Source organism: Pipistrellus hanaki (assembly GCF_964339955.1).
Source record: "Pipistrellus hanaki genome assembly, chromosome: 10".
Lineage (NCBI taxonomy): Eukaryota > Metazoa > Chordata > Mammalia > Chiroptera > Vespertilionidae > Pipistrellus > Pipistrellus hanaki.
The window spans coordinates 179,153-420,538 of NC_140512.1; the positions used below are offsets into that span (position 1 = coordinate 179,153).

The 241,386-nt window shown below is 59.8% G+C and overlaps 15 protein-coding genes and 4 long non-coding RNA genes across 45 annotated transcripts in view; 7 read left to right on the forward strand and 12 right to left on the reverse strand.

The window, feature by feature from the left end:
* Positions 1-3,913, reverse strand: part of CAMK2B (calcium/calmodulin dependent protein kinase II beta) — a 38,955-nt gene extending 35,042 nt beyond the window's left edge. For 3 of the 4 annotated variants that reach the window (XM_084896623.1, XM_084896622.1, XM_084896621.1), the window contains exon 1: positions 3,673-3,853. In XM_084896623.1, the coding sequence (XP_084752749.1) occupies positions 3,673-3,737 (65 nt within the window). In that variant the 5' untranslated portion in view covers positions 3,738-3,853. Of the gene's footprint in view, positions 1-3,672 lie in introns of all 4 variants that reach the window. The other variant, XM_084896624.1, reaches the window with a different exon arrangement.
* Positions 3,914-8,308: 4,395 nt separating this feature from the next.
* On the forward strand, positions 8,309-13,636 carry LOC311629476. Its single transcript, XR_014796209.1, has 3 exons — positions 8,309-8,634; positions 10,801-10,928; positions 13,108-13,636. It is a non-coding gene; the product is annotated as an uncharacterized lncRNA (long non-coding RNA).
* A 1,929-nt stretch (positions 13,637-15,565) lies between these two features.
* On the reverse strand, positions 15,566-38,816 carry NUDCD3 (NudC domain containing 3). Its single transcript, XM_084896627.1, has 6 exons — positions 38,377-38,816; positions 33,648-33,988; positions 22,985-23,117; positions 19,819-19,962; positions 17,630-17,818; positions 15,566-16,747 (listed from the first exon to the last, which is right to left on the reverse strand). The coding sequence occupies exons 1-6, from the start codon at positions 38,566-38,568 to the stop codon at positions 16,637-16,639; spliced, it is 1,110 nt and encodes a 369-aa protein (XP_084752753.1). The 5' UTR covers positions 38,569-38,816; the 3' UTR covers positions 15,566-16,636.
* Positions 38,817-40,194: 1,378 nt separating this feature from the next.
* On the reverse strand, positions 40,195-56,162 carry NPC1L1 (NPC1 like intracellular cholesterol transporter 1). 2 transcript variants are annotated; one of them, XM_084896319.1, is made up of 19 exons: positions 56,043-56,162; positions 53,606-55,116; positions 49,283-49,383; positions 48,823-48,995; positions 48,569-48,697; positions 48,233-48,415; positions 47,581-47,695; positions 47,357-47,484; positions 46,860-46,997; positions 46,532-46,621; positions 44,115-44,305; positions 43,744-43,868; positions 43,126-43,252; positions 42,953-43,008; positions 42,423-42,573; positions 42,061-42,292; positions 41,853-41,966; positions 41,607-41,769; positions 40,195-41,499 (listed from the first exon to the last, which is right to left on the reverse strand). In XM_084896319.1, exons 1-19 carry the CDS (start codon positions 56,094-56,096, stop codon positions 41,291-41,293), a joined length of 3,990 nt encoding a protein of 1,329 aa, XP_084752445.1. In that variant the 5' UTR covers positions 56,097-56,162; the 3' UTR covers positions 40,195-41,290. The 2 variants fall into 2 exon arrangements, with proteins under 2 accessions (XP_084752445.1, XP_084752446.1); XM_084896320.1 differs by lacking the exons at positions 40,195-41,499; positions 41,607-41,769; positions 41,853-41,966 and having other exon boundaries at positions 42,152-42,267.
* A 7,326-nt stretch (positions 56,163-63,488) lies between these two features.
* On the reverse strand, positions 63,489-70,660 carry DDX56 (DEAD-box helicase 56). 3 transcript variants are annotated; one of them, XR_014796070.1, is made up of 16 exons: positions 70,517-70,660; positions 70,177-70,338; positions 69,507-69,667; positions 69,215-69,385; positions 69,031-69,121; positions 68,311-68,555; positions 67,918-68,037; positions 67,409-67,522; positions 67,226-67,320; positions 66,529-66,602; positions 66,362-66,451; positions 65,969-66,074; positions 65,218-65,288; positions 64,347-64,900; positions 64,099-64,280; positions 63,489-64,051 (listed from the first exon to the last, which is right to left on the reverse strand). XR_014796070.1 is itself a non-coding variant. In XM_084896322.1 (14 exons), the coding sequence occupies exons 1-14, from the start codon at positions 70,574-70,576 to the stop codon at positions 64,823-64,825; spliced, it is 1,638 nt and encodes a 545-aa protein (XP_084752448.1). In that variant the 5' UTR covers positions 70,577-70,660; the 3' UTR covers positions 63,489-64,822. The 3 variants fall into 3 exon arrangements, 1 of the variants encoding a protein (XP_084752448.1); XR_014796071.1 differs by having other exon boundaries at positions 63,489-64,280; XM_084896322.1 differs by having other exon boundaries at positions 63,489-64,900.
* A 2,863-nt stretch (positions 70,661-73,523) lies between these two features.
* TMED4 (transmembrane p24 trafficking protein 4) lies at positions 73,524-77,317 on the reverse strand. The gene is made up of 5 exons (XM_084897702.1): positions 77,052-77,317; positions 76,822-76,922; positions 76,543-76,668; positions 75,922-76,068; positions 73,524-75,010 (listed from the first exon to the last, which is right to left on the reverse strand). The coding sequence occupies exons 1-5, from the start codon at positions 77,176-77,178 to the stop codon at positions 74,861-74,863; spliced, it is 651 nt and encodes a 216-aa protein (XP_084753828.1). The 5' UTR covers positions 77,179-77,317; the 3' UTR covers positions 73,524-74,860.
* Positions 77,318-77,539: 222 nt separating this feature from the next.
* On the forward strand, positions 77,540-79,417 carry LOC311629538. Its single transcript, XR_014796219.1, has 3 exons — positions 77,540-77,650; positions 77,849-78,036; positions 79,205-79,417. It is a non-coding gene; the product is annotated as an uncharacterized lncRNA (long non-coding RNA).
* A 4,263-nt stretch (positions 79,418-83,680) lies between these two features.
* OGDH (oxoglutarate dehydrogenase) lies at positions 83,681-120,636 on the forward strand. Of its 9 annotated transcripts, none has more exons than XM_084896168.1 (24): positions 84,197-84,326; positions 92,140-92,388; positions 101,504-101,695; positions 102,829-102,919; positions 107,354-107,398; positions 111,186-111,301; positions 112,381-112,535; positions 112,626-112,772; positions 113,521-113,611; positions 113,772-113,951; positions 114,965-115,093; positions 115,197-115,376; positions 115,490-115,642; positions 116,078-116,180; positions 116,280-116,408; positions 116,642-116,792; positions 117,234-117,361; positions 117,449-117,627; positions 117,734-117,805; positions 118,291-118,419; positions 118,832-118,904; positions 119,288-119,451; positions 119,529-119,683; positions 119,767-120,636. In XM_084896168.1, exons 2-24 carry the CDS (start codon positions 92,167-92,169, stop codon positions 119,885-119,887), a joined length of 3,105 nt encoding a protein of 1,034 aa, XP_084752294.1. In that variant the 5' UTR covers positions 84,197-84,326; positions 92,140-92,166; the 3' UTR covers positions 119,888-120,636. The 9 variants fall into 9 exon arrangements, with proteins under 9 accessions (XP_084752289.1, XP_084752294.1, XP_084752296.1 ...); XM_084896170.1 differs by lacking the exon at positions 102,829-102,919 and adding an exon at positions 103,041-103,143 and having other exon boundaries at positions 84,221-84,326; positions 119,767-120,591; XM_084896162.1 differs by lacking the exon at positions 84,197-84,326 and adding an exon at positions 84,689-84,847.
* Positions 120,637-124,070: 3,434 nt separating this feature from the next.
* Positions 124,071-135,485, forward strand: ZMIZ2 (zinc finger MIZ-type containing 2). The gene is made up of 19 exons (XM_084896321.1): positions 124,071-124,367; positions 129,029-129,163; positions 129,256-129,370; positions 129,549-129,751; positions 129,857-130,040; positions 130,239-130,502; positions 130,626-130,772; positions 130,988-131,065; positions 131,208-131,376; positions 131,777-131,921; positions 131,987-132,197; positions 132,362-132,467; positions 132,577-132,734; positions 133,090-133,157; positions 133,326-133,394; positions 133,618-133,859; positions 134,103-134,272; positions 134,346-134,588; positions 134,903-135,485. Exons 2-19 carry the CDS (start codon positions 129,114-129,116, stop codon positions 135,008-135,010), a joined length of 2,730 nt encoding a protein of 909 aa, XP_084752447.1. The 5' UTR covers positions 124,071-124,367; positions 129,029-129,113; the 3' UTR covers positions 135,011-135,485.
* Positions 124,430-129,053, reverse strand: LOC311628798. The gene is made up of 3 exons (XR_014796072.1): positions 128,973-129,053; positions 128,853-128,871; positions 124,430-128,615 (listed from the first exon to the last, which is right to left on the reverse strand). It is a non-coding gene; the product is annotated as an uncharacterized lncRNA (long non-coding RNA).
* A 4,051-nt stretch (positions 135,486-139,536) lies between the features above and the next one.
* On the forward strand, positions 139,537-142,892 carry PPIA (peptidylprolyl isomerase A). 2 transcript variants are annotated; one of them, XM_084896323.1, is made up of 5 exons: positions 139,537-139,699; positions 140,876-140,906; positions 140,998-141,086; positions 141,291-141,463; positions 142,558-142,892. In XM_084896323.1, the coding sequence occupies exons 1-5, from the start codon at positions 139,631-139,633 to the stop codon at positions 142,688-142,690; spliced, it is 495 nt and encodes a 164-aa protein (XP_084752449.1). In that variant the 5' UTR covers positions 139,537-139,630; the 3' UTR covers positions 142,691-142,892. The 2 variants fall into 2 exon arrangements, with proteins under 2 accessions (XP_084752449.1, XP_084752450.1); XM_084896324.1 differs by lacking the exon at positions 139,537-139,699 and adding an exon at positions 140,161-140,387.
* Positions 142,893-149,474: 6,582 nt separating this feature from the next.
* Positions 149,475-157,996, reverse strand: H2AZ2 (H2A.Z variant histone 2). Of its 3 annotated transcripts, none has more exons than XR_014796101.1 (5): positions 157,822-157,949; positions 155,531-155,608; positions 153,067-153,246; positions 150,206-150,335; positions 149,475-149,804 (listed from the first exon to the last, which is right to left on the reverse strand). XR_014796101.1 is itself a non-coding variant. In XM_084896470.1 (5 exons), exons 1-5 carry the CDS (start codon positions 157,822-157,824, stop codon positions 149,743-149,745), a joined length of 387 nt encoding a protein of 128 aa, XP_084752596.1. In that variant the 5' UTR covers positions 157,825-157,996; the 3' UTR covers positions 149,475-149,742. The 3 variants fall into 3 exon arrangements, 2 of the variants coding, with proteins under 2 accessions (XP_084752596.1, XP_084752597.1); XM_084896470.1 differs by having other exon boundaries at positions 153,133-153,246; positions 157,822-157,996; XM_084896471.1 differs by lacking the exon at positions 153,067-153,246.
* Positions 157,997-165,138: 7,142 nt separating this feature from the next.
* On the reverse strand, positions 165,139-175,972 carry PURB (purine rich element binding protein B). The gene has a single exon (XM_084897149.1). The coding sequence runs from the start codon at positions 173,474-173,476 to the stop codon at positions 172,529-172,531; it is 948 nt and encodes a 315-aa protein (XP_084753275.1). The 5' UTR covers positions 173,477-175,972; the 3' UTR covers positions 165,139-172,528.
* A 7,607-nt stretch (positions 175,973-183,579) lies between these two features.
* MYO1G (myosin IG) lies at positions 183,580-197,061 on the reverse strand. Its single transcript, XM_084896325.1, is given in 23 exon segments — positions 183,580-183,846; positions 183,986-184,140; positions 184,567-184,680; positions 184,871-184,917; positions 184,920-184,974; positions 185,988-186,132; positions 186,667-186,890; positions 187,551-187,758; positions 188,326-188,492; positions 188,734-188,866; positions 189,291-189,365; positions 190,242-190,312; positions 191,290-191,460; positions 191,571-191,685; positions 192,055-192,200; positions 192,274-192,483; positions 192,963-193,082; positions 193,196-193,291; positions 193,583-193,636; positions 194,347-194,512; positions 194,953-195,046; positions 195,129-195,337; positions 196,881-197,061. Coding segments are annotated over 23 exon segments (3,027 nt in total). The 5' UTR covers positions 196,976-197,061; the 3' UTR covers positions 183,580-183,689.
* Positions 197,062-198,982: 1,921 nt separating this feature from the next.
* On the reverse strand, positions 198,983-205,312 carry LOC311628901. 5 transcript variants are annotated; one of them, XR_014796103.1, is made up of 5 exons: positions 205,112-205,297; positions 203,907-204,842; positions 203,581-203,698; positions 199,458-199,934; positions 198,983-199,195 (listed from the first exon to the last, which is right to left on the reverse strand). It is a non-coding gene; the product is annotated as an uncharacterized lncRNA (long non-coding RNA). The 5 variants fall into 5 exon arrangements; XR_014796105.1 differs by having other exon boundaries at positions 198,983-199,626; positions 199,830-199,934; positions 203,581-203,659; positions 205,112-205,293; XR_014796106.1 differs by having other exon boundaries at positions 203,581-203,659; positions 205,112-205,291.
* LOC311628899 (testis-specific serine/threonine-protein kinase 1-like) lies at positions 199,941-203,574 on the forward strand. Of its 2 annotated transcripts, XM_084896475.1 has the most exons (2): positions 199,941-202,159; positions 202,214-203,574. In XM_084896475.1, the coding sequence occupies exons 1-2, from the start codon at positions 201,116-201,118 to the stop codon at positions 202,499-202,501; spliced, it is 1,332 nt and encodes a 443-aa protein (XP_084752601.1). In that variant the 5' UTR covers positions 199,941-201,115; the 3' UTR covers positions 202,502-203,574. The 2 variants fall into 2 exon arrangements, with proteins under 2 accessions (XP_084752601.1, XP_084752600.1); XM_084896474.1 differs by having other exon boundaries at positions 199,941-203,574.
* Positions 205,313-205,411: 99 nt separating the features above from the next.
* On the forward strand, positions 205,412-219,331 carry CCM2 (CCM2 scaffold protein). Of its 2 annotated transcripts, none has more exons than XM_084896476.1 (10): positions 205,412-205,566; positions 213,641-213,814; positions 214,633-214,716; positions 215,067-215,250; positions 216,068-216,204; positions 216,853-216,988; positions 217,961-218,018; positions 218,128-218,230; positions 218,382-218,520; positions 218,916-219,331. In XM_084896476.1, the coding sequence occupies exons 1-10, from the start codon at positions 205,537-205,539 to the stop codon at positions 219,194-219,196; spliced, it is 1,326 nt and encodes a 441-aa protein (XP_084752602.1). In that variant the 5' UTR covers positions 205,412-205,536; the 3' UTR covers positions 219,197-219,331. The 2 variants fall into 2 exon arrangements, with proteins under 2 accessions (XP_084752602.1, XP_084752603.1); XM_084896477.1 differs by lacking the exon at positions 205,412-205,566 and adding an exon at positions 207,158-207,346.
* A 650-nt stretch (positions 219,332-219,981) lies between these two features.
* NACAD (NAC alpha domain containing) lies at positions 219,982-227,193 on the reverse strand. Of its 2 annotated transcripts, none has more exons than XM_084896473.1 (8): positions 227,045-227,193; positions 221,968-225,366; positions 221,753-221,859; positions 221,607-221,678; positions 221,221-221,367; positions 220,985-221,131; positions 220,357-220,479; positions 219,982-220,289 (listed from the first exon to the last, which is right to left on the reverse strand). In XM_084896473.1, exons 1-8 carry the CDS (start codon positions 227,079-227,081, stop codon positions 220,275-220,277), a joined length of 4,047 nt encoding a protein of 1,348 aa, XP_084752599.1. In that variant the 5' UTR covers positions 227,082-227,193; the 3' UTR covers positions 219,982-220,274. The 2 variants fall into 2 exon arrangements, with proteins under 2 accessions (XP_084752599.1, XP_084752598.1); XM_084896472.1 differs by lacking the exon at positions 227,045-227,193 and adding an exon at positions 226,616-227,017 and having other exon boundaries at positions 219,983-220,289.
* A 1,584-nt stretch (positions 227,194-228,777) lies between these two features.
* Positions 228,778-235,596, reverse strand: TBRG4 (transforming growth factor beta regulator 4). 3 transcript variants are annotated; one of them, XM_084897706.1, is made up of 11 exons: positions 235,480-235,595; positions 233,412-233,875; positions 232,037-232,360; positions 231,539-231,710; positions 231,192-231,349; positions 230,791-230,901; positions 230,133-230,277; positions 229,700-229,945; positions 229,501-229,618; positions 229,277-229,391; positions 228,778-228,975 (listed from the first exon to the last, which is right to left on the reverse strand). In XM_084897706.1, exons 2-11 carry the CDS (start codon positions 233,823-233,825, stop codon positions 228,874-228,876), a joined length of 1,905 nt encoding a protein of 634 aa, XP_084753832.1. In that variant the 5' UTR covers positions 233,826-233,875; positions 235,480-235,595; the 3' UTR covers positions 228,778-228,873. The 3 variants fall into 3 exon arrangements, with proteins under 3 accessions (XP_084753832.1, XP_084753830.1, XP_084753831.1); XM_084897704.1 differs by having other exon boundaries at positions 229,501-229,945; positions 235,480-235,596; XM_084897705.1 differs by lacking the exon at positions 235,480-235,595 and adding an exon at positions 235,163-235,425 and having other exon boundaries at positions 229,501-229,945.
* Positions 235,597-241,386: the final 5,790 nt, after the last annotated feature.

The window sequence follows — 241,386 nt, forward strand, 5'->3', positions numbered from 1 at the left end:
CTCTCTCCCTCTCCCTTCCTCTCTGACATCAATAAAAAAATATTTTTTTAAAGTATGTAAACCCAAAAGGATAAAAGAGTAAGTTTCCAATTCTGGTCGAAGAGACACGTGTGTTTAGTTATTGCTCCTGGGAGTTCTCCCCTCTGGCCTGTGCTGGCCCGGGACCCTCTCGAGGCGGCTCTGAACCCGGGACCAGGGCCACGCCAGGCTGCCGGCGAGAGGGCAGAGCCAGAACACGGCTCCTTCTGGCCCTCAGACCCCTGCCCAGGCCCTGGAGACGATGCCAGCAGAGGCGCCAGGGAGAGGGGCGGAGAAGATGCTGAGGCCACACCGGGGCAGCTGTGGGCAGGGGCCCGGCCCTTCCCGGGCACTCGGCGTTGCCGGCCTGGTGCCAGGGCTGCCGCTTTAAATAAACTTGGACGCGTCCACCTGGGCCAGGAAGCAACACCAACTGTGCCTCCGGCAGGCCTGGCGCTGACGACAGCCGGCCAGCCCGGCCCCTGTGGGCCCGCCCGGCTCCCCGCCGGCCTGGCCTCCTCCTGCCCGGGACACCGCCCAGCAGAGCCCTCACCGGACTGGCACCCCGGGAGGCCGACGGGGTGCCGGCAGAGCCGAAGCTCCCGGCCCCGGGCCCCTCCACCGAGGCTTCCCACCCACTCAGCTGTTCCTGGCTCAGCTGCCCGTCCGCTGTCAGCTGCTCTGGTCCCTGCGGGCAGGGTGGGCACCCAGCATGCACTGCAGGGCATGCCACCCCCTCTCATTCCCAAGGAGCCCCGAGGGCTGCACTCCCCAGGGTGGGTGGGCGGCAGCCAGCACCGTAAGCAGCGCGGCTGGAGCCAGAGCAGGGGTGGGGCCTGCGCAGCTGTGGACCCAGAGGCTCACAGAGAGCGGGGAGCTCTGAACTTCAGGCCCAGGATTCGGGGTGCCTGGTGCGAGCAGAGGAACATGCGCCTCCGAATGGGCGCCCTCCCTCCCCAGCCAGCCTCTGAGGATCCCAGCCCATGCCTTCCTCTAGGGAGGGGACTCAGGGGGCTCGAGGGGCTCACCTCGGCCCTGCTCTCCAGAGCCGGGCACCCCACCAGCCCCCCTGAGGGAAGGAAATCTGTGGGTCCCCAGGGCCTGGCCTTGACCTGATCAGGGGTTCCCTCAGCCACCCTCCTGCCCACATCTGGTGCACCCCAGCACCTGCAGGGTGAGCCAGAGAATTCACACACCCCACACTCCTCTGGCTGGACATCCAAAGTCACCAACAATTAACCTCTGGGCACCAGTCACCAACGATCACCATCTGGGCACCATAATCACCAATGATCACCATCTGGGCACCAGTCACCAATGATCAGCATCTGGGCACCAGTCACCAATGATTACCATCTGGGCACCACGGTCACCACTGATCACCATCTGGGCACCACGGTCACCAAAGATCAGTATCTGGGCACCAGTCACCAAAGATCACCATCTGGGCACCAGTCACCAATGATCACCATCTGGGCACCAGTCACCAAAGATCAGCATCTGGGCACCAGTCACCAAAGATCACCATCTGGGCACCACAGTCACCAACGATCAGCATCTGGGCACCAGTCACCAATGATCAGCATCTGGGCACCAGTCACCAAAGATCAGCATCTGGGCACCAGTCACCAAAGATCAGCATCTGGGCACCACGGTCACCAACAATCAGCATCTGGGCACCATAATCACCAATGATCACCATCTGGGCACCAGTCACCAAAGATCACCATCTGGGCACCAGTCACCAATGATCAGCATCTGGGCACCAGTCACCAATGATCACCATCTGGGTACCACGGTCACCAACGATCAGCATCTGGGCACCAGTCACCAATGATCAGCATCTGGGCACCAGTCACCAATGATCACCATCTGGGCACCAGTCACCAAAGATCACCATCTGGGTTCCACGGTCACCAACGATCAGCATCTGGGCACCAGTCACCAAAGATCACCATCTGGGTTCCACGGTCACCAACGATCAGCATCTGGGCACCATAATCACCAATGATCACCATCTGGGCACCAGTCACCAAAGATCACCATCTGGGCACCAGTCACCAATGATCAGCATCTGGGCACCAGTCACCAATGATCACCATCTGGGTTCCACGGTCACCAACGATCAGCATCTGGGCACCATAATCACCAATGATCACCATCTGGGCACCAGTCACCAAAGATCACCATCTGGGCACCAGTCACCAATGATCAGCATCTGGGCACCAGTCACCAATGATCACCATCTGGGCACCAGTCACCAACGATCAGCATCTGGGCACCAGTCACCAACGATCAGCATCTGGGCACCAGTCACCAAAGATCACCATCTGGGCACCAGTCACCAATGATCACCATCTGGGCACCACAGTCACCAATGATCAGCATCTGGGTACCAGTCACCAAAGATCACCATCTGGGCACCAGTCACCAATGATCAGCGCCCCTCACCATCACAGGGATCACTTCAGAGGTGTTTTCAGAAAGAGAGTAAGGCCCAGCCGGTGTGGCTCAGTGGTTGAGCGCTGACCTATGAACCCAGAGGTGAGTTCCATTCCAGGTCAGGGGCACATACAGGGTGCGGGCTCCATCCCCAGTGAGGGGGTGCAGGGGGCAGCCGGTCCATGATTATCTCTCATGTTTCTCTCTCCCTCTCCCTTCCTCTCTGAAGTCAATAAAAATATATATATTTTTAAGAAATAAAGAAAACAAGGATCCGACCCTGGGTGTGTAAGAGGGATCCTCCAGCAGCCGCAAGGGGCGGAAGAGGCAGGGGCTTGGCCTCAGCAACCTCCAGACTCACTGCCCAGGCCTCAGGGGCCCCTCGGGGCCTCCCGGGTCACAGAACCCCCCCCCACCACCACCACCACCCAGGCCCCGGGGCAGCTGTCCCCGCAGCCTTCCCACCTGGACCCTCAGCAGCCTTCCCACCAGCAAACCCCTCCGAACTCCCCATCCACCGTGACCCTGAAGGACCCGCAGGCGCCCCGCCAGGCTCAGCCCCAGACTGACCCGCCCCGGCCCCGGCCCGCCCCCCGCTTCCCCCCAGCGGGGCGATGGGGGGACACGCGGAGCCCAGGCCGCCGGGACCCCGGGCCGAGGCCGCTCCCACGCCGCCCGCCGCCGGCGCGCAGGGAGCCCCTCCCGCCCGGGAGCCACGCGGAGGAGCCGGCGCCGCGGTCCCGCCGCCCCCGCACCCGCTGCCTGCCGTGGGGGCGGGGACCGAGCCCCGCGCAGGACGGCCCCTGCCCCCCGGCCCCCTGCCCCCCGGCCCCCTGCCCCCCGGCTCCCTGCCCCCCGGCCCCCCGGCCCCGGCCCCCCGCCCCTGCCCGCCGCCTCCCGCCGCCGAGTGCGTCACGTCTGCCCGCTCCGGGGACACCTGCTGCCGCCCCCGCCGCGCGGAGAGCTCCCCCGGGCGCCGCGGGCCGGGCCGGGGGCCCGCGCTGAGGTCCCGCGGGCTGGGCCGGGGATCGGGGCCGGGGCCGGGGCCGGGGCCGGGCGGGGGTCGGGGCCGGGCGGGGGTCGGGGCCGGGGCCCGGCGGGGGGTCGGGGACGCGGGGCCGTGCGCCTGGCCGGCGGGAGCGGAGCGGGGGTCGGGGGCGCGCGGGGCCGGGGTCCGGTCTCCCCCTCCCGCCGCCCGCCCGCGGCTCTTACTTGCCGATGTCCTCGTAGAGCTGGTACTCGTCCGTGAAGCGGGTGCAGGGCGCCGTGGTGGCCATGGCGGCGGCTCCGTGCGCTCCGCTCGGCGGCGGCGGCTCCGGCTCCCGCTCCCGCTCGCGGGCACGGCGGCTGCGGGGCGCGGGCGCGGCGACACCGGCTGGGCGCGGGCGGGGGCCGGCGGGCTGCGGGCGCCCGAGAGCCGCGCGCTCCGCTCAGAGCGCGCACACCCACGCGCCGCCGGGAGGGAGCGGGGCCGCCGCCGCCCGCCGCCCCCCGCGCCGCGCCCGCGCCCGCAGCCTGCGCTGCCTGCACGCGCCCGCGCCCTCCCGCACCCCGCCCGGCACACAGCCTGTGCCGCCTGCACGCGCCCGCGCCCTCCTGCGCCCGCTCCCCGCTCCTGCCCCGCACTCAGGCCCGGGACCGGCACACGCGCGCACCTACCTCACTCCTCGCGCCTGGGGTCAGGGCCTCGCACACGGGCTTCCTGCTGGTGACCCCCTGTACGCACACACGCGCGCATGCACACACTCATACACGCGCACACATACACACACATACAGTCACACGCAGTCACACACACAGTCACACACTTCGGGACTGCACGCGAACCAGCCCTCCGGGGAAGGCCCACTGGGCTGCAAGAGCGACTGGGAGAGCACAGGCGGCTAGGAGGTTCAGTCCTCACCCCGGAGCCACCTCCACACACTGCACACAGTCCCCGTCCATCCTGCGGCCTCGGGACCGGTCCCACTGGGGACACGGGGGTGGGGTGGGGGCGGGGGTGGGAGAGATGGAAGGGCGGAGGCTGTCCTCCTCTAGGGTCCCAGCCCCCCGCCCTCCTCCCAGCACTGGTGTCTGCAGGAGGGGTCCCAGAGAGGAATGGGGGAAGGTGGGAGGCTGAGTCAGGGGAACGGGGCTGCTCCCTGAGGAACTGGGCTCCTGAGAGCTCACAGCCCCCTGCCTGGCCCTGCTCTGGCCTCGTCCAGCAGGGTCCATCGTGAACGCAGCCCGGAGCGGAGGGGGGCAGGAGGAGGCCAGGCAGAGCAGGCTGACCCGCTTTCCGCAGAACAGCCTCCCCAGGGCCGCCCAGGCTGCATCTGGAACAGGGACTTCGGATCCGACGCAAGGCCCACTGGGCTCTGGTGCCCCCACGTGCGAGGGGCCGGGGCCAGGGCAGGCCGGTCCCGGGCAGGCCCCAGGAAGGAGGTTTCCAGCAGCCAGCTCCGGATTGGGGTCGCCCAGCTGCCCATGCGAGCCCCTGGCGGCACCCCCGGCTTCCAGCTGTGGATTCCGGGCCTGTGCGCTCAGCGCTCACCTTGGTGGCCAGCACGGGGCCTGCCGTGGCCACAATAAATGCTTCCTGGGTCAAAGTTCACATAGAAGGGGTTCTGGGGTGGGGGCAGTCAGGCCTCCGCCCAAGAAGCCTTTGGAGCGTGGCTGTCCCACAGATCAGCAGACCGGGGCCCCGTCTGGGTCTGGGTGGTTCCAGAGATCTGATTTACACCGGACACGGCGAGGGGAGAGGATGCTGGGTAAGGGTAAGTTCTGGGGGGGCCTGTGGGGGCCTGGCCTTGCTCTCAGAGGGAGGTGGGTGGGGAGACCACCTCCACCCCTGGCGGAGCCACGGGCCTGTCCTGGGGGCTGACACCCACCGCTCCGTGAGGCCACACCAGCGGGGAGGCTGCTCTGGGACGTGCTCGGACCCCGGAGTCTCTCCCCCAGGCTGGGCCTGGGCACAGCCCCGAGCTCCGAGCTCAGCGCTCAGCGGAGAGGCAGTGGCAGTCCCACACACACAGCACAAGGAGCCAACAAAACACGGCTCCCCTGGACAGACCAGGCTCAGGCCACAAGCCACTGGGACTGCCAAGACCACACACACTCCTACCTCACCAGCCATGCCAGGCCTACACGCATTCCACACGCATTCCACACGCATTCCACACGCATTCCACACGCATTACCTCATCTCACTCTGGCAGTCCGAGGCAGGTACTTCGTTACCCCCTTCCAGGTGGACAGCAGACACAGGTGAGGTAACCTGCCCAGGGTCACCCAGCCAGCACTGCTGAGCCTGACCCCCCACTGCTCCAGAGAACCTCTGTCTTTTATTCTCACACACACACACACACACATGCATGCTCACATACAGTCATGCACTTATACTCGCAGTCACTCACTCTCACAATCACATAAACTCACACACAGCCTTGCATTCACACACTCACACAGTCATATAATCACATAAACTCACATTCTCACACTCACACACACACTCTCTCACACACACACTCTCTCTCACACACACACATACACTCACACACACACACACACACTCGCATGTGCATGGCTCCGTGGCCCCAGGTGAGGATGCAGCAGCATCCTGGGGTTTGCTTTGAGGCTCCTTCCCGGGTGGGGAGAGGCTCCCCAGGGCCAAGGTTACACAGGAAGTCAGGGTCATGAAGGGGTGCAGCTTGAGGCCCTCCTTCTACTGTTAGCACCTGGGGCTCCCCAGGCTGAAATATTAAAGGAGTTATGCAGGCAGGAAGGTGGGGTGATCAGGGTACCCCAGGGATGGTGGTTACCAAGACCAGACTGCCCCTGCCCCCACAGCCCCTCTCCTTAACCCCCCCCCCGAACAGCAGGGGGTCGAAGAGCTGGTGGTCGGGGGGACCGTCAGCTGTGACTCTCCCTGGCCCGGGAGGCTCTCACCTGGTGCTGGCCTCCCACTCTCCTCCCCACCCCCCACACCGTGTCATCTCCACCCCCTCCTGTCCTTTCTAGCCGGCTTCCATCCACAAGGAGGGCTCTTCCTCCAGAGCAGCAGCTGGGCGGGTGTGGGAACCAGCTCCAGGAGGTTATTGTTAGGACAGTCCCCATGGCAACGCGCATCACATCTGCAGAGCCCCGAGTGCTGCTCCCGGCTCCTCCTCCCGGAAAGCCATGGCCTCCTTACCCCTCGCCTCCAGGTCGCCTCTCCCAGGGCAGCCTCTGCCTGGAGGGGCAGGCTGGCCCCAGGACAGGAGGACCCCACTCCATCCTCTCCACCACCTGGCCCTTGAGGTGGCAGCCTGTGCAGGGGCAGGCATGGGGGTTGGTGATGGTGGTGATGATGGTGATGATGGTGATGGTGATGATGGTGGTGATGATAGTGATGATGGTGATGGTGATGGTGATGATGGTGATGGTGATGATGGTGATGGTGATGATGGTGATCGTGGTGATGGTGATGGTGGTGATGATGATGATGGTGATGGTGATGATGGTGATCGTGGTGATGGTGATGGTGGTGATGATGGTGGTGATGATGGTGGTGATGATGGTGGTGATGATGATGGTGGTGATGGTGATGGTGATGGTGATGATGGTGATGATAGTGATGGTGATGGTGATGGTGATGGTGATGGTGATGCTGGTGATGGTGATGATACAAACTGTGATAATGCTGCTGCTGATGGTGGTGATGGTGATGGTGATGTTAATGGTGATGAAGGCCAACCTACGATTTACAATGTACTGGGAACTCTTCTGAAGGGCTGCCACCACCTTATTCAACTTGACAGCAACCTTGCAAGGCCAGGCAGCCAAGGTCGGGCGGTGAAGGTCAGGGGCGAAGGTCAGGCGGTGAAGGTCAGGGGCGAAGGTCAGGCGGTGAAGGTCAGGGGTGAAGGTCAGGAGGTGAAGGTCAGGCAGTGAAGGTCTGGCGGCACAGTGGGCACTCACTGCTTTGGCCACACAAGGAAACAGCAAGGCTGACATGACCACAGCTCACAGCTGAAGGAGCTGGAAAAGAACAAAATAACCAAGAAGGGGGAGGCGAGTCTGAGAAGGCCCGACAGGATGGATGAGATGAGAACCAGCAGCAGCTCGGGGTCAGCGACATGAGAGCTAGACGCGTTCTCAAACACTGTTAACGGTAAAACAAAGTCTTGTCGGCAACAGAAGTCCAGAAAAGTGGGGACAAATGGGGACAAAAATGAAGAAGAGGTTATTGCAGAGCACGACGCACAGCGTTTTACCAGGAAACAGGCCGAGGCCGTGTGCAGCCCACCCGCCAAAGGCCACCGCTCCGTCCTGGTCCGCGGATCCGCCTTGCGGACGCGGGCGGGACACAGGGTGGGTGTTTCCCTCTCACACGGGTGCTTCTCTCTCCCCCCTCCCTTTCTGTCTGAAAATCAATCTTAATCTAAAAAAAAGAAATGGAAGATTTGTTATTTGAAATGCAAATTTTTCATTTGGCTCAAAAAAAAGTAACATGACAGAAGAAATGTAAAAACTGTGCTGAACTTCACACAATATGAATGTTTTCACTCATTATAGTTGTACTAATAAAGAAATGACAACGAGCCCTGGCCGGTTTGGCTCAGTGGATAGAGCATCGGCCTGCGGACTGAAGGGTCCAGGGTTCCATTCGGGCCAAGGGCACATGCCTCCTGTAGCTGGTCCCCAGCGGGGGGCGTGCAAGAGGCAGCCAAGCAATGGTTCTCTCGTCATTGAAGCTTCTCTCTCTCTCTCTCTCTCTCTCTGGAATCAATAATATATATATATAAAAAAGACATGACAGTGAGAATTGGGGGTAAACAAACGCCTGTCCGGAGGAGGGAGTGAGGCTCCTCCCTCCTGGCCTGTTCCTAAACTGAAGACCATAAAACACCGGGGCGGCGGGCGCGTTCCTGTGGCGCTGGGTCAGCCTGCGGCCTCCGTCCTGCAGCCGAGGGCTTTGCAGGGCGGGCGCTGGGGCTGGCGCTCGGCTGGCTGTGGGTTCGGAGGAAGGATTTGTGATGAAGACGTGCTGGGCGGTGCTATTTATAACCGAGAAAACTGGAAGCCACCCAAGGGGCCGCCCGCTGGGACCCGCCGGAGGGGACGGAGATGCCAGGCTGTGCCGAGCTCGGGCTCCGTGGAGACAGCGTGTGCGTGGGGGAGCCGGATATAACGCGGTCGGCACACAGCGAGCGGGTAATTACGGGACAGCTCGGTGTCTGCGCCACCCGCCCTCCTGCACCCGCACCCGCACTGTCACCTCGCCCTGTCCCCTCGTCCCCCAAAGAAGGCGGCTGGGGGAGGTGGGGCCCCAGCAGGGAGGGGGTAGAGACAGCCCCCCAGGCCTCCCAGCCAGCAAGCGGGAGGTGCAGCCCCCTGCAAAGGGTCCACGTGGTGGGGACAGAACTTGGAGGTCCGGGCCTGTGTGGCCTCGGAGCTCCCTCCTGCCTGGGGACACGGCAGGCGCCATGCTCCCCGACCTGCCTCCGCCCCGCAGAGGGCCCTGGGTGCCCGGTATCCTGGTGTCTGGGCTCCCCTCCAGCCAGGAGGCGAGGGCAGTGGGTGGAGGAGGGTGTGGGTGGACGTGAGCCCACGGGGGGGGGGGGAGGGCCCTGCCTCCTGTGCTGCCCAGGCCAGGCCAAGCCGCCCCGGCTGCCGCGGCTGCTGCCTTCCCGGTGGGTGATGAGGCAGCTCCACACCATGGACAGGCCCGTTCCCACCGCACAAGCCCCCCGGCGCCCCAGGCCCTGGGGCTCGGACACGGACGGCCCAGGCACAGGCAGGACTCCGTGGGGACTGGCAGGCTGGGCCCTGAGCAACCATCGCCATGGACACGGGAAGTCGGCTGCTCTCGGGCCGCGGTGGGCGGTGGGCGGATCCAAACAGGACCACTCAGTGGGGCTCAGCTCTCACCTGACCGAGGCCCAAGGTCACAGGCCGGACAGGCTGGGCAGAGGACAGGGGGCACGGAGCAGGGTCCCCAGACAGCACGGACCCCCAGGCTGTGGGTGCACGGGTGGGCCTGGGTGGTGGGTAAGCAGAGGCCTGGGGCGCTGCAGAGGTTCCAGGAAGAGCCACAAAGTCAGGTCCCCGGGCAGTGACCAAAACATAAAGGACTATTGGGGTTCACAGCACCTGTGTGACTGTGTGACTTCAGTAACACCAGGTCTACACAGAAACAGACAAGTGTGGTCCCAGCAAAAATTCAGCGGACACACTGAGCCCAAAATGACCCAGATGTTGGCCCAGCAGACTGTGAGGGCGATCCCGCAGACATGTGCCAAGAATTAAGGAAGTTCGGTGTCCATCAGTGAGGGGCCCGTACCTCAGCCCCATGCAGGTAGAGCGGCAGGAGCGATCTGAGCAAGAGGCGAGGCAGCACGGCGCCGAGACCTGGGAACAGCACAAACGGTCTCCCACACACGCCGTGTCTCCGAAGAAGGGGCGTGAGGCTGAGCAGAATAAATATTTGAAGATATAATGGCCAAGAACGTCCCAAATTGGATGGAAAACATCAATTTACATCTCCAATAATTTCAACAAACAGCAATCAGCACCGTATAAAAAGAGCCGCACTCAGACACCCACATCCTGAAACCCAGCGCACGCCCTGCCGGCAGCCGGAGAGACTCTGCACCGGGAACAATGGTGAGCGCGTAGCTGGCGGCTCCCTGACACAGCGCACGCCGGCGCTCACACAGCGGCATCAGCCACGTTCTGAGGGAAAAGACAGTGTCCACCCCCAAGTTCGCACCCAGGAAAACGTCCTGGAAAACAGGGTGGATGTGCCCGGCCAGCGTGGCTCAGTGGCTGAGCATCGACCTAGGAACTGGGAGGTCACAGTTTGATTCCTGCTCAGGGCACACACCCGGATTGCAGACTCAATCCCCTGGGTGTGCAAGAGGCAGCCAATCAGTGCTTTTCTCTCATCATGGATGTTTCTTTCTTCTCTCTCTCTCTCTCTCTCTCTCTCTCTCTCCTCCCCTCTCCTCTCCTCTCCTCTCCTCTCCTCTCCTCTCCTCTCCTCTCCTCTCCTCTCCTCTCCTCTCCTATTCTCTCCTCTCCTCTCTCTCCCTCTGCCTTCTCTGAAATCAATAAAAATACATATATTTTAAAAAGTAATCCTTTTAAAAAACAGAAACAAGGCTGAGGTGAAGACATGCACAGACGAAGCCGAGAATCCGCGGAGTGGGCTCACAGCCCGGACACAGCCGCCCGCCCGGTCCAGGGGGCGGTGCAGCCGATGCCGGTGTGCAGGCCCACCACACGGCGTGTGTGGACCTGGCCGGCGGGAGCCAGGTCAGGAGGGATGTGCCGGGAGCGGGCTGCGGGCCTCACAGCACCGCCTCTGTGTCCCGTCAGCAAACGCAGGACGGGAGACAGAGCAGCTGGCCTGATGCTTCAGCAACGTCACGTCCCGGAAGGCGGTGAGACTGAGCGCTGGTCTGGGCAGCGAGAGCCTGATCACACGCGGCCAACTCCATCGGCAGGTGAGGCTGTGCCGGGACGCGGGGAAAAGCAGCCGACCTGGCCCCGGTCTGGGGTTCGAGGAGGGCACTGAGCAGGCTACGTCCTCATGTGACAGTCACGCTGTTTGTGTGGGGGGGTGATCTTGCCCACATCGCATTGCCAGGGAGTCAGATGAGCGCAGAGGACCTGGGAGGCACTGTCCCCTGTGAACGGGTTTGTGAAGGACAGGCCTTGGGTGCTTGTGTGACTTCCAGCAGCTGGTCCTCCTCCCGCACTTGGCTCCTGTTTGCAGACCTCCAGTGAGTGTGAGAGGCAGCTGTGACCACACACGCACTCTCTCACACACTCTCACACACACACTCACACTCACACACGCACATTCACTCTCACACACTCTCACACACACACACACTCTCACACACTCTCACACACACACACACTCTCACACACACACTCTCTCACACACACACACACTCACACTCTCACACACACACTCACACTCACACACACACACTCACTCACACTCACACACACACACATTCACTCTCACACACACATTCACTCACACTCACACACTCTCACACTCACACAAACACACATTCACTCTCTCACACTCCCTCTTACACACACACATATTCACTCTCTCACACTCCCTCTCACACACACACACATTCACTCTCTCACACTCCCTCTCACACTCACACACTCTCTCTCTCACACACACACACACTCACACTCACACTCACACACACACATTCACTCACACTCTCACACACACACACACTCTCACACACACACACATTCACTCACACTCACACACACTCTCTCACACACACACACTCACACACACACATTCACTCACACTCACACACACACACACACACACACTCACACACACTTCTGCCGTATTACTTCGGGGAGCGGCGTGCATTAAGGATCCAGCTCAGCGTGCAGAGAACTGAAATAACTCCCATTCTGAGTCCAACAATCCACAGCACAGCACCCACCTGTGAACCTAAGGAACCGCCACTGACACTGGAGTCGGAACGGCCTGTCGGGGGAGCCCTCGCGCTCCCACCACTGCCAACAGGAAGCCCTCTGGCACAGCTGTCAATCACAGCCCCTTAGGTCCCCAACAGGAGGTGGCCCCCACTCCACAGTGCACATGTCACCAGCCCAGCCGGAGGAAGATTCTCTTCTTGCCCAGCAACACGCCCTGAAGCCGAAGCTCAGCCAATGGGAAGCCGTCCTGGCATGTGAACTCACTTTCCTCCAATGAGCTTCATTTCCTGCGGGTGGTGCCTGCCTGGCCGCTCCTATAAAAGCCGCTCACCCTGTGCACCTCCTCCAGGGCCTCCGCTCTGCGGGGCAGCTGCTGTCCAGCCCTGAACCACTAACGAAACCAGCAGCCCTCCACGTCTCTCCGTTAGATTTATTACACAGTCTTCATCTCCGGGTCCTTTATCTCAGCAAAGTTCATGATCGCCTGCATACAGGGTTTCTGTCTTTTGTTAGATTTATGGCTAGTTTTTTTTATGTTTGAACATCCTATTGTAAATCTTAAGATATTCTGAATTGTTGCTGACATGTAAACACAAGGTATAAAATACTGACATTACAGCCAGCAACCTTAAAACCTTTTTATAAGGTGCCCGAAATGCTTCTGGATCTCTTCCCCTGTAAGTTACTATTTTCTCTCTCCCTTCCCGACCTTTTCCTGCTTGCCTTTTGCACTCGCTAAGCTCTCTGATACCGTGGCAAGTTTTCAATATTTCATCATCAGGAAGGTATCTGTAGAGACTCTAACAGAATAAGGAAGTTACCTTCTACTCCTAGGATATAATTTAAATAACTTTAAACCTTTTAAAATGTGTTAAAACAGCTCAATTTTGTGACGTTCCATATACATAGAAAACGTGTGCCCTGTCACGAGTGGGTGTGGTGTTCTATTCTGTCGGCTGTCGTTTGTTAGTCATGCTCGTCTGGTCTTTACTGAGTTTTTTAGTGTTTTTATGTTTTTTTCTGTTGTTTTTTTTAGTCTACTTGCACTCTTAACATATTAAAGGTGAGTTAAAGATTTCCACTATTATTGCCCATTTTCTTCTCTTTGTACATTTTGAAATTGTTAGGCTTATACAAAACCTTGAATGGTGCACTTTGGTGAGTAACCGCGGTCCTGACATCCCTCTCTGTGCCCAGGTACCGTTTCCCTCACATGGACGAGCTGCTTTCGGCACGGCGTGCTGTCCGAGCCCCGAGACCCCAAGAAACGATGGCCCTGCCTGGCTCCCCGGAAGACAGCCTGCGGGCTCAGCACTGCCTGCCTGCGTGCTGTGTGCCCGAGGCCTCGGCTGTAGAGGGCCGCCTGGGAAGGCACATGGGCAGTTTTCCTTAATTATCGTCAGCTGAACTCAAGGCACAGGCAGCGCCACACTTTGGGAACATGTTTCCCCAAGATGGCGGACGTGTTGTCAGCTTGGTCTTCCCATCAGCCCAGGTGTCGGCAGGGGCGGGACTAGATATGTAAATCCAGGCATGCTAGGGCCGACTTAAGAATGCAAATAAGCTGGTGCTACTTCCTGGAATTGGGCTATAAAATAAATGTGCTGGGAGGGGTCATCGTCGTCCTCCTCCTGCCTCTCCAGCAGACAGGATGCTGCCCACCAGCTCCCAGCTTAAAGTCTATCTCTGTGTCTTCTCTATTTCTATTCTCAATCTCTGGCCACTTCCACTCAGAACCAGTTCGTTCATCCCTTTCCGTGCGGGAAGCAGAAAAGGGAGATCCCCGCCACATCAGGCCCCCTGCACTCGGCCGCGCGGCATCCACTGGACCAGGTTTATTAATGTGTCCTCCCACCCAGTCCCCGTGGTGAATGAAGGCCCATCCCAGCACCTCGGAGGTGGGCGGGATGCTGTGGGTTATTAGGACACACCTAGGGGCACTGGGACCCTCAGGCTCAGGGAAAGGCCGTGTGAGGACAGGCGGAGGCAGTGTCTTCGAGGAGGAGCCGCGGGGAGGCCTCGGGGAAAACCAGCCTGCTGACACAGGATCCCAGCCTCGGGGCAAGAGCAAGGATTTCAGTCGTGTCAGCAACGCTCCGGGCGCTTTGTTAGGCGGCCTCACTGACTAATACAACCTGACATGTGCCGGGGGCCGTGCACCAGGCCGGTCGGTCTGTCCCAGGCCGGCTCTGCCGCACCCGTGAACTCGGGGGCTGCAGACCGAGTGGCCAAGGCCGGTGCAGGCACACGATGACCCGGGAGAGCACCTGCCCAGACGCCCGGCCGGGAGCCCGGCAGGTGCCTCACAGGCATTGCAGCTCTGCTGCGGCTGTGGCGAAGACGGCCGGCGTGGCTCAGTGGTTGTCTGGTGCTTCGCCACATAAACAATTTTAGAGTGTGAGCTTCCGAGTGCCTGAGGGCTGGGGGAGGGCAGGCCCGGAGGCCCTCCCAGGGCGGGCTCCTGAGGGCGGGCGGGAGCTGCTGCAGGGATGCAGGTGGGGGTCAGGGGCCAAGGCTGATCCCCTGAGCTTGGTCTGGCTCCTGCAGGGAGGGGTCTGCAGGCTGCCACTGGGTGTGGGACCCCTGGACATGGAGAGCGGGGTGTCACTGGGTGTGGGGGGCCCCCCTCCCCCGCACATGGAGGACGGGGTGTCACTGGGTGTGGGGACCCCCCTCCCCCGCACATGGAGGACGGGGTGTCACTGGGTGTGGGGGACCCCGCACATGGAGGACGGGGTGTCACTGGGTGTTGGGGACCCCGCACATGGAGGGCGGGGTGTCACTGGGTGTGGGGGACCCCCCTCCCCGCATGGAGGACGGGGTGTCACTGGGTATGGGGGACCCCGCACATGGAGGATGGGGTGTCACTGGGTGTGGGGATCCCACACGTGGATGATGGGGTGGCCCATTACATCCTCAGGGACAGAAGGGGGCCACTTCGCTGCGTTCACAGGATGGACAGGGGTCCAGCAGGGCAGCAGCAGCAGTGGTTCCTCTCGCCTCCCTCCTCGGCCCTGAGGAGGCCCAGGGCTGCGGGCACCTCCCAGCCTGCCAACCCAGAACCTCTGGGACCCCCGAGGGTGGGCTCCTGCAGGTGCTCTGCAGCTGTGTCCTCCGGAGCCCAGGACAACCCGGGACACTGCCAGGCCCCAGTGACCTCCCCAAACCCGGGAAGGTCCTGACCCAGCAGCTTCCCGAGGACGCTGTCCCACAAGGCACAGGGCCCGCCCCCGGCCTTGGCACCAGGAAGACAGTCGGGGGGGCCGTCTCCCCAGGGCCCTGTCCCCCCACGCCCCCGGCAGGGCGAGACTGCAGGACGGGCTGGCTGGCTCCCTCCCAAGGGGCCCATGTCCACGTGGTGCTGGAGTGCAGCAGCGGGCGCTCAGGGACACTGCCAGCTCAGACCGGGCCCAGCCCACCGGCCCACAAGCCCGTCACGTGGGCGTGGGTCAGGGCTCCCAGGGCTGCAGCCGCCAGGACACCCCCCACAGGACTGACTGCGCCCACCCCGAACACTGGAGTCCACCCTCCTCCTTCCTGCCCCTGAGCACCTCCATTCATTACAGCTGCTGACCTCGCCCACGGCCGTGCAGGAGGCGGGGCCGGACCCCCAGCTGGCACGCGGGATGGCACACAGAACAAAGCCACGCAGAGGCCGAGTGCTCAAACATGTTTATTGCAAACCCACGTGGTGCATGGCGGTCCTGTCCTCGGGCCTCGCCGGGCTCCGCGGCCCGTCTGCTGCCGCCGCCGCGTCTGCAGAGAGAAAACAGGCAGGAGCAGCGGCTGCAGGGCAGCCAGGGCAGAGGTGCCCGCGGGGAGGGCACCGCCTCCGGCCGCAGTGACGGCTCCCTCCGGGCGTGGACAGCGGCGCAGACAGCCTCGGCGCGGAGAACAGACGCGGGCCAGGACAGCCACCAGCCGTGGTCCGTCCCATCACCAAGACGCAGGCCACCCACCTCGCTCTGGGCAGACCCAGGGGCACGCGTCACACGGACAACAGAGACCGGGCCGAGGAGGGGCCCAGCAGGCGCAGGACCGGCCGGTGACGTGAGGGTCAGGGCTCAGCCAACGGCACCACAGGGGCGCAGGGAGGCCGCCGGGAGCAGAACGACGGCGAGAACCGGCTCCCGCCATGCACACAGCGGGAAGCCTCTGGAGGGCTGTCTGCCCAGGCTCCTTGTCCCAGGCTCCAGGGGGAGGCCCGGTCCTGGCGATGGGCACGTGGCCTGCGGGACGGGCGCAGGCTCGGTCCGAGGCGGTGGGAGCAGAGCTGTGGTCGGGTTGCTGAGAGGGACGGGCAGCCGCTCAGCTCCGACAGGAACCAGGCCCCACAAAGGAAGGTGCAGGGAGGTGGGGCAGGGCAGCGGTCAGAGGTCAGAGGACCCGCTGTGCGGGCGGCCACAGGACTTTCTCCAACGCCCAGACATCACCCAGGGCGGGTGCCGGGTGCCGGAGTCCCCAACGTCCGGGAGTCGCCCACCCACCTCCGCCCCCGCCCCCGCCCCCGCCCCCGCCTCCCGCAGCACCACCACAAGCAGAGCTACAGACAGCAGCGAGGGGTCCTGGGGGCCTGCTCCACCAGCACCCTCGGGCGGCCCGCCCGGCTCTGACGGCTGGAGAAGCAGGCCGGGCAGAGGCCACAGGCCCTGGAAGAAGGGGCAGGGAGGGCGTCAGACGGCAGTTCCCCCGCCAGGCCCCTCCCGCCGCGAGGGGAGGTCTGTCCCTAAAACTGCACGGCCCCGGGGGAGATGTTGAACATGGCCGGGTCGAAGCGCTGGCCGCGGAAGGGAGAGCCTTCAGCGTCCCACCCCTTCTTCAGCATCTCATGGACTTTCTACAACAGAAAACAGACAGGAGTTAACCCTCCACCAGCCCGGCCCGCACACACGCTCCTCCTCCGGACCCACCTGGACCCGCCATGAGCATCTCAGGCCGAGCTCCACGCAGACTTAAACCGCTGGCCGCCGCCCGGCCAGTCACCGGGACCCGCCCCTCCCCACGTGACCAGCGTCTCCACATCACCGGGGCCCCCCGATGCCGGAATGCGCCCTGAGGATGGCGAGCCCGTGGGGGACGGCCCGGGGGCTCCTGCGTCCGCGGTTACAGCCCCCCCAGGGCACGAGGGACCTGCACCACCTCCTCCCGGCCAGCTCCACGGGCAGTGACCTCCACGGCCACGTCTCCGGCCTCACTCCGGTCGCTGGCCCTGACAGGGAACGGGAGGACCCCAGCCGGGCGGGGCCTGCCCCCCACAGGGCCCTGCAGGCTGGGGACGCAGGCCCCAAGGCTGGCCTGTGCTCGGCGCATCACGGCTCTGCCCCCGGAGCTCCGGCCAGGTGTGAGCTGTGTGCCGTCTGGACGGTGACCAGCTGAACAGCCGGAGCCGCCGGAGCCAGGACCCAGGGGACAACCCTGCCCGCCCCACACCCTCACCTCCCAGTCCACACCCCGCCCCGTCCACCCTGCCTGCCCCCGGCCAGCCGCAGGAGCCCTGTCCACACACCGCCCTGTCCACACACCGCCCCGCCCACACACCGCCCCGTCCACCCTGCTCCGCCCGCCCCGCCCGCCCCGGCCAGCCGCAGGAGCCCTGTACACACCCCGCCCCGTCCACCCCGCCCCATCCACACCCTGTCCCTGTACACACCCCAACCCGCCCACACCACCCGCTCACCCCGCCCGCCCCGGCCAGCCGCCGAGCCCGGGCGGCACGCACCAGCTCGTGGCTCTGGGGCTTGCCCTGCAGCTTCTGGTGGTAGTCGAAGGTGAGCCGGTCCAGCACGGCGTGCTCTTCCTCGCCCACCGTGGCCATGGAGCGCTCCTTGTTGATCTGGTCGATGTCGATGGGCTCCTCGCCCTCCAGGACGGCGTTCCACCAGTACTCGCCCGCCTTGTTCAGGCTCACCTGGGCGGGCGGGCGGGCGGTCAGTGTGGGGCTGCGGTCTGGGGGGGACCCCGGCCGCTGGCCCGTTTCCCAGGACCTCCTCGTAGACACTGGTCCGATGTCGCACACCACCCGTCTGCTGGGGGCTCGCTGAGCCCACCGCCCCCTCCTGGCTCACACACCGGCTCCGGGTCAGGAGGCAGCCGCCCCGGGCCAGGTCTGGGCCAAGGAGACAGGGAGTCGGGCTGTGTGTGTGTGTGTGTGGGGGGGGCCGAGGCCGAGGATGGCGGGCAGGAGCCTCCTGTCGGGGGTGCCCGGGGCTGAGCCACAGGAGCCGAGCCGGGCAGGGCTGGAAGCGGACGGGGAGACCTCCATCCACGAGGCCGCCCGCCCGCCTGCCAGCCAGCCCAGTCCCCAGGAGGCTTCTCTGACACCACCCGCCCGGGCACCCAACCGGCTCTCCCCCGGGCCTGGGCGGGGACACTGCCTCACACGAGAGGCGGGCGGGCCAGCAGCCCCACCCCACCAGGCACTTCCACCACAGCCTTGGGCTCACCAATGCGATGACATATCCAACCTGTATTTGCTGTTTTTTAATCCTCACCCCAGGACGTTTTCCCATGGAATTTTATTACTTTTTAAAATATATTTTTACTGATCTCACAGAGGGACAGGGAGAGAAACAGAAACGTCAGTGATGACAGAGAATCATTGACGGGCTGCCTCCTGTACCCTCCCTATTGGGGATCGAACCCAGGACCCTTCAGTTCACAGGCCAACACTCTATCCACTGAGCCACACGGGCTGGGGCTTTCCCTTGAGTTTCAGAGCGAGTGGAAGGAGGTGGCAAGAGGAACATGGACGTGAGAGACACTGACTGGCTGTCTCCTGCACGTCCTGAGCAGAAGTGACTTTGCGAGCCTTCAGGCGTGGCTGTCGCTCAAACCATTGGGCCCCTGCTCGGCTGGGAGCCTCATCCTCACAGAAAGCCAACAGGGACGGGGACTGTGGGGGAGTCAGCGAAGGCCCAGTGTTGGGGGCACAGGGTGGCACCTGGGGCGGGGGGACCTGCAACCAGAAGCCAAGGACTAGCCAGCCTGTCACCCCTTCGAGCGCTGTGACACGGGGGAGGGTGCGCCTGTGCAAACCCGTCCTGGGCCCCAGCCCCCAGGGACGCACGGACGGGTCAGCGAGCACGGCGGCTGCCCAGCCGGGTGACAGGCCTCCCTCGGCCTCCCTCAGCCTCCCTCGGCCTCCCTCGGCCTCCCTCAGCCTCCCTCGGCAGCTCCGTGGGCAGTGCGGTCGGCACCCTGCGGGGAGGGGGGAGGGGGGGAGCCGGGGAGCTCGGTAACCGAGGAGGAGCGGGAGCCAGAATCACGAAGCCGCGCTCACACTGTGCGTGGGCGGGAGGCAGGCGAGAACTGGCACCAGGATTAGCTGCCGCCCCCGCCTGCAGGGCTGCCAGGGCCCGGGCTCTGGAGGGCGGCTGGGAGGCGGGCGGCTGGAGGCTGGGGGCTGGGGGCTGGGGGCAGGCTCCCGGGAGGCCCCACCCTGTCCCAGGGTTCCCACCATGTCCCTCCCCTCAGCCTGAGGTCTGGGTCCCCCTGCTGTCTCCAGTCCCCTCCTCTCCCAGGACACACGTCAAGGACAGCCAGGGACCTCCCCTGGCGCTCCTCCCCTGCACACACGCTCCCCATGTCCCACGGCCGGGGCTGGCGGGCCGGCGGGCCCCCCCCTAGTCCCCGGGCCAAGCGACCGGATGAGGAGCGGTGGCCCTGGAGCCCCGAGAGGCCCCGTGAGGCCCCATGACGCCCCAAACCGGCCACAGGCCAGACTGGGACCGCGGGCCTGCCCCCCTCCGGAGCCGGGCTGGTCGCCCCACGGGTCCCCGCAGTCCGTCGTCACAGGGCCCGGGGCCTGCCCCCACCCCCCACCCCCCGGAGCCGGGCTGGTCGCCCCAGGGTCCCCGCAGGCCGTCCTCACAGGGCCCGGGCCTCCCGCCGGCACGAGGCAGCACTCACCAGCACGCACTCCCCGGGCTCCAGGCTCCACAGGGAGCTCTCCGTGTTGACCTTGTGCGTGAACTTCCCCTCCATGAGCACGCGCTCCCCGCGCTCCTCCAGCACTGTGACGCGGATGGAGCTGCTGCTGAGCGCCACCGAGACCTGAGGGGCAGAGCGCGCTGTGGGAGGGGAGTGGGACAGCGGGCCGGAGGGGAGGGGAGAGGAGGGGAGGGGGGGAGGGGAGGGGAGGGAAGGGAGGGGAGAGGGGGGGAGGGGAGGAGAGAGGAGGGGAGGGGGCAAAACAAGGCGCTGGCACCCTGGGTCAGCAGGTGTCCTGAGAGGCAGGTGGTGAGGAGTCACCTCCAGAAGAGCCAGCGAGGGGGGGGAGGGGGAGGGGAGGGGGAGGGGGAGGGGGAGGGGGAGGGGGTGGGGAAGGGCTGCTTTCCCTCCACAAGCCTGTGCGGCAGGGCCGACCTGACCGGACCCAGGACAGACTGACCGTGGCTGTCCCTCCGCAGCCGCTGCCACCTGTGCCCGGTGCTGGGCTCTGGCCTGTCCCTGGAAACCGCTCTACAAGCCGAGCTCCGGCCCATGAGGACCCCACACGCCAGGCCCGGCCCAGGCCCAGGCACCGGGCCAGGACCGGAAGAGGAAAGACAGGGCCTTCTGCCGTTTCACTTCCTCTTTACTCCCTCTTTAAACCCTAAGACCTGTGCTTCACAACGAGGGCGTTTGCAGGACACGGAGGTGACCTGGCGCCCCGACAGCCTCCCTGGTCACTGCCGAGCGGCTGTGAGAGGCCTGAAACACGACGCTCAGGCCCCGACTGTCCCCCACGGGGCGTGAACACCGGGAGGCGGGAGACCGGGGGCAAAGGCATCCACACGCAGGCGGGGGCCGGGGGCGGGGGTTGTGGGGGCCCAGCCTCCGGGAGGAGAACTCACTCGGCGGGCTCTGCACAGCCAGCTCCTCAGGCCTCCCCACAGCATCCCCCTCCCCCGCGTGGGCCCCGACTGGCCAGCACTGCGGCCAGCACGGGGGCCGGCTGGGCTGTCCTGGCTGCGCGGGAGCTCAGCCCAAAGCCTGGCAGCCGGCGGAGGGCCTGGTGTGAGCCCCCTCGCCCGCCTCAGCGCCAGCTGTCACCGGCCTGCACCTCGGTGGGGAACAAACACACTTTCAACCAGGGCACCCAGGGAGGGAGGAAACGGGCAGCATGGAGGCGGGCGGGCACAGAGCCGAAGCAGACACGCTTCCTAGCGACGCCGCAGCGAGATCTGGGGAGACGTGTATCTAAGGAACCAGAATGAATGTACACAGAGCTGGGCAGAGACTCAGCGGAATCAGCAGCTGAACAGCCATGGCAGACACTGGAGATCAGGTCAGACGGCAAGGCCGAGGCCAGGCGGAGCCCACATGCGGACGCTGTGGCCGCCACTGGACATTTCCAGAGCTGAAGGAAGTGTGCCTCGAGGCCGGGCGCCCACGGCGGCTGCAGGCGGGAGGCCCAGGGGCCGAGGGGAAACTTCCCAACACTGACTTGTAAAAGGCCCTGAAAGCCCACGCCCAGCTGACCGCACGTCTGGACGTGGGGGCCGGGTGAGAGGACAGGAGCGAGCCCCCTCCAGGGCAGAGCCAGATCTGCCCCATCCCACACCCGCCTCAGACACTGCCCATCACCGGAGGAGGGAGAGGATGAAAGCTGAGACCGAGGAGGAGGCCCCTGAGCCGCGGCGCCCGCACACTGGCAGCTCTGCTGTGGGGCTGAGAGAGATCTCAAATGTCTCCTCACAGGAAGACTACGGTCACTGACTGCCATCCTCTCTCTACAGAAAAGGGAAACGTGTAAAGTGTCCCCTCGGGAGTTCGACCGGGAGTTCAATTGCTATGAACTACGAGCTTTTGGCACAAACTCCAGCAGCATTTCGAGCGGGGGCTGAGCCGCCCCAGGCAGGGCATGCCCAGAGGCCGGGCGCTATTCCGGAAGGTTCCCAGGCATGGAGGGCGGCAGCACGGCGTGAGCCCTGGGCCGCAGGGCCTCCCCGGTCAGCAGGACCCCCCTCGGGAGGAGGAGAGCGCTAGGAGAGGGACCCGCTGCCGTCAGTGTGGCCAGGCTGATGGGGCGCGTGGCCTGGCCTGCGCCTCCGGGAGCTTTCTCACCTGCAATGAGACTTTACGCTAAATGCTCTGGAGGCCAGCTTTCCAGCATCACACCCTACCACTCACAAAACGCCAAGTTGGTAACCAGCCGGCTGACGTCACGGTCGCCATGGCTACCCTGAGGAAGGCAGGCAGAGTGGACGAAGCAAAGACCTGCCTGAGCCCCGAGCCTCGTCTAGAAGTTTCCTTCAGACTCACCCGGATGACAGCGGAAGGGCTGCCTGGGAACCAGGACACTGCCCGGCGGCCTCTGCCCTCGGGCAGGCCCTGCCAGACGCCGCGGGCAGGGGAGGAGCTTCCCGCCTGTGCTCCGCAGCTGCTGGAGAAGGGCCAGGACCCCCTGCACCCGTGCTGCACCCCACCCCCGTGCTGCTGCAGCCACGCCGCCATCAGGACGGCCCTGGGCGGTGCGGGCAGACACAGAAATACACATGCTGACGGTCGCTGTGGAGCCCAGGGAGCGCGGCCCGAAGGAAGCGGCGGCCGAGAAGCCGAGGTCAGCAAACAGCGGCACCAGGCTCGCCGGCTCAGCGCCCACGCCCGGTGGGTCGCGGAGAAACGGAGAGGAACTGCTGAAAGGAGGTCACAGCGTAATGAGGATGCCGCGAAGAGCACCGCGGGGGGAAGTCCGAGTGGCGGAGACCAGGGGGGGTACACTGAGTCCGGGTGTCACCGACGCCTCACTGCCTCAGTGCCAGTGCCCCCACCAGGCCGGCCGCACCGAGCCAAGCAGCGCCGCCCCCTCCTGCGCCCACACGGCCAGGGCGGCTGGGATGGGCCTGAGCAGCACCGGCCGGGCAAACAGCCACCGCCCGTCCCTCCAGAGCGGCCACTTGTCCCGGCCGCGCTCTCCCAGCCTGTCTCCTGTGGACACTGAGCCACGGACACGAGATAGCAGCTTAAAGCGAAGCTCGGTGCGTCCACGAGCACAGAGGCCGGGCGAGGGCGAGGCACGCCGGGCTGGCGCGGCTGAGGGCGGGTGCTGGGCACCTGGGCGGGGGAAGGGGCCAGGGGAGCGGCTGGTTACCTGCCGGCCCTTCACCACGTGCTTGGGCACCGGCACCTTGAGCTCCAGGTCGGTGTAGTCCTGGGACCAGGTGTAGTTGTCCCGCACGGCTCCGTTGTAGCTGTCGGGGTTTCTCTGGAACTGCTCCTGTCTCCTGGAAAGAACCACAAGTCAGGCACCAGCCCGGCCACGGCCCCTCACACCCCAGCACGCGTGCTCGAGCCTCCTGGGAATGCTCACTTTACCACGCGTTTCTTTTTAAATCCACATCAGTCATCTTCCCTATACCCAGCATCAGGACTCAGCCCGCCGCAGCCCTCCCCGCAAGGTCCTCACCACAGGACCCGGCCGGCAGCGGAGCCGTCCTGACCCCAGAGCAAGAGCCGCATTCGGACGAGGAGGGCCCCTCACAGGCTGCTGCTGGCCCACGCGGACAGTGCGAGAAGTGTCCCGGAGCGGTGTCCACAGGACCCACAGGCGTGTCACTCCCCGAGGTCAAAACTCATCCACGTTCACTGCCGGCGTGGCTCAGGGGTGAGCATCGACCTATGACCAGGAGGTCGGGGTTTATTCCCGTCAGAGCACAGGCCCAGGCTTTGCACTCGATCCCTAGCTGGGGGTATGCAGGCGGCTGCCCATTAATGATTCTCTCTCATCAATGACGTTTCTCTTTCTCCCTCTCTGAAATCTACAAAAAAAATTTTTTTTAAATAGGGGAAAAAAGATGTTAGACATCACTGCAATCAAATATCCCCAGTCCTGCCCTGGTCCGTTGCTCATTGGTTAGAGCGTCTGCCTGCGGACTGAAGGGTCACTGGTTCAATTCCGGTCAAGGACATGTGTGGGAGGCAAGCAATTGATGTGTCTCTCACGTGGATGGTTCTTTCTCTCTCCCCCTCCCTTCCACTCTCTCTAAAAATCAATGGAAAAATATCCTCTGGTGAGGATTAACAAAAACAAAAAACAAGAAAAAACTGAATGACTGCTTCTGTACATGAAATCAAGGAGGCAGGTGGCTGGGATAAGGTGCCCACCGGTCAGACGCCCGCCACCGTGAACACCGGTGTCCGCCATGAGCTCCTGAGCTGACGGAGAACAACGGGCTCCGGAGTGGGAGCTCCTCCTGACATCACGTCAGTTATCCTAACGGAAAGAGGCGCTCCGCCTCTCACAGAATGTGAACGCGAGACGTACGCACTAAACCAAAAGTGGGTCATCTGTTCCGTAAATACAGCCACTGAGGGATGCGGAACTCTTAGTCTTTTAACCATTTTCTAGTTGTCCAAGAGGAGGCGGCTACTCCAATCACCAGGAGCTTCCGGTGAGCAGTGCCGACGGAGAGCCACCCTCCCCACTCCGGGGGCGGCCGGCGGGAGCAGAGCCTGGACACAGCTATGGGCCGTCATATCGAGATGCAGCACCAACACTCACTCAGCAGCGCAGACCGATGTCCAGCCACGGCCCGGCTCTCATCCCTCCCCACCCCCCAGCCAGCGATTGCCCCGAGGGGCACCTGGTGTGCCCACAGAGTGACTCACCCAGTTTACACCTGGCCTCCCAGCGAACCTCAAAGTCACAGCCCTGAGTTTCTACCCATCCTGACAGCCCACCCAGTCCTGTCAGGACCCCACTGCCACTCGAAACCCCCACCTTACTTCCAACTTCCAACTCACAAGCCCAGCCTCACGCCCCCGGGAGGCTGTGAGCTGTGGGTCACGCTGTCCCTCTGAGGAGAGCGACACTCTGCTGTCCTACCAGCAGGTCCCACGGGGTTTGGGGAAGCCGACACTGGGGGACACAGGCCACAGCGGGGTGGCTCGAACTCCTGCCTGTGCTGCTGACACTGGCATCAGATACCAAAATGCCAGATTCGTGAAGTCCAGTCCTGCTTCGGGTTCTTGGTGAGTAAAAGTTCGGCGTCCGGGAGAACGCAGAGATGGGAAGAGCAGGCGAGGAGGGGCCTGGGAGGCGGGGCCCAGGGAGAGAAGGGGTGGGAGGCCAGGGCTGACTGCGAGCCTGGGCCACCTCTGTCCTGGCCACAAACAACGGGCACTGCCCCAGCTGCTGACCGTCCCCGGCCGACCAGGGACGGGTGTGCCCAGCCTGAAAGGAGGCGCCGGCAGAACGGAGGCACCTGTCAGGAGTGCGGCCAGGAGCAAGGCCAGCTCTGCAGGAGATGGCGTGGCGAGGGGCCTGAGGAGGCGGGGAGCCGGGGACCCCGAAGAGAGCCTGTTGGGCGTGGAGGAGGCGTGAGCAAGCCCTCCTCACCGCAATCCAGCCCAGAGGGCGGGAACAGCCTCACCGCAATCCCAGCCCAGAGGGCGGGAACAGCGTTCCGGCAATCCCAGCCCAGAGGGCGGGAACAGCCTCACCGCAATCCCAGCCCAGAGGGCGGGAACAGCCTCACCGCAATCCCAGCCCAGAGGGCGGGAACAGCGTCACCGCAATCCCAGCCCAGAGGGCGGGAACAGCGTCACCGCAATCCCAGCCCAGAGGGCGGGAACAGCCTCACCGCAGTCCCAGCCCAGAGGGCGGGAACAGCCTCACCACAATCCCAGCCCAGAGGGCGGGAACAGCCTCACCGCAATCCCAGCCCAGAGGGCGGGAACAGCGTCCTGGCAATCCCAGCCCAGAGGGCGGGAACAGCGTTCCGGCAATCCCAGCCCAGAGGGCGGGAACAGCGTTCCGGCAATCCCAGCCCAGAGGGCGGGAACATTGTCCCGGCAGTCCCAGCCCAGAGGGCGGGAACAGCCTCACCGCAATCCCAGCCCAGAGGGCAGGAACAGCGTCCCGGCAGTCCCTGGCCCGCCAGCAGTGGGCCAACCGAGGAGAAACGGAATGGTTCCCAAGTCCCTCCCCACTGGACACTTAGTTGCTGCAAAGGAGAAACAGTAACTTGTCAGACACAGGAAACACCAAGAAAACCACCCTGGCCAGGGACGGCCTGCAAAGAGAAGTCCCACTGAGGACGAGGTGGCCCGTGCAGGGAGGAGGTGGCCCCGTGCAGAGAGAGATGAGGCCACGCTGGATCGAGGCCCTCGAGCGGCTGCAGCAGGGCCTGAGGCGGGGACACGTGGGAAGTCTTTGTATGAGTTCTGCAGCGTTTTTGTGCACTGACTGAGAGCAGAACGTGTTTTAAAGACCATAAGAAACAGACGGGGACTCTGGGCCCCACTGCGTGGGGCTCAGCACTCGGCCCCACCCGACGCCTGCAGCCCACACCGAGCTGCGGCCGCTGGACCGAGAGCCGTGGCTGTGGTTCAGGTTCTGGATGTGAACACGCACAGTTCACTTCTGAACTCATCACCAAAACGCCACAACAGACACCAACAGCCTGCATCTCAGAGAATCCAGGGCTGGAAACCCAGATGGATCACTGGTAGACAGGACCCCGAGCAAGCCCACAGCACGTGGACGGAATGAAGGCACAATCCCACAGGGCCACACAGAGGGAATGAAGGCACACCTGCCTTAGAAAGAAAGGCTCCAGCAGGCATGTCGATCCCTGATTCGAAGCGTGAATTCCACGTTTTCCCAAAGAGAATTTCTGGATGTGAACATGGCCCCCGGTGGCCATTAGGGAGAACTCCCTTTCATCACACACTCTGTGAGATTTCCTCTTTTATGGTTGTTCATCCTCACCCAAGGCTATTTTCCTATTGATTTTTAAAGAGTGGGAGAGAGGGGGAGAAGAGGAGAGGGGAGAGGAGAGGGAGAGGGAGAAAGGGAGGAGGAGAGGGGGAGAAGGAGAGGAAGAGAAACGTGCAAGTGGCAGAGACATCAATTGGTTGCCTCCCACAAGCATCATGGCTGGGGCCGGGGATCAGACCTGCAACCCAGGCATGTGCCCGACCGGGAATCGAACCCACAAGTCCTCGGTGCGTGGGCTGACACTCTAACCACTGAGCACACTGGCCAGGGCACACTTGCAACTTTCAAAAACATTTACCCTACATCCCCAGCCAGCTCACCCCACCACAGGCAGCAAAGCACAGACTGCAGGACTCTGGGCCAGCACTTGCTTTTCTAAACAAACTGATTTTGAGGGAATGAAAGAGAAGAGAGGGTTCCCAGCCGTGTCTCAGGCGGTTCCTTAGATTCTCTAGGAATGTAGGCTGTTTGGCGCCTATTGTAGCAGTGTAGTGACAACAGAAAAGCGATGGGCAGCAGGGGCCTTATTTGCAGATTTACACAAATGTCATCACTGCTATTTAGATTGGGACGTTACAGAAAACCGGACACTGACACCGGGCGGGGACGGAGGGGCAGGGCGGGATGGGCTGGCAGTGGGTGTGCGGGCGGGTGCGTCCTTCCGTCTCTCCCGTCCGTGATCGGGTGCCATGAAAACATCCTCGGTGGGTGCACGTCGTTTTCCCACGGAGAAAGCAAGCTGGCCAGGAGGCCTTGGTGGTACAGGAAAGCCCGCAGGGCGCTGGCTGTCCAGTCTGAGCAGGCTCTCTGCGCTGAGAGCTGCTCTCTCCGCACACAGGGCGCACCCGCGTCCCGCCCGGGCCCAGGACCTGCCGCTCGCCCACCGCGCTGGTCCAACCCCCACATGGTGACGCCACAAGCTTCTCCATCTGCAAGAAGCAGGCGGTTCGGGCTCTCACACCTGGACACACACTTCCCAGGGGGAGCACTGCCGCTGAGCCTCACTGTCCTCCTCCCATGGGCTCCCGAGCCGCCCCGGGCTCGGGCAGCCGCTCACCTTGCAGCACAGCTTCAGCCTCCAGCAGCTCCGTGGACATCGGTAGTGTCAGACACCCACCAGGCTAACCACTGCTAGGATGAAGCTAACAGCTATATGCTATAGGGAAGTGCAAAATAAAAACAAAAATGCAGCCTGGCAGGTGTGGCTCAGTGGTTGATTCCGGATCAGGGCACATGCCCAGGCTACAGGCTGGATCCCCAGGAGGGGACGAGCAGGAGGCAGCCCAGCCGACCAGTGATTCTGTCTCACCAGTGACATTTCTCTCTCCCTCTCCCTTCCTCTCTGAAAGCGATAATGACGTTAAAACGTTAAGCTCCTAAACCAATCATAAAAGGCAGTGCGCACACGGCTCAGCACTACCTCCCCGGCGGAGAACAGATGGCGAGGAGACACGTGCCCGGGGGCACGGCTTCCTGCAGGCACAGTGGACTAGAGCCGGGGGCTCGCTGAGAGCCGGGCCGGGCGCCTGCGGCCGAGGGCAGTGCCCGCACCGGGGAGGAGTGTGAGCACACCTGAGCTCCTCCTGCACACTGCGCACCCCCAGGGCACCTGGAGCCGCCACGAAGCCCAGCTCCCAGGCAGGAATCTACTTTCCTTCTTCTTTTCTGGAGAATTCTGTTTCTGATCCATCAAGGCAAAGCCAGAGGTGGCCCAGCCTGTCTGGATTCCCATCTCATCCCAGCACCAGCGGCAGCGACACCTGCCGGCCGAGCGGGGGACGGCAGGACAGTGGCAGCCCGGACCAGCCCGGCAGCCTGCGCTGGCAGCTCTGAGAGGCGCTTGCTGTCCCTCCCCAGCCCTGGGCACAGCACCCAGTCCTCTGAGTGCAGGCCCGGCTTAGGGCAGTCCCACAGGACCCTGAGCACCCCGGCACAGTGTCCTCAGCTGGACAACGTGGAGCTGGGAGCCGGCGGAGCCCAGCACTTCCTCAGGTGCCCCCACCCCCGCCGTGTGTCCAGACACGTGTGCCCAGACTCCCCTCCAAGGAAGCCCTGGGCAGGGGTGAGTGTAGCTCCAATTAAAACCCCTCCAACATCTCCTGGGCCACCCACACGCCCCACGGGGGTTTCCATGTAGAGACCTGCGGTCGGTCAGCGGCCCGGAGGGGCCGGGCGGAGAGGCCAGAGCTGGGTGGGCCGAGTGCCCGGTCGATGGCCCTTATGGGACCACACGTGTCGCACAAACATTCCAACAGTGAACTCTAGTGTAAAGTGTACACGTGAACATGGTTATAATAAGAACGTGTGTGCTGAAACCAGTTTGGCTCAGTGGTAGAGCGTCGGTCTGCGGACTGAAAGGTCCCAGGTTCGATTCCGGTCAAGGGCATGTACATTGGTTGCGGGCACATCCCCGGTAGAGGGTGTGCAAGAGGCAGCTGGTCGATGTTTCTCTCACATCGACATTTCTAGCTCTCTATCCCCTCTCTGTAAAAAATCAATAAAACATTAAAAAAAAAAAAAAAACGTACGTAAAATACAGATGCACACGCTTTATCATCTTACTGCATTTCCCCCAGGGCCTCTGCTGAATTGTTTAAATTCAACAAGCACGTCCAGACCCGGAGCAGCAGCTGCCGGGCTGGGAGCGGCCAGGCCCGGAGCAGCCGGGTCTGGTGCGGCCAGGCCCGGAGCAGCGACTGCCAGGCTGGGAGCGGCCAGGCCCGAAGCAGCCGGGTCTGGTGCGGCCAGGCCCGGAGCAGTAGCTGCCAGGCTGGGAGCGGCCAGGCCCGGAGCAGCCGGGTCTGGTGCGGCCAGGCCCGGAGCAGCGGCTGCCAGGCTGGGAGCGGCCAGGCCCAGAGCAGCAGCTGCCAGGCTGGGAGCGGCCAGGCCCGGAGCAGCAGGGTCTGGTGCGGCCAGGCCAGGAGCAATGGCTGCCAGGCTGGGAGCGGCCAGGCCCGGAGCAGCGGCTGTCAGGCTGGGAGCGGCCAGGCCCGGAGCGGCTGGGACCGGAGCAACCGGTCCCAGAGCAGCCGGGTCGGGTGCGGCCAGGCCTGTAGCAGCAACAGCCAAGTCCAGAGCAACTAGGTCGGGAGCGGCAGTGACCAGACCCGGAGCAGCTGGTTGTGGAACGAACCAGAGCAACAGAGGCCAGGCCCGGAGCAGCCAGGCCCGAAACAGCTCGCTCCTCGCCTGTCCCTGCCCACGGCTGCCTCTCAGACATGGCTGGAAACTTTTGCGGGAACTTGAGGGTCTGCTGAATCAAGTGATGAAGGCTTAGATCTGGATGTGTTGAGTTACTATAGCACTGGGGTGTTGATCTGTGAGTGCCTTGGGTGGGGCCTGGATGAGGCTGGTTGACCTATTTGGAAATGTCTTTTGTGTGAAGTATCATTGGGCATGTGGAGGTATTATTGATATGAGAAAATGCTAAGTAACAGATTTACTATCTGAAAAGGGATTTACTATCGGGGAGAGGGAGGGAGGAAGAGACTGAACATAAACTGTGCACCTATGGATGAGGACAATGGGGGATGGGGAGGGGGCAGAGGGTGGGGTGGGAACCTGGTGGAGGGGGGAAGAAATGAGGAACCTTTGTAATAATATGAACAATAAAGATTGATTTAAAAAAAAAAATAAATAAATAAATAAATAAATAAATAAATTCAACAAGCACGTGACAGACAGGAGGACAAGAGGAGTGGCCGCTGCCCACGGCTAGCACTGGAGAGCCTCCAGCAGTGGGCAGCCAACAGGAACCCGTGGAAGCCAGCGTCTCAGCCCTGGTCCCGGGGTACTGGCTTCTGGACAGGGTGCTGATGGACAGAGCTTGTGTGTGGTCATCGGAAGAGTAACTGCCTTAGTCTCCCAGTGACAGAGCCCGACCCACAGCTCACAGGGTGCAGACCCAGGGCACTGACGGGCGCCTGGGGCCCCCTGGGAGAGCAGGGCAGGCTGCCTCCACGCCCACTCTCAGACCCGCCGCAGCTGCAGCTCAGGCGGCAGTCAGGTGGGACTCCGAGACATGGCCGCCACTTCCTGCTTTGTCCGTGGACACCAGAGAGCTCCCGAGGGCTGAGGCCCTGCCAGGGCGCTGGCCGTGCCCGGCCGAGGTTTCCCTCCTGGCCAGCTGGGCTTCACAAACAGCGCAGGCTGCCAGGACAGCCGCTGGCCGGGAACAGACAGCGGCCTACAAAACCACCACAGCCAGGAGCGCTCTCACGTACTCAGAATCAAAGCCAAACCCCTTTTAATGGTTTTTAGAAGTTACAAAAATAGTACCAAAAACAGTAAAATAAAGTGTATGCTCATTGCAAAAAAATTAGAAAACATAAGGGACAAAGATGACAATGAAAACACTCAGTTCCACCGCTATTCATGTTTTCTTCCAGGCCTTCTCTCCGTTCAATAATAAACGTTTCCCAAACTTGTTATTAGTTTGAAGCCTGCTGTTCTCCTGACATTCTACCATGAGAATATGGGTAAGTCAGGGTTCGACAAAGGACCAGAACCAGAAGAGATACATTAAGAGATTTACCATAAGAAACGGGCTTTGTGCCTGTGCGGCGGCAAGGCCAGTCCAAACCCCAAGAGGCCACCATGGAGGCCAGAGACAGGCTGAGCTGCTGTCCCAGGCGACCCTCCCCAGCTGTCCAGGGCTGACCACCCAACAGTCTCCCTCACTGAGGCCACTCCACCGCCCTGGGCCCCCAAAGGCGCTCGCTGAGGACGTAACGGCCGTCCCCGCCCCAGCCAGCACTCCGAGGCCCGCCATGCGGTGTGCTCAGCGTCCGGCACTCTCCGGTCTGGCTGATGCAGTGATGCTGGAAGAGACGAGACGGGACAGAAGGAACTGCATGTCCCATCTTCCCTGTCCTGTCCAACCAATTCAGGGACAGGCTCCTGGAACAGGGGAGCCCTGGGGAGCCAGCAAAGTCCCCGGGGCCACCGAGGCAGGACACGGCCACGGCCCACCAGCCGGAGGGCAGGCGGCTGCCACCTGGAGGCTGGGAGAGCCCTCGCGGCCACGGCTCAGCCGAGGGAGGACCAGCCCGGACAGCAAGCACTCCCGATGCCAGTGAGCTCCCCGGGGCCGTGCCCTGCCTGCACAAGCCACCCTCCACAGGCCGTGAAGGGACCCAGAATAACCCGGCGTCCACACGCCCAGCATCCAACACAAAGCTACCAGGTGTGTGAACAACAGGTGACGGCCCAAATCAGGAGCCCATTCCGTCCACAGAAACAGCCAATGACAGGGACGATGAGACTTTCCACAGCGGCTGCAGGCACGTTTAACAATTTAGAGCAAAGCCAGAGAGAAGTCAAACTCTAAAAGAGGATCCGAGGGGATGGCAGAAGCATGCCTCCTGCTGTGGACGCGTGTGGGTGAGCTGAGGCCAGACCCACAGCAGGGGAAGGAAGTCTGAGGACAGGACCTTGGAGAAGAGACAACGAGAAAGCCTGGGCTCAGGGCTCAGAAATCCCCGCAGCATAAACACAGGGGATCCCCCCTCCACCTGCACCCGGAGCTCAGACTGCGGCGATGAGGAAGGGAACCGCCTTCAGGGGGCACTCCCCCCTTCAGAGACCCAGCGAGCGGAGACAGACCCCCCTCAGAGACCCAGCGAGCCCCCCGGAGACAGACCCCCTCAGAGACCCAGCGAGCACGGAGACAGACCCCCTCAGAGACCCAGCGAGCACGGAGACAGACCCCCCCCTCGGAGACCCAGCGAGCACGGAGACAGACCCCCCCTCGGAGACCCAGCGAGCACGGAGACAGACCCCCCCTCGGAGACCCAGCGAGCACGGAGACAGACCCCCTCAGAGACCCAGCGAGCACGGAGACAGACCCCCCTCAGAGACCCAGCCAGCATGGAGACAGACCCCCCCCCCTCAGAGACCCAGCGAGCACAGAGACAGACCCCCCCTCAGAGACCCAGCGAGCACGGAGACAGACCCCCCTCAGAGACCCAGCCAGCACGGAGACAGACCCCCCCCCCTCAGAGACCCAGCGAGCACGGAGAAGACAGACACTGAGTCCTGACGGGAACCACCGGCAACCTCTCTGTGCCAGGACGCCGCCCGGCCCGCTGAGACCAGCGCCAGGGCTGGGCACATTTGTCTTTTAAAAAGGCTCCGTTTAACATGCGACGAGAACATCCCCAGCCGTGAGGACCCCACCAGGGGCTGTGGGACCCCTCAGGGGGAGGCCCCTCCCAGCCCCTGCACGGGAGTCACACTGGAGACGAGCGTCCGCAGCCGAGGGCCCCTCCAGGCCCAGCCCTTTCTCTACGGAGTCCCAGGTGCACCAGGTGCACCAGCCCCCTCCTGCGCCCCCTCCTGGGCCCCGCCTCGCCGGCCACCATGCTGGCTGAGCCTCCCGGGGTGCTCCCCGTCCACCGTCAGCGTCACCGTCCCGAGCCTCCGCGTGCTGCCCCGCCAGGAGCTGTGCTCAGACAGCCGAGGGGGTGCGGGCGGGAGCAGGAGAGCGGAGGGACGCGTGGCTGAGGCAGAGAGGACGGGGCTCCCCGGTTGGCGCAGGGCAGGGGCGGGTTTCCAGACACGCACAGGAGCACAGGAGGCAGCCCAGCAGGGCAGACCTGTGTGGCCAGGCACAAACCGGACTCAACCCCGAGGAGCAGCGAGGGCACCGCCTCCACCCACTGACACGCCAGGGCACTCTGGTGTGCGGCCCCCTGAACCGACAGCCCCTGCAGGTGCGTGAGGCCGAGCACCCTGGTGCACACACCGCCATGTCCCGCAGGAAGGACTGCTGGAGCCCACAGACCCTGGCCTTCACGCTGAGTGACACGCACACGGCCTGACCCTACCAGGGACCAAGGAGGAAGGCAGCAGCCACTGCCCCCTGTGGAAGCAAATACTGTTCCTCGGCCTGCAAACACGAGGAGCTGAGTAAGTGCTGGCCGGGCACTTTTGCCCATAAGAACCACCCCCCCACACACACACACACACACACACCCCACCCCAACCCAACCCAACCCCGCCCCGCCGTGTCCAGCGAGAAAAGAGGTCTTACCTGGGAAGAGGTGGGGGCTCCCTTGGGGTCTGAGCAGCACCCGCTTCCGAGGCCGGCGGCTCCGCAGCCTCCTGGGAGCCGGGGGCCACCGCCTGCACGTCACGCAGCTGGCCTTGCGGCTCCGCAGGCCCGCCCGAGGCCCGGGCCGTGTCCGCGTCCGTGTCCGCGTCCGAGGTGTTGACCTCCACCTCCAGCTCCAGGGCAGGCACGGGCGCCTGCTCCCCCGAGGCCGCAGCTTCCGCCTCCGCAGCCTCCGCCTCCTTCCTCCTCAGCTTCTCCTCCAGCTCCTTCCTCCTCTTTTCATCGTCCTGGCGAGCCATGCGGTCGAAGGTCTGGAACATCTGGGAGCAGACGCGACCCAGCAATGAGCGGCGGCACCGTGGCAACGTCCAGGGCGAGAGAGGCGGCTCCCAGGGGGACACACCGCCCTGGGCTGCACCGAGCAGCTGTGAGCACCTCCGCGTCCGCAGACGTGCAAGACAAGCAAGACCCACAGGAGCCCACCCAGCCCTGGGCCGCCCGCCGTCACTCACACCCGCTGCCCGCAGCGCAGAAGCATGCTGCCCAGGGGCCGCGCCGGGTGTGGGCACCAACCCCACTGCAGGCGAAGGGGGTCCAGCTGGCCTTGGCTCCCCAGAACAGCGGGGCTCCCTGCACAGGCTGGGGAAAGCGTGGAAATTCACTCAGCAAACCCCGTGCCCTGCCTGCCACGGCAAGCACCCCCACCGACAGCTCCCGGAGGAGACGCGAGCCGCCGTCTCCTCCGCAGTCACACCCGTCTCCTCTGCAGCCAGCACAGACCACACCGACCGTGGGCAGGACAGGCTGGCTGCACACGCGGGCGTCAGGCTGAGGCGAACCCCCTTCTGCTGAGAGAACCCGGAAGACTTTTCCAGGGACGAGGGGCCTGAATCAGACCTTCAACCAAAGGCACCCCTTCCACTGGCACCACCTGTCCGAGGGCGGGGCCCCCACTCAGCTCCTCCCCCCTGGGGCAGGAAGGAGGGACACCCACCCTGGAAAGTGGGGCAGCCTCCCCACCCCAGCAGCCACGCTCCCAGTATTTACCCAGAGGAGCTGAACCCTCATGCCCACACAGAAATGTGCACACGGCAACTTCATTCACGCGTGTCGAAACTGCACCACCCTTCAGTAGGTGGCGGACACACGTGGGAAACCATCGCGCCAGGAAGACAGCGAGAGGACAGTCTGAAAGGCTGCATACGTCCGGTACGATTTCACCCGTCACCTCTGGACACGGCAAAGCCTGTCAGGACATCCCATGGCGGCCAGCGGCTCGGGAGGAGGAGGAGCAGGGGCGCAGGGATTTTCAGGGCAGTTTACGACTCTGAGTGATGGCCGTGGGAGGGGGGGTACGTGTCTGGCACCTGTCCCGCCCCGAGTGAGCCTGATGTGCACTGCGGGCTATGGTGATGGTGATGGTGATGTTGTCGGCGATGACAGATGCTGCGACTCCAGGGCGATGGCAGTGGGAGGCTGGGCACGTGGGCGCAGGGGGTTATGTAGGACGTCTGCTCAACTATGCCGTGAACCTAAAAATTCTCTTAAGTTCATGTGTTCTTGAATTTTTTCAGCTGAAAATTCTCACGAAAAGTGATGTTAAAGTTGGTCAGGGCTGCCGAGACCGGTTTGGCTCAGTGGATAGAGCGTCGGCCTGCGGACTGAAAGGTCCCGGGTTTGATTCCGGTCAGGGGCATGTACCTTGGTTGCGGGCACATCCCCAGTAGGGGGTGTGCAAGAGGCAGCTGATCGATGATTCTCTCTCATCGATGTTTCTAACTCTCTATCCCTCTCTCTTCCTCTCTGTAAAAAATCAATAAAATATATATTTTTTTAAAAAGAATAAAATAAATAAAATAAAATAAAAGTTGGTCAGGGCTGCCACTTAGGGAAAACCTTTTTTTTACAGAAGCGCGTGGCGTGGGGAAGGTCCGCTGCCTGCGTAGACGCTCGCGGTGGACAACAGCTGAAGACCAGGAGCTAGGCGGAGAGGAGCCTGCCTCTCCCAGGGTGGGTCCCTCGGGCCGTGCACCAGGCTTGCAGGGAAGTCTGAGAAGCTTGAAGACACCCAGCACCCCACCAGCAGGGCAGCACCCACAGGAGGGCCTTCTGCATCACCGCAGACGGGAGGTCAAGAGCCACCTGACCCACGGGAGGTGACACTGCAGCACCTTTTACGGGTTATAAAGCGCATGACAGACAAGACAGCGTCAGTGACTCGGCCCGTACAGCGCAGGGACCACCACGGCTCTGAGTGAACCTGTCCCCACATCCCAGTGGAGGCATCACTATGCCGGTGACTGTGTTCCTATGCCAGCAGCACCCCCGCCCCCATCCTATCCCGGAATCTGCGCTGACCCAGCCTCTCCACGCCGTGCCCCATGCTGACCTCGACCAACGCCTCTGTGGGTAAAGGAATCTTCGATCTGCCCAGACAACAGTGGGGGGGAGAGGGAACGGAGTGCTGGCGGTGAAGGCTCCTGGCAGTGCTGACAGGAGGAAGCACTTCCAGAAAACACCAGCCACCGGCTGGGAACTGCCCTTGGTGCTGGTGAGACTCCCCCGTCCACCCCCACTCCTCCCGCTCTACAGCCTCTGCTTCTCCCCTCCCTCCCCTGCCCATGCCCCAAGGGCTGCCCTCCACCTTCAGCTCTTCTCTCCTTCAAACTGCCCAGCTCCTGTCTCCTGCAAGATCCAATCCCTCAGCCCCATCAGCCTGCATACAGGCAGGGGCTCCTGTCTGCATCGCACATCCGACTGGTCTCACACTGGCCCTTTCGCCTAAGCTCAAATGGCGGTACAGCTAATGCGCTGTCATTACACCAGGCGCCCACGTCTGAAACCTCAGGTCATCTGCTTCACCTGCCCCCTCCCTCTGCCCTGGAAGGGTGCGTGGAGCAGAGTAGGTTCTTTATACACTGACACCAGACACGTGAGCTACCTGTCTGTCCACCAGCAGAAGGAAGGCAAAGGCCGGCCTTTCAGGCTGCGTTAGAATTAAGTCAGGTGGCGCCTGCAGTGTGAGGCTCCTCCCATAATAATCAGCACATACCAGCGCCCAGCGGCTGCTCCTTTCTCCTCCCTGCACGCTACCTCCACCCTGGATAACAGGGTGCCCACCCTGCTGTGGGATGGGTGAAAAAGAAAGAGCTGGAATCACAAAAAGGATGAGTGTGTGGAATCCTATAATCTTGCTGAACTGGCACCCTCACCTGCCACATAAAACTCAACCATGTCTGCCGAAACCGGTGTGGCTCAGTGGACTGAAGGGTCCCGGGTTCAATTCCGGTCAAGGGCATGTACCTTGGTTGCGGGGACATCCCCAGTAGGGAGTATGCAAGAAGCAGCTGATCTATGATTCTCTCTCAGCAATGTTGCTGGCTCTCTATCCCTCTCTCTTCCTCTCTGTAAAAAATCAATAAATATATATATTTTTTTAAAAAAATATATTTTTTTATTGATTTTATACAGAGAGGAAGGGAGAGAGATATAGAGGTAGAAACATCGATGAGAGAGAGTCATCAATCAGCTGCCTCTTGCACACCCCCTACTGGGGATATGCCCGCAACCAAGGTACATGCCCTTGACCGGAATCGAACCCGGGACCCTTCAGTCCCCAAGCCGACGCTCTACCATTGAGCCAAACCGGTCCCGGCAATAAAATATATTTTTTAAAAAAACAAAAAACCAACCATGTCCATTTCCCAGAAACATCCATGGAGTTCAAACTGCCAGATGCCCTCACCCAGCGCCCTCACCCAGCGGCACTCAGACGCTGAGAGGGCGAGGCACAGCCTCCAGCTCTGGATGAGCCCGTGCCAGACACCGTCATCTCCGTCATCTCCGGCAGTAGCTCACTCCTCCGCAGGCACAGCTGTCGAGGGGACAGGTGCGCGTGCCAGAGGACCTGGGAGGCCCCACCAGCGTTTCCGGCTTCTTGGGTTCCTACAAGCAGGCTCCGGGCTTGGCTGAGCGAAGTCCCACCTCCCTGTGAAACCTCTGATGTCCAAGCCTACCCCCTCCTCCCAGCTGGCTGTCACATACTGGCCTCGCACAGGTCTCTGCTCTGATGTGTTTCACCTTCTCAAATGTCACAAGCGTCACAAGGAAGCCGACACGAACACCCTCATTAAATACCCACCCCGCAGTGCCTCGCCAACACCGCTGGCAGCTGAGTGCGACTACTTGTTACATTCCAAGGAGCACAGCCAACTTCGGCCGGTGAGTGTTAACAGACCTCAAACACACAATGCATGTAGCCTGGGACACACAGGAAGATGCTCAAGCGCACTGCCTCAGACCTGGGAAGCTGCATTTCAAACAAGGGACCACACCCACAGAAGCCACAGCTCACCAGTCCCCCCGCTGCCTCCAGCCCGCGGCCCTGGGCGCGCAGGTCCGCGCTCCCACCCCGGACCGGCAGCCCCGGCGCCCCCGCGGGCCCAGCGCGGCGGGCGCTGAGCTCCTCTGACACCCAAGCGCGCCCGGTGTCATCCGGGCCGCAGAGCGCCGGGCCCGCTCCCGCGAAGAGCAACTCGATACGGACCAGCGGCTCTGCTTACTCGCAGCCCCGGGCCGGGAGGTGAACCCAGGCCAGCGCCGGAGGGAGAAACTGAGGCCGGGCGCGCAGGGAGGGTCTGGGGCTCCGGGGAGGATGCTCCCGCGCCCGCCCCCCCCCGCCCCTGGGTCGCCCGGCCGCCCCGGTCACCTGCAGCACCAGCGCCTGCGCGGCCCCGGGCGGGAAGCCCATCCGGTCGGTCGGGTGCCGCAGCAGGCGGTAGAAGTCCGTCTTGCGGTAAAGGAAGCCGAAGAGCACGCGCAGGAAATCCTGGACGTTGCCCACATGCTGCAGGATGCCCAGCAGGGCCTGGTCGTACAGCTCGGCCGCTCCGGGCTCCATGGCGTCGCCGACTGGAGGGAACTCGCTCACGGCGGGCCGGACGCCGGCCTCGGCTACTTCCGGTGCGTCGCGGTAACGGCTCCGCCGCCCGCGGGCCCGCGAAACTTCGGTCCGCGCTCGCTCGGCCTCGCCGCAGGCCCCGCCCCGCCGCGCCGCGCCGCCGGCCCACCCGGGCGGCCTCCTGAGGAGGGGACGTGGGCCCCCAAGTGGCTCCTAGACGCCCGAGGGCGGGGGCTCCGCGGCTGAGGGCGCCTAGTGGCCACCTTGGAAACGGGCGGAAGAGAGTGCGCGGCGGCGTCACGCGCCCGGTGTTTTCACGTGATCCGGCGTCATCACGTGGTCTCCCCTCCCCAGAGCTGCGGGGTAAACAAACTGCGGTCTGTCCTCTATTGAAATGCAGTCAGTCAGCGGGGTGAAGCTCGCTTTGCCCTTCGATGCCTATTGCTAAGCGGAGCCGGTGGGAAAGCTGAGGCGCAGCACCGCCTTCCGGAAGAGGCAGGCTGTGGGACCAGTCATCCGGCGCCGCGGTTGCCAGGGCAGGTGTGGGAAGAGTTTGGCTGGGTGAAGCTCAGGGCCCTGGACCTTTTCCGTGTGGTGTCCGTGAGGGACACCTGTGGGCTTCCAATGGCCACAGCAGGAACCATATGACCAGCCAATTAACAAAACAAGTAAGGCAGCATTATTCTGTAACCGAGGTGCAACCTGAACGTGTGTGGTCCATACTGATACGTGTACACACAGTGCCTTCAGGATGCAGGAGCTGGGATGTGCCTCCCATCCCTAAGTGTGGGTAGTGCACAGGGACTGCCCCCCAAGGAACACCGCCCGGAAAGGGGAGAAAGAGCCCCTGTAGGGAGGAAACGCCTGACAGACCACCTCAGCCAGGTGACCACCATCACCACAGTGATCAGCCATGGCAGTAGCACCTGCCCTGATATGGTGTGCTGAGACTGTCAGTTTCCCTCCCCCAAACCCATCACCTCAGTCTCATCGGGAGAGAAACACCAGGCAAACCCCATTTAAAGGGAATCTACAACACACCTGACCAGTCCTCCAAATTGTCAGGTCATCAAAATCAAAGTCTGGCCTTGCCAATGTGGCTCAGCGGTTGAGTATCAACCAATGAACCAGGAGGTCAGGGTTTGATTCCTGGTCAAGGAACATACCCAGGTTTCAGGTTTGATCCCTGACCAAGGCTCATCTGAGAGGCAACTGACTGACGCTTCTCTCTCTCTCTCTCTCTCTCTCTCTCTCTCTCTCTCTCAAATCAATGGATACATACCCTCGGATGAGGAGTAGTAATAATAATAATAGACATTCTGGTTGCCACCAGCAGGGGGTGCCTCCCTCCCCCAATGCACTGGCTTCCCCAGCAGGCTGAGTACTGCCTCCCTCACAGGCTGTCGCAGGAAGCGAGCCGCTGTGGGTCCCCGCACTGGCCAACACCACAAGGCCGGGGCCTCCATGGCTCCTGGTTTGGGAGAAGCTGCTCGCCGCTCCTGAAGGGCACACAGTGACATGGCCACCTTCTGGAAAGGGGAAGGGAAAACACAAACTGAAACCTCCCTAATTCACCCTCCCACACATGTGCCGGGTCCATTACAAAAGTTATCTTCCTTTTAACATATTTTTAAATACATTTTATTGGTTTTTTACAGAGAGAGAGGGAGAGGGATAGAGTGTTAGAAACATCGATGGGAGAAAAACATCGATCAGCTGCCTCTTGCACACCCCCCACTGGGGATGTGCCCGCAACCAAGGTACATGCCCTTGACCAGAATCGAACCTGGGACCTTCCAGTCCACAGGCTGATGCTCTATCCACAGAGCCAAACTGGTCTTGGCCCTTTTAACATATTTTTATTGATTTTAGAGAGGATAGGAGAGGGAGTGAGGAACAGAGACAACAGTGATGAGGAAGAGTCATCGATCAGCTGCCTCCCGCACACCCCCTCCTGGGGATGGAGCCGGAAACCACCACCTCCTGGTTCGTGTGTTGACCCGGCTGGGCTACAAAAAGTATCCTCACGCCAGAGGCAACCAGAATAGGACATGAGACATAAAACTCCATTTATGCTCAGTGACACATTCTTCCTCCAGTGCATGGCACTGAGCAGGTGCATTCCTGGGCTTGTGCTTCTCCAGGGAGGCTGAGATTTGGCCATCTTAGTGCGCCAGCACTCCAGGCCTGTCCCGGGAGCTCACAGCCTTGAAGACACATAGCAGCTTTGACTGGCAGCGGCCACCTTAGTAATCAGTGCAGCTGGAGGCCAAACTGACGGCATTTCCAGTGGGGCCCACCCATGACCAGCGTCTTCTCCAGGACTCTCTCCCCGATGAGGGGCAGCGACCTCCCCGCCCCTCCCTGTCTGCCTACAGGGTGGGGCTTGGTTCTCGGGGATACTGAGCAGAGCTGAAGACTCTCCGACTCCAAGCGGGGCTTTGTTTCACTGAAGGACTGGTGGGTGTAAAGGGGCAGCTGTGGGCGAGTCTGGTCTGGAACCAAGCCAGCCTTTCTGTGTCTGAACCCCAAGATCCAGGTCCCGGGAAGAAGGAGGCTGACCAAGGCTTGAATGGCTTGGAACCAGGGAGCTGCTGCCCGGGTGGAGTGTGCCTGGGCACCTGGCGGTCAGAGGGAGTCCCAGTGTGAGCACCCCACAGGCACAGCACTCCGCCAGGGCCTGGGAGACAGATCATGGTCCCCATGGGAACCCTCTCGGCCCCTAGAGCCTGCTCATATCTCTGCTCACTGAGGTGGGAGAGCTGCCGGGGTCGTCCCCGCTCTCAGCAGGATGCTGGAAGCTGTGGTTGACGTAGGTGCCGTTGGCCTGGCTCACCGGGATGGAGTGCTTAGAACAGGAGGCCTTCCTGGCCACGGCCGCCTCCTCCGCCCGCTTCTGTTCCAACACCAGAGCCATGTTGATGTCAGGCCCTGCAGAGGGACAGACAGAGGCATGGTCACGCGCCTTCCCGCAGGTGCTCCCCACTGCCAGGGGCTCCTCCCTGGGCGGGGCGGGCCTGCGGAAGGGGACCACGCACCCAGGTAGCTCAGGATGACCGGCAGGAAGACCAGGCCGTGCAGCAGGCCCAGCAGGGTGATGAGCAGGTTGAGACGGAAGAAGAAGATCTGGATGAGCTGGGCCTTCGCCAGGCCCAGGATGAGGATGCCCGGCAGGTTGGTCATGGCCACGCCAGCAAACACCTAGGGTTGCACACGCGTGTCAGGCTGGGCACGCAGCAGCAGCGGCAGCCGGCGACGGTCCCCACGGCTGGCCGCCCACTCACCGCGCTGCCCATGGAGATGGTGGCCTCCTTGGCCCGCTCCAGCCGGGTAGGCTTGGTGCTGACCGCGAAGGAGCGGGTGATGTGGGACACGAACTCCACAGAGATGCCCACCGCCTGTGGGCAGAGAGGGGCGTCAGCTCCAGAGGGCCGGGGCGGGTCTCCGCCAGGCCGGCGGCACGCCCCGGGGGGCCCCCGAGCCTGCGGTTACCGTGACCAGGTTGATGAGGGACACGGCGTTGTAGCTGATGCCCCACAGGGCCATGAAGCCCACAGTGTCCACCAGGATCATGATGATGGAGAAGAGGTTGATGAGGCCGGAGCGGAGGTCCATGCCCAGCAGCAGGCAGCAGACGGCAAAGGTGGGCAGCAGGCAGAGGCTGAGCATGAAGAGGCCCTCGGGCACCACCGTCAGGTACTGCTCGTAGAACACGTTGGTGATCCTGGGGGAGCAGGCGGGTCACGCGGCGCCCCGCCCCGCCCCGCCCCCGCCCCCGCCCCCCACCAGGAGGAAGCACAGCTTCCCCAGGTCCGGCCCGCTGCCCCCACCCCCTCGGCTGGCCCAGGCCTTACGTGTAGGGGAAGACCTCGAAGGCCGGGTCGGTGCCTGGCACCTTCCGCAGGCCGGCGGTGATGTTGGCGGCCAGCGCCCGAGTCGCCCGCAGAGCCTCCGTGAAGTCCTGCGAGTTCTTCAGGGGCTTGTGGTAGGCCATGAAGCGCGAGGCTGGTGTCGGCCCGGGGGCAAGAGGCAGAGCTCAGAGCCGGCTCCCGGCACCCTCAGGGCCCAGGGGGATGGGCGGCAGGGGCAGGGGGGTCTGGCTCAGGGCTCTGCTGCCTCCATATTGGGCAAAGGGCCTGCGGTTGGGAGTGGACCTGCCTCTGACGCATGCAGCCACAAGGCCTACCGTGGACCCAGTGCTGTCTGAGGGTTGGGGTGGGGAGGCAGGAGGGGAAGTGTGAGGTGGAGGATCTGAGTGAGGACCTCCAGGGGAGGCTAGAAGCCCCATTGGAGGAGGAGGAGAGGGATGCGGATGGAGGGGGTCCCTGAGGCTCACGGCCCCGGAGCCACTGACTCCCTCCCCACCACCCGAGGCTGCACTTACCCACAACCTGGCCATCTTGGTCCAACTTCACGGAGGTGCTGTACGCTGCCAAGCCCCTGGGGTGGGCAGAGTAAAGGTTTGGTTGGGGTCAAGGCTCCCGAAGACACCCTCCACCAGCTCCCCACCTCCCTGCACCCCCACCCCACACCCTGCGGGCACCCCGCGCGGCCTACCCTTTGGGACACTTGATGTTGGGGGGATCGCTGAGGAACCAGGGAAGGTACTTGTGGAACTGCTCCGCCGACGGCCGCACAGGCCCAAGAGTGAACCCCACGCAGTTCTTCAAGCAGGCCACCGAGCCTGCAGAGAGAGTGCGTGGGTGGGGGCACCCTCCCGCCCCGCTGTGCCCTCACGCCCTGGCGCCCGTGTGCGCAGGAGCACTCTGTCTCTCTGTAACCGTGGGGGCGGGTGCCCTCTCCACCATGGAAGCTATGAACGGATGAGGAAGGGAGGTTTGGGGCAGAGAAACAGCCCACGGCTGCGGGGCCCTCCACCCCACCTACAAACGCAGCTGCTCCGGGCCCGGGCCACGGGCCGCCCGGCGCGCCCCCCACTCCCGCCGCGTGAGAGCCAGCGTGCCCCAGAGCATGGGCACGGCTCAGGAGCATGTGCGAGGGCCCGTGTCCACCCCCTCGGGCTCGGGCACCCACACGTGTTCTGTGCCTGTGTCCCATCCCAACTGAGCCTTTAGGAGGGTGTGAGGGGCTAAGGGAGCCCCCCCTTCCCTCCTTCCTCTTGCCTCAGTTTCCCCGAGTTGTGGGGCCATGAGCCCCCGGAGGCCTCTCACTCACTGACAGTCGAGGGGCAGAACTGGTCCTTGTTGGGGCCAAAGGCGTACAGGCGGCAGCAGGAGGACGGTGTCAGCCAGTCAATGAAGTCATCCACCCAGGAGGAGGCGGGGATGGCCAGGTAAGACCTGGGGGTCGGGGAGGAGCTCAGGGTCAGGACCCTAAGGTGAGTGGTGGGTCCTTCCCACGGCCCCACCCCCACACTGGCCTCCGCAGGCACAGCAGCAGGTGGGCAGCTGGGTGGGACCAAGAAGGCGGGAAGAGGGGGCAGAGGGAGTGGGGGACACAGGGGCACGGGGAGGGGAGGGAAAGAGGGGGACACAGGGGCACGGGGGTGGGGGGAGACACGGACAAGGGCAGGGGCGGACACTCACTGCTCGGGGAACTCAGTGGCGTACTGGATCTTCTGGGTCAGGGAGAAGCTCTCGCAGCCGGCGCTGGAGCAGATGCTGTCCATGCCCGCCTTACTGGAGAAGTTGTAGCCCCCGGTGGTGACAAAGTAGACCGGGGCTCCCACCTCAAAGTAGCGGTTCAGAAACAGGAAGTAGTCGAGCAGGTACGAGTCCTGGAAGGGAGACAGCCCATGAGGCTGACCAGATGCATCACAAGGGGCTCGATCCCACTCCCACTCTCAGGGCTCGCCGGGGCCCTCACAGAGGGACCTGCGGGACTCCACCCATGGACCCACACACATCATAGGAGTCCCAGAAGGAGGATGGAGAGAAAAGAGAGGCAGAAGGATTATGTGCAGAAATAATGGCCAGAATTTCCCAAATTTGATGGAAGATATAAATATAAACACCCAAGAGCCCCTGTCCAGTGTGGTTCAGTCGGTTGGAGCATCATTGCAGACACCAAAGCTGTTGAGTTATATTCCTGGTCCTAGCATATACCCAGGTTTTGGTTTTCGATCCTCAGTTAGGGTGCATATGGGATCTCTCTTTCTCCTCTCTCTCTCTCTCTCTTTCTCTCTCTCCCTTCCTCCCTCCCTCAATCCCTCCCTCTTTCTCTCAAAAAATAAAAAATAAAAATTAATAAAATAAAATAACTCCAGAGACCCACACCAAGGCCCATTATAATCCAGCTGTTGAAAGACAAAGACAAAGGGGGGTTTTGCAGGCAACAAGATAGGAGAGACCTGTGACTACAAAGATCCCCCATGTTGTTATAAACGTCTTGCTCATTGGGAATGCTGGGGGCCGGAGGGCAGCAGGTGTGTGTACTCCAAGTGCTGAAGGAAGGAGGACTGTCTGCCAAGCATCCTCTTCCTCCCTTTTGCCTCGTTGCCACAGAGAGAGCAAGATGGGTCCCAGAACTCTCCTGGAGCACTGAGGACACTCGGCCGGGGTTCCGGTTCTTGCCGCATCTGCTCAACGCGCCGGGTCTGACCCGGAAGTACGGCCTCAGCGTGTGCCACCATGTTCCCGTCAGGACGGGGGGCGGGCTTCATCAGTGGGACTCAGCGACCTTCCATGGATGGGTCGCTCAGGACGTCCACCTTATGACAGAATGCTACTTCTTTGTTCATAAAATAATTTTTTTAAAGATCCTTCATATAAAAAAAATATTTAAAAAAAAAACAAACAAAAAAAAACAGTTCTTCAAGAACGAGGGACCAACGGAGACACTCCCAGTAAGCTAAAGCTGGAGGAGACGTTACCACAGGACCTGCCCCGCGAGAACGCCAACAGGAGCCCTCCGGGTAGAAGTGAGAGGCCGTTAGATTATATAACTCAAAGCCACAGAGGAAAACAGGAACCCTGCTATGGCAAATGCAGCTGACCCTCGAACATGCAGAGGTTAGAGGTGCCAACCTCCCACCTAGTTGGAAAACCCCAAAAAACTGAACTACTAATTGACCAGAAGCCTTATCAATAACAGAACAGTGAATTAACACATATCCCGTAGGGTGCATGTAGTACATACTGTGTTCTTACACTAAAGTAAGCTAGAGAAAAGGAAGTGCTGATAAGAAAATCACAAGGGCCCGGCCAGTGTGGCTCAGTGGTTGAGCGTCGACCTATGAATCAGGAGGTCGCAGTTTAATTCCCTGCCAGGGCACATGCCAGGGATGTGGGCTTGATCCCCAGGTGTGGGGCATGCAGGAGGCAGCTGATCAGTGATTCTCTCATCACTGATGTTTCCATCTCACTCCATCTCCCTTCCTCTCTGAAGTCAATAAAAAAATATATTTTAAAAAAAGAAAGAAAGAATTGTGCATGTGCTTAATGCTGTTGAAATGTACACTCAAAAAATAAAATAAAATAAAAAGAACTTCAAGACAGTCCCTCACCAGCCAGGCACTTCCTGACCTCCGGGACTGGGCGCCGGTGGTGCCAGCCCGGAAAGGGCTCTTGCCGTCCAGACCGTCCTGGGCTGCCCAGGGCTGCCCGCTGGTGTTTCTCTTCCCCTCGAGACAGCCCAAGTACGCATCCATAGATGCGTGGCTAAACAAAACGCGAGATATGTATATGAATATGTGTGTGTATTCGCCTTAGAAGGCAGGAAGTGCTGACACCTGCTACAACACGGGTGCATCTGAGGCCATTACGCTGAGTGAGATAAGCCAGTGACCAAAGGGTAAATATTGGATGATTCCCTAACTCAGAGACAGAACATAGCATGGCGGTGCCATGGCTGGGAAGGGGAGTGAGGAGTGTCTGTTTTGGCAGACGGGGTCTCTCCCCATCCACTCTAGAAGGATCCTGCACCCCGACTATATGGCTGCCCCCCTGCTGTGTCCGAACCCCCCTCCCCCCGCCCCGAGGCCCTCGGCCACGTGCCAGCTCACCTTGGGCAGGGCCAGCTCCTGGTCCAGGCCCACGCTGATGTGGCCCATGAAGTAGAGGCCCAGCCCGAACAGGGCCAGGAACAGCAGCACCTGCGGAGGGAGCCGGTGAGTCACAGCCATGGCTCCCACGCTCCCGGCCTGGCTGGCTGCCTGGCTATTCTCAGAGGCATTCCAGCTGAACCTGAGTCCCTGCCGCCACCCCCACCCCGGCTTCTGCCCCGGACCTGGGTGAGCCTCCCACGGCCCAGGACCATGAGGTGAGGGTCGGGCTGAGCAGCCCCCGCCGCCCGCCCGGGGGTGAGGACCAGCCGCCCGCCCGCCCACTCACCACGACCACGCGGGTGGCCCGGTGCAGCAGGAAGGGGGCGTAGACCTTGCGGAAGAAGCGGAGCAGGTGCCCCTCGCGGGGGCTGGGCGGGGGCAGCTCCTGGGCGCGCAGGCAGCAGCAGACGTCCAGCCGCGAGGCCTGTGGAGGCGGCCGCTCAGGGTGGCCCACAGTAGCCCAGGCCGCCACCCTCCTCCCCACGGGCACTCCCCACCCGCCTCGCCTCCCTGTGCGCACTGTGTGCAGAGGCAGCAGCTCCTCGACGCGGGCTGTAGGCTCATTCTGAGACCCTGACCCTCACACACTTTGGGGAGTTGGATCAAAGTTCCCAAAATGACCAAAACAAAATGCTTTTCTGAGGGACGTGGGGACGACAAGGCCCAGACGTTCCCGCACAGCATCCTGCCCCAAGCCCTCTCCGAGCCTCTCTGCAAAGTGAGGGTCCCCCTCCCTCTGCCCCCCCAACCCCCACCGTCCACAACGGGCTAGACGGTCCCCACCTCCTGCCTCCTGCTGTCGAGGGACACCAGGGCCACAAAGGCCGACATCTGCAGCAGGAAGTCCAGGATCAGGGCGAGGCCGGAGGTCAGCGCGAAGGTCCGCACAGCGGGCATGGGGGTCAGGGCCCCTGGGGACAGAGGGGGCTGTCAGGACCGGTGTGTGCTCACGGGGCAGGGGACTACCCGCACCCGCTCTCCGGCCAGGCGGGGGCAGGGCGGCTCACCCAGGAAGAAGCAGACGGCCTCGGAGACGCTGCAGAGCAGCATGCTGGGCCCCACGCTGCCCAGCGCCCGGCCGATGTGCGCCTCCCGCCGCTCCCCGGGCCTCCGGGGCAGCCTCTGTGAGGGGGACAGCAAGGACGGGTCAGGGCCGGCCAACGGGTGGGCGGGGCCCTCTTGCCCGCACAGCGTCGCCCAGAGTCCCGGCTGAGCCTGAGGGCCGGCCGGCTGGCCTTCCCAGCCCCAGCAGACCCTGCCGTCCCAGCCCCCCTTCTCAGCCTGGCCCAGAGGGATGCGGGTGTGTTTGGGGTGTCCGTGGCATCCTTGCCCCAGTGGCCACTGGGACCTCAACATCCACCCACAGCGGAGGCTACATCAGCTGGCTCCCTTCCCTGGTCGCTGCCTGGCGCCCAGCGTGCGGCCGGACCCCTGGGCGAGGGCGGGTGTGGGGGTGACGAGCCCACAGCAGGGCCTCTAGGAATGAGAAGGCTCAGGGAGGGACGCCCAGGAACCACACGGGCGTCTGTGTGTGTGTGTGGGGAGCACCTGGGAGCCACATGGGCGTCTGGGGGAGGGAGCACCGGAATCCACTGAGGGCATCTGGGGAGGGGGAGCGTCCAGGAGCCCACGGGCGTCTGGGGCCGCAGGCGCCCGCACCTGGTACTCCAGGACGAAAATGAAGATGTTGTCCGCGCCCACGGCCAGCACCAGGAACGGCACCACTTGCAGGACCACCAGGGAGGAGGGGATGCCCAGGTAGGCGAAGAAGCCCATGGCGGCCATGACAGCGCCCAGCACCACGGCCACCCCGCCCAGGCCCAGCGTGACCTTGGCGTCCACCTGCAAGGGGATGGGGATGGGGATGGGGTCAGCCTCCCGTGCGGCTGGCGATGGGCCCACGGGTGCTGGGGGAGTCTCGGGGGGTGTCCCCTGAGACAGACGTCTGGCTGGAAGGTACCGATGCCCCCCACGCGCCCCCCACACCCCCCTCACCAGCATGCGGCGCCAGCTGGTGTAGCTGCCCAGGGCCAGGGAGATGTACAGGAAGATGACCAGGTAGCTGATGGCAAAGATGGGCAGGTCCTGGGCTGTGGTCCGGCTGATCTCGTCCTCCAGGGAGCGCTGTGGGCACACCACCAGCCCGCTGACCCTGAGCCGTGTGGGCCACCCGGGGAGCAGCGGGCGGGGCCCGGGAAGCCACCCCAGCCACCCGGGTGTCCCCGAGCCACACCCGCGGACTGGCCTACCTCCGCCATGAAGGTGACCTGCAGCTTGCCGGCCATCTTCCGCTGGAAGGCTTGCACCTCCTCCAGGAAGGCCCCCTCCCAGAGCCTGGCCTGGGCCAGCCGGGGGTCCCCGGGCGGGTAGTTGTTGAGGGAGAAGGTGAGGATCAGGGCCTCCGACTCCGAGTAGTCCTTCCCTGGGAGGACACGAGCTCAGCCCCCTCAGCTCACCCCGCCCGTCCCCCTTCCCACGAGGCCCTGTCCAGCCTGCACCCACTTCCCGGGGGCCAGCGGCATGGAGCCGAGCCTCCGAGGGCGCCGGGAGAGGAGGAGGCGGCGGGGGCGGAGGGTCTGCCTCCCACCCGGCTCCCCGCAGTCACCGGGAGAGGAGGAGGCGGCGGGGGCGGAGGGTCTGCCTCCCACCCGGCTCCCCGCAGTCACCCCTCCCCCAGCCAGCCCCTCGCCTCCCAGGTGCCCCGCTTACCTTTGTAGCCCCCCACGGCCAGAAAGGGGAACACGGGGGCCCCGTAGTCAGCCATGCAGCTCAGGGCCAGGGCCGTGCCGTCCTTGAAGGTGAGCGGGGCGCTGCGGAAAGAGGAAGGACCTCCCAGGACCCACTCATGCCCCTGCCTCACACCTGCTCCCCGGGCCTCACACCTGGTCCCCCCGGCCTCACACCTGGTCCCCCGGGCCTCACACCTGGTCCCCCGGGCCTCACACCTGCTCCCTGGGCCTCACACCTGCTCCCCGGGCCTTACACCTGCTCCCTGGGCCTCACACCTGGTCCCCCCGGCCTCACACCTGGTCCCCCGGGCCTCACACCTGGTCCTCCGGGCCTCACACCTGGTCCCCCGGGCCTCACACCTGGTCCCCCGGGCCTCACACCTGCTCCCCGGGCCTCACACCTGGTCCCCCCGGCCTCACACCTGGTCCCCCGGGCCTCACACCTGCTCTTCCGGGCCTCACACCTGGTCCCCCGGGCCTCACACCTGCTCCCTGGGCCTCACACCTGCTCCCCGGGCCTTACACCTGCTCCCTGGGCCTCACACCTGGTCCCCCCGGCCTCACACCTGGTCCCCCGGGCCTCACACCTGGTCCTCCGGGCCTCACACCTGGTCCCCCGGGCCTCACACCTGGTCCTCCAAGCCTCACACCTGGTCCTCCGGGCCTCACACCTGGTCCCCCCGGCCTCACACCTGGTCCCCCGGGCCTCACACCTGCTCTTCCGGGCCTCACACCTGGTCCTCCGGGCCTCACACCTGCTCTTCCGGGCCTCACACCTGGTCCCCCCGGCCTCACACCTGGTCCCCCCGGCCTCACACCTGGTCCCCCCGGCCTCACACCTGCTCTTCCGGGCCTCACACCTGGTCCCCCCGGCCTCACACCTGGTCCCCCGGGCCTCACACCTGGTCCTCCGGGCCTCACACCTGGTCCCCCGGGCCTCACACCTGGTCCCCCCGGCCTCACACCTGCTCCCCGGGCCTCACACCTGGTCCCCCCGGGCCTCACACCTGGTCCCCCCGGCCTCACACCTGGTCCCCCGGGCCTCACACCTGGTCCCCTGGGCCTCACACCTGGTCCCCCCGGCCTCACACCTGGTCCCCCGGGCCTCACACCTGCTCCTCCAAGCCTCACACCTGGTCCTCCGGGCCTCACACCTGGTCCCCCCGGCCTCACACCTGCTCCCCGGGCCTCACACCTGCTCCCCCGGGCCTCACACCTGGTCCTCCGGGCCTCACACCTGGTCCCCCGGGCCTCACACCTGGTCCCCCCGGCCTCACACCTGGTCCCCCGGGCCTCACACCTAGTCCTCCAAGCCTCACACCTGGTCCTCCGGGCCTCACACCTGGTCCCCCCGGCCTCACACCTGCTCCCCGGGCCTCACACCTGCTCCCCGGGCCTCACACCTGGTCCCCCCGGCCTCACACCTGCTCTTCCGGGCCTCACACCTGGTCCCCCCGGCCTCACACCTGGTCCCCCGGGCCTCACACCTGGTCCTCCGGGCCTCACACCTGCTCCCCGGGCCTCACACCTGCTCTTCCGGGCCTCACACCTGGTCCCCCCGGCCTCACACCTGGTCCCCTGGGCCTCACACCTGGTCCTCCGGGCCTCACACCTGGTCCCCGGGCCTCACACCTGGTCCTCCAAGCCTCACACCTGGTCCTCCGGGCCTCACACCTGGTCCCCCCGGCCTCAGACCTGCTCCCCGGGCCTCACACCTGGTCCCCCGGGCCTCACACCTGGTCCCCCGGGCCTCACACCTGGTCCCCCGGGCCTCACACCTGGTCCTCCAGGCCTCACACCTGCTCCCCGGGCCTCACATCTGGTCCCCCGGGCCTCACACCTGGTCCCCCGGGCCTCACACGTGGTCCCCGGGCCTCACACCTGCTCCCCGGGCCTCACACCTGCTCCCCCGGGCCTCACACCTGGTCCTCCGGGCCTCACACCTGGTCCTCCGGGCCTCACACCTGGTCCCCCCGGCCTCACACCTGGTCCCCCGGGCCTCACACCTAGTCCTCCAAGCCTCACACCTGGTCCTCCGGGCCTCACACCTGGTCCCCCCGGCCTCACACCTGGTCCCCGGGCCTCACACCTGCTCCCTGGGCCTCACACCTGGTCCTCCAAGCCTCACACCTGGTCCCCGGGCCTCACACCTGGTCCCCCGGGCCTCACACCTGGTCCTCCGGGCCTCACACCTGCTCCCCGGGCCTCACACCTGGTCCCCCGGGCCTCACACCTGGTCCCCCGGGCCTCACACCTGCTCCCTGGGCCTCACACCTGCTCCCCGGGCCTTACACCTGCTCCCTGGGCCTCACACCTGCTCTTCCGGGCCTCACACCTGGTCCCCCGGGCCTCACACCTGGTCCCCCGGGCCTCACACCTGGTCCTCGGGGCCTCACACCTGGTCCTCCGGGCCTCACACCTGGTCCCCCCGGCCTCACACCTGGTCCTCCAAGCCTCACACCTGCTCCCCCAGGCCTCACACCTGGTCCTCCGGGCCTCACACCTGCTCCCCCGGGCCTCACACCTGCTCCCCGGGCCTCACACCTGGTCCTCAAGGCCTCACACCTGCTCCCCCGGGCCTCACACCTGCTCCCCGGGCCTCACACCTGGTCCTCAAGGCCTCACACCTGGACCCCCAGGCCTCACACCTGGTCCCCCGGGCCTCACACCTGGTCCCCCGGGCCTCACACCTGGTCCCCGGGCCTCACACCTGGTCCCCCAGGCCTCACACCTGGTCCCCCAGGCCTCACACCCGGTCCTCTGGGCCTCACACCTGCTCCCCTGGGCCTCACACCTGGTCCTCAAGGCCTCACACCTGGTCCTCCAGGCCTCACACCTGGACCCCCAGGCCTCACACCTGGTCCTCCGGGCCTCACATCTGCTCCCCCGGGCCTCACACCTGGTCCCCGGGCCTCACACCTGGTCCCCCGGGCCTCACACCTGGTCCCCAGGCCTCACACCTGGTTCCCCAGGCCTCTCACCTGGTCCCCTGGGCCTCACACCTGGTCCTCCAAGCCTCACACCTGGTCCTCCAAGCCTCACACCTGGTCCCCAGGGCCTCACACCTGGTCCTCCAAGCCTCACACCTGGTCCTCCAGCCTCACACCTGGTCCTCCAGCCTCACACCTGGTCCCCTGGGCCTCACACCTTCTTCCCTGGGCCTCACACCTGGTCCCTTGGGTGGGGCCCAGACAGTGTCCAATCCTGACCACCCACAGAGCCACATGGGCTCACAGTCCTCAGTCTCTCCCCGCTCCAGGCCCCTGCGCTTCTTTCTTTTCTGTGAGAGTTTGCAGACCCGGCGACCTCAGGCCTCTCTACGCCTTCAGCAGCCCTTTCGGCTGGTGCTTCGAGGTGCCGGGGAGCAGGGGCTGGATGTGACCTTGAGCCGCTCTCCACCCCTCGGAGCCTCAGTCTCCCCGTCTCTCAGATGAGGACCATCCGCCCACCCACCATTGGTCGTGAGCATCCAGAATCAAAACAACAGTGCGAGGGTGGGGACGGGCCTGGGTTGCCCCGGACTGCAGCCATGAGGGCCCCGAGGTCCAGGCGCAGACCCTGGGCAGCAGCCCGAACGTGGCGCGCCCTGGACGCGCGAGGCCAGGGTCTGCAAGGTCAGAACTGCCTTCCCGGGACCACCACGCCCTTGGCTTTTCGCCCTTTCACTCCCGAGAGTGTGACGTTCAACAGGCACGGACCTGGCTTCCGCACCGCATGGCAGCCAACTGTTAAGAAAAGACCACATGCCTGGCCGGTGTGGCTCAGTGGATAGAGCGTCGGCCTGCGGACTGAAGGGTCCTGGGTTCGATTCTGGTCAGGGCACATGTCCAGGTTGCGGCTCGATCTCCAGTGGGGGGCGTGCAGGAGGCGCCGAACAATGATTCTCTCTCATCACGAATGAGTCTATCTCCCTCTCCCTCTCCCTTCCTCTCTGAAATCAATAAAAATATTTGTTTAATTTGTTTAATCTATGAAAACATCCTCCGGTGAGGGCCAACAAAAAAAAAAATGAAGAAAAGGCCACAGGCCGGATGTGAGTTACCCCGAAAGGCCGCACTTCACCCTCTCTCTCCCTCACCTCCCGGGCCCGACGCCTGGAGGCGGCCTGACACCAAACAGGGCAAGGACGCCCCTGCTCCCAGGAGCCCACGAGGCCACCTGCCCGTCTGCCCCACCGAGCGGGCGGGCCCCCGGGGACACTCGGCCTGAGACCCAGACCCACGCGGACCCGCGCAGGCCTCTGGGTGCGGCCGCCGCGCCTGGCCCGGCCCCCGGGCCCTATCCCCGGCGGCCACGGACTCACTTGGCGCAGTAGAGGAAGTGGTCCCGCCAGTTCACCTGGGCCGTCTGGCCAGTGAGCGTCTGGTTGGCGGTGAGCAGCAGGCGGGTGCGGTTGCTCTGGAAGTACTGCGGCAGGCTGTTGATGCAGCAGTCGGCGAGGCTGGCGTTGTCGGGGTTCAGGGGCGCATAGCACACGTCCCGCAGGGACACGTTGCGCTGCTCCGCGGCCGACCACACCTGCAGGTGCCGCAGCTGCTCCTGCAGATCCAGCAGATCCAGCAGCGGGTCGATGTCCAGCACGCCCCCGAAGGTCTTGGAGCCCAGCAGCAGCGAGTTGTAGGGGTAGCTGGGCCGGCCGGGCGCCGTCAGGATCACCTGGTTGGTGCGGAAGAAGGGCCCGAAGTGCTGGTCGTGGAAGGCCTTCTCCCGCCGCGCCTGGCTGTTGGGGGCCGACCACAGCTCCACGGGGTCCGTGGTCAGTTTCGTGAAGGCCAGCCCCGCGGCCAAGGCCACCACCACGGCTGTGGACACCAGCAGGACGGTCAGCGGCCAGGAGGCCACCCAGGTGCCCCAGCCCTCGAAGCAGGCGCCCAGGAAGGTGTGGGTGGAGAGGCTGAGCTTGCTGGAGATGCTGGGCCTGGCCTTGGGGTCCCGGGTCCGGGCGAGCAGACGGGTGCCCACGAGGAAGGCCCCGAGCACGGCCAGGACGGAGCACAGAATGAGGACGAGGGCCGGCCAGGCCGCCAGGAGGCCCAGGCGGAAGGTGGCGTCCAGGGCCTCGGGCCGGGCGATGGCCGGGCAGGACGCGGCACAGTCCTGGCAGGAGCAGGCGGCCGCCCCGTCCTGGGACTGGTTGCAGAGGGTGAGCTCCCCGTCCAGGGGCTGCATGGGGCTCCCGGCGGCCTGCTCGGGGTCCCACAGGTGGAAGGTGATGGCCAGCGGGGCCAGGCCATTGCTGGTGTCGCCCTGGTAGTTGAGCCAGCGCTGGGCGTTGCAGAGGGCGGAGCCGTAGACGCCGCACATGGCGCCCACGGCCAGCGTGGCGGCCGCGGGGATGCGCACGCGGCTGCAGGAGTCGTAGGTGCCCTCGGCGAAGCGGCGCCGGTAGAAGGCCTCGTAGGCCACCACGGCGGGCGGCTGGCCGGGCCCCCGCGCGGCCACGCGCGTCACGTTGATGAAGGCGCTCTGGTCGGGGCTGCAGGTGTTGTGGCAGTGCAGGCTCACGAAGTTGTCCGCGCAGGCGGGGCAGCGGGTCAGCAGCGCCTTGGTGACCGCCAGGCTGCTCTGCAGCGACATCAGCTGCTTCTGGGAGCAGCAGGCGAAGGTGGCGTCGGAGCCGTTGTAGAGGCGCGGGCACACGCGCCGCAGCAGGGCCAGGTGGTCGCCCGTGACGCGGGGGGCGCGCGTGTTGTTCAGGCAGGACACGTTGGCCAGGGTGGCCAGGCCCCCCGACAGCTCGGGGTTCTTGCCGCACTCGTCGTAGAAGGCGCAGTAGCCGGGCTGGTGGATGGGCGTGTACGGCTGGGCCTGGGCCTGGGGAGCAGGGCAGACTCACCAGGGGTCCCGCACCCTCAGCAGGGGGCTGGGACTGGGCGTAGGAGGGACGCAGGGCTCGGTGGAAGGGGGGAGGAGGGTGGCTGTGGCAGCTACACACGGCTGGGAACTGGGGAGCCTCAAGGGGTGTCTGGGGGTGATGGGCTTTCATCAGGCCCCTGAAGAGAGGGAGGTGAGCCCTGGCTGGTGTGGCTCAGTGGCTGAGCATCGACCTATGAACTAGGAGGTCACAGTACAATTCCCAGTCAGGGCCCAGGCCCGGGTTGCCGGCTCCATCCCCAGTGTGGGGTGTGCAGGAGGCAGCCGATCCATGATTCTCTCTCATTATTAATGTTTCTCTCTCTCCCTCACCCTTCCTCTCTGAAATAAATTAAAATGTTTAAAAAAAAAAAAAAGGAGGGGGGGGAGGGTGGAGGCAGCCCAACAAACCTGCATGTGGCAAGGTCACAGGTCAGGGACGACTCGAAGGGGTCAAGGGCACTGGGCGCTGAGCACATGGGCACCATCACCAGCACCATTGGCACCACAGTGTCCCACCTGGGGCCCGAGCCTGCCCCCTCCCTCCCAGACCCGCAGGGAGCGAGAAGCAGCAGAGGCAGGTGCTAAATCCACGGTGGGAGACGCTCAGAAGCCCCGCCCCCTCCGGCCAGGGCATCGCAGCAGCCAGGGAGGGAGGCCTGGCCCACCCGGGCCGGCAGCCCCCTCACAGGCCTGTGCCCAAACAACCCCGCGGCCTGGAGACGTGGCAGCCGGGATCTCCGCCCGCACCCCAGCTCTGGGCCCCGGGATACCCGGTCTGTCCAGAGACTCATCCCCTGTCTCGGCCTCCCTCCCTGTCACCAAGGACCCCCGTGCCCTGGGATCGAGAGCGGAGGCCCCAGGCGGGGTGCAGGCACTACACTCACCGCCTGCAGGAGCAGCACGCAGAGCAGCCAGCCCCTCGGGCGGGCCTCTGCCATCCCGGTGCCAGGAAGGGGTGAGAGAGAAGTGAGGCCACGGAGAGCCGGGCTCGGTGAAGGGCTGGGTCCAGGGGGGCAGTCTCCTGCCAGGGACAGCCTGGCCTGATGGCGGGCACCAATAGGGCCGCCCACACTTGCCGGGTTAATGATCCACCGTCTGCCCTGCCCAGCTTCCCCCACTCTCTCCGGGGAGCGAGGGGACGGGGGTACAGGGTCTCCCGTCACCCACTTCCCAAGGCCCCAGGCCGAGAGCTGAGGCAGCTGGGGACCCGCACAGCCCCCCACTCGCTCCCCCCGCCCCCACGTGGCCTTGGACCCCCCTGGCCCCAGCCCCCTCTTGGGGCCAGGCGGGCCCTGGCTGGACACACCTTGCCCTGTCATCCTTAGCAACTGTTGTCATTAATATTAACAGCCCAATGACAGGGGACGCTCGGGTGGCGTGATGCAGTGACATCGGTCTCCTCCTCTGGGCGGAGGGAGGTCCATTCTCGAAGGGCCTATGTGCCCAGAAGTGGCAGCCACGGCCCCCCGCCCCCACCGCCTGCTCACAGGCTCCTCGCCCTCCGATAGGGATCTGCCTATCGCCAGGATGGCCGACCTTGGCCCCCCGCGCCCGGCTGAGCTTATCAGGCTGCCGGGAAGATCCCTGTGGCCGCCTGCTGGAGGACTGCAGGGACCTCCTGCCTCCCTGTCTGTCTCCTGGACCCTGGCCTGACCCGGACGAGGGTCACCTAGTGCAAGCACCTGTTTGTTGGGGAAGACAGGCGGGGGGGGGGGGGGGCAGGACCGGGGGAGGGCCGGGGCAGCCTGAGTCTGGAGAGGAGCTTCAGCAGCTGGGCCGTGCAGGGACCTCCATCCCCTCCTTGGGCCGCCAGTCCCTGCTGTCTCTCCTTCTCCTGACTCCCCTAGCAGCACCTGAGCAGGGATTCCTGGGGAGCGGGGGGAGGGGGAGCAGCAGGAAGCCAACCAGGTGCATTAAAGGGCAGGCTCACCGGGGACCTTGGGGAGGCCCGGAGAGGAGGATGGGGCGCTGGTGGAGGACATGGGCAGCTTCAGCTCCTGTGGCCCCTGTGGAGCCCAGGGTCCCTGCCGCCCCGAGCCCCAGGGGCCCTGCTGCCCCATCGATCCAAGGGTGGCCCCGGGGAGCCTCTAGGAATGGAGCCCGGCATGGACTTTGGGGGTCCCCTCTGGAACACCCACAGTCTGCCACCTGGCTCCCTTAGCACGAGGCCTGCGGGGCTGTCGAGCAGGGTCACGCTGACAGCGGCGTCTGCACCCCTCGTGCCCCGCTTTCCCCCGTTCTTACTCAGCCTCCCTCGGAGTCTTATCAGCCTGCTGATTGCTGGGCTGTGCCCCACAGGCCCGATCACTCGCCCCGCTATTTCCGTGACTCCTCAGGTGAGTAAGTGTCTGGCTGACGTCTGGCTGACGTCTAACTGTAGTTCGTTTTGCATGTTTCCTTAAATGAGGAATAGATCATGGAGATGAGATTACGTTTTGCATGTTTCCGTAAATGAGGAATAGATTATGGAGATGAGATTACGTTTTGCAAGTTTCCGTAAATGAGGAATAGATAGTGGAGATGAGATTAGTGCTCAGAGTGGCGTGTTTATGTGTGGCCCAGTGGGTGTTCAGCTCCGTCTGTGGTCGCCGAGGACGCCCGCGATTGCATATGGGATCCCCGCACTGCGGCCCAGGGGTTCGGTTTGCTCCCCTGCCACCGTCAGTGCCCGAGCTGCCCGGCACCAGCTTCCCCTGCGTTGTGCTAGATCTGCTGCCGGACTCGACAGTTTAATAACTGGAAACGGTGCCTCCTCCAGAGGCCCAGGAGCCACCCGGTCCCCACATGCAGGAGGCGGAGGGGAGGGGCCACCCGCCAGCACAGGAGCCTCTGGGGTGAGGGGAGGCCGTGTGGACCGGCAGCCAGTGAGGGAGCCGAGGGCTGGCTGTGCATCTCCGTCTCCGGGGCATCAGCCTGCAGCCTGGGCTGAGGTCGGGATGGGGTGCTGCCTCGCCAGTCACTGGCCCGGGGCCTCAAAACTGGCTGGCTCCCGGCTCACCGGGCCGCAGCCTGCAGCTGAGATGTGGGCTCTGGCCACCTCCGTGGCACCTTCCCCTGCTGTCGGAACCCAGACTGGCCAGGATGCGGCCACAGTCCAGGCAGCAGGGGCCAGGCCACGCAGCGGGGAGGGGAGACGGGCAGGTGATTCGCTGAGGGCTGAAACTGACCGACTCACTCCAGTGAGCACCAGGAAAGGGCCCCGCAGCCCGGCGGGGCGCAGGGAGGCTCGGGAGGAAGACAGGACCCACATGCTTGGGGGCCAGCTTTAGCGAGTAAGCAGGCGCCAGCTGGTATGTTGTTTTTATTTTTTAAAATAAATCTTTATTGTTCAGATTATTACAGGTGTTCCTTTTCCCCCCCATAGCTCCCTTCCACCTGATTCCCCACCCCATGCCCTTACCCCCTGCCACTGTCCTCATCCACAGGTGTAAGATTTTTGTCTAATCTCTTCCCGCACCCCTCAAACCCCTTCCCCCTGAGAATTGTCAGTCCACTCCCTTTCTGTGTCCCTGATTCTATTATAGCCACCTGTCCATTCTGTTCATCGGACTTTTTATTCACTCGAGTTTTAGATTCACTTGTTGGTAGGTATGTATGTCATTTGTTGTTCATAATTTTTATCTTTACCCTTTTTCTTCTTCTTCCTCTTCTTAAAGAGTACCTTGCAGCCTTTCATATAATCCTGGTTTGGTGTTGATGAGCTCCTTTAGCTTTTTCTTATCTGTGAAGCTCTTTATCTGACCTTCAATTCTGAATAACTTTTCTGGGTAATCTTGGTTGTAGGTTCTTGCTATTCATCACTTTGAATATTTCTTGCCACTCCCGTCTGATCTGCATAGTTTCTATTGAAAAATCACCTCATAATCGTATAGGTGTTCCCTTATAGGTAACTAACTGTTTTCTCTTGCTGCTTGTAAGATTCTCTGTCTTTTGCCCTTGGCATTTTAATTATGATGTGTCTTGGTGTGGCCCTCTTTGGATTCCTTTTGTTTGGGGTTCTGTGTACTTCTTGGACTTGTACGTCTATTTCTTTCACAAGGTGGGGGAAGTTTTCTGACATTATGTCTTCAAATAGGTTTTCAGTATCTTGCTCTCTCTCTTTCAGGCACCCCAATAATTCTGATGTTGGTATGCCTGAAGTTATCCCAGAGGCTTCTTACACTATCTTCAACTTTCTGGATTCTCTTCTCTTCTTGCTTCTGAAATATATTCTCTATTTCAGACAGTGTTCTTTGCCTCTTTGTATTCCAAATCTTTGACTTGATTCTTGCATCCCTATAGTCTGCTGTTGGGTTTCTATATAATATTTATTTCAGTCAGTGTATGTTTAATTTCTAGTTGGTCCTTTTTCATATACTCGAGGGTCTCATTAAATTTATTGGCCTTTTCTAAGAAATTCTTAAAAAACCTTATAACCATGGTTTTGAACTCTATATCCCGTCTTTTGTTCTCCATTTCTTTAGTTTGAGATCTGTTTCCTTGTCTTGGCATTTTTGCTGCTTTCCTGAGTTGGTAGGGTGGCAACCTCCATGGTCAGCCCTCTCTGTGCACACTCACTCCTGCGAATCTCTAGACCCTGCCCACTGTGGCTCCCAACTCCCCCGTCTCCCAGTCTCTGAGTCTCCAGGTGCCTTTCTCTACAGTCCAGACTCCATCCGTATGAGCCTGGGTCCACGGGGTTTAGGCTGGGCTGGGGTTCAGTGCAGTCAGGGGTTTCCTTTCCCCTCACGCCAGCCAGGCACTTGGCCACCCTTCCTCTCTGTGCACACACGTCTTCCTACCTCAGGGCTTTGAGGCTCCCCTGATCTGTGAACCTCTCTCCTTTCTATATGTAGATTTTCCACTCAGCCAACTTTCCTGTGGCTTTGGATGTTGTCCATTATGTCTTTTAAAAATAGATTGTATTGATTTTTTACTGAGAGGAAGAGAGAGGGATAGAACCATCCATCAGCTGCCTCTGCACACCCCCTACTGAGTATGTGCCCGCAACCAAGGTACATGCCATTGACTGGAATCGAACTTGGGACCTTTCAGTTTGCAGGCTAATGTTCTATCCACTGAGCCAAACTGGTTTCGACCATTCTTTTAGTTGTTGTTTTGAGATTGTTGTGCAAGGCAGCAGTTTAGGTGCTTACCTAGCCTGCCATCTTGGTTTTTCCAGATTCTTTATTCTTTTCTTTTTCTGGTTGGGTGTTTTTGTTTCCTCACATTTCAGATTTCTTTTTTAAATATATTTTATTGATTTTGTACAGAGAGGGAGGGAGATAGAGTTAGAAACATCGATGAGAGAGAGTCATCGATCAGCTGCCTCTTGCACACCCCCTACTGGGGATATGCCCACAACCAAGGTACATAACCTTGACCGGAATCGAACCCGGGACCTTTCAGTCCCCAAGCTGACACTCTATCCATTGAGCCAAACCAGTTTTGGCACATTTCAGATCTTTGGTTTGATTCTTGGGTCCTTTGATCTACAGTTGAATTTCTGTATATTCTCTATTTCAGACAGTGTATGCTTAATTTCTGATTGGTCCTTTTCCATTTTTCTGGCATTCTCATTAAAGTCCTTGAAGGTCTCACTAAGCTCCTCAGAGGTCTCATCAAGTTTCTCAGTGGTTTTTAGGAGATTTTTGAGTAACCTTATAACAGTGGTTTTGAACTCTATGTCCAGTAGTTTGCTTTCCTCCATTTCTTTCATTCATGGTATGTTCCTTTGCCTCTACATTTTGCTGCTTCCCCATGTTGATGGAGTGGTTTTCTGCGGTAGGTGACCTATAGGGCCCAATGGTTCAACCTCCCCTATCACCTGAGGTGGACACTCTTGGTGCCCCCCTTTGTGGGCTGAGTGCAAAGTCTTGGTGTAGTTAAGCCTTGATTGCTGTTGGCATCACTGGGAGGAATTGACCTCCAGGCCAATTGGCTGTGAGGACCTATGGTGTCTATATAGAAGAATTGCTGCGCTGGAGACACACTTCTGGGGCAGGACTTGCTTCAGTGGGACCTTGGTGCTCACTGAGTCTGCCTCTTGAGTGATTCACTTATGGATGTGAGGAGTTGAAATCTGGTATCATCTCACACTAACCTAGCTTCTGGATCTCCAATGGTGTGCAGGTCAGCTTCTGTTTGAGGCCACTCAGCAGGAGCTACAGCAAGAACTTCTCCTCTTTGCTCGGGGTGTGGAGGTTTTGGAGCTGCCTGACCAGAGCTGCAGTTTGTTAAGTTAAGCTGCAATAGGGCAGGCCATTTATATGCAAAGACCGCTATGCAAAGCTTGGGTGGGTTTGTACAATAGATTGTGTGGGGTGGGGTCTCAGGGAGTCACTAGGCTAGGGCGTGGCCAATGGCTGCCAGGCAGCTGTCTCTGCATCTCCATGTTTCCAAGTCCCTGTGTCCCGCGCCCCAGCGCAGTAAACGATTGCTGGGCGCACCTCTGCAAGAAAGCCACCCTCACTTTCCGACCGGACGGCAGATAGTCCAGCTTCTCCCCTTAGGAGTTTGGGTTCCCAGTGTCTCCCTAGAAACTGGAGTTCAGAGTAATCAGGGGCTTGTCTCCCTTTGGGTTGAAAGAAGCAGCACGCCCAGTTGCCCACCACCAGCCCAATTCGCACGCCTCCGTACCTCAGTTTTTCAGCGCTTGTATACATCTCAATGCTCTTTTCTCTTTCCTTCTAGTTGTAGAACTTCCACTCAGCCAGCTTTCCTGTGGTTCTGGGTGATAGATGTTTTGTCTCTTGTGGTTTTGAAATTGTGTGAGGCAGCAGTTTAGATGTTTACCTGTGCCGCCATGTTGGTTTCCCCTGTAGTTTTTATAAGGGAGAAGCGAGGAGGATAAAGAGATAGAAACATGGATGGGAGAGGAGCTTCATCAACTGGCTGCCTCTGGTACAGCCCTGCTGGGGATCAAGCCCGCCACCCAGGGCACATGCTCAGGAATGGAACTGAGCCAGCAACCTTTGGTTCCTGGGTCAACACTCAACAGCTGAGCCACACCGGCCAGGAATACCAGACAGTTTTGAGTTTCAGATGAACCACATAGTTGTTCCATGTATCCAAACATAACTTGGGATATGCGTATGCTAAAAGTGACGCCCGTCATCACAGCACCTCAGGACGAACCTGAGGCTGAAGGGTCAGGGCAGGACTGCACTCAGCTAATGTCCGGTCCCGGGTCAGGCCACCCCTGCGCACCCCCCTCTGCCACTGAGTCGGCGTGAGGCTGCAGCATACTCCCTTGGTAAAATGGGAAGGTATGTGCTCCTCAAGGGGGCCTGGGTCAGTCCTGCAAGGAGGCCCTAGGAGTGCAGACTCTCAGGCCCGGCCCAGCCCTGCGGGCAACACCTGAGAGGACACTGATTGGAAGGTGCACTGGTTTGAGGGGCCTGTGTGCGGAGTCAGTGTGGGGGTGTGTCCCCCACTTACAGGAGTCCAGGGAGGCAGCATGTCATGGGCCCCACAAAGGCTGCTCCTGAGGACTGACCACCCTGAAACGCAGCTCGGCAGCTCAGCCAGCCACACTCCCACTGCTTCCTGCGGGGAGAGCTGTGATGGCCCCTGCCACGAGGGAAGGCTGGGCTGGCACCTGCCCTCACACCCTCTTGGATTCCGCTTTCTTCCCCACATAAAACGGCCATGACCAGCACAGAGCAGGCCTCGCCCCTTGAGGCAGGACCCCGAAAGCTCCTTTAGACACTGGGGGTGACATCGGCAGAGGCTCTTCCCGCCTGGTTTTTGGCTTGTCATTTCCTCCCGGGACAATGCCCTGGAGGCCAAAGTCCCAAGGCCAACTAAGGCTGAGTCAGTGGTTCTGAGTCACGGATGCTCAGACGAATGCTCAGATGGCACCGGCATGAAGGAGGTGGGCTGACATGCTCTGCTCATGGGTCGGTTTCCGGGAATATCTGCCCGTTATCGCCCCTCTGGGCACCTCAGCAGGCGCTCCCCTTAGAGACAGTTCCCCTTAGAGACCGCCTGTGCCCTTGAATTGTGAACAGGAACTGGGTTTTCAAATGTAAATGAAATGGCCTTCTCAGCCTCTGCCTATTTTTGTGACCCCTTCGATTTTTGCTTCATCCTGACGTGCTGGCCCCCACCTAGTACTTCCACAGGATGCTGCTCCCACCCACCTTCCAGGCCCACCTGCCCAGGCAGCCGGCACCAACTCATCCAGCTGGGTGAGCTCTGGGTAACCTCCTTATGTCCCAGACACCCCAAAGGCTGGCTATTGAGCACCACCCCCGCTGCCTCTGGCCCCCGTCCAGCTACCCAATAGGTGTTGTAGGGCAGATGGATGCTTTTCGAACTGTGGGAGGTGGGGCACATTGAAGGCCTGATTCATTTACTTGTTTTTATTGATTTCAGAGGAAGGGATAGAACAGAAACATCAATGAGAGAATCATTGATCAGCTGCCTCCTGCACGCCCCCTGCTGGGGATTGAGCCTGGAACCTGGGCATGCATCCTGACCAGGAATCTAGCTGTAGACCTCCCGGTGCTTGCTCACTGCTTCACGGCTGAGCCAGGCCAGCTGGGTGAAGGACTGATTCTCGACAACCCCCACCCGCTGCAAAGCTGCGCACTGCACGGGGTGTGCCTGCCCAACTCCCTGGTCTCTGGCACAGAGTGCCCATCAGGAGCGGGTGTGACTGTACCAGCAGAGCGCAGACCTCCGACCGTCCCAGGGTGCCAGGGGTGCCTGGAAACGCTAAGCTGCTCAGAGCTGCTCAGTGGCTGGCCCCACCCCTGCCTTCCCGGCCCAGGGACCCTTCACGTGCTCTTTAAGGGCAGACGCTTCAGCACCAGACAGACAAGTCCAACCCATGAGGCCCTCAGTGCCCTGTGTGGGGGGCCTGAAGGAGATGCCCAGGGGCACTCTCCACAGCGCAGGCCGTTCACACCTGACCAGTGGTGGCAAGGCCCGCTCCAGCATCTCGCCCGTTCACACCTGCCAAGCAGATGGCGGTCCTGGGATGAGGGCCACAACCAAGGGCAGCTTCAGAGCCCTCATCTGGCAGCAGGAGCTGGGAAGCCTGGCCTGGGGGACCCTCCCGGCCAAGTGGAGAGCAAAGAGCGAGGTGTGTGAGCCATCACAGTACGAGCCATGCCCTTGGCACACGCACAGCGGTGCTGACGGGAGCAGCAGTGCCAGGAGCTCAGGACTGCGTCCCCGGCTGCCCAAGGAGGGGAGGCAACAGAGTCCGAGGTGAGCAGGGCCCCACTTCCCAGTGGGTGAGCTGTCGCTTTGGCGCTTCAGGGGATGGAGGCTGGTCAGTGTGACCCAAGCAGGAAGGCACAGGAGCAGGTGTGGGCACCTAGACAGGACTGGCATCTCCCAGGCCCGAAGGCCCCGCTGCAGGGCGGCACGGTTAGCCCTGCTGGCCTTGGGGCTGCATGCAGCAGGCAGAGCGCCGGCACTGCCTCCCGGAGCCGTTTCAGGGGGCTGAAACCTGCAGGAGGCCCAGAGGAGGCAGCCAGAATCTTTATTCTGTCTTGAAGGCACAAAATGCGGCCTGGCAGGGTCACGCACGGATCGGGAGGCCAGTCTGCCTGCTCCAGAGCCTATGCATCGTCCAGGGCGGGAACCAGTCCCTCCGTCGAGGGGGAACCCCACTTTCCCGCTGTGCTCGGCCCACGAGGCCGGGAAGAGAGCCGAGGCCGCCTGGAGGACCTCAGGAGGGCACCGCCCTGGCTCTGTGCTTCTCTCTTCTGTGCTTGAAGCTGCGCAGTGGGTTCTGGGCCTTCACCTTCTGGGGGGGAAGGTCGGAGGTCAGCTGGAGAACGCCCGAGTGAGACAGCCCAGGGCCAGCACAGACGCTGCTGTGGCCCCTGCAGCCTGGATGGCAGTGGACAGCCAGCCCATCCTGGTCGTGAAGGCACACACGGGCGGCTGCAGGATCCCAGCCCCTGTTCTGACCTGGTGGCCAGGAGTTTGGCCAGATGTTGGGACCACTCTCCTCCAAGGTGTGTGCAGACCAGGTGACAACGAACCAGGCGGGGGAGACCACAGCTGCCAAGGAGGGGGGAGGGGGGAGACAGACAGACAGACAGACAGACACACACACACCTTGACCTTCTTGGAGGACGGCTTCTTCCGCTTCCTGTGCGGCTGAACCAAGCCGCGAAGAGCAGGAGGAACTGGAAGAGACACGTGGCCTCAGCAGCTGCCGACCCTGCCTGATCCCTCACCCACATGCCCTCTGAGCCCCGCTGCCACCTCTCTCCCATCCTAACTCAGGGCTGCACTCCAGCCCCATGTTCAAGTGCCTACAGTCACACAGCTACGGTATTTGACATCGTAGAGTTTGTTGCAATAATCGTGTAAGGAAATGAAGGCATGTTCTTAAAGAAGAAATGCTACTAAAATAGGGAAAAGATCTGTAGGTGGTTGCCCCACACATGACCCATCACTACAGATTCACCCCAAACTGGAAGCCGCTCCCCACAGTGTCCCGTCACCTGTCAGACACATGCTTCCCAAGGGGCTGCAGGGCCCTGGCTTCTGCCCTCACCTCCAGCCAGGCCGTGGTCAGAGGCCTCTGAGCAGCAGTCTGACGCCCCGGCCGGCAGGCCACTCACTGTTGGCAAATGCCTTTGCTCCTGCGTAACGAGGACAGCTCCCTCCCTGTCCCTCTGGGCGCCGTCTCCACCACAGAGAGCAGCGCCCCCTGGGGCCGTGTGGTGAACGCACCTGCTTGTGTCTGAGTCCACACACTGCTGCCTGGCTCCAGGACCCCGTAACCCAGCACACAGTAGCTGAGCCTGACCACGCCCCTGCCCCCACCCCACCCCAGCGTGGGGCCCGCAGGCCCACTCACCCAGGTAGTCAGGGACGTGGCCCAGGTGAGGCTTAACCACGGCCGGGTGCAGGGGCAGGTCATGGCGCAGCAGCTGGAGGTCCCTGGGGTTGTCTTCAAAGTATGTCTGACGAGAGAGAGAGACAGAGATGCAGGGGTCTCCCTGTGACTTTTCGGGGATCTGAGTGGGTCACACGTGATTAGAATTTGAAGGCTGAGGGTCCTGGCCACCCGCCCTCTCCCAGAAACAGCTGATAGGCTCTCGCTTCCCCGTCCCACACGCTCCCTGTTCGGAGGCACATGGTAGTGCAGCGCACCCGTCACTATGAAATGGCAACTGTCCTTCACCGAGTCACCTCCCAGCTGAACGGTCCGTCTGCCAAGGACTCGGCACCGAGCGTGGCACCTCCTCACCTTCAGCTTCTCCGAGTGCAGGAGCTCCTCCTTGATCTCCTTCAGCCTTGCTTCTCGGATGGCTTGTTTCGTCACCGAGCGCATGGCGTCCTGGGTGACACCGAGGTCAGGACACTGGGCTCCCGCACCCCCCGCCCCGCAGGAGCCCCAGCTTGCCCGGCACTCACCCTGCAGCGGTAGCGGAAGCCCTCAATCTCCTCCATGCGGAACTGGTAGGGAAGCAGGGCGGGGGCCCCGTTCTCTGTGGAGAAGCAGCAGTGAGGGGTCCCGGCTGCAGAGCCCTGACCCCGTATCCACCCTCCCCAGGGTGAGGCAGCAGCCTCTCCGGCTCTTCCTGCGAGGTGACCTGTCCACAGAGCAAGACACCTGGGTCTTGCCGACAGGACACCAGTCCCCTAGGATCCTACGGCCAGGCGGCCCATGTCCCAAGTCCTGGGTGTCACTGCGTCCTTCATCCTCAGGACCTGCCCAGCCACCTGCTCTCCCAAGGTGCCTTTGGACCCTGTGCCCTTAGCATCATGGGCGTGGGCAGCCTGCCTGTCCACCCTCCACTGTCTTCTTCTGACAGCCTGGCTGCCCAGAGCTCCCTCTCCCAGGGCCGCCTCTTCCCTGTCTCCCAGAACGCCCTTGGCGCCCTCAGCCTTTGCCCCGGGCAGGCAGGCAGGAAATGTGGCCCGGGATCTGGGCCTGCTTGTCTGTGAAGGGCAGTGCCTGCTACCAGGGGCAGGATGAGGATGCAGCGAAAAACGTGGGGCAAGCATGGTGAGCAGGAAGGTAGCAGCTGGTCACGCTCTGGTCCCTGCTCTGTTGCCACCACTGCAGCCCGTGTCCCAGGTCCTGGGAGCAGCCGGGCCTTACTCTTACCTCCACCGAGAAGCTCCTCAATCCTGCCCAGCTGGGACTGCTCCGTGGGCAACACAAAGGTCAAGACTACGCCTGGGTTGTTGGCACGTGCCGTCCTGCAAAAAGAGGGCCCAGCCCGTCTCTGGCCTGAGTCCTGAGGGTGCCCTCAGTCCAGGTGCCCAGCCTGCCACCCAGCTCTCCTACCTGCCGGCTCGATGGATGTAGGCCTCAGGGGTAGGGGGGAGGTCGAAGTTGAGCACGGCACACACGTGGTGGAAGTCTATGCCACGGGCCACCCCCGCCTCCGGATCAGAGGCCCTGCAGGAAACACCCACAGCAGACTCACCACCGCTCTCCCGCTGCCCTTCACTCAGCAGGGTCTGGGAACTAAGCCGTGTGAGCCCCAGGGCCCTAACAGCGTAAGACCCTTTACATCCAGAACTGTTCCAGGAGCTGGGCAGAGGGGGGCCACACCCTGGCCCTGCCCCCAGCTCAGAGGCAACAGGGGAACTCGGCCTCACAGGTGACTCAAGAACCCACTGCGCAGACAGACTGCAGGCTCCCTCCCCCAGCTGCACCCCATGCAGCCAGGGTGTGCCTCCAGGGACCGGGTGAGCCCTTTGCACCCTCCTCCAGGCCCAGCACCCCACCTGGCTCCCACTCTGGTTTTGGTCTCCCCGAGGAGGGCTGGAAGGACAAAAATGTGGACGCACCTGTTCCGCTTGGGCCCTTTGCCCTGCCGCCTGCCTTTGGCCGGGGCGCCCAGAACTTCGGCATCAGTCGCTATGACGCAGTCGTAGAAGCCTTGGTTAAACTGTGAGATGATGTGGCACCTGTGGCCCAAGGGGAGGGTCAGCCAGGAGCAAGCTGGAGGCAGCGCTGCACCCCCAGCACCACCGTGCCATCATCCTGGCATCTCCCTCCCTCTCCCCCTACTTGGTCTCTGGTCCACCCCCTTGCTGAAGACGGAGGAACAGGGGGTACCTCGGAGTCTGCGGCAGAGTCGCCAACTATCTGCCAGCCCAGAGCCTGGGCTCTAAGCTCTTAAGAAACAGGAACACCCATCGAGTGTCTCCTTCCCAACCCCCATCTCCAGCACTGCCCACCTGGAGCGCAGGGGCAGCTCCCCGTTGAGCACGCAGGCGGGGATGCTGAACTGCTCCAGGAACAGGCGCAGCCGGTAGCTGCGCTCCAGGGTGTTGACGAAGAGCAGGGACTTGCCCCGAACCAGCGACAGCTTGAGCAGGGCATACAGCAGCAGGAACTTGTCCTCCTCCGTGCTGCAGACCACCTGGAACTGCTGCAGCTGCTCTGGCCCTGGCAGCTGGGACTCTTGCAACTTGAGGGTAACCTGGGGGGACAGGCCCGTGGTCAGGAAAGAAGGCAGAAACGCTCCCACAAGCTGCTGCCGGGCACCACGGTCCCCTCCAGAGGACCCTGGCCCTTGTGGGGTACAACAGCCACGGCACTACATGCAAAGTCCCTGGGGCGCAGAACAAAGAGAAACACGAGCACATGACTGCAGTGAGCGGGACGCCGTATAGCAGCCACCTTTCTCGGGAAGAGAGGTCACAAAGTAGAGAACTTTGGCCCTGCTGCTAAAGGCAGCCTTTCTGTCCTTGGGGGTCCCTGCTCAGACCTTTAGGTGACCCCTAGGGGACATACGGAGGGTACATGATTTTAGATGTGGAGAGGGTGCTGACGGACTATTGGCTGCTAGTGATTCAGAACCAGGGAGGCTAAAACAGTGACTACTGTCCTCCTCCAAACACCACGCCCTCTGAGCACACACGTCAGCGGCGGCAGGTGCCCACGTGGGAACTCACTGGGTTATGCAGGACCAGCTCCTTGAGCGTCTGCACGTCCTCGTTAAAGGTAGCCGACATCAGAAAAGCCTGATAAATCCGGGGCAGGTGACTGAAATCAAACAGACCTCCATCAGCCTCCAGCTCCCAGGGCCTCTCCCTGCCCCAGGCCCAGCGTCACTCACCCCCACGCCCTCTTCCATACCAGAGAAGGCTCTTGAGCTCCTCCTCGAAGCCAAAGGAGAAGAGCAGATCGGCTTCGTCCATCACCAGCAGCTCCAGGGAGTCCCGCAGCTTCAAGCTGTCTTGCTGCAAGTGGTTCAGTATGCGCGACGGGGTTCCCACCACAACGTCAGGCTTCTCCATCAGCACGGCTCTGCAGGCGGCAACACCTCAGGTCAGGGAGAAGGCACCGCTGGGACCTCGCCCCTTCCTTCCCGCAACCTCCCTCCGTCTCCGCGCAGCTCCGTCCCTCGTAGCCCGGTGCCTTTGCCCACCTCTGAGAGGCCGAGTCCTCGGCGGCGGAGACGTTGGCCACGCGGATGTCTCGGGCACAGTAGGCGGCCAGCTGCTGGATCATGGACTGGGCCTGACGCGCCAGTTCCTTGGTGGGCACGAGGACGAGCCCGCGCACAGCCTGCTCCACCGCGGGGCCGGTCTGCAGGGGCAGGAATCAGACTTGAGGCAGCCAGTCCCTGTCATCGGACCCCTGGTGCTCCTCCAGGCGATGGCCAGCTGCTATGACCCGACACCACTCGGTGCTTGCTGCTCCCACCCCAGAAAGTGGGGCAGAGGGTCCTTCTCCCAGGTGCTGACCCTCAAAAGGAGCGGCTGACTTTATGGTCCTCAAGTTACTTTAGTCCCTGGGCTGGAGGTTCACAACAGGCTACGAGGGCGGGGGACACACACACACACACACACACACACACACACACACGACACACCACGACGACGACGACATGTCCAGTTTTTACAGCAGAAAGAGATTTACTCAAGAAGGCCTCGGCTAGGACCCAGGTGACCCGAACTCCAGCCCAGACGTTTGCCACCACAGAACGAGGCTCTGCGGACCTCCCCTCACAGGAAAGAAGCCAAAAGACAGCCCGGTTCCTGAGAAAGGCTCATGACAAGACAGCCTGCCGCTCCCGCCCCGCCTCCCGCACCCACCGCCTTCCTGTGGAGCAGCAGCTGCAGCATGGGGATGGCATAGGCGGCCGTCTTCCCCGAGCCAGTGCGGGCCCGAGCCAGGAGGTCCTTCCCCTCCAGGGCCAGCGGGATGGCCTTCTCCTGAATCAGCGTGGGCCGCGACCAGCCCAGGTCCGTAACGGCCTAGGAGACGCGGGGAGGCTCAGGGGCGAGCACCCTCCACCCCTACCACTCCGCCCAGGCCCCTCAGCCCGCCACCCGCCCAGGCCGCTCAGCCCTCCACCCCCCGCCACCCCGCCCAGGCCCCTCAGCCCTCCATCTCCCGGCCACACCCGCCCGGCCCATCAGCCCCGCCGGGTACCTGCAAGAGCCGGGGATCCAGGCCCATGTGTTCGAACCCCAAAGCCTCCTCCTCCGCCATTCTGTTTCCGGAATGACGGCGCGCACGCGCGGTAGGAGGAGCGTGCGACGTGTGGGCGGGTCAAAGCAGCAACCAGTCAGCGTCGTCGGAGGAGCCGGGTTTCCGGTGTCGGGGCGGAGCTCCGGGGCTGCGGCGGCGCGCGGGGCCCGGGGTTCCCGGCCGAGGCGGCGGGCGGCTGGGGGGGGGGTCGCGTCGGAGCCGCCGGGCACCCTCCGTCCCGGACGCTGCCTCCTAACGCGGCGCGGCGGGCCTCTCCGCTGCGGGGACGGGCGGGTGGGTGCAGGTGGTCCCCGCGCCCGCCGGGCCCGCGGCCCGCTAGTGCACCGGTGCGGGCTCCGGCTGGACCCTCCTTAGTGCGTCTTTGGTCGGCCTCGCCCTACGCCCTGGCCCCGCTGCCCGTGGCTCCGTGGCGGCCTCATGGCGCGCCCTCGCCTGCCAGCTGCCGGGTCGCTGTCCGGTCTGTGAGGGCGCTGCCTGCCCTCCTGCGCCAGGAGGTGCCCGCAGACGTGGTCCGGCCAGACCGCCGGGCAGTGGGGGCAGCGGGGGCAGCGGGGCAGCAGCCGTCCGGAACGCCGTGGCCGCGGGGGTAGTGGCGTGGGGAGGCCAGAGGCTGGCAAAGGAGCAGGGCTCGGACAGCCCCAGGACAGGCCCCAGTGGTAGGTCTGCCAGGACGAGGGTTGGAAGGATGAGTAGCAGGAGACACAGGTAGGTAGGTCTGTCCGGGCTCCCAGACCAGACTGCCCAACAGCTAGCTGCACAGCCTGGTTAAGAATGCGGGTTCCTGCCCCTGGGCGCGTTTCCCTGTCTCTGGCTTTCTCCTAAGCTCCAGCCCCCCCCCCCCCTCTTTTTTTTTCCTTTTGCCTCCTGTTTCCTGGGGCCATTTCCCCTATGACCTACTTCCTCTGCGACTGTTTAAATACGCTTTTTCCTTATAGTTGGGGGGAGGGAGGGATGGGGAATGGGGCCCTAGTCAGTTTGGTTCAATGGATGGAACGTTTGCCAGCGAGTGAAGGGGTCCCGGGTCCGATTCCGGCCAAGGGCACATATCCAGGTTGCCGGCTCCATCCCCAGTGTGGGGCATGTTGGAGGCTGCAGATCAATGATTTTCTCTCATCATTGATGTTTCTCTCTCCCTCTCACTTCCTCTCCGAAATCAATAAAAATATATTTAAAGACAGAAAAAAAGGGGGGACTATTGGTTCCCACCTGTATTAGTTTGGTATTGCTGCTACAATTACCATAGCTTAGTGGCTTAAAACGCAGGAATTCACTTATGGTTCTGTAGGTCAGAAGTCTGACAGATCCCACGGAATTGAAATCAGGCTGTTGGCAGGGCCACATTCCCTTGGAGACTCTAGGAACAGTTTGTCCTGCCTTTCCCAACTTGCTGATGGCCCCTTGCTCCATCTGTCTTTACAGCCAGCAACAGCGAGTGGGCTGAGTCCTCACATCCCATCAGACCTTCCTTTGCCTCCCTCCGCCACTTTTTAAAAAAATATATTTTATTAATTTTCCACAGAGAGGAAGGGAGAGGGATAGAGAGTTAGAAACGTCAATGAGAGAGAAACATCGACCAGCTGCCTCTTGCACACCCCCTACTGGGGATGTGCCTGCAACCAATGTACATGCCCTTGACCGGAATCGAACCTGGGACCTTTCAGTCCCCACACGGATGCTCTATCCACTGAGCCAAACCGGTTTCGGCTCCCTCCGCCACTTTTAAGGAAACTTGTGACGATAGAGGGCACAGCCAGGTAATCCAGGACAATCTTTTAAAATCAGCTGTTAGTACCTTAATCCCCTTTGCCATGTTAGGCAACATATTCGAAAATTCCAGGGATTAGGACATGGACATCATTGGAGGGCCATCCTTCTGCCTATCATGCGACCCCAAACATAAACCTGCCTCATCAGTTTTGTGAGCCAAACTGAATTTTAAAAACATTTAGGCCTGTCCAGCCAGTTTGGCTCTGATTGAGAGTCCACCCCTGAGCCAGGATATCAGTTTGATTTCTAGCCAGGGCAAATGCCAGGTTTTGGGATTCCCTAGTAGAGGGTGTGTGGGAGGTGCCCAAACAATGATTCTCATCACTGATGTTTCTATCCCTCTCCAGTCTCTGAAGTGAATAAAAATATGTTAAAAACACACACACTTTCAGGGTGTAATGACTGTGAACACCACACAGCAGTATGGAAATCCTCTCACCTGCCCTAAGCTAGTAGTGTAATATAGCCATATATGTTTCATTCCACTCCCCTTCCAATCAAAACTTGACAGGAGAAATCCAAGACTGACTGACCTATAGACATAGACCTATTGACATAATTTAGATGCAATTGTGTTGCCCTCGATGGTTTGGCTCAGTGGATAGAGCACCAGCTTGCAGACCAAAGGGTACTGGGTTCGATTCCAGTCAAGGGCACATACCTTGGTTGCCGGCTCCTTCCCGGCCCAGGCCCTGCTCAGGGCTCGTGCAGGAGGCAACCTATAAATGTTTCTCTCACATTGATGTTTCTGTCTTTCCTTCCCTCTTCCACTTCCTTAAAAAAAAAAAAAAAAATAATGGAAAAATACCTTTGGGTGAGGATTAACAAAACAAGATGCAATCATATCTACAGCTGGCAGACTTTGAAGCCAGCCTCAGCTCTCACCTGGAGCTTCCATCCTCCCACAGACTCCAGGCTCTTACAGGCTGGATTCCTAGTAACAGCCAAGGGTAGACACAGGTTCCCTTTCCGACATATCTCAGACTCCCCCAGCCTCAGCCAGTGGCCTGCACAGCCAGCCAGCTCCAGGTTTCCCTGTTTACTATAACATGAAGAAAACTGGAAACTATTCAAAATACCCAAAGAATTTTAGATATATCAATTGTGGTATTTCCCCTTACTGGGATAACATGGCCATCCAGAATTAGAATGTAGAATTTCAAAAATAATTACAAAAATATTCAATGGCAATACTTATAAATCTAAATTGCATATATTTTTATAAGTAAAAACAGGTACATATGTAGAATAATATAGGAAATAAAGAAAAACAAAGAGTTTAGTTCTGTAGGTCAGATAAATAATAAATCCATGAAATAAACACATCAAAAACGGGCAAACTGATGGTATTGTTTCCTACAGAAGATGGCATAGGGATGTGTAATGAGACCTGCTTAAACTTACGATCTGGGACTTAAGCCCTTCCTACAGTCCCTTGCTGGTGTTTCTACTTGGTTGACCCATGTGAATGGATGAGGAACCACTTGTCCATTCACATCCCAAGACTGAGATCAGAACAAGCCCTAGCACTATGAGCCCACACGCTGCAGTCCACTCCAGGCAGCTGCAGGGGCAGTCCAGGCCAGTAGCCCTTCCTCTGTACCCACGTGCCTCCACTCTGCCCGTAACCTCTCACTTCATTTCAAACACAGCTAGTACAACACGTTTTATTTCACTGGAAAAATCTGTATAAAGAACCAAACCTGGTTCCATGAAGACATTTACCTTAGCTTAAATAAAGGTCAAGGGGAGAGGGTGGGTAGGAGTGTCCTGCCTTGTGCGAGGTTGCCCTACACTCTTAGCGAGGTCCTGTCTTGTGAAATCTCAAGTGTCCCAGAGGAGTCTGCTTGGCCCTCTCTTTAAGGCCTTGACAGCAGTGGGGAGGTCTGCTTTCTGGCCCACAGACGGCTGGAATCCTGAGAGCTGCCATAGTACTTATCAAAAAAGTGTGGACAGACAGAATGCAAGGGGCTGTTGGTGTTTTCTGCTAGTCATACAGGCAGTTAACACTTAAACTAGGAAAGAAAATATATACTTTATCAAAAAATAGTTCTAATATATAGAAAATCATTTCAATCCTCTAGGGCCTCTGCCCCTTATTTACATTCACAAAGCCACTGGGAGAGCCCAGGACTGACGGGAGCAGGGAGGCAGGGCCTCTTGGGGCATTGCCGTAGCTTACTGCATGAGTAGATGAGGACAGAAGTTACCAGAGAGACTCGTCATTTGCTCAGGTGGTGACAGGATGCAGGGAAATCACTGAAGGTGAGAGAAGTGAGACCTAGTCCTGGGTCAGATCTGACCGTGCACAAACCTCAAGAATCTTTGAAAGCTTGGACCAACGTCCTGTGTTCTTGAGAACCATCATTAGCAAGTGGCTGATCGGGATACTTTGCTGCCAGGGAACCAATGTGGTTTATATATTTTCTTTTCCCCCCCCTCACAAGCCAGGTGGATAAGGTATAGGGTGGGGAAAGTACCAAATAACTGAGGTGAGAGGGTCATTCGGAGAGGACATTACACCAGCTTCTTGGCCTCAAAGAAGCTCTTGAGATGCCGCATCTGCCAGATGCCAGTGAGGATGAGGATGACGGTCTGAGTGATGGACCACCACAGGACCCTCTGGTTGGTGCTCTCACTGGTCAGACGGAAGCGCTCTTCACGATACTGTGGGACAGCGGACCCGGGATCAAATGTGCAGGGAAAACCAGTGCTGGCTGGGTAAGCCACCCCCTCCCACAGGGCTGCTCAACCATGGCACCCAATGCCTGTTGGCCCGACTCCTCTGGGAGTGCCCCACAGAAGTACGTGCGGCCTCGGCATGCACCCCACCGTGATGAAGTCATGCTCCTACCAATTCACGCCAGATCCCAAGGTGAACAGGTGGTGCTTAGATTTTTACTCTATTGAACAGCACTTGAAAAGAGCCCTCTAGACCAGACATTTTCAACCGTTGTGCAGCAACCATTTTTAAAAGATGTGATACCTGACTATTTAGGCAGGGGCACTGAATTCTTTTCCCTTAGATGGTCAAATAAATAAATGACAACAGCCAACCCAACAACAGTCATCCAGTATGAATGAATTAGAATTATACCTAACCCTGGATGACAATGGCCCAATGGTTAGACAATCAGCCTGGGAACCGAAGGGTCTGAGGTTTGATTCCCAGTCAAGGGCACAGCCCTGGTTGGGAGACAACCAATCAATGTGTCTCTCTCACATCAATGTTTCTCTCTCTTTCCCCCAACTCCTCCCCACTCCCTTCCCCTACCTCTAAAAATCAATGGAAAAAATATTCTCAGGTAAGGATTAACAAAAAAACAAACAAAAAAGTTATACCTACTTTTTGTCAGATCAGGAAAAAAAAAGTATATTTTTTGGTGTGCCACAGAAATTTTGGTAATTAATTTATGTGTGCCACATGAGATGAAAAAGTTTAAAATTGCTGCTCTAAATCAATGCCCTCCATTCCATTCTCCGAACAGTTCGTTGGGAAGGCCCCAAGCAGAAACTCCAGTAGGTGTGGTGGGTATAAAGGTCAATGGCCAGGTCCCAGTACAGCGACATGCCCTTACCCTTTGGTAGTCCTGCTCCTTCTGGATCTGCTCCACCTGATCGAGCAGCTGGCGGGCTCGGAGCTGCAGCTCTGTCAGTTTGTCCTTGGCAGCAATCTCAGGGTAGTTGTTGGCATGCTCTCCAACCTGGATGTCTAGGTGCACGCGCTACAAGGACACAGGGTCAGAGCCCCAAAGCCACAGAGTAAGAAACATGAGCGGGGGAGCCTCAGACGATGTTCCAGACGATGCAACCCACTCATCCCTGACTAGGGGACAGAGGGGCAACATCTGTCTCCCCAATTGTGACTATGCCACAAAGGTCACAAATAATGATGGAGATAAATAAAAACTTTGGAACCCAGTGAAATTCTGAGCTGCAGCAGCGAAAGAACTTTTTTCCTTTTTTAAAATGTTATTTTATTGATTTCAGAGAGGAAGGGAGATGGAGATAGATACACAAACATCACTGATGGGAGAGAATCATTTGATTGGCTGTCTCCTACCCGCCCCCCACTAGGGATCCAGCCTGCAACCCAGGCACGTGCCCTAGACGGGAAATCCAACCGTGACTTCCTCGTTCACAAGTCGCAGCTCAAGCACTGAGCCACACTGGCCGGGCATGCAATAACATCCTCTTACCAGTCTGCCGCCAGCGAAAAGCACCATCCTGGTGGAGTTGGAGTGCAGGCAGATCTGATGGTCCCCGGGGGTGTGGGAGGTGAAGGTGAAGCGTCCCTCCGAGCCATACTGCCGCGAGAGCACCACCTGCAACCAGCACAGCGGTCAATGGAAGCTCCTGCAAGGACCTCTCCAGGGCAGTGGGCGTTCTCCCAGTTCCGCACACCCCACAGGGCTCTGGAGAAGGGCGGCCTGACGCCGTCTGCAGGGCGCACAGGCCACGGCCTGTGGGTGCCCTACCTTGCCTTCGGGGTCCTTCACCTCCACGTGCATGCCCAGACCCGGTGTCGAGGGCAGGAAGACCTCCTTCTGCTTATCCCACATCTGGGTGCGGTAGTTCCCTGCGGAGCGACAAAGATGTCACAATGCGCCTCGACTGCCGGCTCCCACACTCCGAAGGGGACCGCGGCCGCGCCTGAGGGACACGCAGGGCCCTGCCCACCCCCACGCCCACCCCCACCCCGCCTGACCGATGACCATGGTCTCGTCGGGGATTTCCTCGATGAAGCAGCGCTTCTCGGTCTCGCCGATGTGGAAGTAGAGCCCCCGCACGCCCACCGCGCACAGCAAGAGCAGCAGCAAAGCGGGCCACCCCATCGCGAGTCGCCGAGGGAACTCGACACCTGTCACCGAGCGCCCTCCGTGCAATGCGCACGCGCACGCCTGCGCCCCGCTTCCAGGCGGCGCGGCTCGGCCGGACGCAGAGCGCGCACGCTGACGCAGTCCTGCGTCTTCCAGGCCAAAGAGCGCGGGCAGGCGGAGAGTGCGCATGCGCGGGACGCTCGGGGCGGGGTGGTCCGACTGCCCTCAGTGACGTAGCCCAGTACCAACACCTGCCAACTCGCACCTCTGGCCTGCGCACGGGCGCGCGCCTGCGCACCACACCAGTATACGCAGCAGCACGGCGCGTGAAGTACGCATGCGCAGAAACGCCTCTGCCGCCCCCTCCTCCCCTCCCCGTCAGCCCGCGCGGCGGCCGTGGGCACGTTGTGAGGCCCGGGCTGGGGCTGACCGGGACAGAGGGCGGGAAGGAGGCATGCGTCTTAGATGGGCGTGGAGGGTCAGGCCGGTGAGACCTAAGGGCTTTGGCAAATGAGAACCCGCTAGGCCCCTAGAGCCTAGGGGATTATGTTTGAGGAATGATTTGATCTTAGTTTTAAAATTATCCTGTCCTGGCAAAAGTTGATTGTAAAACATAAGGATCACCAGTGGTACAATATACTTTTCTAAGTAATGTTTAATCTGAATCAGGTATTTTGTCTTGCAGTTTACAGGAAATGAAGACGTTTAGAGGAAATGACAAAGCCAATCCAGAATATAGGACTGTGGGTTCAACCTTTAAAAGACATAAGTGAAGAAGAGGGGGCGGTGGACACCTTGTGGTGAGGCAGAGTCTGCAGACACTGGTGCCGACAATGCCTCCCTTCTCGGATCCACGTGCTCTTCCATCGAGGGGTGAGATCTTTTTCCCTCCATCGGAGCCTTGGCTGGCCAGACATGGCTGAAGCCTGGGCCTCCGGCTTCCATTTTCATTCCTGAAACCCAGCTGTCACCCCACCCTACTGAGCGGCCAGTCATTGGAGGAGCTGCCTCAGCCAACACATGGCACAGGCTCAGCTAACCCCCAAACAAACAAACAAACAAACAACTACTCTATGCAATTATGCAACTGGGGAAAAACGAGGTCATGCTCTAAGATTTCCAGGATATATTGCTAAGTTTTAAAGGCAAGGTGCAGCCCTAATAGGTTTGGCTCAGTGGATAGAGCATGTGCCCTTGGACTGAAGGGTCCCAGGTTCGATTCTAATCAAGGGTGTGTACCTCAGTTATAGATTGGATCCCCCGCCCTAGTTAGGGCACGTGTTAGAGGCAACCAATTGATGTATCTCTCACCCATATCTGTCTGTCTCTCTCTCTGTCTCCCCCTCCACTCCTCTTTTTTTTTTTTAAATGGAGCCGAAACCGGTTTGGCTCAGTGGACAAAGCGTGGGCCTGCGGACTGAAAGGTCCCGGGTTTGATTCCGGTCAAGGGCATGTACCTTGGTTGCGGGCCCATCCCCACCCAGTAGGGGGTGTGCAAGAGGCAGCTGATCGATGACTTTCTCTCTTCGATGTTTCTCTCTATCCCTCTCTTCCTCTCTGTAAAAAAATCAATAAAATATATTTTAAAAAATAAAAATAAAAAATGGAAAGATATCCTTGGGTGAGGATTTAAAAAAGAAAAGCAAGGAGCAGAGAGAGTACATTATCTTTGGTGTTTGTATTTGATGGAAAAACACTGGAAGACTAAAACTAATATAAGAGATTATTTATAAGTATCACGAATATTCAGTGTACACCAGTATGACTGTATTGATTAAAATAGAAATACTTCTGTTCTAGTTGGTAAATAGCCACTCTGCAAGCCCTGAATTCCCTCCACCTTTGTTCTCACAACTGATACCAGTTGCCTCATGATCCTACAAATAGTTACTTCTGGCAGGAAAGGAGTCTGGCAGGCCAGCAGATAATGAGGTAAAAGGTACAAGAGAGATTTTGCAAACTAGAACTTGTCATAATATTTTTTTCCCCATTCAACAGGTTGCCTTTTTTTTTTCTTTTTTTTTAATGTTATTTATTTCAGAGAGAGGAAGGAGAGGAATTAGAAACTTGGTGAGAATCATTGATCCAAATGCCTCATGAAAGCACCCTACTGGAGATGGAGCCCACAATCCAGGCATGTGCCCTGACTGGGAATTGAACCTGCCACCTTACCAGCGAGGGCCTTTTAATATCCTTTTATTTTCAAACCATGTGTATATGTTACCTATTTAAAATAAAATTTAAATATTAGTGTTACCACCATTCTCTATCACACTACCATTTTATGGGTTTGAAACCAGCAATTGCTGTCATGTTGGTTTACCCTAAAGGGCAGTTCCATCACATATAAATACTGCCTGTCTCTGGTAGTCACCTCTCTATCCCCAGCACCTACAACCCATCTGGTATAACTATCTGTCAATAATGAAGAATGTATACTTTGATGAAAAAGCATGTTAAGCAAAAGCCATGGAATGCAATGAAGGCAGTGTTCAGAGGAGAATTCAGTCATAAATGTCTACATTAAAAAAGAAGCTATAAAATCAGTAACCTAACTACATTTTGAAGAACTAAAAGAGAAAGGGGGGGGGGGGAGCAAACTAAACCCAAACGAAGAAAGGAAAAAATGAAAAATAGAGATAAATAGCTATTTATCTATTTAGTGTGGCTCAGTTGATTGGCATGTCATCCTGTAAACCAAAAGGCAGTGGGTTCAAATCCTAACAGGGCACATACCCAGGTTGCAGGTTCGGGGCGAGGGCCGAAGGCAACTGATGGATATTTCTCACTTCGATGTTTTCTCTTTCAAAAACAAGCAAACAAATATGTCCTCAGGTGAGGATTTTTAAAAATTATAAAAATTAGAGATAAAAAGTCGATGAAAGCAAAAGTTGCTTCTCTGAAAAGATGAACAAAATTGATAGACCTTTAGCAAGACTGACAAAGAAAAAAAGACTTAAGTCACTAAAATCAGAAATGAAAGTAGAGACATTACTACTGACCTTAAGGAAATAAAAGGGATAAGATAAAACGGTGAACACACACCAACAAATAAGATAATTTAGATGAAATAGACAAATTCCTACACACAAATTATTACCTAAAGCAGTGGTTGGCAAACTCATCAGTCAACAAAGCCAAATATCAACAGTACAATGATTGAAATTTCTTTTGAGAGCCAAATTATTTAAACTTAAACTTCTTCTAACGCCATTTCTTCAAAATAGACTCGTCCAGGCCGTGTATTTTGTGGAAGAGCCACACTCAAGGGGCCAAAGAGCCGCATGTGGCTCGAGAGCAGCAGATTTCTTTTGAGAGCCAAATTATTTAAACTTAAACTTCTTCTAACGCCATTTCTTCAAAATAGACTCGTCCAGGCCGTGTATTTTGTGGAAGAGCCACACTCAAGGGGCCAAAGAGCCGCATGTGGCTCGAGAGCAGCAGTTTGCCGACCACAGACCTAAAGTAACATAATTAAGAAACAACTGGTATGGAATAGGTGGCTTCCCAGGTGAATTGTTTTTTGTTGTTCTTTTTTCCCCCCCCTGGTGAATTCTATTAACCATTTAAAGGAGAATTAACACCAAACCTATTTAAGCTCTACCAACAAACTGAAGAGGGAACACTTCCTAACCCATTCTTTAAAGCTGGCAATACAGTGATTTACTAAAGCCAAAAACATAAGAAAAGAAAATCAGACCAATATCTCTTATGAATATAGATGTAAAACTCAATAGCAATAACAAATAATAAACCTCAACAAAATACAAGAAATCCAAATCCAACTGCATCTTTAGATGATTGTACATCATGACCAAGTGGGATTTGCCCTATGAATGCAAGGATAATTCAACATGAGAAATATCAATCGATGTAATACACCACAATGATAGAACAAAAGGGAGAAAAACATCCTTACTCAATGGATGGAGAAAGGCATTTAACCCTTTCATCTCAAACCTATTCAGAAAAGTAGGAATAGAAAGGAACTTCCTCAACACAATGGATAGCTACGAAAATCTCACAGCAAACCTAATGATGAGAGACTGAACGTTTTTCTGTAAGATCAGGAACAACCAAGTTAAAAGACTTGTATGCCAAAAATTACAACACATTGCTGAAAGGAATTAAGGAAGACACAAATAAGTGGAAAAAACAGCCATGTTCATGGTCTAGAAGACTTAATATTGTTAAAATGTAAAAACTACCCAAACAATCTACAGATTTAACACAATCTCTATCAGAATTTCCACAGCCTTTTTTGCAGAAGTGGGAAAGCCAAACATTATATTTATATGAATTTGTGAGGGGACCGACATAGCCAAAATAATTTTGATAAAGTTGGAGAATTCACTTCTGGATTTCAAAAATTACTACAGAGCTACAGTAATCAAATAGTATGGCACTGGCATAAAGATAGCATACAGACCAATGGAACAGAATTGAGAGTCCAGAAATAAACCGAATATATATGGTCCATTGATTTTTCAAAAAGAATACCAGTCCATTCAATGGGAAAAGAATGATCTCTTCAACAGCTGTTGCTGGGACAGCTGGAATTCCACATGCAAAAAAGATGAAGTTGAATCCCTGCCATACATCATATTAAAAAATAGAATCAAAATGGATAAACAACCTAAATATAAATGCTAAAACCATAAAACTCTTAGAAGAAATATAAGGGTAAATCTTCATGATTTCAGATTTGACAATGGATTTTTAGATATGAGTAACAATAACAAACATGGGTAGAATGGACTTCATCAAAATCTAAAACTTTTGTTCGTCAAAGAACAGTACAAAGAAAGTGAAAAGAATGGGAGAAAATATTTATAAATCATATATCGGGTAAAGATTTAACAGGCATAATATATAAAGAACTCAGACAAAACAAGACAAACAACCCAATTCAAAAAAGATTTGAATAGACTTTCCTCCAACGAAGATATAAAAATGGCTGACACAAAAATAAGATAAAATAAAATAAAAATAAAGATGGCTAAAACAAATGAAAAGATTCTTGACATCATATAGTGATAAGGAAATGCAAATCAAGACCAAAATGAGATCACCTCACATCTAGTAGAAGGCTATAATACATTTTAAAAAAGAAATTAAGAAGTATTGATGATGATATGGAGAAATTGGAACCTTCATGCATTGCTGGTGGGAATGCAACATGGTGTCACCACTGCGGGGAAACAGTTTAACATTTCCTCAAAAAGCTAGACACAGAGTTACCATATCGCCCTCCACAGCTATTCCTAGGTGTTATAAAGGGAATTATAAACAAGTACTCAAGATACTGGTAAGCCAGTGGTCATTGTAGCATTATTCACAATAGCCAAATGGTGGAATAAGCCTAAATGTCCATCAAATGATGTATAGACAAGGTGCAGCATGTTCATACAAAGGTATATATTCAGCCATAAAAATTTCTGACACATCTTACAACATGGATGAACCTTGAAACATGCTAAGGAAAACAAGTGACACATAAAAGGGCAAATACTGTATGAATTCACTTATATAAGATACCCAGAGTTGTCCATTTATAGGGGTAGAAAATACAGGAAGAAGGGAAAGGGGAGATGAACCGGAAGTTACTGCTTAATGGTTGCAGAGTTTCTGTTTGGAGTGGAGAAGAAATTTTGGAAAGAGTGGTGATGGTTGTACAACACTATGAATGTAATTAATGCTACTGAATTGTACACTTTATTTTAAAATTTTATTAATTTCAGAGAGGAAGAGAGATAAAAACATCAATGATGAGAGAATCATGGATCGGCTGCCTCCTGCATGCCCCCCCAACGCTCTATCCGTGAGCCAAATCAGCTAGAGCTGAATTGTACACTTTAAGTGACAAATATTTTCCTATACACACTTCACCACCATCTTTTAAGAGGGGGGGAGGGACATACTGAGGTAGTTCCTTGGTTCCTGCCCTTTCTCCAAGTCTCTAGACCCTGATCCCGCACATCAGCTCGACTTTGTTCTTATAAGCACATGCACAGTCCTCCCCACTTAAAACACCTCTTTCCCTTTAGAAATCGCTCTACATTCCTATCAGAGCGGAGTGAGTGGCAGAGTCCCGGTCTGAATTCTGGCCCAGATCCCGTTATTTGTGTCGTCTCGTCTGTGCTCCTACCACGGTCAGAGCTCCAGTCAGATCGCGGCCCTGTCATCTCCAGGACCCTCGGCGGTACTGCCGGGCACCGTCCTGGCCGTGAAGAGGCTGCGAATGCACACAGAACCGTTCGGGGCAGCGTGGCACCGAGTGTCCCTGATGTCAGTCATTGGCATGCGACCTTTGGATACCGATCTATAACAAATAAAATCTTTACACGGAACCATTTATTACAAGGCAAACTACCATCACAGTAAAGAGGAAAACCGGTGCCACTGGCCAAAAAACATCCAAGATAAGCCCCCAGGTCAGGAAGACAGAGCAGCTAAGTTCCAGCTCCACACCGCCGCCCACCCGGGCTCCCGGGCCCGAGGTCCGCCTCCCCTGGCCAAACGGGGGAAGGACGGACCGGGGAGCCGCGGGCCGGCGCTGGGAACGGGCTTCTCCGCGCCGCCAGGGGCTGGTTTCCGGTGGGACTGACCGCCACCCACCGACCTCAGTCCCAGGCAGCTCACTTCCCCATGTTCACATTGGGAAACGCTGCGTCTGACGGCCGGCCAGCCATGTCCTGCCAACACCGCTTGTCCTTCCTTAGCAAAACGGAAGGTAACGGCTCAGCCGACGCCCACTTGGGGAGCCCCTGTGTCCCCGACGGCTCCACGTAACCGGTGCGCGCCGGGCCCCCCGCTTCCCTCTCCCCCACTGTCCGCCTCCCCGCTCCCCTCACGGGCCTCCGGCTGCCCGCGCAGGAGCCGGTCCCGCCAACACCCGTCTCCAGACCTGGCCCGCAGATCGGCAGGGTGAGCCCAAGGTCACCGCCCGGCACCCCTGAGCCCCCCCAATCCCCCGCCCTCCCAGCCTGGGACCCCGCGGAAGGAGGCGGCGCGGCTTTGTGACGTCATCGCCCCGCCCCGCGACGGAGACCGCCCGCGGGCGGGGCTGCGTGCTGACGCCTCACGCCTGGGCGGGGTCGAGAGTTTGGTTCCCCGGAGCGGGGTGTCGGCGCCTCATTCGGGTGGAGCTGAGCTGGAGGCTGGTGAGTGCGCGCTGCCGCCGGGCCGGGCCGGGGTGGAGGAGGCTCTGCGCCCACCGGGCAGAGCACGGGAGTCGCGGTGGAAGCCGAGGCCACCACGCCCTGTGGTCGCCGGCGCCGCGGTGACAGGGAACGAAGCTGGATGGAACCAAGCTGACTGGGGAGGGTGGGCGGGACGGGGGTCTGACGGACGGCCGAGGCGGCCAATGGCGCGGCGGACACCGCCTGGCGGGCGGAGATTGGCGGGTGCGGAAGCGCGTGGAGGTCGCGCGGGCTTCGGAGCGGCGCCCCGTTGGCTGGGGCGGGCTGAGGGGCGGGCCGCGCGGCGGACGTAAAGGAATGGCCCGGCCACCGGGAGTGACTCCCAAGGTCGAGGAGGCGTCACGTGGGCCCGCCCAGCCGCGTCCTCTGCGCGCCCGGAGGGACTGACGGACGGACGGACGGACGGCGCGCCCTTGAAGCCGCTGTGGTTGCGGGCCCAGGGCTGCGCATGCCGCGCGAGGAGTGACTCTGCAGCACCCCAGGTGCGCTGTGCCCCCTCCCTCGCTCCGTGCCACCCTCAGCGCCCCTCGTCCCCGTCCTTCCTCTGTGCTGCTTGAGGTGACACCCTCGGCTAGCCGCAGCATCCCGCGCCCTCAGCACCTACCCTGCTCAGTACCCCCCGTGCCCACCTTCCCTCTGTGGCCCTGGGGCGAGCACCCACGTCCTCCTCCTCTGCAGGAGGCTGGGAGGCCCATGCCGGAGGGAGACCCTATGGTGGACCTTCCCTTTCGCACGGCCCCGCTGACAGTGTAAGCGGTGCCCGGACACTCAGAGTGAGACCAGGCCCAGCGGACAGCCTGCCCTCTGCGCCTCGCCCGGAACCGGCCCTGCTCGCAGCTGGTGCTGGGGGCCCAGTGCAGGGCATTGCTCTGGGCAGCGTTAGGTGGGCGCCGGGACACACCGCAGGATTTCGTGCAGACCTTCCCCAGGTGAAAACAGACAGTACTATTCCTGGTTTTGCAAACTAGCTGAGGACTTACTCTTAAAGTTGGAGAAAGATCAATATGTTGTGACTATCTTTTTGAGACCACTGCCCACATTCATTTGCTTTTTAAAAAATCCTCACCTAAGGCTATGTTTCTGTTGAGAGAGAGAGAGAGAGGGAGAGAGGAACCTGGGGCCTTTCCGTGCGCAGACCAGGCTCCTACCTGCTGAGCCCCTCCAGTGCCAGTGCTGTTTTCTGGTTCTCCACCTTCTTTGATCTGACTGCTTGTAAGTTACTTGAACTTGGTTTTGAAATGTCACCTTTGTTGATATGTAGTGTTTTTGCACACATCTCTTTGTGTAGCTTTTCCGTGGTTGTTTGGTTATTTCGTTATATATATATATATATATATATATATATATATATATATATATACACAACTTACCGGTCCCCCAGGGTCATGATTTTTGTCCGGGTGGGTGAAGTGGAGAAACGCTGCCTCATTGAAAACTGTCTAACGATTTTCTCTGCGTACACTTAGAACCACATCAGACACGTAACTTTTGCTCTAGCCGTTACACATAGTTTAGAAGCATCGAGAAGGAAATTATATTGACTCAATCTTTGTTTTTTCTCTTCCTTCCTTCCTTCATGGATTTGGCAAGGTTCCTGCTTTTATCATGTCCTTTCTGCTTAGAGAAATTCCTTTAGCCAGTCACGGAGGATAGGTCAGCTGGCAGCAATTTCTCTTCGGTTTTCTTCAGCTGAGAAGGATTTGATTCCCCTTTCTTTTCTGAAGGTAATTTTTGCTGGATATGGGATTCTGAGTTGACAGTTATTTCCCGTCCGTACTTGAAAAGTGTTGTCCCCCTTTCTCTAGGCCTCCATGATTTCTGACAAATATGCTGTTCGAGTTGCTTGTAGTTTCCAGAAGTTTACCTTGTCTTGGAGTGGACTTCTTGAGGTTTATTCTGTCTGGGGTTTACTCGGCTTGGAAAGTTACCTCTGTTACTTCGCTGAATACTTCTGCAGCACCTGTGGCTTTTTCCTCCTCCTGGGATTCAGCTGATCTATTCGTGTCATCATTGGGTCTTTTGTGGTAGTCCCACCTGTCCCGGAGGCCCCGTTCATTTCCTTCAGTCTGTTTTCTCTGTTCTTCAGGTTGTGTGGTTTCCTTTATTCTGACTCCATAGTCACTGATTTTCTTCTTTCTCCTCCATTCTGCAATTGAACCCATCAAGGTTTCTGTGTTGGTGGTTGTATTTTCAGTTCTGAGTTTCCATTCAGTTCTTTATATCTCCTATTTCTTTGCTGAGGCTTTCTAGTTTTCTTTTGTTTCAAGCATAAGTTTGTAGTTGCTCATGGTAGCATTTTAAGGCTGACTCCTTTAAAACCTGCCAGATACCCTGACATCTATGTCATCTTGGTGTTGGTATCTATGGATTCGTTTGTTTGTTTGCTTGCTTGTTTGTTTCAATGGAGATCTTTGTCCTTGGTTTGGTAGTGATTGTTGATGCAGCCTGGACATTTGGGCTTTATGTTATGAGACTGGAGTAGAACAGGCTTCCTCTGACATTGATGGAGTGGGAGGTGGGGGGATGGTGATGCCTGATTACCCCTCCCAGCCTGGTATTGGTATCTGCTGTGTGGGTGTACGTTCCCTGTTCGGCCTTATGGTTTCGTTCTGTCTGGGGCGGGCGGGTGTGGCCCTGTTTTTGTTTGGCAGAGTGAAATCCAGGCTTCTCTCCTGGCCTCACTGACATTGCTGGGCATGGAAGCCCCTGATCTCTGCTGACTTACAGGTGGGATGGGGCTGGACCACAGAGTTTTCTGTGGGTAAGTAAGGCCATCACTGTCTGAAAATGTTCGTCCTGTTAATCTGCCCTCTTGTCTTCTGCCCAGAGGAGGCAGCTCTGGTGTGGTTTCTGTCCACATTGGCTGGCGTTCCTGGGGACAGCTTCTCCGGCATGTGGTCTGGGATGTATGGAGCAAAGAGCACAGCAAGAACTCAGTGCTGTTCTTTCTTTGGCCCCAAAGCCCCTTCCCAGCCTGCTCTTCTCTCTGTTTTCACTGTAGCATTTCATGTCGTTAGCTGCAGTTAATGGGAACGGAAGTCCTGTTTATGCTTTTACAGGTTTTAATAAACATTGGTAAATGGCCTTGCTTTCCATAAAGATTTAATAATTTGTACTCCAATCAATACCTTTGGACATGCCTGTCGGTCTGCACCCAGGAGCACTGCGTCAGGACCCCTCCCAGCGAGGTCAGTCTGGGCCGGGCAGTCAACCCGGAGGCCCCCAGACGGAAAGCTGTTTGGGGTTCTAGCTGTGGGCGCAGAAGTCCCTCCCAGAGGTCTGGCCAGCTGCCTGCTCCAAATTAACTTGCATTTAGGTTTTCCTTGAGAACTTCAGCTTTTTAAGAGAGACCTTTGGTTGGTCTTTTTCCTTGATAAGATGTAATTTTTTAATCACAGAGACCACTTTAGAGTGAGCTTTCACGTTTGCATCATCATCACAGGCGTTTAAGGTTAGTCAACAAGTTAGAGTCACCTGTTTGCCCTTCCCCTGCTGGATCCTCGTGTCCGTCTCATGAAGGCAAAATGCCTCCGTGGTTTAAACTCCTTTCCTGTCTCTCGTTTGTGTTTAATGAAGCCACAGGGGAAAGACATTGAGTTTGAGCTTTTCAGCTCAATGAGCGCCAGGGAGAATCAATCCTGTGCTCTGTGCACAGTTTCTCCGCATCGCTAAACATCGTGGCAGGTGTGGAGCGACAGCGTCGTCCTCTGCCCCAGTACAAGAACCTTAGGGGGCCGAAACCAGTTTGGCTCAGTGGATAGAGCCTCGGTCTGGGGACTGAAAGGTCCCAGGTTCGATTCCGGTCAAGGGCATGTACCTTGGTTGCGAGCACATCCCCAGTAGGGAGTGTACAGGGGGGGGCAGCTGATCAATGATTCTCTCATTAATGTTTCTAATTTTCTCTCCTCTCTTCCTCTCTGTAAAAAATCAATAAAATATATTTAAAAAATAACAAAGAACCTTAAGGGCCTGAAGCTGAAAAGTAAAGAAAAAGTATTTTCAAAATGAGTCATTCTTTTAGAATGGTTGTCAGGTAACACTGGGTGACAGTCACCTAATGACGCGTGCCCTTTGCCCTCCAAGACTCACTTCCCGAGACGCTGTCCACAGCTGTTCTGCTGACGCTGCCTCTTTTATTGCCCTCTGCCTGGCCCGCGTGACGCCGATAGGCATCAGGAGTCAGCCTATGTCCCTATGTTGGGGGGGGGGGGGGTGACCTAGGGTTGTGCTGCCTGACTGGGGAAGTACAGGCACAGATAAGGGTGCTTTATTCCAGCAGATCCTTTCCTGTGGGCAGGGCTTCAAGCCCTTAGCAAATTTTGCTTTGGTTTTTACTTTTTAAACCTTATTGTTGTCAAACTATAGACTTATATCATAAATAGTGAGTTATAAGTAGTGTCATCTTGTGTACTTTATTGGCATTGATAGATTCGCTTATAGTTTTCCTGGACATAAGCAGCCTTGTTGAGGTATAACTTCCGTGCCGTACAGTTCACCCGTTTAAGTTGTGCAGTTCCAGGTCTTCGAACAGCAGTTGCCAGAAACCTTCAGTTGTCAGGCCGAAGCTCGGTCCATTGACCCAGGCAGCTAGGGCTGGACATGTGTTTTAGCTTCTCTAGTCCTGTTCCTCAGAATGGAGTTGCTGAGTCTGCGGTAATTCTGTGTTTAACTTTGAGGAACTGCCAGACTGTTTTCCTCAGTGGCTGCACCAGTTTGCATTCCTACCAGCGGTGCCTGAGCTCCCAATTTGTCCATGTCCTCCCTACCCTGCTGTTTTGTTTTTAATTGTATCTAGTTCGAGTGACATGCATGTATCTTGTTTTGATTTGTCTTTTCCTAATGACGCTGAGAACCTTTTATTGTGCTCATTGGCTGTTCATGTATCTTTTTTGGGGGAAATGTTCGTATCTTTTGTCTATTTTGATCGGTTTATTTTTTTATTGAGTTATAGGAGTTCTCCATATGTTCTGTATCCAGTTCCTTAATTATATAATTTGCAGATATTTTCACTTATTCTGTGTCTTCTCTTGATGGTATCCTTTTTTTGTTTGTTTGTTTTGCTGTATTTTTTGTTTCCTAAGATACCATTGAAAGCCACAAAGAATCACTCCATTTTAACTTGGAACTTGTAGAACTTGTAAGAGTCTGACAGTTCCAGCTCTGACATCTGGTCTTAGCTCCATTTTTAGTTAATTTTTTTGGGGGGGTGCCGCTCCCTTCTTGCCTGTGAATGTTCCGTTGTCCCACATCACCTGCTGAAAAGAGTGCTTTCCCCACGGAACCTCTCGGCACCTTGTCGAGTAGAAGTGTCCTCCCGGCCGAGTTGGCGTGCCAGAGCTTTCACCAGCCTGTCTGAGTGAGTGTCTCCCCACATGATGAGCTGTTCTTAACTCTGAGGTTGGAGGGACAGGCTGATGGATCACACCCGGAGTGTAAGCTCCGTGTCTGCTCATGGTTCTGCAGGTTGTGGGGAGAAGGGCCGTCCCGGCCCTCAGGCATCTGAAAGGCAGTCTGCTCTCCTGGGTGCTGTGCTGGTCGCATGGCGCTCCGGTCAGACCCGGGACGCAGAGAGCTGGAAGGCGGCTTACCTTCAGGTCACGAAGACACATTTGCCCATGGGGTCGTCATTGCAGCAGCTGGGTGATGGCGGAGGAGATGCCGCCGTGTTCGGGAGAAACGCCCACTCTGGGGTCCCGCTGCCTAGATAAGGATGGCGGTGGGGGGAACACACGTTTCCTCTGGACCCGAGTTAAAAAACAAAACACCAAAAAGCCCAACATTGAGAGCAGCCATGGTCTGTCTGCTGTTGCCCTCTGGATCCTCAGTGGCCCTTTGTCCACCTTAAACTTGTTTGTGGGAGGTAGTGCAGTGCAGGGGAGTGCAGGGAGAACCACTGAAGTAACTTGAAACTTTTGACTTTTAAGATTAGAAAAAAAAGATTGCATTCTGTAGCAATATCCAAAATAGGTTGCTTATTCGTCTTCAGTTTTTAAGGAGCAGGCTTTTGTCTCGTTTTAGTTTGTTTTTAAAGCAGCTTTCTCCTTTGCTGACTGGTCCCCTCTGAGCAGGAGCACCCAGCTGCCCATTTGTGTCCCTGTGTGTATCTGATCGTATTTAGGCCAAGAGGGAGGGTCCTTATGAACGGTATAAAGCCGCTGTCGCCAACTGGTGGTCCGTGAGGTCTGAAAGGGGGTGAGGGCGCCCGCTGGAATAAAGGACCGTTTATGAACATTTGTTTCTGGTCATTCTTTTTTTTTAATATATTTTATTGATTTTTTACAGAGAGGAAGGGAGATAGATACAGAGCTAGAAACGCCGATGAGAGAGAAACATCGACCAGCTGCCTCCTGCACACCCCCTACCGGATGTGCCCGCAACCAATGTACATGCCCTGGACCGGAATCGAACCTGGGACCTTTTAGTCCGCAGACCGACCCTCTATCCACTGAGCCAAACTGGTTTTGGCTGTTTCTGGTCATTCTTAACATGTCTCAGAGCTTGGGTTTCTTTCAGGTGGGTGTGGAGGTGGGGTGATTCCGACCACAGCCAGGTGCTTGCTTTGAGGCAAAGTCCCGAGTGCCTTGCTTGAGCCATATGCCCAGGCAGAGCGCTGTGGTCACTTCAGGGGCCCCTGCCCTTCTGGGGCCCCTTTTGCTGACCGGAAGTCACCTGGTCCCTTCCTGACAGGGTCTCCCAAGAGGCATGCTGGGTTTTTGGAAGTGGTTCGGGGCCCTCTGGGAGTAGTTTACACTTGCTCGTGTTGGGCAGTCAGCTTTTATAAAGTGGCTGCTTTTGAGGAGTTATAAATCAGATGTAGTGGTATTGTGACCTTCAAGGGCAAGGTCCGTTCAGATCAGAAGCAAATAACTTACCCACCTCTCCCTCCTGCAATCCCAGGTTCCTCCTGTTCTTCTGGAAGGGTCGGGCGGGACGGGGACTTGGCAGTCAGAAAGCATGAGCTTGGAGCCTGGCTCTGCTCTTCATGACCCAGGGACCTTGGGGGGAACTTGAGCTGAACTCAGAAAGGGGAGCTGTAAGACAGACGGGGAGTGTGTGGGGTGTGCCAACAGCCCTGACATGTCAGGTGCTGACCAGGGTGCATGGGCGGTAGGCATTTGTGTAAGTGCTTTCCTCCCTAACCTCTGGGCCGCGGTTTCTGTCCCGCATCAGAGGTTCCTGCCCAGCCGCTGCGTCCTTCACACTTTTCCACTCTCTGCGTCCCCTCCTCCCGACCCCTCGTGTGGGATGCGCCTGGGTCAGAGTGAGTCCTGTGGGTTGGCGTTGTCTGGGCCTCTCAAGCACCCAGTGCTTTCTCTGTGATGTTAATACTTTTTCTTCTGCTCAAATATAAATTATTTGAGCATTATTTCCCCTAATTTTCTATAGTCTCCAGAATATAGTGAGTCTAGTAAGTACTCCGTAGTTTTCTGGGTAAAGGAGAAAATATGTTTCTCATTTTGAGTTCATCCAAATCTAACCAGCAATCAGTCCATCCTTCTCTTTTCTAGAATGTTTTCTGCAGTGTGCACACTTACAGATTAGAGACGTTACATGTTTGTTATGTGATAGTTTGAATCCCGGAAGTGAAACGGCAGCTTGTGAGTGAAGGCCTGGCCCTGAGGCTGGGGTGGGTCGCTCTCACACTCTGTTGTGCTCTCTAGCTGGAGCAGGTGCCCGCCACCTGTGTGTCTGAACTCTCCTCCGCCAGAGCCTGCGCGTAAACCCCAGGAGCTTCACCTGCTAACATGCTCTTTCCGATTTTCCTTTTGTGCAGGCAGTGGTGAGAAACTTCACACCAAGGATGTTTCACTTAAGGACTTGTGCCACTAAGTTGCGGCCCTTGACGGCCTCACAGACTGTTAAGACATTTTCCCAGAACAGACCAGCAGCCGCTCGGACGTTTGGGCAGATCCGGTGCTACACTGCCCCCGTGGCTGCAGAGCCCTTCCTGAGCGGGACTAGCTCCAACTACGTGGAGGAGATGTACTATGCCTGGCTGGAGAACCCCAAGAGCGTTCACAAGGTAAGGCTCGCAGGAGCGGGTCTTGTGTGTTTGGAGCCGACGGTGGCTGGCCACCCAGGTAAGTGTCCCGAGGAGCCCTCGGGCAGGAAGGCAGGCAGCAGCCAGGAGCCCCAACGGCCCGACAGGAACCACCTTCTCGGGAGGGGCGGCTCCCTCACCGTGTGCCTCGCTCTGGAATAGACCGCACTCACCCGCAAGGACCTCCACAGGATGCACTTGCACCACTTCCGGAGCCTCGCAGGGACGCTGCGGAAGAGAAGTCGCGGCAGAAGAGGAGCTGCGGAAGGATGCCCGCAGGATGCGCCTCGTCCGGGTCCCGAGAACACCTTGAATCGTCTCCTGTGGTTTCTGTGCCGTTCAGATCCTTATGCTCATGGTTTCCTCCTGTCCCGGGAAGTAAATCCGGGAAGGCTTCCTTCGGACCCCTGTGACACCTGTAGGGCACGTTCTCCTTAGTGCTTCTCCTCACCATTTGCTGGTACGGGGCACACTTAGTGGCAGAATTGCTTTTTTTCTTCCCTTTGTTTTATATACGTGTGTGATTGATTTCAGAGAGGAAGGGAGAGGGAGGGAGAGTTAGAAACATCAATGATGAGAATCATCCATCGCCACCTCTTGCACACCCCACACTGGGGATTGAGCCCACAGCTCAGGCCTGTGCCCTGACCACAATTCAACTGACTGCCTTGTTCATAGGTCTACGCTCAACCACTGAGCCACACCGGGCAGAGCAGAATTTCCTAACAGCATTGGACCAGTGGGAGTTTGTGTGTTTTAATGACCATTTCATGGTTTTCAGGTCAGGCAGTGGCCAGTGCAGGAGCTGGAGGGCGGGTTCCCAGGCGCCCAGGCCTGGGGGCAGGTGTGGGATGTGTTCTGTGCAGGCTGGCGTCATCACTCTTCGTTGTTGTTGCTGTCAATCCTCACCCAAGGATATTTTCCATTGATTTTTTAAAAATATATTTTTATTGATTTCAGAGAAGGGGGAGAGAGAGAGACAGAGACAGAGACAAAGACAGAGAGAAACATCAAGGATGAGAGAGAATCATTGATTGGCTGCCTCCTGCACGCCCCCTACTGGGGATCAAGCCTGCAACTCAGGCATGTGCCCTGACCAGAATTTAACCCAGCAGCCTCCAATTTGCAGGCCGATGCTCTATCCACTAAGTCATACCGGCTAGGCAGGGGTCGGCAACCTTTAAGACATAAAGAGCCACTTGGACCTGTTTTCGAAGGAAAAAAAAAACCTGGGAGCCGCAAAACCATTGCGACATTTAAAACAAATATAACACTGCATATATTGTTTCTTACCTTAATGCTATATACCGAATCGTGCAGAAAAAGGATTTTTTCACTTAACAAAAAGAGCTGCAGGTTGCCGACACCTGGGGGCTTTCCATTGATTTTAGAGAAAGTGGAAGGGAGGGTGAGAAACGGAGAAACACTGATGTAAGAGAGACACCTCATTGGTTGCCTCCTTTATGTGCCCCAACAGATGCTGGGGGTCAAGTCTGCAACCGAGAGACATGCCTTGACCAGAATTAAACCCGAAAACTTTCAGTCGATGGGCCAACGCTCTAACCACTGAGCAGCTGGCCAGGGTGTGACGTCATCACTCCTAATTGCTCTTTTCCTTCCTTGTGAATCTTGGGCCCCTAGAGTAAGCTCTGTGTTAGTGACATTCACGACTGGATTATTCCTGTGACTGCGGGAGCCACCAGCTCTGTCTCACTAGAAGTGCTGCCTCTTAGAACCTCACAGCATTTAGCAGGCCTTCCTGTTTCCAGGGCCACCGGAGCCAGTGGGGCCTGGTTCCCGGGAGGCGCTCTGGGCCTTGCCCAGGCGGGACAGGTGGGCTAGAAGGAAGTGCTGAGGAGATGTCCTGCTGGGGGTTGAAGCCAGGTCTCTAAGGACAGTTGTGAGCTTGTCTCTGGAGTAAATCAGCCAGGCTGTCACCTTGTGCTCAGGCCTCTCCCTGCCTTCCCTTTCCCGAGTATGACCCCTTGTGGAGCCACCCAGGCCTCTTAGATTAGCGTCGAATGCACATGAGTCTCGCCCCTGACGAAGGGGTGCGGTGGTGCTGAGCAGCCACCATAGTCCTTCCTCTGAGAGTGATGGGCTCCACCTTTGTCTCGGGCTTCAGGGTGTGTCTTGCACTCTCAGCAGGTCCGATAGGGCAGAGCTGAGGCAGCTTTTCTTGCTGACCTTGGAGTTGGCGGATGCTTTGCTTGCACACCTGGAGAGGAGAGAGTGAAACTGTTTGGAGATGTTCTTTCGTGAGCTACCTGGCTTAAAAACAGTGGCATTGCTCTGATCGAGCACAAAGCCACTTGGCTTCCGTACCTGAGGAGTACTCCAGCAGCACCCTCCATTGTAAATGTTTTCATGGTAGCAAGTCAGGCAGACCCCGACCCCAGTGCCACCCAGCAGAGTGGGGGTGCTTGGATAGGCTTGGGTGCAGCCCTGCCGTCCTCCACTGGGGGTCGCTGAGCCAGGCCATGCGGTGGGTGGTCTGAAGGCCAGCACTGTCCTGCGCTCTGTTCTTCCGCCCGCTTAGCTCCAAAGCAGGTTCTGTGGGGGTGGGCCGTGGACCATCACTCCCACATGTGGGCGTCCTGTACAGACAGCCAGTCACCCATGTTTTCAGGAAGGGTGCAGGCCCGGCATTGGCACAGAGAGGACAGGACGCAGGAGGAGGGTTAAGAGGCCGCCCGGAGCAGCCTCTTCCTGCATGGCAGAGCTGTGAACGGGCCGTGTGCACGGCACCTGGTGCTGGGACAAGTGCCGGGTTTGCTGCATGTGACCGGGAGAGCCCCTGCAGGGGGGCGGGGAGACAGGCTCCTGCTGGCCAGCGAGTCCAGGTGGCGGTCCTTGCTGAGGAGTCCCTGCCTGTCCGTTGGGCTAATGGGCCAAACCCTTGTTTCAAGATGGCCCTGCACCTGTGCTCCGCAGTGGCTTGTTGCCCTGCGATGCTTGTCAGTATCCGTTGGAAAGCTCTGTTAGTGCCCTGGCCATTTTGGCTCAGTGTTTGGAGTGCTGGCCCACGGACTGAAGGGTCCCGGGTCCAATTCCAGTCAAGTTGTGGCATGACCCCTGGCCCTGGTTGGGGCACATGCAGGAGACAGCCAATCTGATGTGTGTCTCTCACATCTGTTTTTCTTTTTTTTTTTTTCTTTTTTTTTTTTAAATATATTTTATTGATTTTTATACAGAGAGAAAGGGAGAGAGATAGAGAGTTAGAAACATCGATGAGAGAGAGTCATCGATCAGCTGCCTCTTGCACACCCCCTACTGGGGATATGCCCGCAACCAAGGTACATGCCCTTGACCGGAATCGAACCCGGGACCCTTCAGTCCCCAAGCCGACGCTCTATCCATTGAGCCAAACCGGTCCCGGCTCACATCTGTTTTTCTCTCCCCCTTCCTTCCACTCGCTCTAAAAATCAATGAGAAAAGATCCTTGGGTGAGGGTTAACTAAGAAATTAAAAAGCTCTCTCAGTACCAGAACTTACCATGGTTGCCTGTGTCATGCTCGAGCCTGAAACGGATCAGCCATTAGTTTATCACTGTGCCATGGCCTTTGAACCTGGGGTTCGATCCATTCCAGGTTGTCCATAAGTGATTGGGGTGTGTTTGTGGGTGGTGAGTGGGTTCCCATCTAAGGTAAAGGCAGCAGGCGTGGCATTGGACAGGAAGAAATGGCTCAGGCAGTCCAGAACCCAGAGTCCTGGGCTTTGGCAGCTGAAATGAGCATTCGTCACCCAGGGTCATGTTCTCATCACCTTCTTGTCCCTCAGGGGGCTGTGCAGGTAGAGGCTGTCCGTGTGTCCGTGCTCTCACTGTCCTAGGTGAAGAGAGCCCAGTGACTTCCCTGGCTTTGCCCGGTCTGCAGGGAGGGAGCAGGGACTAGGCCCTGTGCCTGGGCAGGCTGGCCTGTGGTGGCTCCGTCGTGCACGCGGCGTCCTGTGAGCCGCGCACTCGTGCTGGCCGCCTTGGGCCTTTGAGACACATGAGGGACACCAGGTGGCGCGGTTGCCACTCTCCAGCCCTGAGGCCCCAGGGACCCAGCTCTGGTGTTGCTCACCGCCGGGAGCTTGGTGCTGAGACAAAGTCTGTTTGCCTCACTGAACCGCTCCGCCTACGTCCCTGCTGAGTGTCAGCACCTCTCTGAGGTGGGGTAGAGCCTTGAACGCTGGGTGTCCCAGGTTCATAGCTGACACCATTCATAGCACTGCACCAGACACCCCCTGGCATCCCCTGACACCCCCCCGACCGACTGCCACCGCCCCCCCTGTCAGTTTGCGCCCGGTGAGGGAGTCAGCCTGTGGATCAGCTCGGTGGGTGTGTTGGGCACGTCCTGTGCATTGGACCAGCTTCCGCAGGACAGAGCCGAGGAAGAGGGACGCTGTGGCTGCAGGGGGAGCAGAGGCGGGGCATGGCCTTGCGGGACGTCACTTAAAAGCCGTAGTTCCATCAAAGGAAATAATTCTGGTTTCGTTTCAGCTGGAATGTTACCCTTGGTTTGCTTTTTGTTTGTTTGTTTTTTAATATATTTTTTATTGATTTTGTACAGAGAGGAAGGGACAGAGATAGTCAGAAACATCGATGAGAGTCATCGATCAGCTGCCTCTTGCACACCCCCTACTGGGGATATGCCCGCAACCAAGGTACATGCCCTTGACCGGAATCGAACCCGGGACCCTTCAGTCCCCAAGCCGACGCTCTATCCATTGAGCCAAACCAGTTTTGGTTAGAATGTTACCCTTGTTTACACTTGAAAACTTATGTTTTGGTTTAAGTCATTTTGGCAACAAGCTGAGGCCTTAAACCCACTCATGGGAGGTGGTCCAGGCCCACGCCTCCGAGGACGGGCTGTCTCCAGGCCCACCCCTCTGCGGACGGGCTGTCTCCCTCCTGCCCACGCACTGCCCTGCCTGGCCCTGGTCCCAGCCTCGCCTCCTTCGTCTGCCAGCGCTGCCACCTGGCCTCCCTGGGGCCTGCGACCACCCCTCCTCGGCTCCTCACAGCCCATCAGCACATCGCAGACGCCTGCCCGGGCCTCTGCTCGCCGCGGAGGCAGCCTCGGGCTGTGGAGAGCCACCTCTCACCGCGCTCACCTCTGCCCATACCTGGGAGGTGTGTCTGGTGCGAGCACGTCGCTTCAGCCTATGGCCCTGTGGGTGGAACCGCTGGCTTTCGGGGGCAGTGCCTTCCCTCCCCTCCCCGGTGGGCAGAGAACTGAGTGTCTGCATCTGGCTGTTGGTCCGTCCAGGCCTGGAGGGGACGGCTTCCTGAGGGAGTTGTGAGACAGGCAGACACAGGTGGGGGCTTTGACTGCAGAGCCTGGGGACTAGACTCAGCGCGGCCGAGGAGCGGCTGAGTCTGCCTCCTGCACTGACGGAGGAGCAGTGCCCTGCCATGTGGGACACGGGCCCAGCCCTGGCCTTGGTTTTTGCCCGTTTTAAGTTGCAGTGCACAGGTTTTGCAAGTGCATGCAGACAAAACCCAAATGTCAGGTCGTGGTGGGAGAAGGCTTTGCTGTTGAGAGTGTCTCCTGGTCTGAGGGCTGAGGCACTGGTGTGTGCGCTGGGGTGAGTGAGGGGAAGTGAAAGTGCGTCCTGGTGCGCTCCCCTGAGGGCCAGCGCTGCAGCCCCTGTGCCACTGTCTGCCAGTCAGAAGGTTCCAGAGGGGAGACCCATGGTGGCGCCTGCCCCTCCCAGGGCTGGACTGCCCAAGCTTCCGGGAGTTGGAAATGTTTGGGTGTCCAGTGCGTCAGTTTTGTGTGTCCTTGTAGTGCACCTAGCAGGGCCAGGCCTGGGCTCTCCCTGCCTGGGCAGTGGGCACTAGGCGGCCTCTCCTTTCGCACAGGAGCAAGTCGGTTCTACCTCTGGTGGACGCAGGGCCTCTCGCCTGCGGTGGAGCCGGCTCAGGGAGGAGGAGAGACAGCTTGATGGCAGGTTGGGAGAATGGTACTGGATTCCGACTCCTGCCCAAGAGGGCCAAGGCAGGGCGTGTGCGGTGCTTACAGCTGGCGTGTGGCTGGTGCCAGGTGAGGACCCTGCAGGTCTCGCCCATCAGCTGACACACTGCCTGTCAGCCAGACCAGGGAACACAGGGAGAGCTCAAACTGAGGTTTGTTAAAGCATTTAACAATTGCTATTAATGTATTAATTCACAATTTTTAAGGTAAAAGCTCGGTGTTCTGTATACTCCCCATGTTGTGCAGTATCACCCAGGAGTTTGATTTTACAAGTTACTGAATGCAAGAGGAATAAACTTGGATGTTCTGAAAACTCCCCTGGAGGTCCAGCACCAGGCCCTGCTTGCCACAGTGGGTTTCTGGTGGGATTGGTGGTGCAGGCAGTGTCTTGGGACCGGACATGCACCTAGGCCTGCACAGCCCTGCGAGGCTGCCTGCGGACCCTTCCCTGGCGGCAAGCGCAGGCCTGCTGGCCTTTCTCTCCAGGTTCTCCCAGGCGTCTAATCTGTTTACTGTCGAAGAACCTAAGAAACTGGACATGTCTGACAGGGAAGAAAGACAGTGTTTACCAGGTGTACCAGTTAGATTTTTTTTCAATTCATGGAGTTACACATTACATTGATAGATATGCAATTTGATATGTATGCTATTGTATTTTGTTGTATTGGCAGCAAGCTTCAAAATTTCCTATGTCAAATTTTCTGAAGGTGTTACCATTAGATATTTTTACACTTAAAAAGGTCGAATTTTGTGCCAAAACAAGAGCATTTGCAGGAAGTTTGAGTTCATTATTTTGTGGAAAAGTGCTGCTGAGCACTAAACGCAGAGCATTGTCTTCATGTGTCACCATGCCCCGGGGGAGGCTGAGCTGGGACTGGTGGGAAGCTGACCCCATGGCTACTCCTGGAGCTGGGGGAGAGTCTACTGCCCCTAAACCGTGCGGGCCGGGCCGAGAGGGGTCAGTGGTAGTTCCTCAAGGATCCGAAGTACCAACAGCGAAAGTCAGAGAGTGGAAAGAGCAGAGGCGCCTCGAGCAGTGGGCTGGCCGTGGGGTTAGCTTCTGCCTGAAGGGCAAGGAGAGACCACCTGCAGCCACCGGCAGCCCCTTCCGGGCTCAGCACCCAACACCCCCTGTCAGGGTCTCTGAGAGCCAAGAACCCACCCAGTGGCTTGGGGCGGGGGCATCCTCTGAGCCACCTCCACCCAGCAAACACCCCCTACCCCTGGTGCCCGCGGCGTCCAGGGTTTGGGGGCAGGGGAGACAAATGGGCACAGACCTCAAGGTCAGCTGGGCACCACTGGGCCATGAAGGAGAGTCGGCTTTCCTGCTTTCCTGACCAATGCAGCATCCAAAACCGACATAAATTATTCACCGTGAGGAAAAAGCACAATTAGGCATTGCTTATGGTGAATATGCTCTATCTCAAGGTACTTGTGAAGATTGGTTTAAATGCTTTCAAAATGATGATTTCGATGTGAAAGACAACCGAAAAAGTTTGAAGACCAACAATTACAAGCATTATTGGATGAAATGGGTGTCAAACTCAAAAACAACTTGCAGAAAGATTAAACATTGCTCAGCAAACAATTTCTGATCATTTACAAGCAATGGGATAGATTTTAAAGGAAGGAAAATGGGTGTCACATCAACTGAACAAAAGACAAATGGAAAACCGAAAAGTAACCAGTAAAATGTTGCTTCAGTGGCATGAAAGAAAGTTTTTTCGCACCGAATTGTGACTGGTGATGAAAAGTGGGTTTATTTTGAGAATCCCAAATGCACAAAATCATGAGTTGATCCAGGTCAACCATCAACATCGACTGCAAGGCTGGATCAGTGCTCTGCGTTTAGTGGGATCAGGAACGTGTGTATTATGAGCTTCTAAAACCAGGTGAAACCGTTAATACTGATTGCTACTGACAACAAATAATCAATTTGAACCACACTTTGATCGTAAAATGACCAAAATGGGCCAAAAGACACGGTAAAGTAATTTTGCTTCATGATAGTGCACCATCACACACTTCAGAACCAATTCATACTTGCCTGGGAAGTATGAACCCACCCGCCATATTCACCAGACCTTCAGATGACCACTTGTTGCGATCGATGGCACTTTCTGAGTATCACTTCAAAACGTACCAAGTGGAAAATTGGGTCTCTGAATGGTTTGCCTCAAAACAAGAAAAGTTCTATTGGGACGGTGTCCACAAATTACCTGAAAGATGGGGAAATGTGCAGCTATCAATGGACATTACTTTGAATAAAGCAATTTTGTTCTTTCTCTTGAAATTGTGTGTTTTTTATTACAAAATCTGCCATTAACGGGTACACCTGGTACATGTCTAAACCTTCCTGGTGGTTAGTATACGAGCGTGTTTTTTTGCAGTGGAATTAAGTGTTGGTTTCTCTGATCTCTGAAATATTTTAAGGCTCAACATCTTTGTATGAGATGAATAAACTATTAAAGAGTCCACAGTATTTATGTGAATTACAAATTGAATCATTTAAACGTAAAATAGCCAAAAATAGTAAGGAGAGAGAGAATGAGTGAGTTTGATTAACACAGATGATGTGGAAACTGAGAGGAACCCCAGATAGTTTCTGCCGCACACAGGAGTGTGCTGGCTGCTGGCTCCGCACAGTGTGGTCTTTACCGCAGACCTGCGCATGCAGATGTCTGTCCCTCCACACTGAGCCCTGCGCCCCGGTGCCAGGTGCCTGGCAGGATCTCCGGGCTCAGACTAAGGCCTCCGAGCCCTGAGCCCCTGAAGGGCCCTCCTGAAGCACAGACAACATGGTTTCTCTAGGGCCAGCCCCAGGCCACCCTTTGCACAAGGGCCACTGTATTTTGTGTGTGTGTGGGGGGGGGGGTGGTGAGGTGACAAGGGAGGCCTGAGCCCTGGAGGCTGTGTTGAAGCACAGGAGGTCAGGGACAGACAGGCAGGAAGGGCAGCCAGAGGGCATCTGCCCCATTGATGTGGGGCATCCTGAGGGTCAGGGGAGCTGCTGCTCAGAGCAGGAGGTCATTGCCCGGCAGGATGTGGCTGCCTGCCAAGAACAGTTCTTTCTTTGGCTGGAAATGAGGGCGAGGCTCCCAGTGGAGTGACACGTGTGTTCCTTCTCTCTTTAGTCATGGGACATTTTTTTCCGAAACACCAATGCCGGGGCGGCCCCAGGCACTGCCTACCAGAGCCCGCTGGGCCTGAGCATGGGCGCCCTGTCTGCCGTGGCCCGAGCACAGCCCCTGGTGGGCACCCAGACCAACGTGGACAAGCTGGTGGAGGACCACTTGGCGGTACAGTCTCTCATCAGGGCCTACCAGGTAAGGTGCGCCTGCCAGCACAGCCTGTCCCGGCCCTGGGGTCCAGGGACGCAGAAATGCAAAAGGTGAGGAGAGGAGCCGGGACAGTTTCACCCACGGAGCAGAGCCTCTGCCATCTTCAGTGCAGCCCTGGAAGCAGCTCCTTGCCTGTTCCCGTAGGTTGGCAGAAAGATCTGTGGGCAGGGAAACAGGGCCGGGCGCAGGAAGTGCCGGTGACCAGGAGCACTGTGCCGTCCCGTGTCAGCTGCTAGCACCGACACACAAGAGGAGGAGGTGCACCTGTAGGGTGGGGGACTGGGTGAGCCCAGGAAGCAGGGACAGGCAGGTGGGCGCTCAGGTGCACAGTCAGCCCCTGGAAGGGACCTGGTGTCAGGCCTTTCCCAGGTTAGCTGCCCGGCACCTGCAGTCCTGGATACCTGCTCTGGGAGCCGTCCTGGGGAGCAGAAGTCTCGGGCAACCCCTGGGACCCAGACTCTGCTGCAGGCAGGGCATTGGCGTACTCTGCCCCTGGTGTCAGGACAGGTGCTGGGGAAGGTGGCAAGCGGGGCTCTCTCTGAGGAGGGGAAGCTGCAGGGACCTGCGGGAGGCGGCATGCACTCGGCCTCAGCACCTGGGCTGCCCGTGGGGGCTGTCCTCCACCCCGTCAGTGCCAGTGGAGGATGTGGGTGACGGGCCCATTGCTTCAGGGAACAGACTTAGAGTTTCTGCCCTGCTTTAGGCAGTTGGGTCTGAGGGGACCATCCCGTGTAGCCGTCTCTGTCTGACTCGGTGCCTGACCTCCAGCAGGCACTGACGGCCTGGGCCCAGCTCGCACCGCCTGCCCAGTGCTGCATCCCTGCTTCCTCGGAGGCCTTTTGCTGGTCAGCGCTGAGGTGGAGTCACATTGGGGTGATGTCACCAGAGCCCGTCTCCATTTGTCCAGGGAAGCAGGGCCCCAGGAAGCGGTCCTTGACGACTCCCACATTTCTCCTGCCCAGGAGTGTACCCTTCATAGATGCGCCTCGGGGCACAGCCTGCTGTCCCAAGGCTGTTAGAACTAGTTGGGTTCATAGCTCTCAGGAGGTTTGACCACGTGTGACTTTTACCCCACAGCCCGGGTCCTGCTTAACCACTGCTTGTGTTATTACTTCCAGGTCAGGGGTCACCACATTGCAAAACTTGATCCTCTCGGAATTAGTTGTGTAAATTTTGATGATGCTCCAGTAACTGTTTCTTCAAACGTGGGTGAGGATTGATCTGTAAATGCTAATTTTAATGTAATTTTACTTTTTTTACCCCTTCCCTCTTTTTTTTCTCCTGTCCTTTTGTGTGTGTCCCTCCCTCCCCGTCACTGGCCCTTTCATAGATACGAGGGCACCATGTAGCACAGCTGGACCCCCTGGGAATTTTGGATGCCGATCTGGACTCCTCCGTGCCCGCTGACATTATCTCATCCACAGACAAACTTGGTGAGGGCCTGAGAGCGGCCGGCGCTGCTGCTTAGCTCCCGGTGCTGGCCCGGGAGGCCAGACGCCCAGACGGGAGGGAAGACTCTTAAGTTTCCTTTGTTCTGATCACTTGACATTACGGTCACACAGCCTTAGAGCTGGGCCTGTCGAGTTCACCCCAGCTTCTCAGACAGACGGTATGAGCTCCGTTGTCTGAGTCTCAAGTTAGAAAGTGAAATTGGGGGCAGAAAGGGTTTGCGATGCAGGGGAAAGGTGGCCGCCAGTGCAGGCCCCTCAGGAGGTGCTCAGACGCACTCTGGCGTCTGGCAGGCCCGATGCGGGCCGCAGTGCGGGACAGGGCCTACGCAGCCGCCTGTCACCGCACGCTGTCCCGGGGCACGCGGGCCTGCCTCTGCCGGGCGAGTCTCTAAACAGGCTCTGCCCCGGGGTCTCGATTCTTAAGGCCGGTGATCACACTGAGGAAACTTCGGAAGGCGCCCGGGTGCCGCGCAGGGCGTGGCTGGCCTCCCACCGCAGTTGCTTCCTCGAGTTAATCTGCGCTCCGGCTCCGTGCTGCTAACCTGCTACAGAAATTACGGTGTGACTAATTCTGAGATGGTGGTGTCACGGAACACTGTGCATGCTAATGAGACTGACAATTACACTGCCTGCTGCTCCCGCTAGGAGACCCAACACTCCTGAGGAGGGTGGCGGTGTTGCCAGGTCAGGCAGGGGCAGGCCGCAGGGCCCTCCTGCTCTGGGCCTGGCTCTGGAGGAGGGAACCGTCCTGAGCGTGCGACAGGCAGGGCAGGTAGAGGCCCGTGTGGAGTGCTGCTGCTTTTTTGGGGTGACAACTCTGTGCTTCCAGAGTGGGCTTCTCTGGGTGTCCGCAGGACAGGGAGCCCCGCTCCTCCCCTCAGCACGAAGCGCTGCAGCTCGCAGGCCTGACGCCTCCGTGGTGAGCTCTCCCAGGAGAGGGCCTGCGTGTCCCGGCAGAGCCTTCAGCAGAGCAGGGCTTCCCTGGGTGCCCATTTCTTGCATCCAAACAGACCTCCTCAGTGGTTCCCAGCTCATTGGAGCTGCCTGGGGCCTGGAGCACTCCTCTGTCCCCCTGGACACTGGGCAGGTGGGAGGGTGCCACAGCCGCCAGGCACGGGAGGAGCCTGGGACGGAGAGGCTGGGCCTGGGCCCTGCAGCTCCTGGGCACAGCCGCGTCGGCACAGGCAGCGGCTCTTCCAGGCCATAGGCCTTGCTTTCCGTCCGCTCGGGAGCAGGGTCCCTGGCGGCATCTCACACGGAGGGTGACTGGAAACCAGGGGCACAGGCCCCACAGAGTCTCAGCTATTGGAGGAGAGACGCTGCCTCTGCTGGCCGGGCGCCCTCAGGACCACCCAGTCGGGGAGTCCCCTTTGTAAGAGGAATTTGATGTGTCTTTTTTAGCTACAAAAACAGGAAGTAGCATAAACCCAGTACCTAAATGTGAGCCTGGGGGAAGTCCGTCTCCAGTTGGCACCGTTGGTGTGTGTAGGTCAGGAAGACAGTGTCGCCCGCCCGCAGGCCTGGCTGCTGGGTGCCGTGAGCTGTCAGTTTGTTTCAGGATTAGCTGAGCTCAGACCGCCAGGCCTGGCTCCCGAGGCCCTCACCGGCGTGGTTCGCACAGTCTGAGCTGCGGGCGACTGGTGGAGGCAGGTTCAGAAGCTGAGTGATGGGGCCAGGCCTGGGCTCCCAGGTGACCGGGCAGTGTCGCTGCAGGAGTGTGGGTCGGGGGGGAGGGGGCAGTGGCTGGTGTCCTCGGTCGCTGCCATGCCTCTCGGGGCTCCTCATCCTCTGAAAGTTGAGGCTCAGGCGACACGTACCCACGTTGCAGAGCGCAGTCGCTGGAGAAGCACGTGGTGGTGAAGGCAGCGAGCGGAGCCCTGTCCGCACAGAATTTCTTAAACCGATGGTGACTTCGCCTGGTGCCTGACCTTCCCTGACCGGCGTGGAGGAGGCTGGGAAATGCTGGCCCAGCTCTCTGGCCCTGAGGGCGGGTGGAGAGGTGCTGGGCGGTCGCACCTCCTGGGCTCCCGGGAGGGACATCGGGCCTCGGCTGGCAGCATGGACCGTGGACACTTCTGTGGACAGAGCACGTGCCGTGGCGGTGGGGCTGGCGTCATCCTCAGGCCGACGTGAAGGTTAGATGTTTCTCTGTAAGGCAGGAGCCAGGTTCTGTCGTTGAGCAGACGCTCCGGGCACGGGGCCTTCTCTGCGGTGCATGTTTGGGGCAGGTTCTAGGTGCAGGTCGTTGCGTCCACCCCTCCCGAGGTGGGCCCTGGGGTCCTCACACAGCAGAGCTGGAAGCAGTTCTCTCCACGAGAAGGGACACACCAGCCTCTGCACAGGGTTGGTCTTGGGAAGTGACCTTGAGTTAAACAGTTAAAAATGCAGTTTAAATAAAAATCCAAAATTGTGACATCTTAGCTGCTTAACTGAGTTACCCCACCCCCAAGACATTTCCTTGCAGGCTGGGAGAAGGGGCTTAAAACAGCTGATTTCTCACCCTAGCTGGTGTGGCTCAGTGGATAGAGCGTTGGTCTGTGGACCAAAGGGTCCCGGGTTCAATTTCGGTCAAGGGCATCTGCCTTGGTTGGAGGCTCCTCCCCAGCCTAGGCCCTGGTTGGGGCACAGGCAGGAGGCAACCAATTGATGTGTTTCTCTCACATCGATATTTCTTTCTCTCTGTTTTCCATTCTCTCTCTCAAAATCAGTGGAAAGGATCCTCAGGTGAGGATTTTTACAAAGTTGATTTTTCATCAGCTTTACAGTCTGAGAGCAGTAGAGAGGAGTTCCTCTCACCTGCTGGCTGCTGTGAGTGAGCAGGCGGGCGGCTGACCGCGTCCCCGCAGGCTGTCCTCCCTCCTGGATGCCCTCGCCTGCCCACCATCCTCAGCCCCAGCCCTCCTCCCAAGCAGGGCCTTCCGCACTCGGCAAGAAGTCATTCTCCCCCGTGTGTGCTGGTGCGGGGACCCTGAGCCCTTGTACATGACAACCAGTTTCTCCTCTCACTCTCTGGTTCGTATCGTTTGTTGGTGTTTATTTTTAAAAGATGAGAAGGGCAGAAGTCCTCTCTCGTTTGCAGGCTGCTTGCTAAGCCGCAGTGGTGAGCCCTGTGTCCTGGTTTCTCCTACACACACACCTGTGACAGCACGATTTGTGGACTGGGCACGGTGAGGAGCAGGTGCGAGCTGAGCCATGTGACCGCGTGCTGGCATAGAGGCGGGAGGATGGCTTCTCGGGGACCGTGTGGGCTGCTGAGTGACGGGCGTGCACTGTGGACAGAAGAGGGGTTTCCCTTCCCAGGCGACAGAGCAGGGCGGCTTGAGATGCCATCATGCTACTGATAACACGTGCATTACAAACATGAACTGTTTGTTTCTAGAATTTTCCGTTTAATAATTTTGGGGGTGGTTGACCGCCGAGGGCTAACCCACAGATGGGGACTGCTGCACAAGTGAACATAGAAGCACCCCTCCCCCAGCGTGAGAAGATGGCGCGTGTGCAGGTGGCGTGGCAGGGCTGTGTCCTGAGGACGGAGGGAGCGGAGCGCTGGCCTCCGCAGGCCCTATTTCGCCCAGCCACTGGCTCCGAGCTCTGGTGGGTGCCGTCACATCCCCTCCGTGAGCTCTGGGAGCGTCCGGCTTTCCCAGGGCAGCGAGTGGCTGAGGGTCGTGGCCGCTCTGACCACTGAGCCTCCTGAATCCTGTCACTGGGCCTCCTGACCCCGCCCCAGGCCCCCGCGTCCAGGTGCTGGTGGAGGTTGAGACCGGAGAGCTGTCCCCGGTGGATGGGTGCCACAGAGCACATGGCTGATTGCCAGGGGGACAGGGTGGCTCCTTCCACTCTGGAAGCTGCCGGAATCTTTAGGGCTCAGGTCTCGTCCCCTGCCTGAGCTCCAGGTCTGAGGAGTGAGAATCTCATCTTCTCCTTCACTTCTCCCCAAGTGTCCAGATCGGGTGGTTCCTTCCCGAGCCACACGGGGCCACTTCGGTGGGAGGGGGCGGGTCTCAGGTGCCGCCCAGCGGTCTCCCGCTCACTCAGGCCAGCTGCTGACCACAGGAGCCCCGCCCTTGTCCCCCCCGTCCTCCTCTGTCTGTGTCTGTCCCTGTCTGTGCTTCCCGTGCTGCCTGGGGGTGGGGGGCCTTCTGCACTAACTCTCGCCTCTTTTTCCTCCGCGCTCCCCGCCCTGCCTCAGGCCTGGCCGGTTTCCAGGAGCGGCTTCGAGTGCTCACAGTGGGAGGTATGGAAACACGCCTTCTTCCTGGAGCTGGGCGCCTGGGCAGGATCTTCTCCCAGCATGCCCTTGGGGAAGCCCACACTGTCCTGTTCAGAGTGGCCACTGGTTTGGAAATGTGACCAACAGGCAGAGCTGCTCTCCGTCATTCCCGTCCCGTCATCGTGTCCTGGGACGTCCCCTCCCGTCCGTCACCCCCCTGCGCTATGCCCTCAGGCTCAGGGTCGCCAGGCCCAGGCCACGCTGCCTTCTGCATGTGCCACGCTCCCTCCTCGCGCCAGGCTCTCAGCCTGCCTCCCGGCCCCGTGGGGTGCATTGGCAGCGTGGAGGGGAGGAGCCCTGACGACCGTGGGCTCTCGAAGACCACCCGCCAGGACCCCAGAGAGGTGCTAGAGCCCCCTCCTGTGGCCACTCCCGTGGCCAGTCTTCCTTCATACCAGATGTCTCGGTTCTTTTCCTCCGTTGGCTCCTTATGTCTGTGAGACTCTGGTTGGGGTAAAGGCACGATTTAGAGGTTCCTAGGGAATGGTTAGAAACAACATGTGCCTCCCAGAAGCTCCCTGTGGTCACCCTGACAGCCACAGGACGTCCAGCCGTGCTGCCACTGCGTCTGCCCCACAAGGTCCTTTCTGCTGCCCACCCCTGTGTGTAACCCTGGCAACCGCTGTCCGTTCTGTTTCTGTAACTTTGTCATTTCCAGAGGGTCTGCTAATGGAATTACCACCTGAGACATTTGGAATTGGCATTTCTCGGTCAGCCTGATGGAGTGTCACCCGGGCTGTCCTCTGACCCTCGGCTCCTCTGACCCTCGGGGAGCATTGCTGGCCACGAGGGGCCCACAGCGCTTTCGGCCGCTCACTGGTGACAGGCCGTGGGCTGTTCCTCTGACTCTGGGTCCTTGCAGAGCCGAAGGCTCGTGTTCTGGAGAGCCCGGTGTGTCAGGTTCCCCTCTGCTGGACCACACCCTGTCCCGCCTAAGCACGCCTTCCCTAGGGCTCATCCCAGAGGTGTTCTCCTTGTGTTCGTCCAAAGGTTCGATAGTTTTGCATTTCACGTTTGAATCCATGGTCCGTGTTGTTAATCTCTGCAGGAGACGTGAAGTTGGGGAAGGGTTTGGTTTGTTTGCTGCGGGGAGGTCTGCCTTGGATGTGTGAGGGCTCCAGCACCTCCAGCGGAAAGATCGTCCCTTCGTGCAGCTGCTTCTGCGCTTTCTCAAGCCTCGGGGTGAGAGGGCGGGGAGGGGGGCTGCTCTGTTCTCCAGCCTGTGCCCTGCCCCTTCGTCCTCCCAGGTAACGTTAGAGCCAGCTTGCTCTTGTTCTCGGTAAACCTGCGACAGCTTGGTCAGAGCGGGCTCGGCCCACGGGCCGGTTTAGGGAGAACGGACTCCTCACCGTGTTGGTGATGTGTTTGCCGTGGGCTTCTCTGGTTTATCCTGTGAGTTCACTCGGCGTCTTGAACCTGCAGGCTTAAGTCTTTGGGAAATTCCCGGTGTGGTTACCAAGCCGCCCTCTTGTCCTCACTCTGGGAATCACCAGTCCTGGGAGCTTCCGGGGCGTGTCACACGCCCCAGGTTTCTCCATTCCCTTCTGTCAGTCTCCTCTTCGGACCCCTTCCTTTCTCTCCTCTGTCTTCACGTCCCTGATCCTGTCCCTGGTTCTGCCTGAGCCCGTTCTCTGAGGGCTGAGTGTTGTTTTAACATTCACCTTAGGATGTGTTTTGCTTTTTATTGCTTTTCTAGAGAGAGAGGGAAGGAGAGGGAGAGAGGAACATCGATCAGTTGCTTCCTGCAGGCGCCCTGACCTGGGAAGAACTTGCAGCCTCGGTGTGTGCCCTGACTGAGAATTGAACGCGAAACCTTTTGGTGACTGGACGACGCTCCAACCAACTGGCCACCCGGCCAGGGCCCATCCTCTGAGTTTTAATTTGAGTTACTGTTTCACCATCTCAGCATTTCCCATGTGGTCCTTTGCACCTTCCATTTTTAGTCTTTTGGTTTTTTGCCAAGTCCCGATCTCTTCCCGTTGCCTCGGTCGTGTTCAGGTGGCTGCGAGAGCCATGTGCGGGGCTCCTTGCGAGTCCAGTGGGTAAGCCCACATCTGCGCCCCTTCGGCCTCTGGATGACCTTGTTCAGCCTGAGAGGTTCCTGTTCTCGTTGGAGAGACTTGTTACAACCAGAACCTTAGGGGTCAGGGGACAGACTCGTCCTTGATGTCTGTGGCCGCCGTCTCCTGCGCACCACACGGGGGCATCCTGGGTGGGGACATGGAGGCCCTGCACTCCCCACCCACCCACCCCAGGGGCGAGGACGGCCCTTCTCTGATAACCTTGGATGTGCAGGTGGAGGCATTGTGCCAGGCCAGGGAGGGCGGGCGGAAGGCTGTCTCCTATCGGAGAGGCTGCTTCCTGTCCCACCAGCGCAGCTCCTGTGGGGCTGGTTTGCTGCACCCGAGGGAGCTCCGGGCTGCAGGTTCTTGGCTCCCGTCGACAGGAGCCCAGGAGAAAGCCAGGACCCCGGCTGGTCAGCCATCTTCCCCCTTTCAGAGCCGCTGAGGCCTGGTGTCTGGCGCTTGGTCGCATCAGGAGCAGGAGGGAGGGGGAGATTCTCCACCTCCCCTCAAGCAGACCCAGAAAGGCAGGAGCGGGGCCAGCGGTTTTGAGGTTCAGAGAACGACCAGATCAGGGGTGGACATGCAGAGCCGCAGACACGGGGAGGCCGGGCTCGTGCTGAGAGGCCGAGAGCCAGCGCCCACGGCGTGCACAGGGTGCGGAGGGCGGGCCGGTCTTCCTGCCGGCACCAAGAGCTGGCCTCTGTGGGTCACAGGCGTGCGGTTGCTGCCTCATCCCTGACAGCAGCGGCTGGGAGCAGCTCGAGCTTCCCCACACCCTGCAGAAAGGACCCAACAGTCGGGCTTGAGAGACATAGGCCTTGCATTTAAGCGTTAGGTCCACAGGCTGCAGCCTGAGGGACACGGGAGAGTCCCAGCCACCGCGACTGTGAGCCATGCTGGGCTGGAGCCCAGATCCCACCTCGGGGACACGTGACCGCTGCCACCAGCTGGGCGCCACCTCTCCAGGGGGTGGGGGCCCTCTGCAGTGTCCCCAGGCAGTTCTCCAAGTCCCAGCCCGGGAGACCCGCACACGGCGCCCTCAGCCTGAGGTCCGGGCTGGAGCTGGGCACGGGCAGTCAGTGCCGGTCAGAGGGTGTCGCTAGTGAGCCAGCGTAGGCTGCAGAAGGTCAGTGCTGGCGGAGCGGGTCCAGAGCGTGCAGGCTGGCCCCAGGAGCAGAGATGGCTGTGAGGCCCCGCTGTGCTGCCCGCTGCTCTCCCAGACCCCTGCTTCTCGGTGACTGCCCCTCACTCCCCTCTCCAGCTTCCTGTCCCCCCCACACACGAGTGTCCCCGTGCACGTGTGGCCTCTTCTGTACCAGTTCCTGTCCTGCTCCGACTCCCTCTTCAGCTCTCTTCATTCGCTCACTCTCCTAGACTCGCCCAGTGCCTTTCCAACCACAATGGCTGGTGTCTTTGGGACCTTGGAATACATTTTTCTCTAAATTACGAATAATTGGTGCACCAGACTAATATGCATCTATTAATTTCATTCTCATTTGCCTGTGACACCCAGTAATATTCTCAGCTTCTATTTATTGCTAAACTGTGTTTCTAGCTATAAAATGTTACTTATTTTCTTCATGTCAGATGTTTTCATGGTTTTTCTCTTCTCTTTTCTCCCCTGGGGCCTCCCTTCCCCTTTCCATGAACTGCCCCGTGGGCCCTGCGTCTCTCCTCACCCGCAGGGTTCTATGGCCTGGACGAGTCTGACCTGGACAAGGTCTTTCAGCTGCCGACCACCACCTTCATCGGGGGGCAGGAGTCGGCGCTGCCGCTGCGGGAGATCATCCGCCGGCTGGAGGTAGGCGTGCTCCCCAAAGCCCGGCTCGCAGGAGGCCCCCCACTAGTGGGGCTTTTCTTAGTCTTGTCTATTATTTATTTATTTTTAAGTATATTTTATTGATTCTTTTATTTTATTTTATTTTTATTTTATTTTATTGATTTTTCACAGAGAGGAAGAGAGAGGGATAGAGAGTCAGAAACATTGATGAGAGAGAATCATCAATCATTTTCCTCTTGCACATCCCCTACTGGGGATGTGCCCGCAACCAAGGTACATGCCCTTGACCGGAATCGAACCCAGGACCCTTCAGTCCCCAGGCCGACGCTCTATCCACTGAGCCAAACCAGTTTCGGCTCTTTTATTGATTCTTTACGGAGAGGAAGGAAGAAGGATAGAGAGGTAGAAACATCGATGAGAGAGAAACATCAATTAGCTGCCTCTTGCACACCTCCTACTGGGGATGTGCCCACAGCCAAGGTACATGCCCTTGACCGGAATTGAACCTGGGACCTTTCAGTCCGCAGGCTGACACTCTATCTACTGAGCCAAACCGGTTAGGGCAGTCTTGTTTTTTTAAAACATACTTTTTATTGATTTGAGAGAGAGAGAGAGAAACAATGATGAGAGAGAACCATTGACTGGCTATCTCCTGTACACCCCACACTGGGGATCAAGCCCACAACCTGGGCATGTGCCCCAAACAGGAATTGAACCCTGACCTCCTGATTCCTGGGCGGATGCTCAACCACTGAGCCACACCAGCCAGGGGCATGTATTTCTTTAAATGTAAAGGAAGGAAATTCCTTTTGCTATTTTGTAGATAAAACCCTATGGTTTTTAATTTTATAATCAACCTAAAAAAGGAAGTTTTGTGGGTTCCAGTCCAGTGGGAGATTGTTTCAGATGTCTGCCCAGCCATGCCCGTCATTGGCACAGTCTGCTTGCTTTCCTCCAGTTTCTTTCCTCCCTCCCTGTGGAGCTGTGGGCATCTTCCGTGCGGGCACACACACAGACACGCACGCACACAGCTGGGTGCATCAGGGAGGGAGGCGTCTGGCTGGGTGCTGACCCACTGTGCGCCTGGCTGTGTGGAACAGAACGCCTACTGCCAGCACATTGGGGTGGAGTTCATGTTCATCAACGACCTGGAGCAGTGCCAGTGGATCCGGAGGAAGTTCGAGACGCCGGGAGTCATGCAGTTCACCAACGAGGAGAAGCGCACTCTGCTGGCCCGGCTCGTGCGGTCCACGAGGTGGGGAGGCGCTGGGCGGGGCTGGGGGGTGGGAGGCCAGCCCGCGGAGCGGCCAGCCCTGGGCTGTGCTCAGGCCCCGGCTCCGTCCAGGTTCGAGGAGTTCCTGCAGCGGAAGTGGTCGTCCGAGAAGCGCTTCGGCTTGGAAGGCTGCGAGGTGCTCATCCCGGCCCTCAAGACCATCATCGACAAGTCCAGTGAGAAAGGCGTGGACCAAGTGATCATGGGGATGCCGCACAGGTCCGCTACCGTCCGGGGCCCCTCTCCCAGCCCAGAACACCCCCCCCCGCCCCCGCCCCCCCCCCCCCCCCCCCGTCACCCAGCACCCTTCATCTATCTCAGCGCCCCTCTCCCACCGGGCACCCCTCACCTACCCCGCCCACCCGGCGCCCCCCCACGCCCCCAGCATCTCTCATCTATCTCAGCATCCTTTTCCCACCTGGCACCCCTCGCCCTGCTGTTACCATCATGCCCAAGGCCACAGGTGGCTCAGGCAGGCTTGTTGGCCTGGTGCTGCGTCTTATAAAAGTTAAAGCCAGAGCCAAAAGCAGTTTGGCTCGATGGATAGAGCGTCGGTCTGTAGACTGAAAGGTCCCGGGTTCGATTCCGGTCAAGGGCATGTACCTTGGTTACGGGCACATCCCCAGTAGAGGGTGTGCAAGAGGCAGCTGATCGATGACTCTCTCTCATCGATGTTTCTAACTCTCTATCCCTCTCTCTTCCTCTCTGAAAAAAATCATTAAAATATATTTTTTTAAGAAGTTAAAGCCAGAGCCCTTGGGGTCACCGCAGAGGCCGCTGACCTGAGGGAGGGCTGCGGTGCCAGCAGCCACAACGGCCCCTTCCTCCCCTCGTTATGGCCTCAGGCGGGTGAATGGAGGCTGGCCTCCCCACCGGCTCTGGCCTCAGCACCTCGGGCAGCAAACCCAGGTGCTGCCTGTCCCTCGGAGGAGGAAGGGCCTGCTGACCCCTGACCCCGTGTGTCTAGGGGGCGGCTGAACGTGCTGGCGAATGTCATCAGGAAGGAGCTGGAGCAGATTTTCTGTCAGTTCGACTCGAAGCTGGAGGCCGCCGACGAGGTGAGGCCCCGGTCCCGGGGACGGGCGTGGCACTGCCTGGGGACTGGCCAGGCCCAGCTTCAGGGAGAGGGTGGCTTCCTGGTCCGCGCCCGGCAGCCCCACATGTGCCGTCCTGGGCAGAGGAGTCGGGGATGGTGAACCAGCCTCCGTGTGCCCGCAGGGCTCTGGGGACGTGAAGTACCACCTGGGCATGTACCACCGGCGGATCAACCGCGTGACCGACCGCAACATCACCCTGTCGCTGGTGGCCAACCCTTCCCACCTCGAGGCCGCCGACCCCGTGGTGATGGGCAAGACCAAAGCCGAGCAGTTCTACTGTGGGGACACCGAGGGGAAGAAGGTACGGCCACGGGCTGGGCGGACCACAGAGGCCTGGGGTGGCTGGGGCAGGGCAGCGACCTCATGCCTGCGGGCGGGTCTGCCCTCACGGTGCCCAGGTCTGGGCCGGAACCCGTCTTCCTGAGGAGCCAGTGCTCTCACCGAGCAGGCGGGAGTCTTTCCAGGTGCGGGTGGCCTGAGGGACAGGGGGCGCTGTGGGATGACGGGGTTCCCTCCTGGATGGTGGCGGCTGCGTGTGTCACACCAGGCAGGAACTGTTGGCTTTGGCGTGCGTTCCAGGGGTACGAAGCCGGCAGCTCCCCCCTGCGTCTTGCTTCCGCCTTCCCCAGAAAGAAGGTCGTGGGGGGAAAGAAGCCAGGAGCACCTGGGTCCGGGGGGTGGGGGGAAGCGGGGGTTGCTGGTGCATTGCCCAGCGGGGCGGGCGAGCTGTGTGCGGGCGGAAGTGGAGTGAGGGTAAGCGCCCTCCACTGAGGAGTCCTTCGTCTGCAGAACGGCAGGCGCTGGCAGGTGGGCGGAGGGAGGTCTCTGCAGGTGGAAGGTGGGCATGAGAGTCAGACCTAGAAGTGGGACCAGGTCAGTGCGCAGGGTGTGCCTCGCAGACGGAGTCCGTGCGTCCTGGGCTTGGGCATCAGGAGAGAAGCTGCTGACGGGCAGCAGGACCGGTCCCCGCTCGGACGGACGCCTGCCCAGAGGAAGGGAGGCCCAGGGCAGGATGTCACCAAGTGGGCTGAGGAACAGGACGCAGGCTCCCCACGCTCTGCGCTGTTCTCCAAGGGCGCTGGCGATCAGAGCGAACCAGGGCGTGGGGCGGCAGCGCAGGCGTGTCCTGGTGTGGAGTGCGCCGTTGGGAGTCCAGTCAGGAGGGACCCTCAGGACCCAGGACCCCTCAGGACGTGGGGAGGCGAGGTGTTGGAGAGCGGCCCCGCCCTCTCACCTTGGAGGGGCCTCAGAAAACCTTGTGAAAAGCTGCTGTGGCTTGCCCTCCGGTTTGCCCACTGGCTCTGTGGTCTGCAGGTCATGGCCATCCTGCTGCACGGGGATGCCGCGTTCGCAGGCCAGGGCATCGTGTATGAGACCTTCCACCTGAGCGACCTGCCGTCCTACACCACCCACGGCACCGTGCACGTGGTGGTCAACAACCAGGTAACGGAGCGGCCGCCAAGGCCTCTGGCTTCCAGCAGCGCGGCCCGCCCCCCTTCCCCCCCCCGCCATCCCGCACCAGCCCAGCAGCCTGTGTCCCTCGCAGATTGGCTTCACCACGGACCCCCGCATGGCCCGGTCCTCACCCTACCCCACCGACGTGGCCCGGGTGGTGAACGCCCCCATCTTCCACGTGAACGCGGACGACCCGGAGGCCGTCATGTACGTGTGCCAGGTGGCTGCCGAGTGGAGGAACACCTTCCACAAGGACGTGGTGGTGGACCTGGTGAGCGCCCCCGGGCTCGGGCTCCGGGGCCTGAGCGTCCCGCCCGCGGCGTCAGTTGTGGCCGGGACTCGGTCCTGTGCCGGGACCTAACGCTGGCGCCCGGCTGTCCCCAGGTGTGTTACCGGCGCAACGGCCACAACGAGATGGACGAGCCCATGTTCACGCAGCCGCTCATGTACAAGCAGATCCGCAAGCAGAAGACGGTGCTGCAGAAGTACGCGGAGCTGCTGGTGTCGCAGGGCGTGGTCAACCAGCCCGAGTACGAGGTGCGGTGCCTGCGGTGGCTCGCCTGCGGGTTTGCGGGCAGGGGGCTTTGGGGACGGGCAGGGCGGCCTGCCTGAGGACTCCGCCACGGCCCCACCCACTTTCTAACTGGCAGTTTTGTGCAGGGTGAGAGGCGGGTGCAGGTCCAGCTGTGGGTGGGGAGGGGCTGTGTGCATGGTGGGTTCCGGGTGCTCAGGAGGAAGTGCGAAGTCTGGCCCAGAGCAGCACATGGCAGATGTGGGAGTGGGGTTGCGGGGAGGGCGCTGTGGGCTCCATCCTGGCATGAGAGCAGGACCTTGGAGCAGGATCTGCCCACATGTGGAGAAGGGACCGTGGGCAGCATGGACCTGAGAGCTTGTGTGTGTGGGGAATGCCAAGGCCGGCTCTGCCTGCCGCCCCCAACACGGCGCCCGCCCGCCCGCCCTCCCGCCCTCCAGGAGGAGATCTCCAAGTACGACAAGATCTGCGAGGAGGCCTTCGCGCGCTCCAAGGACGAGAAGATCCTGCACATCAAGCACTGGCTGGACTCGCCCTGGCCTGGTGAGTGAGGCGTCGCCATGGGCCCAGCACCGCGGCCCTGAGTCAGCCCCACCCCTCTCGGAGCGCCCGGGCGGCGGCGTCAGCGTGCCTCTGTCCTAGGCTTCTTCACGCTGGACGGGCAGCCCCGGAGCATGACCTGCCCCTCCACGGGGCTGGAGGAGGACATCCTGACGCACATCGGCAGCGTGGCCAGCTCCGTGCCGGTGGAGAACTTCACCATCCATGGAGGTGAGGGCGCACGGCCCCGGAGTTGGGCCAGGCCCCGGGGCCGGGCGGCGGGTGGTCCCCGGCTGGAAGCCCTCTGCGCCCCTCGCCCGGCCAGGGGGGTCCTCGCTGGAGCGTGGAGGGAGGCGGGGCCGTGACGGCCTCTCCCGGGCCCGGCGTCCCACGCCCCTCCCCCTCCTCCCGGAGGCTGCTCCTGTCGTGGGTGGCCGGGCGGGTGATGAGCGCCGTGTCTGCAGGGCTGAGCCGGATCCTGAAGACGCGTGGGGAGCTGGTGAAGAACAGGACCGTGGACTGGGCCCTGGCGGAGTACATGGCGTTCGGCTCCCTGCTGAAGGAGGGCATCCACATCCGGCTGAGCGGCCAGGACGTGGAGCGGGGCACCTTCAGGTGAGCTCCGGCCCTCACGGGGGGGGTGGTCACTGCTTCTCCCAGGAAAACATGGCACGGCCACAGGGCCCATCTCAGCCCAGCGCACGCTCCCCTGCCTGTGCTGCCCCCTCCTACCCCCCCGCCTCACCCCATGCCTGTGCTGCCCCCCTACCCCCCCGCCTCACCCCCTGCCTGTGCTGCCCCCCTACCCCCCCGCCTCACCCCCTGCCTGTGCTGCCCCCTCCTACCCCCCTGCCTCACCCCCTGCCTGTGCTGCCCCCCTCCTACCCCCCCGCCTCACCCCCTGCCTGTGCTGCCCCCCTACCCCCACCTCGTCCCCTGCCTCACCCCCCCCCCGTGCTGCCCCCTTCCCATGCGGCCCCCCTGTTAGGCCGGGTGTGGGGTCTGCTGCTGAGCAGAGGCAGTGGCCCTGCCTGCTCATCTGTGTTGTCGGCACAGCCACCGCCACCACGTGCTGCACGACCAGAACGTGGACAAGAAGACCTGCATCCCCATGAACCACCTGTGGCCCAACCAGGCCCCCTACACGGTGTGCAACAGCTCGCTGTCCGAGTACGGGGTCCTAGGTGAGCAAGGCCCCTGCCCCTCCTCCCGCTGCCCCCTCCTCCCCGCTGCCCGCCCCCCTTCCCTCCTGACGCCCTTCCCGCCCGCAGGCTTCGAGCTGGGCTTCGCCATGGCCAGCCCCAACGCGCTGGTGCTCTGGGAGGCCCAGTTTGGCGACTTCCACAACACGGCCCAGTGCATCATCGACCAGTTCATCTGCCCCGGGCAGGCCAAGTGGGTGCGGCAGAACGGCATCGTGCTGCTCCTGCCCCACGGCATGGAGGGCATGGTGAGCTCCGCCCCCACCCTGTGCCCGGGCGGGGGGGGGGGGGCTGCCACAGGAGGGCCCCGGGGGGGTGGGGGCGGAAATGGGGCTGAACCGCACCTGCTTCCAGGGCCCAGAGCACTCCTCCGCCAGGCCCGAGCGGTTCCTGCAGATGTGCAACGATGACCCCGACGTCCTGCCGGTGAGGGGCGCCCTGGGGCGGGCGCCAGGCCTGGGCGGGTCTCCGTGAGGCTCCCGAGGGGGAGCCGTGGGGGCCGCTCTGTGTCCGAGGCAGGCAGGGGCCCTAAGGAAAGAGGCTCTGACCGGACTTGAATGACAGGAGTCAGCCTTGTCGGGAGGAGGGTGGGTGGAGGTGGGCCTGGCTTCCTGGCCAGGCAGCCTTGTCAGCAGCCGGGGGCGGCGTGGGGACGGGCAGGAGCGGGGAGGGCGGCGTGGGGACGGGCAGGAGCGGGGAGGGCGGCGTGGGGACGGGCAGGAGCGGGGAGGGCGGCGTGGGGACGGGCAGGAGCGGGGAGGGCGGCGTGGGGACGGGCAGGAGCGGGGAGGGCGGCGTGGGGACGGGCAGGAGCGGGGACGGGCAGGAGCGGGGACGGGCAGGAGCGGGGACGGGGCGGCGTGGGGACGGGCAGGAGCTCCCTTGCGTCCTGAGCGCCTGTCCTCCCACAGAACCTCCAGGAGGAAAACTTCGACATAACTCAGCTCTACGACTGCAACTGGGTGGTGGTCAACTGCTCCTCGCCCGGCAACTTCTTCCACGTGCTGCGCCGCCAGATCCTCCTGCCCTTCCGGAAGCCGGTCCGTGGGCTCCCGGCAGGGCCTGGCCAGGGGGTGGCTGGGATGGTGGCGTGGGAGGTGCACGGAGCTGGGAAGACGGGGAGCCCGAGGGAGGAGAGCACCTCTGCTGCTGCAGGTTGAATGCACGGCCGCGCGGCCCACAGCACGGACACCGGCCACAGGCAGCACGCCGGGCGGGAGGGCCTTTTCCTGGGAGGGGGGGTGACTGGGACTCGGGCAGGCGCCTGGCTCAGCAGGGCCCAGCCCCTCAGCCGAGGAGAGGTGGGCAGGGAGCTGCCTCATGCATTCCCCTTCATCGCGCTCCTGACCTGTGGCTGGTCCTGACCACAGAGCTGGGAGGGCAGCCCCTCTGGTTGACCCTCCTGGGACCTGCGGTCCTGGTCCATCCTGAGCCTGTGGTCCTGTGTTTCAGCTGATCGTCTTCACCCCCAAGTCCCTGCTGCGGCACCCCGAGGCCAGGACCAGCTTCGACGAGATGCTCCCAGGTGGGTGCAGGCGGGCAGGCATTCTGTGCTCTGGGGTTGGGGCCCACGCTGCCTCCATGCAGCCCGTGCACTTCAGGGTCGTTGGGTAAAGACCCCAAGCAGGACAGCCCAGACGTCTGAGCTTGCGTGCAAACGGGTCCAGGAGGTGCTGCTCGGCTGCCCGGGTCTGCGCCGTGGCCTGGACCCTCCCAGGGCCTCAGCGGCAGGGAAACGTGCTGAGCTCCTGCCTGGAAACAGCTGCTCCCGCGTGGGCCTCGCGGGCTGGAAAGCTCACGGGCACCAGAGGCCAAGGGGCTCTGGCGTCAGCCCTGCCACCATGCGTGTGATTCCGCGCTCACACGGGTGCACACACGTGTCCTTAGCCACGCCCGGTTCTCTCCTAGGGACCCACTTCCAGCGGGTGATCCCGGAAAACGGCCCTGCAGCCCAGAACCCAGAGAACGTGAAGAGGCTCCTGTTCTGCACCGGCAAGGTGTACTACGACCTCACACGCGAGCGCAAGGCACGGGACATGGTGGAGCAGGTGGCCATCACGAGGATCGAGCAGGTGAGGGCCGGAGCGGCCGCCTGTGGGCACAGCCCTCTGGCGGCTGCCCCAGCGTCCTGACAAGCCCCTCTCCCCAGCTGTCGCCGTTCCCCTTCGACCTGCTGCTGCAGGAGGTGCAGAAGTACCCCAACGCCGAGCTGGCCTGGTGCCAGGAGGAGCACAAGAACCAGGGCTACTACGACTACGTGAAGCCGCGGCTGCGCACCACCATCAGCCGCGCCAAGCCCGTGTGGTAGGCGCCGCCCGTGTCGGGCAGGGGGCAGGGGGCAGGGGGTCCGGGCCCCGGCGGCCTTGCCTCACTGTCTGTCCCCCCAGGTACGCCGGCCGGGACCCCGCGGCAGCACCAGCCACCGGCAACAAGAAGACCCACCTCACGGAGCTGCAGCGCCTGCTGGACACAGCCTTCGACCTGGACGCCTTCAAGAACTTCTCGTAGACGCTGCCTGGCCGCCGGGCCCCAGCTCCGTCCACCACTGCCCCCGCTTCTCGATTAAAAGAATACATAGTGCCTCCCTCCGCGCGCCCACGCCTCCGCGTGCCCACACTCCTCGCCCCTTCGTCGCCGCTGCTGTCCTCGCAGGGCCGGTCCCGGCTCCGAGCTTTTCCACTGAGCAGCCTTCAGAGGCTGTGGGAGCTGGGGGAGGGCGCCCCCACGTGTCCTGGGAGGGTCGGCCAGCCGCACCCCAGCTCCACCCAGGAACAGGCCTGGGGCTCTCCACCCATCAGGGGGTCCTCTTCCTGGGTGGAGCCTGACACCTGGCAGGAGCCATCGCCCTCAGAGGCCCTGTGGAGTGGGCGGGCGGCTGATGGGGCCTGACCCTGACCTGACAGAGGGCCGCCCGCTCCCGTGTCCACTGCACTTCTCAGAGGGTCTGGTGGGCGTGGCCAGAGGAGGGGTCAGAAGCTCCAATGGCCCACAGCCAGGGCGGCCATGGTCTGACGTCCGGCTCCTGCCACCTTCCCTCGGCCCTCCCCGCCCCGCCCTCTCACCTGGCCCCTTCCGCACCGCGGAGACCAGCTGGGAATTCTCTCTCTGCTGTGCCAAAGCTGTTCGGGGGCGAGGCGGGGCCTCCCCCGCGCCTGTCACAGGGACAGATCTGATTTATTTATTTTGGTTTAAAAAAAAAAGGGTGAAAACACTTTGCGTTGCATTTGGCTTGACTTGTAAACTAAGTTATCCATGAATCTGTCTGCGAGTCTTTCTTTCCGCCGCCTTCTCCCAAGGCCTCGGCCTCCACCCTGCCCCTTGCCGCCACGCCTATGTCCATGTGCCCACAGACTACCCCTCCCCCTGCCCGGCCTGCCTGCCATCCGTGCACATCATGCCGGGTCCACGTTCGAGCCTCCCGTCCGGTCCCCCTGCGAGGTCTGGTGGGTTCCCTGGATCTGTTAGTCGGCATCCCCGCCCAGAAGCCAGCCCAAGCGGCCCTCAGGGGAGCGGGTACACCAGCAGGGTCCCCGTCCCCACTCTTGACAAGAGTACCAGTCTTGAACCCACAACTGGTCAGCCTTAGCCTCCAGGGGGCAGCCCTGAGGGAGAGCTCAGGGAAAGGCCTGGCGTGGACATGGGGCCCCTCCAGTAGCAGGAACTCCTGATGGTCACCCGGCCCTCTAGGCCACACCTGAGTCCCTTGTCCTGGAAGCCTCTTCAGAATCTATTTTACCTTGAGTGTTCCCTGCAGCTTGCCCGACAGCCCTCCAGTCCTGGCATGAGGGCAGCCATGTGCAGGTATGCCCAGGGCCTGCATTTGGCCCCAGTTAGGGATCCTGGAAGCCGAAGTCTCCCTCCTCAATATTTTAAAAAACATTTTTATTTCAGAGAGGAGGAGGAGTGACAGAATCATTGATCAACTGCCTCCTACACACCCCACACAGCAGGGGTCCTCAAACTTTTTAAAGTGGGGGCCAGATCACGGTCCCTCAGAGAGCTGGAGGGCCGGACTATATGAACTACTAATCCCTACTGTAACACCTTGGCTGCGCTCACTGCCCAAAAAATCTGGCGGGCAGGATCAGACTCCCCTGGGGGCTGCATGTGGCCCGCGGGCCGTAGTTTGAAGACCCCTGCCACACAGGATCAAACTCGCAACCTGGGCATGTGCTCTTACCGAGAATCAAACAGTGGCCTCATAGGTAGACACTCAACCACTGGGCCATGCCAGCCAGGCATCCCCTCAATAACTTAAGAATACAAAGTTGGCCGTGGCTGGTTTGGCTCAGTGGATAGAGCATCAGTCTGCAGACTGAAGGGTCCTGGGTTTAGTTGCAGGCAAAGGCATGTGCCTGGGTTGTAGGCTCGATCCCCAGTGGGGGGCATGCAGGTGGCAGCCAATCAATGATTCTCATCATTGGTGTTTCTGTTTCTCCCTCTCCCTCACTTAAAAATGTATTTTAAAAAATAATAAAAATAGCCGAAACAGGTTTGGTTCTGTGGACAGAGCGTTTGCCTGCGGACTGAAGGGTCTTTGGTTCGATTCTGGTTAAGGGCATGTGCCTTGGTTCCAGGCACATCCCTAGTAGGGGGTGTGCAGGAGGCACCTGATCGATGTTTCTCTCTCATCGAGCTTTCTAACTCTCCCTCTCCCTTCCTCTCTGTAAAAAATCAAATATTAAAAAATAAATAAAACACTTTAAAAATAAAGACATGGCCTAGCCCTGGCCAGTTAGAGCATCTTTGCTACACAAAGGGGTCAATCCTCAGTTGGGGCACACACAAGAATTAACCAACAAATGCTGGTTGGATGAACACACGGGAGGTGGAATTGTGAACTCTGGCTCTGTCCTTCCAGCTGTGTGACTCTGGCAAGTTATCCTTCTGAGTTTGCTGTGACATGTAGGTAATGGTGCCACCGCCTTGGAGGGTAGGTGTATGGACTAGCTGAGACAATGTGTGAAAATAGTGGCTCAGCCGCAACCGGTTTGGCTCAGTGGGTGGAGCGTTGGCCTGCGAACTGAAGGGTCCCGGGTTCGATTCCGGTCAAGGGCATGTACCTTGGTTGCGGGCACATCCCCAGTAGGGGGTGTGCAAGAGGCAGCTGATTGATGATTCTCTCTCACTAATGTTTCTAACTATCCCTCTCTCTTCCTCTCTGTAAAAAATCAATAAAATATATTAAAAAAAAGAAAAGAAAATGGTGGCTCAGTACAAGGGGCTGCTGCTAATATTGCTGCTGCTGCTGTTATTACTGTTATTTCTAAGGCTGGGTTAAGAATATTTGCCTGGCGCCAAAACCAGTTTGGCTCAGTGGCTAGAGCATCAGCCTGTGGACTGAACGGTCCCAGGTTCGATTCCGGTCAAGGGCATGTACCTTGGTTGTGGGCACATCTCCAGTAGGGGGTGTGCAAGAGGCAGCTGATCGATGTTTCTCTCTCATCGATGTTTCTAACTCTCTACCCCTCTCCCTCTCTGTGAAAATCAATAAAATATATTTAAAAAAAAAAAAAAAGAATTAACCAACAAATGCATAAATAAGTGGAACAACAAACCTCTCTTCCTTTCTTCCCTCCTTCCTTTCTCTAAGATCAATCAAAAAAAAAGTTTAAGCGCTTTCCCATCTCTCCTATTTTAAAATATGTGGTCTAGCCCTGACCTGTTTGGCTCAGTGGATAAAGCATCGGCCTGCGGACTCAAGAGTCCCAGGTTCAATTCCAGTGAAGGGCATGTACCTTGGTTGCGGGCACATTCCCAGTAGGGGGTGTGTGTGCAGGAGGCAGCTGATTGATGTTTCTCTCTCATCGATGTTTCTATTTCTCTTCTTCTCTGTAAATACCATATATATGTATATATATGTATATACATAATATTTTAAAAATAAAATATGCGGTCTACCCATATAATGGACTATTACACAGCCATAAAAAGGAATGAAATGCTGACACATGCTACAACATAGAGCGTTGGTCTACAAACAGAAAGGTCCTGGGTTCAATTCCAGCCAAGGGCACATGCCTGGATTACGGGCTCAATCCCCTGTAGGGGGCGTGCAGGAGGCAGCCGATTCATGATTCTCCCTCGTCATTGATGTTTCTCCCTTTCCCTTCAATAAAAACATTTTTTTAAAAGCCAAGGGTGATCACGACAAAGTGATCTTCCTAAAGGAGGGGAGGAAAAGTGGAGGAAGCTGAAAGGGTGGTAACAGCACGTGAAAGGTGCAAACTGAGCAAATGCGTCATTGGCTGGAACCCAGAGCCGTCCAGGGGGGCAGCTCGGGAAGAGGGAAGAGCCAGGGGCCCAGCGGGGAGTTCCATGGCCCGGTTCGCCAGTGACCCGCCCGCCTCTGGGAGAGGCCCGAGGACACCCGTCACCTCCCGACCCCGCCTCCCTGCCCCACAGGCCACGCTCTCCTGTTCCGCTGTGCAGGCCCCGCCTCCCTCCTGACGTCCGGGCCTCCCGTCCCCGCCCAACAGGCCCCGCCCCCTACGTCATCCGTCCGGCCACACCCCCGCCTCGCCAGCCTGACAGACACCGCCTCCCCGCATTGGCCTCGCCCACCAATCACTCCTCCCGCCCCCCGACCCGGAAGCCCCGCCCTCCCCCTCCTCGGCCCTGTCCCGCCCCGGCCCCAGCCATCCCGGCCCCGCCCCGCCCGGCAGAGTGCGCAGGGAGCGCGGTGGCCTGGAAAGGTGTGGACCGGGCGGGATCGCAGGTCGCCCCGGTCCGCCCGCCCGCCGTCCCCGCGGCCCTGTGCCTGCGCGCGGCCCCGCCCAGGCGCGGCTCGGGGCTCGGCTGCTCTGGCCTGGGGGCGGGGCCGCGGCGTCATGCATATGCATGAGGCGGCTCCATTGTGCCCTGGGAGCGGCGCGATGGCGCGGGCGGCGGGGCCGGGGCGGCGGGCGGCGCGCAGGGCGGGCTGAGCGCATGGAGCGGCGCGGGCCGGGGGCCGCGGCGGCGAGGGGCCGGGCCCGGCCGCGCGGAGGTGAGCGGGCCGCGCGCGGGGCGGGGCGGGGCGGGGCGGGGGCAGGTGCGGCAGGTGCGGGCGGCGGCGCCTCGGCGGGGCCCGGGCGAAGCGGCCTGCGCTTGCGTCGCGGTCCCGGCGGCCGGTGCGCGGACCCTCGCCTGGGCCTCGGCGGCGGCGGGAGGCTGCCCCGGCCCGCGGGGTGCGGAGGCTGCCCGCCCCGCCGTCCTGGCCCGGGGCCGGCGCTCCGACCGGCCTGGCGGGCTCCCCGGGCCGAGCGCGCCCACCGCCGGGGAGGCCGCCGGCGGCGCTGACCTTCCTCCAGCCGGCGGCCCTGGGCTCACCCCCTTTCTCCCGGGACCGGGAGGCTCTGCGGAGGTGTCCCTCCCCCGGGGTCTGGTTCCCTCTGACCTGCCCCTCTGCATTGTTGTGTCCGCCTGCTCCCCATCCTCCCTGACCTCCCCCTCTGCTCCGTCCCCCACGGCTTCCCTCCCACCCTGACCTGCTGCCCCCCCGACCTCTGCCCACCTTCCTGCCCCCGCACCGGTGCCCGCGCCCTCCTCCCTGACTGATGGCTGCAGAACGTCCAGGTGATGTCCGTCATTTGTTCTCTCAGGAGACCTCGCAGGGAGGACATGGAACCCCTGGCTGGGTACACAGACGGGTGGTCAGTGGGGTAGACACCCTCCCTCCCAGTCCTGCCGGGCCAGCACCAGGGGGCCTTCCTGAGGAAGCCGGAAGGTGACAGCACCCCAGAGGGAGCCAGCCCAGCCTCCGGTCCGGCCGGGCACTTGTCCCACCCCGGGCGGCCACAGGTGGGAATAGGAATCAGGGAAGATGCCGGAGGAGGAGGTCTCATCGCCGGCTCCATGGCCAGAGCGCCAGGGCTCCCGCGGAAAGTCCACCAGCTCCTGTGTCGAGGCAGGAGCCGGCTGATGACATGGTGCCACAGGTCCTTCCCTCTCCTCTGTCCTAGGCTGCCCACCGCGTGCCCGTCTTACATGTAAACAGACTCAGAGGGTGACCCCTTCACCCGTCCCTGCCACCCACAGCCCTTGTTCTGGGCGTTCTGGACAGACTGGCAGTTCTGTGGCCCCTGAGCAGCTAGTCCTGCTCCACGGGGGCCCGGCCTGTTTGACCCCATGAGCCTCTGGGGTGGCCTGTGGCCAGGAGAGGGGCTCGCCGCCGGGGTCAGGGTGGCCAGGCAGAAGAAGTGGAGTGGAGGGTGCAGCTGCTGTGAGGCTCTGGGGCAGAGGGGTCTGGGGAGTGGGTTGTCTGGAGCTCCTTTTCTGGAGGGAGATGTGATGTGACCCCAGAAAGCCGGGTGGTCTTCTAGACCCACCTCCAGCCCGGGCGGTTCTGCCCAGGGGTCCTGGCTTCCCGCCGGAATTGGCACAGGCAGGCACGGGCCTGGCACCGCGGCTCCTTCCCAGCTCCCTGCCGGGCCGGGCGGGAGGCCCGGGTACCTGTGGAGGCTTCTGGGGAGAGCAGACTCGCTCAGGAGCCGGCCGGCAGGAAGTCCCCGCCCCCGCCCTCGAAGTGAGCTCTGGGGAACTGGAAATGTCTGTGGTCGGTCCACGGCAGAGGAGCCTGGGGGTGGAATTCCCCAGACCTCGTGGTGTGGGGCGGCCCTGCACCTGCCTGGGGCCTGGTCCTCCTGGCCGCCCCCATCTGTTTGCTCCCAGGAGGGCAGAGGGGGCCCACAGCCCCAGCAGCTCAGGTGTGGGAGGAGTGCCGGGGCCTCTGGAGAGAGGGCTGCTGGTGCGTCTTAGTAAGTCTTTATTTTGTGAGAACTCGAGACTCCGATCCCGCTGTAGGAAAAACAGCCGGTGCACCATCACCTGCGTCCCCGCAGGACACAGCTGAGGCAGATACCCCTCCCTGCGGCCCTCCCCGCCTTGCCCCTCTCGGACGGTCTGTATTCGTTGTTTCGGGGAGGATCTGTGAAGGAGCCGTGCAGTGTGTAGCCTGTGGGGACTGGCTTTTTCCACGCAGCAGCATCCGCGATCCCGCAGGCTGGGGCCTGGATCGGCGGCCTCTTCAGGCCTCCGGCTGTGGGTGCTCACTCCTGATCGTCGTCAGCCTGGAGGGCGTCTGGGTTTCCCTTCTCTGGTGGTTGGGAGGAAAGCACCTTAAACGTCACCCACAGATTTTACTGGAACACCCAGATGTTTCTCTGAGATAAGCCATCGGAGGGAGCTGCTGGGTCAGAGGGAGAGATCCCGGGTCCCCGGGCACCGGGCAGGTGTGCCGTGACGGCGCGGTGCTGCTGCGTGTCCTGTGTCGGGGGCCGCGGCACGCCTCTGGTGGAACGCCTCGGGTCTGCCCTCTTTCTGGCGGGACTTGTCTGGTGGCTGCTCCGGGCCGTCCTGTCTCCCGGCTGGAGCTGGTTCCCGTCCTCCGGCCTCTCAGTTCGCCCTCCTGTGGGTCGTATATAAGAGTGCTTTCCTCGGCCTATCCCGGAGGTCCCTCCTGGTGGTCCCTAAAGGGCTTCCCGTTTGTGTGTGCATCTGGGTCGGTGACCTGTCCCGGGTGTTTCTGGAGAGGTTGGGTTGAAGCTTCTCCCCGTGGACCTGGGGAAGTGTTTGCACCTGGTCGGAAGTCTGGGGGGGTATTTGTGTGGGGCATTTGGGTTCTCTGGTCTCTGCCGTTGCCTGTGCGCCGGCCGACCCTGCCAGCACCACAGCCTGACTTAGCTGCTGGGGAAACACACACACACACACACACACACACACACCTGCTCTAGGCCCCACCCAGGTCTGAGGAGCGTTTCTGGCAGGTTCCCACCCCAGGTTCCCGTTTGGCCGGTGGCCCTGGATCCCTGTCCAGCCTCTGCTTCCCAGGTGGAACCCAGATGGGGGTGGGGGCGAGGGTGAGGCAGGAGAGACCTGAGCCCGAGTAGGGACAGGCCCAGTCTCCGGGGACCCGCCCCCCCCACCGGGCCCCACGCACTCTGTTTGCGGAGGACATGGTGGTAGCCTGTCTCCTCGGGCAGCCTGCTGGTCGGCACTCAGGAATGAGCCTGGGGTTGGGTGGATGCTGGGCCCCTTCCCCTGGGCCAGAGGGAGGCACCAGGAGTGTGGCCTGTCCCCGGCGGCCTGAGTGTGTGGCCTTGCACCCGAAAAGGCACTGGGGCTTCACACCTGACCCTCGACCCCAAGAAGGTGCCGCCCAAGAGACTGAAAACACAGCCCAAGTGCGAGGCTCTGAGGTTAGGCAGGCAGGAGGGCATGGAGGGCCTGGGGCCAGCACGGCCTAGGCCTGGCGGTGAGGCTGGCTGGGGTATTGGAACGCTGGCAGCCGGGAGGACAGGCCAGCCTGGGGCACTGGATGGGAGAGGGAGCCCTGCATGGCACAGGCACCAGCAGCCTCTGCCAGCCCCGCGGCCGTGTCTGCATTGTCCCTTCCATGTCCACGGGCACCACAGCCTCCCACCGAGTGCTGTGTGTCTGTCCTGGGGGAGCTCGGGTCCTTGTGCCCGGCCCACCGGCCAGTCCCCTTGGCCCCGGAGTGAGGAGTGCCTGCTGCTGCCCTGAGGGAAGCAGGGGCGGGGGCAGACCTTACAGGTGATGGCCCCGCACGGTGCCCCAGGCCAGGCTGACCCCAGCCTCCACCTCAGGCCTCTGGGGCCTCTGGATAGTCTCTGCCTCTGTGACAGTCAAGGCCCCGAGTGGGAAGTATTGGGGGTCAGAAGGCCTGCTTCCAGAGCTGGTCCAGGTCTCTGGGGGGCAGGGCCTGGCCAGAAAGGGCTCATGGTGCTCTGGGCTGGGCTTGGGCTCGCTGCCCTGACCCCCCCGAGTGGCCCTGGTATTCCAGTCTCACCTCCCCTGCCCTCCATCACCCAGACCCCAAACCCTGCACCCTGAACCTTGTCCCCTGACCCCAAACCCTGCACCTGAACCTTGTCCCCTGGCCCCAAACCCTGCACCTGAACCTTGTCCCCTGACCCCAAACCCTGCACCTGAACCTTGTCCCCTGACCCCAAACCCTGCACCTGAACCTTGTCCCCTGGCCCCAAACCCTGCACCCTGAACCTTGTCCCCTGACCCCAAACCCTGCACCCTGAACCTTGTCCCCTGACCCCAAACCCTGCACCCTGAACCTTGTCCCCTGACCCCAAACCCTGCCTTCTGAACCTTATCTTCTGGCCCCAAACCCTGCACCCTGAACCTTGTCCCCTGGCCCCAAACCCTGCACCTGAACCTTGTCCCCTGGCCCCAAACCCTGCACCTGAACCTTGTCCCCTGACCCCAAACCCTGCACCTGAACCTTGTCCCCTGGCCCCAAACCCTGCACCCTGAACCTTGTTCCCTGGCCCCAAACCCTGCACCCTGAACCTTGTTCCCTGACCCCAAACCCTGCCTTCTGAACCTTATCCCCTGGCCCCAAACCCTGCACCCTGAACCTTGTCCCCTGGCCCCAAACCCTGCACCTGAACCTTGTCCCCTGGCCCCAAACCCTGCACCCTGAACCTTGTTCCCTGGCCCCAAACCCTGCACCCTGAACCTTGTCCCCTGACCCCAAACTCTGCACCTGAACCTTGTCCCCTGACCCCAAACCCTGCACCCTGAACCTTGTCCCCTGATCCCAAACCCTGCCTTCTGAACCTTGTCCCCTGGCCCCAACTGCTCCCGGGTCTCCCAGCTGCCTCTCCACTGATGTCCTTCCCTCCGTCCCACCAGCCAGAGCAGCTGAGTCCCACATCAGCACCGGTGAGGGCTGCTTCCTGCCACCCACAGACCTGGCCTCCCGGCTGCTCCCAAGCCAATGAACCCCATGAACCCCATGAAACCTGCCCTGCCCTCCGCGCCACACAGGTGAGTAGGGCTCCTGCCGCCCTGCTCCCAGCCTCCCGTTCTCCCCGTGGCGCTGGCGCCTGAGGCCCCAGCCCACCCGCCCTGCCCCACAGTGATGGTCCCTTCGCGTATGAGGCGGTGCCGTGGCAGCAGAGCGCCCCCCAGCCCGCAGGATCGCTGTCCGTGGTCACGACCGTGTGGGGAGTGGGCAACGCGGCCCAGAGCCAGGTGAGCCCCGGGACCTCGGGCTGGAGCTGGTCTCCCTGCACCTGCTGACTTCCTCCCGTCCTCACCCGGCCTCCACCTCCCCTCGGGGCCCCTGTCACCTCACCCCCGCAGGCCTCTCCTAGAGCCGCTCTGTGAACGGTGTCTGCATGGTTCCCTCGTGATGCGGGCTTCCTTGCAGGTTCTGGGGAGCCCCATGGGTCCGGCTGGGAGCCCCCCTGGCAGCTCCATGATGCCGGGCATGGCCGGCGGCAGCTCGGCCCTGAGCTCCCCGCAGTGCCTGGGACAGCAGGCGTTCGGGGAGGGCGGCACCAGCAAGGGCTACGTGCAGCAGGCGGTGTACGGCCGCAGCGGATACCCTGGGGGCCCTGGCTTCTCCACCGGGTGAGCAGACCCCACCAGTGTCCTGGCTCCGGGAAGGGGCCGTGGTCTGTGCCCACCCTGGGCCACAGGCGAGGCCCTCTGAGCCATCCTGTCCGTCTCCCGCAGGTACGCAGGGGGGCCTGGGGGCCTGGGCCTCCCCTCCCATGCCACACGGCCCTCCACAGACTTCACTCAAGCAGCAGCAGCTGCCGCCATGGCCGCTGCCGCCGCCACCGCCACAGCCACAGCCACGGCCACGGTGGCCGCCCTTCAGGAGAAGCAGAGCCAGGAGCTGAGCCAGTACGGAGCGGTGAGGCCGCCCGCCCCAGGCCCTCTGCTCGGGGCAGTGGGATGGTTAGAGCCCGGCTCGGGCTGCCTGCAGGATGTGCACACCGTGGGGAGCAGGGAGGCCCGAGCCCCGGAGAGAGGCGGCGGCAGGAGGAGCGCTGAGGGATGGACCGGGCGCCCGCCATGGTGGCCGGGCCTGGATGTGCCTCTTCCCTTCCAGATGGGGGCCGGGCAGGCTTTCGGCAGCCAGTTCCTGCAGCACGGAGGGCCCCGGGGGCCCGGCGCTCCCGGCAGCCTGAACCCTGCCGGTGTGGGGGGGCTGATGGGCCCCTCCGGCCTGAGCCCCATGGGCATGACCCCCACCCGGGCGGTGGGCATGGCCCCCCTGTATGCCGGGCAGCGCCCGCCCCAGCACGGGTACCCCGGGGCTCTGCAGGCCCAGCCGCTGCCCCGACAAGGAGTCAAGAGAGTCTACTCCAGTGAGGTGAGTGCCCTGGAGCCCGGAGCCGGACGTCCGTGTGAGAGGCCTGGCTGTGGGCACTGCTGTCCTCCTGGGAGCTGGCCTCCCTGACCGCTCCTCCCCGGGCATCTGCCTCTTCCTCCTCAGGTGTACTCAGCGCAGCAGTACCTGGCGGGAGGCCAGTACTCACCCAGCACCACCCAGTACACCCCCGGTCAGCCCCCTGCCCCCTCTTCCTACCCTGGTCACAGGCTGCCCCTGCCCACCGCTGGCCCCCCGGGCCTGCACTACAAGGTAGGCCAGCCTCCTGGGCCTGCAGCAGCCCCCGTTCCTGGGGGGACACAGACGTCTGGGTGGGCTGGGGAGTGACCCCGCAGCCACAGCCTCCTGGCCCTGCGTGCAGGGCCCCCCCCCCCCCCCCCCCCCCCCGCACGGCCTCTGGCACCGTGCCCCTGCGCTCTGGGGCCGGCAGGGGGCAGGCTGCAGCCCCACCACGTGGTCTCTCTCAGCCCACAGATCAGTTCAACGGGCAGAGCACCGGCTTCAGCGCAGGGAGCATCGGCTACGGCCAGCCGGGCCTGAGCGGGGTACGGTGGCCACGGGCGGCGGGGGGCTCTCGGGGGGCGCGGGAGAGGGCACCGAAGCTCCCCTGGCTGCCCGCCGTTCCCCGCAGGGGCTCAGGAGCACGGCAGCCCCCCATTCTGCCTGACTGTCTGCTCTGTCCCACAGCCCGCCCGTTCCGTCCCTGGCTACCCCAGCTCCCCACTGCCAGGGAGCCCCACGCCACCCATGACCCCCGGCAGCTGTGTCCCCTACATGGCCACCAGCCAGGACGTGAAGTCCCCCTTCCTGCCTGACCTCAAGCCCAGCGTGAGCTCCCTGCACCCATCACCCCCCGGTGAGTGACGCCTGGTCCTGGGACAGTGGAGGGCAGGGCCCCTGCAGGTCGCTGAGGAAGTTCCTGACGCCGCTCCGGGGTCAGAGCCCTGTGGCCGGGTCCCGAAACCTCATTGGAGCTCACAGTGGTGGCTGGCAGGTGCCCACCGCTGAGAGCACCCGCTGGGTCTGGGCAGGGCTGCTCTAAGCCATCATGGAGGCATGACGGCCAGTGGCTGGGGAGGGTGGGACCACAGGCCCATCCTGGCACAGCGGCGGACCAGGCAGCCCGGGTTCCGGGAGACAGGCCCAGGCCCAGCCAGCGGAGGGGTGGGTTGCGCTCCCCGCCGCCCCTGCTTCCTGGGGGAAGGCGGGCGGGGAGGGGGCGGGCGTGGGGGAGCTGCTGACACCACCGCTCCCAGGCCCCGGCCCCGGCGACGAGCTGCGGCTGACCTTCCCCGTGCGGGACGGCGTGGTGCTGGAGCCCTTCCGCCTGCAGCACAACCTGGCCGTGAGCAACCACGCCTTCCAGCTCCGAGACTCCGTCTACAAGACCCTGATGCTGAGGTGAGCGCCCCCGGCCCCCGGGCCCCCGCGCCCGCGCCCAGCTCTCAGTGCCGCCCTCCCCGCAGGCCTGACCTGGAGCTGCAGTTCAAGTGCTACCACCACGAGGACCGGCAGATGAACACCAACTGGCCGGCCTCGGTGCAGGTCAGCGTCAACGCCACGCCGCTGTCCATCGAGCGCGGCGACAACAAGACCTCCCACAAGCCCCTGTACCTGAAGCACGTGTGCCAGCCCGGCCGCAACACCATCCAGATCACCGTCACGGCCTGCTGCTGCGTGAGTGCCCTCTGCCCCGGAGAAAGGCCCTCGGACCCCCCGTGGCTCCGCAGTCCCTCGCCCAGTGGGCACTCACTCGCTGTGCAGGAGGCTGGGCTGGGGGGTCAGAGTCAGGAGCCGGGCCCACACCCTCTGACACCACCCTGACCCACCCTGCCTTGCAGTCCCACCTGTTCGTGCTGCAGCTGGTGCACCGGCCGGCCGTCCGCTCGGTGCTGCAGGGCCTCCTCAAGAAGCGGCTGCTGCCGGCCGAGCACTGCATCACCAAGAGTGAGTGCCGCCCCCCCTGCCCGCTGGGCCGGGCACCGCTGTCTCCGGGCGGGGCCCTGGGCGGGGCCTCCTGGCCGTGGGCCTGTCATCAGCTTCCCTGTCGCCCCAGTAAAGCGGAACTTCAGCAGCGGCACCATCCCCGGCACCCCCGGGCCCCACGGAGAGGACGGGGTGGAGCAGACGGCCATCAAGGTGTCCCTCAAGTGCCCCATCACCTTCCGCAGGATCCAGCTCCCCGCCCGCGGCCACGACTGTCGCCACATCCAGGTGGGTCACGCCGGCTCTCAGCAGCCAGCAGGGGGGCTGAGGACTGTGCTGGGGGAAGGCGGGTGCAGGGCAGCCCCTCCTCAGGCCCAGGAGCCCCGCAGGTTCTCCACAGAGACGAGCGTGTGCCCTGGGCCTGGCTGTGGGCAGCACCTCGGGCACAGTGCAGCTCCGGCTTTGCCCCGTGGTGTCGGGCCCAGCGGGGCCAGTGGCTGCCCCAGGCTTGGCCCGTTAGGACACTGGGTAGTGAAAAAAGCCTGGTGCTCTGGGCTTCCACACACACAGGAAATGTGTCCCTGGAGGGGCGTGGCTGGGCGCAGCCGGTGTGAGACACCTCCTCTCCCCTCCCTCTCCCCAGTGCTTCGACCTGGAGTCCTACCTGCAGCTCAACTGTGAGCGGGGGACCTGGCGGTGCCCCGTGTGCAAGTAAGTGTCCCAGAGACAGGCCCCGGCGTGCCGGGCAAGGACGCTCCTCGGGGACACGTGGGCCTAGCTCGGGACACTCCCACAGGGAAGGGTGGAGCTGAGAAGAGACAGGCCTGGGCCCAGGGTGAGGCTGGCCAGCCTCTGAGCTGCGTCCTGTTTGCTTTGCAGCAAGACGGCCCTGCTGGAGGGCCTGGAGGTGGACCAGTACATGCTGGGCGTCCTCATCTACATCCAGAAGTGAGTTCCCGGCCCCGGCCCCCAGCCCGGCCGGCAGGGGCAGCCCCTGGGTGGCGGGCGGGCCCTTGCTGATCCACACCCCACACCCACACCCGTCGGGGCCGGAATGGGCCTGCGGCCCGGCAGGCAGCCCTGGGCCCGTGGAATGTGCACTTGAGGGAGAGCTGCCGAGGCCTGCCGGCCGCAGGGCCGCAGGCCGGGTGGTGACGCCGTGTCCCGCCAGCTCCGACTACGAGGAGATCACCATCGAGCCCACGTGCAGCTGGAAGCCGGTGCCCGTGAAGCCGGACGTGCACGTCAAGGAGGAGCCGGACGGGCCGGCGCTGAAGCGCTGCCGCACCGTGAGCCCCGCCCACGCGCTGCTGCCCAGCGTGATGGAGATGATCGCCGCCCTGGGCCCGGGGGCCGCCCCCGCCCCCCTGCCGCCCCCCTCGGCCCCGGCGCCCGGCGACTACCCCAGCCAGGGTGAGTGCCGCCGTGGCGGCCTGCACACGGGACCTGTGCCGATGGCCGTGCTCTCCGAGCCAGTCCACTCCCGAGGGCAGCCGTGGCCACGCCTGGGAGGGCTGGTCGTGCAGGTGTGGCTCTCCCAGGGGGTGGGCAGCAGGGTGTCCAGCGGAAGCTGCACCCACCCTCCCAGCAGTTTCATCACGGGGCCGTCTGCCCACATCCACCGCCTGGCCCCCCGACACCCCACTCTCCTCTCAGGCTCCAGCTTCCTGGGACCCGGGACCTTCCCCGACTCCTTCCCGTCCACCACACCCAGCACGCCGACCCTTCCCGAGTTCACGCCAGGGCCGCCCCCCGGCTCCTACCAGTCTGACATTCCCAGCAGCCTCCTGACTCCGGAGAAGTCCACGCCCAGCCTCCCGGGCCAGGTCAGTGCCGGCTGAGGCCGCGGGCTGCCTCCTGAGCCCTGGCATCTTCCCAGCTCCTCCTCTCCTTCCCCAGATGGCACCTGCAGCTCACCTGGATCCCGCTCACAACCCTGGGCCGGCCGCTCTGCACACCCCCAACCTTGGAGGCCCCCCAGGCCCCCAGCTGCACCACCCCAACCCTCCCCCCGCGGCCCGGCAGCCCCTGGGCCCAGTGAGCGGGGCCCCCGCCGGCGAGCTGGCCTTCCACACTGCCACCGGCGTCATGGGGCCCCCCATGTCTGGGGCGGGGGAGGCCCCGGAACCATCAGCCCTGGACGTGAGTACAGTGCGCTCGGGAGGGGGCTGGCTGGGAGCTGTCCCTCAGCCGCAGTAAAACACGAAGAGCCAGAGCGGCTCAAAGCATAAAGCCACACGGGGTCCCCGGCAGGCCGTGGGCCGAGCCGGGAGCATTCCCGCCGCCGCCTGAGGGGGGCGGTATTGGCCGCAGGGCAGCATGTCCTGATTCTTGTCACAGAGCTGCCTCTGCACAGAGCTTGGACGGGAGGGGTCCCCACATCCCGCCCCCCACCGGGCGTTGCTGGGGGACAGGGCGGGTGGGGCGTTTCTGAGGCCGTTTGCTTTTGTCCTCAGCTGCTCCCAGAACTGACCAACCCCGACGAGCTGCTGTCCTACCTGGGCCCTCCCGACCTGCCCACCAACAGCAACGAGGACCTGCTCTCCCTGTTCGAGAACAACTGACCCTCAACGCCGCCCTCCCGAGGCCGGCCGCTGTGGACAGCGCTCCGCCTCCCGCCAGCCACACCAGCCCTCCCGCCTCCTCCCGGCTCCCCAGCAGTTTCAAACCGGCGCTGCAGGTTGGGGGGGGGGGCCGCCCCTCCCGCCCGCCCTGCTGTCCCGCCTGCCCGCCTCCACGCCCCTCGGGCCGCTCTGCATACACGTCCCGCCCACCATGCCGACCTGCCTCCCGGATCTGACCCGCAGACTCCACCCGTGCCCTCCACCTGGCGGGGCCTGAGCACTGGAGAGGGGCCGTGGGCGCAGCCTGGGCCCGGGCCCCCTGCCTGGTGCAGACGGTCCCCCGTGCTTCCCCGGCGGCGGCCTCATCTTCATCTTCCAGTCCCCTCGCCCCACGAACACGCAGCTCCACGGTTTTACAGCCCCTCCCCAGGCAGCGCCGGGTGGGGCGCTGCCCCCATTAAAGGATTCCCACTTGGCCTGAGGTCTTCCTTGCACCGAGCGCCCCGCCTGGCCGGGGATTTCCTGTCCCTGGAACTTTCCACGCTGGCTGAGCCCGAGCTGCTCTGTGTGTGATGCTGTCATGGCCGGAGACACCTCCGCCACCGGGTTCCCGCGGGCACCGGGCCGCTGGCCGGACGGGAGCCCAGCCCTTCCTGGCCCCCGGCCTGGCCTCCCTCCAGCTGGCAGAGGAGGGAGGTGCCGTCCTTCCTTGTTGACCTTTTGGGCCCAGATGTCCACCTGCTTGTCTGCCTGCAGGGCGCCACAGGGGACCCCTGAAGTTGAGGCCCAGGCCCTGCCCAGGGAGGAGAAGGCCCGCAGGGATAGGCCTGCACAGGGCGCTCTCGGCGAAGCCACCACCACGCACACGTGCACACTCGGGCCCTGTTGGGCGGTTGGTGGGCAGAGCAGGTGCAGACTCCATGGCCCAGCCTGAGGCTCTGCCTGCTGCACTGCAGTGCCCTTGGGTGTGGAGCGTCAGGAGGGACACAGGCCTGAGCAGTGACTGGCTCAGGGCAGTGGCACAGGGACCACAGCCCTGACATCGGCTCCTCAAAGTGTGGGAGCTCCAGGTAGGGGTGGGGTTCAGCAGATGCCCTCGGCTCAGCACCAGCTGTGCATTCCATGGGGTTCCTACTTGCGCTTCCCCTTGGGGACGGGATGGGGTGTCAGGAAGAGCACAGGTGGTGACAGTCTGGTCCCCAGTGGAGTGCTGGCTCCCTGGGTTTTCACTTCAGTGTGAGTCACTTAACGTTCCTACATGTGTACCACACATTACACAACTACACAAAAACCAGCCAGACTCCTCCTCCCAGCAGACCATATGCTTGGCCAGAAAACAAGTCCCTATGTCAGATTGAAATCAAAGTGCCTTCTCTCACCACAATGGGATGGAGCTGATGTCAGTAATGGGAGGGAAACAAATTCACAAACATCATGGCCGAAGGGTAAAAGAAGAAATCAGTGACAAAGTGTATGAGGTGTGAGGGGATGCCAGAGGGAAATCTATGGCTGTCAATGTCTCCGTTAAAATAGGGTCTCAGTACTCCTAACCTCGGTAGGAATTGGAGAGAACAAGCTAATGCAGAGGGAGGCAGAGGTGAGCTGGAGAACCCGAACATTAACGGGAGCACCAGTGCCTCTGAGAAGCAGCAGAATGAGCAAGCTTCAGTGCGACAGAAGGCATAAACAAGTGAAAGGGGGGCTTTGTTCAGCCTTACAGAAGCAAGAATGATGAGAAAATATGAGGAGCAACTGTGTGCCAATAAGTCATAACCTCGCTGAGCAAATTCCTAGAAATGCAAAAAATACCCAAAGTGCTCCAAAAAGGAATAGCAACTGGCCTGGTCAGTGTGGCTCAGTGGCTTGAGCAGCAACCTATGAACCAGGAGGTCCATGGGGGGTGAAACTGCTCCACCGCTTGGGTGTTCTCCTGGGCTGACTGGCGAGAGGAAGGGTGCTGGCGAGCTGGCCTGGTGAAGGTCACACCAAGCCAAGGGACACGCTCCAGGGCGAGGTTCCTCATCGCCTGCCTGTGGGCTGTTGACCTCATTTATGCATCCATTCCAGACTGATGTTTTGTTTTGTTTTAAATATATTTTTATTGATTTTTTAGAGAGGAAGAGAGAGGGACAGAGAGTTAGAAACATCAATGAGAGAATCATCGATGCTGCCTATGCATACCCCCTACTGGGGATGTGCCTGCAACTAAGGTACATGCCCTTGACCGGAATCGAACCCGGGACCTTTCAGTCTGCAGACCGATGCTCTATCCACTGAGCCAAACCGGTTTCGGCCCATTCCAAACTTTGAATGTTGCAGATGCTATGATTCTGGCAGAGCTGGTTGAGGAGAGGGGGGGTGGTGCCCTGTACAGGCAAAGGGCAGTTCTGGAAACATGGCGGGGTGAGGGATCAGTGTGGCAGGAGAAATGTCCACCCAGAGACCAGAGCCAGCCAGCTGGGGCCGGACTGTGAAGGGGCCGATTCCATCCTGTACTGAGGGCCTGGCCTGGGAGGTCTCCAAGGCGGGGTGGCTACAACATCAGATGTTTTGAGAATTACCACTCAGAAAACACCTGGAAGGACCAGGGCACAGTAACCAGTGAAAAGGCTGCTGCCATGAGGCCAGCAAGATCGGCAGCAGCTGAGATGGGAAGGGAAGGAGAGAGGAGCCCTGCCAGGGAGTGGCGTCGAAGTCCCTGAAAACCTGAACCATGGGCCCGGATGAGGTTCACCATGGCAGGTGTGTAAGGAACACAAGACACAACTCAGACACACGAGAAACCTGTGAAACAGTTCCCGGGGGAAAGCCTGCGCTGGAGAAACGGCAGAGGAAGGTGGAGGGCATCGAGGCAGCTGTGGAGGTGCGAGGAGGGGAGATGCCTGGAAAAGTCACAGGCTGTCCCAGCGGGGGCAGCTTCCGCCCAGCTGTGAGCAGGGACCAGGTGGCAGGAGGACCAAGCTAGGCCCTAAGGAGAGGAGACCAGTAGCCTGCTTCCAAAGGAGCGTCTTTATCCGGCTCACCTGGTTCATTTTCCTGTGGTAGCCTCTTACCGGAGATGTTTTGGAGAGAAGCACTTGTGTACGGTAAGCTACACCTGCACAGCTAAGGAGGGCATTCTGCTTGCTGGGAGGGAACCCGGTTAGCCGGGCCAGGGCGCTGTTGGATTCACTTTGGGGTCTGAATGGTCCAAGCAAGCCGGAGGTTCCTGCCTGCTGATGCCTCACTCTGTTAGGAAGTCCAGCTCCTCAGACCCCAATCAAGGGTCCGCTACAACGCCTGCCCCTTAGACAAACACGTGCACGTTTGAGTACAGACGGCGGCCTGTGGACACAGGGAGCCGAGGCTGCGCCATGGCGACGGTGAAGAGAAGGCAGAAGTCACAGCATGCTGCATTAAGCGTTTCTGCATCCATCCCTCCATCCCTCCGTCCATCCATCCCTTCATCCCTCCTTCCATCCGTCCCTGGGGGTGGGGGGGGCTCTCAGGCTCCCAGGGGAGGGGGGCGGAGTTGAGCCAGGGCCTGGGCTCCTCTCAGGGTCGGATGAAGGCGAGTCGCTGCCTGCCGGTCACAAAGCGCGCTCAGTGGGGGCCTCGAACCCCGAGCAGACCGGTGGCCCCAGGACCCCGCCTGTCCGCTGGTAAACGGGGTCCTGGAAGGTGGTGAGGACGCAGCCACGCGCGGCTCCCCGCACAGGCAGGACCGGGGCCAACCGCCCGGGAGGTGCGCGGCGCGGCCTCCACCGCGGAGAGCCCGCCCTCCGGCCGCCGCCCTGCGGGAGGACGGGCGAGGCCGGCGATGGCCTCCGCGCTGCGCCCCGGCGCCGGTGAACGGCCGGTCACGGTTTCTGGGCAAACGCGAGGGTCGCTATGCGCGTTCGGCACCAGCGATGACAGGGCCGGGGGCTGCGCTGCGGGGCTCCCGGGCGGCTCCGTCCTCCCGGCGCCGGAGCCCGGCCCGCGGGGCGGGGGCCTGGCGGACTGAGGGCGGAGCGCAGCCGCGCAGGTGGGGCGCCGGCCCGCGCCGCAGCGCCTCCCCGGAGGGGCGGGCGAGCCGGGTATTTGGGGAAAGTAGGGCGTTTGGGCGCATTCCGTCACCGCCCGGCCCGCAGCCCCCACGCCTCCTCGGCGGCCCGGGCTCCGAGCGGCGCGGGCCCAACGACCTCCGGCGCCCGGCGACCTTGAAGCCCGCGCTCGCCTCAGTGCCCCTCCGCGCAGTGGGGAGACGCCGGGCGGGGCTGGGGGCTGCCTCCCCCCGCGGCCCCCGCGCCGCCCCTCCCGCGGCCCCCGCGCCGCCCCCCCCGCGGCCCCCGCGGCGCCCGCGCGGTCCCCCCTCGTGGCCCCCGCGCCCCGCCCCGCAGTGCGCGGAGGAGCCCGCGGGCGGGAACCTGCGGAGGAGCGCAAGTGCGCACGCGCGCATGCGGTACCGCCCACCGCTAGCGCCGCCTCTTCCCATAGGCCGGCAGTACCGTCATTTTGGCCGGCACGCGGTTCCGATTGGCCAGGGTAGCGGCGCGCGACCGGCGGGGGGCGGGTCCAGGCGCGGCTATAAGAAGGGCAGGCGGCGGCGCTCGTGCCGCTTTGCAGACGCTGCCACCCCGAAGCCGTCCCTGACCAGCCATGGTGAACCCGACCGTGTTCTTCGACATCGCCGCCGATGGCGAGCCCTTGGGCCGCGTCTCCTTCGAGGTCTGGCGGGCGGCGTGGGCGCGCCAGGGCAGCGGGGGTCGGGCGGCGGCGGAGGGGCTCGGCGGTCGGCCGCCGGGAGTGCGGCGGCGGCGCCATTTCCTGCGAGGGGCCATTTTGGGAGCCGGGGGCGGCGGCAGACAAAGGCGGGGGGAGGGGCGGCCGCGCCCTTCCGGCCGCGCACATGCTCGGACCGCGAGCCGTTGGCCACCGCGGGCCACGCGCGTGGCAACGCCCCTACCGGACAACGGGCGCGGCGCCCCCTGAGCGCCGGGCGGGTCCTCTCGGCGGCCGCCCCCGGGCGCCTTCCCCTCCCCGGGCCTGACCCCGTGACCGCGTCAGGGGCGGGGGGCCATGCGGAGGGGCCGCCGCGGCCCCTGGCGCGCTCCCCGCCCGGCGGAAGCTCCGGCGCCACGGCCCGCCTCCCGCGCGGTGACGACGCCCCTGGGCGAGGCCGGCGGCCGGGAGGCCCCGTGGGCTGGGCGGCGGAGCCGCGTCCGCGTGGCCTGTGCCGCCGCCAACGCCCCGGAGGCGCAAGGCGCGGGCCTTCGTGCCGGTCGAGGCGGCCTGTCGGCGGCGCCTGGCCGGTGGCGGGCACTCGGCCTCGTGGGGCCGGCGGTTCCGTGCCAGCCGCCTGCCGCCTGGGTCACCTCCTGTCACGGCCACGTGGAAACTTGGCCGCGCCCGGCGCGTAAGGCCGTCCTTTCCGGTGAAACGGGATCGGCGCGGGCCCTGGGCGAGAGCGGCGGCGGGGCTGCCAGGGGGGGGGGGGGGCTCCTTCCAGGCCGGGAGCGGGCCCGGGGTGGGGCCGGCCCCCACCCCCACCCCCACCCGCCGCTGACAAGAGCGCCTGGAGCGGAGCAGCCCTGCATCTGGCATTCCTGTCCTTCAGCTGCCGCCGCGGGTGGAGGCGGTGGACGGGGGAGAAGGAGGTGCCAGAGCCTTGTGGAAGCTTCACGCTATTTAAGTTATGACGGGCTCTGGATGTTTGGCGAGTCTCGGTCTCCGGTTGCCTAGCTCACCCCCCAGGACTTAGGTTGTCTGGACGCTGCTTATTTGGGATTCAAAGTCACTGCTGAAGTATTCTTTTCTAGTGAGAAAGTGGATTTGGTTCAGAAGCCCCTGAAGACAGGGTGATTGGCAATAGAATGTGTAAGCAGTGTTGTTTTTCTCTTACAGCTGTTTGCAGACAAAGTTCCAAAGACAGCAGGTCAGTTCCTTGAACCTTTTGTAAAGGCAGTCCCCTTTAATAGTTGTGTGTACATACATACATACATCCTTTTTTTCTTTTTTTTTAATAGAGAACTTCCGTGCACTGACAACTGGGGAGAAAGGATTTGGTTATAAAGGTTCTTGCTTTCACAGAATTATTCCGGGATTTATGTGCCAGGTATGAAATTCATATATTTTTATTTGGGTTACTTTGGGATTGAGCCAGTTTTGTTCAGAATGTGTAAACATGAGCTGTTAGCGTTCCTTTTTGGTTTCTTGTAAATCTGATCAGTTTAAACTTGCATTTTGAAGTTTGAACCTTACAGGCTTGGCACATTTTCCATTTATGTTGCAAAAGTGACAGGTTTCTCTTAAATTCTAGGGTGGTGACTTCACACGCCATAATGGCACAGGCGGCAAGTCCATCTATGGGGAGAAGTTTGCAGACGAGAACTTCATCCTGAAACACACAGGCCCTGGCATCCTATCCATGGCGAATGCTGGGCCCAACACAAATGGCTCCCAGTTTTTCATCTGCACTGCCAAGACCGAATGGTAAGGACAGGACCGCAGGGCAACCAAGGAGCACAAACCACTGGGCTCCTGGCCTTCCCTGCTGCTGACATCGCTGGCAGAAGGAGACGACACCTAGGAGCTCAGATAGTGGGTTGTAGAGAGCAAGACCCTGTGAACAGCAAGCCAGGACTCTTGGCTGCTGGATAGTTGGCTTCAGCGTAGTATTTTTGGCCTGAGTGGTGTGGGTGAGGGTTATTCCAGTTTATGAACTAGTACGTAACAGGTTGGTGCCTGATCAAGGTACATTGCCCCAGGTGGCGCCTGTTTTCCATTGGGGCTTGGTCAGCCAGTTGATGATTCTTCTGCTCTGTAATCCATGGAAAACATGCTTTTTAAATATTCCTATTTCAGGGGAGGATAGAAAATATCAGTGATGAGAGAGAATCATTGATCAGCTGCCTCCTGCACAACCTGCTACTGGGGATTGTGGTCCATCTTTAATCTGTAGGCTAACACTATCCACTGAGCCAAACTGGCTAGGCTAAAAGCTGTTTTCTTTTTAACTGATTTCAGGGAAAGACATCAGTGATGAGAATCATTGGGTATTGAGCCCATAAACCAGGCATATACCCTGTCCGGGAATTGAACCTATGATCTGATTCATAGTCAACACTGAACCACGCCGACCAGGCCTAGGCTAAAAGTCTTTTTATCTAATTTGCATGTGGCTTATTAACCCTTCTTAGGGGTCCATTATAAACATTTTAAAATTTTTCTCCAAGAGGGAGAAATATAAAAATAAAAACGTAATAGAGAATCATTGATCAACTGCCTCCTGCATACCCCACACCGGTTCAAGCCTGCAACCCAGGCATATCATATCCCCTGACCAGGAATGGAACCTATGGCCTGGTTCATAGGTTGACACTCAACCACTGACCTGTGCTTGCAAAGCTACTAATAAACATTTTAGCCTCAGGTGGAGAATCTTAAGCCACTTTGAGTCAGGTGTTTCCAGTACTTAATAAATGCTTTGTAAGCTTCCTTTCTAGTGTGCTCTCGAGTGCACTGCTGGTTTGTGGGGCTCTTTTCTCATCTTGATGCACAATGCAGACTGCTTGTTCTATTTCCAGGTTGGATGGCAAGCATGTGGTCTTCGGCCAGGTGAAAGAAGGCATGGATATTGTGACAGCCATGGAGCGCTTTGGGTCCAAGAATGGCAAGACCAGCAAGAAGATCACCATTGCTGACTGTGGGCAACTCTAATAAATCTGACATGTTTTATCTTCACCAGACCATTCCTTCTGTAGCTCAGGAGAGCACCCCTACACCCCAATTTGCTTGGAATGTTCCATAATCTATGTGCTCTTGCCAGTTCATTGGGTTCCATCATTTCCTTACCCCTTCCCAGTCTAGCTGGATTGCAGAGTTAAGTTTATGATTATGAAATAAAAAACTATAAACAGTTGTCTGTCCTTTGGGTTTCATTTTAAGCAGTAATTTGTCTTCTAAGGCAGTCCTACTTAATTTCACAGAGTAGTTTTTTCTTCCCTAACCTCAAGATGAGTAAAAGGTAAAATCAAACCAAGTGTAAAGGGTTGTGTCAGGAACCCTGTGCATGCCCAGCAGGGAGCCTGCCCAGGATGAGCCCAGTAGGGGTGCAAGCCAGGAACACCACCCCACCTCTAGTCCCAACAATCACTTGTGTCCTGGTGCTGCTTAGGTGGTGACCAGGTGATGGGCTGCTTGGCTTTGTACCTGTTCCCTCACGATGGCTATAGAGTTTCTCTTAACAGACTGGTCCTAGGTGTGACCACAGGCCAAGGCTTATTCCTCTAACAAGTGCCTGCCAAACGAGGATACCAATGTACAAGGCTGGGTTTTGGAAAAGCTAGGAGGTGAAGAGCAGATTGCTAGTTTACCGGGATGGTGGTTTTGCTTCAGATGGTCTCGTGTAGTGAGAAGACCTAGTTGGCATTGCCAAATGGCCTAAGAGTTAACCAGATGAAAATGTTCCCACAAAGTTTGCCTTCACTTCCCCTGTCCTGTGGCAGGTGAGAGGATAGCTGGGCTCTTGGGCACCACAGGAAATCTCCAACTTGGTGGTTTACCTGTTTTTTAAATGCATTTTTATGGACTTCAGGGAAGAATGGAGAGAAAAATCATTGATGTGCTGCTTTCTGCACACCTCCACTAGGGATGTGCCCTTAACTGGTATCAAACCTGGGACCTTGCAGTCCATAGGCCAATGCCCTATCCACTGAGCAAAACCGGTTAGGGCCCAGTTCACATTCTATACTATCGCTTTAAAAGAAAATGTTTTGTTGATTTTAAAAGTTCAGCAGGGACTTGGCATGTGTGCTCAGTGGCGAGAGTTTCAGCCTGTGCACCGAGTTCAATTCCCAGTCGAGAGCACTTAACCTGGGCTGCAGGTTTGATCCCAGCCCCAGCCTGGGCACCGGTGGGAGGCAACCAATGGATGTCTCGAATCTGTTTTTTTCTCCCCCCACTTCCCACCCTCCCACTCAAAAATCAATGGAGAAAATATCCTCAGGTAAAGATCAACAACAAAAAAAGGTCACACAAGGATAACTGGATCTTCACAAAAAAAGGTCACACAAGGATAACTGGATCTTCTCCGTATAGAAACTTTTCAAATTAAGTGCCGAGAAAGTCCAATCAGAATATTGAAATTTTCTCTTGTGAGAGCAGAAGGGGTGATGGGATATCATCTGTGGGTGACTCCCAGCAGGTCCTGGATCTGGGCGGGCAGTAAGGGGGGGAGGAGCTGACGAGAACTTGGAAGGAAAAAAAGAAAATGGGGTGGGCTGGCAGCACCCATCCAATCATCAGTCAGCCTTCATGTCACAAGAGGAGGCAGGAGTTAGGTGCTCCCTGACAGAATCCAATAGGAAGCACATAATTTCACTTATGAAATCAGTTTTATGAAAAAGCACAATTCCCTGGCCCAGTGGCTCAATTGGTTAAAGCATAGTAGCAAGGTTTGGGGTTTGATTCCCCAGTCAGGAAACACCTAGACTGGCTTTGATTCCTGCTCAGGGCTCAGAGACAACTGATTTGTTTCTCACATAGATGTTTATGTTTCTCTTTCTCCCAACCCCCCTCTCTCCCCTCTCCCCCACCTCTTCCTCTCTTTAAAATCAATAAAGCCGAGACCGGTTTGGCTCAATGGATAGAGCGTCGGCTTGGGGACTGAAGGGTCCCGGGTTCGATTCCGGTCAAGGGAATGTACCTTGGTTGCGGGCATATCCCCAGTAGGGGGTGTGCAAGAGGCAGCTGATCGATTACTCTCTCATCGATGTTTCTAACTATCTCCCTTCCTTCCTCTCTGTACAAAATCAATAAAAACATATCCTCAGGTGAGAATATTTAAAAAAGGCAAAATGCAACAAGAACCCCTATAGAGCTATTTATAAGAAATATGGGGGATAATAGATCAACCGAAGGACTTGTATACATGCATATGTACATAAAACTCTGGGGAGGGAGGGAGGGAGGGGGCAAAAAAAAATCAAAATATATTAAAAAAAAATATATGGGGAACAGTGGAAAAAATTAAATGCCATTAGATTGCATTCAGTAAAATCAACAATTAAGAGATGAAAAAAATCACTCCCTTCAAAAATTAAATTACAAGAAAAACAAAGAGTAAACAGAAATATTTAAAAATAAGACCTGGCTGGTATGGATAACAGTTGAGCATCATCAACCCATGAATCAAGAGCACATGCCTGGGTTTCAGGCTCCATCCCAGTAGGGGCTGTGCAGGAGGCAGCTGATCAATGTTGTGCGCTCTCTTTCTCCCTCTCAATGAAAACACTTAAAATATATAAATTATAAAATAGAGTGTTTTTAAAAAAGAAACAAGAGATAGCAACAAAATGTAAGATAAAAATGTTACCTGGATTCTGATTAAAACAAACCAACTATAAAAAAATTTATAAGCTGAAACCGGTTTGGCTCAGTGGATAGGGCGTAGGCCTGTAAAAAAATCAATAAAATTTTATTTTTAAAAATTTATGAGATTATCAGGGAAATTTGAATACTGACATGATATACATACATTATATACATAATTTTATTGATTTTTTTACAGAGAGGAAGGGAGAGGGATAGAGGGTTAGAAACATTGATGAGAAACATCGACAAGATGCCTCCTGCACACTCCCCACTGGGGCTGTGCCCGCAACCAATGTACATGCCCTTGATCGGAATCCAACCTGGGACCCTTCAATCCAAAGGTCAGTGCTCTATCCACTGAGACAAACCAGTTAGGCCTAAAATATATTTTGATTGATTACAGAGAGGGAGGGAAGGAGGGGAAGAGAGAAGCATCAATGATGAGAATAATTGATCGGTTGAGCCTGCAACCTGGGCAGGTGCCCCAACTGGGAATCAAGTGGTAATCTCTTGATTCATAGGGCGATGCTCACCACTGAGCCACACCAGCTGGGCTATTTTTTAAATACTGTTGAAAGTATTACACATGTTCTGCCCTGCCCCTGCCCACTGACCCCTTCTAGCCCCTTTCCACCCCCACCCCAGGCTTCCACCACCCTATGTCTGTGTCCATGGGTTATGCATAGATGCACAAAAGTTCTTTGATCTCTTACCCACCCACCCACCCACCTTCCCTCAGTGATCCTGCAGGCGTATGCTTCTATGTCTCTGGATCTATTTTGTTCATCAGGTTATTTTGCTCATTAAATTTCACATGTGAGATCATGTGATAGTTGCCTTTTTAACTGGTTTATTTTGCTTAGCATAATACTCTCCAGGTCCCTCCATGCTGTCTCAGAGTGTAAGAGATCCTTCTTTTTTACTGCTACATAGTATTCCATGGTGTAATTTTTATCCTCTCATAGACTTGTGGGCACTTGAGCTGTTTCTAGATCTTCGCTATTGTTGCTATTGTAACTTATGCTGCTGTGAACACAGGGGTGTATAAATTCTGATTGATGCTTAGGGTTTCTTAGGATATACAATAGTATTTCTAGAAGTGGGATTACTGGGTCAAATGGCAGTTCCATTTTTTATTTTTTGGGGAAATTCAATACTGTTCTCCACAGTGGCTGCACCAGTCTGCATTCCCAGCAGTGCATGAGGGTTCCCTTTTCTCCGCATTCCCATCAGTACCCTCTGACAGGAGTGAGGTGGTACCTCACTGTTTAATTTGCATCTCTCTGATGATCATAGCTTTGAGCATTCTTTCATGTCTCTTGGGCATCTATATGACCTCTTTGGAGAAGTGTCTAGATCCTTTGCACATTTTTTTAAAAAAATTATTTTATATGTTTTTATTGATTTTTCTGTAAGGGAAAGGGAGATAGAAATATCGATGATGAGAATTACCCATTGGCTGCCTCCCACACCCCCCCACTGGAGATCAGCTCATAACTTGGGCATGTGCCCTTAACTGGAATGGAACTCGGGACCCTTCAGTTCACAGGCAGATCCTCTATCCACTGCGCCAAACTAGCCAGTGCCTTTGCTCATTTTTTAATTGGATTGTTTGTCTTCCTTTCGTTAAGTTGTATGAGTTCCTTATATATTTTGGATATTAAACCTTTATCAGATATATTATTGCCAAATATGTTCTCCCATACAGTGGGCTCCCTTTTCCTTTTGTTGGTTTCTTTGGCTGTACAGAAGTTTTTTATTTTGCCGAAACCGGTTTGGCTGTGGATAGAGCCTCGGCCTGCGGCCTGAAGGGTCCCAGGTTCGATTCTGGTCAAGGGCATGTACCTTGGGTTGCAGGCACATCCCCAGTAGGGGGTATGCAGGAGGCGGCTGGTCGATGTTTCTCTCTCATGGATGTTTCAAACTCTCTATCCCTCTCTCTTCCTCTCTGTAAAAAAATCAATAAAATATATATGTTTTTAAAAAGTTTATTTTGATGAAGTCATATTTGCTTATTTTCTCCATTTCCTTTGCCCTATGAGCTGTATTCATTCGTAAACATATTGCTAAGAGAGATGTCTGAGATTTTGCTGCTTACAGTTTCTTCCAGGATTTTTATGATTTCACAACTTGTATTTAAATCTTTTATCCATTTTAGTTTTTTCTTGTATATGGTGTAAGTTGGTGGTCTAGTTTCATTTTTTTGCATGTATCTGTCCAACTTTCCCAACATTTATTGAAGAGTGTTTTGACTCCATTGTATGTTCTCACTTCCTTTGTCAAATGTTACCTGAACCCTCACCCGTTTGGTTCAGTGGCCAGAGCATTGACTGAAGGGTCCATTCAGTCAAGGGCACATACCTCGGTTTCAGGATCCTCCCTTGCCCGGTCTGGCCCTCAGGCTGATGCTCTATCCAGAGCCAAACTGGCTTGGGCTCATTGACCTTTTGGATTGCTTTAGTCTGTCATTTATTTCTGCTCTGATCTTTATTTTTTCCTTCCTTCCACTTACTCTGGGCTTTTCTTATTCTCTAAGTTGTAGTGTTAGTTTATTAAGTTTATTATTAATTCTTCTTGTTTTTTGAGATAGGCCTGTAGTACTATGAACTTTCCTTTCAAAACTACTTTTGCTATGTCCCAGAGATTTTGGGTTATGTGTTGATTTTTACTTGTTTCCAGGGAGTTTTTGATTATTTGATCTCATTTAATAACATGTTATTTAGCCTCCATGTGTTTGAATGTTTTTGAGTGTTTTTACTTTAGTTGATTTTTTTCTTTTTTTTAATAAATATATTTTTATTGATTTTTTACAGAGAGGAAGGGAGAGAGATAGAGAGCTAGAAACGTCAATGAGAGAGAAACATCGACCAGCTGCCTCTTGCACAACCCCTACCGGGGATGTGCCCGCAACCAATGTACATGCCCTTGACCGGAATCGAACCTGGGACCTTTCAGTCCGCAGACTGACGCTCTATCACTGAGTCAAACCCGCTTCGGCTACTTTAGCTGATTTCTAATTTCATTCCATTGTGATCTGTGAAGATCAAGAGTGGGTCTCTTTTAGACAGTATATAATTGGGTCATGTTTTTGCATCCATTCAACTACCCTATGCTTTTTGTTTAAGACTTCCAGGCAGAAAATACTTCCTGAAGTACCACTTACTGGTACATTATATAAAATTTAAAAAAGTTACTTAGAAACTGACAAAGGAAAATAAGTTTAAAAATGTACAAATTACTAAATGTTACAGTATCAATAAAAGACCACTAAAAATTTGAATTTTAAGCCCAAAGCGGAAAACTCTGATAAATTTAACTTCAAATCTAGGTAAGAGTGTGGGCTCTGAAGTCAGGCAATCTAAGTCTGTATCCCAGCTCTGCCATTTCTATCTACTAAACCAATGTTTTCTGGCAAACCAATCAGCTTCTGTGGGCCTCAGGTTCCACATATTTAAAGTGGGGGTAATAGAGTTTCTGGGTCAGTAAAGCTCTTAGCACAGGGCCTGCCGTGCAGTTAACCAAATAGTTATGCTGTCCTAGTTCAACAATTTTAAGTGCACGTTTTCATATTCTAACATTTCTGAAACTGGTATGCATCTCACTATCAATGGTGTATCATGGTTAATGGGCAGTTTTTCTTTCTTTGGTAGTGTGTAAAAATGGTGCACACTAGAAACGGATAGCATCTAAGACTCAAAATAATATGGTATCAATCATGGTAAAGCAATATTCTCAGATTCTATTTTAAGAATATTCTGAATTAGCTGAAACCGGTTTGGCTCAGTGGATTGAGCGTCGGTCTGCGGACTGAGGGGTCCCAGGTACGATTCCGGTCAGGGGCATGTACACTGGTTGTGGGCACATCCCCGGTGGGGAGTATATGGGGGCGGGGGGGGGGGGGGGGGAGCTGGTCGATGTTTCTCTCTCATCGATGTTTCTGGCTCTCTGTCCCTCTCCCTTCCTCTCTGTAAAAAATCAATTTTATATATATATCACCTCCTTTAAAAAAAATTATTCTGCATACAGAAAAAAGAGATTCTAAATATATAACCAATTTAAAAATTTAAATATTTCACATGAGTAAAGTATTTCCAATACATCACAAACAGAATAGATTTGAGACAAATCATTTTTGTAAAAAATGGTTTATCAATTCCATTTTTTATATAAAATACATGGGAGAAAGCCAGCCAATCAACACGCAACTGTTGCCGCGTGAAAAGATACTTTTATCAAACTTCGAGTCTAAGAACGAACGTACAAATGTTTCTCTTACCATGTCTACAGTAATTGTCTATGCTGTTCCATTTAACTTTTTAAAATTCCATATAGCCCCAATATTTCTTCTGTCCTAGTTACAGTACAATGACAGGGAGGAAGAGAGTTAAAACAATTCTCTAAGCAGTTTTCTGCTGACCCTTCTTTCCAATCAGAGACTTATGGATGTGAGGGATCACACCTACAATGAAATAAAAAAAATGAATTATTAAAAAGAACTGGCTGTATCTAACTACTTCAGGGCCTTAATAAAAAAAAGAACAATTATACAAAGAGTGAAATTTACTTAAGTCCCGTCTCATGTCTGATCCTATTTATGTATCTATACCAAGGGGGCCTCACCTCAAAGTCCGGGAACTCCTCTAAGACGAGATGTATAAAATGATGTGATTCTACGTGCTTTTTGGGAGAAGAATAACCACAGCTTTAAAGAGGTTCTCCAAAGATGACCCCAAAAGGGTTAAGGGACAACTTACACCTCACCTTCACTGATCCTGACTCCCCTGATCACCCCATAGAGGGTCGACGTTTATAATCAGAAAGGCCAACAGCAATCTGATCAGAAGAGGTGCGAGTACGTACCACCCCCAGCTATGGTGGCCTTGATGAGAGAATCCAGCTCTTCATCCCCGCGGATCGCGAGCTGTAGGTGGCGGGGAGTGATGCGCTTCACTTTGAGGTCCTTGGAGGCGTTGCCGGCCAGCTCCAGCACCTGCAAAGCACCGGCGACAGCACATCAGCCAAGGGGTGCTGAGGGCTCAGTGTGGACTGGTGTATAGCTACAAAGACCACTACAGCATCTGTGCACAAGACACACAAACGTTAGAAACCAATAGTACACTTTTCTTTTTCCTCCTCCTTAAACAATTCTCAATATCCATTAATGCTCCTCTAATGGACTTGGCATTGGACAGGAATATAAACATACAAACAAGTCCCATCCAATATATCTGAACACAATCATATCCTTGAGAACAGAGGTTGTGTCTTTCGTAAGTACCCTTAGAGGAGAGGTCATAGGAATGTTCAACAATTCCAAAATCCATTCTTTTTCATATTTTTATAATGCTTTTTATAGAGCTCTCATTATTTCATTTGGTTTTTCACTATTCATTTTCTATAAGAAACTTCAGCAAAAAGCTATTACTGTAGAAAAAAATAAGGCACAGGGGTATTTTTCCTCAGCCAGGATTCTAAATGTGGACACCTAGAAAACCATGTAGTCTATTTCTGTATAACCTTTAATGGCTAGAACTTATTTCCTAGCACTTGTAGAAAAGATGAAAAATATAATTCAAAAAAATTGTAGTCACCCTGGCTGATGTGTTCAATGGTTAGTGTCAGCACCTGGACCAATATTTCTTTCTCTCTCCCTCCACTCTCTAAAAGTGAATAGATTTTTAATTATTTTTATTCAGAGTTTTTAACATCACTGGGCCCTATATACTAGTATGTACACAATAAGCTTAAAGCCCTTTAGAAAGCACACTGGCATCATAAACCTTTAGTCAGACTACAAAGATAACTCCACAGACCCTCTGCACTTAAGAGCGAGGGAAGCCTTGTTGTACATCTGAAGTAACTGGCATGCTTTAAAACCCACCGGAATCCCATCTTTGTCCTTGGGACTCTGCCCTGGCACCACTATCTTTTTTTAAAATATATTTTTATTGACTTGATAGGGAGAGGGAGAAAAATCAGTGATGAGAATCATGGATCGGCTGCCTCCTGCATGCCCCCTAATGGGGATGGAGCCCCCAACCAAGGCATGCACCCTTGACTGGAATTGAACCCAGGACCTTTCAGTCTGCAGGCCGACACTCTATCCACTAAGCCAAACCAGCCAGGGCTAATTTTATTGATTTTCAGAGAGAAAGGGAGGGAGAGTGAGAAAGAGAAACACTGATGTTAGAGCAGAACATTGATGGGCTATTTCCTGCACATGCTCCCTATTGGGGATTGAACCCATATCCTGGGAGTGTGTTCTTACCAGAAATGGAACCGGTGACCTTGGTGTATTGGGATGATGCTCTAGCCAACTGAGCTACCCTGGCCAGGGCCACCAGTAATTTAATCTTAAATGCTCAATGGGACACAAATGACCTGGATGAGGTTAATGAAATGACAGCAGATAATTAACATATAAGTTGAACCTAAATCTTTCTCAAGTATAATAAAAACCCTCCTTCTGTTTCTACGAGGCGGGCTAACCCTGCCACTGACTTGCTTGGGTCACAGATCATGGAGTTTTGTGGCCAACCACGTTTTCCTTGGGAGGGACTAGGATGGAGGAAGTGGTGGCCCAGGACCCAGGAAATAAGAACTCTTGCCCAGCCATAGCCAGAGTTGCTCAAATTTGTTGGGCACTGAAAGGTTGCTGTTTTGATTCCTAATGGGGCCACATGACTAGGTTTTGGGCTCTATCCCAGGTACGGGGTGTGCAGGAGCAAGCGATTGATGTTCTGCTCTCACATCAATATTTCTCTCTCCCTCTCTCTCTCTCTCCCCCTCTCTCTCTAAATCAATTTTTAAAAATCTTTTTAAAAAATTCCTAGTCAGGGCACATATTTGTGTTGCATGCTTGATCCCCAGGAGGAGGCGTGCAGGAAGCAACCAATCAGATGTTTCTCTCTCATCAATGTTTCTATCTCTCTCTCCCTCTCCCTTCCTCCCTCAAAAAAAAACAGACAACTCTTGCCCAAGTAACTTACCTTCCCGAAATGTGAAGCTAAGCACAATATAGCATATTATTCATAAAATCATGCATAGAACCAGAATGATTATGTCTTTTATCAAATTTTGTATTATATTTGTGATTTTTAAAAATGTACTATCACATTGGCAAACCTTTCCCCCCACCCCAAATCTTTATTAAGAGATTATGCTGTAACTTCTACTGATTATATACTCACTTTAGAGTTCACTAAGAATATTTAAATTCCTTTGGCAATCACTTAAAAATATGGATGGATGACCCATGCTTAATTTTAAGAACGAGTAAACCAACTATCTCTTTGAAACGGTCCTGGGTAACAGGCTGATTAGGACGTATCTAAAACTGCCACCAGTGCTGAAACCGGTTTGGCTCAGTGGATAGAGCATCGGCCTGCGGGCTGAAAGGTTCCAGGTTCGATTCCGGTCAAGGGCATGTACCTTGGTTATGGGCATATCCCCGGTGGGGAGTGTGCAAGAGGCAGCTGATCGATGATTCTCTCTCATCGATGTTTCTAACTTTCTATCCCTCTCTCTTCCCCTCTGTGAAAAATCAATAAAATATATTTAAAAAAATAAAAATAAAACTGCCACCAGTGGGGAGCGAGCAGGAGGCAGCAGACTGATGTTTCCATCCTTCTCCCTCTCCTTTCCTCTCTCTCTAAAATCAATAGAAACATATTTAAAAAAGAGACTAACAAGCAGATTTGTCATTTTTGTTTTAAACTCACATTCCAGGGTTCCAGCCTTTTCTAGTCTAGCGTTTTGGACTTCCACGTCTAACATCCCCTACACACCTCAGCAGTGAGGTACTCCAGGATGGCGGCACTGTACACGGCCGCGGTGGCGCCGACCCTTCCGTGGCTCGTGGTGCGAGTCTTCAAGTGTCTGTGGATGCGGCCCACGGGAAACTGAAAGAGACACGTCTGAATGGGAGGACTGAAGAGCCTAACATCACACCACTGAGAGTGACCAAAGGCAAATAACTGAGTAAAGCGTAAGTTAAAAAACCCGATTACCCATAGTGGAAGCCAAACTTATTTGGCAATGAACAGTCCTAGACTGTGTGCTGTGTCCTAGTACTTAGCCTGCTTTTACCCTCCTGAGAAGAGAATCAAAGTCCGAAGAACACAAACACTACAAGGCTTTATGACTAGTTTCTGCATCAGCGGAAGGTCATCGTACAATGAAGAGAAGCTGCTGGGCCCTAACTGGTGTGGCTCAGTGGATAGAGCATTGGCCTACGGACTCAAGGGTCCCAGGTTCGATTCCGGTCAAGGGCATATACCTTGGTTGTGGGCACATCCCCAGTAGAAGGTATGCAGGAGGCAGCTGATCGATATTTCTAACTCTCTATCCCTCTCCCTTCCTCTCTGTAAAAAAATCAATAAAATATATTTTAAAAGAGAGAGAGAGAGAGAGAGAGAGAGAGAGAGAGAGAGAGAAGCTGCTGTGCAGTCCCATGTGGCCTCATAACCACATTCGTCTTGTTAATTCCTTCACCTAGCAGCCTCATGCGCCTCTGAACTTCCAACACGTTCCTTCAGCCTCAACTCCATTCTGTGTTTCAAGAGACCTGACAAAAACCAACACCATTCGGTAACATGCTGTATTAAATATGTAAGGTCTTAATCTACGTGGATTTGATTACAGAAACTAACAGAGTATTCTCTAAAAAAACAACCAACACCATTCTTTCATTGTGACTCTCAACTTTCTGAAAATGGTACTTTTCATTCCCCAAATAACCTAAATCCCCCTCACTGCACCCTTTACTATTCTCTACCAATTTTTATGGGTCCTCCTCACCCTGTTCCTGGCCCCACCATCCAACAACTTCCTCTCCACAGGCTCTCCTCCTTCTGCCCGCTTCACTCAGAACCGCTCTACGTCTAAGTCCAGGGCCAGTTACAACCCAGATGCCTGCTTTCCGAAGGCAACATTTAAAAGCAAATTCGGAACTTCCTTTCTTGTCACCTGTTTCCCCCAAACGCTAGCACGCTTCTTGAAGACCAGGGTAACATTTTAATGACCAAATGTGTTAGCTGCCTCCAGATGGCAACCTTCAGGAAAGGAGAAAAGGCAGGATTGGGGATGCGCCCTCCATGACTGGCCTGTCCTCTGGAGAGAGAAGGACCTCAAACACCATTTCTCCTTGGGTTGCAGGTTACAGAGCTCTAATACGAACGCAAACTCGGCTTTTCTGTGTGTTTCTCAGGGGCTCACCCTATCCTTGTGTTGCTTTCTTATACTCTACTTGGAAACTCAATTTTACAAAAATGATTTTAAATTTGTAGTTATTTCTATCACCTCACTTGGGAAGCTGGACTCAAATCTACAACTTTTGCACATTGTCATGTGTATGTTTTGGTAGAACTCCAAAATGACTCCACTTAAATTCTTATATCTTCTAACATATCCTTACCACAAGCTCCTGTGTCCCTTAGTTCTGAGGCTTACAGAAACCTTTGACTTTCCTCTCAACACCATACCTCTCCTCCCACTTTTTGGGAGTACATAAATGGCCCCTACTCCTGTCCTTCCCACTCTCATTCAGGTATGTATTACCTTACCCCAAACACCACTGCAACAGTCTCCACCGGTCTTCCATCTCCCACTTCAAATAAATTCTAATAGAATTTACATGAGTTAAAATAGAGAATGTACCCATCAAGTTTAAGTTCCTGTCCCCTTCCTGCAGTAGATCATGTCAGCCTCTTGTTCAAAAACTTCCAGTGACTCACTGTCCAGAGGATAAAATCCAAACCTTACTGTCTGGCCTTTCAACTTCCCTTTTACAAACTGTCTCATATGCACAGAATAATTCTTAATCATCCAGAAAATGTTCAATTTGTGGACTGAAGGTGCAATTATTTAAATAGATGAAGTTTGGAAATATTTAGTATTTTGATACAATTTATAAAATAATCAGAAACACAATTATAATCTAGAAATAATAGACTTTAAAAGAGAAAAATTACCCAATTTACTTAAGACCTCTTCATAACTGTTCTAGTTTGGAAGAAGAGAATACAAATTAAAAGATAATTGCTTTATGATTTAAATTTTGACCAATTAACCTCATTATTAAAGGTCCGTAGTAGTATATTTTTGTAATTAATGAAATTTCTATGGGCCGTGAAATTACAACAGTAAAGAGTTTGATAATGAATTACAATGTCATAGATACATTACCTGTAGCCCAGCTCTCTGTGAGCGAGACACTGCCTTAGCCTTGGCCTTCCCACTGTCCTTACCAGCTTTGCCTCCAGCCTATGTGAAAAAAGACTCCAGGTGAAGATGCTATTTCACAATATTCAGGAAACAAGAATTTCCTAATTTTATTTTAATCAGTTAAAAAAGTCTAGGTGATCTCCTTCCTCAATTTTATATAAATTAATAATGACGTAAATATACATACAATATACATAGCAATATACATGTGTTATATCACCACTTACTAATTTATTTAAAATGAGGTCAAACCTTACTTAAATGAAATTGCTAAAAATTTGAACATATTTTTCAAATTTCAGACTGAAGAATCTTCATGTCAACATATAATTTCCACAAGAACGTTCAGAACTTAGCCTTCTAAGAGGAAACAAGTAAAAAATAAGAAAAAAAAATTAAACATCCATGAATGGTGTGGCTTAGTTGGTTAGAGAATCTTACAGTACACCAAAGGTGGCAGGTTTGATCCCCCTGTCAGGGCACATATAAGAATCAACTGGCCAAAACCGGTTTGGCTCAGGGATAAAGCGTTGTCGGCTTGCAGACTGAGGGATCCCAGGTTCGATTCTGGTCTAGGGCATGTACCTTGGTTGTGAGCACATCCCTCATGGGGGGGTGTGCAGGAGGCAGCTGGTTGATGTTCTCTCTCATCGATGTTTCTAGCACTTTATCCCTCTCCCTTCCTCTCTGTAAAAAATCAATAAAAAAAAAAAACTTTTTTTAAAAGAATCAACTGGTGAGCCCTGCCAATGTGGCTAAGTGGTTGAACCCCATCTATGAACCAGGTCAGGGTTCGATTCCCAGTCAGAGCACATGCAAGGGCTGTGGGCTCAATCCCCAGTGGGAGGTGTGCAGGAGGCAGCCAATCCATGATTCTCTCTCATCATTGATGTTTCTCTCTCTTTCCCTCCCTGAAATCAATAAAAATATATATTTTTTATTTTTTAAAATATATATTTTATTGATTTTTTTACAGAGAAGGGAGAGGGATAGAGAATTAAACACACTGATCAGCTGCCTCCTGCACACCCCGCACTGGGGATGTACCTGCAACCAAGGTACATGTCCTTGACTGCAATTGAACCCAGGACCAATCCACTGAGCCAAACTGGTCAGGGCAATAAAAATATATTTTTAAAAAAATCAACCGATGAATGTGTAAATAAGTGGGACAAATCGATGTCTGTCTTTAATATCAATTTTTATAAAATCAACTGTGGCCCTAGCTAGTTTGGCTCACTGGATAGGGCATCGGCCTGTGGACTGAAGGGTCACAGGTTCGATTCCACTCAAGGGCATGTACCTTGGTTGCGGGCACATATCCGGTAGGAGGCGTGCAGGAGGCAGCTAATGGATGTTACTCTCTCATCGATGTTTCTAACTATCCCTTCTCCCTTCCTCTCTGTGAAAAATCAATAAAATATTAAAAACAAAAAAAAAGCCACCATTGGCAAAACACCGCGAGTTTCCCAATGTACTCCTAAGCCGTTTTCATCTGTTTCACCCACCGTGTTTACCTAGTTGCTTTAAGAAGGCAGAGACAAAAAAAAAAAAAAAAAAAGGAAGAAGGAGGAGGAGGAGGAGGCAGAGACAACATCAGTGTTTAGAAACCTGGTCCATTCAGTGGCTGTTTCCACGGTTTGGAGATTCAGACACGCTTCTGATTCAGGAAATCAGACTGTGATCTGAATGAACGCGACGCCTGAGAAGCCAAACCAAGTACTGAACTTTGTTTGCATCCTCTCCGAGGCCATGCCATTAACTCAAGAGTAAGGAGAGAAACATCGATCAAGGGACGCCCCACAGGGGGTCCAATCCGACAACCGGGGCGGACGGAGCGGGCCCCGCACTCGGTGGGACGGACACTCGGACGCGAACGGACGCGGCTTACTTCCGCTCAAGTTGGAGCTCCCGCGGGCTCGCTGACCACTCGGCGCCGCCGGTATTTTTAGCCGCCGGGAAGGGGACACCGGCGCCCGGCAGTCCGCCGGGGCGCGCGTGACCCCGGGAGCACCGGCGGCCGGACCTGCGCCTCGCGCGCCCGCGGAAAGGCTTCGGCCCCGGGGCCGCAAGGCCCTTCGATGAGCGGGGAACCCGCGCGTCCCCACCGGGCGCTGCGTCCGAGCCACACGGCGCACCGCTCAGCGCCCGGACGCGCTCGCCGGCGGCGGAGGGGCTGCCGCCCGATCAGGCCGCCCGGCCCGCCCGCCGCCTGCCGCCCGCCCAGCCGCCGCCGCCGCCCCCGCCCTCACCATAGTCTCGGCCGCTCCCGCTCCCGCCGAGCCGCCGCCGCTGCTACCGCAGCACCGACCGTCGCCGTCGCCGCCGGAGCCCGGACAATAACCGGGACCCGCCTCGCGCCGCCCCGACCAATGGCCGCCCGCTTTGCTAGTTTGAACCTCGGCGGCCGCCCAATCGCACGTCTCCTTCTATCCAGACCCCGCCCCTCCGGCACCGCCTCCCTAACGGCTGTTTGTTTTTGCACACGGCACATGGGGGCGGGGACTCCGGCCTCCACTGGGACGTGCGAGTGAGCGAGTGGGGGCGGGGCCTCGCGCCGCTCTCCGCCTGTGTCTGTGGCAGAGCCTGATGAGCGGAGCGATGGACCAGTGAGGGTGGACGGTGGGTAGATATTAGCCAATGAAAACATTGCCCGCGAGCAAGGGAGGCGGGCCTCAGAAAACCACAGCGGGGTTAGCCAACGAGAAGCGACTGGAGGACGGCGGCGGTTTTCCCGCGCATTCGCGGAGTCCGGCGTCCCGCTCGGAACTGCGTGGAAGGGAGCTGCTGGGGGCGTCGCCCTGCCCGCGGGCTTTATGACTGCCGGGGCGTGTCCATCTTACGGGGCTCCTGTCGCGGCGGACGCTGGCACCCGGCCGGCATTTCACCGGTCTCCTCAGGTGGGCGGACCTGCCCCGCGGAGTGAAGGACCCTCCGACCCGAGGGAAGGTGACGAGGGCTGAGGTGAGGAAGGAGGCCCTGAGCCGGAGGCGTGGGGGGAGCCTAGAGCCAGGAAGTTAAGGGACTGCGCTCGCGCCTCCTTTCCCGCCTGAGCGACCCGCCGGGATGTCCCTGGGGGCCTTTCCCGGTCCCGGGAAGCAGAGTGCCGGGGGGGATGTCATGGCGCAGGCCCCGCAGTGCCGTCGTCTGGCCACCCTGTGCGCTCGCCCTCAGCCCCGCGCTGTCAGCCGGGGCCACCTCTGTCCTTGTCACAGCCCTCCCTTCCTTCCCTCACGGACCCGCATCTTCGTGAACACGGCCCCCGGTGTGTTTCCTCAACCTGCTTTACTCGGACCAGATCCGAATCCCCGGAAGGCTCTGCACGGCCGGCCCGGCGTGCCCCAGTGTCCTTGGTTTTGCCTTTGCTGGAAACAGCCCCCATGGCAGCTTCTCGCCTGCTGACCGCGTCACCCTTCAGGCGTCAGCGAAGACTTCCTCACTTCTGCCTCCGGACACCTTCGCCTGGATGGGGTGCCTGCTGGCCCCCGGGATCTGCCACTTCAGCTCTTTTTTTTTTTTTAAATACATTTTTATTGATTTCAGAGAAAGGGGGGAGATAGAAATGTCAATGATAAGAATCATCAATGGGCTGCCTCCTGCCCGCCTCCTCCCCCAACCCCCCACTGGGGATCGAGCCTGCAGCCGGGGCATGTGCCCTGACTGGGAACCGAACCCTGGCAATTCTTTCCTGTAGGAGCCACCCTGGGCAATGCAGGGTGTTGGGAAGCACCCAACAGGTGCCAGTAACAGGTTATGACAACCAAGTGTCTCCAGACCACCTCAGCTCTTATTGCCCGAATTGCATTGGCTTCCATTGCACGCACGACTCGTTGTTAGGCCTGGGGCAGTACCAGGCACCATAAAAGTCACTTGGCAAAGGAAGGGAAACGATGACATTCTTCAATGCCACTGAGACCGTCATTTCATGGAAAGGCTTGAGTTTGAATACAGACTCCTTCACTCATGCCGTGAACCTGGACCAGCTATTTAACGTCATCAGGTCCGTTTTGTCCCATGTAAAACTGGAAACTACAGTTACAGTAATCAAGATAGGGTACTGGGCCCTGGCCGGTGTGGCTCAGTGGATAGAGTGTAGGCCTGTGGACTGAAGGGTCTTGGGTTCCATTCCGGTCAAGGGCACATGCCAGGGTTGTGGGCTCCATCCCCAGTAGGGGGCATGTGGGAGGCAGCCGATCAATGATTCTATTTCTCTCCCTCTCCCTTCCACTCTGAAATTAATAAAAATATATATTTTTTAAAACTTAAGGGGAAAAAAAAAGATAGTGTACTGGCATAAGAATAGACAGGCACTGCACCAAGTATGAATGCTAACTTAACAGGAAACGCATATTGTCTCCACTCTCCACCCCTCAGCCTTCCTGTCATTGATTGAGATTTCCAGGAAAATGTGGTTAGATTGAAATAAGCTGGTTCTCATCACAGATAAAGTAGTCCCTTTACTGATTTCTATGTCCTGTTTATAGGTGGGAGAGTGTGTTGAATGATCATTGACTCTTCCCACAAATAGCACTTGGCTCAGAGGAGCTCCATTGCCCACAGTCACACTCCTTTTTAGGGCCAGCTGGGCTATTTAATCAACTTTTGAATGAGCAGTATATTCACATATCCAAAATGTTAAAGGTACAAATAACTTCCATTTACAATAGCATCTAAAAGAATAAAATACTCGGGAGTAAATTTCACAAAAGAAGCACAAGATTTATACTCCTTTTATTAATGTGTTTTTATTGATTTCAGAGAGAGAAACATTAATGATCAGAGATAATAATTGATCAGCTGCCTGCTGCATGCCCCACACTGGGACTGAGACCAAAATCTGGGTACATGCCCTGATGGAATCAAACCATGACCCCCTGGTTGATAGGTCAGTGCTCACACCACTGAACTGGGCTATATCTTTTAATTTTTAAAAAATTGATTTCAGCCGGGACAGGTTTTGCTCAGTGGATAGAGCGTCGGCCTGCGGACTGAAAGGTCCCGGGTTCGATTCCGGTCAAGGGCATGTACCTTGGTTGCGGGTACATCCCCAGTAGGGGGTGTGCAAGAGGCAGCTGATCGATGATTCTCTCGCATCGATGTTTCTAACTCTATCCCTCTCTCTTCCTCTCTGTGAAAAAGCAATAAAAATATATCTAAAAAAAAAATTGATTTCAGGGAGAGGGAGAGAAGGATAGAAACATCAATAATGAAAGAGAATTATTGATCTGCTGTTTCCTGCATGCCCCCTCCAGGGGATCGAGCCCACAACCCAGGAATTGAGAACTGAACCATTACTTCCTGGTTCATGGGTCAATGTTCAATCATTGAGCCACACCTGTAGGCAAGATTTATACTCTTAAAACTACTAAACATTGTTGGAAAAACAGATCTAGGAGAATCACAGCTTGCTGCTTTGTAGAAATTGACAAGACCATCCTAAAATTCAGGTGGGAATGCAAGAGAACCAGAATAGCTAAAATAATCTTGAAAAATAATTAAGTTGGCCGAAACCAGTTTGGCTTGTTGGATAGACGCAGTGTTTCCCAACCTTCTCTCATGATGAGAATCACCTGGTGGAGTTGTTAAAACACAGATTCCTGATCCCAACTAAGAAGTGCTAAACTAGAATTTTTGGGAACATATAGGTAAAATTGTATACTTAACTAGTGCTCTAAGACAGATGTTATATACAGAGCACTAAGTTAGGTATGCAATTTTACCTATATGTTCTCAAAAATTCTAGTTTAGCACTTCTTAGTTGGGATTCAGGAATCTGTGTTTTAACAACTCCACCAGGTGATTCTCATCATGAGAGAAGGTTGGGAAACACTGGGATAGAGCGTTGGCCTGCGGACTGAAAGGTTCCAGGTTCAATTCCGGTCAAGGGCATGTACCAGTAGTGGGTGTGCAGGAGGCAGCTAATCGATGTTTCTCTCTTACCAGTGTTTCTAACTATCTCTCTCCCTTCCTCTCTGTAAAAAATCAATAAAATATATTTTAAAAAACCCAACCAGCTGAAACCGGTTTGGCTCAGTGGATAGAGCGTTGGCCTGTGGACTGAGGGGTCCCAGGTTTGATTCTGGTCAAGGGCATGTGCCTTGGTTGCGGGCACATCCCTGGTGGGGGGTGTGCAAGAGGCAGCTGATCGATGATTCTCTCTCATCGATGTTTCTAACTATCCCTCTCCGTAAAAAAAAAAATCAATAAAATATATTGGGGGGGGGAACCCAACCCAACCAAAATACCACTCACCCCCAAATAACCCATGGAAAACTTAAAAAATAAGTAAAATACTGAAGTTGTGGGTTCGATTCTTGGTCACAGCACATATAAGATTCAACCAAGCCAAAACCAGTTTGGCACAGTGGATAGAGCATCAGCCTGTGGACTGAAAGGTCCAGGTTCAATTCCGGTCAAGGGCATGTACCTTGGCTGCGGGCACATCCCCAGTGGGCAGATGGTTGATGATTCTCTCTCATCCATGTTTCTAATTCTATCCCTCTCTCTTCCTCTCTGCAAAAAAATCAATAAAAAAAAATATATTTTTTAAAAGAATAAAAAAATGCATAAGTGTAACAACAAATGGGTGTTTCTCTAAAATCAATTAAAAATTTTTAAACAAGAAAATCCATTAGGGAAGTTACAATCTTTTGACAAGTGGTGCTGATGTTTCTCCTTAAAGACAATTTGCTTTTATTTATTTAAATAGAAAATGGATTGAAAGGAAATGAATCAACATGCTGAAGTGTTCCCCGGGAAGCCTTCAAAGACTAAGTGGTAGTTACAGTGTAGAAACACTGCAGCAAAAACCACAAGAATCCACCCCACACTTGTTTCTGTCCTAGAAACCTTAAGCTGCAAAGGTCTGGGAGAGGTCAGCAGTTGTATCCAAAATACAACTCGCAGTCCCCACCAGAAAGGTATGGGTCAGATGAGGGGCAGACAGATGAGATCCACTGTGGTGATGACTCACTTGCCTGAGTGATATGGCCAGCTGGGTTTTCTTTGCCGGAAAATTGGCAGCTGCTGGACTAGAACATTCCACATTGCTGACAACAGTTCTCTGAGACTGTTTTCTGCCATTTTTCCTGAGAACATGTTTTCTCCCTTGTTTTCCTTTCTATTTTATGTTATTTACTAGAGGCCAATGCACGAAATTTGTGCAAGAGTAGGCCTTCCTTCCCCCAGCTGCTGGCACCAGCTTCTCTCTGGCACCTAGGACCTGGGCTTCTCCTGCAACTTCGTCCAGAAAGACCTCCAGTCTAATTAGCATATTATGCTTTTATCATGGATACTAAAGGTGGGGACCCTGCCTTTATGTTCTGAACTATGCATTACAAGAGATGCTATTGTATATAAAAGGTTAATATGCTGTATCCCTCCGACTGGTCGCTATGACGTGTATTGACCACCAGGGGGCAGATGCTCAACGCAGGAGCTGCCGTGATGCACACTGGCCATTTACAAAGAAATGGCACTGAGGACCTGGCACCAACAAAGCAACACCCCACTTCCCCCAAGTGGGACACAGGTTCCACCACCACCTGGAGCGATACCTCACCAAATCGCAGCCAACGCTGCCGAGACCCCATGGAGCAAAATGCGGCCCACAGCTAGCCTGGAAATGGTGGCTGTGGGCACCAGGTAATGATGTCACATAGCAATGCCCAGCTTTCTCTCCCTAACAACAGGCCATTCAACAATAAATGGCATTATGGATCTGGTACCCACAAAGCAACTCAGCTTTCCCCAAGTGGGATACAAGCTCCGCCACCACCAGGGATCTATAGTCCACCAGATCGCAGCTGACACTGCCAAGAATTCATTTCAGAGTGCTTACCACCAGGTGGCTCTCATCTCCCCAATTACCAATGGCTTCTACAGGAAACAAGGCAGTTATATAGCACCTTAAGAATTTTGTGTATTAAAGATACTGGAGTTACGCTGTTGGTTTATGACAGAGTCAGGAACAGAACCTAACTCACAAAATACCAAAACTCTGAAATCATACCCTGATACCTTGAGGTGCTGGCTTCAAAAGAGCTGCAGCCTGGCTACACACCCAGAACATCAGGAACTTTACATTGAGCTGACAAAATCAGCAGGGCTGCCCTAGCCTGTTTGGTTCAGTGGATAGAGCGTTGGCCTGTGGACTGAAGGGTATCGGGCTCCATTCCGGTCAACAGCATGTACCTCGGCTGCAGGCTCCTGGCCCTGGTTGGGGATATGCAGGAAGCAACCAATTGATGTGTCTCTCTCATATTGGTATTTCTGTTTCTCCCTCTCCTTTCCACTTTCTCTAAAAATCAATGGAAAAAATATCCTCAGGTGAGGATTAAAAAAAAAATCAGCTCTGACTGGTTTGGCTCAGTGGATAGAGAGTTGGCCTGCAGACTGAAGGGTCCCAGGTTCGATTCCAGTCAAGGGCACATGCCTGGGTTGTGGGCTTAATCCCCAGTGGGGGACATACAGGAGCTAGCCAATCAGTGATTCTCTCATTGATGTTTCTAGGTCTCTCTCCCTCTCCCTTCCTCTCTGAAATCAATAAAAATATATTTAAAAACAAAATTCAGCAGAGTAGCAGAACCAGTGCACCAGGGCGAATGCTTCCTGGTCTGCCAGTTAGTGACAACAGCTAACTTCCCCAGAACTTCTGTGGTTTTGCAGTGAGGCTCCAAGTGGGGTTTGACCAGCATCAGCAGCATCACCTGGGAACTTGCTGGAAATGCAGCTTCTCACACTCCACCCAGACCAGCTGAACCAGCTCAGGAACTGGAATGTAAGAAGCCCTCCACGTGCGGAGGAATTCTGAAGGGTTCTATGTGAATAAAGGCCCCCGGTTCTCCCCCTGAGGGCACTGCTGACACAGTATTTCACAATTCCATTTGCAAACTTTTCTCAAAATGAGCTATTTTGGGGTTTGAGTGTTGATATAGGTAATTTCAGCACAGAAGCATACGTTAAGGCCATGTTTGAGTGCTTTGCAATCATGCATTTTTCCTCCAGCACAGTGGTCGGCAAACTGCGGCTCTCGAGCCACATGCGGCTCTTTGGCTCCTTTAAGTGTGGTTCTTCCACAAAATACCACGGCTTGGGCAAGTCTATTTTGAAGTGGCGTTAGAAGAAGTTTAAGTTTTAAAAATTTGGCTCTCACCAAAACTGGTTTGGCTCAGTGGATAGAGCATCAGCCTGCAGAAAGGTCCCAGTTTTAATCCCGGTCAAGGCATGTATCTTGGTTGCAGGCACATCCCCAGTAGGGAGTGTGCAGGAGACAGCTAATCGATGTTTCTCTCTCATCGATGTTTCTCTCTATCCCTCTCTCTTCCTCTCTGTAAAAAATAAAATATATTTTTTTTAAATTTGGCTCTCAAAAGAAACTTCAATCGTTGTACTGTTGATATTTGGCTGTGACTGAGTTTGTCGACCACTGTCCTAGTACAATGCCTTGTAAGTCATTTCAGCGGAAACTCACCCAACCCCAGACCCATATATGAGCACCGGCAGAGGCTGTGTGGCATCTCCCTCCCAGTCACCAGGCAATTCTTTAAATTAGAGACACTGGCACAAGATTGTCATTCACTTTTCCGCATACTTTATTTGTTACAAACATACAATTTTTTAAATATAGACTGTAAAACTCCATTTGCAAAAGTCTGCTATTGTAAGGAGTACACACCAGCAGTAATGATTCTTAAACTTTTTTCTCTGTGAGTTTTTCTGTCAGTTTTGCTAGTTAGTGGTAATTACGGGACCCGCCATTTTAGAGACCTGTCTGAAGCAGCCCTGCTCATCTCAAAATTGACCGCAATCTGAGCTTCAATCTCCAGGCAGTGAGATCAACAGCCCATCTAGACTCTGCTTTTGAACATTTCCAGGAAGTATGGTTTCTGAATGGATACTGCACTTGTTTGAATTGCCCATGCAGCTGTTTGTTAAAGTGCATTCTTCTTTTAAAAAATAAGAGGAATAATCTTTATTCTTTAATCAAGGTACTTTAAAAAATGAACTTTTTGGTCTCTCAGCAGATATTCCCAAGTTGATCCTAACACTACAAATTTTAGTGTTCTATTTACAAGTATTTATAGGGTTACAGGTGGAGGGGATCTTATACATTTAAAGGTGCAGTTTCTTTTGAAGCAGAAGTCAGTCTTACAAATTCACACATAAGAACACACACTTGGTTTACAATGCACAGCAGGTGGGTATTTACACAGACTGAAGACACCGCAAAACCCCCTTTAAAGTAACTTCCATAGCTTCCCAGCCTTTCAGCTAAGATCAATTGTAAAGTGACTTCCAACCTTAATTCTACTTATACATCTGATTAGATCAGGAAGCTGTCTCCTGCTGTCAAGATTTGGTTTTAACTTCATTCAAACAATGTCTATAGATCCTCTACCAGCAGGATACTAGCCTCACTTTGGAGTGAAGAATCTAATGTAAGGAAGCCCTGATAGATATGACTGGAAACATCCCAGAATGCAAATATTGATAATTGGGGAAAAACCTCAAAATATACTTGGCCTGCTACCATAACATGCAAAACTGCCCACTCTTTATAAGTATGCCCTGCTCTGATTTAAAATGTTTCTGCACTTGCCCAATCTATTAACTTCTAGGAAATCACAGAGCTTTTTATAACAAAGGTGGCATGTGGACTGGGAGAAAAGGGTTTACATCTCATCTGAAGAGCTGGAAACAAAACTCCCAAATTCCTACACATGTGCTAAGTGACAGAATTTTTTCAAATTTCTTAGGACTCTCCCCGCAGTTATATGTTCCCAAAAAAAGCAATTTTAAATGGGGAAATATTTTCAAATATAAAGGTTGGGTTTTTTTTTTTTTTTTTTAAATCAACCTGGTCTTGTGATACAGGGTAAAGAGTGGGGACAAGTTTCCCTTTAAGGGATAAGGGTTGGTCTAAATCAGTTTTCCTGAGTTAGCCACTGAAATGACTGAGGATAGGAAAAACCATGCTAGTGAACAATGTGGACAGCTCTATCGTTTTCTCTCCAATACTAAGCCCACATTTCATCACATGAAAGATATAACCAGCCCTCTCTAATCAATGACAGTGAGACACTTTACATGTAATAGGGAAAATGAAATTTGTTCTAGACTCAAAATCTGTTAATTACAAATAGTCATATTCTCTTGCTGCTTTTCTGACATGGCTAATTGGAATGTCTAATTCAAGAGGCATGAGTTAGATTTTCACATGAAAAGCAAAAGATTGTGAATAAAGGTGATTACACTGATGACATATTTCCTATTTCATTAGGAAATATACATTCATAAAGGTCTTACTTGGATCAGAGGTACAGATAACAATTGGAAATTACTTAATAAATAAATCTTCATGATCCAATTTTGTAATTTTTTTTCGTTTTCCAAATTTAATTTTTGGTACTGATAATTAGACCACATCTGTTGAAATAAAGAGTCTGATAAAACTAAGTTTTAAGAATGAGGGCTGGGCAGAGACCGGTTTGGCTCAGTGGTAGAGCGTCGGTCCGCGGACTGAAAGGTCCCAGGTTTGATTCCAGTCAAGGGCATGTACATTGGTTGCGGGCACATCCCCAGTTGGGGGTATGCAGGAGGCAGCTAGTCAATGTTTCTCTCTCATCAACGTTTCTAGCTCTCTATCCCTCTCTCCTCTCTGTAAAAAAAATCAATAAAAATATATTAAAAAAAAAAAAAAATGAGGGCTGGGAATGGTGACTTTAAGTAACAAAGCTGTATCAAGAGCCTATCTCTTGAAACTTCTGGGGTCTAACATTTAAAAATTAATGGCTACTTTTTTAGATTAAAAATGGGAAATGAAGTATAATTTGCCATTTCTATCTTATATTTGGAATTTCAAACAGGGGATTGGCATGAACTTTTTCTTTTTTGTCTATATGTTTTCTTAAGGTAAATGAATTTTTTCTATTCTACAAACTATCTCCCCCTGCTCCCAGCCCCATCTATATACTCATTATTCAGTTTATTCAATGGGAACAATAACTGTTTATGAAGACATCTAATTGTTTTACAATACTCTAAAACTAACCCTGAAAACTGAATCTCATCCATTTACTATAACTTCAGTGCTGTTGCTGACAAAAAAAAAAAAAGTTACCTTAAGTAAGGCTCAAGGGAAAAAAATTTATAAACTGTGAGTGCAACATTGTTCACTATCCCATCCACTGGAAGCTAGCAAAATGCATTCTGGATCAATAATACAAACTTTCTAACATTAGGAAAGATTTCTACTCTTCATTCAGAGAATAATATTCATAAGCAGATTATCTTAGGGGAGCCTGAGAAACCATGACCCACATCACACAAAGAGTCCATGTATTTCATGATCAAAAAGTGCTTTTTCTTGAGAAATATGTCAGGGTTATAATGGCAATATACAATGTAAAATCACTCCACACTTTCTCAAGTGAAGTACAAAATGGAAAAGGAGCAAAAAGATGGGAGGCTCTGCCCTCTGAACAGGCCTTATGCATGTGACTTTTAAGGGTGTATTAAATTAAAATAGTTTTAAAGAGTTAACAGTGGGATTTTACACCACTATATATATTCTAAAACCTGAGATTGGACATCAAAGCAATCAACTTTGTACTTATTAGAGCAATTCTGATACTTCCTAAAAATAGAAGACAACTCAAATGAATTAATAACTCCCAGATCAAAACCATTAATTTCCCCAATCAAAAAGGAGACCAATCACAAACACATTAGGTACTAAGAGTACTGCAGAAAGACTCCTGGCAAATGAGTCATTTTTACATAAGCAAAAGTCACTTTTCTCCTTCCCCTTCTCACCGATCAAGGCCACACTATTTTCAAATGGGTATCTACTGAGAGATCAGTTGTGCATTAGACAAAGTACCATAACTGGGTTAAAATGAAAAAAAATTTACAGTGAAGAATACTTATGTGCATAGCTTACACACTCAAGCGTCTCCTTAATTTTATCCACCTCAAGGCAAGGCAGACGCAAGCAAATTGTCACCTTTTAACACCTTGTGTAGATCATTCTATGCCCCCCTGTAAAGCCAGTCAAGGTCACATTTCACAAAGCATCCTCAGCAACTAGAGTGCCTGAAGTGTGCAGCCGTTTACAGACCACTCAATATGAGGGCATTACTATAACCAGCCTCTTCTGCCCACAACCCTGCATTTTCAGATAAGACAGGATAATTGTTTTGTTTTGAGAAAACTGAAGCTTGAATCTCTTAAAAGACCTGCAATTTATTGCAAAATGACGGAAAGGTTACAAAGGAAGCAGGTTAACGGCTGCCCGGACTGGAGGCCTCACCATCATTTTGCAGTAAATATTATGGAAAGTGACCTGACCAGTAGCCGTGTCTGTCTCACAGCCACAGTCATTGTACCACCTACATGCCTCCCACGGTAACATAGGGTGTCTGGGTTTTGGTTTGGTATTCGCTTTGATTTTTGGTGCCATCCAGATTTACACTTTGTTCTGTGCAGCACATGCACTGACAACTTCCTTTGCTGATGAGAACTGTAGTTCTACATGAATGACAGGTAGGGACAATAGAAACCAGAAAGGACTTATGGGATATACTCAGTTTCTTGCTCTTTCAATTCTGCTCCTAAAATTGTGGGCTTTTCACTTCTGTAACTGCAGCAGTTTGAGAAATGAACATTCTACCAATTATTAGGAAATAAATTTTACTTCCCTATTTCTTTGCAATATGACTATTTTGAACATGTCCTTAGCTGCAATGTTTGCCAAAATCAAAAAACAAGCCCTAAATCACTGAGTATAGCAGTGGTTGAAAACAAAACATTTTCTGCTTGGATTTAATATAGACTATTTCCTTTAATAAGCAATATCTATACGATCGAATTCTGAAAGATGGCCCATTAACACCGCCTTGTTTAACAAACCACAAGTTAAAAGTGTAGTTTCTATTGTCCCTAGTGACTGGAAGGAGGATCAGTGAAATGCTACAATCAATCCACATCCTTCTGTAACCTTCCTGCAGTAGGAAGAGAGGCCATCAACCACCCTGCAGGAGAAACAAACCTTTGAGATTGGTTAAGACTTAAAACCCACCACTATGACATTTACCACTTAATCTTACATAGGCAGGTCAAAAATTTTAATATAAATTACTTTTCCAACACATAGCTTATGCATTCTTTGCTCCTTTTTTTTTGGAGGATTCTCAAATTGATTATCTAAAGATTTACATATGATATATTACTGTTATATGGTCTAATGACTAAGAAAATTTCTCTGGTAACCAAAGCTGATCCCATATATGGTAGTGTTCTTGGCATATATTCTATATGCCTCAGACCACTTCCACATTCTTTCTATTCAGCTAATTATAGCTTAGTAGCCACTGGTGAGGACTGTGAAGACCCTGTCATTTCTACAGAATAGAAAAGCAAGGCTATTTACTGCAATTCAGCCAAACAAAAGAACAGAAAAAAAAAAAGTAAACCAACCCCTTAAAAAGGAGAGGTACCGCACCTTTGCAAAATTGAACTGGCTCACTGCAGCTGAGCAACAGAACCACCAATGAAGCAAGAAAACAAGTTGGTCTATACAGGAATTGTACATGATTTCAAAACAAGTTACAGCGGTCAGCTAATAGCTGCAACCTTAATTTTCATTGCTGCCTCAAAGTTTGAAACTAAACAGTTTCTGCAAACCTAATGCTAGTTTCTCAGCTCCTTTACTAAAACTACTTAGGGATTTGTTCTCCGCAGCAAAGAAATAAAACACTCAAAACACATAGGTAAATACAGCAGGACATCATTGAAAACAGCTGCCTTGTAGTACAAAATACAGTACAAGTATACAGATGTCGTTAAAACATCGAAAATACTATTGCTCCCATACAATTTAGGAAACATTCTTTGCAACGGAGAAAATTTTTTAAAAAAAGAAAAGCTTTAAAAAAATCTGTTTAAAAACTCTACTGTGGACGATGAGTAGAGAAACTGTCTGAAAAGGGCACCAATGTTTGTGGCTCTCCCACTTTTTTTTAACCTAAGATTAGTGATATTCTGAATCACAGTCTAATTTTTAAAAAAGCCTAATTTTTATATACATGATTATTTCCCTCCCTCTCAGCCACAATGCATGAAAACGACCTTTTTGTATATTACTTATTTCCTAATAAATACAAAAAGATTGTATATATTGAATAATACCAAAATAAGATAATAAAAAGGGTATGCAATAAATTAAAAGGCAGCTCAAATAAAGGGCAGTCATGCAGTTAAAAAAAAACAACCACTAAGATTGTGGAGTGGGGTTATTTGCCTCTTGGTTGAGGTGTTGCACAAAGCATACCTGAAAACTTTGGAAAGAACATCGCTCCCATTCGATTCAAAGTTACCTAGGTCTGTGACATTCAAATACCTTTAATGGGGTGACATTAACTTGATTAGTAAAATCACTTCTACTGAAAATCCATTTAAAATATAGAAGAGGTGATCCTTGAAAACCCCAACTTTTATTCTTGAAAGACAGCTGGATACACTGGCAAGAGCCAGTTTTGTTGAAATTTCAAGATGGTATAAAAATGCTTCCAGGATATAGTCACATATTCACGCTCACTTCGGTTCCGTTCGATGGATTTCAGCTTCCAAAGGGCACACTGCTTGCTAGACACACATCCATCTTTTGCCAACTTTGATTGTGAGGTACTGATATAATGGATCAAGTTTTAAAATTTTTATTTCAAAAGAATAAATGATGCTGGAATTCTGGACCTGAGGATCTTTAGTATTTGAACAAATCCACAGATTAAACTGAAGGTAGAGGAAGACTTCAGTTTTCGTTATTTCCAACTTTTCTGTTAGATGTATATTCCATTAAAGCTCAGGCTTGTAGCCACACTGTTCCTTTCTCAAGTTTTGTGGCTTAAAATCCCGACAACCAGTGGCCAAAACAGCTGAATTAGCCTTAATGCACTGGTTCACCTGGTGGAGCCACAGGGATCTGGCTCTCATTCATACACCTAAGCAATTTCTTGGTAATGACCTCCATGTTTGAGAGATCAGGGGAAGAACTTCAGTGAGCAGCAACCAATCCACTCAGTTTTTTTTCCTTGTGCTTTATGCCCGATTTTTTCTTGTGCATATCTCAGCAACCCCGATGTAAAACTGCTCTTTCATCTTCAATTTTTTTTTGCCAACTTTTAAAATATTTTAGCAACCAATTCTAATTCAAGGTTTGACAGCTGAATCCATTTGCATCCTGGAAGACAATTCTGCAGACATTGGCCTTGGTCCAGGTGTGGTGCAAAACCATCTTAAACAAAATGGATCCAATTTGTTTCTGTATTCCCGGTGACTTTTTGAATTCGTATTTTTGCTCTGTCCATGATTAAAGTTGCATTCCTTTTCATTAATCCTGTACCCTCAGAACTGGGTAACTGCAAAGGTCTCTCTCTTCTCAAGAATTCCATGAAGACCTAAATCCAAAATGCTGATTTCAATGGAGGTGGAGGAACAGACACTGCAATAGAAGGTCTGGAGAGATCTCTAGGTTCCCAAGTACAACACAAGTTCACAGCTGTTACCACGAGGTCTGGGTAGCTCAGAAGTGTTCCTTGGCCCAGGATGTGGAAGGACCTATCCCCCACCAGGGCCATCCTGAGGGGTTTAGGGACCTCGGCTGGGAAACCACAGAAGCTGGGCCTAGTTTGCTCAGGTGAGGAGACGCTGTTCTTGCAGGTGGCTGTCAGCTCCTTGGAACTTTACTGTTTTGTGTTTTTGTTTTTTTTTTCTCTAATTGCCCGTGACTGTTCTCTTATGGTTATTTCTCTTAATGGACTACATTATTTTAAATGCTGTTTTCTTCCTGGGGGCCTCCCTAGCTCCCCCACTAGCTCACTGGGGATGAGAAGGAAAGAGAGCTCTTCAGATGAGGGGGACGGGAGTGGGGTTGGAGGCCCGTAGGGGATGCTGCGCGTTTCAATCCTCGTCCACCTCCTCGCCCTCAGACTCGTCCCCGCCGCCGCTGCCCCCGCCGCGTCGCTCGTAAAGCTTATCCCTCTGGCGCTCCTGGATCTCCTTCATCTCATCCGCATACCGGCAGAAGGCGCCGCCGAACTTGCCCCAGGCCTTGAAGGGGACGGTGATGGCGTTGCGGTAGGACGGCTTCACCTCGCTCACGCGCAGGAACACGCCGTACTTGTTGCAGCCCACGTCGAAGAAGAAGCGCTTCGAGTCCACCGTGATGGAGGTGCCCTCCGGGAGCTCCCCGTACTGGCCGCCGCCGGGGCCGCCCGCGCCGCCGCCCGCGCCGCCCGCCAGCTCGTCGTCGTCGCCGCCGTAGTCGTCGATGAGCTTGGCCAGCGCGTCGCGGAACTCGATGAGGCCCTGCGCGGGCAGCGCGATCGTCTGGCCGCTCTGCAGGCCGCCGGGCGCCGGGCCGCCGCCGCGCGTCACGGTCTGGCGGATGCGCAGGAAGCGGCCGCGCTGGTTCTCCTTGAGGTCCAGGTAGTACTTGCGGTTCTCGCGCACCAGGAACTCGCTCTTGAGCGCGCGCCGCGGCCCGCCGCCCTCCTCGGCCGCCGCCGCCGCCGCCACCTGCTCGGGGCTGCTGGGGCCCAGCTGCGCGTAGTGCTCGATGAAGTCGCCCAGGTAGTCGCGGAACTCGGCGGCCACGGCCATGGACAGCGTGAGGCGGCTCTTGGAGCCGCCCGCGCCCACCTCGGCGATCTTGAGGAAGCGGCCCTTGGCGTTCTGCTTCACGTCCAGGTAGAAGCGCTTGTTCTGGATGTCCAGCCGCTTGGACGCCAGCTCCTGCGTCTCCTGCTCGCCGCCGCCGCGGGACGCGGGCTGGAAGCCGCCGGGCCCGCCGCCGCCGCCGCCGCCGCCGCCGCCGCCGCGCTCGCTGCCGCTGTCGCCGTCCGCCATCTTCTCGGCCGCCGCGCCCTGGCCGCCGCCGCCGCCGCCGCCGCCGCGCCCTGGCCGCCGCCCGCGGCCCGCCGCGCTCGCGCCCCTGCGCTCCGCCCTGCGGCTCGCTCTCCGCGGCCCCCGGCCTCGCCGCCGGCCCGCTCACTCTCTCCGGCCGCTCATCGCCGGCCGCCGCCCCCCACCGCCCCCGCGCCCCGCCCCGCCACTTCCGCCTCGTCCGCGCTGGCTTCCGGCGCGCGCTCGCCTGACGCCCACCGCCACGCCCACCGTGTCCTCGCGGCCGGAAGCGCCGCGCGCGCGCCGCGGAGGCGGCAGCGGCGGGGCGCGGAGAAGTGACGTAACGAGAGGCGAGGGCCGGGGGCCCGGTAGGGCGCAGGACCGTGAAGGTGAGGGGACTGTCCCGGGTGGCACCGCTGGCACATTCGGGCCCGGACTCCCGGCGTGTGCGCTCCGGTGAGCGCGCGTGTTTGGACAAATGGGCGGCCGGGGGCTCGTCTGCGCTGCGCCCCCGCCGCCAATCCGGGCCCGCCCGCCGGGAACCGCCCGTGGGAACTGGTGACGGGGACGCCGCTCTGGTCCCCGGAGCCCTCGCACCCGGGACGTCCGTGGGAGCGTAGCGTCACCAGGACGCAGGGAAACAGGGCCCGGGCCTGCGACGGGAGGGACCCCATGTTGGCGCAGAAGGACCCACGCTGCGTGGGGCGCGCGGCCCGGCTCTGCACCCCACGCCACCCTGAGAGCGCGGGCAGAGCACTGAGCCTGCTTCCCTCCGGTTAGATGGGGAGAATCGTGCCAGTCTCCGGGGTGGGTGTAAGAGCTACTTGGGGTGCAGTTTGTGGCAGAGAAGGTGACCTGCCCGGGAACCCAGGGGGGAGGGGGGGCCGGGGAGAGCCCCTCCCAGGGCTGCTCCCCCTCCCAGGGTGGGAGGCGCCCCCTGCTTCCTTCTCTTCTGCTGGTGGCTCACCCCGGGCCGCGCACTGGATTGCATTCCTTTCTTTTTCTCAAGTAAATCCTTCTTGGTGATGGAATTCCTAGTCGATTGTGTTTTGTAGTCGATAAAGGAAACAAAGCATATAAAACACGCAAACTGCCACAAAGGAAGCGCTAAGCATTAGTCGCCGCGGCTGCTGTTTCATAAAGAAGACCCAGTTCACGAGCGGGAAGGTGTGAGAGGTGCCTCCTCAAACCGTGTCATGACATCGCACAAGACCCGTCTCGGGTGGAAAAACACGCACATTCAGACAAAGTTAGAATAGTAGCTCCCAGCGACACACCCAGGATCCAGGGGAGACAAAAGTCTGGGGCCCTGGACATGCCAGTCTCGGCAAGGATTTGCATTTTGAACCCCTTGGGAAGGAATGTGACCTCAGGCATCGCCCACCTTCCTGGAAGATGCCCACACGGCCAACCAAACCCTCCCCTGCCTGGGGACCCCAACATGGGAAGGATGCTCTGTCCCTCTGTTTCTTTATTTTACTTTTTAAATATTTTATTTTTTTACAGAAAGGGATAGAGTTAGAAACATCTATCAGCTGCCTCCCGAACACTCCCCACTGGGGATGTGCCCACAACCCAGGCACATGCCCCTGACTGGAATCGGACCTGGGACCCTTGAATCTGCAGACCGGCGCTCTATCCACTGAGCCACACCGGCTAGGGCCCCCTGTTCATACCTTACCAGTTTGGTTTTCACAGTCAAGTTCTAAGGTAGAGTTAGATTCACTGTGTGAAGATGAGTGAACAGAGGCCTCCTTAAGTTGGAATGGGGAGAGCCGGTGGGGAGATCTTACACTGCCATCCATCAGTTACCCCGAACCGGAAGATACCACCTCCACCTCCACAGGAAGGAGGGGGGCTCCTCACCAGCCATGGGTACTGCTCAGCAGATGGAAGGCCACTACACTCCGAACTCCCGTTTCCACCAGTGCATTCTTCTTCTTCTTCTTCTTCTTCCTCTTCCTCTTCCTCTTCCTCTTCCTCTTCCTCCTCCTCTTCCTCCTCTTCCTCCTCTTCCTCCTCTTCCTCCTCTTCTTCTATATATTTTATTGATTTTTTTACAGAGAGGAAGGGAAGACGGATAGAGAGTTAGAAACATCGATGAGAGAGAAACATCAATCAGCTGCCTCCTGCACACCCCCCACTGGCAATGTGCCCGCAACCAAGGTCCATGCCCTTGACCAGAATCGAACCCGAGACCCTTGAGTCTACAGGCCAATGCTGTATCCACTAAGCCAAACGGGTTAGGGCCCACCAGTGCATTCTTTTCAGCAGCCCCTCCGCACACCCACCACCCACCGCGCCTCTCAGAGAATGGTCCTTTCCTCTGCTCTCCGGGTTTAACCCTGGTTCACCTGCCATCGGACTGCATGCCCACATTTGTTCCCAATAAACCCATTTGCTGGCGAAATAGCTGGCGGTTTGTTTAAGGTCAACAATTGCTTTGTTTCTGTTGAAGTTTCGTTCTTTCCTTGTACACTTAGGATCTAATACCCCCCCGTAATACTCAATAATCTAATAATGTGGTGTGTTTTTTTCAGAATTTTTACAGTTTGGTTTTTAAAATATATGTGATTATATCATGTATTTATATTTTATATTTAACTCTAGCTGGGATGTATTTTGGTGTGTGTGGTATGAACTGAAGAATCTAAAACATTTCTTTCAAACGACCAATTGTCCCAGTACTATTTATCGGGTAACCCTCCCCAAGGACAGATCTCAACAGGTGGAGATGGATGTAGCTTATTTGGGGCAGAGGGAACATTTGTTCCCAGATGGCTGGAAGTCTAGTTTGGCTGGAGCCCGGGATCTGTGAGGGGAGGGGGTGCTGAACAGCAGAGTGGAAGGTGGCTAGACGGGCTGGGGGGGGCGGGGGGCTGATTTGTAGGTGGGAGGGAGCTGGGACTGGAGCCAAGGGGGAGCCCCTGGAGCTGTGTACGTGGAGTGCGATGCCTCCCTGTGCTCCCAGGAGGTGACCCAGGACCCAGGACAGCGAGGGTGCGCTCAGGGAGGAGGCAGGACTGGAAGTGGCTGGCGGAGAGAGGGAAGGAGAATGTGGGGTTCAGGGGTCAAGGAGAAGAGTCAAGATTTAAAAACCCAACATGGGGATAAGAGACAGGATGCTGTGAGTGACCAGCCCCCAAGGCTGTTCAAGAAAGATGAGTTGTTTTTTTTAATGCGTTTTTTAAAAATATTTTTTTATTGATTTCAGAGAGGAAGAAAGAGGAAAAGAGAGAGAGAGAAACATCCACGATGAGAGAGCATCATTGATTGGCTGCCTCCTGCACACCTGCCCCTGGGGATCAAGCCCACAACACAGGCCTGTGCCCTGACCAAGAATCGAACTGTGACCTCCTGCTTCATAGGCCAGCACTCAACCACTGAGCTATGCTGGTCGGGCCAGTATGAGTTCTTATTGGAGATGGTGGTAGGGAACTCTGAATTGAGACCGTAGAGGGCCCGATACTGCGAAAGTGATGTGCCCCACACCCGCAAAAGTCACAATAAACTATACACTACAGAAGGAGCTGCTTTGATGCGTTTTTGGAATATTAAAAATTTTCCCCGGAAGTACATTCCTTCTCGGTGGCCTTAAGCACCTGTTGTGGCCGCCTTGTGGCAAATCCGGCATGAATAGGGCCTCTCAGAGCCGGCGTGTTAAATCTGAGGAGCTGGCTGCATGCCCGGGGGAGACGTCCAAGCAGCTGTGGACCCAGACAAGTGCAGGGCCAGCAGCCGAGATGTAGGCTTGGGAGCTGCTAGCAGACGGGGTGGGCTGGACATCCACTCCCAAGAGCCGCATAGAGAAGTCGGGGGCAGGCGAACGGGACGGGGAGAGAAAGGCCGAGGGGTCTGATGTTATGGTCAGCGCTGAGCCTGCACAGACCCTTCCCACATGCCCTGGGAAGGTGCTGGGAGGCACCCGCGTCCTGAGGAGAGGAGCAGAGACTGCAGCCCAGGTCTCCCCTTCTTTTCATGGAAGGGAGAGGGAGAGAGAGAGAAACATCAATGCTGAGAGAATCACCGATGGGCTGGCTGCCTCTTGCATGCCCCACACCGGGGATCCAGCACCCCACTCCTGGCTGTGACAGTCACGGCCCTGACATCCCGGAGGGAGGTGTGCGACGCTCGGGGCACGGCCTTAGCCTGAACCGTGTCACTCCCGGGTATGTGGGCTCCAGGTCCTGTGAAGACTCGGGTTGAGGGGGCAGCAGCCAGGTAAAAGCCAGGCCTACCTCGTCTGTCTCTGGGGGATGTTTGTTGGAAGAGAGAGTTGAAACCCCAGTCCAACAAACAGAAACAGAACTGTTGGAAAGTGTGTCAGCTGCACGGTAAACAGGCCTGAGGAGGCCATACCTGGGGTCCCTCCAGCCTGCACAGCAGGGGGCTGTCCCTAGCCCAGGGCCCCTCCCCCCAGTTGCCCTCAGCTCGGCAGGCCCAGCTGTGCTCACGAGGCCTCCAGGCAGGCTCTGCTCTCAGCTGCCGCGGGAACAGGTGCGCCCTTTCCACCCGCCCCGAGGTCACCCTGGTTTCCCCGTGGAGCCGGACAATGGCCATCTGTTCCGACTTCTCATTTCATCGAGAAAATCCCGGAATGTTGTCCTCCCTCCGACACTTCCTGGGGACTGGGCTCTGCCTCCCCCACTCCTTCCAGAAGGCGTCTGGCTCAGACACCGCCCCACCTGCCTCCCCGTCTGCTCCTCGCCCAGTTAGACCCAGCCCTCCCACAGGCTGGAGCCGGCAAAGCAAGGCCTGTGACCCGGGATGGTGTCCGCGGCCGCCGTCATGACCTTTACCTGAAGGAATTCCCCGTATCTGTTTGGTTAATCCTCATCTAAGGATATTTCCCATAGATTTTTAGAGAGAGTGGAAGGGAGATAAGGAGAGAGAGACACATCAATGTGAGAGAGACACATCAATTGATTGCCTCCCACACGCACCCCACCTAGGGCAGGGATCAAACCTGTAACCAAGATATGTGCCCTTGACCAGGAACTGAACCCAGGATTCTTTGGTGTGTGGCTGATGCTCTAACCACTGAACCATGCCAACAGGGCCCCTCAGCCCTGTGTGAACCCCTGGTCCACAGCCTCTCCAGCCCTGGGTTTTAGCCTGGGACGGCGGAAGGCGCGGTTTCTCTGCTGCCCTGGTACACACACGCACACGCACACGCACCCCCGCCCCCACCTCACCACGTGGGCCACAGGGTTCCCTTGGCAGGGAACGCCAGCCCACGCTCTCTCCCTGCTCCTGATGGGCGGGGAATTCTTCCCACAATCCTCTGTGCCTGTGCTCCTGCCTTGGTCCCTTCCCGCTGCCACCACTGGGTCCCGCTGGCCCCTCAGGCCTTGCCCCTAAGCAGTGATGGTCTGAGCTGTAACCACTTTGTGATGACCCATGCCCTGGTCGTGGTCACCCTGAGATTCCCTGCCTCCAGCCGCTGGCCCTCGCTGGTCCTGCCCGCCTCCCTCAGACCCCCCGCGGTGAGACCGGTGCGGCTCCCTCCAGCCTGGGCACCGGCTGTCCCCACCGTGGGAGGCTCAGCCGTGCCATCTGCTCCCCAGCCCACCGGCCAAGCATGAATTTACCCAGGAATGGAGCCCCACATGGAGGGGTTTATCATTGGTGTTTGTAGAGGAGGCATTCTGGGAAACATTTATGGAAATACTTTTAAATATTTTATTGATTTCAGAGAGGAAGTGAGGGGGATCCCCGAGAGACAGAAACTTCACTGATGAGAGAATCATGGGTCGGCGGCGGCCTCCTGCACGACCCCACTGGGGAGGAGCCCACACCTGGGCCTGTGCCCCGATGGGGAGTCAAACCGTGACCTCCTGGCTCACAGGTCGATGCTCAGCCAGAGCCACGCCGGCCGGGCCCGTGCTGTGTTTTGCCACATCGGTGTGTCAGAGCTCCGTGTGTCAGGGCACCTGCGTGTGGGTGTGTCAGGGGCTGCGGGTGCTCTTGGGGGGCTCACCTCCCCATCTCCCGGGGTCTCAGGGCAGAGGGTTGGCTGAGCCCCATTTTCCTCAGTTGAGAATGAGAGTGTGACCTGGGAGGTGAGCTGTGAGGTCAGAGGAGGGGTGTCAGGGCTGTGGCGATGGGGACACAGGCCTGTCTGCTGTGGGCAGGGCCGCACTCTGGTGGAAAGTCCAGTGGGGAAGGCAGGGCAGCCCCTCAGTCACTCTCTCTACGGCCCTGGACGGTCACTCCTTTCCCTGTCAGGTCACAAGTGCTTTCGAGCACCGGCTAAGTGTGGGGTTCTGGAAGGTCCGGGAGAGCTTCAGTGGGAGCCCAGAGTGGCCCGCCGCCTCGGTGCCGGGTTCCATTCGGGCGGGGTGCCACCGGAGGGGTGTGCACAAGGCCACCCCCCCTACACACACACACACACACACACACACACACACACACACACACACACACGCTGGCCAGGCTGCGCTGCAGGGCGGGGTCCAGCCTGGGCGGTGCAGTTGAGAAGCAGGAGGCCAGAGGCCGGCAGCAGCGTCTTGCCTGCCCCCTGGTGGCCAGTCCTGAGCCTTGCGTGGCACAACAAGCGCCAGGCAAGGCCAAGGGGATGCCAGGGGGAAAGAAGGAGGGTGTGCGAGGGGGAGACCCCCAGGTGAACGGTGGCACCAGCACCTTCACGGGGCGGGGTGCTGGGCGAGACGTTTGTCAGAAGCCCCTGTGGCACGTTTAAGGTCCGAGGTATCGCCAATGTCTATTTCATGTCACCGTGGAAGTCTGAACGGCACCAAGCCTGGCACCAAGCCTGGCTCGATGTGGAAGGACGTATTTGGGGGGAATGCGCGGTCACAGTGCGGGCGGCAAAGGGAGAGGAGGGAGCGGCCGGATGGCAGGTTGGGGGTGGCTCCGGGGAGGAGGGTAAGGGCGTTCACTGTGCAGGTTTGAGTTTTCACAACAAAATGCTGGGGAAGGTCTTCCCGAGGAGCTGCCTCCAGGTGGGCACGGTGAGGGTGAGAGATGAAATAGAGTGGCCCGGAGGAGTGCTGGATGGGAAAGGCTGTTCTGGAGCTCAGGTTCTCCGGATTTGAACTCTCAGGGACTAGGGAGGAGGCAGCTGCTGGTTAGAGGGTCTGAAGAGTTGAGGAAGATCAGAATGAGAAGGGAAATGGCTAGCCACTTGTGAATTCATTTGCCGGAGACCACAGGAGCCGAATTAGGCGGAGAGCACAGGGGAAGGTGGGCGCGGTTAGAATTCTCAGACCAGTATGAAAGGTGAAATAGAGAGGGCCGGAGACCCTCGAATGCCAGGACACAGAAGAGAGCGAGGGCCGGGGTACAAGCACTGTTTGTGTGTGTGTGTGTGTGTGTGTGTGTGTGTGTGTAATTTTTAAAACATATATTTTATTGATGTTTTACAGAGAGGAAGAGAGAGTTAAAATCATCGATCAGCTGCCTCCTACACACCCCCCACTGGGGATATGCCCGCAACCAAGGTACATGCCCTTGACCAAAATTGAACCCGGGACCTTTCAGTCCGCAGACCGAAGCTCTACCACTGAGCCAAACCGGTTTCAGCGGGTACAAACACTTTTTAAGGGGAAGATAGGGGATGGGGCTTAGGGTATTTGGCAGGTGCTGATTGGTGGTTCAGAGCTCAGGAATGTCTGGCTACAGGTGGGGTTTACGTCTGCCCATCAACTGGAGGAAAGGAGGATCTATCGGAGGGGGGTGGCCTCTTTCCCTGGGTTTGGGATTCGGCCCGGGGTTGGGGGTGGGCGTGTTGAGCGTGAACAGGGAAGCTGAGTCTGGCAGGGACACTCCTAAGTCCCCTGTCCCCACGGAGCTCCAGAGATGGACACACTGATGCCCACCGTCCCAGGATGTGCCCGGGTGGTGGACGCGGGAGGCCCGGCTTTCGCAGGACAAGGTCCCGCTGCTGCTCGGAGTCTGGCTGCTCCGTCAGAGAAGTGGGCAGGGGAGGGAGGCCCAGGGGCCTGACAGGCCGGGGAAGGGCAGAACAGGACCCGCCCAGTTTTTTAAAAACGTATTTTTATTGACTTTAGGGAGGAAGGGAGAAATAGAAACATCCATGATGAGGGAGAATCATGAATTGGCTACCTCCTTCTGCACATTCCACACTGGGGATGGAGACCACAATCTGGGCATGTGTCCTGATTGGGAATCGAACCCTGACCTCCTGGTTCATAGGTTGATGCTCAACCACTGAGCCACGCTGGCCGGGCAGAGACCCACCCAGTTTTAACGACGAGCATAAGTGAAATCCATGGGTCTGCTGTCCGTGGGGCTGGCTCCACCGCACCCTCAGGGACCGGGCTTCCCGGCACAGCCAGGCAGGACCAGGCCTCACCCGGATGCTGCAGCCTGAGGGGAACCCCGAGAAGGTGTGGGCAGCCTCTGGTTTCCGCGCAGGGCCTTGTTGAGGAGAGCAGCGTGGGCTGCCCCTGCATTAGCTCCAACGCCCAGCCAGGTGCTCTCCCAGCATCAGGCAGCGGCTGTGACACATTACGGTCTGATTAGTGTAGAGAGGTTTCACTGCAGTAAAAGTGCTCGTTGAGTTCACTGAATCATTCATAGTTTAAAAGTTTTATGAGCGTCATCTTGGCAAATAACTGTCATTGCAATTAAAAATAAAGTGCAGTAAAAAATTACTGAGTCTTGAATAGCCAAGAGAACTTTATGATCTTGCTCTAAACTTACATGTGAGACTCTAGCCCGTTTGGCTCCGTGGATAGAGCGTCGGCTTGTGGACTGAAGGGTCCTGGGTTCGATTCTGGTCAAGGGCTCGCTGTACCTCAGTTGCAGGCTTGACCCGGGGCCCCAGGTTGTGTGTGTGCCGGAGGCAACTAACTGATGTGTCTCTCTCACATCGATGTTTCTCTCTGTCTTTCCCCCTTCCTTCTACTCTCTTAAAAAAAAAAATCAATGGAAAATGTCCTCGGTGAGGAGTATTTAATGTAAGTTGCACGTGAGAAGTGGTGGGGGTGCAGAAGGCTGCTTGGCAGCTGAGAAGCCGCGCCGGCCGATGCGGGGGTGTGTGTGGCTCTCGCAGGCGCTAGAAACTGAAGCGGAGGGGAGACTACAGCTTCCTTCCCAGGGGCGGCCCCGAGAGGATGGGGCTGTGGGGTGACCGTTCCAGGCCTCCCCATGGAGGGGTGTCTGTGCACATGTCCCTGCAGTTGCCACGCAGGGACCGGGAAGGCGGGAGTGGGGGGGGGGTTTACAGGGAGAGGGCTGGGCCCTGTTGCAGCCCGCGGCCCTGGAGGGAGCCGAGGCGCCGCACCCACAGCGTGTGGCGGAGCAGACCCGAGCCACAGTGGCCGAGGCGTGGGTGCTGCGATGATTTCTCGGCACAACGCCAACACCTGCCTGGGAGTGAGTGCTCCTGCCCAGCCGGGGGGTCAGCATAGGCTGACAGGGCAGGGTGCCTGGATCGGCCCCACGCAGCTCCTGGGGGCCCAGGCCAGCCCCTGCCCTTCCAGCCTCCCTGTCACCCCGCCTCCCACCCCTGCTCCGCCTGTGAGGCACCTGGAGCCCTGGTTCGCAGTGACAGATGAGGAGCATGAGGGTCCGCGGCATCGGGGTGGGAGCGGCCTGACTTGTGGTTGGGTCCAGTGACGGGCCTGCCCCCTTCCTCCCCTGATGGCGCCTCCCTGGGACTGTTCTCAGACCCCGAGGCCCAGGAGCGCCCGCCCCCTGGCTGTGCAGCTTCTCTGGAGGTGGGCTCAGGCTCTGGGCCCTGGGCGTGCACCAGCCCCCCATGCCGGGCCCCCATGTTGCCAGGTGGGGTGTGCAGTCCCCCCCGGGCTCCCCCTCTGAGCCTGTGTCAGCCGGGGATGCCCAGAGCCGTGTCTGTGGGGGTGCACAGTGGGGAGGTAGTGGCCACAGCCCCCCAGACCGGACCTCCAGGCTGGGCAGAGACAGCAGCTTGCCCAGGGCAGGAGCGGCCGATGCCCAGGACAGTGACGAGGGGAAGCCTCCGAGGGAAGGGCCCACGTTGGGGGGACAGTGTGGAACCCGCAGCGGGGCGGGGACAGCTGGGGTGGAAAGGACAAGGCTCCTCTTGGACCACAGGGCTCATTTGCCAAGCTGGAGCGACTAAACCCACAGACACAGTCCCGGGCAGGCAGTGACGTCCTTTATTGCCGGGCGGGGGTTCTCGGGGGCTGGGGGGGGGGGGGGGGGCCGCTGTGGCCTCCGGGAGGCGGGCTGGCACCTGCAGGCCGGAGGCTCAGCCGCTCGGCCACAGGAGGGCGTAGGCGCCGCGGCTGCAGCGGAAGTCGGGCTCGGGCTGCTCCGGCCGCGGCTCCACGGACACCAGGCGCCGGGCGCCGCGCTGGCTCAGGGGGATGCAGTCGGACACGCGGACCTCCAGGGGGCGGCCCTCCCTGGAGCGCAGGGAGAGGTCAGGTGCGGAGGGCAGGGGGCGGGGAGACGGGCAGGGGGACAGGTGGGCAGGCGGGGAGACAGGCAGGGGTGCGGCCCCGAGCACCCGAACCCCCTCGCCCCCGGCTCGCCCCGGCTCACCCCTGGCAGTGTGCGGCCAGCATGCCCACCAGCTCCCCGACGCGGTTGTCCAGCGGCGGCCTCGAGCGGTGCAGACACACCACCAGGTCGTCCAGGCCCTTGGCGTGCAGCACCACCAGCTGGTCCCGCCCGCTGGTCACGCTCAGCCCCGTCACCTGGGGGCCGGGTCAGGGGCAAGTCCTCCTCTGACCGCCCTCGGGGCCCACCCGCTGCTCCCCGTGGGTCCCGGCTCCCCTTCCGCCTGCCGCCCTGCGGGGCCGAGGGGCTGGCCTCCCATTCACCCCGAGCTCCCACCCCGGGTCTGCCACGGGGACCGGGACCCGCCCGGCCAGTCCCTGCCGTCCGCGGGCACGGGAGCCAGAGAGCCACAGGCCTGGGGGGCGGGAGGTGGCCCAGCCGGGGCGGCACGGGGTGGGGAGAGGCCCACGGGGGCTGAGGAGGGCGTGGTGGGGACCGGCTGTGCCCCAGGAAGCCATGCAGGCTGCTGCTGGTGGGGGGGGGGGGGGGCATCCTGAGCTGAGGCTGTTCTAGAACGTTCCAGGCACCCGGGCAGGCGGGAGGGGAGGGCCCCACAGGCTCACCAGGTCCAAGGGAACGGCCCGCATCACCCGGTACTGCCGGGCGGGCTCCAGCTTGTACAGGTGCCGGTCGGTGAGCAGCAGGGCGCGGTCCCGCCTCTTGTTGAAGCGGTTCACCTGGGGCGGGCGCTGGGTCAGTGCCCCCTGCCCCCCCCCGCCCACCGGCCTCCCCGCCCCGCCCAGTGGTTCCCCCGCCCAGTGGTCCCCCCCGCCCTGCAATCCCCACGCCCCGCGGCCCCCCCCCACCCCCGGGCTGGGCTGGCCCCGCCCCGCCCCCGCCCCCGCCCCCGCCCGGCCCGGCGCCCACCTTGCGGACGTGGCAGGAGAAGAGCACGGCCCCGAAGCCGTCTGGCCCCGGAGCTCCCTCAGGCGCCGGGCGAACAGGCCGGAGGCGGCAGGGTTGTCGGCGGCCTGAGCAGAGCGGGCAGCTGAGGACGGGCAGGGCAGCCCCTCCGGGCGAGCGGCACAGCCCCCGAACCTCGGAACCCACGTCGGGCCGGGCGGGTGCTGCCCTGGCCGGGCCACCCTACACGGGCCCTGAGGGCCAGCACAGACCGCCCAGCCCGAGGGAGGGTCCAGACGGCAGGTTTCTGCCCGCCACGCGGGCCCCTCCCTGCGCCCCGCCCCCGCCTGCTCCTGGGCCCTGGGCCTGGACAGACGGACGCTGAGAAGGCAGCAGCCAGCGGGACCGGCCCCCATGCTGCTGCCCACCTGGGCCTCATCTGCTGTGATCCAGGCCAGGGGCCTGCGGGCAGCACCCAGCCACGGAGGGCCAAGGGGAGCCCTGGCCAGGGTGCCACCCGGGCTTGGGGGGCTGTGTCTGAGGACGGGGTTGGACTGTACCTGAGAGTGGGGGGCGGTGTTCTTGAGAATAAGGGGTCGGCCTTAGAATGGGGCGGGGGTGGGGGTGGAGGGAGCGGGGAGAAACAGGGCGAGGAGCAGGTGTACTGCAGCACAGGCCGGTGGCTCTGGGTGCAAACAGAACCGGCGTGGCTCAGCTGAGCGGCAACCTGTGACCCAGGAGGTCACGGTTCAGTTGACCCACGTGGTCGGTTTGATTCCCGGTCGGGGCACATGCCGGGTTTCGAGCTCGATCCCCAGTGTGGGGTGTGAAGGAGGCGGCAGATCAGTGATCCTCTCTCATCATGGATGTTTCTCTCCCTCTCCCTTCCTCTCTGACATCAATAAAAAATGTTTAAAACAAACAAACCAAAAACAAAACAAAAAAACCTTACAATGCTCTAGCAGTTTGGCTCAATGGATAGAGCCTCAGCCTGTGGGACAAAAGGTCCTAGTTCGATCCCCAGTAGGGGCGTTTGGGAAGCATCATTGATGTTTCTGTCTCCCTCTCCCTTCCTCTGAGATCAGTAAAAATATATTGAAAACAACAACAAGAAAACCACTTAAACTTCGGCCTCACTCACGGAGGACAGGTAGTCCCGCAGCCAGGCCCGCCGGCAGCCCCAGTCCGGCCGCAGCTCCTGCAGGGCCCCCATGGCAGCCACCTTGGCCTTGATCTGGGCCATGTCCGAGGGGGGGATGTTCTTCACCAGCTGCCGCGCCCGCCACCTGCGGGGAAGGTGCTCGGAGGGGCCTGAGCCGCCCGCCCCCCCAGGCCTGCCCCTCCCTCAGCCTGGCCCGACCACCCACCGGGCACGACCCAGCCACCCCTCCTGCTCTGAGCCTGCCGTCACCCTGGGGCCCTCCTCCCGGAGAACTCCTGCTCAGCCTGCAAAGCCCCACTCCCAGCCCAGCTGCCACCCTCCCGCAGGCCTGTGTCCCCTCCGATGCCCAGCGTGGTGGGACCGCAGGGTCTGCTACCAACTGTGGAGTTCTGGCCGGTGTGGGGTCCCGGGTTCAATTCAGGTCAAGGGGGCAGGCCCGGGTTGTGGGCCCGGGTTGTGGGGTGCAGGAGGCAGCTGATCAATAATTCTCTCTCATCACTGATGTTTCTCTCTCCCTCTCCCTTCCTCTCTGACATCAATAAACATATTTTTAAAGCAAATAAACAAAAACGCTGTGGAGCAGCCGGCTTTCCCGACGTCCGGGGTCGGGGTCGGGGTCGGGGCGCTGAGCACTGGCACCGGGAGGCCCGGGCGGTACCTGCAGAAGAGCGCGCGGCAGGCGGCCTGGAAGAGCTGCAGTGTGGCGGGCGGCGGCGGCCACTCCAGGTCGCGGCCGAAGAGCGGGGGCCGCCGCGCGTCCTGGAAGCGGAGGAGCAGCTCGGCCAGGTGCGCCCGCACCTTGTGCCGCCGGTAGCAGCGCATCACGGCGTAGGCGGCACGCAGGCGGCGGCAGCGCCACCGGGCCAGGGTGCCCCGCCAGGCCTGGGGGGACAGGACAGGGTCAGGGGGGACAGGGCCAGGGGGCCCCGCCAGGCCTGGGGGACAGGACAGGGTCAGGGGGGACAGGGTGCCCCGCCAGGCCTGGGGGACAGGACAGGGTCAGAGGGGGGACAGGGCCAGGGTGCCCCGCCAGGCCTGGGGGACAGGACAGGGTCAGGGGGGACAGGGCCAGGGTGCCCCGCCAGGCCTGGGGGACAGGACAGGGTCAGGGGGGACAGGGCCAGGGTGCCCCGCCAGGCCTGGGGGACAGGACAGGGTCAGAGGGAGGACAGGGGCCCCGCCAGGCCTGGGGGACAGGACAGGGTCAGAGGGGGGACATGGGGCCCGCCAGGCCTGGGGGACAGGACAGGGTCAGAGGGGGGACAGGGGGTCCCGCCAGGCCTGGGGGACAGGACAAGGTTGGGGGGGACAGGGTCAGACCCACCCCCGGCTCAGGGCAGCCTCTGCTCGCCCCCCACCTGAGTGCCAATGGGGCTCACCTGCCCGGCTCTGGAGCCGCCCCACCTGGCCTGCCCCGGCCTCTGCCCAGCTCCGGGGAAAGCGGCTCACTGAGGCCGGCCCTTTGAGCTGAGCCCCCCTCCCTCCCCCAGGTGCACCGCACGCACACGCACGCACATGCACACGCACGCGCACGCCCCGCACCTTCTGCAGCAGCAGCACGATGATGGGCACCAGGCGGGCGCGGCTCTGCTCCAGCGCCACCAGCGTCCGTGGCGAGCGGATGAAGAGCTTGCTGCGCCCGAAGGCCACGTCGCCCTGCAGCCCGTGCTGCTCCAGGAGCGCGCCCACCGCCTCGCGGTCCGAGCCCAGCAGGTGGTTGGGCCACGTGTACTCGCAGGTCATCTTGTACCTGTGACCATGGGGGCGGTGGGTGCCAGGCGGGTGGGGGTGTGTGTGTGTGTGTGTGTTGTGTGTGCGCGCGCGCGCTGTCGGGCCTCCCCTCCCTCCCCCACGTGCCGATCACACACGAGCCCCGCCCACCCACTAGCTTCCTCCTGCCCCAGCCCCTGGCCCTGGCCCATCCCTGCCCCTGCCCCTAACCTGCCCCTGCACCTGGCCCTGGCCCTGGCCCCATCCCTGCCCCTGCCCCTGGCCCTCTCCCCTGTCCCCTGCCCCATCCCCTGCCCCCTGCCCCTGCTCTGCCCCATCCCTGTCCCTGCCCCTGGCCCTGGCCCATCCCTGCCCCTGCCCCTAACCTGCCCCTGCACCTGGCCCTGGCCCTGGCCCTGCCCCCTGGCCCTGCCCCTGCCCCTGGCCCTGCCCCTGCCCCTAACTAACCCTGCCCCATCCCCTGCCCTGGCCCTCTCCCCTGCCCCCTGCCCCCGGCCCTGCCCTGCCCCTGGCCCTGCCCCTGCCCCTGGCCCTGGCCCCCGCCCGGGACACGGGGAGGGACCACGGATGAAGGCGGCGGCGGTACCTGAGCAGGAAGCGCGGGTAGGGCTGGCGGGAGGCGAAGCCGGCCCTGCGGACCCGCACGTTCTCCAGGAGCCCCAGGTACGCCACCTGGTGGCGGCAGTGCGCCTCGTCCAGCCGCGCGGCAGCCTTGTCCTGGTTGGGCTTGAGGCAGCGCACGTAGAAGGGCTCCTGAGGGAGGCAGCCGGGTCTCAGCGGGGACCCCGCCGCCCCCAGGACCCAGGGCAGCGAGGTCCCCACCGCCCCGCAGGCCGCATTGGGGGGCGGGGAGAGGGGAGGGGGGGGGATGGGGGGGGATGGGGGGAGAGGATGGGGGGATACAGGGGGGAGGGGGAGAGGATGGGGGAGGGAATGGGGGAGAAAAGGGGGGAGAGGGCGGGGGAGAGGGCAGGGGGAGAATGGACCCCCGCACCTTGGAGGCCAGGTTGTCCACCAGGGCCACCATGGAGTTCTTGAAGAGCGTGCCGGCCGTCAGCGGGCGCTTGGTCACCTCGGTGATGTCCTGCTGCCCCTCCGGCCACATGGCCCGCAGCGCGGGGTCCGAGCTGTGGACGGGCACATGGAGCGGCCGCGGGGAGCCCCTGTGAGCTGCCGCTTCCCCTGCGGGCGGCCCCCACACTGCGGGCGGGCCCCCACACTGCGGCCGGGCCCCCCACACTGCGGCCGGGCCCCCACACTGCGGCCGGGCCCCCACACTGCGGCCGGGCCCCCCACACTGCGGCCGGGCCCCCACACTGCGCCCCACACTGCGGCCGGGCCCCCACACTGCGGCCGGGCCCCCACACTGCGGCCGGGCCCCACACTGCGGCCGGGCCCCCACGCTGCGGCCGGGCCCCCACACTGCGGCCGGGCCCCCACACTGCGGGCGGGCCCCCACACTGCGGGCGGGCCCCCACACTGCGGCCGGCCCCCCACGCTGCGGCCGGGCCCCCACGCTGCGGCCGGGCCCCCACACTGCGGCCGCCTCACCTGTTGTACAGCAGCCGCTTGAAGTCCTGGAAGAGGGCGTCCCGGTTCTTGTCGATGAAGCCCAGCACCGAGTACCTGCGGGCGGCGGGCGTGAGGGCTGGCCTCCCCTCCCCTGTCCCCTTCCCTCCCCTCCCCTCCCCTGTCTCCTTCCCTCCCTCCCCTCCCCAAGCCCAGCACCGAGTACCTGCAGGCGCGGGCGTGAGGGCCGGCCCTCCCTGCCCTGTCCCCTCCCCTGGCAGCTTCTCCTAAAGAGAGTCCATGGCTGTGCCCGGGCTCTGGACCCAGGTCTCACAGCCCTAAACCTGCTCTGGGCGTCCGTGCTGTGTGACCTGGACCAGTTACCAAACCTCTCTGTGCTCAGAAAAGCGCTTGGACACCAGCAACTGCATTACAGCCTGGAACTCCCAAGTCATGGTCCGTGTGTGTGTGTGTGTGTGTGTGTGTATCTCTGTATGTGTGTCTCTGTATGTTTGTGTGTGTGCATGTGTGTACATATGTGTATCTATGTGTGTTTTTGTGTGTCTCTCCCTCTGTGTGTGTGCGCATGCGTACGCACGTATGTATTTTTATGTGTATCTGTGTGTCTCTGTGTGTATGTGTTTGTGTGTGTGCATATGTGTGTTTATGTGTGTCTCTGTGTGTGTGTGTCTGTGTGTGTGTGCGTGCGTGTATGAGTGTGTGTAAAATATATTTCTGTCCTAGCTGGTTTGGCTCAGTAGATAGAGTGTTGGCCTCCAGGCTGAAGGGTCCCAGGTTCGATTCCCAGTCATAACCGGCTTGCAGGCTCACCCCCAGTGTGCGTCACGCAGGAGGCAGCTGATCCATGATTCTCTCTCATTATCGTTTTATCTCTCTCCCCCTCTCCTGTCCTCTCTGAAACCAATAGAAACACATACAGTTTTTAACAAATGGAGGGCACGAGGGCGGAGGGAAGGTGCGTGGGGACCTTACGTGACGTCCCCCGCATAGTGTTTGATCCGGAAGTCACGGCCGAACTCCATGGTCTTGTCCGTGGGGCAGAGCTGTGGGGGGATGGCTGGGGTCAAGGCGGAGGACAGGAGAGGAACTTCCACGCCTTCGACCAGGTGAGCCAGGCAGGCAGGTGGGCAGCCGCCACCCCCTCCCGCCCCCCTCGGCCCCCTCCTGCCCCCCTCGGCCCTCTCCCGCCCCCCTCGGCCCCCTCCCGCCCCCCTCGGCCCCCTCCCGCCCCCCTCGGCCCCCTCCCGCCCCCCTCGGCCCCCTCCCGCCCCCCTCGGCCCCCTCCCGCCCCCCTCGGCCCCCTCCCGCCCCCCTCGGCCCCCTCCCGCCCCCCTCGGCCCCCTCCCGCCCCCCTCGGCCCCCTCCCGCCCCCCTCGGCCCTCTCCCGCCCCCCTCGGCCCCCTCCCGCCCCCCTCGGCCCCCTCCCGCCCCCCTCGGCCCCCTCCCGCCCCCCTCGGCCCCCTCCCGCCCCCCTCGGCCCCCTCCCGCCCCCCTCGGCCCCCTCCTGCCCCCCTCGGCCCCCTCCCGCCCCCCTCGGCCCCTTCCCGCTCAGGGGGGGTTCCCTGGACCCAGCGGGTCTGCCCCTCCCCTGAGGCGCCTTCTCCTGGACCTTGGTGTCCACAGTACGTCGGAGCCTGAAGGGGCTCTCCCTGCACGAGGGCAGTGTCCACGCACCAGGAGCTCCTGGCTGGCGGGTCCTGCCCCTGCCCCTGCCCCTGCCCCTAACCTAACCCTGCCCCTGCCCCTGCCCCTCTCCCCTGTCCCCTGCCCCTGGCCCTGCCCCTGGCTCTGCCCCTGCCCCTAACCTAACCCTAACCCTGCCCCTGCCCCTGGCCCTGTCCCCCGCCCGGGACACAGGGAGGGACCACGGCCCTGCGAGATGCCAGTGTGGCGCCATGGGTGCCGGCCAGCGGGTGCTGAGGGTGCCGACCAGCGTGGTGCTGGGGTGCCAGCCAGCGGGCGCCGAGGGTGCTGCCAGCCCGGGACCAGCTGGGGCGTGGGGGTGACAGTGGGCAGGCACCTGGCGGCTGGTGTAGTGCGGGTGGTGGCGGTGGTGCGTGTCCAGGCTCTGCAGGAAGATGCGGTCGGTGATGGTGCCCGCGCTGCAGCAGGCCTCGTCCAGCACGGCCAGGATGCCGCGGTGCGGCCGCTCCACCAGGTCCACGATGGTGGCGTTGTTGAAGAAGTCCACCTGGAGGGCGAGGGCGGTAGAGCGAGCGGGACACACACACACACACACACACACACACACACACGGAGGGGCTCCCCGCCAGGCCGCGGCGCAGGGCGGCGGGCACTCACGCTCTGCCAGGCGATGCCCTCCCGCTCGTACTCCTCCTGCTCCTGCTTCAGGATGAGCTGGATGAACAGCTGCTGCAGCTTCTCATTGCAGTAGTTGATGCAGAACTGCTCGAAGCTGGGCCCGGCCGCCAGCGTCAGGCTCAGCCGCCTGCCCGCCCCCGACCTGCCCCCTGGCCCCGCCCCCGCCCTGGCCCTGGCCCCGCCCCGCCCCACCCAGTCCCAGCCCTGCCCCCTGGCCCCTAGCCCAGCCCCAGCCCCCAGCCCCAGCCCACCCCGCCCCAGCCCTTCCTTTGCCCCCAGTGAGGGCTCAGGGCTCAGGATCTTCCCGTTGTGGGCACCTCGGACCAGACCGGGGAGCGGGCACCGCGGAACAGGTTTGGCTATGACCTGGGGTCAGGGACCAGCCAGGACGGACCCAGACATCTTACTGCCCAGCCCGCCCGCTGCCGCGCCGCGGGGCGGAGGCCGGTCAGCCGGTCCGCACCTGTTGACGGGGAACACCTCGAAGCCGTAAATGTCCAGCACGCCGATGACCGTGTCCTTGCCGTCCCGCCGGGCGTCCCTGCCCCGCGGCTCCATGACGCTGTTGATGCGGTTCACCACCCACTCGAACAGCCGCTGATACACCGCCTGGGAGAGCCGGCTGCCTCAGGCCGCGCTCGCGCCGCTCCCCCAGGAAGGCCTCCCGGTTCCTCCCAGGTACCTTGGCGCAGGCGTCCCGCGCGTAGCTGGCCTCGGCCGCGGTGTGGCCCTTCTCGATGACCTCCCGGCCGCCCGAGGCCACGGTGCGGGCCAGCAGGCAGCGCAGCACCTGCTCCCTGGGCGTGGCCGTCAGCTCGGCCACGTGGGCCGCCAGCTCCTCCTCGGCCACCGCCAGCTGCCCCTCCTCCGTCTCCACAAACTCGATGTTTCCCTGGGGAGGGAGCGGAGATTCAGGCCGCGGGGGCAGGGCCGGGAGGAGCTGGCGTGCCTCTGCTCCAGAAGAGGGAGGGCATGGCAGGGGCTCGGCCCGAGAGGAGGGGCGCCAGCAGCCAGCGGCTTCCGCCGGCCACGCAGGTCCCCTTCCCGCTGGGTGGGCTCATCCGTCCGACACAGTGCGTCCTGGGTACACAGGGCCCGCGGCTCAGGGGTCTCCAGGGAGCCCACAGCCAGGCAGCCGGAGGAGGGACAGCTCCGGGCTGCAGTCAGAGGCCAGTCTTCCCCACCCCCTCGCCCCCGGGGCAGCGTGAGGACAGGGCAGAGGTCAGGGCAGAGGACCGGGAAGAGGACCGGGCAGAGGACCGGGCAGAGGACAGGGCAGCGGGCGGAGGGCCCAGCGGCGTGAGGACAGGGCAGAGGTCAGGGCAGAGGACCGGGCAGCGGGCGGAGTGGCCGGCCCAGCGGCAGGCTCACCAGGTGCAGGATGGCAGCCAGGATGCGGCGCACGGACGCCGTCTCCTCGGCGCTGAAGCCGATCACCTGCATGGCCTCCATCACCGCCTGGTAGTGACTCCTCTCCTCGCTCTCCGAGGCCTGGGGGGGAGGGGGCTCAGCACCGGCCCATGCTCACCCCTCTTCCCGCCCCAGCCCCCAGAGGCTGACCGCCAGCCCCGAGCGCTGGGCGCCGAGCCCCGGAGCCCACTCACGCTGAGCCCCGCGCCCTGGCGGGTGAAGCTGTACAGGGCGGGGTTTCTCTGCAGGTGCAGGTCCTGCAGCTCGGCGTCCTCACAGCCTCGCAGCACCTGCGGGACACGGCGGGGTCAGGCCCGGGACAGCACGGGGCCCCTCCAGCCCAGCGACCCGCCAGCCAGGAGCTCCTGGTGTGTGGACACTGCCCTCGTGCAGGGAGAGCCCCTTCAGGCTCCGACGTACTGTGGACACCAAGGTCCAGGAGAAGGCGCCTCAGAGGAGGGGCAGACCCGCTGGGTCCAGGGAACCCCCCCTGAGTGGGAGGGGGCCGAGGGGGGCGGGAGGGGGCCGAGGGGGGCGGGAGAGAGAGAGCGGCCGTCTGCCCACCTGCCTGCCTGGCTCACCTGGTAGAAGGCGTGGAAGTTCCTCTCCCCTACGTGCTGCTTGAGGACCCGAGACTGCGGAGAGAGGGAGCGGGCTGAACGGGTGGGTGGGGGCCCTCGGGACAGCCCAGAGCCCCAGGCAGTGAGGGAGCAGAGGCTGCCTGGCCAGACAGAGCCCACCTGTGCCTCTGGGCACAGAGATGGTGAGTCCCTGCCCGGCATGCGCCTTAGGGAGGTCTGGCAGCACCTTTTCTTTCTTTCTTTCTTTTTTAAAAAATATATTTTTTTACAGAGAGAAAGGGAGAGGAATAAAGAGCTAGAAACATCAATGAGAGAGAGTCATTGACCAGCTGCCTCTTGCACACCTCCTACTGGGGATGTGCCCGAAACCAAGGTACATGCTCTTGACGAATCGAACCCGGGACCCTTCAGTCCACAGGCCGACACTATCCACTGAGCAAAACCGGCCAGGGTGTAACCCACCTTTTCATTTCTTTTTAAACATACAGGCTAATTCATATTTATGTGTTTTTGTTAATCCTCACCTGAAGGTATTTTCCATTGGTTTTTAGAGAGAGTGGAAGGGAAGGGGAGCAACACAGAGAGAGAAACATCCTCTCATACTGACCGGTTGTGTCCCGCACGTGCCCAGACCAAGGGGGGGGGTAGCAGGGGGATAGACCCTGCAACCCGGGCATGTGCCCTTGACGGGAATCGAACCCGGGACCCTTCGGTCCAAGGGCCCACACTCTGCCCACTGAGCACACTGGCCAGGGCCCACCCACCTTCTCCAGCAGGTAGCTGTGGATGTGGCCCCCGATGGGGTCGCCCTTGAAGTCGAAGTTGATGTCCATGTACTTGCCGAAGCGGCTGGAGTTGTGGTTGCGGTTGGTGCGGGCGTTCCCGAAGGCCTCCAGCACGCAGGTGGACTTGAGCAGCACGTCCTTGACCCTGGACGGGCGCAGGGCGGGCTGCACGCAGGGACCTCCAGCCGGGTCCCTGTTTACCCCGCGGTGCCCCGGCCGAGCCCCGCCCGCTGCCCCTTCATCCTGAGCCGCCGAGAGGCCGCGGGCCCCTGCGCCAGGCCAGGCCACCTCCCGCCTCCCCGCCAGCTGCCGCCTGCGCGAGGACCTGGGTCTGGACCCTCCAGGTCGACCTCCAGCGGCCGGGGGAGCAGCTGCTGTCTTCCCCACAAGCCCCAGGTCACTCCATGTCACAGGAAGAGCAGGTGCCCCCACAGGAAACCGTTCCTCAAGGCTTGGGAGGAAGTCCTGATTTCCAGCTCCGGGCCTCACCGGTACCTGGCCAGGCTCCCTGGGCCCTCCCCCTCCGGCCCCCCGCCACCCCCTCTCCCTGCTCGGAGCCTCCCCTCCCCTGGCCCGGTCCCTCACCTCTCCACCTCGGCCCTCTGGCTGGGGTTGGTGACGGCCGCGATGTACTGCATGATGTGCTTGCTGGCCTCCGTCTTCCCCGCCCCGCTCTCGCCTGCCGGGCAGAGGGACAGGCGGAATGGCGGCCGGCCGGGCGCCCGGCGCCTCCCGCCGCCCAGAAGGAAGCCGGCCGGTACCTGAGATCACGATGCAGGTGTCCCGGGCCCGGCGCTTCATGGCCCGGTAGGCGGCGTTGGCCACGGCGTACAGGTGGGGCGGCCGCTCGTACAGCTCGCGGCCCTGGTACCTGGCGATGGCCGCGGGCCCGTAGAGGGGCAGGTCCTGGTAGGGGTTCACCGACACCAGCACCTCGCCGATGTAGGTGTAGATGCGGCCCTTCTCGAACCTGGCGGGGCAGGGCCTCCTCAGCCCTCAGGCTGGCACCCAGCTCCCGGGCCCCGCACCCAGCACCCAGCTCCTGTGCCCCGCACCCAGCTCCCAGCCCCGCACCCAGCTCCCGGGCCCCGCACCCAGCTCCCGGGCCCGGCACCCAGTTCCCGGGCCCCGCACCCAGCTCCCAGGCCCCGGCACCCAGCTCCCGGCCCCGCACCCAGCTCCCGAGTCGGCACCCAGCTCCTGGGGCCCGGCACCCAGCTCCTGGGCTGGCACCCAGCTCCCGGGCCCCGGCACCCAGCTCCCGGCCCCGCACCCAGCTCCCGAGCCGGCACCCAGCTCCCGGGGCCCGGCACCCAGCTCCTGGGCTGGCACCCAGCTCCCGGGGCCCGGCACCCAGCTCCCGGGGCCCGCACCCAGCTCCCGGGGCCCGGCACCCAGCTTCCAGCCCCTCACCCAGCTCCCGGGCCCCGGCACCCAGCTCCCGGCCCCGCACCTAGCTCCCGGGCCCCGGCACCCAGCTCCAGGCCCCGCACCCAGCTCCCGGGCCCCGCACCCAGCTCCCGGGCCCGGCCCACTGGGAGAAGCCCACCCCCACTGCTCCCCGTGGGGCCTGACGGCACAGGAACAGGGACCACCCACTTCATGGAGGGACTGGGCTGCCCAGAGCCACCCTGGGCGGGCAGAGCCGGCAGGTAGGAAGGAGCCAGCGAAGGCAGAAGGAGGGGCCTGGCTGTTTCCTGTTCGTCTGGGCCGGGCTGGGCGGGCGGGGACCCAGGGGCAGAAAGGAGCCCCACCCAGCCCCACCCAGGTGCCAGGGCCTGAGAGGGATGCAGGGAGGAAGCCCCCAACACCTCATCCCTCAACCCTTCCCTCAGGAACCGGCCACGTGGGGGAGGGGGCCTGTGTCTGCGGAGCCAGGCGGCCCGCCGGGTGTGGGGACTGCCCTCTCCCCGGCACCCAGCACCCGTCCAGGTTCCTCTTCCTCAGCCTCCTGGCCTCTGACCGCGGGGTTCCCTGGGTACACCCTCTCCCGCACCCAGGACCCTTGCGGACGCTCTTTCTGTGCCCGCTGAGTGGGTGTGCCCCAGCTCAGCATCTGGGTCAGGACGGGGAGGGGGAGCCGTCCTGTGAGCTGATTCGTGTGAGTGAGCTGCCTTCATGCCCAGCTCAGTGCCTTAGAGAGAGCTCACTCTGTCCTCCAACCCCACCATCTGCCAGGGGCTGCCTTCCGCCCGCCCCGCCGCCCAGGGTGAGGCCCCCGCCGCCCAGGGCGAGGCCAGCTCCTGGCCGCCCCTGGCACCACCTGATCCGGCTCCTCCCTTGGAAGCTGGGAGTGCCCACCCATCTGGGAGCTGCTTTGGGTGCTGGGCAGGAAGTCATGGTTGTGTGGGAGGCAGGGGCCTGGGGAGTCGGTGCCAGAACTGGCCGGCCACCTGGCCCTGCGGGGTCGGTCCCGCCTGGCCGCCACGCCCCCCGCAGTGACCCAGGCTGGACGGGGCCTGTGTCCCCTCCCCCGCCCCCCCAGGGCCCAGGACGCGGGAGCAGCCGCCCACCTGAGCTTCAGGTTCTCCATGAAGTGCTCCATGGTCACCTCGTCCAGAAGCACAAAGTCTGCTTTGCCGCACTCGGGACCTTCTTCGTCCTCCATCCTGCGGGAGCTCTGAGCCCAGGCCAGGCGCGACCCGACCTTCCCGCCTCTGCCCACACTCTCCCCTCTGCCCGCCCCGCCTCCCCTGTGGTGAAGTAGGAAGTGGGTTCAGGCCCGGGAGGGGCTGCCTCCCTCCCAGTGAGGGGCTCTGACCCCTGCTTCCTGGGCGGGCCGCCTGCCGTGTGGGCCGGGCGGGCGGGTCCTTCAGGCCCGGAGGAAGCCCACCCCATCGCCAACCGGCCCTCCCCGGCAGCCAAGCCCCCAGCGGAGGGAAGGTCCCGTCACCCCGCCCCACCCCACGCTCTGGGCCCGGCGGGTGTAGGGTGGGCACAGGGCCCCTTGGTGACAGTGGGCAAACACCCGTGCCCTGGCCTTTGTGTGGAGATGCCAGGACGTCAAGGACAAGCCCCGCTTTGCCTGGGACCTGCCGTGGGGGGGCGGGCGGGCCGGGTCACCGGCCCTGGCGTGTTCCAGAGGCCCTCCCTGTGCCGGCCCTCCACCCACCCTCGGCGGGAACGGCCGGGACCAGCCTCCGGGCCCCTCACAGTCTGCCGGCCGCGGTCAGCAGCCGCTCAGCCTTGTGCCTGAACAGCATGCTTGACCACAGTGTCCTCCGGGCGGGGCAGGTGGCTCTCTGCGTCCTCCCCTCCACAGGGGGGCCGCGAGTTTCCCAAACTCAGCCATGTGCTGCCCTGGGGATTCTGCACTCGGAAAGCTACTTTACTGAATAATTGTCTTTCCCGAACTCCCTTCCTAAGCTCCGGAATAACTGATGTGCAGTCTCCACCCCCTCAAGAACCTTAAAACACACGCCAAGGTCATCAAACTGAACAGTGCTTATCCCGATAAACCAGGTGAGCTCCCAGCAGAGCAGCCTTCGGCTCTCCTGGGGTCCCCGGGGCAGCCCGCCCGCGGGGGCTGGTGCTTTTATGGCCTTTCCAGCCCGAAGCTGGGGAGAACCTGGGGAGTTCCGTGCAGGCGGGCGGCAGTTTCACTTCCCCGAGCCCCGGGTCAGCATCCTGGGTTTGAGTAAACTCAGAACTGAGGACAGGGGGCCCCAGAGCGTCAGGGACAACGAAACCCGAACTTGGCCTCGTTTTCACGTCACAGAAGTTTCTTTCTGTTATTTTTTTCATGTAAAACGTCAAGACCCTTTCAGGGACGTGGCTTCCAGGCCCCGGCTCTGGCCCTGAAGCTCGCCCAGCCCTCCACCAGGCAGCCTGGGGGAGCCCCACCACCACCTCATTCCTCCGGGTGAGTGACAGGGCACCCCGGTCCTTCCTCTTCCTGGGTGCGGCCTGACTTGTGGGCGGCTGGTCTGCCTCGGGGCTGTCCTGGGAGCTCAGGGGGTGGCCACAGCCGGGGCAGGGCAGGTAGAACCCGCAGGAGGGGGCAGCAGGGCCCTCCCGTCTCCTCTGGACCCCTTTCCTTGTTAAGTAACTCTCTAACGGACCATGTAGGTCCCTTCCCCCATTCGCACCCATCTGCTGTCTGTCCCTGGGGGATGCACCCGCCCGGCAGGTCTTTGGCTGATTACGTACCCCCCGCCCAGGAGCTTCCGCCGTTCCACACCCAAGTCCTCGGGACCACTCCAGATGCTTCCCGAGGCCCGTCACCGCCCTCTTCCCGTGGGTCCGGAGGCCCCTCCTCTGGGCTGAGGTGTGGCTGACCCGACTGCCCCGGTGAAGGACCTGCAGGTGCTCTTCCGTTCGTCCTCACTAGCGACCGAACGTGAACCAGCTCCCTCGGCCGGCGTGTGGCTGGGGACCCGGAGTGCACAGCAGTGACTGCAGCCAGCACTTGTCAGATGGAACGGACGCTGCAGACCAGAACCCACCCAGGACTCGGGGGAAGTGGCCCGAGCGCAGCCCTTCCCACCCAGTTGGCAAAGGCGCACATGAGGGCTCGGAGGCACTTCGACTTGGCCCAGACGCCTTCAGGGAGGCAGGTCTTCCTTTTTGTGCTGTGCGGACTTTGGGGAGAAGAGAAGCAGGCTGGACTCGATCGCTCATTTAAAGCTGTTTATTAACCCCCCCGTTTCTCATTCAGATGCCAGAGGGAAGACAGGGCCAAAACCCGGGGTCAGAGAAGACGCCAGCCTGGAGCCACTAATACCAGCCCAGAACCAGGAAGCGACTTCTTGCGGAGGGGAGCAGTGAGGGCCTGGATTCAAATCCTGCTGCACCCTCGCTGGGCATCCAGCGTCAGCACCCACTGCATCTGTAAAACAAGACACTGCTGGGGAAACTCAGGGACGACACTGGCCAGAGGCTGCCGGCCGCAGGGGCCAGTGGCCAGAGCAGCCTCAAACCACCCCTGGGCTCCCACTCCCGACTCCTGCCCACCCTCTGCTGACCAGAAGGCCCCGGGGAAAGGGTGCAGGTCGATCCAATGCCTCACACTCACCCCAGGCCCTGACACCCGTCAATGGCCTGCCCAGTCTCGTGCGCTAGGAGTCGAGTAGCCCTCCTGGGACACTCACCTGACCTCCAGGATGGAGGGGCCAGCCTCACGCCCCGAAGGGAACCCTCTTCTAGCTCCGACGTCCGGGAGACACTGGGGAGGCAGGCGCAAGTGTCAGGTGCTGGGCAGGGAACAGCTGTCGCAGGCACGGCTGACAAGGTGGTCCTGCCAGGTTTGTGGGTGCCCTCCTGGGAGGAAGCCAGAGGCCTCAGCGAGAACCGGCTGGTTAGTCACACGGCAGTCAGCACCAGCACTGCTCCCAGGGGGACGCGGCGAGCAGGGCACCCTGCCTGCAGGGGCCAGAGCGCCGACCACGGAAGGCACAGAGCTCTCTGCTCGGGAGGGGCTACCCGACAGGACAGTCTGGGCCAAAGGCCAGCCAGAGCCTCACCTCAGAACCGAAGGAACACGAGGCTCCCGCACACACCAGTGTCTCCTGACGGCCACTCTGCAGAGGCCAGCGTGCCCATGTCTTCACTCAGACAGGAAAGGAGCCCTGGAAGGAAGGAGGCAGAGTGGGACCCTGCATGCACCATGCCGGCCACCTTTCCCTGGCGCCCACCCCAACTGCACCCACCAGCCCCCAAACCAGGGCGAGGACCCAGGGCACGCCCTCCTGACTGGGGGGCCGAAGGCCTGACGTCCACTCGCAACCTGCCAGTGTCTGGCTGGGTGAGCCCGGAGGAGGGAGTTAGAGCAGAAGGCGCCGCTGTCTGCCTTGGCCTCCCATGAGCACGGAGGGGTGGGGTGGGGTGGGGTGGGGTGGGGCATGCCTGTGCTGTCTGGTGGGCACTGGCCGCTGGCCCTCTGATAGCACCAGCTCCCTCCGGGCGGATATGGCCGAGGGGAAACCAAAGGCGAGGCCAGAGCTGCCCAGACAAAGAGGCTGTCCCAGCGGAGGGCCCCCTGCTGGCAGAAACAGGTCCCTGACAACACTGACTCCACGGGCACATCCTCAGATATTCCAGGAGCCGCTGGTACTCAATGTGGGGTCCAGGTCTAGCTCTGCCCTGGCCCCAGATATTCCAGGAGCCCTGCCAAGGCTGAGGGTGTCAGACCCCCAGAAGGGAACACACAGCAAGAGCAGAATTTCCTGCCAGCTGCGCCCCACGCAGGCTCCCTGTCAGAGAAGTACGGGAAGTGAGGAGTCCAGCCAAGCCAGCCAGGAGAGGCGGGGCCTGGCTTCCTACCGGGGTGACCCGGCGGCAGCCTGTCCTTCCTGACCCGCTGCCGGCCCACAGGCACCTGTATGGGCACAAGGGCCTCCAAGGCTGAAGACGGAGAAAAGGGCAGGGATGGGCACCCCCAGCTCCTTGCCTGTGGGTCCCTGTGGTCTCCGCTACAGCCCTGCCTTTCTCAAGGTCACCCTCGCCTCCAGAAAGGTCACTGCCATCGGGCTTCCTACACCCCGCTCCCGCCTGAGACCCTCAGACGGCCCAACCAGCGTTCTTGCCTCCTGCTGGGATCCCAGCCACACCAGCCTCTCCACAAGCAGTCCTGGCCGAGGTGCAATGTGTCCCCCTGGATCCCGCCCTCTGCCCCCCAGCCAAGTGCGAGGCCGCCCGGCCCCCCACCAGCTGTGGTTCCAGCCCACTGGCCCGCCTTCTGGGTTCCCCTCGCCCCCCAGGGCACCCTTCCTTTATGACTTCACCCACGGAAGTCACCGGACAATGCTGAATGTTCCACCCGAGCCGGGCCTCCAGGAGGCAGGGCAGCCACCGCCAGCCCAGAGGACTCTGCAGTGCGGGTGCGGACACTGCTGGCCCATGTCTCACCGGGGTGCAGAGAGCAGCCTCAGAGGCACGGGGTGCTCCTGGCACCATGGACGATGCTGCCGTCCTCAAGCGGCGAGGCTACATCTTGGGGATAAATTTGGGAGAGGGATCATACGCAAAAGTCAAATCCGCGTACTCTGAGCGCCTGAAGTTCAACGTGGCGGTCAAGATCATCGACCGCAAGAAAGCCCCCACGGACTTCTTGGAGAAGTTCCTTCCCCGGGAAATCGAGATTCTGATCATGCTGAACCACCGCTCCATCGTCAAGACCTACGAGATCTTCGAGACGTCCGAGGGCAAGGTCTACATCATCATGGAGCTGGGGGTCCAGGGCGACCTCCTCGACTTCATCAAAACCCGGGGGGCCCTGCAGGAGGAGGACGCGCGCAAGAAGTTCCACCAGCTCTCCTCCGCCATCAAGTACTGCCACGACCTGGACATCGTCCACCGCGACCTCAAGTGCGAGAACCTGCTCCTCGACAAGGACTACAACATCAAGCTGTCCGACTTCGGCTTCGCCAAGCGCTGCCTGCGGGACGAGGGCGGCCGCCTGGCCCTGAGCAAGACCTTCTGCGGGTCGGCGGCGTACGCGGCCCCCGAGGTGCTGCAGGGCATCCCCTACCAGCCCAAGGTGTACGACATCTGGAGCCTGGGCGTGATCCTCTACATCATGGTGTGCGGCTCCATGCCCTACGACGACTCCAACGTCAAGAAGATGCTGCGCATCCAGAAGGAGCACCGCATCAACTTCCCGCGCTCCAAGCACCTGACGAGCGAGTGCAAGGACCTCATCTACCGCATGCTGCAGCCCGACGTTGGCCGGCGGCTGCAGATAGAAGAGATCCTCAGCCACCCCTGGGTGCAGCCCAGGGCCGGGGACCTCAGCAAGGAGGGGGGCGGCCTCCTGGCCCCCGAGCCCCGGCGGACCCCCGAGCCCTCACGGACCGTCGTGCCCTCACGGACCCCGGAGCTCCGGGCGGAGCTCCCTCGGACCCCGGAGTTCCCTCGGACCCCGGAGCTCCCTCGGACCCCTGAGCCCTCACGCATCCCGGAGCCCTCATGGATCCAGGAACCCCCACGGACCCCGGAGCCCCCTCGGACCCCAGAGCCCTCTCGGACCTCGGAGCACAGCTCTGACAAGTCCACCACCCCCCAGGAGTCCCAGGAGGAGGCCGAGCCTGAGGAGATGCCAGAGTCCAAGCCCCAGGAGGAGACGGGGCCAGGGCAGGGCGCCGGGCAGCTGGAGCACGTGGAAAGGCGCCCTCTAAAGCCCCCACAGACCCCGTGAGCCTCCCCCAGGGCCCAGGGGCTGGCGGGCGGAGGCAGAGACACAAGGCCGTGACGGTCGACCCCCCAGATGAGCCACTATTTTTGTCAATTTCCCCCCTTCCTCTGAACATGCTACAGAAGCAATAAATCACTATATTGGTTCATAAACAGGGTGTAGGGTCAATGAGCTTTAGCCAACATCACTGCCCACCTCTCCAGGGCACACGGAGCTCACCAGCCGTCCGTGCACCGCAGAATTCAGCCTGTGGTTCTCCAGGTTGTCTCCTGGACCCTCAGGACAGGGCTCGTCTCCCTTGCTGCTCCCTACTCCCACTCCCTGCAGCTGACCTGCCTCCACTCCTCCACTCCCCAAACTTGCTTTTTTTTTTTTTTAAGGTATTTTTATTTATTTCAGAGAGGGACAGATAGAAACATCAATGATGAATCATTGATCAGTTGCCTCCTGCACGCCCCCCACTGGGGATGGAGCCTGCAACCCCGGCATGTGCCCTTGGCCAGAATCAAAACTGGGACACTTCAGTCCTCCAGTCAAGGCTCTACCCCCTGAGCCATACCAGCTAGGGCTCCCCGAGCTTCTTGTCAGTGTCTGTGAGGATACGATCAAATAAATGCGTGACAAGCCTAGAACACAGCAAACAACTTAAGGCCCAAAGCACTTTCTGCAAAAACGTGACTGCTGTGGGGTCCGCCCCCACTTAGTCCCTAGTGAGCACCGGAGCGTGGGTGCGGTGAATGGAAGCCGGACTTGGGTTTGGACTCAGCCGGACGGGGCAGTGCAGATCCGGTGTCCAGCACGCCGGACCCTGGGCGGGAGCACCCGGCAGTCTGAAATGTCTATAACCCTGCTCCGGATGCAGCAGGGCAAGGCCTGAAACCGTTCCAAAATGCTCTCCCAAGCTCGGTAGGAATGCACAGGGTCACCCCAGACCCAAGCACGCTGGAGGCTTGCAGCCCCGCCCCGCCCCGCTCCGGGTGGCCCGCGTGGGCTGCCTGGGGACCCGGGACCGGCGGCCTCATCAAAGGACGTCTCTCTCTCTCTCACACACACACACCGCCATTCCAGCCCCGAGAACTTACCAGACCTGGGGGTTGTCCGTGCCGTCACGTCACTGCCAAACACAGGCTCGCTTCACGTGCTTCCTCCGGTGGGGACCCCCTGCGGGATCACAGGCAGGACCACCTGTGACAGCTGCCCCTGAGCCCGGCGGCGGGGGACGGGGCGCCGCGGGGGACGGGGCGCCACGGGGGACGGGGCGCTCAGCTCCGGGGCCTCGAGGCGCCGGGCTCCCTCCCCCGGGGAAGCCGCCCCAGCGCGTCCCGACCACCCCAGGCCCGTGTCAGGTGGCGCCGGGCACAGGGGGGCCCCTCCCGCCCGCGCCCGCGCCCGCGCCCGCGCCCCTCACCAGTCTCCGCACTCGGCCGCCCGCCTGCGACCCCGCTGGACCCGGATGAAAACGACAACCCGGGCGCCTCGCAGAACCGTCCCACGGTAACCGCCCGCCACGGCTACCGCCTCTGGCGCCGCGCACGCCGCTTGCGTCATCACGCACTCCGCCGGAAGCGGCGCGCGACGTCCGCGGCTCGCGGCCCCGGGGAAGCGACGTTTCTGGTTGCGGGCCCGGCCGGAGCCGGGTAGCTGCGCCCGTCGGCGGTTCCTGAGGGGACAACGCCCCAGTCCAGGCTCAGTGCCGCGAGCCTGCCACCCGGGCGGGGCGGGGGCGGCGGGGCCCGGGCGGCCTGGAAGTTCCTTGTGAGGAACGGAGCCGGGGGCTCTGCAAGTGAAAGCGGATGTTGGTCCACCCAGTTCCAAGTGGAAGGACCCTTTGCCAACAGAATCCCAGTCTCTGCCCTTTTCAAGTGAACGCACATCCCTAATGGTTCGTCTCACAATCCAGGAAGTCCGGGGGGAGGGCAAGGGCCCCACCTGTCACCTGACTCCAAGTCGCACGGCCTCCCCGCACCTTCTGCAGGCCGGGCACGCCCGGGGCCCAGCGGGCCCCGCAGAGCAGGAGCAGAGAGAGTAGGAGCCGAGAGGCAGGACACGCAGCTGCAGGGCATCCTTCCTGAGGAGAACGGGTGGGGACAGACACTGGCTTGGTGGGCAGCGGTTCGCACGGCCTGTGCTGCAGGGTCCGCACTGACAGGCGGCGTGGTTCGTGGCAAGACAGCGGCCTGCAGCCTGGCTGCCCTTTGCAATGTGCTTTCTTTCGGGCAAAGCACCGATCCCAGTTTGCTGTTAGCGTCCACGACTTATCCCGGTGCGTGTGGACGGTGAGGGAGCAGCCTCGGGAGCTTCGTGGTGTAACTTGAAATTGGCTTCCTGCACGGCTTCCTGCACGCTGAGGAGAGAGACCACTCGGAGTCGGCAGGTGACAGGTTTAACCAACCAGGTAACTAATATTATTAGGACGAGGCTCCTCTCACCTTCCTGTTAGTACCGCCCCTCCTCCAGCTGGCCCCGCCCCTCCCCTCAGGCCCCGCCCCGGTCCCTCCCTCACCTTCCTGTCGCGCCCAGAGAGCCCCGCCCCACCCCTCAGGCCCCGCCCCTCCCCAGGTCCCTCTTCCCCTTCCTTTGGCCCCGCTCCTCTGGCCCCGCCCTCCTACTCACGCCTGCCCGTGGTCGGCCTCCCTGAGCGCAAGGCAGGCCGGGAAGTTGGCTGCCGTAAAAATGGCGGCGGAATCCAAAAGCTGAAGTTGCTCCTCGGACCCTGAGGGGCAATGGGCGGGCTGGGGGCGGGAAAGGGGCGCGACAGAAGCGCTCCCGCGGCCCCTAGGGCGGGGCCGGGCGGGCGCCATCCCACCGCCCTAACGGCTGGGGGCGGGGCATCAGGGGGCGGGGCCGAGCCCGGGCCCGGAAGTGCAGGGTGCGGGGTGCGGACGGCCCCTGGCGGCCGCGGGCGGAGACGGCGCAGGGCCGCGGGCGGGCAGCGCAGGAACGCGGCTGCGGCGGCCGCGGGGCCCGGCGAGCATGTAGCGGTCGCGGGGGCGAGGGGCTCCGTGGGCGGGCCGGCCGCGGGGACCGCTCGCGGCGACATGGAGGAGGAGGGCAAGAAGGGCAAGAAGGTGCGTTCTCCGCGGGCCGGGCGGGGGCCGAGGGGCCGGCTGGGGGCCCGGGAGCTCCGCTGCGGGCGCGAGCGCGGGCGCGGGGCGGCCGGGGGAGGGCGGTCCCGGCCGGGAGGTCGGGCGTGCGGAGCCCAGCGCCCCGGCGGGCGGCGGCGGCGGCACGGACCCGGCGGGCGGCGGAGGAGGCGCGCCCGGGACAATGCCGGTAGGTGGTCCGGGCCGGCCGGCGCGGCGGGGGAGGAAGGAGCCACGCCTTTCCGGCTGGTCGTGACTCCCCCAAACCCGGCTCCGCACGTGGCCTGGCCTGGGGGCACTGCCCGAACTGCGCGGGGTCTCCCGGGACCGGAACCTTGGAGACGGGGCTCCGCGCGATGTACCGAACCTTTGCTGCTTCGTGTCCTCACGTTGTTGGGACCGAGTGAGGCCAGAAGCTGTGCCCGCCGGGCCCGTTTCCAGGTCAGGTTTCCTCCACCCGGTGCCATCGGGGGTCTCGGTGACGTGACGGTTCGCAGTTGGATTTTGGACGCGATCGTTGGAGAGACTCCTTAGTTTTTGCGGTTTCTAAGATGCGGCGCTAAGGACGGGGTAGTAGAGTAGATAAAGAATTTCACCCTCATATGGAGACTGACCGGGCCACGTAGGGCAGGCTACCGTTACCACGGAGAAGGGTTTCAGTGAGATGTGCCTTTTTCAAATCCAGGCTTGATAACCTGCCTAGAAGCGTCTCACCTACCACTTTTGGTCCAGGAAGTGTGTGCGTGTGCACTTTACCATTTAAACTCAGCCCTGCGGTCTTACCTCCGCCGAGGTCCTCACCCACCACCTGCCTCACCAGGTGCCTGGCTTGGAAACGCTGCGTTGGGAAGGGGTTCTGGCGGGTGGGGCCCAGGGGTTGCCTGGTGCTGCCTCTCTCACCTCGGTTGCTAGTTCTGTGTCAGCCTGAGTGCGGGAGCAGTTACCTACAGAGATGTTTAAATCTGGAAAACGCCCAAGCAAGTGATTCAGCCTGAAGTGCTAGTCTGCAGAGGCTGCCCACCGCAGAGGAGGAGAGCGGCGTGAAGCTGGTGCCAGCGCCGGTGGAGGCCCCGGAGGACCTTCGTTCAGGCAGCGACAGGCCAGGGCCCCGCAGAGACCAGCCCTCGCCCCAGTCTTCTCAGTCAGGCCAAACTCTCCCTACTTGCCAAGGAGATTCGCTGGGAATATGGGGCCGGCTGAATTTCTTCTAGAACCTTCTACCAGCTTTGGTAGAAACATTACACCAATATTGGGGAGACAGACATTCCTGAGCTTTTGGGATAGAAGTGAAAAGCCGGTAAAACTCAGGAATGTCGGAATTGTGGCCAGTGGAGAGATTCAGGCCCAGAGAAGATTACTGGTGCATGTCCTCGCATGGATTCACTGTCTCCGGTGGGGGACACACAGTAGCCTCAGCTGGGAGGGCGCTGGGGATTCACTGTCTCCATGGAGGACACATAGTAGCCTCAGCTGGGGCAGCGCTGGGGATTCCTTGTCTCCAGTGGAAGACACATAGTAGCCTCAGCTGGCAGAGCCTCTCTCTGCTCTGCGCCTTGCAGCTCGTTTTCCCACAGGCAAAACGGGCTCTGGGACGGGCTTCCCACCCAGGCCACCACTCGGCACACCTATTGCCCCGTGCCAGTCGCCCCTGGCGGAACCTTGCTGCTCTGCTCCCCAAGGCGACGCCGTTTTCATCGTGGTAAACTAAACCACGCACACGGGTTCAAGCTGAAACAGCAGAAGTAATGACAGTAACTTCATGAAAGTAAGTTGGGCATTTTTTAAAAAACATTTTTTTATTGATTTCAGAAGGGAGAGGAAGAGAGAGATGCATCAATGATGAGAGAATAATCGTTGGGCCGCCTCCTGCACAACCCCTACTGAGGATCAAGCCCACAACCTGGGTATGACCCTGACTAGGAATTGAATATGGGATGATATTCAATCCATGGAGCCACCACAGCCAGTTGGACATGTAAATTCTCTTCCCAAGTTAGCGTCCTCAAAAATGCAGCTTTGCCCTTACCAGTTTGGTTCAATGGATAGAGCTTTGGTCTGTGGATTGAAGGGTCCTGGGTTTGATTCCAGTCAAGGGCACATGTGGTCTCGGTCCCCAGCAAGGGGCATGCAGGGGGCAGCTAATTGATGATTCTCTCTCATTGATGTTTCTCTCTCCCTTTACCCTCTCAGAAATAAATAAAAAAATGTTTTGTAAAAAGGCAGCTTTATCTCTAACAGCGTAGGTGGCAGGCTCATCTAGGTCTTCGTACGCTTGTCTTGGTGCTCGTCAAGTCGTTCTTCAGGCTTGTGCTAACGTGGCCTAGTTCCCCGACAGGAAGCTGCCGAGAACCAGGGAAACCAGTGGATTTCCTATGGAGTGGCCCAGGTACCACCTGTCCTTCTCAGGCTCCCCTGGCATGGAGGAGGAGGGTGGTTGAACCCTGCCAGATCCCATGGAAGACGCTGGGTGGTGGGGATGCAGGAGGAGCCTGGGGGGGCGGTGGTGAGCATGGGGACAGAGTGGTCTGCTGGGCCCAGAGTGACTAGATTGGTGGTTTGGAGAAGACACTGCCTCCTTCCCAAGTGAACCTCAGTTTTGTGCGTTTGACACTATTCTGTCAGGATGTAACTCCTCTTGTAAGGAACGTAGGTTACACTTGAGTTGGGTTGGGCACATTTTTACAAAAACATTTGACTTAGTTGAGGATCACAGTGATAGGGGGAGGCGGGGGGAAGGGGTGCAGAAACGAAAAAGAGAGGGTGGTGAGGCGTCTGGGAATGCGGGCTGGGTCTGAGATGGTGATGAGGGCTTACTATTAGTCGTGTTGTGTGTGATATTTGTGTTTCATCCTGTTCTGATCTGAGGGACGTCCATGCCAAGATGTTCTAGGCAGAATTCTGTGATTTGTGAGATGCGTGTTATTCAAGCTAGAAGAGGAGGGAGACACTGAGTGTTTGGCAGTGGGTGTTCGGTATTTATTCTGTCTACAGTGGTGAATTCCTGAGGATTTCCATGTAAAAAGTGGGTTATGGTCCCAGGTTACCAGCTCCGGGACCTGCCAGCTCACCCAGGTTGGGAGCGTGGCCTGTGACACGTCTGTGGCTCCCTCCCTGGCCAGTGAGCTCCGTGGTCAGAGATCAGCCTGTGCACCCCGGGTTGTCGGTCCCATTTCTGGTCCAGGGCAGGTACCTGGGTTGTAGGTTGATTCCTGGCCCTGGTTGGGGTGTGTGTTGGAGGCAACCCATCAGTGTGTCTCTCTCATTGTTGTTTCTCTCACTTTCTCTCCCTCCTCCTCCATCCACTCTCTCTAAAAAGCAGTGGGAAGTGCCCTGGGGTGAGGATTAACCAAAACAAACAAACAGCAAGCTGCAGGGACTCCAGGCTCAGGCAGTGGGCTTGTGTGAGGCCCGAAGACTCACCTTCTCCACAGGTGAGCACAGGTGTGTAACATTGTGTGTGAATGAACTGCAGGAGCTGGTGCCTCCTGCAAGCCTCCTGTCCCTGCAGCTGCTGTGGAGATAGTGGCCCAGCTGCCCTGGTCACTCCGGCCTGAGTCGAGGTCAGCTGGTCAGCACGAAGCCCCTCCATTGGCCGCCGATGCGCCTGTGCAGCGAGAAGAGGGCTGAGGGCTGGAGAGTGAGCTGCTCACCCGCAGCAGCAGAGAAAGGCTCACGTGTCAGGAGACCCGGGATGGGCCGCGCCGTGACGCAGAGCAGGGCGGTGGTGAGGCTGTGGGCGCCTGCTTTGGGCCCGGGAGAGCTGGAATGGCTGGAGCTTGTTCTCGGGCACTGACTGCCCTCCCGGTGCATGTGCTGGGACTGCGAGTTCAGGGCCACGGACCGCAGCGGAGCTCCGGGCGGGCGAGGGGCTGCTGGGAAACGGGCTTTGATACGAGCGAGGAAGGAACTCTGTTACGAAGAAGCAAGCCCACGTTGAGAGAGAGTCTGGTGGTGCCACCGGGGCCCAGCTCACCAGTGTCTGCACGTGGCCACGTGGTTCACCCGCGTGTCCTCTGCCAGCCCTGCTCCAGGCCGAGCTGGTTGAAGCCGGGCCCGCAGTTCAGCAGGGTCCTTTGGAGACGGCCTCTGACGAGGTGAAGGTCAAATGAGTCGGTGATGCTCCCATCCCATGGGACCTGCGTCCTAATCGGAGGAGGAGACGGGCACAAGGAGCTGGGGACGGGAGCAGCCCATCTCCACGCCCAGAGATACACCTGGGTCCAGCCCTGGGGGAAGGGGTGTCAGCTGCGGGTGCCCCATCTCCAGTCCCCTATCCTCTGGGCTAGGGGGCAGGTGGTTGTGGAGCAAGCCCAGGACATCCGATGATGTGACCGGAATCTGGAGCGGAGGCCTGGGCTGGGCCCTGATCTCCATCGCCCCAGACGGGCCCGGGCACTGAAAGTGGGACCACTACCCCCACGCGCCGCCCTGAGCTCAGGCCGCTCAGTCCCGTGCCTCCTGGTGGGAGCAGCGCCTTCCTCAGCGCGCTGGTTCCCGAGTCGCCGTGTGAGGCTCTGAGCCTGGACCTGTCCTTCGGGTAGAAATACAAGGACTGTCTTCTGCTGGGAGTGGGGCCACACGTTAGTTCCCCGGGGCCCACACGTTACAGTTCCCCGGGCCCACACGTTAGTTCCCCGGGCCCACACGTTAGTCCCCGGGCCCACACATTACAGTTCCCCTGGCCCACACGTTAGTTCCCCGGGCCCACACGTTAGTCCCCGGGCCCACACATTACAGTTCCCCTGGCCCACACGTTAGTTCCCCGGGCCCACACGTTAGTTCCCCGGGCCCACACGTTAGTTGCCCGGCCCACACGTTACAGTTCCCCGGGCCCACACGTTAGTTGCCCGGGCCCACACGTTACAGTTCCCCGGGCCCACACGTTAGTTCCCCGGGCCCACACGTTAATTCCCCGGGCCCACACGTTATAGTTCCCCGGGCCCACACGTTATAGTTCCCCGAGCCCACACTTTAGTTCCCCGGGCCCACACGTTAGTTCCCCTGGCCCACATGTTACAGTTCCCTGGGCCCACACGTTATAGTTCCCCGGGCCCACACGTTAGTCCCCGGGCCGAGCAGTGGTCTGTGGGTGATTACTGAGATTATGCACCTGATGGCAGGCAGGCGTTGGAGCGTGTGGCGAAAGAATCCTTACTAAGTAGGAGGCGGAATTCGGGCTTTGTCTGGGGCTTAGGGCGGTGACTGCGGGTGGCTCATGGCCCAGCGGGCGGAGAGCACTGGACTCTGAAATGTGAGGAAGCCGGTCTGAGCAGGGAGACACGTGTGGGTCTCGGGCGGGCGGTGCCCTCTGTGGTTACTGAGAAGAGAACCTGCTGGGTCTGGCTCTCTATCCCGTCCTCGGCGTAAAACTGCTCGCCTTTCCCCACACTGAATGTCCTCCTCTGTGTCAGGACCTTTCCTCGTAGCTGGGTGTGCCCAGGGCATTCCGTTTACACATGGTCCGGTTTGTCCATCCCACGCCTGCACAGCCTGCGGTCACTCCAGGAAGGGCAGGTCTGGCTGGTCCGTCCCTCGGAAGAGCTGGCACGGTTCCTGTTTGGAGGTGCACACGTAGCCCAGGCCCACCTGCCGCTTTGCCCCCAATGTCAGACCCACTGAGGTTTCCTTCCGGATCCTTTCCCTCTGGAGGGGACTGTGCAGCCAGTCTGCCCCCCCCATTTTATTATAAAAAACCTCAAATACACCGAAGTTGAAAGAATTTTACAGCAAATACCCATACACCTACCACCTAGATCTGCCATCAGTGTTGGCTACACCCATTTTATCCTGTGTCTGCCTGTCTTCTGACCCCTCTGCCCACCCATTAGCCACCTGGCTTCCGGTGCCTTTTGTAGCACATGCATACAGCTCATCGGTCTGACCATGTGTGTGATGTAAATCCGTCTGTCCCGCAGGGGGCCAGGCGTGCCCTTGGCCATGGCGTCCAGTGTAATCCGGGAAACTAACGTGTGGGCCCCGGGCTGTGGGCAGTTGCGAGCATGATGCAGACAGCACAGCCTCCATGGTTCTGACCCGGGGGGCAAGGCCTGACCAGCCGGAAGTGTGGGACCACTGTGCCCTCGCTTCTTGTGTCTGCCTCCAAGCTAACTTATGATGTGACCCCAATAAAAACCAGGCATTTTCTGGAACTAGACCACTTAACGCTCATTTACGTTACAAACAAGGAAGAACCCCAGGAAACCCGAGGAAGCAGGTGGGAGGGCACCCCGCAGCCCGGTCACGGAGCCGGTCCCCTGGACCTGTCGCAGGAACGGGAGGGGGGCCCTCAGCTCCCCATGAGGCCGAGGGCGGGAGGGCGGCTGCCCTGGGGTCTGCGTTGAGCCAGGGGCAGTGGGTGTGGGTGGAAGAGACGAAGAGACCCGTCCTGGTGTGCAGCAGGGTGAGTGCAATGGGTCAGACACGACTGGGTGTCTGTGTACAAACCATGGGTGGTCTTCAGAGACCGGGGACGGGAAGCTTTCCTCTCTGTTCCCCAAAACCCTGAGGCGGGAGGATGGTGACCAACATGAGAAAGAAAGTCCAGGAAAACGTTTGCAGACAGGGCCTGCAGCTAGCTCTCCCGGCGTCGAGTTTTCCTGAAGTGAGAACCAGGCACAGGCAACGGGACGGGGGGCCCGGGGAAGATGGATCCGTGGCTCCCAAACGTGTGACACACGTGCACCTGTCCTGCGGGGCGCGTGGGGCACGGCCCCTTTCCGGGTGGGCCCGGGCAGGGTGCTGCCTCCTGTCGTTATTTGAGCTGGAAGCAGACGGAAGCTGTGTCTCTCCTTCCGGGCGTCACAGTGTCGGCGGAGGGTCACCAGGGGCCTGCTTCCCCTGCAGGAGCCCCCCCTCCCCCGACGCCCCCCTCCCGCTGGTCCATGGAGGGCGAGGTGGGTGCTGGCAGGGGCGTCAGCTGGCCAATGGGCACCCACCGGGGCCCTGCTCTGGGAGGTGGGTGGGGTTTCGGGACTGAGAGCCGGTCTCGGGCCGATGGTGAGGGGGGAGCCGTGGCCCGTTGGGCTCGTGCATTGAGCTCAGAAAGGAGGGGCTCGGGGGTCGGCTGCTGGGCCAGGACAGCTGTGGGAGGACCCAGAGCTGAGGTGGGAGGACCAGGAGGGCCGTCAGAGAGGGCGGCCACGGCGGCCACCACGCCAGGAGCCTTCCCGCCGCGGGCGCCAGCACAGCCCCGGGCGCAGTGGCAGGTGGGGAGGCACCGCAGGCCTGAGGGCGGGCGGCCCCCGGAGCGAATGCTGCTTCTGGGGCTGAGGGGTCCTTTTGTCATTTTGGTGATGAGGAGCCTGAGCGCCCGGCACAATGCTGGAGGGTGAGGAGTGAGTCGTTGCAGGGCTGCACACACTTGGTTTCATTAAGAAGAGGTTTTCAGTTCTGTTTTAAAAATACGTTTTCAGCCCTGACGGTGTGGCTCAGTGGGTAGAAGGTCAGCCTGTGACTGAGGGTCCGGGTTTGATTCTGGTCCAAGGTGTGTGTCTTCATTGCAGGCTTGGTCCCCAGTGTGGGGTGGGTGGGAGGCAGCCAATCGATGATTCTCTCTCATCAGTGTTTCTACCTCTATCCCTCTTCCTTCTTCTCTGTAAAAATAAATAAATAAATATTTAAATTTTTGTTTTTAAAAAATATGTCTTTATTGGATTTTCAGAGAGAAAGGGAGAGGGAGGGAGAGAGAGATAGAAACATCACGCCCCACACTGAGATTGAGCCTGCAACCTGGGCCTGTGCCCTGATCAGGAATTGAACCCTGACCTTCTGGTTCATAGGTCGATGTTCAACCACGGAGCCACACGGGCCTGCACCGTGAGTTAATAAATGTGGCACCTGCCCTGCCTCTCGCTCCGGGAGGGGCGTGGCCTGCGGAGCCCGGGCCGGGGGACCTGCGGCTGCGTGGTCGGGGGCGTCCCCTCTTCTCCCGGGATCGGCCTTGGCCTTCCAAGTGCCCACGAGCAGGCGGAGCAGAGCCCACGGCCCGGCGGGTCCCGGCGGCACTCCTGGCGGTGCCGTGGCCCTGCCGGGAGGCTCCAGCCCTGCTCTCTGCCCGCAGCCCGGCCTCGTGTCGCCCTTCAAGCGGGTCTTCCTCAAAGGGGAGAAGCACCGGGACAAGAAGGCCCACGAGAAGGTGACGGAGCGGCGGCCGCTGCATACGGTGGTGCTGTCGCTGCCCGAGCGCGTGGAGCCCGACCGGCTGCTGAGCGACTACATCGAGAAGGAGGTGAAGGTCAGTGCGCGCCCTGGGTGCCCGGCCCGGCTCTCTTCTCGGGCTTGTCACGGGGGTGGGCCCCGCCTGGGGGCACAGCCCAGAGGCAGGTCTGGGGGTGTAGGCCCCCCACGCGCCCTCTGGAGGTGGGAGGAGGAAGGAGATGCCATGGTCGGAGCAAACACTCGGTGCCCCGCTGGGGAGCCAGCCAGGCCGGGCCGTGTGCGGCCGCGGGCGCCGCGGTCAGGGGCTGCTGCCAGGACCCGCGGACGTGCCGGTGCAGACGGCGTGGGGCCCTCGGGGCTGCGTGCGCTCTGCGAGCTCCGTGCTCTGCGGAGGCAGAGAGCGCAGCCACAGCGGCGGCCACGCCCCGACGAGCACGTTGAACACACTCCCGAGGCGCCGCCTTCGCCCGGCCCCTCAGCGTGTGTCTCGGCCGCGGCCAGGCCAGTGCCCGGCCTCGGTCAGCTTCCCCCTGCGCGGGGCGGGCTGTGACCTCTGGACCTTCTCTCTGTGGACCTGGGACCGAGGAGACCCGGGGTTTCCGTTTGCCGGGTTCCCTGTGAGGGCAGGAGGGGCCTCCGAGCTCTGCCTGAAAGCGGCGGGCGTCCGGGGCCCTGGGGCAGCGGCCTGCGGGTGCGTCTGAGGGCGAGGCCGCACTCACACACCCTCCGAGACGCAGACACAGGCCTGGCCACGCCGGGTCCCGGCTCTTGTCACATCGATGTTTGTGCTCTTTCCTCGGCGGCTGCGGGCACGGGCGGGTGCTGCGTGTGCGGGCGGCGTGAGCACGGCGGGGCTGTGGGCTGGCCCTCTCTCACGCTCCCTGTCTCTCTCAGTACTTAGGTCAGTTAACGTCCATTCCAGGGTACCTGAACCCGTCCAGTAGGACCGAGATCCTGCACTTCATAGACAACGCCAAGGTGACCCTCCTTCCATCCCACCTCCGGCCCTGGGCCACTTCACCTCCTAACCCTGACCTCCGACCCTGGGCCCGCGTCACCTCCTAACCCTGACCTCTGACCTCTAACCCTAAGCCTGCTTCACCTCCTAACCCTGACCTCTGCCCTTACTCTCTGGCGGCAGCTCCTGGCCCTCAGGCCCAGGGCCACCACCTGGGGTCCCCAGTGTGAACGTGGGTTGTTAATCGTGGAGACAGGCTCCTCGGGTGCTGGCTGCTTCACCCACACGCACGGGACCTGACGGGGCCGGGGCCGGGGCGCGGGGCTCAGGCCTCGGCGACCTCCGCGACCTGACGCCGCGTCCCCTCCAGAGAGCCCACCTGCTGCCCGGACACCTGACGCCGGAGCACGACGCGGTCATCAGCCTGTCGGCCTACAACGTGAAGCTGGCCTGGCGCGACGGCGAGGACACCATCCTGCGGGTGCCCATCCACGACATCGCCGCCGTGTCCTACGTGCGGGATGACGCCGCGCACCTGGTGGTCCTGAAGACAGGTGCGGGCCGGCCGGCGGGGGCCTCGGCCCTGTGCGGCCCGTCTGCCTGGTGCTCTGGAGACGACGGCTCCTGCACGCCGCGTCCGCCGCAGCCACTGGGCCGAGAAGCGAGAGGCGGCTCTGTCCCTGGGTCGGCCTCGGCGGAGGGGGCGGGACCCGGAGGTCCCGGGGGGCAGGGTGGGGTCTGGCCACTGGCTCTGAGCTGTGCTCTGCCCGGCGCTGCCCTCGTGGGCGGACTGAGGCCGTGCCTTGGCCATGCGGTCCTCCAGAGCAGGGCAGAGGGGAGGCCGCACCCCGGGCCTCTCGAGCCGAGGGATCTGAGTGGTTCCCGGGGGACTCGCAGGGCCTGCTGCAGCCTCTTCTCGCAGAAGGGCCACTCCCCGGCGCCCTGGTCAGCTGCCCGTCGAGCACAGCCTCTGCCCCGAGGGTGCGGGGTCCCAGGTCGGCACTGCCCGCAGACGAGGGACACCAGCTGGGGGGACCCAGCGGGACCTATGGGAGCCGGCGGCTTCAGGACCGTGGGCGGGTGGGGTTCCTTGTCTCCGTCCCAACCTGGACTCGGTCCTGACACGCGAGGGCCCAGCCTGGTTTCCCATCTTCAGGACGGACTGCTTAGGCACGGGGCCATCGGTGCCCCCTTTGGTCAGAGGCGAAAGGCAGCGCGGGGTCAGCGCGAGGGCGCTGGGCGGGCCGTGGGGTCTCCGGGCACAGAAGGAGGCTGCTCACCAGTCCTTCCCTCCCTGAGAAGGCGGGGAAGGGCGTGGCCGAGAGCCTGCTGTGGGCCCCTGCCCTGACCTGCCACGGCGTTCTTTCTCAGCCCAGGACCCCGGCATCTCCCCCAGCCAGAGTCTGTGTGCGGAAAGTTCCAGAGGCCTCGCCACGGGCTCCCTGTCTGAGAGTGCAGTGGGGCCCGTGGAGGCCTGCTGCCTGGTGATCCTGGCCGCTGAGAGCAAGGTGAGCCACACGGGGACCGGCCCCGCCCTCACACCTGGCCTGGCCCTCAACCTGATCCCACCCCCACACCTGGCCCGGCACCGCCCTCACACCTGACCTGGCATTGCCCCCACCCTGACCCCGCCCTCACACCTGACCTGACCCCGCCCCCACACCTGGCCTGGCCCCGCCCCCACACCTGACCTGGCACTGCCTTCACCCTGACCCCGCCCTCACACCTGACCCCACCCCACACCTGACCTCGCCCCGCCCCCCCACACCTGGCCCGGCAGCTGGCCCCACCCTCAGGTGGGGCCCAGGCCCCAGGTCACACTGAGGGGGCCTGTTGGCTGTCTCTTCCCCCCTCCCTGTGTGAGGGGGCTGGTTCCCCGTTCCCCAGGCTGTACCCCAGGGAGGATGCCTGGGAGTGGCAAGTGGGGTTTGGGGCCCCATCAGCCACTGTGGGCTGCTCGTCCGGGACCCTCACTCCTCTGCCCCCTTCCCGCAGCCGTGAGGTGACCCACCGACCGTCCCCTCTGGTTACCCCGTCCGGTCCTGCTTCAGCTGCAGGCAGAGGCCAGGCCGGGAGGGGTGGAGGGTGGCCGGGCAGCGGGAGGAGCTGAGCGCGTGCAGCCGCCCTCACTCCGGAGCTGCCGCTCTGCCCTGCAGGTGGCGGCGGAGGAGCTGTGCTCGCTGCTGGGGCAGGTGTTCCAGATCGTGTACACCGAGTCCACCATCGACTTCCTGGACAGAGCCATATTCGATGGGGCCTCCACCCCCACGCACCACCTGTCCCTGCACAGCGGTGAGCGCGGCGGGCGGGCGCAGGGACGCGGGGGCACGGCGGGTCCTCCGCGGGAGCCTACGCCTTCGTTCCCGGGCTCCCCTGCAGGTGCAGCGGGGCTGACCCGGCCCCGGCCCCGGCCCGGCCCGGCCCGGCCCCGGCCCGCCCGTGGCTGCCTGTACTTTGGGGCTGGAATTCTTTCCGGGAACCACAGGGGGTTCCGGGCACCTCACCTGAGGCAGAACGCGGCCGGGGGCTCCCAGGCCGCTCGCTGGGTCCCTCCCAGGACAGGCTGTGGGGGTGGCGGCGGGGAGCAGTTCGGGTGCCCCCAGCACACAGGCCCACGCACAGCCAGACCTGGGCCCGCCCGCAGGCCCGCCCACTCCCCCTTCAGGTGCCCGGCCACAGCCTCTGGGTTTGGAATCGTTTATTGAGGCCGAGGCTCTGAGTTGGTGCAGGAGGGAGGCCGGCAGCCGGGCCTCCGTACAGCGCAGTCACTCTGCCCAGTGCCGGGTTCTCGGGGTTGACAGGTCCCCTGCCCTGCCAGCTCGTCTGGCCTCGGGACAGCGGGTCCTGCCCTCGCTCTGCTCCCTCAGCCCTCGGTCCCCTCGTCAGTGCCTCAGGGCCCCGTGCTCCGCCCCCCGGACCGGGGGCTGCCCCTTGCAGCTCCTTTGCTGGCCTGGAGGTCGGCTCCCGGGCTGTCTCTGTCCTTGGGGCGCAGCTGTGCACACGGGAGCTCACTGTCTCCGAGGGAGATCAGCAGCCACTCAGGCTGCAGCCCCCGCCAGCTGTGGGACGGGCAGGCTGAGGACCCGGCCAGCCCCTCAGCCGTGTGTGCAGGCGGCCATGGTGGTTGCTGGGCACGGGAAGTCGTGAGCCCTAGGACGCTGCTGTGGGAGCTCTGCAGCCCCCAGGGGGCCTCTGTGCCCATGCCAGGCCCCGGGGTCCACGCTGGCTGCCCCCTGTAACCCCGTCTCCGCTCTGCGTCCACAGATGACTCCTCCACCAAAGTGGACCTGAAGGAGCCATACGAGGCGGACGCCAGCAGCTTGTGAGTCCTGCCCCCCCTGCCCCGGCCACAGCGGCCCTCCCGCCCCTGCCCTGCCCCAGCGCGGGCCCTGCGGGGTCCCGGGTGCAGGTACAGAGCCGTGTCCTTGCAGCTCCTTCCCCGAGTGCGTGCCCACCGCGCCCCACGCCAAGACGGTCAGCGAGAGCGAGCTGAGCGCCACGGCCGCCGAGCTGCTGCAGGACTACATGCTCACGGTAGGCGCCCGCCCGGGGCGGGGGCAGGGTGGGGTGGGAGCAGGTGGGGTGGGAGTGGGTGTTCCCGGGCGGGGCGGGAGCTGGGTGGGAGCGGCTGGTTCCTGGGCGGGGGCTCTGGGCCGGCCCCCACGGTCACCGCCCGCTCCCACAGCTGCGCACCAAGCTGTCCTCGCAGGAGATCCAGCAGTTCGCGGCGCTGCTGCACGAGTACCGCGACGGCGCCTCCGTGCACGAGTTCTGCATCAACCTGCGGCGGCTCTACGGCGACAGCCGCAAGTTCCTGCTGCTGGGTGAGCGGCGGGGGCGGGGCGGGGCGGGAGGGTCTGCGGGTGGCGAGGGTCCGAGGGCGGCGAGGTTCCACGGGCGGCGAGGGTCCGCGGGTGGTGGGGGCGGGGCGGGGCGGCGAGGCGTCCGTCGGTGGCGAGGGTCTGCGGGCGCAGAGGGTCCGCGGGCGGCGGGGGTCCGCAGGCGCAGAGGGGAGGCCTTGCAGCCGAGGGGGCCTTGCCCTGGACCGGCCCCGTCCCTGGAGAGCAGGCTGGTGGCAGTGACCGTGGGAGCTCCGGGCCCAGGCTCTGCCCGCAGCTCAGGGGCTCTGTCTTGTCCACGAGTGAGGGGTCCCCCGCGGTGGGAGCCCGGCCCCTCCTGTCCCTCCTGTGGGGCTGGGGGTCACTGCCGTGTCCCGCAGGCCTGCGGCCCTTCATCCCCGAGAAGGACAGCCAGCACTTCGAGAACTTCCTGGAGACCATCGGCGTGAAGGACGGTCGCGGCATCATCACCGACAGCTTCGGGCGGTACCGGCGGGCCGTGAGCTCCGCCTCCACCTCCACCTCCAACGGCAACCGCGTGGCCGGCAGCTCCGACGACCAGTCCGCGCCCTCGGAGGGCGACGAGTGGGACCGCATGATCTCCGACATCAGCAACGACATCGAGGCGCTGGGCTGCAGCCTGGACCCCGACTCGGCCTAGCGCCGGCCTGGAGTGGGCCTCTACTGTGAAGGGGACGGACGGGCAGGGGCGGCGCTGGCCAGAGCCCGCAGGGTTTGCACACGGCGTTCCTGTGACACTCGGACCTTAAAGAAGCCGCTGCAATGTGAATCGTTACCTCGGCTGCAGCGTGTTTCTGAGCCTGTGGGGCCGTGTCCTCCCTCCATCTCCCCCCACCCCCGGGCTGGGCACAGGGTCCGGCCCCCGCCGCCCGGGAGGACCTGACGGGGCTTCGCTTCTGGCCGTGGGCTGGGAACGGGGTCCGGCGCCTGCGGAGGGGGTGCCAGGCCCTGGCCGCTGGACGGGCACCGGCCGCTGAGGGCGTGGCCTCGCTCAGGCCCCAAGGTTCCTGCCGTCGTGGTCTCCACAAACCGAGTCCCCGAGTCCCGAGTCCCAGCCGTCCGTGCCTGAGTGTGGGAGGGGTGGGGGCCCGGGGCGCCTGGCTCCACAAACCCCGATGGTGCAAGAGGGAACCCTGCATTCTGTGGAGTCAGGAGCTTCTCTGTCAGGGGTCCCCCATCCTCTTATCCTGGCACCAGCACCCCCTGTGCTGGGATGGGAGCCCACTCAGGGGACTCGGGAGCTAGGCCGCCTTCCTGCGCCTCCTTCCCGAAGCCTCTGTGGGACCCCCCCCCATGGGACCATCTCCCCCCGTGGGACCATGTCCCCCGTGGGACCATCTCCCCCCGTGGGACCATCTCCCCCCGTGGGACCATCTCCCCCGTGGGACCATGTCCCCCGTGGGACCATCTCCCCCGTGGGACCATCTCCCCCGTGGGACCATCTCCCCCGTGGGACCATCTCCCCCGTGGGAACTGCCCGAGGCTCGGTGTTCTTACGGAACCCCAGTCCATGGCCCACACCTTGCCCACAGCCAAGGGACGGCCGGGCACCCCAGAACACAGGAGTGGAGGTCCCCCACGAGGGGAGGACGGGGCGGGAACCCGGGTGTGCGGCTCCGGAGTCCGGCCTCACCACCTGGCTGAGGCCGCGGGCACAGGAGGGAGGTGAGGGGCGCCGTGTGCTGAGCAGCAGCGTGGGGGCCGGGGCGGGCCGGCGGCTACATGGTCAGCTCCTGCAGGAAGGGGGGGTCAGGCTGGGGCCCAGCAGAGCCGCGGGGCGTCCGCAGGGCCGGCGCTCACCATGATGGCGTTGACGATGTCACTCTGGTTGTCCCTCAGCGCCCGCACGGCCTTGGCCCGGGACACGTTGGCCTGGGCCATCACCAGCTCGATGTCCCGCAGCTCCAGGCCCGCCTCGTCCACCTGGCACGGGAGGTGCTGGGCTGGCACCAGTCCTCCGTGCAGAGCACCCCCACCTGCCCCTCCATCTCCTCCTCCTCCTCCTCTTCCTCCTCACCCTCCTCCATGCAGAGCCCCCACCTGACCCTGGCCCTTCTCCTCCTCCATCTCCTCTTCCTCACCCTCCTCCATGCAGAGCCCCCCCCCCGCCCCCGTACCACTCCTCCTCTTCCTCCTCCATCTCCATCTCCTCTTCCTCCTCCATCTCCTCTTCCTCCTCCTCCTCCTCTATCTCCATCTCCTCCATCTTCTCCCTCCTCCATGCAGAGCCCCCCCCACCCCCATACCACTCCTCCTCCTCTTCCTCCTCCATCTCCATCTCCTCTTCCTCCTCCTCCTCTATCTCCATCTCCTCTTCCATCTCCTCCCTCCTCCAAGCAGAGCCCCCCCCCCCGCCCCCAGCCACACCTACTCCTCCTCACCCTCCTCCATGTAGAGTCCCCCCACCCCACCCCGTCCTAGGGTGCACCTCCTCCTCCTCGCCCTCTGATTCCGACTCCGACTCCGGCTGCACCCGGGGCCCCGGCGCGGACTCCGGGACGAGGGTGGAGGGCTCCGCAGGCACCTTGAACTTCTCGGCGGCGGCTCTGTGCACTTGCTGGGACAGGTCCTCGATCTGCAGCGGGGCGGGCGGCCGTCAGCACCTCGCCCCTCGTCCGGGCTGCCCGCCCTCCCCCTCCTCCTCCTCTCCCCGCCCCGGCTGGCCTTGGCCTCCCCGAAGACCACGTAGGTGTCCGAGGCCGGGCTCTTGAACACGTCGGGCTTGGCGATGACGAAGAGGATGTTCTTGGACTTGTGGATGGTGATGCGGGTGACGCCCTGCACCTGCCGCAGGCCCAGCTTGGACATGGCCTGGGGGCATGGCAGGCTCAGCCCGGCACTGCCCCCGTGTGTGCGCGCACGCGCGTGTGAGTGTGTGTGTGTGTGTGTGGAGGGGCGCACTGCGGGAGGGCGGGTCCCGGGAGAGCAGGCTGACAGGGCCCAGCTGTTTCCAGAGGAATCCCCAGCGCCCACCCCATGGGACCCACCCCCGGTGTGGGAGGTCAGGAGGCCCCGGAGGGGGGGGGTCTGACCGGCCCGGCCCCGCCCACCTTCCTCGCTTTCTTCTCGCTGCGGCTCTGCTTGGCCTTGGCTGCCGACTCCTCGGAGCCCCGGGCTGCGGCCTGGGGGAGGGCGGGTCTGAGCACAAGATGGGGTGGAGCCCCCTGCCCCCCGCATGCACCCCATCAGCTGGCACCTGGGCTGGGCCCTGCGGGGCCTGGGGTCCCGGCAGGTCCTGCTCCTCCGGCTCCCCCGACGACTCCCCGTGGCTGTCGGAGCAGCTGCCGGCAGCCGGGAGCGGCTCTGGGGACGGGAGAGGGTGAGGTGGGCCGCCCCCCCCCCGCCCCCTCCTCTTGCCCCTGGTGGACAGCGCCCCCACCCCCCCCTCCCCCCCACCCCCCCCCCGCTCACCTTCCTCCAGGCTGTCCTCGTCCAGCTGCTGGGTGGCTGGGGGCCCTGGAGGGCTGGCCGGGGCCCGGGGCCTGGAGCCCAGAGGCACTTGGCAGGGGGGTGGGGGCCGCGAGGCTGGGTCTTTGGCGTGGGGGCCCCGCGTAGGGGTCACCTTGGGGCTGAGGAGGGCGGGGGGCGGTGGGAGGCCAGCCCGCTGCCTGGACTCGCGGGGGTGGCCCCTGGTTCCTGAGAAGGCGGCGGCCCGCGGGGCTCCTGCCTGGGGCGCCGGGAGGGCCTCCCCCTCCCCCTCGGCCCCCCGCGGACCCTGGCAGGGGCAGGGCACAGGGGGTGCTGCGGGGGGCACCCTGGGCGCAGAGGGCTCAGGACTTGGGTGTCTGTCCTGGGACTGGAGTGGCGAGGGGCTGGGGGTTCCGGGGACCGCCTGGGCCTGCTCCTCACCCCCCAGGCCTCGCATCCGCTCCTGCCAGGAGGGGGCTGGTGAGAACCTGGGGGCAGGCTCCTCGGAGCAGCCCCTGCCCACCCTGGACACAGCCCTCGATGGAGACTCAGAAGCCACCGCCGACGGACGCCCGGGGACTGGGGTGCCCTCAAAGCCCCTGTCCCCCCGGTTCCCTGCCCCGGGGGCCTCCTTTGGGGGCCAGCAGGGCTCAGCCCCCACACCGGCAGGCAGGTGGGCCCCCCTGTCTGTTGCCAACGGGCCTTCAGCTACTTCCTCTCCATCAGAGGCAGACTCTGGGGGGCCTGGGGTCTCCGAGGCAGACTCTGGGGGGTCCGGGGTCTCCGAGGCAGACTCTGGGGGGCCCGGGGTCTCCGAGGCAGACTCTGGGGGGTCCGGGGTCTCTGAGGCAGACTCTGGCGGGTCCGGGGTCTCCGAGGCAGACTCTGGGGGGTCCGGGGTCTCCGAGGCAGACTCTGGGGGGTCCGGGGTCTCCGAGGCATCCGGGGTCTCCGAGGCAGACTCTTGGGGGTCCAGGGTCTCCGAGGCAGACTCTGGGGGGTCCAGGGTCTCCAAGGCAGACTCTGGGGGATCCGGGGTCTCCGAGGCAGACTCTGGGGGGTCCGGGGTCTCCGAGGCAGACTCTGGGGTGGCCTGGGTCTCCGAGGCAGACTCTGTGGTGTCCAGGGTCTCCGAGGCAGACTCTGGGGGGTCCGGGGTCTCCGAGGCAGACTCTGGGGTGGCCTGGGTCTCCGAGGCAGACTCTGGGGGGGCCTGGATTTCCGAGGCAGACTCAGGAGGGGCTGGGGTCTCTGAATCATCCTCAGGGCGATCCAGGGTGTCCAAGGCAGAATTGGGGGGTTCCAGGGTCTCTAAGGAAGACTTTGGGGGGTCCAGGGTCTCCGAGGCATTCTCAGGGGGGTCCAGGGTCTCCGAGGAAGACTCTGGGGGGTCTGGCATCTCCGAAGCAGAATCGGGGGGGTCCGGGGTCTCCGAGGCAGAATCGGGGGGATCTGGGGACTCCGAGGCAGAATTGGGGGGTTCCAGGGTCTCTAAGGAAGACTCAGGGTGGTCTGAGGTCTCCGAGGCAGAATTGGGGAGCTCTAGGGTCTCCAAAGAAGACTTGGGGGTCTCCAAGGCAGAATCGGGGGGGTCCAGGGTCCCCGAGGCAGACTCTGGGGGGTCCAGTGTCTCTAAGGAAGACTTTGGAGGGTCCGGGGTCTCTGAGGTAGGCTCAGGTGGGCCCAAGGCTTCCGTGGGGAGGCGTGGGGGCCCCAGGATCGCTGTGGGGGTGTACAGGTGGTCTTGGGTGTTCGCGGTGGGCTCCGGGGCGGACGTGGGGGGGCCGGGGATCCTTGCGGTGCCAGAAGCCTCTGCGGTGGGTTCAGGTGTGTCTGGGGCCTCCGTGGTGGTTTCCAAGGCAGGCTCTGGGGGGCCTGCGTCTCCGCGTGAGGCCCAGGGTGTCCCCGCGCCCACAGCGAGCTCCCAGCCACCCCGGGGGGCCTGGCCCAGGTCTGGAGGCGCCAGGTCCTTCCCCGCAGCTGCCCCCGGGGCCGCGGGGGCCACAGGCCCGGTCCCCTGGGCGCCGCCCGTGTCTGTGTCTGTGGGCAGGCTCCGAGGACCCGCTGCAGGCTCCCGGCCTGTGTCTGCCCTCGGGGCCCTGGGCTGGGGGCCCAGGATGGTGTGTGCCTGCTCCTGCGGGGACGCAGGTGTGGCCGTGGGCACAGGCTCTGCTCCCGGTCCCTCCTCCCGCGTGATCTCTTCTGCGACCCCCGGGGCTTCCTGCGGGGACACGGGGCCTGGGGCGGGGCCGGCCCCGGAGACCGCCGTGCCCAGGTCTCCCTCGGAGGCCGCGGGGCCGTCCGGCAGGCCCGCGGGCTGCGCGTGGGGCTCCCCGCTGTACAGCCTCTCGTCGTCCGCCCCGGGGAAGGAGGCGGAGTCGGGGTCCGAGGAGGCGGAGGAGTCGTCCGGGAAGGCGAAGGCCTCGTCCATGCCCTCGGTGACGGACAGGTCGGACAGCGACTGCAGGGAGGAGGCGAAGGAGCTGTCGTCCCGGTCCTCGCGGGCCCAGTCCCCGCCGGCGGCCTCGGGCTGCGGCGGCTGCTCCCCGGGGGGCAGGGGCAGCACCTCCACCGCCTCCACCTGGAAGAGCAGGCTGCCCCGGAACGGCAGGAGGGCCGCGGGGACCAGCACGTCCCGGCCCAGCAGGTCCAGGTCCAGGAAGTGGGCCTCCTGCTCCCAGGAGGAGCTGCTGTCCGTGGAGAGGCTGGACTCGGGGGACGAGGGCCACGCCTGCTCCGGGGCCTCGGAGCCGGGTGGGGAGACGCCACGGCCCGAGGGCACCCTCAGCCCCTCCTCGGGGGCCAGGCTCAGGGAGCAGGAGGGGGACGGGGAGGAGGGCCAGCTGTCCGTGTCTGCCGTGACGTAGGAGCCCGAGGGTGAGGTGGGCGGCGAGTCCCCCATGGGCTGGGCCCCGGCCTGGGCGTCCCTGGCTTCCCTGCAGGGCCTGGAGCTGGGGAGCAAGGCCGGGGCCTCGCTGGGGGTGGAAGGAGGCGTAAAGTAGGAATCGGGGTCTGGGGCGGGGAAAGGCACGGGAGGGTCACTCCAAGAACAGGGCGTGGGGGGGTGCAGGCGGGCAGGCCCCCACTCCGGGTCCCTGAGCTGTGGGGGGGGCGCCTGGCACGTCTCCTCCCCCATCACCACCCGGGCCCCCAGGGTAGCTGGGAGAGGCCGCTCCGCAGGCTGGGCCTCGAGGGGCCTGGGGCCCCCCTCCGTGGGGACCGCCCAGGCCGAGAGCGCCGGGCCAGGCCCCACATCCCCGCTGGCGCCCTCGGGCGGGGGCCGGGCGCCCGGCTTGCTGAGCAGGAAGGGGAGGTCCAGGGGGCTGGGCCCGGGGCTCAGGGCGCACTGCTCCGGCTGGTCCCCTCGCGGAGTGGTGGCCGTGGCCGTGCCACACGACCCATCTGTGGAGGGAGAAGGGCGTGAGGAGGGCTGGCCCGCGGGGGAAGGGGGAGGGTCACCCTGAGAACAGAGCGTGGGGGGGGTGCAGGCGGGCAGGCCCCCCTCTGGGCCCCTGAGCTGTGCCCCTGGAGGGGGCCGGGGAGAAGTTCCCAGGTCTGACCACAGCAGCCGGCTCAGGGGCCGTGTGGGCGCAGCGGTGGCACAGAGGGGCACCCCGCTTTTCTGCCAGGTGCTTGGCAGCGACGGCGCAGCTCCCTGCCTGTGACCCCTGCCCTGCTGGGCTGGGCCGTGGACCCTCCCGTGACCTCCAGGGTCAGAGGGCCCTGGGGGAGGGCGTGCACGGTCTGGGTCCCTGTGCCTCGTTTTCTGTCTGCAGAAGGAAGTGCCCACCGACCTGAGGCAAAGCTCTGAGGGGGCACTGCCCAGTTGCCCACCCGCCTGCTGAGCGCTGGGTGGCTGGTCCTGAGGTGGGTGTGGTGGGTGGGGCGGGTGCCTGAGCCTGGGCCTGCATGGCCCCCTCCCACCCAAACTGGCCCCGATGCAGGGCAGCAGCGGGTGGAGCTGGGCCAAGGCTGCAGTGAGGGGAAGCTAAAGGTCAGACGTCCGAGTGACTGGCTCAAGGTCACCAGCTCTGGCAGGGCCTGGGACACCAGCCCCGTCCCCTTTCCGGGACTCAGAGGGAGGCCAAGCCCTGCACCCGGCTCGGCCCCATCCCCAGGCGACCTCCCACAGAAAGGTGCCCTTGGCCGGGGCACATGGCTGACCTCCGCGGGGCCACCCATCTAGTCTTCCTGGCGGGGTGGGGTAAGGGGGAGGGTGGCGCCCAGCACCGCGGCCCGCTCTCCCAGGATGAGGCCTCTGCAGACTCCCGGCCTGTCCCCCCGCCCCCACCGCGGTGCCCTCTGCCTCCCCCTGCTCCTCCCTCTAGGACCAGTGCGGCCTCGCGGCCTGCAGGCAAGTGGGGGGCAGTGTCCCCGAGACCCAGGATCCTGGGAGCCACCGCCTCCGGTCCAGACCCACCGCCCTGCCCCAAGCCGCGAAGACAATGGGACGCGGGGTCGGGACCCTCGGTCAGCCCCTCCCCGCCTTTCCCCGGTCCGGGGTGTCGGGGTGCGGGCAGCCAGGCGGGGTCCCGGGGTGTCAGGGTGCTAGGCGGCCGGGGAGGGGGTGTCAGCATTCAGGGGGCGCAAGGACAGGGGCGGGGCAGGGACGGGGGGCGGGGGGACGCCCGCGGGGAGCGCGCGGCCTCACCTGTGCGGGCCCCCGGGCCGCCCGCCTCGGGCAGCAGCAGCTCGGCGCGGGCCGCCTCCCCGGGCATGGCCTGGCCGTGCGCCGTCCCTCCGCCTCGGTCCCTCCGCGCGTCCGCCCCGCGGAGCCTGGGCCACCGCCCCTCGCCCGGGATGGGGGGGGTCAGTGGTGACGTCACGCTGCCCCGCCCGCCGGGGCCCGAATGAGCGTGCGCGCCGCCGGCACGGAGCGGGGCGCCCCCCCCACCCCCCCGCCCAGCGGCATCTCCCCGCGGCGCGGCCCCCCCTTCTCCCAGCTGCCCGGGGCTCCGCTGGCGGGAGGCGGTCCGGCAGCATCACCCGCGCTGCGCCGGGAGGCGGGGTCCCAGAGCCCGGGGTGCGGGCGGAGGCAGCGGGAGACCCGGGGGCTGGCGCTTGGGGGGCTGCGGCCCACCTGTCCCGGGCGGGGTGTGCCCGGCGAGTGCCTCCATCCCGGTGAGCGGCCCGCAGCTCCGCGGCCATTGGCTGGTCCAGGCCGGTCCCCATGGCAACCGCCTCCGGCGGAGCAGCCCGAGGGCGGGGCAGCAGCCTCCGCCGCGCCGCCGGCTCCGCCCCGTGGAAGCCGGAGGAGCAGCTCCCCCCGGTTCCCGGCAGCGCTGCCCGCCCCGCCCGGTGGCCTGAGCGCCGTGCCAGGCTCCGGGAGACCGTCCTTGTCACCGCGGCCTGGGGGGCGGGAGCAGCTGTTCGGGCGGGTGGGGTGCCCTCCCTCCTGCCCCGGCTCCGCCCGAGCCCGCCGAGCATCCCGGTCTTCCAGCCGCTGGGAGACCTGCTCCTCTCCCCTCCCCTCGCCTCTCCTCTCTCCCCACTGCGAACAGCTGCCACCACCGGGCACCAGGAACCAAGCCCTATGGGCTGGGGCTTGTCTGGGGCTCTGCCCCCCTCCCCACCATGGTAAACCCCGGAATCAGCCACTTCATGGAAGCCCCAGTGAGGGAGCTCCGGCTGAGGGACCCCAGAGCAGCTCCGACAGGAGCGCCCAGCCGACCACCAGGCCCAGGCAGGCGCATTCCACCGGGGAATCAGTCCTGCCAGCTCTGGGTGCCTGCAGACTTGGGGGACCCTGGAGGGCTCTGACAAGGGGCACCCACTGGGCCCAGCTCCCAGCCCAGAGGATACAGGAGTGGAGAAGGCACTGGCCAGGGGCGCCCACCACAGAGCCCCTCCCAACCCCCCTTGGGGACCCCAGCAGACGGGTGGCAGGACACCAGCAGCGATGTCACGGAGCCACAGGGCCTGCGTGCGAAGCCGATGGACAAAACACATCTGATCGCCCAATGCCCAGAATGCCGTAAAAACCATCGTACCAGGAAACCAGCTAGAGTAAGTGACAGCCAGCCTGGCCAGTGTGTCAGCGGCTGGGCGTGACCCGTGCCCAGATCCCGTGGGCTGAGCAGAGCTGTGGGGCCGGGTGTGCACAGCTCACACGTCCAGTGGGACCTCCCAGACCCGAGCTGGTGCACCCTTGGTGCATCCCTGCACCTTGGGGTGCTCCCCACCCTGCCTGGGCTTGGAATCACCAGCTTCAGAAAGCCATCTATCTCTGTGCCCACCCCCCCACCCCCGCCCGCCCTGTGGTCTATGCACCGGTGCCTGGGGCTCCCCCGTGACCCCAGCCCGCGAGCAGAGGATTAACGAGGGTGGCAGCAGCTGGGATGGGTACGGGCACGAGGGGGCCCTTGGGCACATGCCCACTGTGCTTCCGCTGAGCTGGTGGAGGCCAGCACCCCCGAACCCCCTAGTGAGGGAGCGGGGGGGGGCCAGGGGCACCGACATCGAGTCCAGGGAGACGCGGTCGCCTGCGCCAAGGCCCCCAACAGCGGCTCTCGTGACCCTGCCAGCTCAGGCCCCGCCTCACCATGGGCGCCAGGGCACCTCCAGGGCGACTTCACACCCAGTGAGAACCCAAGCCGGGCACTGGCCCCACAACCAAAGCCGGGCCCTGGGGGGCCCCGTGCGGACGCCCACGAGGGAGGCCTGCGGGCAGCCAGCCCCTGCCCAGCCCCGGCCTCTCGGACGGACAGTGGCTCTGCTGATGGGCGAGGAGGGGACGCACGGGCAGTGGCCTATGGTGGGTGGTGAGAGCAGGGAGGACGGCGAGGGGTCACGGCAAAGCCCAGGAGGCCTCCAGGTGTTGAAAACCAAAGTGTAAGATTTATTTCCACGAGAGGAGAGGGAGGCCACGCGATGCGGGGGCCCAGGCCCTGCACAGTCCGTGCGGGCGGGCTACTTGGCCAGCTCCTCCGCCACGGACTTGCGCATCTTGTCCTTGAGGTAGGCGGCCTTCTGCCACTCGGACCTGAGCTCCAGCCACTCGTAGTAGGGGACCTGGGGGAGGGCACGTGTGGGCGGGGCTCCAGCCTCCCTCCCGCAGGGGCAGGGCTCCGCCCCTGGGCAGAAAGCAGTTCTGAACGTCCCGTTGTTTCACAAAGAAGCGGACAGCGCCCATATGGCCCTCACAGGCCGTCCCTGGAAGGAGCAGGGGACGAAGGTCTCCCAGGCGAGAGCAGGCTCCGGGCTGCTCACCTGGTTTGAACTGGGCAACCCGCCCTCCTCCCAGAGGCCCTGGCCCTGCGAGGCCGGCCGACATGACCCCTTCTCGGGGTCCCCGCCACCGGAAGGCACTCACGTCCACCACGAGGAAGCCGGCAGCCAGCACGTGGCGCCGGGCGAGCACGAAGCGGCCCAGCAGGTCCTTGCTGCGGCTGGCGAAGTTGGGGAACTCCCAGCGCAGGAAGGCCAGCCTGGGGGGAGGCGCGGGCTGACCAGGTCCGTCCTCGGAGGGCCGGACAACACCCACAAGAGCGGGGTGTGTGTGTGTGTGTGTGTGTGTCCCCTAAGCGCGTGGCCTACCTCTTGGCTCTGGGCGGGGGTGGCGGCAGCTGGCCCCCCGAGGGCAGGGCCAGATGAGGGGCCACGAAGTCCCTGAGGGGCAGGAACTGGCCTTCGGCGTCCAGCAGCACCTCCGCGTCTGGGGGGGACAGACGGGTGGTTGGCTGTGTCCGGTGGAGGGCGGGGCAGGCCCTAGGGGGGGACGGGGAGGGAGGCTCACCGAGAACCCAGCCGTACTGTGTGGCCACGGAGAAGCGGCCCCGCTCAGCCGCCCCCAGCAGCCCCTTCAGGGTCTCCTGCAGCTCCTTCTGCAGGGGCGTCACCTTCCTCTCAGGGCCGGGGGGCCCGGGGTCCAAGGCTGAGGCCGGCAGCAAGGGGCCCTTGTACTCGGGGTGCTCCAGCTGGGCCGTGGCATTGATGTGCAGCAGCTTCTGAAGGGTGCTCTGGCCCCTCGGGGACCGGTCACCTAGGGAAGAGGTGCAGTGGGGGGTCACCTGCAGGCAGGCAGGCGGCAAAGTGCAAATGCTGGGGAGCCCCAGCCACCGTCTCCCTGCTCCTGGCCTGCCCTGGCCCGGAGGCTCCCCCCGCACTGGCCCTGGGCACACTGGCCGCAGCGCAGCCCCGGGCAGCACACGGACACCCCCCGCCCTCACCTAGGAACTGGGCGTGCAGCTCGGGGCGCAGCACGGCCTGCAGCTCCGACGCCCGGGCCTGCTGCAGCACGCACAGGGCCCACAGCACGTCCACCTGCAGGGCCGGCTCCAGGTCGGCCAGCTGGCTCCCCAGCTTCTCATGAACCTGGGGAACAGGGGGTGCAGGGGAGGCTCTGCTCAGCACACGCACACGTCCTGGTGGGAGGCGGCCACTGGGAAAGGTGCCAGGAGCAGTGCAAACCCCCTGGGAACAACCTGGACAGGGGACATTCAGCTGGGCTTTCCACAGAGCCTCCCTGGCAGACGGGGCGGACAAACCACCTCTCCGGGACGTCCCAGGGGCCCAGACGGGAGGCACTGGCCCCGAGAGGGGCTGAGGGCATGAGGGGACGCAGCCGGCCGGCTGGGAGGTGCCCCTACAGGGGCCCGGCCAGTGGGTCGGGGTCTTGGGGGCGTTACGGCAGAGACAGGAAGTGAGCTGCCCAGAACGCCTTTGGGGCCGCAGCGGCTCGGCCCGTGGTGGAGTGCGGGGTTTCGAGTGTTGCCCCCAGACAACCCCGGGAGGTCCGGCTCCAGCTGGCTCGCTCCTGCCCCTGCTCCTGCCCGGCCTCCCTCCTTCCCACCTGCAGGGGGCGGGGCGGTCTGGGCGGGGGCGCACCAGCTCGAAGAATGCGTCCTCTTGCTCCGGACGGAAGTTGAGGCGGGCGAAGGCCAGCAGCACGTTGCAGAGGTCTGACACGGCGATGCTCTGGGCCCGGCTCAGGACGTGCTGGGTGTGGGGGGCGGGGCGGGGGCCTGGTGAGGGCCCACACCACCCTCCGGCAGCAACCCCTCAGCGCCGCCCAGCAGTGCCGTGCCGAACGGGTGCCCCCGCACCGCAGCACAGGCACCGCCCTCCTCCCACCACCTCCCGGTGGCAGCCCAGTGGTCTGGCCTCGCTGCCGGCCCGGCGGCTCGGGGAGAACGGCGTCCCTCCATCAAGCAGGAGCCAGGTGTGCACTGGCGTTTCCAGCCCCTGGACCTCCCTGACAACCCCAGGCCTTGGGGTGCACCGCTCACCTGGGCGAAGGCCTCGAACAGCGGCAGGCTGAGCCACTTGAGGAAGGCGAAGGACTTGGCGCAGCGGGCCGCCTCGCCGGGCGTGAGGCTGGGCACGTGGGGCAGCAGGTCGGTGGCCAGGCGCTGGAACACCTGGGTCTGGTGGAAGCCGAGTTTGCCTGGGGACAGAGCAGAGCCTTGGTTCACCGGGAGGTCCGCCCGGCACCCAGCCCGGCCTCCGGTCTAGGAGTTTGGTGTCTGCAGCCAAATTTATCCCCGAGGCCCAGCAGAGGGGACCAGGGCCTGCCACGGGGGGACGGGCACCGAATCGGACTCGCTGCACAGGGCCCCAGCCCTGCGAGGCTCACCGTAGGCGTAGGCCAGGTCCAGGAGGACGCCTTTGGTTAGGGGGAAGGGCTTCTGGACCAGGTGGTAGGAGATGGCCCGCAGCAGGGGCACGGCCCGCCGGTTCTGAGCCGCCAGCGCCGCCAGCACCTTCTGCAGCTCGTCCGGGCCGAACTGCTCCACCAGGTCCAGGCACTGTCAACCACAGCCCAGGGTCAGCTCGGCGCCCACGGCCGGGGTCCCAGCAGCGCAGCCCCTGCGAGACAGCAACTGGGCCTGAGCTTACTACCCACTGCCCCTGCAGGCCCGGGGAGGGGACCCAGGGCCACTGAGCGCGGCCCTCGTGGTGGCAGCCACGTGGCCGGCCCGCTGTGGGGGACGGGCTGAGCTGCCGTGGCTGTGGGCTGGGCACCACCGCGCTAAGTGTGCCGGGGCTGAGCCTTGGGGCGGGCCTGGGCCGTCGGGAGGGGGAAAGGAGCCGCAGGCCCCGCCCCTGCCTCTCCCCTTGCCCAGCCCAGTACCTTGTCCTCCAGGTGGTTCATCAGCGGCTCGGAGAGGGACCCCGCCTTCGTCAGGAGGGCCACCAGCGTGCGGCCGTCCTCGATCTCCACCCAGCGCCGCTCCAGGTTCAGCAGCAGCTCGGCCAGCAGCTCCTGGGAGCCCCGCTCCTGCATGTGGGTGGCGCTGGACTCGGCCAGGAAGGCCAGGTGCTTGAACTTGAGCCTGCGCAGGCGCCAGCGCACCTCCTGCTCCACCGACTGCAGCTCCTTGGAAGAGGCGGGGAGCGGCAGCGTGTAGAGGCTCCGGAGCAGCTTCACCAGCGTCCCGTGCCACACGGCCGTGATCTGCGGGACACGCAGGGTTAATACGGGAGTGACATCCCCGGTTAACCCCTCGTCCGCCATAAGCATCTGTAGAGGCAAGCAGCGAAACTTTTTTTTTTATTAAATATATTTTATTGATTTTTTACAGAGAGGAAGGGAGAGAGAGGACTAGAAACGTCGATGAGAAACATTGACAAGCTGCCTCCTGCACACCCCCTACCAGGGATGTAGGTATTGATTTTTTACAGAGAGGAAGGGAGAGAGAGGACTAGAAACGTCGATGAGAGAGAAACATTGACAAGCTGCCTCCTGCACACCCCCTACCAGGGATGTGCCTGCAACCAACGTACATGCCCCTGACCAGAATCGAACCTGGGACCTTTCAGTCAGCAGACCGACGCTCTACCACTGAGCCAAACCCGGTTTCGGCAAGCAGCGGAACTTTTTAAATTAAATTAAAAACACCCTGGCAGTTAACTGGTTAAGGTCACTTTAACTTTTTTTAAACCCTCTGCTGAGCATATTTTTCCCATTGATTTTCCGAGAGTGGAAAGGAGGGGAGAGGAGAGAGGAGGGAGAAGAGGGAAGGAGAGAAAGAGAGAGAGAAACACCGATGTGAGAGGCTTCGATCGGCTGCCTCCTGCTGAGGGCCTGCACGGGGCCTGGGATGGAACTGGCACCTCCTGGTGCAGGGCAGATGCCCACCAGCCGAGGTGCACCATCCAGCCAATCACAGTGGTTTTATGAGCTACCTTCTCCCCATCTCCACCGCATCCTTTGAGGATCGGATTGGCTGAACAACGCTCTCCCCAAGTTTCAGGGCTCCCCCACCAACCGCCAACACCTCCTCGAGCTTTAGGAGAGTGCTGCCATCAGCCAGACCCCCGGGAGGGGGTGGCACATGACGAACAGAGAGCCAGAGGCAGGAGCAGCTGGCGTCCTGTGCCGGTTTCGTGAGGGCACCCTCCACCCAGCAGGCAGCTGTGCGGGCCACAGAGAGCGTGAGAAGGTCCACAGACGGCTGCTGTGGTCTCGGGGCCCCTGCATCCCCACCGGAGCAGCCCGGACCCACCTGGCTGTTGACCAGCTGGAGCAGCTGCTGGAAGCGGGCGTCCTGCACGAGCGAGGCCTTGTCCGCCGGCCTCTCGGCCAGCAGGCGGGACAGCCTGATGAGCGCCAGGGCCGCCTGGTTCTGCCGCAGGCTGTGGCCGCCCGCCAGCAGCCCCAGGAGCTCCTCCGGCCCCGTGGCCTTCTCGATGAGATTGTCCACCTCCTGGCGCTCCGGGTAGGGGGTGGTCACCGGCTCCTTCTCCAGGTGCTGGGACAAGGACGCTGGGAAGTGGGAACTGGGTGAGGTAGCTGAGGACGTCAGAGTCTTACGGGCCACGCTGGCCAGGCTCAGGCGGCCAGCCGGAGGCCCCGCTGGGGCGAGATGGGCAGCCTCTCTCAGGAGGCAGGCACATCGCTTCACCAGGCGAGCGGCCATGATGGCCCGACGGCAGGGAGGTGGCACTCCTAGCAAGTCATCCCAAGGCCCTGAAGGGAGAGAGGAGGGTTTACTGCAGGCCCTTCCTGACGCACAAACAGGAGCATGTGACACATGGGTGGAGCAGCAGGCACCCGCTCCGTGCTCCCGCCCACACCTCCCGGCGGCTCCCAGGCACGGGCAGCTTCAGGGCAGCACTTCCTGAAGCGAGGTCTCGGGTGTCCCCCCAATGCACAGGGTAACCAGACACCAGAACGGGGGCTGGGGCGCTGCCAGTGACTGTGCTTCCGCACTAGGAGCCGTGGACAGTGCAGATCAGCAGGCCCTCACCCGCATGGGGGGCGTCTGCCAGCAGGGCCCGGAAATTTGTTCTCAGATGTTAAATGTCTTCAGGATTAAGAACGAAGAGAGACCACGGGGTAAAATGTTCTCAACCACTTTCTACCGAGTTTCTGGGCATGGAAGCCACATTCCACAGCGTCTGTGGGTAATTTTAATACTTAGAGACACAGATTAGCACTGGGTAAGCATTGACCTCTGAACCAGAAGCTGGTTGTTGGATTCCCTGTCAGGGCGCATGGGCAGGATCTCCAGGAGGGGGCATGCAGGAGGCAGCCCACTAGTGATTCTCTCTCATCACTGACGTCTCTCCCTCCCTCCTGCTTCCTCTCTGAAATCAATAATAATGTTAAACTCCTAACCAATCACAACAAGCGCTTCGCAGGCTTAGAATCCTCTCAGCTTTACCTCCCCTTCGCCCAGCAACACACCCTCAGGCTGAGCAGGCCCCGTGCCCTCCTTGCCCTGGGTTCCTGGCCTCACCCTCCACCACAGGGACCAGGAAATTGTCCTCGTCTTCCCAAACTCAGACCAACCCCAGACCGAAGTTTCCTCCTCCGAGAAGTTGTTACATTTCCCAACTATGTTGCTTTGAGGATGTCAGTCTTGTTTACGGGGGTGACCCGGCAAGGCAGGTGGCGGGAGGGGGTAAACGTTAGCCCGGGCCTCCGGCCAAAGCACAGAGCGTGCGTGTTTGATCTCTGAGCTCCGGGTGGCCGTTATGTTTTGCTGTTACACGGGTGGGTTCCTGCAGCTGCAGAAAAAGCTCAGTCTGTGGTTGAGCTTCGACCTATGAACCCGGAGGTTAGGGTTTGATTCCCGGCCAGGCCTAGGGTTGTGGGCTCCATCCCCAGTGGGGGGCGTGCAGGAGGCAGCCAGTCCATTGTTGTCTCTCATCATGGACAATTCTATCTGTGAAATCAACCTCCCTCTCTGAAATCAATAAAAACATTAAAAAAAACAAAAAAAAACACACCAAAAACCTCAGCCTGACTTACAGAGGCCCAGCGAGGGGGGATCCCGGCCCAAGGTCGACGGCCCCTGCGCGGAGACGGCAGCAAGACGACCCCACGAGGCGGGGAGGAAGCTGAGGTCCGGACGCCCAGCTGGGCCTGAGCCAGCACCGGCCCGGAGGGGGCCTCCCACCCCCCGCCCTGCCAGGGCGGGCTCGCGGGCCGCCACGCGGGACCGGTTGCGAACCGTAACCGGCCTGGGCTGCCGCCTCCTCTTGAGGCCCTGCCCTCCAGCCCCGCGCCCCGTCCGGGCTCCCCTCCCGCCACGCCTCCGGCCCCGTCCCCTCCACCCGGAGACCTACGCCGGGGCCACGGCCGACTCCGCCGCTGACCTCCCTGCGTCCCGCACGGAGCGCCGCCGGAAGCGAGGCTCGCCGGACGTCTCCCGACCGGAAGTCACTGTGAAGGTTCATTTCCGGTCTGGCGCCATCTTGGTTGAGGTCTCCGGCCCGGAAGTTACTGCGTGGGACCATTTCCAGGTGGGTGCCATCTTTGTTGAGGGCACACGGCCGGAAGTCACTGCCATTTGCCATCTTTGTTGCGGGCGACGACTCGGCGCCGTGAGGCGGAGCGCCAGGAGGGGGCGGCGGTTGAGGAGCCTGGGCGGGGCGGAGAGGAGGGCCGGAATGGGAGGCTGGGAGGCTGGTGCGCCCCGCGGCGTCCCGGGGCCCCGCGAGGTGTGCGGGCGGCCCCCGCCGGCCTCGGGTCCCCGCCGCGGACCCACGTGCGGACCCGCCGCTCGGGTGCCGCCCAGCGGAGGCCGTCCGGCCGAAACGTGGGCACAACTTGCCTGCGTCTTGCATTTAAAAAGCGAAAAGAAAGTACTCTGGGGTTTTATGTGCCATATTCGACTTTTAAAGATTGAGGTTTAATTGGAAAAGAATGTGTGGGGTGGGCCTGCTGGTGCATGGACTGCTGGTCTCCCCTGAGATCCCGCGTTCTTATCACAGATCTACCCCCATCCCCCACCAGCTAAGTCTTTCAAGATGCGCCGGGTCAACGTAAAAAAACATGGAAACCTGTAAAGAATTGAGGTCTCCAGCCCGGAAGTTACTGCGTTTATTTGAGCCAAACTGTCGACATATGCCGGGAAGCAGAACCTCAGGAACTGAGGTGATGCTCCGGAGAATGGCGGGTTACATCTGTATTTATACATTGCCACCAAAGGAGGGTCGCAGGTGGGTTGCATGAAATTCATTGGTGACGGATTAAGGCGGTGGGAGAAAGCAGACACCAGAGATGGGGAAGCCCCTGGGACTGGATAAAAAGTAAAATGATGGACACGTCCTTAGGCGGGTGCAGGGACAGTTAACATGATAATGAAGGAATTTGTGTCCCAGCACATCTGGTTGTGCCCCAAGGGGTCCGGAAAGGGAAGCTACAAGTTACCCAGACATGTGAAGGGTGTGTTATCCCAGATGCAAAAAGACAGACAGGCTCAGCCAAGGTAAAGGGTGACCTTGTCAGTGGAGATACCGGCCTAGGATGTAACTGCCCACCATCACTGCTTTTAGTGAAAGTTTAATTCCAGACCATCCTTGTGGTGACTGTAGGTCTGAGTTCGCAAGACCGCCACCCAGGCCTCCCCTTCCGTCCGCAGCTGACACATCCCCTTGGAGAAGCCAGTCTGTCCCTGGAGCCTGAGCCATCTATTCGGGGAGCGCTCTCTGCCTCCGGCCTCCCTGGGGCCGCCGCCCGCCCGTCCCTTCCCGCATCTCATTTCTCACTCAGCTCCCGCCCGGGTTTGGGTGGAGCATGGCCTCCAGCAGCCTGAGACCAGAAAGGAGGTACGAGGGGAACTTCTGCTGTGGGACAGCCTTCTGCTCTGCCAACAGCTCAGCTGCTCGTGTTTAGAAATCATTTCCTGGTCTGAAGGCTTCTTCCCTGAGCCTCTAGCATTGCGTGTTTCTGATGGAGAGTCCAAAAACGATGACATGTCCATCCACCCCGTGGTCTGCCCTTCCGGATGCTCGTCCCACACCTGGGCTGGGCCCACAGCTGTGGGAGCTGGCCTGGCCTCCCCAGCATTGAGACCCGATCCCGGAGCCCCATCACTGCCCTCGGCACCTCCACACGACCCTGCTCCTGACGCCCAGGTGCACCCCGCTGACCGGGAAATCCGGCTCTAACTGGAGACTGAGGCCCAGGTGGGGTGACCCCCCCACAGCACCATGGTCAGTGTCCTTCCTCCAGGCTCCCGTCCCTCCCTCCTCAGACCCCTCGCGTGGGAAACCTGGACTGTCCTGGGCCCTGTGCCTGCAATGCTGTGGGCGCAGCCTGAGGTCAAGTTGGACCTTCCCGCTGTGGCTGGGGCGACCCGGGCTCAAAAGTCTTCCCTTCTTCCTGGCCAATTGGAGAGAAATGGGCTCGGGGTGGGACTCGGGAGAGCGGTGAGTGGCTGCCGAGCCCGTGGCCCTGACTCCATCCTGAGACCAGGAGACGGTGTGAAGGGTGGATGCCTGTGTGTGCAGCTATGTGCATGCAGGTGTGTGCGGGTGCATGTGTGTGCGTGCAGGTGTTTATGTGCATGTGAGTGCAGGTATGTGTATGTGTTTGCGTGATCAAGTGTGTGGGATGGTGCCCTAAGGACAGATGTGCGCTGGGAAAGATGGGAAATTCTGGGTGGTGGTGCTGACACCACTGGGCTGTACACTGAACAGGCTCAGAGGGCGCCTTTCAATACTGTGTACTTTGTAATCGTTATAATAATAATAATAATAATAATAATAATAATAATGGGACGTTGAGAGGTGAGCCCTGGGCCTGGGGCGGCTGGGAAACAGCTGAGGGCCCCTCCAGGGAGCTGGGAGGGTTCCTTTGTGGCCCCCCCTCTTTGGAGACAGACCCGTCCCCCCACTTCCCATGCCCCGTCCCAGGGGGTGGAGATCCAATCCGTGCCAGCAGAGGGCGCCACAGGCCCGCGCACCTGCTCATCGCCTCCACCTCCTGCGGGCTTGGCTGGTCTGGGACTCACAGGCGCTGCTGGTGGGCGAATCCCGGCTCACAGCCTCCCGTAAAGAGGAGGCTACCGTGGTGGCAAGAAAATGCCCTTTTAAAACCATTTATAAGTAAGAAAAATGGCAGAACACACACCACGGTAGGAGCCACCGACACGGGGATCAGACCCAGAGAATTGTGAGCCCAAGGGGCGGGGGCTGCACCCCAGGAAGGAGCAGGTCCTGTCAGGCACATGCCCAGGTCGATCCCCTGGTGGGGGGGGGCTGCAGGAGGCAGCCGCTCCGTGGCTCGCTCTCATCGTGGATGTTCCTCTCTCCTCCCTCTTCCTTCCTCTCTGACGTCAGTTACATGCATGACTTCCAGGCTGGCGGGGGCTTTTCCTCAGCGGCCCCTCGCCTCTGCCCTCCTCCTCGGCAGGCGTCCCAGCTCTCCAGCTCCGCGGGAGGTTTCTCCTTCGCCAGCAGTTTGGGGCCACGGCTGACAGAGCTCTTTCGTCCGAGGCTCACACCCTGGGCCATGGTCTCAGGGAGGCTGCTCTGAGGTCACAGGGGTGTGTTTTAGGGCGACTGGTGGTGGGAGAGTGACTCGGGGGCTGGGTGGGTGGGCCTCACCAAGGGCAGGCCCCGAGGGTGGGCAGCCTCAGTCCCAGAGTGCACCTCCTCTCAGCCTCCACCTGCCCCACCCCCTGCTGCCAACCTTCAGCCCCGGGACAGCACTCAGCCTGGCGCCCCATCCCCGGGGCCAGGTGCGGGGGCTGGGGCTGGGAACGCCCAGAAACTGGTCCCAGCTGCGCGGCGGGGAGGAGGGCAGAGGCACCGGCTCTCGGGTGTGGCGGCCGGAGGACTGTGGCCAGGTGCTTGCTGATGCCACACACGTCAGTGCCCAGCAGGTGGACTCGGCCCGTGGGCCTCGCGCCCATCCACGGAGTTGCCTCCAGGGATACCGCGAACGTGGAGCGTTTGGAGTGGGGGGTGGGGAGGGGAACAAGGAACTGAGTGCCTTCCAGGAGCCGTGGTGACGGCTCTGACCCGCGTGGACGCACTCCAGGTTTCATTTCTCACCCGGGCAGCAGCGGATCCACAGGACGAACACGTGTTGCGAGTCGCAGCTTTTCCGGGCTCCCCGCTTCCCGTGAGGGGAGACGGCGTTGTGTGTGTGTGTGTGTGTGTGTGTGTGTTTGCATTTGGTAGCATTGCCGGCGGGTCCCTGGGGGCCGAGGCTGTGCTGTGGGAAGGGTGTGTTTTGAGCCTACGCCGTGGCCCTGGGGTTCCCTGCGGGGAATGGCCTGCTGTGTATGTGTTTGAAAACGTGTCCTTAAAGTTCACGAGAGCACGGAACATGTGGAGGGGACACAGGCGAAAAGACCTGGGCTCGAACCCAAGTTCTGCCTCGTGAGGTAAGAATGGCGGGGCCTTGGCCCGGGCAGGAGGGTCCCGCCTGCTCCTCCCGCCCCGGCCCGGCCGGGCCAGCTCCCGCCCGCTCAGCCCCGAAGGTAAAGCAAAGGCTTCCCGCACACCAGAGGGCAGGGGGAGGGGGGCTGCTTGTTGAGGATTTTTACGCTCTTCCCTGCCAGGAAAGGCCCGGTGCCCGCTGTGCAGGTGCCCGGCCGCGGTGCCTGGAGGCGGCCGAGGCTTTGATGCCGAGTCGTTCTCATCAATATTGTATCCGCTCCCCGGGAGAGCGTGTCCGAGGCCTCCGCATGCAGGAGCATGGGGCGAGCACGCTTCCTCTCGGCAGCTCAGCAGGGGAAGGAACCTCTGGCTGTCGGTGCTGATGTTCTGGGTGCTCGCGGGGCCTCACAGGTGGTGGCAAGTGTCTTTTTTATTTTCTTTTTAAAATATATATCTTATTGACTTTTTTACAGAAAGGAAGAGAGAGGGATAGAGGATTAGAAACACAGATGAGAGAGAATCATTGATCAGCTGCCTCTTGCACACTCCCCACTCGGGATGTGCCCGCAACCAACGTACATGCCCCTGACCAGAATCGAACCCAGGACCCTTCAGTTCGCAGGCCGACGCTCTATCCACTGAGCAAAATCAGCTAGGGCGGCAATTATCTTTTTTTTTTTAATTGATTTTGGAGAGGAAGGGAGAGGGAGAGAGAAACGCCAGTGATGAGAGTGAGTCATGACCGGCTGTCTCCTGCATGCCCCTGCTGGGCATCGAGCCGGGACCTCTTGGTTCGTAGGTCAAAGCTCAACCCCTGAACCACGCTGGCTGGGGGGGGGGGGGTGGTGGTGGTGATTATCTTTGGACGTCAACCGTTTGAAATGCCCTGGATTCAGAGTATTTCACGTTGTCATTGTGACCGGGAGTTTGTAATGAAGTTGGAGAAACGCTGAAGCCAGGTGCCCGATCTCAGGCAGAGGACACCCTCTGAACAGGCTCTTCCCGCGTCGCTGGGTGAGGCCCTGGGGCCGGGCGTCCCCGATAGCGATGACCGGTCCAGGCAGGTGTGCGTGTGCGTGCGCAAGCGTGTGCGTGTGTGTATGGGGGCTGCAGGAAAGCTGTGTGCTAATTCCCAGTGACATTGTGCAAACAGCTGGGCTTGCTGGTGGCTACACGTTGATACGTTTATTTATCCTGTGGTTTTGACACTCTATAGTGTGACTTTCCACAATCTCTCAGCAGCAGGAATTGCCACATTCCTCCAATTAATTAACCGGCACATTTAATTTCACAGCCCAAAGGTTCGGAATAGCTCCTGTTTGCGAAAATCACCGTCGCAAAGAACTGAGCAGCATGTGTAAGGAACCAGCGTGCGGTTTGTCATTAAGTCCGGGCTGAACGTTAATACACATAACTCGGCGGGGGAAGCCGTCTGCCCGCGGCCGCCTGAGTGGACGCGGACTGGACGCGCCTGACCGCCCGGAGGGCTGGCCGGAGTGGCCACTGGCCGCAGAGCAGCGCTTCTCCTGAGCCTGTGAGCGAAGCCAGCGCACCCAGGACAGGACGATGACAGCCGCTTCCTTTACAAACTGAACACTCTGCCTGATGCCAGCGAGGCAGGGAGAGGGAGAGGGAGAGGGAGAGGGAGAGGAACATCCGTGATGAGAGGGAGTCATGGATCAGCTGCCTCCTGTATGCCTCCTTCTGGGGATCCAGCCACAACCCAGGCCAATCGTGGGTGGAGGGCCAGCGGGGGTGGGGGCCAGCGGGGGTGGGGGACAGTGCGGGTGGGGGACAGTGGGTGGGGGGCCAGCAAGGGCACAGGGTGAGCCCTGCGGACACGGACAGCTGCAAGGCAGG

Excerpts from the sequence above, each read along its gene's own strand:
- CCM2 (XM_084896476.1), top strand. The coding sequence starts at position 205,537 with ATGGAGGAGGAGGGCAAGAAGGGCAAGAAG. Across the intron at positions 214,717-215,066 it reads ACTTCATAGACAACGCCAAG|AGAGCCCACCTGCTGCCCGG; the intron begins GTGACCCTCCTT and ends CGTCCCCTCCAG. Across the intron at positions 218,521-218,915 it reads CCGCAAGTTCCTGCTGCTGG|GCCTGCGGCCCTTCATCCCC; the intron begins GTGAGCGGCGGG and ends CGTGTCCCGCAG.
- PPIA (XM_084896323.1), top strand. The coding sequence starts at position 139,631 with ATGGTGAACCCGACCGTGTTCTTCGACATCGCCGCCGATGGCGAGCCC. Across the intron at positions 140,907-140,997 it reads CAAAGTTCCAAAGACAGCAG|AGAACTTCCGTGCACTGACA; the intron begins GTCAGTTCCTTG and ends TTTTTTTAATAG. Across the intron at positions 141,464-142,557 it reads TGCACTGCCAAGACCGAATG|GTTGGATGGCAAGCATGTGG; the intron begins GTAAGGACAGGA and ends TTCTATTTCCAG.
- NPC1L1 (XM_084896319.1), bottom strand. The coding sequence starts at position 56,096 with ATGGCAGAGGCCCGCCCGAGGGGCTGGCTGCTCTGCGTGCTGCTCCTG. Across the intron at positions 48,698-48,822 it reads AGGTCACCTTCATGGCGGAG|CGCTCCCTGGAGGACGAGAT; the intron begins GTAGGCCAGTCC and ends GTGTGCCCACAG. Across the intron at positions 46,998-47,356 it reads TCGACAGCAGGAGGCAGGAG|GCCTCGCGGCTGGACGTCTG; the intron begins GTGGGGACCGTC and ends CCGCCTCCACAG.
- NUDCD3 (XM_084896627.1), bottom strand. The coding sequence starts at position 38,568 with ATGGAGCCCGGAGCGGCCGAGCTGTACGACCAGGCCCTGCTGGGCATC. Across the intron at positions 17,819-19,818 it reads AGCCCGGGGAGTGCGTGCTG|GTGAGCCTGAACAAGGCGGG; the intron begins GTGAGTGCTGCC and ends CCGCCCGCCCAG. Across the intron at positions 16,748-17,629 it reads AGCCCCAGAGCCACGAGCTG|AAAGTCCATGAGATGCTGAA; the intron begins GTGCGTGCCGCC and ends TTTCTGTTGTAG.
- TMED4 (XM_084897702.1), bottom strand. The coding sequence starts at position 77,178 with ATGGGGTGGCCCGCTTTGCTGCTGCTCTTGCTGTGCGCGGTGGGCGTG. Across the intron at positions 76,923-77,051 it reads CGACGAGACCATGGTCATCG|GGAACTACCGCACCCAGATG; the intron begins GTCAGGCGGGGT and ends GTCGCTCCGCAG. Across the intron at positions 75,011-75,921 it reads AGGAGCAGGACTACCAAAGG|TATCGTGAAGAGCGCTTCCG; the intron begins GTAAGGGCATGT and ends GCTGTCCCACAG.
- OGDH (XM_084896170.1), top strand. The coding sequence starts at position 92,167 with ATGTTTCACTTAAGGACTTGTGCCACTAAGTTGCGGCCCTTGACGGCC. Across the intron at positions 112,773-113,520 it reads ATCATGGGGATGCCGCACAG|GGGGCGGCTGAACGTGCTGG; the intron begins GTCCGCTACCGT and ends CCGTGTGTCTAG. Across the intron at positions 118,905-119,287 it reads CTTCGACGAGATGCTCCCAG|GGACCCACTTCCAGCGGGTG; the intron begins GTGGGTGCAGGC and ends GTTCTCTCCTAG.
- TBRG4 (XM_084897704.1), bottom strand. The coding sequence starts at position 233,825 with ATGGCCGCTCGCCTGGTGAAGCGATGTGCCTGCCTCCTGAGAGAGGCT. Across the intron at positions 232,361-233,411 it reads TCCAGCTGGTCAACAGCCAG|ATCACGGCCGTGTGGCACGG; the intron begins GTGGGTCCGGGC and ends CGTGTCCCGCAG. Across the intron at positions 229,946-230,132 it reads GCTGCACGCCCAGTTCCTAG|GTGACCGGTCCCCGAGGGGC; the intron begins GTGAGGGCGGGG and ends CCTCTTCCCTAG.
- ZMIZ2 (XM_084896321.1), top strand. The coding sequence starts at position 129,114 with ATGAACCCCATGAACCCCATGAAACCTGCCCTGCCCTCCGCGCCACAC. Across the intron at positions 129,752-129,856 it reads GGCCCTGGCTTCTCCACCGG|GTACGCAGGGGGGCCTGGGG; the intron begins GTGAGCAGACCC and ends CGTCTCCCGCAG. Across the intron at positions 130,773-130,987 it reads CCCCGGGCCTGCACTACAAG|CCCACAGATCAGTTCAACGG; the intron begins GTAGGCCAGCCT and ends GGTCTCTCTCAG.
- LOC311628899 (XM_084896474.1), top strand. The coding sequence starts at position 201,116 with ATGTTCCACCCGAGCCGGGCCTCCAGGAGGCAGGGCAGCCACCGCCAG.
- DDX56 (XM_084896322.1), bottom strand. The coding sequence starts at position 70,576 with ATGGCGGAGGAGGAGGCTTTGGGGTTCGAACACATGGGCCTGGATCCC. Across the intron at positions 69,122-69,214 it reads GAGCTCAAGAGCCTTCTCTG|TCACCTGCCCCGGATTTATC; the intron begins GTATGGAAGAGG and ends GTTTGATTTCAG. Across the intron at positions 65,289-65,968 it reads CCACGTCCCTGACTACCTGG|TTCCTCCTGCTCTTCGCGGC; the intron begins GTGAGTGGGCCT and ends TGTCTCTTCCAG.
- H2AZ2 (XM_084896470.1), bottom strand. Across the intron at positions 153,247-155,530 it reads CACAGAGAGCTGGGCTACAG|TTTCCCGTGGGCCGCATCCA; the intron begins GTAATGTATCTA and ends TGTCTCTTTCAG. Across the intron at positions 149,805-150,205 it reads GGCCACCATAGCTGGGGGTG|GTGTGATCCCTCACATCCAT; the intron begins GTACGTACTCGC and ends ATTTCATTGTAG.
- NACAD (XM_084896472.1), bottom strand. The coding sequence starts at position 226,682 with ATGCCCGGGGAGGCGGCCCGCGCCGAGCTGCTGCTGCCCGAGGCGGGC. Across the intron at positions 221,860-221,967 it reads CGAGGACAGCCTGGAGGAAG|AGCCGCTCCCGGCTGCCGGC; the intron begins GTGAGCGGGGGG and ends TCCCGTCCCCAG. Across the intron at positions 221,132-221,220 it reads TGGTCTTCGGGGAGGCCAAG|ATCGAGGACCTGTCCCAGCA; the intron begins GCCAGCCGGGGC and ends GCCCCGCTGCAG.
- PURB (XM_084897149.1), bottom strand. The coding sequence starts at position 173,476 with ATGGCGGACGGCGACAGCGGCAGCGAGCGCGGCGGCGGCGGCGGCGGC.